The 288358-nt window shown below is 42.8% G+C and overlaps 4 protein-coding genes across 10 annotated transcripts; 2 read left to right on the forward strand and 2 right to left on the reverse strand.

Moving 5' to 3' along the window:
* Positions 1-8646: 8646 nt before the first annotated feature.
* Positions 8647-70388, forward strand: NSMAF (neutral sphingomyelinase activation associated factor). 2 transcript variants are annotated; one of them, XM_054018264.1, is made up of 31 exons: positions 8647-8896; positions 22483-22572; positions 22676-22754; positions 22846-22913; positions 23002-23038; positions 29375-29425; positions 38318-38389; positions 39161-39208; positions 39308-39360; positions 39937-40066; positions 41247-41318; positions 42429-42537; positions 45643-45819; positions 47208-47287; positions 49379-49469; positions 49565-49628; positions 49751-49802; positions 50748-50868; positions 51260-51391; positions 53083-53125; positions 53577-53740; positions 58952-59060; positions 60084-60142; positions 61536-61603; positions 63120-63187; positions 63435-63558; positions 64467-64550; positions 65712-65862; positions 66487-66589; positions 67418-67527; positions 69995-70388. In XM_054018264.1, exons 1-31 carry the CDS (start codon positions 8844-8846, stop codon positions 70087-70089), a joined length of 2757 nt encoding a protein of 918 aa, XP_053874239.1. In that variant the 5' UTR covers positions 8647-8843; the 3' UTR covers positions 70090-70388. The 2 variants fall into 2 exon arrangements, 1 of the variants encoding a protein (XP_053874239.1); XR_008443833.1 differs by lacking the exons at positions 65712-65862; positions 69995-70388 and having other exon boundaries at positions 67418-67506.
* A 2681-nt stretch (positions 70389-73069) lies between these two features.
* Positions 73070-101775, reverse strand: SDCBP (syndecan binding protein). 3 transcript variants are annotated; one of them, XM_054018211.1, is made up of 10 exons: positions 101718-101763; positions 100502-100605; positions 92541-92607; positions 89977-90055; positions 82323-82432; positions 81768-81929; positions 78751-78926; positions 77192-77363; positions 76389-76480; positions 73070-73852 (listed from the first exon to the last, which is right to left on the reverse strand). In XM_054018211.1, exons 3-10 carry the CDS (start codon positions 92589-92591, stop codon positions 73798-73800), a joined length of 897 nt encoding a protein of 298 aa, XP_053874186.1. In that variant the 5' UTR covers positions 92592-92607; positions 100502-100605; positions 101718-101763; the 3' UTR covers positions 73070-73797. The 3 variants fall into 3 exon arrangements, with proteins under 3 accessions (XP_053874186.1, XP_053874187.1, XP_053874185.1); XM_054018212.1 differs by lacking the exon at positions 100502-100605 and having other exon boundaries at positions 81768-81926; positions 101718-101775; XM_054018210.1 differs by lacking the exon at positions 100502-100605 and having other exon boundaries at positions 101718-101775.
* Positions 101776-106290: 4515 nt separating this feature from the next.
* LOC128831096 (cytochrome P450 7A1) lies at positions 106291-144137 on the forward strand. The gene is made up of 7 exons (XM_054017205.1): positions 106291-106318; positions 130293-130351; positions 133461-133542; positions 133711-134071; positions 135655-135785; positions 139948-140123; positions 140972-144137. The coding sequence occupies exons 3-7, from the start codon at positions 133512-133514 to the stop codon at positions 141269-141271; spliced, it is 999 nt and encodes a 332-aa protein (XP_053873180.1). The 5' UTR covers positions 106291-106318; positions 130293-130351; positions 133461-133511; the 3' UTR covers positions 141272-144137.
* A 37441-nt stretch (positions 144138-181578) lies between these two features.
* On the reverse strand, positions 181579-213093 carry UBXN2B (UBX domain protein 2B). 4 transcript variants are annotated; one of them, XM_054018036.1, is made up of 9 exons: positions 212867-213084; positions 210698-210801; positions 208136-208207; positions 205347-205509; positions 204909-204995; positions 201042-201151; positions 196334-196471; positions 184436-184597; positions 181583-183518 (listed from the first exon to the last, which is right to left on the reverse strand). In XM_054018036.1, exons 1-9 carry the CDS (start codon positions 212978-212980, stop codon positions 183356-183358), a joined length of 1113 nt encoding a protein of 370 aa, XP_053874011.1. In that variant the 5' UTR covers positions 212981-213084; the 3' UTR covers positions 181583-183355. The 4 variants fall into 4 exon arrangements, with proteins under 4 accessions (XP_053874013.1, XP_053874011.1, XP_053874012.1 ...); XM_054018037.1 differs by having other exon boundaries at positions 181611-183518; positions 210698-210742; positions 212867-212991; XM_054018038.1 differs by lacking the exon at positions 184436-184597 and having other exon boundaries at positions 181579-183518; positions 212867-213093.
* Between the last annotated feature and the right edge of the window lie 75265 nt (positions 213094-288358).

Consider the following 288358-nt stretch of genomic DNA (forward strand, 5'->3'; position numbering starts at 1 on the left):
TGACATAAATATGCATCCCTCTCATCCTCTAGCACAGTGGTGCCCAAACTGTGGGGCGTGGAGGAACGGCCAGGGGGGCACAGCAGGGCCTGGGCCAGCCCCCACAAGGGGGTGGGGAGGGAGTGCCACCTAGCCCCCACTCTGCATCCAGCTCTGCTCTGGCTCCGCCCCCAGCCCTTGGCCGCAGCTACGGCTCTGGTTCAGTTCCTGCTCCCCAGCCCCCATCCCAGCTGCAACTCTGCTCCCAGCCTGGAAGAGGTGAGGCGTGAACACATTCTATTACTAGTAAGGGGGGACACGAGAGGAAAAGTTTGGAGACCTCTGCTCTAGCACCAGCTTCTCTTAGCAGTCAGGATGGTGGTGAACTCAGAGTAGAAGTCTCCAGTAAATAAATGGGTTAACAAATCATGGGATGTTTGTCCATGGAAAAACTTAGAAGCATTATAAAAGATTCTTAGCTGAGATTTTTTTAAAGGGCTCAGCTAAAGCCTGACTAAGCAAATCAGATGGCTTATCATACGGGGGAGAGCAACAGGCAAATACTTTGTTACTTCTTTTGAACTTTTGGAAATCATTCAGTTACTATAGTGAACCCCAACTGTTCCCTAAAATACTTGTACAGAATTATCTCCAACTGTACTGTCTTTGGGGTTGCCAGCAGTGTCACAATATAAGGGTCGTCCCTTTTTTAAATAAAGAATTGCATGCCCCATACTAAATTGGTTGGGGATGCCTTTTATCCCATATTTCCTCTTCTGGCCACTCCCTCCCTTTTTGCAGGCACATCTACACATGCTGAAGGATACAGCAGGAAGAGTTCATTGGTTGCTTTTTCCCTCTGTACTAAGTTCTGATGGGTTGCTCTATCCCCCAGGAGACAGGGCTATTGGGGATGCAGCCAACCAAGAGGCCCTCCCTACAGCTAACAGAGCCAGCTCCTGCAGGGTAGCTAGGCTTGGCTGAGTCAGGAGTCAGCGATGGACTTGGGGGCTGGCTGGGGAGCTGGGAGAAGGACCAGAGCTGTTGCATAGCTAGAAGAAACAACAGCTAGTTGGGCAGGTTTCTGGATATTGGTGTCAGGCAAAAGCTAAGAACCCCCAACCTCATTCTCCCTCTGCACTTTGCAACAAAGCCTCTCCCATCAGGGGGTCTATCATAATCCCAGATAAAGTAAAGCCCCTGTCTTCAGTATTCTCCTTCAGTACTTCACTCACTACTCCTCCTATGCAACAACTCTAAATGCCAGCATTCTATTGGAATGCCTGCATTGTAAAGGTCCTGGTGGGTGTTTTGCCCCACCTACCAGGTAAATAAGGCCTTGTTTACACACAAACAGTTGAACTGGTTTAAATAAAATAGATTTTAAAATGAATTTAATCAAAGTGGTACAACCCCCTGTGTGGACACACTTAAACTGGTTTGCAACTGACTTATATACATTTAGCAGAATTAAATTAAGTATAGGGTGACCATATTTACCAAAGGGAAAACGGGACACCACGTGGGGCTGGCCTGAGCTGCTGGCCTGAGCCCTGCCTCCCCCATGTGAAGAGCTCTCAACCGAGCCTAGCCGGCTCCCCATGTGGGACTGGCATCACCGCTCATCCGAGACCTGCCTGCCCCCTCCACATCAGTTGGCAAGAACAAATGAGATAAATGCCCACTTTTGCCAAAAATGTCAGGACAGCCGGGGCAGGTCTTATAAAAGGGACTGTCCCATCCAAAATGGACATATGGTCACCCTAACTAAGTAGATATAAGCCAGTTGTAAACTGATTTAAGTGTGTTCACATCAAGGTTTGCAATGGTTTAACTCAGGGGTAGGCAACCTATGGCACGCATGCCGAAGGCGGCACGTGAGTTGATTTACAGTGGCACTCACACTGCCCGGGTCCTGGCCACCAGTCTGGGGGGCTTTGCATTTTAATTTAATTTTAAATGAAGCTTCTTAAACATTTTAAAAACCTTATTTACTTTACATACAACAATAGTTTAGTTATATATTATAGACTTATAGAAAGAGACCTTCTACAAATGTTAAAATGTATTATTGGCATGCGAAACCTTAAATTAGAGTGAATAAATGAAGACTCGGCACACCACTTCTAAAAGGTTGCCGACCCCTGGTTTAACTAAATCAAATTAAAAACTGATTTTAGTTAAACTAATGCAACTTTTGTGTGTAGGCCAGGTTGTAGGCATTCCTCTGTGCAAGACAACAGATAGCACAAAATTTTGTTCCTCAGACACAATGGGCCAAATTCATCCATTATTATTATTATTATTGTGGTAGTGCCAAGAGGAATCAGTCAGGGATTGAGCCCCATTGTGAGTACACATACATAATGAAAAGATGGTGCCTGCCCCAAAGAACTTACAATTGGAATTCACTTTACAGAATTTAGCCCAAAGAAAGCTATCTTTTAAAAGAGCAAAAATATTAACTCAGATCTTCTCAACACAAACTGCTAATGCCATTAATGTATCAGTTAGTTGCAAAATGTTAGATAATTATGAGAGCTCATTTGAAAATGTCAGTTTCAAAATTTCAGTGAAAAATGGTGTGACGTTATCTGATTTAAATATGACCATATAGATCATTGTTGCAACCACTGTTATATATTTGCAACAAATCTTGTACAAAGGTTGTCAAGTAAGGTGTCTATGGAAAGGTTATAATTTGCTGAATATGATTATGCTATTTGTATGCACGTATCGTTTTTGTATTTGAAGTTATGAGTATTGGCTCTATACCTGGATTTCAAATGTTTGCTCCTGGGGTAATGCCCACAAAGTATTTAGCCTGCACATCTTGGAGGGACTATTCAGATTAAGTGGCCCATCAAGAAACACTTAACTGACAATGGACCATGGGAGACACCCATCTACACTGAATGGACTGTCCCGTAAATGTTCTGTCTGGGATATAGGTAATGATTTTCTGCTGTGACTAAGCAAAATTATGCATGGACATGTGACTTGCCCATGTGACTCCAAACACCATCTTGTTACTGTAATTTTCCACAGTAAGAAAAATGGGATTCCCTCCACATGGCAGAAGATATAAAACACCTCCGGGAAACACCTCCATTTAGCCTCTTTCCTGCTCCAGACCTCTGTCCTGCTCTAGCCTGTGGACTATGGATTTACACTAATGGGAGCATTCTAATCAAGGAATTGAGGACCTTCCAATGAGTTGGAAGCAACCAGAGACTTGACTTAAGCCAGCAGTTTATTCCATCACTGCTGCTTTACTGCATTATATCCGAATTTGTGTTATATCGGGTCGCATTATATCAGGGTAGAGGTGTATTAGAGGGATAACAGAAACATGGTGGGATAGTAGTCATGACTGGAGTACAGGTATTGAAGGGTATGTGTTGTTTAGGAAAGACAGAAATAAAGGCAAAGCATGGAGTAGCATTGTATATCAATGATGAGGTAGAAAAAAGAAGTGGTGGAATGGATAAGACAGAGTCTGTCTGGGCAAAAATCATATTGGGGAAGAAAGCTACTAGAGCCTCCCTTGGGATAGTGCTTGGGGTGTTCTATAGACCACCAGGATCTGATTTGGATATGGATAGAGACCTCTTTGATGTTTTTAATGAAGTAAATATTAATGGGAATTGTGTGATCATGGGGGACTTTAACTGCCCAGATATAGACTGGAGGACAAGGGCTAGTAATAATAATAGGGCTCAGTTTTTCCTGGATGTGATAGCTGATGGATTCCTTAACCAGGAGGGGATGCCATTTTAGATTTGGTTTTGGTGAGTAGTGAGGACCTCATAGAAGAAATGATTGTAGGGGACAACCTTGGTTCGAGCGATCATGAGCTAATTCAGTTCAAACTGAATAGAAGGATAACCAAAAATAGATCTGTGACTAGGGTTTTTGATTTCAAAAGGGCTAATTTTAAAAAATTAAGGAAATTAGTTAGGGAAGTGGATTGGACTGAAGAACTTGTGATCTAAAGGCAGAGGAGGCCTGGAATTACTTCAAGTCAAAGTTGCAGAAACTATCAGAAGTCTGCATCCCAAGAAAGGGGAAAAAATTCATAGGCAGGAGTTGTAGACCAAGCTGGATGAGCAAGCATCTCAGAGAGGTGATTAAGAAAAAGCAGAAAGCCTACAAGGAATGGAAGATGGGAGGGATCAGCAAGGAAAGGTACCTTATTGACGTCAGAACATGTAGAGATAAAGTCAGAAAGGCCAAAAGCCATGTAGAGTTGGACCTTGCAAAGGGAATTAAAACCAATAGTAAAAGGTTCTATAGCCATATAAATAACAAGAATACAAAGAAAGAAGAAGTGGGACCGCTAAACATTGAGGATTGAGTGGAGGTTAAGGATAGTCTAGGCATGGCCCAATATCTAAACAAATACTTTGCCTCAGTCTTTAATGAGGCTAATGAGGAGCTTAGGGATAATGGCAGGATGACAAATGGGAATGTGGATATGGAGGTAGATATTACCACATCCAAGGTAGAAGCCAAACTCGAACAGCTTAATGGGACTAAATCGGGGGCCCCAGATAATCTTCATCCAAGAATATTAAAGGAACTGGCACATGAAATTGCAAGCCCTTTAGCAAGAATTTTTAATGAATCTGTAAACTCAGGGGTTGTACCGTATGTCTGGAGAATTGCTAACATAGTTCCTATTTTTAAGAAAGGGAAAAAACGTGATCCGGGTGACTACAGTCCTGTTAGTTTGACATCTGTAGTATGCAAGGTCTTGGAAAAAATTTTGAAGGAGAAAGTAGTTAAGGACATTGAGGTCAATGGTAATTGGGACAAAATACAACATGGTTTTACAAAAGGTAGATCATGCCAAACCAACCTGATCTCCTTCTTTGAGAAGGTAACAGATTTTTTAGACAAAGGAAATGCAGTGGATTTAATTTACCTCGATTTCAGTAAGATATTTGAAATGGTTACACATGGGGAATTATTAGCTAAATTGGAAAAGATGGGGATCAATATGAAAATTGAAAGGTGGATAAGGAACTGGTTAAAGGGGAGACTACAACAGGTTGTACTGAAAAGTGAACTGTCAGGCTGGAGGGAGGTTACTAGTGGAGTTCCTCAGAGATCGGTTTTGGGTCCAATCTTATTTAATCTTTTTATTACTGACCTGGGCACAAAAAGTGGGAATGTGCTAATAAAGTTTGCGGATGACACAAAGCTGGGAGGTATGGCCAATACAGAGAAGGACCAGGATATCATACAGGAAGATCTGGATGACTTTGTAAACTGGAAAGTAATAGGATGAAAAGTGCAAGGTCATGCATTTAGGGATTAATAACAAGAATTGTGGTTATAAGCTGGGGACGCATCAGTTGGAAGTAACAGAGGAGGAGAAGGACCTCGGAGTATTGGTTGATCACAGGATGACTATGAGCCGACAATGTGATATGGGCGTGAAAAAAGCTATTGCGATCTTGGGATGCATCAGGCGAGGTATTTCCAGTAGAGATAAGGAGGTGTTAGTACCATTATACAAGGCACTGGCGAGACCTCATCTGGAATACTGTGTGCAGTTCTGGTCTCCCATGTTTAAGAAGCATGAATTCAAACTGGAACAGGTACAGAGAAGGGCTACTAGGATGATCCAAGGAATGGAAAACCTGTCTTATGAAAGGAGATTCAAAGAGCTCGGCTTGTTTAGCCTAACAAAAAGAAGGCTGAGGGGAGATGTGATTGCTCTCTATAAATACAGCAGAGGGATAAATACTGGGGAGGGAGAGGAATTATTTAAGCTCAGTACTGATGTGAACACAAGAACAAATGGATATAAACTGGCCATTAGGAAGTTTAGACTTGAAATTAGACAAAGGTTTCTAACCATCAGAGGAGTGAAGTTCTGGAACAGTCTTCCAGGGGGAATAGTGGAGGCAAAAGACATATCTGGCTTCAAGACTAAGCTTGACAAGTTTATGGAGGGGATGGTATGATGGGGAGCCTAATTTTGGCTATTAATTGGTCTTTGACTATTAGCGCTAAATATGGCCAATGGCTTGTGATGGGATATTAGATGGGGTGAGATCAGAGTTACTACAGAGAATTCTTTCCTGGGTGTCTGGCTGGTGAGTCTTGCCCACATGCTCAGGGTTTAGCTGATCACCATTATTTGGGGTTGGGAAGGAATTTTCCCCTTGGGCAGATTGGGAGAGGCCCTGAGGGTTTTTTGCCTTCCTCTGCAGCTTGGGGCACGGGTCACTTGCTGGAGGAAACTTTGCACCTTGAAGTCTTTAAACCATGATTTGAGGACTTCAATGGCTCAGACGTAAGATAGGGGTTTGTTACAGGAGTGGGTGAGATTCTGTGGCCTGCATTGTGCAGGAGGTCAGACTAGAGAATCATAATGGTCCCTTCTGACCTTAAAGTCTGTGAAATCTATGAAATCTAAAGATAGCTACAGCACTGGTCCCAGGGTTTAAGAATCTGAAACGCCTTCCAAAATCTGAGAGGAATGATATGTGGAGCATGCTTTCAGAAGTCTTAAAAGAGCAACACTCCAATGTGGAAACCACAGAACCCAAACCACCAAAAAAGAAAATCATCCTTCTGCTGGTGGCATCTGACTCAGATAATGAAAAGGAACATGCGTTAGTCCGCACTACTTTGGATTGTTGTCAAGCAGAACCTGTCATCAGCATGGACGCATGTCCCCTGGAATGGTGGTTGAAGCATAAAGGGACATATGAATCTTTAGTGCATCTGGCATGTAAATATCTTGCAACCCCGGCTACCACAATGCAATGAGAATGCCTGTTCTCACTTTCAGGTGACATTGTAAACAAGACCCGGGCAGCATTATCTCCTGCAAATGTAAACAAACTTGTTTGTCTTCACGATTGGCTGAACAAGAAGTAGGACTGAGTGGACTTGTAGGCTCTAAAATTTTTAATTGTTTTATTTTTGAATCCATTTTTTCATACATGATTCTACATTTGTAAGTTCAACTTTCATGACAAAGAGATTGCACTACAATACTTGTATTAGGTGAATTGAAAAATACCATTTCTTTTGTTTTTGTACCGTGCAAATACTTGTAATAAAAATAAATATAAAGTGAGCTCTGTACACTTGGTATTCTGTGTTGCAATTAAAATCAATATATTTGAAAATGTAGAAAGCATCCACAATATTTAAATAAATGGTCTATTATTTAGGGTTACCATACGTCCGGATTTTCCCGGACATGTCCGGCTTTTTGGGCCTCAAATCCCCGTCCGGGGGGAAATCCCAAAAAGCCGGACATGTCCGGGAAAATAGGGAGGGAGAGCCCGGCGGTGCGGGGCTGGGGGCCAGTGCGGTGCTCGGCTGGGGGCCGGGGGCCAGTGCGGTGCTCGGTCGGGGGCGCGGGCACTTGGCCGGGGGCCGGCGCGGTGCTCGGCCAGGGGCGTGGGCTCTTGGCTGGGGGCCGGGGCGGTGCTCGGCCGGGGGCGTGGGCACTTGGCCGGGGGCCGGGATCGGTGCAGTGCTCGGCCGGGGGACGGGCGCGGGCACTTGGCTGGGGGCCGGGGTCAGCGCGGTGCTCAGCCGGGGGCCGGGGGCGTGGGCACTTGGCTGGGGGCCAGGGCCAGGGCCGGTGTGGTGCTGGGCCGGGGGCCGGCGCAGTGCTCGGCCAGGGGCCGGGCCGGGGGCGCGGGCACTTGGCTGGGGGCCGGCGCAGTGTTCGGCCGGAGCTGGGGCTGGGGCAGTTGGCCGGGGGCCCCAGGGCTCAAGCCGGGCGGGAGACGCCAGGGACAGAGCCTCTTGGCCTGGGCTGGCCGGCCGCCAAAGAGAGCCACTCAGCCAGGAGGGCCGGACTGAGCCGCGCCGCACCCCGCCCCAGCCTACCTGCTGCCTCCCTGTTTCAGGCTTCCCGCGAACATTTGATTCGCGCAAAGCAGGGGAGGGAGAGGAGCAGGGGGCGGAGCGTTCAGGGGAGGGGGCAGAGTTGGGGCGGGGCCAGGTCCCCATGGAGTGTCCTCCTTTTTAAAAATTAAAATATGGTAACCCTGTATTATTAACATAATGACAAGTTTCAGAGTGACAGCCGTGTTAGTCTGTATCCGCAAAAAGAAGAACAGGAGTACTTGTGGCACCTTAGAGACTAACAAATTTATTAGAGCATAAGCTTTCGTGGACTACAGCCCACTTCTTCGGATATGCATATCCGAAGAAGTGGGCTGTAGTCCACGAAAGCTTATGCTCAAATAAATTTGTTAGTCTCTAAGGTGCCACAAGTACTCCTGTTCTTCTTTTTGCTGTATTATTAACAATGCAATTAATCGTGATTATTTTTTAATTGTTTGACAGCCCTAATCTGATCCATTGAGACTCCAGGAGGAAGATGTTCTTAATGCCTAGTTCTGCCATCAGCGCTGCAGGGGCAGAGTCCCGCGGGGTGCGCAGAGAGCACCGCGCACAGCTCTGATCGCCCACTCAGGGTCCCGGCCCGGCCCGGCGCGGCGGCTCGGGTTATGGGGAGGGAGGCTAGTGGCGGTGGCCTGGCTCTGGCGCCGGCTCTGCGTGACTGGGAAGAGCTGGGAGCCCCGCTCGGGCCCGCCCACTGCCCGGCCTGGTTAATAACCAATAACAGCAGTGGCCGCTGCTTGGGGGCGTGTCCCCCGCACGGGGCCGGCAGGGGGCCGGGCTCTGGCACATCCCTGCAGCCGCCACCGCCGTGCGCCTTGTGGACGGAGCCCGACTCGGGCCTGGCGAGCGGGGTCCGCAGCCGCTCGCTGCCCGCCGCGGGATAAATGCGCCAGGGGCGGCGCGGGCGCCCCGGGCAGTGAGCGGGAGGACGGCCGGCCCCGCGCTCTCCACCCCCGGCGGGGCCTGCGGGCGGCCCCATGGCTTTCACCCGGAAGAGGCGGCAGGAGCAGCAGCTCTACTCCAAGGAGAGGTGGGGACTCCGCCGCGGGCTCGGCTGGGCCGGGCTGCGATGGGGGAGGCTCCGGCTTGGCCTCCTGCGGCCCGGGCGCCGACAGATTCCCCCCAGCTCCCCCGAGAGAGGAAGGGCAGGTTTGGGCAGCGCTGACACTTCCCCCTTCGCTCCCCAAGGGGAGGGGGGCACATTTGTGCAGCACTGACAGTTCCCTTCTCCTTTCACAATGCGGTGTCTCCTGCTGGGCTGTGCATAGTGCAAACGCTCTCTCACATGCACACAGACTTATACCCACGGAGCAGGTGTTCAGGACATATGTAAGACAGGATAAAGATCTGTGTATTGTTTCATTTGTGGTATGGGGTTGGGAAGATAACATAAACACTACTCTGAGCACTTCTGGTTAATGGGGAAGACCAGAGTCACACACATTGGGTCAGGCCTAACTCTGATTACTATGAAATGATCAGGAGAATCATTCCCTAAAATAGGGTTCGCTAAAGTTGGAAAAGTCTCTTAAAGAGACATAAATATATTGTCTACTTCGGGGGTCGGCAACCTTTCAGAAGTGGTGTGCCAAGTCTTCATTTAGTCACTCTGATTTAAGGTTTCACGTGCCAACGTTTTTAGAAGATCTCTTTCTATAAGTCTATAATATATAACTAAACTGTTGTATATAAAGTAAATAAGGGTTTTAAAATGTTTAAGAAGCTTCATTTAAAATTAAATTAAAATGCAGAGTCCCCCAGACTGGTGGCCAGGACCTGGGCAGTGTGAGTGCTACTGAAGATCAGGTTGCCTACCCCTGATCTACTTTAAGATACACATTAAAACAGTAGCCATGTCAGTTGTGTACTCAGTAGCTTAAAACACTATAAGCATCATTTTTGGCACACATTGCAGTGCCAGTAGCAATAGGGATGGAGTAGTAAACTAATCACGTGCCCATTTTACAAATGCTATTCTTGTGAGTGCTTCTCTGCAGCTGTTGGATGCATTGCACTCTTCATCCTTGGCAAGGAAACCACAGGACGATGAGACAAACTGAATGGCTAACTAACCAATGGCTAATGAAAAAGGAGAGCTGGGGTGAAATTAGTAAAGCATTCTACATATGCATTAAATACAAATGTCCATTGGATTACTTTTATATTATTGAATATTTAATTCTTTTTTTTTATAATAAAAGATACCACTTTGATGCTACTCTGATGCTTTTGGGGTAGCGTTGGGCACTGCCATAGGAGAAGGGTGTGAGTCCTAGGAATATACCGCCTTGAGGGTGAGCTGTATAAATTAGAGGGGAAAAAATCTTGTCTGAGGAGAAGGAAAAGAACAATCCTTAAAGCTCTGATGGGGCAAAAAAGTTCTTAGAGTGGAAAAGGGGATAGGAAAGAAACACTAAATCTGTTCCACCAAATTTCTTATTTTGTGGAAGAATGGTTTTCTTTTGTTTGAATGGAGAACTTTTAAATTGTAAAAAACATGATGAGATCGGGGATTGGAAAATCTAGTAGTGGCTGATGGAAAATGTGAGGGTCCCATCACCTGGGTCTGTGGGCAAACTCAAGTCTAATTCACAGTCCATTATTTTTGGACTGTCATCACTACTTCTGAGAGGTCTTCTCAGCCACTGAAATCTATAACGAGTATTTTTCTCCCAAATTTAATCTCACAATTTTATTGCCTACTAACGTTTCTAATTGCAGCAATTCAAGAAATACTGATTTCCGTCTTTACTAGTATTTGTAACCACTCCCAGGTTAATATCTGTGGATTTCATTTCAATTGCTTGCTCCTTCCCAATAATTAGTTATAATCAAAGTTCCCTTGAGCCAGTGGCTCATGGGGTTGACATGGTTAAGTGACGTCAATTTCATAGCCAGTAGTACACAAGGTAATGATGTGGCCAGTGTGTCCTGGTGCCTTTGACTGCCCTAACCTGATGGACCAGCTACCCATTTTGCAGCTGGGTGAACTGGAGATGGCCTTTCAGTGTGAAATCGAGTGAGACTTGAACCCACAACCTTCAGAATTGTGATCATGTGATTGTACCTGCAGATCCCTTTGTTTCGATACCCAAATAGATGCTCCCCCTTTAGTATATGGGTTTGTACCCTTTTTATGACAAAGAAGATGTGAAAACATTTAAAGCAGAGGTAGTCAGTAAGCGCAGACTCTGGGACAAATCCAGACTGCCAGATGCTTTTGAATGGACCCTGAAATCTTTTTATTTTCATATTATCATTATTGTTATTTTTTAAATTTATTTTTCTCTGGAGTCTGGACCTTGCCTATACATTGACCAAAAAATTTGGACCCTGACAAAAAATAATTGACTACCCCTGCTTTAAAGTGTTTTTTTCTGCTCCACTGATTTTTTTTTTAAAAACATCAGTAATATAAAGTCTTGACACTTCTGTTTTTCTTAGATGCTTTTTCATCCCATAATTGAAGGGCTAAGCTGTTGAATCTCTAACAGAGAGCTTTTCTTCTATTTGCTTGCTGGGTATTTGTTAAAGGCATTTGGACAGAAGTTGTGCCCCTTTATCTACTAATTTGATCTTGGGTGTTGTAACTATGTAACTGAAAGAGATTTGATTTTTTTTTTCCCCACATTTTATTTACTTTGTGCATTTGACCGTTTGTGTATAGTCAGTTTTGTTGGCTTTTTGCACAGCAGCATAGAACAATATTTAAGATATAAGATGATAAAAGTAGAAAATTGACTGAGAGGCAGGCATAGTACCTCAAACAACATTTAACTCGCGTTATGAAACTGACTAGATTACAAGTTAATTATATCCCTTTAAATAGACGACCTACAGAAAAAGTTTTAAATAATCTCAATAAAAATCATTCCCTTCTCAATTAATCGAGTTTAACTTTCTTAGTATCTGATTTCATAAGCCTCCTACTTCTCCAGTTATCTACAGTTTTCCAGAAAAACAGGACAACACCAGAATTTCTCGTGTGTGTACAAACTGAGCAAATAAAAAAGCAAGACTTCTTTGTATTTCATAAAAAAATGTCAAACACCAAAAAAGGGCAGAAAACCCAGTGTCTTTTTTTCCTTTGCAGGCCATCTTTCATAGGTTTAGAACAGAAATATCCCTTTCAGATGGGTAGACATCAATTCTCATTTCTCTGACGCTTCTTTTCTCCCATTTGCTTTGTAAAAATATTACTTGAGGGGCATGTATTGTGTCCTTTTCAATTGACTTGAACTAAAATCTTCTATTTTTGTCCCTGCTGTTTCTGCTGTATGTTTGCTATTTGAAGGAAATAAAACTAGGTTTCTAAAAAGTACACTAATTTTAGTTACAAAATTTACAAGTAAAATGAGATGGCTTTATTTCCTGTAAGATCATTGTAGTATTTATGGATTGAGTTCTCTATGCTGTGGGTTATTAGCGTGAACAGATGCGGGTGGGATTAACTCATTGGTCTGACACTTGATACAGAGAATCTTATAAACCTATATCTAATGATCTACATCTTGCACTGTTTCCTGTTTAGGAAGCTTATCTATTTCTGCATTAGTGTTCTGTTTGCATGTAAGATATTGGCAGCATACAGTTCTGCGGGTGGATCCTGAGCAAAACAATTGTTTGGCTTTTTTTTCTGAACGAATAACCTTGTCTTCTCCTCTTGGAGCAAACTATCCAAAACCAAAAACTTACTGAGAGCTGTCCTGCTCAAATCACTGTAAATGAGCGTCACTTCTTATTTATGGATTCTTTGTTCAGTTAATAGTGTCTAAATTTTTATTCAGAGTTTTACTTTACGAATAAGCTGGTGATTCCAGCCATTGCAGATGTTACTCACATTCTGATGCTGCAAGCTGTTCTATACAGATAGATGCCTGATAACTTCAGTGGGGCTCTGTGCAGGCGCAGAGGACCACCCGTGTGGGGCACCTTGCAGAATTGAGGCTTAAAGCTGCACAAGTAGGAAATCCTACTTACGGTTGCCTCCTCTCAAATGAGTATACCTATGAAAGGCTGAGAGTGAGCTCAGGATGGAAACGGAACTTTTATTTATTTTATCTTACTGAAGGCTTTAAAACTCTGTAGTTATCTAAAATCTTCTCTCAGTGAATATAATTGGGCTGATTTGGTAAGCAGACAGCTTAGAGACCCAGTGGGAAGGGAGAGCAGAGGGTGGTGAAACTTCACGTTTTCAGGAATCTGTTAATCAGATTGATATGGATACATGTTTCAGCAGGATCCAGGGAGTTCCCTCTCTGCTTAGGCGCTGAGGGTGGTAATGATAGAAATGGGCTTCTCACAAGACATTGACCTTGGTATCCTCACTTTCATATCTACCTCTTGTTAGTAGGTTTGACCAAGGGGTTCCTGAGGTACAGACTCTCAGGGAAAAAACAGCATTTCTTAATGATGACACACTCTAGTAACATATTTTTGTGCACAGATAGAGATGAAACCAGGGCTCTGATCATCTCACCAGGATCTCAATTGCTCAAGGGTCCCTGGCACCCATCAGCCTTTTGGGGGAGCTCAGATTAAAGCATTATTTGAAAAAGAGTTTGGTTCTCCACCTTTGTGCATGCGAAGCAGTTCTAAGGCTCATGTGGCTAATGGATTACAGAGCACATGTGCAGAGAGAGGCTAGCTATCTGGAAAACTCTCTCAGCATCACAAGACCTGAGGGTGTGTTATGGTTAAGGCTGCGAATCTGTCACGGATTCCATGACTTTCTGTGACCTCCATGAAATTTTCGCAGCTGCTGCGACCAGTGTGGATGATCCCCTGGGCTGCCTGAGCTACTGGCCCTGGGGCCAACTGCTCAGGTGGCCGTAGGGTCAGCCACAGCAGCCGCTGCTGGAGCGGCTCCACAGCCAGCCGCACTGTCCGCTGTTGGAGCAGCCGCACCAGCCGCTGCTTGGTAGCCCCGGGCAGCTGGCCCCAGGGACTGCCCAGGCTGCGGCCGGTGCCACTGGTCCCGGGGGCCCCCCAGAGTAGCAGGCCTCATGACAGTTAAGATTTAGTTGGGGGTGTTTATAGTAAAAGTCATAGACCGGTTACAACTGTGAATTTTTGTTTGTTGCCCATGACCGGTCAATGATTTTTTTTTCTAAAAATACCCATGACTAAATCTTTGCCTTACTTATGGTCACTGAATCTGTGCACCACCTCAGGCATTGTAGACCAGGTCAGAATCTGAAGTGAAAAAAGCAGACAGTGTTCCAATCTGCCTCTGTCAAAAGGCGGTTCTTATTTTGAGGAAAAGTAATGTGAATACAGCAGAATAGTCAAAAGGTGCTGAAAACATTTTTTGAAAAGAAAATAAACCTACATAAGGAAATGCTTGCTGGTAGGGGAGGTGATTGGGGTGGAAGAGCAGGTGGGAATGGGGGAGAGGAGTTGGTGGATGGCAGTGGGGAGTGGGAAGGACGACAGAGATGAGTGACAGGGGATTGGGGAAGAATAGGGGCAAGTTCCTGTCAGCCCCACGTTCCCCTCCCATATGTGTGCCATGATCAGGAGGCCCCCAGCCCATCTACAGGGCTGTGACCCTCCTACCATGCCTCCCTCCAATTTGAACCAGCTTCTGGAGGGAGCTTGCCTGTCTGAGTGAGGAGGTCTGAGTCCCTCTCACTGTGCTTTCATGTGAACTGCTATCTGGCGGGTTCCTGTCCTTTGGGAGTGTCTGAGCCCTGAGCCATGCCCTGGTGGTGTGCCAGGATCTGGGGGACCCTGCCCATATATGGGGATGTGACCTCACCTTCCCTAACCTGGTTTCTGGTGTGTGTTTGCCTTTCTGTGGTGGTGCCACCCACTCCCTAACCCCCTTATGTGATATGCAGGTCAGTGTGCCCTGAGATCCAGAATCTGGGTGCTCCTGCCCATCTGTAGGGGTCTGATTCCCCCCCGTGAGCTAGATTTTGGGGCGGGAGGGGACTTGCCTCTCTTGGAGTGTCTGGAATCTTCTCCTTACCCTCTCATGTGAACTGGGATCTAGATTTCCTTGTGTCTCTAAGGAGGCCTGAGTCCATCTCCCTACCACCTCCTCCCATGTAAATTAGGATCTGGGGAAGCCCTGCCCTGGTGCGTGGAATGCCCACCAACATGAATGGAGCAATTTGTGCATCACAGAGCTATTGTTTCAGGCTGTATTAATCTCCATTGGGTGTTCTGTTTCAGCTGAGAACAAGGCCATGTCTATACTACCACTTTATGTCAGCAAAACTTATGTCGCTCAAGGGTGTGAAAAAAACACCCTCCCGAGCGACTTAAGTTTTACTGGCATAAATGGTAGTGTGGACAGTGCTATGTCAGCAGGAGAGCTTCTCCTGATAACATAGGTACTGTCGCTTGTGGTGGTAGTTTTATTATGTCAATGGGAGAACTCTCTCCTGTTGGCATAGTGGCTACACAAGCGATCTTACAGCAGCACTGCTTCATCGGTACAGCGCTGCTGCTGTAAGCTCTCTAGTGTAGACATGGCCCAATTCATCGAGATGAATGGGCACTTAACACCTTTCTGAGGCTGCTATGCTGCTCCCCTCCAGTCTCCCTCTAATTTCATAATGAAGCGTCAGGTCAGCCGTAGCTACGGTTGGGATTCTTGCTTAAAGGCTGACTCTTTTGAGGGTGTAGCTACACTTAAAACACTATAGCAGCACAGATAGCGCTTCAGGGTAAATACTACCTACGTCGATGGGAGGGGTTCTTCTGTTGGTGTAGGTAATCCATCTTCCCGACAGGCGGTAGCTATGCTGGCAGGAGACGGAAGAATTCTTGGGGAATAGAGATCCTGGAGGTAGTCTGCAATCCTCTGCTCAAGGCTGCTTGGAAGGGGGCTGCCTTGTTTCTTCCCCCATGGTCAGACACTTTGCCATGCCACTGGGCAATGACTTCAGGAGGCACCATTGCGGCACACAGGCTAACAGCATATGGACCTGGTCTGCAGCCAGACACATGCAGGAGCTTCAGTTACTCTCAGGAGTGAGATATCAGGTACAATCACCACCAGCTGTGGAAGACGGAGCTAGTTTTTAGTGCAAGAGCCCTATCCACTTGTACTGATGGCCCAGTGCTATCCCCCTATTGTTCCAACTCACCCCTTTCTTCCCCAGGCTATACTCAGCATGGCTAGGGCTGCCACCATGCTCTGAGTCCCAAGGGGAAGTGAGAATGTTGCACTTGTAACTTGTGTGGATCAAGAGGAGTAAATGCACTGACAATAGTACCTCTGCCCATTGTTTCTTTAGCAGCTGCAAATGTGGCCTTGAGGTTCTCTTCATCCACACCAGTGGAGTGGCTCAGCCAGATAAGGAGGAAAAAGAAGAGGACAAGGGAAGACATATTCCAGGAGGTCCTGCAAGCCTCTGGTGCTTTGGATTGCGAGCAGAGGGCTTGGCGGGTGGCGATCATGACAAAATGCAGAGGGATAGCAAGAACAGGAGAAACGGGCAGCAAGAGACGATAGTGCTGCTCAAGGAGCAAAGAGACATGCTGTGATGTCTGAACGAACTTCAGGCTGAACACATCTGTTCTTACCTCCCTCCAAAGGCAATAGAGAACTGCATTTCAGGACCTCCCTACACTCCCCTGCTACATTTCACATATCTTAGAGTACACCGGGCACTCCACCTTGCAGGAGATTTGCACAAAATGACAGCCACACATACACCGTGTAAGAGCCTCGTTGCTGTATGTGCTTGTGAATTCCTTGTTCCTCCCCCTTTTCCCTGTATGTATGAAGTTTACCTCAGCATTACATAGGTATGTTTGCATAGGTGTGGAATAAAAATTTACTTATGGAAACTGAATTTATTATTCTCCCATATAAGGTGGTTGCTTAATGTTCACAGAGAATAGCAGTGGGTGCATTTGCATCGTTATAGTAGTGTGCGCACAGCAGTCATTACAAGGTTCATAGTATGGTGCAAAAAAAAAAAAAAACAGTACCAGGCGCAGCTCACTACAGCAACACACATTACTGTGGCTCATTGTTAAAATGCTCCTTCAAAACCTCCCTGAGCCAGATAGCTCCCTGTTGAGCTCTTCTTATAGCCATGCTAGCTGGCTGCTCAAAATCAGCAGACAGCTGTTCCACCTCCATGTTCCACCTCTGCGGAAACTTCTCCTCCTTTGCTTCACATATTAGGAAGCACACAGCAGGCACCTATGACAATGGGAATATTGTCCTCGCTGAAGTCTAACCTCCTGAGTAGAAAGTGCCAGTGACCCTTCAAATGGCCAAAGGCCCATTCAGCAGTCATTCTGCGTCTGCTGAGATTGTTGTTGAAGCGCTCCTTGCTGTTATCGAGGTGACCAGTGTATGGCTTCATGAGCCATGGGAGTAAGGGGTAGGCTGGGTCTCCCAGGTTCACTATTGGCATTTCCACATCCCCAGCGGTAATCCTGCGGTCTGGAAAGAAAGTCCCTGCTTGCAACTTTCTGTACAGGCCTGTGATCCTAAAGCTGTATGCATCATGCACCTTCCCTGACCAGCCCGTGTTGATGTTGGTGAAACAACCCCAGTGACCCACCAGCGCTTGCAATATCATAGAAGAGTAGGCCTTTCTGTTGATGTACTCTGTCGCAAAGCGGTGTGGTGCCAAAATAGGCATATGTGGGCCATCTATTGCCCCACCGCAGTTAGGGAATCCCATTGTTGCAAAACCATCCACTATTTCCCGCACAGTGCCCAGAGTCGCAGCCCTTCTTAGCAGGATGCAATTAATGACCCCGCACACTAGCAGCAACCCCCACGATGGACTGACTCCAAACTGATTCCCGACCGATTGATAGCAATCTGGCATTGCCGGCTTCCTCATAGTGATCACCACTTGCTTCTCCGCTGTGAATGCAGCTCTCATTTTGGTGTCGCTGTGCCGGAGGGCTGGGGCGAGCTCTGCCCACCGTTCCAGGAAAGTGTTCTTGCCCATCCAAAAGTTCTGCAGCCACTGCTCATCATCCCATACCTGTATAATGATGTGATCCCATCACTCAGTGCTTGTTTCTTGGGCCCAGAACTGACGATCCATCGTGGGCAACTGCTCCGTGAATCCCAACAGCAATTTGAATTGTTTCTTTCCATGGCACACAGCAAGGCAAACACCAAGGCATCTGCTTCAGACTCTCAGCTCAGGGAACGCTGAAGGATCAGATGTGTTCATAATGCTCCCCACAATACTGAAAAGCAGTGCAAGATCCATGCTTTTTGACAGAAATGGCGGGTGTGCAGGTTACTGGGGCTGCTGAAAAGTGTTGCAGAACCTACATGGAATGATGGGATGGAGAAAACTTAATCATGGGATGCTGAACCTGGTCCCATGAGGTATTGCATACCTTTTCTAAAACACTCTGCCGTAGATGGTAGCGAGTTGCAAAGTGGGATAGCTACCCAGGGTGCACTGCTCTCTGTTGATGCAAGCGCTATTACTGTGGATGCACTCCGCTGATACACAGTGTAGCATATATGCAATAGGGTTGCCAATTTTGGTTGGATGTATTTCTGGAGAGTTCATTATGTGATATAATCTTTAATTAAAGATTAATCTAATTCCTGGAGACTCCAGGACAATCCTGGAGGGTTGGCAGCCCGACAGTGGTTTAATTACAGCGGCAGCTGTATGTTGCCATAATTTGAGTCAACTTAACTTTGTAGTGTAGACAAGCTTTTGGTGTTAGGATGTTTGGCCGTTTTCCTCCACAGGTACAGTGGCGTGTGCCAACACTTTTTTTTTTTTTTTTTTTTTTTTTTTTCAATATTCAGGTGTAAATAATAATCTGTTGCCCAGGGTCAAGTACTCAAGCAGTTTTCTATTCATGTGTCTTAGTATCTTCTCAGGCAAGATCTATTTTTTTTTTTTTTTTTAATTTCTTCTTCAGAAATTATATTCCACTTAGTCACCACATTGATTTTTCATGTATCTTAGTAAATTAATCCATTAATTTAATTGGCACAGTGTAGAAAACAGAGCTATGAAATGAAAGCTGTCCAAGCAAAACTATAGGCTGTGCTTGGTTACCGTAGGCATTTTAAATTCAGCTGGCACTGTGATATGTACAGTACTAAAGTGCTAAGCACTTTCAACACCCACTGACATCAATGGGAGTTGAAGTCACTCAGTACTTTGCAGGTTCTAGTCCCTAAATACGGTGATCTTTTGTGAATATGTAATCTCTTATATAATAGCAAATGCTTTTCAAGCCTCCGGTTACTAGGTTCATACCCCTCCATTACCAAGCTGTATTTCAGGTTTCAGCACATCTCATGAAAGTAACTAACAGGCAGTCTGGAACTCCCCCATCTCCAGTATGTTTTTTTAAAAAGCTAAAACAAACATGTATAAATAGCCCTTTTTTGATATAGAGTTTAACAATCTCATCATGCCATTTCAGGGAGATATCAGTGTGAGCCAATACACAATATTACAATGCTTCCTGTTTCACAATCAGTCTGACTTGGTTAATTGAATATCAGTTGAATTCCTTTCCTTAAACTCACATCATCTCCTCTTTTAATGTACACATCGATACTGATGTGCACCCTAAAGGGTTTCCCTCGGCTCTCAATAAATATTTTTACTTAAAGAAGTGAGACCAGCTTGTGATCTTAGGTAGTCACCAGAGTTTCATTGACGCCTTCTGATTGCCAGATACACTTTCTGGAGAATGTTTCTGTGGATGTAGCCCCTTTGCAGGCAGTCTGCTTGCAGACGTGGTGTCTATTCAATTAAGTTCCCTTACACTGGCTGCTTGCTGGTGTCATTATGTTGGAACTGGTAGGATAGTTGCTTCCAGAAAAAAAATTATATTGAACAGCAGGGTTTGACACATTGTGTTGATAGTGTCAAAAAAGGGAAACTGTACTCCTGTGGTATTCTCTTGTGGTTTCCATTTTAAAATGAATTTCTCTTTGCTCTGGCCTTCTACTGCTGTAATACAAATAATTATCTTAATTAATATTTTCACATTGGTTTCAGAAACAGTAGATGGTAATCCTATGTATCCTAGTTGTCCTGCTCTCTCTTAAAATACAGCCCCAAGGCCCCAAAAGTCGGCAGGGTGGCTCAGGCAGATATAGTACCAGAAGCTCCTTTTAGCTGACTAGATTTTAAATGCTCAAGTCCAATATATGAAGCCCTTCCCCTTTCCTAGGCTTCATAGCCTGAGCTCCAGCTTGAGCCTCAACTTCAAAGCAATGTCTCTACAGCTGTGTTTAGAGTGCTAGTGTGAGCCCTGATAACCCGAGTCTCTTGACCCACTCTGGGAGGCTCACTCCTGCTAGTAGCCCCAAAACATTGTGTAGAGTTACCCTTTGTGCTCTTTTGAAAGCTGGCCCCTCTTGTTTAACCAACAAAGATGTCCTTTTCCTTTGTCTTCTGTTTTAAGGGTATTTTTGCCTTTTTAAAGCAGTCTACTATTTTTCGTTCCAATCCCACACTTAAGATAAAATATTGAATGATCCTCAAAGAAGTAATAATTTATCAGATACTCATTATGATGTGTTGCTATCAATGTATTTCTGAGCAATTAAACTGCATAGTGGTTCTACAACTTGTGGCCATATCTATGACAAGTGTGTTGTCTTGACTTACAGAGAGGCAACATAATTTGATTATATTACATACTCCTGGGGGAATTCTGCGACATTGCGCAATGCAGAATTTTGCAGAAAATTAGCGTGCATGCAAAATTTCCCCTTTCCCTCCACAGAAATGTGATGCAGAGATGTTGGTCGCCACTAGGGGCCGCTGGACCTAGCAGAGCCCAGCTCACAAATAGATATGGCCAGGAGGAGGGGGAATAGGAGGGAACTTGAGGGTTCCCAGCCACTGCAGTTCCCAGCATGAGCTCAAGGCAGGAGGGGGTGGCACCACACAGGAAACTCTATGTAAGCGTGGGACCCAGCATCAGTTGTTTCTCCCTCTGGATCCCTGGGCTCTGGGGAGTAGAGGGTGTGAGCGTCAGGGCTGGGGTGCCCGCAGTTGGGCTCTGGGGGAGAGGAAGTGTGAGTGTCTAGGCCAGGGGGAAGAGCCATAGCTGGCCTCTGGGGAGTAGGGGATGTGAGTGTCTGGGCTGGGGGGGACGGACCCACAGCTGGCCTCTTGGGGATAGGGGGTGTGAGTGACTGGGTGGGGGATGGGCATGACTGGGCTCTGGTGGGGAGGGGCTGAGTGTGTCTGGCCTCCAGCTGGGCTCTGAGTGGGAGGGGGCAGAGAAACAGGAAATGGGCTGTCATAGGGGCTTCTTTAACTCTCTACTCCTGGGAGAATTTTTGTCTGTATCTGTATTATTACAGACACATTTGCTGACAGGTATTTTGGAATAAATTACCAAAATAATTGAAACTGGTATATTATATAGTTTTATTTTGACAAATACAATTTGCAGAATTTTAAAATATTGTGCGCAGAATTTTTAATTTTTTGGTGCAGAATTCCCTCAGGAGTATATTACACAAGTGCTTCCTGTGATGCACTTAAAGTGAAGTTTTAGGTGTGGGTCACTTAGGGCTTGAGCCCAACCACATTGAAGTCAAATTTCCATTGGCTTCAATGGGCTTTGAATCAGCTGGTTATAGTGCTGAGCTATTTAATATTGTTAACAATTAGTGTTAATTAGATAAGTGTCTTACATATGGCAAATTTCTGATAGCAACTGTCGATTTACATACTTCCAGAAAGCTGACCACTTTTTGGTGTTAAGAGAATTCTTAGTCATCCACGGTTCTCTCTAACTTCACAGGTTTCAGAGGGGTAGCCGTGTTAATCTGTATCAGCAAAAACAACGAGGAGTCCTTGTGGCACTTTAGAGACTAACAAATTTATTTGGGCATATGCCAAAATAAATTTGTTAGTCTCTAATTTCACAAAGACCCTAAAGGTAAGGGCCAGACACTAGTTTTCACTCATACCAAATAATGGAATTGAGAAGGGCTGAAACAAATTTTGAGTGAAAGTCGGGGGAAACATCACCCTTTTATTTCTAATACAGAAAGCAAGGCCTTTCAGAAGGATTCATTGTTGTGGTTATTCACAGATTGCCCAAACAATCTTGGCAGTGCAGTTTTAAAAAATGTTTATTATTATAATAACTGAAAAGATTATGCATATACATAATGTTTTCCTTATATTTTCAATAACATGTAAATCTAAGTGATGGTGGCATAGATAATATCAAATGATTCAAGGCTATATGGTAGAGAGAAGCCTTACTTATTTTGAAATAATTGATTGCTTCCTGTTTCCTTTTAAACTGGTGTGAGTTCAGCTTCTGTGAACTGTGCTAGGTGATACTTGTTCCATGGTTTACCTTGATCAGGTTGAGCCATACTGGCCTTTGTGGTCCTGCTGGGTTCATCCAGGTAATCAGGATTGTTTTTTTGACCAGCATAGTAACAGAGCATAAAAGATCTCTTTTATGGTGTTTAACACTTCAGAAATGCCTAAAACACAATTGTATTTTTTAGGAAAGCCCACCTCCAACATGTCTTTAATTGTGTTACTCCTACCCATTTGACAGTATATTTTAATAAGAACAATGCAAAGTCCGATCCCTGCATGAAGAGAAAAGTTTCTTAAAAAAACGAAAACATTTCCCTCTCATTTTTTTTATTTGTAGGTTTTCGCTGCTCCTTCTTAATCTGGAGGAATATTATTTTGAACAGCATACGGCTAATCATATTATAAACAAAGACTGCAGAGATGAAAGGTAGAAAACCATTTGTGTTTTGAAAATTATACTGGAGTCATTCAGCTATTGGATCTCAATTTGGTTATGCAAATCTTTTTTTTCTTTTTCCTTTTCTTTTTAGGAAAATCAGAGGTTCACTAAAAATCTGCTCAAAATCAATTATTTTTGAACCAGATGAGAAAATCCAGCCCATTATTAAGGTAAATTGTCCAGTCTGATCATTTGGTAGTAACTTAGTTTCTTTTTAAAATGTATGTTTAAAGAAATACATATTTCTATAACTTGCTGCAGATCCCATTGCGAGACTGTATTAGTATAGAAGCACCAGAAGATAATGAAGCAAATAATCCTTTCACCTGGTATGTGAATTTAAGATGTTTAGATACTTCTATTTTTGTTTTTAATAAGTGGAATACTTGTATTTCAAGTACCTTATCTACATTATAGGTATACACCTGGAGTGATTTCTGTTGTATCCAATCAGGTAAGAAAAACATAACAAATTCATGGTTCATAACTAAAAAGTTTTTTCTAGGATTTCTTTAAGCATTTTCAAAAAACAATATTGGACACAATGAACTAGAAAATAATATGCCACATTACCGTTATTAGCATCTTTCATAAATAAGTAAATACAGAAAAAAAGAAATGTTCAACTCAAACTTAGTTGACGTTGACATGTTGAGGGTATCTCTTGAATAGATGGTAAGTCAGATACGATAAATTTACCTCCAAGCTCAATTGCAAATTGCCTAGTAAAGATAATATTTTCAGAAATGAATGGATACAGGAGGATCACTTTTATCATTAAAAACCAAGGGAGGTGTATTTCAACTTTGATACTTCTTGTTTTGGTCTTTCTACATCTCTTGCAGTTTTTCTGACTCTCCACTACCATCATGGCTTGCTTACATCTGTCTTTTCAAAGATCAAGTGGAAAACTCAGTTCAAAGATTGGACTCTACTGCGTGTGCATTAAAATTTTCAGCAACTGAACATGAAGTATGGAAGTAATGTTAGAGCATGGAATGTCTTGGATATAGTTAATTCAAATTTGCAAATAATGTTCAACATTCTAAGCTTCATTTAGAAAAATGGAGCGGATCTAAAGATTTCAAAATTAGAAAGACTTCAACAAAAAATGGACACACTTTTCATGAAATCTTTTGAGAAAAAAATTCAACCCATTTTCATTTTGGTCCACTGGTAGATTTCACACTTGTAATCTTGTTTTTGCCCTAATAAAGAACAAATTGCTACAGTTGAAAATTAATTTGGGCAGGTCACTAGACTGTCTACATGGGAAAGTTGTACTAGTTATACTGATGTAGTTATACCCAGTACAGTTAGTTATTCTATTTTCAGTGTAGAGCTTCTGTGAAAATGGCATTATGGGTCCATGGCAACAACTTCTATATAAAATGTCCTCTGTTTACAAATATAAAGATGCCTTTCTAACAACCAGTCCTGCAAACTCAGTCAGGTCCCTAAGAGTGGAGCTATGTTCTTTTCCTTTTCGTCCCCACACTCTCCTGTTAAAGTTGTGAAGAACAAAACACATTAGCCCAATCTGTAGTCCAAGGAGGATTCCTCTTGCAGTATCTCAAAAACATCTTTTATAATAGAAAGTGTTCAGCAAACTAAATATGAGGTAGTTAGGTGCTACCATCTCCTTCCTATAACACTGCTCTACAGCCAAAATGCTTCTGAAATAAATGTAGTCAAACTTTACTAATTCTGGGTCACTGAGAACGAAAATGATGTTTAAAATTGTTGATTGGCTCTAGTTTTCAAGATATGCTATTGGGTCAGTATATACGACCCTTGACTTGGGAATGGCGGAGGATAAGTGAGTTATAAAGGGGAGGGATCTCAATTTAAACCAGAAATGACTAAAATATATCTTTGACTGGATCTATGACTAAATCTATGACTGGGTTTGGACAGTACTTGCTTTTTAGGCAAAACAATGAATAATGCAATCTGAAGCTGGTATTGGGTCATACATGATATGAATTGCATCATGTTATTCCTAGAAGTCATGGATGATACAATCATAACAAAGCTTACGTCACTCTGCTGAACAAATTGCCCTATATCAGCTCTAGAAATCATACAGTATCATGCTCTCTTATTTGTCAGTGTTTGATTTTGCAAAGGGACACATTTCTGTTTAGCCAAAGTGAGCAGAGATGCCTTGTACTTGTGTGAACAGTGCAGATAACTTCTGCTATGTTTGTGGTGAAGTGACTTTTGCATCATAAAATCGCAGTATGACCACTATGGTTAAGAAAACCTATCATCTTTATTTTGGCTGCAAAATTGGAGATCAGGACAAGAGGTGGGCCCCACACATATGCTGCAACACTTGTGCAACAAATCTTGGCCAGTGGTTGAACAGGAAAAGGAAATCTATGCCTTTTGCAGTGCCAATGATTTGGAGAGCGCCAACAACTCATACCAGCAATTGTTACTTCTGCATGGTGCCTCCAGTTGGGAAAGGTGTGTCAAAGAAGAAAAAGTGGACTGTGCATTATCCAAACATTCCATCAGCTATACGCCCATTACCCCACGGAGAAGGACTGCCGGTTCCTGATGCACCAGAATCATTCTCACTTGAGTCAGACGAGGAAGAGGATTAAACTTCTGGTCCTGAACCATCAATGTCACTGGACCCACATTTTCTCCCATCTTCCTCCTCTGAACCACACCTCATAACACAAGGTGAACTGAATGACCTTGTTAGGGATTTGGAACTACCCAAGAGTAAGGCAGAGCTGTTGGGCTCCAGACTACAGCAGTGGAATCTCCTAGCAGGTGGTGATAGGGTTTCCATGTTCCATGACCGTCAAAAGGATCTTGTCCCATTCTTCTTCATGGAAGGTGATCTTGTAGCCTGCAACAACATTGATGGTGTGATGGCAGCCCTAACATCGTTCACGATCCAGATGAGTGGAGACTGTTCATTGATTCATCGAAGACGAGTCTTAAAGCTGTTTTACTGCATAATGGCAATGTTTTGCCATCAATTCCAGTTGGTCATGCAGTCCATATGAAGGAAACCTATGACAACACGAAACAACTTTTGAGGTGCATAAACTATGACCAATATCAGTGGCAGCTTTGTGGCGATTTGAAGGTTGTTGCTCTCTTGCTTGGTCTGCAGACTGGATACACAAAGTATTGCTGTTTTCTCTGCGAATGGGATAATTGTGCAAGAGATTCCCACTACATTAAGAAAGATTGGCCACTCTTGACAGTCACTGGAGCCTGGGAGGAAAAGTGTTCAGCATCCACCACTTGTTGAACCAAGAAAGATTTTGTTACCCCCCTTACACATCAAGCTGGGTCTGATGAAGAACTTTGTCAAGGCCATTGACAAAACACAAGCAGCTTTCAAGTACCTCCGTGGAAAATTTCCAAGGTTAAATGAAGCTAAGATAAAGGAAGGTGTCTTTGTTGGTCCTCAGATTCGTTAACTTCTTCGAGATGATGCATTTGACCATGCACTGAGTGGCAAGGAAAAGACGGCATGGAAAGCCTTCCAGTTAGTGGCAATAAATTTTCTCGGAAACAACAAGACAGACAACTACAGGTTGTTGGTGGAAAACCTCCTCAAGGCATACAAAAGCCTTGGTTGCAACATGTCACTAAAGACACATTTTTTGCACTCTCATCTAGATTTTTTTCCACCGAACTACGGAGCAGTGAGCGACGAGCATGGCGAGTGATTTCACCAGGACATTGCAACAATGGAGGAACGCTATCAGGGCAAATGGAGCCCATCAATGCTTGCAGACTATTGCTGGACAGTGACAAGAGATGCTCCATTTAATGAATACAAGAGACAAGCCAAGAAGCACCGAGTAGACACTGAATAGGACTAAACTATGTACATAATAGTTTTTTGCCTTTGTTTCATAATAAATTTTATTTATATAACCCTTTTGCTGATTTTTAAAGTGTTACATAAACAGGACAGGTGAAATATTATCATGTAAAGCAACCATAAACACATGAAAAGACCTAGGTTTACAATTTATGATTAAAACTTTATCTACACAATATACATAGACATAAAATGTAAAAACTTAAATATCTTAGAAACAGTAGCCAATCAGTTGTTTTAATTGTCATATTTGAATTCAGCACATCAAAATACATAATAAATAGCACATTTTATCTCTGAAGCAGTCGACTTCTCAAAAATTGTAGACCAGTGTAATCAGGTGTGCTGGAACAATTTTCCTAAGGGGGTGCTGATGATGGAAACCAGGTCTTTGGTGTTTGTTATTACTACTTCAAGCCAGAGGATGCAGGAGCACTCTTCGTTCCAGCACCACTGCCTATAATACTGGTAATGTATGGAAATCCTTGGATGAAAGCTGTGATATAAAAAGCATTTTATATAAAAGGGAGGGAATTTAAAGTGTATAAAATGTGTATAATTGACACTTTCTGATGTCTGTCAGACTCTGTGCAGAGAAACCTTTCTTAGTATATAAGACTTAGACCTCATTAGATCCATTTTGTAATAAGTTGTAGTTACCGTGAATTATAATGGAACAGGTGTACAATATATTCACAGACAGGATTACTTTCTCTGTAAACTCAAAGCTCATTGCCAGTGTATGACTGAATAAGAAGCCTTTTGTTTTGATTGCTAGTAATGGGCAACTGAAAAGCTATTTAATGCCATAATAGCTGCAAAATAAAACCTGTAATGTGAAGATCATTGGAGATTATCAAAACAGTATAAAAATACTCTAACTTCTGCTTTTGTTATCTCTGAGGAATAACAAGATGCATTAATAATATATGTTAAAACCTGAAAGTGTCTTTTCTGTTATGCTTGTTTGGTAATGCAGATGCTTTCAACCTTCATGTTCTATTTGCTAATTTAAATTTGGGATATCTATTTGAGAGTTCTCCAAACTGTAAAATATTCATTTAACATGCAGTAATACAAGCTAACTGCAATGTAAGCAAATCTTAGATATTAGGCCCCGATCCTGAAATGTGGGCAAACCTCTGTGCCTGCACAGAGCTTGTTGCTAGATCAGCGCTTTCATAGCCATAGTTTGTTTGATTATTACCAGAGCACCTAAGAGCTCTAGTCATGGACCAGTACCCCATTGTGTTAGATGTTGGTTGTACAAAGACAGAAGAAAAAGACAGTCCCTGTCCCAAAGAGATAATAGATGTCTACAGACAGGTAGATGGGGGAGTACAAGGAAACAATGAATCAGTATTGGTCAGCACAGTCAGCAGTGCTCTCAGCACACCAGTACCCATTGTCAAGTTTTTTGCAGGTATCACTGAAAAGGAGAATAGTGAGGTAGCTTTCTGGATGTTTACAGGGAACTACTCCCAAGCGTGAAGGGCAGCATGAGAGAAAGCATAAAGGTACTTTTTTGAAAATTTAACAGGTGGCCAGTTGGAGGTGACATCTTTTCAATGGACCGTTCTGGCCTTGGAATCTATGAATCTTGAGAGTAAATGAGAGGCAGGCCATGAAGGGCCTTGAAAGTGAAGACGGTCTGGAATAGTAGTTTGATTTAAATATTAAAACTAATTCAAAGAAGAACATTAGAAAAGTTAAGTGCAAAACAAATTCTAGGAAAGGGCTGTATACCAAACAGCCTTCCAATAAGTATAGTTAGACTTCAGTGCTCTTTCCTTACATTGCATTTAATCCTCTAAATATTGTGGACTCTTTTAGCGAATAGAATAAAAATGCACTAAATCAAAAAAGATGCTTAAGAAATTAAGCTTCTTGGTTGAGTTGAACACTTGTGCCTTTTGTAGGTGGTGGTCATATTGCTGAAAAGCAATAGCTCTCACTAGCAGAAGTCACTCAAACAGAAGCAGGATTGCACTCTTTCAATCTTGCTTAACAGTAGTTTACTGTCTTTAAAACCAGAAAGTGCTTACAACTTGTTAAACCTGTTCTTGCATCAGTTTTAGTCCTCTATTTATTTATTTATTTATTTATTTATTTATTGAATGCCTTTCTTCAGCAGTATCACCAGTGAACATGCCGCGCTAATGACAACTTAAATTCGGGATACAGCTAATTGAGTGAAAAGCATCATAACATAATTTAGTTAAAAACATTTAATATCACTGACTTTATTATTAATATTTGTTTCTATCTTTGGTCTTTTTACATAGCTTAGTAAAACAGTAATGTTAAAATAACTTGTCAACAGTCATAAATCTTTAACTTTTTGAATCTCAACATCTACCATCACTAAATAATTATTGTCTGATCCCCACATAATTTCCTGCAACTGTAAAAATTTAACTAATAAAAAGCTTAAAAATAAACATTGATATTATCCATCAAAATTATATATACAAAAATTGCATTCTGCCAAGCCTAATTATATAGGATTAGAAGACAAAGCAAAAGCTGCCAAGTTTAAGAATGGATACAAGCCCTTATGCTTTAGGGCATAACCAACTTCTAAATGAAGAGTTTTATGAATGATGTTTTATGAATTTCTAAATGAAGAAATTTTCCTTACAAAAAGGTAGTTCCATAATTGCCCACATCTTGGTTTCTTGCACCTTACTCTGAAGCATCTGATACTGGACACTTTTGGCAACAGGATACCAGATGGGCCATTCCTGGCAATTTCTATGTTCTGACCTCTTTGTCACTGTCACTCCCCTCTTGCTTCCTCCCTGCGCAGACCTCCACATACACATCATGAGTGCACACACTTTATCCACATATTGTCACCAAACTATATATTTCATAGAGAATTTATTGTCCAAGTGTATTCTGGCTAAATGATCTTTTATCCTTTTTCAGGCTTTTCTCATTAAAGAACAAAACATTATTGCACCCTATAAAACTGAAAGAGTAAGTAGACATTTTTCATTATGTTTAACAATCTAAGGATTTTATATGAACTATGCTCTTGTTCCTGAAAGAGCAAGCTTGATTATTTAATTGCCATCTGAGTTTTATGGAAAGAAATGCAAAGTACTCATAATAAGTACTTCTGTGTATTGTATAATAAACGTAGTCTGGGTATTTGCCTTAATGAATGCATAATGTGTTGTCAAAGGTCTAAGGCTGCCATGACTTGATATTGAAACAAACTTTGTATGCATATAAAAGCTTTTCAATTGCTAGGTTAAACTAGATCAAGGAAAGGCAAATGCAGAAAGAAAATGCAGTGCAAAGAAACCAGTTTTTATAAATTTGCTGTGAAAGAACATAAGCGCTCAAATACCAACAAACTTGGTTCTTACCCAGAAGTTACTGGAAAAGAGTGAACAGGCACAAGAATTGTTTAAATTGCTCAAGATATTCTATCTTCCTTTAAATAAGAGCAAGATTTCAAGGATAACACAGCTCACAAACTCCTATTTCTATAATGAACAGCAACATGTCTTGGGAATGCTCTCTTGCTCCCTTCACAACTTTTTTAGGTTTTCTGTGTACTGTTTATTAACTAGATCTCTATTCATAAAGCATAAGAACTCTTGAAAGTTAGGGGGAAACAGTAAAAACCTTGTTGCACTGCTTTTCCCCTTATTCACCAGCAGAATGTTGGCAGTACAGACAATAAAACCTTATTGACAGGAAAAGGTCCCTGTGACAGGGTGCTGGTCTGGGACTGCTGAGCCAGCTCTCTGTCATGCCGATTAAGGGAGGTAGACTGGAGCTCCCTAGAGAAACCTGTGCCTGATTGACAAAGGGGAAACATCTGCCAGCCCAGTTAGCCTGGGTCTGCAGAGGAAGGAAGCCAAGGTGGGGCAGACAGAAAGGGGGAAGCCAGAGAGTGGCAGGAGAGGGGTAGTTCCCCCTCCCCCCTGGTTGCAGAGATTGAGAAGCCCTTAAAGCTGAAACCTCCAAACTTTAGCTGGTGAGAAGGCGGTGGGATTACACACTGTAAATAAACTGCACCGGTGATTGCTGAGCCAGAAGGTCTCAGTGGTTTTGGAACAGAGCAGAGGCAGGAGTAAAGGGGGCCCTGCTATGCCCTGTTATAGTCCTGGACAATAACAAACCCAGCTGGATTGAGCTTGACGGGAAAAGATTGAGTCCTTGCTCCAGAATTCAAACTTACTGGAGGCTAACTAGTTGGGAGGAACTTTTTTGGTCCAGTTCGTGTCAATTATCTTTAGGTACTGGAGCGGATTTTTTTTTTTCTTGTCATTTCTGTTCCTAACTAATCCTTATTTATGTGAGTGGTAGGGAATCATAACTAACACCATAAAGGGATGCAGCTGTATTGCTGCATGTTAAAACAAGAAACCTAGTGTTTCTTCCATAGCTTCAAGGGCTCACTTGTTCTGCTGTTGCCAAACCGATCTTCTCCCTGAATGATTACTAATTCCAGATGCTCATCTGAGTACTTTGCTCTGGTGCTAAGTTTAGGTATATGTGTTTTGAAACTCCACTGATCCTCTCCATTTAGCACCTATGTAGTCACTCTCCAGCAAATCAGAATATCCTGAGTAGTTTTTGTTATCTTTCCATGTGACTGGGGAGATGGACTTTTTCTAAGATCCCTTTTGCCTATGTTGGCTCTAAATAACCCATGACACTGAAAAGTGACTCTTCTGCAAAATAAATCTTTCATTGCATCTACCTATATCCCAGTGTCACCAAATTCCTCTTAGTATTCATCTTGCCTCATTAGGTTATATATTTAAAAAATCCCAGGAGTTTATCTGATATACTTTTATACCATATGTCAGGGTTGTCAGAAGATTCTGTGATCTCCTTGCAGTGATACAATAGAGTCCAGACCTAAAATGTAGATAGATAAAATTGAACCTTGTTTTTAATGTTCAGTATTTTTCCATTGTACATATTCTCCTTCCTCATTCAGAGACCTGTACTGCAATTAACCTGCATAGCCTGATCTGCTAAGATGTTGTAGATTAGAAACTTTTAGACAAAAGGTATACAGTAGCACTAAACATATCCTACAATAAAAACTTCAGTCGCTAGATAAGCATGTACTAGTTCTAAAGTTACAAATAAATATGTTGACCCTCTGTTTTGGGTGTACAAGCATTTAAAAGCTTTTGCTTCTAACTAGGGCTGTCGATTAATCATAGTTAACTTAAAAATTAATCATGATTAATCACAGTTTTAATTGCACTGTTAAACAATAGAATACCAATTGAAATTTCATTAAATATTTTTGATGTTTTTCTACATTTTCAAATATATTGATTTCAATTACAACACAGAATACAAAGTGTACAGTGCTCACTTTATATTTTTATTAAATATTTACACTGCAAAAATGATAAACAAAAGAAATAGTATTTTTCAATTCACCTCATACAAATACTGTAGTGCAATCTCTTTATCATGAAAGTGCAACTTAAACAAATGTAGAATTTTTTTTGTTACATAACTGCACTCAAAAAGAAAACCATGTAAAACTTTAGAGCCTACAAGTCCACTCAGTCCTACTTCTTGTTCAGCCAGTTGCTCACACAAACAAGTTTGTTTATATTTACGGGAGATAATGCTGCCAGCACGTGCCAGATATGCTAAACATTCGTATACCCCTTCATGCTTTGGCCACCATTCCAGAGGACATGCTTCCATGGTGATAACACTCATTTAAAAAAACAATGCGTTAATTAAATTTGTGACTGAACTCCTTGGGGGAGAACTGTATGTCTCCTGCTCTGTTTTACCCACATTCTGCCATATATTTCATGTTATAGCAGTCTCAGTTGATGACCCAGCACGTGTTGTTCATCTTAAGAACACTTTCACTGCAGATTTCACAAAACACAAAGTAGGTACCAATGTGAGATTTCTAAAGGTAGCTACAGCACTTGACCCAGGGTTTAAGAATCTGAGAGGCACAAGGTGTAGTGCATGCTTTCAGAAGTCTTAAAAGAGCAACAGTCCGATGCGGAAACTACAGAACCCAAACCACCAAAAAAGAAAATCAACCTTCTGCTGGTCGCATCTGACTCAGGCCTTGTCTACACTACGAGAGTAGTTCGATTTTACTTAAATCGAATTTTTGGAATCGATATTGCAAAGTCGAACGTGTGTGTCCACACTAAGGACAGTAATTCGACTTTGTGAGTCCACACTAACGGGGAAAGCGTCGACATTGGAAGTGGTGCACTGTGGTCAGCTATCCCACAGTTCCCGGAGTCCCCGCTGCCCATTGGAATTCTGGGTGGAGCCGCAAATGCCTTCTGGGTAAAAAAAAGGTGTCCAGGGTGCTTTTGGGTAACTGTCGTCATCCGTCCATCACTCCCGCCCTCCCTCCCTGAAAGCGCCGGCGGGAAATCAGTTCGCGCACTTTTCTAGTCAGTGACAGCGCGGACGCCACAGCACTGCGAGCATGGAGCCTGCTGCAACCATCACTGCAGTTGTGGCCGCTCTCAACGCCTCGCAACTTATCATACACCTTTCCCTGAGGCAGATGCAGAAAAGTCAGGCGAGGAGGCTACGTCAACGCGGTGATGGCCTGAAGTCTGAGAGTAGCACAGACCTCTCAGAAAGCAGGGGACCCAGCGCCGAGAACATCACGGTGGCAATGGGTCATGTTGATGCCGTCGAAAGGAGATTCTGGGCACGGGAAACAAGCACTGAGTGGTGGGACCGCATAGTGCTGCAGGTCTGGGATGAATCCCAGTGGCTGCGAAACTTTCGCATGCGGAAGGGAACTTTCCTGGAACTTTGTGAGTTGCTGTCCCCTGCCCTGAAGCGCAATGACACCCGGATGCGAGCAGCCCTGACTGTCCAGAAGCGAGTGGCCATAGCCCTGTGGAAGCTTGCAACGCCAGACAGCTACCGGTCAGTCGCGAACCAGTTTGGGGTGGGCAAATCTACCGTGGGGGTTGTTGTGATGCAAGTAGCCAAGGCAATCGTTGCTGTACTGCTGCCAAAGGTAGTCACCCTGGGAAACGTGGAGGCGATCATAGATGGCTTCGCAGCGATGGGATTCCCAAACTGCGGTGGGGCCATAGATGGAACTCACATCCCTATCCTGGCACCGGAACACCAGGCCAGCCAGTACATTAACAGAAAGGGCTACTTTTCCATGGTGCTGCAAGCACTGGTGGACCACAGGGGACGTTTTACCAACATCTACGTGGGATGGCCGGGCAAGGTTCATGACGCTCGTGTTTTCAGGAACTCTGGTCTGTTTAGACGGCTGCAGCAAGGTATTTACTTCCCGGACCACAAAATAACTCTTGGGGATGTGGAGATGCCTATAGTCATCCTCGGGGACCCAGCCTACCCGCTAATGCCCTGGCTCATGAAGCCCTATACTGGCGCCCTGGACACTGAAAAAGAACTCTTCAACTACCGGCTGAGCAAGTGCAGAATGGTGGTGGAGTGTGCTTTTGGCCGTCTCAAGGGGAGATGGAGAAGCTTACTGACTCGCTGTGATCTCAGCGAAACCAATATCCCCATTGTTATTGCAGCTTGCTGTGTGCTCCACAATCTCTGTGAGAGCAAGGGGGAGACCTTTATGGCGGGGTGGGAGGTTGAGGAAAATAGCCTGGCTGCTGATTACTCACAGCCAGACAGCCGGGCGATTAGAAGAGACCAGCGGGAAGCGCTGTGCATCCGGGAGGCTTTGAAAGCAAAGTTCCTGAGTGAGCAGGGTAACCTGTGACTTTAAAGTTTGTGTATTGAGAAGCTAAACCTGCCCCCATTTCTTTGCCCAGTTAATGTTGACTATCCTATCCAGTTACATACCCCCTTCACCCCACTTCCAACACACGTTTCAAAATAAAAATAGTTCTACTTTGTTAAAGCACACCGTTTTCTTTAATACTGTATTCGCGGGAATTTTTTAAAACTGGGACGCAGACTGTGGTGCGGAGCGGGTGTACTGTAGTGGCGCGAATGCAGCTTCTAAACTCAAGGATTGACAGGCTCCGCTGCGGTGGGATGGTTGTTTCAACGGAGCCTGTCACCCCTCCTGATAGGGACTGTGTGTATGGGGGGGTCTATGTGACTTTGTGGCAGGGGGAGGACGGTTACAGATCCCCTGCTGTGTGGCTCTGTGATCCTGCCTAAGGACCGCCGCTTAAGATCTGTAACTGCCCTCCCCTGCCACAAAGTCACAGAGCAACCCACCCCCCACCACATAACATGAAAACAACCTCCCAGACTAACCAGGGTAACTAGTCACTGCATCACTGCACTATGTATGTGCCCTGCTGCTGTGCCTGCCCCCGACTATATACCCTGCCAAAGGTGACTGTCCTGTCGAATTACCAACCCCCTATCCCCCCCTCCTGCAAAAGAACATGATGGAAACAGTAGTTAACAGAAACGTATTTTTTATTATCAACCAAACATGGAACTGGGAAAGTGAAACTTGGACGGGGGCTTGTGTCAGGCGGGAAGGAAAGAACTTGTCAAATTTTGGGGAATGAGAGCCTTCTGCTGCTCGAGCTCTCTGCAGGGGTGGAGTGAGAGTTAGCAGGGACTCTGCCGCCTCTCCTTCTGTGCACTTTGGGTGAGGGGAGTATGGGACTTGGTGGCGGGGGAGGGCGGTTAGAGATGGACTGCAGCGGGGCTCTGTCCTCCTGCCTCCGTTCCTGCAGAACATCCACAAGGCGCCGGAGCGTGTCCGTTTGCTCCCTCATTAGTCCAAGCAGGGTTTGAGTCGCCTGCTGGTCTTCCTGACGCCACCTCTCCTCCCGATCCATGTTGGCTTGGTGCATTCGGGTCAAGTTCTCCCGCCACTGGGTCTGCTGTGCTGCCTGGGCTCTGGAGCAGGCTATAAGCTCCGAGAACATGTCCTCCCGTGTCCTCTTCTTCTTATGCCTAATCCGCGCTAGCCTCTGGGAGTGTGATGACAGGCTAGGTTGTGAGACAGTCGCAGATGGGGCTGTGGGAATGGGAAAAAGGGAGTGAATTCCTCAGAAAGATAAATGTAGTTGTGAACAAAGAACATAGTCTTTCTCTGTTAACAAGACCATGCACAGCACCTCTCACATGCGCACTCAGCACAAGGTCGAATTCTCGGCCTTCGCATTCAGTGCCTGGGGTCTTCTACAGCACATTTGAGAAGCCTCTCAGGAGAACGGAATTTCTGTTGCAGGCAGACATGGTAAGCCGTAGACTTGTGGCAGCTTAAAACTTTAATATTAGCAATGGCCTCATTTCACATTGAAATCAATGTCGGTCCCTGCTGCCAGCAATTCGGCAAGCAGGAAGTCTGCTCCTGTCCCACACCCTCGCGGCTGTCCCCGGGAACGATCCCTTTCGGCTGCCCCTCTCCCGCCTCCACCGCGTGGCTGCAAACCAGCGGTTACAGTTCTGTAAAGGAACGGCAAAGCAGTCCCAACACTAACATTCCCCTACCTCATTCAAAGCAGGTCATCATGAGCGACATCACCCTCATGAGGATCTCTGACAGCGAGAAAGAGAGAATGCTCCGGGAAAGCCTGCAAAGACCAGGGCCGTATGCCGCCATGCTGTGCAGAGCAATGATTCCAGAGTACTTGATAGTCTCGTGGCGTGGCAACGTGTCCTACTACGGAGGACCCAATAAGGCCGCTCTCCCCAAGAACCTAATGCAGCGGATTTCCAATTACCTCCAGGAGAGCTTCCTCGAGATGTCACAGGAGGATTTCTGCTCCATCCCCGGACATATAGACCGCATTTTACTGTAGCTGCTGTAGCAGTGACTAACCAGTAGAGCGGCTTGGGCAGGACAATCATGCAAAACCGGACATTGCTAGATTTTTTTTCAATAGTTGCACTGCCCATGACTGAACCGTTAAGCTAATCAAACTAATCATGAGAAACCCATTTTTTAAATTGTTAATATTCCTGTTCTGTTACAAATAAATGTTTAGATTTTTACAACACTTACTGGCTGATCCTTCCCCAGATTCTGTGTCCGGGGTAACGGCTGGGGAGGGTTGGTAGGGGATCTCTGTAAGGGTGATGAAGAGATCCTGGCTGTCGGGGAAATCAGCGTTGTGAGCGCTGTCGACTGCCTCGTCCTCCTCATCTCCTTCCTCATCTTCCCCGTCCGCTAACATGTCCGAGGATCCAGCCGTGGACACTATCCCATCCTCAGAGTCCACGGTCACTGGTGGGGTAGTGGTGGCGGCCGCACCGAGGATGGAATGCAGTGCCTCGTAGAAACGGGATGTCTGGGGATGGGATCCGGAGCGTCCGTTTGCCTCTTTGGTCTTCTGGTAGCCTTGTCTCAGCTCCTTGATTTTCACGCGGCACTGCGTTACATCCCGGCTGTATCCTCTCTCTGCCATGTCTTTAGAGATCTTCTCGTAGATCTTTGCATTCCGTCTTTTGGATCGCAGCTCGGAAAGCACGGACTCATCGCCCCACACAGCGATGAGATCCAAGACTTCCCGATCAGTCCATGCTGGGGCCCTCTTTCTATTCTGAGATTGCACGGCCATCACTGCTGGAGAGCTCTGCATCGTTGCCAGTGCTGCTGAGCTCGCCACGATGTCCAGACAGGAAATGAGATTCAAACTGGCCAGACAGGAAAAGGAATTCAAATTCAAATTTTCCCGGGGCTTTTCCTGTGTGGCAGTTCAGAGCATCCGAGCTCGTACTGCTGTCCAGAGCGTCAACAGAGTGGTGCACTGTGGGATAGCTCCCGGAGCTATTAGCGTCGATTTCCATCCACACCTAGCGTAATTCGACATGGCCATGTCGAATTTAGCGCTACTCCCCTCGTCGGGGAGGAGTACAGAAGTCGAATTAAAGAGACCTCTATGTCGAACTAAATACCTTTGCGGTGTGGACGGGTGCAGGGTTAATTCGATGTAACGGCGCTAACTTCGACATAAACGCCTAGTGTAGACCAGGCCTCAGATGATGAAAATGAACATGTGTTGGTCCACATTGCTTTGGATTGTTATCGAGCAGAATCCATCATCAGCATGGACGCATGTCCTCTGGAATGGTGGTTGAAGTATAAAGGGACATGTGAATCTTTGGTGCATCTACCATGTAAATATCTTGAGATGCCGGCTACAATGGTGTCATGCAAACAACTGTTCTCACTTTCAGGTGACATTGTAAACAAGAAGCGGGCAGCATTGTCTCCTGCAAATGTAAAAAAAACTTGTTTTTCTGAGCGATTGGCTGCACAAGAAGTAGGACTGAGTGGACTTGTAGGCTCTAAAGTTTTGCATTGTTTCATTTTTGAATGCAGTTTTTTTTTTTACATAATTTTACATTTGTAAGTTCAACTTTCCTGATAAAGAGATTGCACTACAGTACTTGTATGAGGTGAATTGAATACTATTTCTTTTGTGTTTTACAATGCACGTATTTGTATTCAAAAATATAAAGTGAGCACTGTACATTTTGTATTCTGTGTTGTAATTCAAATCAATATATTTGAAAATGTAGAAAACATCCAAAAATATTTAAATAAATTGTATTCTATTATTGTTTAACAGTGCAATTAATTGTGTGATTAATCACGATTAATTTTTATAATCACGATTAACTTTTTAATCGTTTGACAGCCCTACTTCTAACACTAGAATAATCTGAAAACTTGTCTCAAAATGTTTATTAAATACTGAATAGCTTGCCAAATACCACTTAAAAAGCAAATTTACTCCAATGAAGCTGCATTTTGTAATTTATTGTATATTTGTCATGGGTATGAAATCCAAAATAGTTCAAGAATGCCACCTTCTTTTAAAATCCATTTTGGCTAGAGAGTGTGTGGTTTTTTGGTACTGTGCTTAATTATAGTCTCTCATCCGTATCAAACGTACTTTTTGTCTTTGGTAGGGTAAAACTGAATACCTCTTTCAATTGGATGTTGCTGGGAAGGTGGATGACGTTCTACAAACTCTACTTCAGGTACAAGTGTTTGACAGCTTTGCAAACTTCACCCCCACATCATCTAATTTTGGAATATGTGATACAGGTAGAATCTCTCTAATCAAATAGTTTTATAGATTCATAGACTCTAGGACTGGAAGGGACCTTGAGAGGTCATCGAGTCCAGTCCCCTGCCCTCATGGCAGGACCAAATACTGTCTAGACCATCTCTGATAGACATTTATCTAACCTACTCTTAAATATCTCCAGAGATGGAGATTCCACAACCTCCCTAGGCAATTTATTCCAGCATTTAACCACCCTGACAGTTAGGAACTTTTTTCTAATGTCCAACCATAAACCTCCCTTGCTGCAGTTTAAGCCCATTGCTTCTTGTTCTATCCTTAGAGGCTAAGATGAACAAGTGTTCTCCCTCCTCATTATGACACCCTTTTAGATACCTGAATAGCTTCACCTTCTGAAGGCAAATGAAAGGACACTTGCCTAAGAATACTACCAATTTACTTGGCGCACCTGTGATAACGTACACTAATCAAACATAGTGCTCATTTTGAGCCTTATACGTCTCTCTTAGAAAACTTTTATTTCTTGATGGTGCTTGTCTGTATAGACCAGATATTAAAATGACTTCAAATTTGAACAGTAGATCTGAGTAATAATTTCTTTTACAATTATTGCACGTCATTTCTCTGTTAACAGTCAGTGTGCAAGTCTGCTGAGTGCCCTCAACTTCTATTGACTGTAGTGTGAATCTATATGGTATTTAATTTTAACTCCTTTTTTTATTAGCTCAACCGGGCCTCTCACCTGGACAAGCTGGGAGATCAGGCTGCCATGGTAAATCCAATGACCTATTTTAAGGGCATGTTGTTGATGATGATGATGATGATCTGACTGCAATTAGGAATATAAAACATTTTAATCTTTTTTTCTTAGATAACTGCTATATTGCAGTCACGTTTGGCTAGAACATCATTTGATAAAAACAGGTATGTTTCTAATTATTTTTTACTACAAAATTCAAGCTTGTTTAAACAAGCTAATTAGCTTTTGTTAATCTCTAAAGTGTTTAGGAAAACCTTGTTTACCACAGCATGTGCATTTTAATTTAGAGGATCTTACTTCTCTTTGCATTATGACTCAGTATTGTAGCACCTTACATTTAGCATAGAGGATGGAAAATTCTCTGCTATAAAGTTAAATTTGTTACCTTTTAAACATCTTCATACTGTTCTGAGTCCTTATCCATGAGTTTCTGGTGGAAATATGGCATTTCTGAATGGACTGTGAAAAATGCGGCAGTGCATGTGAAGCTGTCAATGCTTTAAAATGATGGCTGCTGCAGAATGTGATGGGGACTGTGTAACAACTTCTACTTTGGAGTAGCAGGGAAGATAGGGAGAGGACTCTGGTACATTTTTCAGATAACCTGTTTTAGGCATGCAATAAGATGCACGTAGAAACATTTCTAGAGCAGTGTGTGACCATTTCAGTTAAGCAGGATCCAGTGAGAGAGATATTGACTTCTGTGTTTTTTGTTTTTGTTTTTTTTAAACTTTTCTCAGATTTCAAAATGTTTCTGAAACCTTGCATATGGAATGTGAAGCAGAAATGGTGACACCACTGGTGACTAATCCGGGGCATGTATGCATCACTGATGCAAACCTGTATTTCCAGCCTCTTAATGGATATCCTGTAAGTAAACAAAATTTCAAGTGTTATTCCCCCCCCACCCCCCTGCACATCTGTGTACCATATATAACTTCTTTTTTCTAGATGACTCCTTATAAGAAAATGCCTCCTCTTGGAACACAAGCAATAAGCACCTATGTAGATGTAATTTGTTGTGCTGATTAAAGTAATAACCATTTAATTTTCCACAGTTTTCCTGTGTTGACTGTTCATATGTAATATTATACATATCACTTAAATTACTGGGACTGTTTCTCGATCTTGACTATTTAATTTAAATGAAAACATAGTTCTTACTTTTTGATTTGTCAGAGAGAGATTATTTTCATTGGATTACTGGCCTAATAGCAGTTATTCAATTGCATGGTAGACTTTCCTTGTCTGAATATTCCATGTAATTTACAATGTATAGGACCTTATTCTGAAGTACTGTCCCTGCATACTGGAGATTTGAGTACATTCTGTGTCTAGTTAAAACTGAACAAGGTTAACTACATGTAGGGGGCTCTCCAGTTCCTGACCTACTAAACTTTTTTTTCCACGGGGGGAAGGTGGAGGGTGTTGTAGATTAAACTGGTTGATCATTGCTGCTTCATTCATGGGGCTGTTTGTGCTATCAAAGGGTTAAAATTATTCTAAAACAGTTGTTTAAAAATCTGTTCCCGAACCTACTATAGATTACCACTCACTATGCGTTTGTAATGTCCTAAAGTCAGATCCGCTGCCACCTTGTGTTCTGTTAGGTGAAAGAAATGCTATTTTATGTTTGTCCATAAGGTGGTATCCATAGCTAGCAAATATTTTTCCCAGCATGCTTACTCTTCAAGGACCCTTTCCATATTCGACAACTTCCTCATTTTTGCCTTCTACTGTTGTGTGACTAGGGTTGTTTGAGAAAATTTTAGAATGACCTATAAACAGTGGAGTTGCCACTAAAGTTGTCTCTCAATCTGGGAAGCTGCCAATAGCAAAATAATTATTTCTCCTACAAAATAACTATTTCTGGAGGAGAACAGGGGTAGTTTCTTCTCTAATGTGGTGGATAAATCTTGCCTCCAGGGCATTACATGCCTACAAACAAAAAAAACCCCTTGTTTAATTTCCTTGAATGTTACTGATATCATATATAAGAATCTGTGGAGTATTAATGCTTTTGGGATATGTTTTGATTTTTATTTTACAGAAACCTGTGGTTCACATAATGATGCACAATGTCCGTCGCATCTACAAAAGAAGACATGGTCTAATGCCATTGGTGAGCTGGGGTTGGTTACTTTTAGCTACATATATTGCTAATACCTTTCACACTTTCTCTGAATTTATCCAGTGGGAGAAAAAGTAACTCCTCTTGCTTTCTGAGATTAAGAATAGGACTGCAGTTTTCACCCATCATTTACGTTTTGTTAGCAAGGTAGAAGTTATAAACTGAAAGGAACAGTGAACTGTCTGTATGAGGGGTGAGGGCCTCTTCCATAGCTACTTTTAAAAATTAATATTTCAGTTTGGTATTAGTGGAGACTAGTCCAGATCTTATGCTAAAAAAGCTATTTAAAGGATTTTACTTAATTTGCTGATTATTCCGATGTGTGAATGAGAGGGAAACTTAAGTACACTCTCCGGTTCTACTGACCTGTATTACAGTTCTTTCACAGTGAAATAATAGGCCTACTTTCTTTTGTTTGCCATAAAGTAATTTGGTTTATACATTGACTTCCGTGACTTTACAGTGCCCAGATTTGGGGTATATTGACATCCCTAATGATTTTTTTAAAATTACATATTCTTCTGCAAAATGGCCAGATTGGTAAATGTGAATTCTAAAGATATATAATCTTGAAGTACAAGAAGGAAATTGTGTTAGGTTACATGACTGATGTGAGAGAGTGGCACAGGGGCAGCACAACAATTCTGCACTGAGATCTTGGTTGTACACTTTCAGTGTTTTTGTTTGTTTTTAACATAATGTAAATGTAAACTCTAGGTGTAACACCATTTGAGGGGAGGGACCCAAAGGGGCTCACTTTGGCCTTGTTTCAGTCAATTACTATATATTTTATAAAGTTAAAATGTGTACTGTGTATTGTATATGAAATTGTTAGATTGTCTCATTTGGATCAGTTGTGTACAGCCATAAATTTCCTTTCTCTGATTACAAGAAAGTGTATGTGTATATGGTTGAGGAGGGGAGGCATCTTTACAACAGGCAGCGTATTAGCCAATAGTTGAGCAAAACTGCTGACGAATTTCTTGTATGGGAACAGTCTTAAGTTTTGGATGTCGCTAACTGAATTTGGCTGTTAGTAACATGGGCAGTAGGGCTTGTCGCTGAATTTGTAGACTTAATTTTTCTCCTTTAATTTCAAAGGGTCTAGAAGTATTTTGCACAGAAAATGACCTGTGTTCTGACATCTACTTAAAATTCTACAACTCTCAAGATCGAGATGAGCTCTATTTCTATATTGCAACATATCTAGGTTTGAAACCATTTATTTATTAAATGTCCTACTTGGTTCCCTTGTGGGGAATATGCTGGGTTCTGTTGTCTTGATGTGTGGGAAGAGGTAGGTCACAATTGTGACGGGTTGGATCACAGAACCCCCCCTTGGGAGCTGCCACCTGATGTGCCAAGACTAATTCTTCCCTTGCCTTCCCTCTGCCAGCTCAGGACCCTGGGACCCCAGCACCCCGTCTTGCTGAGCCAGATACTCCCATCTGCTCCAACACAGACCCAGGGTCTGAACCAAGTGCCCAAAAGCTGCAGACTTAACTGAAAACATCTTACAGAAGTGTGCTTGTCTCTAACACTCAGATGCCCAACTCCCAATTGGGTCTAAACCCAAATAAATCTATTTTACCCTGTATAAAGCTTATTCAGGGTAAACTCATAAATTGTTCGCCCTCTCTAACACTGATATAGAGAGATGCACAGCTGTTTGCCTCCCCAGGTATTAATACATACTCAGAGTTAATTAATAAGTAAAAAGTGATTTTATTAAATGCAGAAAGTAGGATTTAAGTGGTGCCGAGTAGTACTAGACAGAACAAAGTAAGTCACCAAGCAAAATAAAATAAAATGCACAAATCTATGTCTAATCAAACTGAATACAGATAAGATCCTCACCAGTTCCAGAATGGTCCCTTTTACAGACTAATCTCCTTTTAGCCTGGGTCCAGCAATCACTCACACCCCTTGTACACTATCCTTTGTTCCAGTTTCTTTCAAGTATCCTGCGGGGTGAAGAGGCTCTCTCTTTAGCCAGCTGAAGACAAAATGGAGGGGTCTCCCACAGGCTTAAATAGACTTTCTCTTGTGGGTGGAGACCCCCTCCTCACTCCTATGCAAAGTCCAGCTCCAAGATGGAGTTTAGGAGTCACCTGGGCAAGTCACTTGTCCATGCATGACTCACAGTTTTTACAGGTAGCATCCATTGTTTACATGCTACCTTGAACGTCCTGAAGTAGACTTCTTATGTGGATTGGAACATTCCAAGATCCATTGTCCTTTAAGTGTTTCTTGATTAGGTACTTAATTTCTACATTCCTTTCTCCAGGAACTGACCAAATGCTCTACTAAGGTTATTTAGAAATCAAGCCAGTACACCGCCAACATTCATAACATTAATAACTTTGAATACAAAAATGTTACATGCATACAAATAGGATTAATACATTCAGGAGATCATAACCTTTACGGAGATATGTTACATGCTGTATGTAGCATTAAAACACATTCTAAGCATATTTCCATAAATATGGAAAAAGCCTTATGGGAGGTACCGTCACAACAATTATGCATCTTTTTAATAGGTGGAAAGCTCCATTCCTCCATAGACTTTTGGGCATATGGCAGTCTATTTAGAGGCCACCTGTACCCCCTATAATAGGGGTCGGCAACCTTTGGCATGCGGCGCATCAGGGTAATCCGCCAGCGGGCCACGAGACATTTTGTTTACATTGATCGTCTGCAAGCACGGCCCTCCCCCAGAGCTCCCAGTGGCCACGGTTTGCTGTTCCCAGCCAATGGGAGCTGCGGAAAGCGGTGGCCACCCATGCTGCTCCCCGCAGTTCCCATTGTCCAGGAACGGCGAACCGCGGCCACTGGGAGATGCCGGGGGCCGTGCCTGTGGACGGTCAACATAAACAAAATATCTTGTGGCCTGCCGGCAGATTACCCTGATGGGCTGCTTGCTGAAGGTTGCCAACTCATGTTCTATAAAAGTTACCGGGTAGCTGCAGGGGAAGGAGAATGAGAAGGTATGAAGAATATCCGGTTTCTACATATCTATGCTGTAGGAGCATATATACGCCCCCCTCTTCCTCTCGCTACAGGTTATCATGCTTGCACTGTAACTAGCTAAAGATTTTTTTATTTTTGGTGGAGGTTGGCAGGGGGGTTGGTTTCTAGAAGCCACCCATAGACTTGCATCTAATCTTTGATAGTGTTAAAGGACCTGTCGTCTGCTACGCCACCACCCCCAAGTTGCCTGTATCAGCCTTTGTAACTGTGCTTTCTAGTTGCAGAAGATTGTATCTTCCACCTTGATTGTTGGCTTCTTTGTTTTTTTTAAATAAGAGATGAATGCCAGTCATTCATCAGTAGGATTAAAAGTACAGGGTGTTCTTTACCAGACTGGGCCAATATTGTTAGAGGGAGTTCACTTTGTGACAACATGTATTTGTGAAATAGCTCTCAACAGTGCATCCTACTATCTCTTCAGCTTATGGACTCAATGAAGGTGTTAACGACAGAATTGTGTTAATGAATAACATAATTAATGTCTGCGAATAATTTAATAAGAGGCTGGCATACAAATCCCAACGCCCTTAGTCTGTGATAAACCCAGTGTATGTCACAGGGGTGAGAGATAGCAGAATCTACTTAGATATGCTCAAATATAATCAAAGAAGCAGCCAACGTGGCAACAGTACCATATTCTGGAAATGGTCTGTCAGCTCAGGCCATCTTTTCCTTTAAAAGTATGGCTTGCATATCCATACTTCCATTAGAATCGTATTATTTGGTTTTGGAGCTAATGGAGGGGAGGATCTCTGACAGACACTCCACTCCGTATTCCGCAGGCAAAGAGATCCTCCTGTAATAATTTCCTTTTTTCTGTGTGGTGTTGGTATTGCACCTTCATCCAATCTGTTTGTTAAACAGGACCTCATTCACAAAAGGGTGGGACCACATTTCACTAACTGATGTTAAGCAGGCACCATTAGTTACTCCATAGCAAAACAAATTCCTTTCATGTAGTCTCATCCCTTAGTAAACCATGATCCAGAATCTTAAGGGTCTTCTCACTGCTAAGAAGAAAATTCTTCAAATACTGTAGACGTCATGTTTCTCTTTACTTTCACAAATGTTTAGTCTTTTTCCCCTGTCCAGTCAATTGGACTCCTAAATGATTTTTATGCATTTTAAAGCTATGGTTAGGTATGTTTTAATTAGATTGTTTAAACATTATACACATTTGCAGTGTATAATGCAGTGAACTAATTCAAGGTGCTTTAACGTTAAGTATCTTTTAGAATAGAGAAAGAAGTTTAATATTTTTTTTTTATTTTTATTTTTTAAGAAAATCATATTACAGAGCAGACGGCTGAGAGTTACATGTTGCAATGGCAGCGAGGTCATATTTCAAACTACCAGTACCTTCTTCATCTCAACAATCTGGCTGATCGGAGCTGCAATGATCTCTCCCAGTATCCTGTATTTCCTTGGATCATAGCAGATTATTCTAGTTCAGAATTAGGTAAACAACATATATAGGAGGAAAAAACATAGTCTGCACATGATGTACAAATCTGAAACTGCTGCTTTTATACTGCATAAAAATCATGCCACATCAATCTGAGGTTGGAGGGTAAGGAACAGGATGTTAATCAGTATGCTAATCCCAGCTCTATTGTGTCAAGCAAGTGACCGTGTCTGATTTCCCCATCTGTAAAATGGGGCTAATACTTGATGAGGTGTGAAGCTTAACTAATGATTGTAAAAAATTTTTGAGGTGCTTGCTAAAAGGGCCACATTGTCTTCTTCCACAATATTTTTTATGAATGAGTCAACAATATCTGGTGGTCAATAATCTCAACAGCATTTTGCATTTTCTTATAATCTATATGGAGCAATCATATGATAGTCTGGCATGAAACAGACTGATAAGGTACAGAAGAAATGTATGGACCAGGTGTTGCTAGACTGGGGCCAACACCATTTTCTGAGAAAAGCTTCCTAAAAAAGGGAGGTTCAAGGCAGGGTGCTAACTGTCAAGGTTAGTGCCTAAACTGGCTTCCTGAGTAAGGTTTTAATTATAATGTTTTGTGTTGCTGGTAGCTTGCCCTCTTCAAAGTTGTGAATGCCTTTGCCGTTAATGGGCCCAGTGTGACTTCGCTTGTGCTTCTCAGCTCCCACTCAGACACCTCCTATTCAAACAATGTTGTTGTGACACAATGAAGGTGTCAAGTTACTTTAAGGGATGGTATGGGGAAGATATGTCATTTATCTGTGCCTCAAGGCCACTGGGGTCCATATTAACAGATGGGAGATGTTTGCCCAATCGTAGTGCTGTGGAACATATGTTAGCAAAATCCTACTCCAGAGCTAGCCTTTGTGTGCAACTTTTAGATAAGCTGAAAAACTAATGTTGGGAAGGGGTATAGTCACTTAGGGCAAGTCTACAGCACAAAATTAAGTCAACCTAAGTTATGTCTACATGCAGCCACTGCAGTAATTGAATAGTTTTGCATAGCCACACTACACACCTTGTGTTGGTGGTGCATGTCCTCATCAGGAGCACGTGCACCGATTTAACTGTCAGTGTGGGACATTGTGGTACTACTTCTGAAAGGCGTCAACAACTGATGTAAGCAATGCACTGGCACTGTCGCCCTAACTACATCAAACTAAGCGCTACGCCTCTCATGAAGGTGGAGTTAAGTCAGTGAGTTACATCGGTGGGAGCTACGTTTTAGTGTAAGCTGCCTTATGTTGACCTAACTCTATAGTGTAGGCCAGGCCTTAGTGCGAGAGCTTCTTGTGCCTGTAGGAAGAGGAGGAAAATGTTGTTTTTAAAATATTAGTTTATAAGTGATTCCTATCAGTGGTAGCAATCCATACAGATTAATTTCTTTTCTCTCTTAGATTTGACAAAGCCTGAAACATTCCGGGACCTTAGTAAACCAGTTGGTGCTTTGAATAAAGAAAGGCTGGAAAGACTACTGGTATGTGGAGTTCAGGTTTTTTTTTTTGTTTTATAATTTGTGACCTACAAATCTTATTACTAAGAGGACTCCGTTTTCAATCTAGCATCTCTTGAGAGGATGAAATTCGCACAATACAAAAATAAAATAAACATGCTTGTATGACTTGTATTCAGATATTTCTAGGATTTTTCACTGTATTTCCTATGTTCTGCAATTCTTAAAACTGTTATTGAAACTTAGACTACAAACATCAGAAGCAAACTCTACCTGTATTAAGTTAGTGTGGTGTGGAATTCAATATATCCATAAGTAATAGCGCAAACTTAAATATCTAAGAAGCACTGCATGTAAAATATGGAAAACAAACTTGTTAGCCTCATATTTATGATGAGATTTTTCTGCCTCTTTAAAATGAAGTCCACTAGAGAGTTAACTGTTGTGATTGCTTTTCCATGGATACTACGACGATTAGCTATATAAAACCCTATGATAGATGAATAGATTACAAAGCATAATGTAAAATAAGTGTGTGTGGTTCAGTGAAATTATTTTTAAGAAGAACATAAGAATCTCTTTTAACAAACAATATAGTTACAAATTAAGGTAGAACGTAGGCACATGCTTCTAAAGCCATGTCTATATTTATGTCGGCAAAACATATGTTGTTCGGGGAGGTGAAAAAGCACCCCCTCGAGCGACATACGTTTTGCTGGCATAAGCGCTTGGTGCACAGCGCTGTGTCTCCTGCCGACATAGCTACTGCCACTCGTTTAGGTAGTTTTATTATGTCAAAGGGAGAGCTCTCTCCTGTCAGCATAGAGTGGCTACATGAGCGATCTTATAGTTGCACAGCTGTATTAATACAGCTGTGCCACCGTAAGCTTCCTAGTATAGACATGGCCTAAGTCTCTGAGAAAAGGGGTTTAATGGGGAGGGGAAAGTGGGGGAATACTTAAATAAATAAATAAATAAATAAATAAAAATTTTAAATCCACACATATGGCAAAAGACCAGGGTAAAAAGTGACTGATTAATACTTGAAATGGAGTACTACCACCATACTTCATATGCAGTTATAGACAATACCACGTAAGAAATTCCTTCCCATTCCACATCAGGCAGGAATTTTTTTTTCATGAGCAATCTAGCATATAAATGCAGTGTTTGAAAGATCCCCATCTCTTCACTGGCATTAGACTTCATGATTATCTTCATGTAATTCTTAGACATAAAGCTGCAAAAACACTTTAGAGAATCCTAGTATATTCTTTATAGGACCTGTCTTATTGGCAAATTGGCAGCATTAAGTTATCATAAAGGAACAATCATATGAAGAATATAAATATCCTTTAATAATTATCCCCATGCTGCTGAATTGCTTATCTCTTTAAGAAGCACTGGGACACGAAATTCTTGCCAGATCAGTAGCATCTTTACTGGTGAAAAAGAGAGAAGGATTTTAAAGAAATAAAGATTCTTAATGCAAATTCTGATTTCCACCCCTGCATTTCTTTGATTTTATGCTCTGAATCAGTTGATTGCTTTATTGTATTGGAATACATTCTAATTTCAAGAGGTAGCTTGAATATATTAGTCTCTGCTAATAGATACTATTGAGTTGGAGTTGCATATGGAAAGGCAGCATGTCCAAATAAAACACTTAAAAATTACTGTAGTGATACATGTTTGGAAACTTACATAGATTCTTGGTCTATGATTGTTATGGATGATTTAAAGAAGTGTAACCTTTAACTTATCCTAAGATGTGAAGAAGAGCTATAACGCTGAATTTACAGACATGCTATAAACTTACAAAAATGCAAACTGCCAATATACCTTGTTTTTTCCACTTTTAGCCTGTTCTGCTCTTTTCAGCTTATGAGGAATGCATTTCAGATAGTGTGTGTATAATGGAATACAGGAATTCTTTACTGAGATTAAGTATCTGTAACTATACAATTTAAAAGCTTTGTATTGTGTTTTTATCTGAATGAGAAGAAGTGTTTAATCCTAGCTTAAGTTTTTTGATAAACACATGTGTGTTTAATACAGGGGAAAAAAATACTACTCTAATTTTAAACAGTTTGTCTTTTTTTCAATATGTTGCAGACACGTTATCGGGAAATGCCAGAGCCTAAGTTTATGTATGGTAGCCACTACTCGTCTCCAGGTTATGTTCTGTTCTATCTTGTTAGAGTTGGTAAGATTGCTTTCATTGCAAGTCTTTTGAATACCTGGTGGGTTTGAAAATAAGCAGAATTTGGACAGATCTGACTTCCATTCTTATCTCCCCAGCACCAGAGTACATGCTTTGTTTACAAAATGGAAAGTTTGATCATGCTGACAGAACATTCAACAGGTTGGTTTAATTTGAATTAAACAGATTTATTTTTCATTATAATATGGTTTCCTTTAAATTGCATGCTTATGTGGGGCTTAAACTTTCCTGACCAATAGACCTTTGACTTGTATTATGTCTAGTATTGCAGAAACCTGGAAAAACTGTCTGGATGGTGCAACAGACTTCAAAGAGGTAAGTAGCCAGAAGCTACTTGAGGTCACATTACCTGACTGTTCTGTCCTCCTTTTTTCCATTTTAAAAATTTTAAATTTCTGTTGGTTGCTTCCTTATGGAGGTGAAGACTGCCTTGCCACGCTTGGTTTGAGCTTGGCACTGGAGATAGGTTTAAATTCCTTCTCTGAATGGTGGGCTGCTTTTCCTTTTTATAAAAAAAAAAAAAAAAAAAAAAAAAAAAACAGTTCTATTTTGATCTGATCTTTAGTTGGAGATTTTAAGCGAAGATCATGAGATTATTCTACCAAGTTCCTTTCCTTGCTAAATATAATTGGGACTTGGCTTTTATAGTGCAGCCCATTTTGGGGGTTTAGAATTATAGTTCATCTTCTTCTTTTTTTTTTTTTTTTTTTTTTTTTTTTTGTATCTTCTGTTTTTAAGCATCACAGAAATATTGTGTTTGAGACATCTTAAAAGCTTTCTCATTGTTCTTAATGTCTTTTAAAAAACTAAAGGAGATCTGTCACGTAGATGTTTGGAGCTGGTAAATTATGCTTCACTGACATCAGAGAAGCTTGAATTGGGAAAGGAGGCTTTTCTTAACATTGCAGTCCAGTTTTCCACTGCAGAATTAGGAGTGGTTAATTATATCTGATCTTAGACAACTGGCTTACCTGAAATGCTTTAGAACCTTGGCCTGATATGTTTGTCAGAGTTCTATTTACTATTTTCAGAACTTTAAAATTGAATCTATACAAGACTTAGCTTTTTATCTACCTTTAAAATGCTTTGGGGACTTTCCAGAATGTTGACAAGTTTGTAATACTGTAATGTTCTAATATGCCATGTGTTTTTAGCAGTGTTGTTTCAGTATATGTATCGATGCATTTCATTTAAAATGATAAAAAAATAAAGGAAATCCTGAAATTTTTTTCTTCCCTCCCTCTTCTATCCTTGCACTAGCTGATTCCAGAATTCTATGAAAATGATTCCAGTTTTCTATTAAATAGTCTGAAACTGGACCTGGGGAAAAGACAGGGAGGAAAGATGGTTGAACATGTAGAACTTCCTCCTTGGGCATCAGGTAATGACATTCTGAATGCGTTTCCTAAACTCAATACTGCACGCAGTTTACCTTTATTGCTTTCAGACTCTTGGAATCCTTTGTGTCTCCCACCTCCAAATTTTATTTTTCTCTTCTGTTCTATTTTGTGTTACAAAAACTTAAATAAAAATAAGTACAGGTATTGGGGAGGAATAATCTAAAGTGGCTATTAATGAATGAAGATCATATTCTTATATGAATGCATAAATCAAATACTTTTTTCAAAATGTTACTAAATAGCTGAAGTAGTGTTATTTTAATAAATCTGGAAGGTTTCTCCGTGGAATATCTGTGAGGGGTGAGAGAGAGGAGAGTTCATCCACATTTAACAGTAGTAGATTTCTGCACTGATTAAACTTTCTCTGGTTAGATCCTGATGACTTTCTTCAGAAAAGCCAAAATGCCTTAGAAAGCCAGTACGTGTCAGAACATCTCCATGAATGGATTGACTTAATATTTGGCTACAAGCAGAAGGGAAGTGAAGCCATTGCAGCCCACAATGGTAAATTGTAAAATTCTCTAAAGAATCACTTTTTTGACATTCTAACTAAACTCGGATGGAAAATGTGACTAGCAAGGTTTCCATGCTGCCCTGCATTCTTTTGAACATGCATCAAGCTTGTGTTTGATCCTTCAGTACTTGAGAAAATTGCCAATCCTTTGCCACTGGAAATAGTGACTCATCTTCTAAAACGTATTCCCTTTCTTGTAATGTCTGTCTTCCCGGAATACAGTATATAAATGAGAAATGTTTGATTATGTATTGTGTGTAGATGTTGCACTTAGGGTTACCAGACAGCAAGTGTGAAAAATCGGGACGGGGGTGGGGGTAATAGAGGCCTATATAAGACAAAACCCCAAATATCGGGACTGTCCCTATAAAATCGGAACATCTGGTCACCCCTGTTGCACTTAAAATGACAGTCAAGGGAGACCGACAATATTTTTGTCTGTTATTTACTCAAGTCAATGATAATGGCAATTTGGTGCTGAAATAGTCTCTTGTGTATTTCTCATTTCTGCCCAGAAATTGCAGCATGAAACTTCAGGTTCATGTGGGTAACATTCTTTTCCAAGAAGAAAGTGAGAGGGAAGGGAAAGGATAAATAGGTCGCTGGGCTTCTCCCTGTGTGCCACTCTAGCGACAGTAACTCTTTGACTCACTTATGTTTCCTTCTTTTAATTTTTTTGTGATCTTTATTTTGAGAGTCTTATTGCTCTGTCTTTGCTATAATTAGCCCGGAATATTAAGACATTGTAAATAATTAAAGAAAAGTAATACATTATTTTCTGAGTGACTGAAAACTGTTTGCAGCATCAAAAGCAGTTCTTTCATGATGAAGTTCTCTGCATTAAACTACTGAAAGTCTGCTACATCAGAAATCTGATATCTAGTTTACTTGTTTTTTTTTTTTAATACATTAACTTCTCAGTGAGGAAACACGTAACATTTTGCCAAACCAAGTGGATTTCAGAGGGGGGGGGGGGCGAGAGTGGATAAAACACCTTTATCTGTTCTAAGCATCTTCCCCCACACACACATTCTTGAGTTTCCTTTATAACCACCTCTAAGCCAAACAACCATGTAGTCAGTTCTTGTTAGTCTTGTTACATAGCTTTAATTTAGATGTAGCTGAATGTGAGGCACATGTAGCTTAGTTGTACTAAGCTAAGTTTTATGTCTCTGAATTACATTCAATGTTTATCTTCCTGGGGAGCAAGAGATTGAGATCTGAAAATCCATCCTAGACCTATTAGCAAGTTAGTACTGCAGAGATCTAATGAGGAAGTAATATTTGGGGGGTTTAATCACAGTTTACAAAATTCTCACTTTCTTACAGATAGGGGATTAGTCCACTGTGATGATGGGCTCTTATAATGATGTAATAAGATCACTGTTGTGTATCCAGTTACTGAGAGTCTTTGAAAAAACAGAAAACGTGCTAGGGAAATGCATAGGGTCAGGAAAAGTGGTATCTGAAACTGTTTTTTCCTCTTTGGCCTAGCTCATACTTTTCTATGCATCAAATGGCTTGAAACAAACTATAACTTGCAGGAGTTGTGAGGTGGGTGGAATTGCATAGATGTGTAACACAGTTAAATATTCATGTAGTTTACAGTTGGTGTGTGAGTTGAAAAAAATAAGCCATGTTTATCTACATTGTGCAAATGACTCTTTCCCTCTTCTTTCAGTGTTTCATCCATTAACTTATGAAGGTGGAGTGGATTTGAACAGGTAATTAAATGCTTATAAGCAATGTTTGGTAGAGGCACATAATAAATTTCTCTTTATCCCATAAAGTTCCCTGTTAACTATCTAAGTGCTCCCAACAATTGAGAGAACCATTCTGTTTTGGATTCCAAAAGACAGTGTCCACCAATCTTACCATTGTAACAAAGATTGAATTGAAGGATTATGCTCTCAAATGTCTGTGCAGTCTGAGATTTCAGTTACACTAATAAAATTGCTATATTTGCAGAGTAGCATGCATGCAATTATTGCCGTTGTACACACAATCATGGTTATGTGCTTGCATGCAATTGTATGGTCAGCTGTGTAATAGGTCAGTTGTGTATGCCTTTACTGTGACTGTATTTTACAGCAATAACTGCACACATGTGCCTACATTTTCAGAAACAATCTTTCTGTCTTAAAATATTTCACTGAACACTTCGCTTTTCTTAAGTATTATGGACCCCAATGAGAAAGTAGCTCTGTTGACACAAATCTTGGAGTTTGGACAGACACCGAAACAGTTGTTTACAACTCCTCATCCCCGGAGGATAATACCGAAGTTCAAAAGTTTGTCTCGAACATCCAGTCACAATGTTTCCATAGCTGAATCTCCAGGTAAACGTATAAAAGAATCGTAGTTATTGTTTGTATTGCTATCTGATAACATAGCTGACTTGAACTTATTTCTGGGAGGGCTGTATCTTTTGTTTCAGAGGATCATATGTTATATAACTTGGTTGGCTGCTTCCCTTGTAAATCATGGAGAAATAACTACAGGAACCAAAGGCTCTGACAGAAAACAGACTTTTGCCTGGCAACTCTCTCTTTTATTTTGTTTTAAACAACCAAAAATGGAAGCATTGTCTTGTTGAGCTCTGATTATTCAGTTTGCCTCTTAAAATTGTTTCAAGGGTTTAAATGAACATCAGATATTATTTCTATCATCGATATACAGGCCTATAAGTATACAACAAGTCAATAACTCCTGCAGTTAATATGCAAATTACAGCACTCAGTTTTTCTATTTTATGTGGTGTTGACTTTACCAAAAAAAAGTGAATTCTGTGACCTGTGAAGTACCAGATTGACAGCAGCGGCAATCAAATTAGTCTGTCCACAGCATACGTACAGGATGCGCACTGGCAGTGCAAGCTCCAGACAGTGTCCCACTAATGTACTTTTAACCCTGTCCTGGAAGGATCACCTCTAGGGTGAGAGGGTAATTCAGTTCCTATGTCCACTTAATAATTTAACCACCATTGAAATGGCCAGCAAGGGTGCCAGTCAAGATGGTGGCTCTTGTGATGTGGACAGTGGTCTACTTAGAATTGGACTGAAACATCAGACCATGTATATGCTTAAATCAGTCTCTGTACCAGATGACTGTAGGGTAGCTAATGTAGCGCTGATTTTTAAAAAAGGCTCCAAAGGGGATCCTGGCAATTACAGGCTGGCAAGCCTAACTTCAGTACCAGGCCAGCTGGTTGAAACTCTAGTATCCAGCAGAATTATCAGACATGTAGATAAACGTGGTATGTTGGGGAAGAGTCAACGTAGCTTTTGTAAAGGGAAATAACACCTCAGCAATCTATTAGAATTCTTTGAGGGGGTCAACAAGCATGTGGGCAAGTTATTACAGTATACTTGGACTTTCAGAAAGTCTTTGACAAGGTCCCACTCCGAAGGCTCTTAAACAAAGTAAACACTCATGGGTTAAGAGAGATGAGTAACTGCTTAAAAGATAGGAAACAAAGGGTAGGAATTAATTGTCAGTTTTAACAACGGAGAGAGGTAAATAGTGGAGTCCTCCAAGGATCTGTACCAGGACCAGTGCTGCTCAACATAAATGGAGGGTGAACAGTGAGGTGGCAAAATTTGCTGATGATATAAAATTAATCACAATAGTGAAGTCCAAAACTGACTGCACAAAGTTACGTGGAGAATCTCACAAAACTCTATGACTGGCCACAAAATGACTGACAAAATTCAATGTAATGCACATTGGAAAAAATATTCCCAACTATACATACAAATGATGAAGTCTAAATTATGAAGTCCAAGAGATCTTAGAGTCATGGATAGTTTTCTGAAAACATCCATTCAACGTGCAGCAACAGTCAAAAAAGCTAACAATGTTAAGAACCATTATATTAGGAAAGAACCATTAGGAAAGGGTTAGTTAAATAATAAAACACATGATATGATAATGATAATGCCACTATATAAACCCATGGTATGCCTGTTTCCTGGGGTTATCTAAACCTGAAAAAATAGTAACCTCTCTGTGTTTTCTAGGGAGTTTCAGGACATAAATCACTAGGGCCACAGCTCATCTATCTGATAAATGATTGGTACACGCAAGAGTGCTTTCACTCAAAAATCCTTGTTTTTATTGAGTCCAAAGCGCACACCTAAAATAACAATAGTCTTGAGCACCCCAGATATAGTTACCCAAAGTCTGAGATGGTGTCAAGTGGTCAGCAGTACATTTCCAGTTGCCAGCCTTTCTTCTAGCTGCGGTGGAGTTGGATGGCAGTCTCTTAGCTCATCAAAATCCTCTCCAAAACTTCTCCAAATTGCACTCTCTAACTAATCTCTTTTATAGTTTGATCAAAACAAAGCACATAACTCACAGTAACTCCTAATGGGCTAATAATTTCCCTAGCAACAGCCAAAAAAAAAAAAAAAAAAAAAAAAAAAATCTACTTATTAGCAAAGCAACTCCCACACCCAGATCCAAGGTCAGCTATCCACACTCCCTCCCCGTCTCAGGAATCTGTCACTTTCTCTCTCCTTGTCAGCAACAGTGAAGCTGTACAGCTGTTTTGTCTGCTCTGGCAAAGGTCAAATTATTCCTGACTATGTGGTGTTCTCGTGTCCAAATAATGGTGACTGAATAACAAAATGGCTGCAGTTACGTCAATTCCAGTTTGTCATAACACACCCACACCTTGAATACCACATGCAGTTCTGGTCATCCCATCTCAAAAAAGAGATATTAGAATTGGAAGAGGTGCAGAGAAGATGTTGGAATTATTAACGTTTATGAAGGGTATTAGCTCGACACTAATTTAACCGTAAATTCCTTTATTAAATTCAAAGGCGACATGGCATTTATGCAATTGCTCTGAACATGCCTATAAAGTCTAACTAATAAGCAATTTACTACACCCAATACAGTAACAAAACATTTATAAGCATTTGCTCTATATACTTACAAATGGGCTAAATGCATCCATATTGGTCGGTTCCAAAGCGGTCAGGCAGGTATTAGCAGTGAAGCTTTTAAGAGTTTCCTTTCTATACCCTTTAACAAACAAATGATGTCCTTGCCAATTACTGACTTCCACTAAAAACCAATTTGGGATAAATCACCTTTATTTGCAGTCTTAATCCAGATAAAATTTACCACCTCCTTTCTCCCCAAGGCCTTTCCTCCCTATCACTTCGCCTCCTTGCTGGCCAACAGTTTTTCTTTTGCATCTGGTTCACATAGGCCCTAATTTTTGAAATAACACTGGTGTGTGGCGTGGGAAGGGCCATGTTGCCTCATTTAAAACAGATTCTGTTTGTCTTGTTTAAAACCATCTGCAGTCACCCCATCCATCATGAGACCTTCTTTTTAGAACTTTTCCTTATTTCATTAGTTATTCTTTGAACCAGACATCTTCACTGCTTCATTCCTTCTGGCTTTATAACTAAGGCTAAGATTTTGTCGCAGTTATTTGTAGTAAAAGTTACAGACAGGTCGGGGGCAACAAACAAAAATTCACGCAGCCCGTGACTTACTAAAAATAACCATACAAGCTGCGGCAGAGGCGCACCGCTCCAGCTGCAGACCCCACCACGGGGCAGAGGCTCACGGTCACGGCGGAGGCCCCTGTGCAAGCAGCAGGACAGAGATACGTGGCCCTAGCGATGCCCCGCAGCTTCTGCTGGGGGTCAGAGGCGCACGGCGCCGGCCCACAGCAGAAACCGCAGGGCAGGGGCGTGTGGCCCCCGATGGCAGCCCCCAACGCAAGCCATGGGGGAGGGGTGCACGACCCCGGCAGCGGCTCCCACCGCGGGACTACGTGGGGTACATAGCCCCAGCCATAGCTCCAACTGCTGACAGAAGCTGAAGAAGTCACGGAGGTCCGGTAAAGTCACGGAATCCATGACTGCTGTGACCTCCGTGACTAAATCGTAGCCTTACTTATAACTTATTATTTTCAAGACTTTCCTTTTGCTTGCTAGGCAGGGCCTTTCTTTACAACACACACATTTTGTTAACCAAACTTAAGATAACCCTAATTCTTTAATTTCATATTTATCCTACAGAAGGGCAATACAAATAATTAGTAGTATGGAACAGATTGTATATGAGGAGAGATTCAAAAGACTGGGACTGTTCAGCTTTGAAAAGAAACAAGGGTGGATATGAAAGAGGTCTAGAAAATCATGAACAGTGTGGAGAAAGTGAATAGGGAAGTGTTGTTTACCTCTCACATGACCCAAGAACTAAGGATCAGCCAATGAAAATAATAGGCAGCCGGTTTAAAACAAATAAAAATAAGTGCTTCTTTACACAACATGCAGTCAACGTATGGAACTTATTGCCATGGGATGTTGTGAAGGCCAAGAGTAATACTGGATTAAAAAAAGAATTAGACAAGTTCATAGAGAATAGGTCCGTCAATGGCTATTAGCCAAGATGCTTAGGGATGCAGCCCCATGTTGTGGGTGTCCCTAAACATTTAGCTGCCTGAAATGAGCTGGATGACAAGTGATGTTCACTTGAAATTAACTTTTGTTCATTCCCTCTGAAGCAGGGGTTCCCAAACTTGGTTCGCGGCTTGTTCAAGGTAAGCCCCTGGCAGGCCGCGAGACACTTTGTTTACCTGAGCGTCCGCAGGTGTGGCCACTCGCAGATCCCAATGCCCACGGTTTGCAGTTCCCGGTCAATGGGAGCTGCGGGAAGTGGCGCAGGCCGTGAACCAAGTTTGGGAACCCCTGCTCTGAAGCAACTGGCATTGACCACTATCGGAAGAAAGGATACTGGGGCTAGATGGACCATTGGTCTAGCCCAGTATGACCATTATGTTCTTATACCCTATCAGTTATCAGTAAATATGATATGCTTTTGACCCCCATCTTAGATTTATATCATTTTCCTCATTCCCCTATTGGGTGATCTTTAACTTTGAAGTACAGGAGTGACAATACAGGTTGCTGTTTTAAGTAGAATGTTTCTTCCAAATGACTCACGTAGAATTAATTCTAAAATTATGTTGGGTGGTTTGCCAAAATAGGATTCTATTAAAAAAAATTCCAGAAATTTAAACATCTCTAAATCATGCTATGTATTCTCACAGCTTGGCAATTCTTATTGAGTTGGTGGTATTCTTGGTAGCAGTTGCCACATAGTAAGCTCATTTAATTTCTTTAAACCCCCATAACCTTTGAAAAACATAAGCCATAATTTTAAACCTACAGCTTTACAGAATCTGACTCTTAAATACATGAACATAAAAGTGGCAGCCAGTCATAACAGAAGAACATATACTGTCTAAAAACTTCTGATCCATTTAGGAATTAACCTGAAGATTTCTGGCTATTTATGTTCTTGATTTCTGTCAATAAATTTGTGGGGCAGTTAAACATTCTCTCATAAATTCTCTCCTCTCTATAATAGAACTGGAAATAATAGAGATGCTGCATATGCCTTTTTGTATCATTTAATATAGTCAGATTTGGTATAACTTCAACTCATTTATTATCTGAAGTCTATCTTTTTTTTAATTTTCAATTTGTGACTTCTCATTTTATGGTGGTATTATATTTTAGTTTCTCCAAGTGAAGAATCTTTTGAAGATTTGACAGAAGAAAGTATAACGCTTGCATGGAACAACATTGCCAAACTAAAGTTAGATGAGCAACATAAAATTCATAAAGAGTAAGTCTTTGTAATGTCTTCGTCTGTGGTATAATTATCTCAAAATCCAATAATCTCCTGTAGTCATCCTGCTAGTTATTGGATCACGTGTTTATCTGGATGCATCATGTGAAGGAAAGCTTCTAGAACAGGGGTGGGCAAATTTTTTGGCCCGAAGGCCACATCAGGGAATAAAAATTTTATGGCAGGCCATGAATGCTCACAAAATTGAGGTTGGGGTGCGGGATCTGGGGTAGGGCTGAGGATGAGAGGTTTGGGTGCAGGAGGGTGCTCCAGGCTGGGATCGAGGGGTTTGGAGAGCGGGAGGGGGATCAGGGCTGGGGTAGAGGGTTGGGGCGTGGGGAGAGGCTCAGGATGCAGGCTTACTTCAAGCGGCTCCCAGAAGCAGTGGCATGTCCCTTCTCCGGCTCCTACACGGAGGCGCGGCCAGGAGGCTCTGTGCGCTGCCCCATCTGCAGGCACCGCCCCTGCAGCTCCCATTGGAGTGCATAGGAGCCGGAGAGGGGCCATGCCGTGGCTTCCGGGAGCTGCGTGGTGCGGCCCCGGACCCAGTGCCCCAGCTTAAAACGGCTTGTGGGCCGTAGTTTGCCCACCCCTGTTCTAGAAGGTGCCTTCCTTCATGAGATTATCTGGTGGTTTGGTAGTGAAAAATGAGTTGTATACTATGAATTGGTCTGATATTTTAACAGTCATCTTAATATTGGCTGTCCCAATAGAAGCTAAATGATTTAAGTGGGTGTGGGCTAATTTAGGCTTTCACCACCTTAAGCAGGTCCTTTTTGGTTAGGATTGAAGCATGCTGGCAGAACAATGGGCACTGCTCCTTCCAGTTCTTTGGCAAGGAATATTTTTGTCTGTAAAATTGTGATGCACTCTACAATTTTTGTAGTAGTAATTTGCTTGAGTGTCTAAATTAACCCTTGTGAAGATCAAATACTGAATTGCTGCAGTAAAAAAGTCACTGTATGGTATGATTGTTAGAATTAAATACCCTTTGAATTCAAACTTATTTGCCTTGAATAGGGAAATTACTGGAATAGCAGTCTCTTGCAATGGATCTTCAGTTTTCACAACATCTCAAGGTGGGTATTCTCGTACAAGTATCTTCTTGTAAGACCCTGTGATGCAACCATAGCATCACTGTGTTATAATGTCTTGGCTTAATGAAGTTGCATGAACCATCAAAAATTCAGACCACTCAAAGTGTACTTTTTGCTTTTTGGATGGGATTTGCAAAAGTACTTAGCGTTGGCCTAGCTCTGCTGTTCTTGAATTCATGGGAGTAACTTCACTGAGAACAGAGTTAGGCCAATGCAGTGATATTGAAAATCCTACCTTAGGTTGTTTCTTGGACTTTTTCAATAAAGTAATCCACTGTTTGACCTCTAGACAGGCTTTCATGACATGTCGAATGCAAAAATCTGTGTCAGCCTGTACTATGGAGCCACCATCAGCGTTTCCATTGTGTCCGTTTCTCTCAAAAAACGTGTGCATAGGTACAGTCTTAAAAATCTTCAACAATAGTCTAATGTGATCTGAAGGCTTCTTATCTGAATGAGTTTGGGATAGTCAGGTTATCCAGCTCACGCCAAACAAATGTTGTTAAAACTGTATACTGAATTACAACGTGTATTCTGCCATATATTTAACACACTTAAAACACCTATAAAACCAATTTTAGGTCACTTTTCATGCTGTTGAAGTTGCATATTGAAAATTTCCAGGTGCCAAATAATTGAGAAACTGATAATGCTGGTAAACTTCTCTTTTCTAATGTTACAGAGATCCCATTTGCTAGCTTATTGGCTCACAAGATACCTGAAATCTAAACCTGTCAATGATGCAAAGTAGATTATTGCTACTCCTGAGCCTCAGATCAGTGTAAAATTTGTTGTAGGGGATTATTTTAAAAAAATCTATTCCAAGGAGTAAGTGTCAACTGATGTATTAGTGGGTAGAGTGCAAATTAAGTGGGAAAAGGATGCATGCTGGATTAAGTTAAATTGCAGGACTCTGCAACTTCTTTTGGATACTAGATCTGTGTTACAAGCATGCAGAAGTGAGAGTCCTGTGGGAGCTATACCTCTTAAACTTCCTGACTATCTTGCACATTAAAATATCAGTGATGAACAACAACTCAGAATGTTTAAAGGTTACACCTGCAACATACCTGAGTTATCTTGGGTTACATTTGAATATAAAACACCAGGACTGCCTTTCCCTTCAACTCCCTGTTCTCCTTCCTCATTCAGTTCTTCAGAATTAAGAAAAATGCTCTGTAGTTTCTGTATTTAACAGTAGCCTACAATGTGGCTCTTATAGTGGCTTTTTAAAAGTGATGTGTGCATCCCTTGCCTGCTGTTAGACCTAAATAGTTGAATATTCACACAGGAGCAAAAATTATTCGTTTAGATTAGAGTATTGCAGTACAGTCCTGTTCTGTCTTTGTAATTATTTCCCTAATGTTTGCATTAGATTCAACCTTGAAGATGTTTTCTAAAGAATCAAAAACGCTCCAAAGAAGTGTGTCCTTTTCAAACATGGTGAGTAGTTATTGTCATTCAGGGAAGTCGTCCTGAAAGCTACCCACAGAAAGATGTCCCTTATCAGCAGTATATCAGTGAAATGCCAGGTTTGCCTTTGTTTCCTTCCTTCTGCATTCTCTCTTGCACGAGTAATTTACCGACGTGGGGTGAGGTTCAGTACTGTGCCTCTGAAGAAGCATAGCACAGCTTGCGCCTTCCCAAGTTTGGGCTGCTCTGAGGCCCAGAGTAAACCTTGTGATGTAACTGACACCTCCAGGGGGTCTGCCTACGTTACATAAATTCATCACTGGCTGCCTAAGGCCAGCCATGCTGCCCAGAATCTGCAGCACTACATGCTCTCTCATGCCCCTGACATGTCCCGTGTACTAAGACTTGTAAGGGGATCCTTGGAAGAACATCTCTTGTCTATCTTCCTCTGTGCCAGGGGAGTTATCCACCAGAGGGAGCTGAGGCTTTTAGAGCCTCTTTACATAGCTCCTGCCATTTTAGTTAGCATAAAGGGTCTGGAGCCAGGGTGAGAATCTCACCTGTGGCATTGACTAGGCTGCTGCTACTTCTGACTGTGACTGCTGTTTTCTTTTCATTAGTACTTTTTTCCTAATCCTTGGCCAGGGAGCCAGTTTCTCTCATTAATGGGCCTTGTCTACACTGACATTTCTCTTAGTCTCCTATAGGTGCAGTGCAGCTACATTGCAGAAATGGTGAAAGGCCTAGTAGAGACTTGCAGCTGCCTTTCTGCCACTGTTACACCTAACCCTGCTTAGAGCAGGTGTAGCACGCAAGGCAATAAAAACACCAGCAACAGAACTGCACAAATTCTCCCACTGTTGCTGGTAGTGTTGCTGGTAATGTAACTACAGCAAATTTCAATAGACAAGCTAGTGTAGACAAAGGCCTTAGCAGTAACAGCACTGTCCTTCCTTAAATATTCTTCACTTGTTTAGAGTTAACAGGGCTGCTTTTTTACTTATGCACTGCGGAGAGAATACCCTTTCACAATCAGAAAAATATAATCTTCATGCAACCCTTTTCATGAAAATACCATTCTCTGACTAGTAGTTATCACGAGATGGTTCTTTGGCAGTGTAAATATAGAACAAAAGCTTCCATTTACTCTGGTGGTTTCAAGTTTGTTCAGTATTTGCTGTGTCTCAAGTTGATAGGTAGCTGCAAAATTGGAAAGCTTGCTCATGCAAATAGGAGGAACCAGGATGAAGCAATGCACTGTATTCTTGAAGCATGAGCTAAGATTTACTGTATCCTCCATAAAATACTGGAGTTGCAGCTCTCATGCAAAGCTGGTAACTCTTTTATGTTGGCCATAGTGAATCCACCATCCTTTAAAGCAGTAAGGGTTAATCTCTGACACTAGTCACATTTTTTGGAGAACATGAAATGCATAAGATGTAGATACTGTTTGTGTTTTTTCCCAATATGTGCTAATGCACTTTAATTGACTTCTATGCTATCTGGCACTAAATTGAACACTGCTTTATTTTCCTTTTCATTATAGGCTTTGTCATCTTGTTTAATCTTACCAGGAGATACCACTGTCATAAGCTCTTCGTGGGACAATCATATGTGTGTATTTATTTGTGGATTATATTTAATTATACCGGTTTTGGGTAACTATGATTTATGAAATTTCTTTTGAGAACATGGAAGTAAGTCGCTGTCAGGAAGCATTTACTCTTTTTCTACATTTTTTGTCAGATTTCTATCTGTTATTTAGAAATTATAGAAGCCAAATTATTTTAACTTATTTCAAATCTATAAAAGTTTGCTCTCTGAAGCTATACTTTCATAACTAATACTTTTTTCCTGATAGCTATTTTTATTCAGTCGCATTTGGAAGACGGCAGGATACCCTAATGGGACATGATGATGCTGTCAGCAAGATCTGCTGGCATGATAATCGCTTGTATTCTGCATCTTGGGACTCCACTGTAAAGGTTTGTATGTCAGCCACTTTACTTCTTGTACTCATCGTTTTCATTAAGGTGATAGTGGAATACTCCAGAGTTCGTGATAGTAGCTGTCCTGTTATTAACAAAGATTGCTGAAATTGTGTCTAATCACTATTCTATGGTAATGACAACTTTTTGCGGACCCCTTAGACATAGTCTGCAAACCCCCAGAGTCCGCAGACCACAGGTTGAAAACCACTGTACCTTAAATCCAATCAAAAGTTAAAGGTAATGCACTACTTAAATGGAATATCTTGCAGTGATGCCAGTGCTCTATGATCTGTATTGACTACCTATTGGGTTTTGAGTGGAAATTAAGGTGTTGGCTTTGCCTTATGACCATTAAATGGGAAAAGAGCTGCCTAATTAAAATATCACCTCTCCCTGTCTAATACTGCCATAGTTAGAATCGGAGACCTCCCCCCAACACATTTGTTTTATGGGTGGGGCTGCTGCCATCATTTGGGTGCCCCCCAACTTTGAAATTCGTCACTGCCCTTAAGGGCATTCTGCAAAGCCTGCCTGTTTGGTGGATTGAGGGGCAGGAATGTTTTGTCATGTTTTCTTGCTTAATGGGTTGAGGATGCTTCTGTTTGGTAGAGTGGAGTATGCTGCTGCTACTAATTGTTATAGACTAAATTCTTCATGATTTGTCAAGAGAGGTTAGAACTTTTTGACAGGCAGGTTTGATGTTTAATCCAAAACCAGAATTATTTTTCCTTTTACTTAACTTACAGAAACTTCCTCCTTGTCTCTAACTGACCTTTGTACAGCTTTTAGTTAGCACAAACAATTGACCTTGCAATGACAGAGCTAGGTAATAAAAAAAAAATAGTTAACATGACAAGTTGTCCTAATGCTTGTTTAAACAAACTGCAATGTTGGTATTCTAGGTGTGGCACTGTGCTCCTGCAGAGGTCTTGGGCCCCAAAAGACATCATTTTGAATTGCTTGCTGAGTTAGAACATGATGTTAGTGTGAGTATGGAAATGTACATATATAACTTCTAATCAATCAAAGACTATAGTCTGGAGTTACTTGACAATATCTCAATCAAGTTTTTAAAAGATGTGGCATAAACCAACAAAAGCGAAAATTCTGAATTAAGACTACCATTCATCAAAGGCTGACAGTTGCTAGATATTGCAAGAATGCCAAGACTAGGAGGGAATAGAATAGACTAAGGGCAAAGTGAAAGTAACTCCAAATATTTTTCTCTTTTCTTACAAGAATTGGTTCAAGTACCCACTTCTGGAGAGTGGAAAGCTTGTATAAAGAAATGGGTTTTCTTATTATTTGTCAGGCACTGCTTGTGGTGTGTGCAAAAGGGTTCATGGGCTCTTTCAGTAAATCAAAATAAATTTGTCTGAAGTATTTGCATCCTCATGCCTTCTGTACAAATACCAAATTTACCTGTTTAGAGTTTTTAGGTAAAAGTCTGACTTGTTTTCCATATTTTGTACTTTGCTATGATATATGTTATCATAAAGACCACTGTGACTATCTAAATACATTGTAGGTGTTTGGCTCAGACATTCAATTAAAAATAAATATGGGCAGATACAGGATTTGTGTACATTTATATCTCAGTAACTTCTAACATCATTCCTGCAGAATATTTAGAACTCTTTCATTTAAATTTCTTAAACCTCTCTGTGGATTTATTTATAGATCACAAGAAGGCAACAATGCCTGGTAAAATTTACCAACAGCATCCAAGAATATCAAAAACAGATGGGTTGGGCAAAGCACAGGCTAGTGGTTTTCTAGACTTGCTTTCTATGGTTAAACATTTCATTAACTAATTAGAAATGTAGGCTGTAATCAGTCATCTTCTCTTGGATAAGATCTTAAATATCAATTCAAATGTCTGATTCTGCAAGGAAAAAGAACGCTTATAAATCTGCTTAAGACTCCATTTATGACACGCTTCCCCTCCATTTCCTGCTCACATATAGTTGGCAAGGATTTTATATTTTAAAAAAAAGTCAGGATTTTATATAAAAATATGTAATCAACTGATGCAATAAAATTGGATACTTATGGAAGACAGGCTTGCTTTGTGAACACTTAAAGATCTATCAAGAATGCCCATGTGAGAGCTGAGTAAAGGAATAATGTGGTACTTAATTGTCTAGGTAAATACTATCAACCTAAATGCTGCAAATGCAATGCTGGTGTCCGGAACCAAAGAAGGTACCATTAGTATTTGGGATGTTACTACTGCCACTATGTTGCACCAACTTTCATGTCATTCAGGGACCGTGTATGATGCTGCTTTTAGTCCTGGTATGTTGTGTTTAAGTCTCTTCTAATATGCAGATGTTGAGAGAGATGAGAATTGCTAGAGGAATCTCCGTCTTTGTATAGCTCTATTATACATTGATATCTGGATTTTTAACATAATTGTAGATTTTAAATGTTCAGCTATAGTCAGACACAAATCTCCAGTGTCCAGGTTTTATCAGTGCTTTGCAGTACCATACTTGATGTTAGAATACTGTTTTCTGGGCTAGTGATAAATTGCTTGGTTTTTTTTGCTTGAAGATTTATTTACTCCTCATTATCTGAGACATAACTGGAATAACTGCTTTTAATTAAAACATGATGTTTTCTGACATACCTAACTAATGTGCAATATTAGTCATAATTCCTTTCTTTGACCACTGGAAATACACCTCTACCCCGACATGACACGACCTGATACAACACGAATTTGGATATAACAGGGTAAATCAGCACTCTGGGGGGCGGGGCCGCGTGCTCCAGCGGATCAAAGCAAGTTCAATATAACGCGGTTTCACCTATAACGCGGTAAGATTTTTTGGCTCCCGAGGACAGCGTTATATTGGGGAAGAGGTGTATTAGATATGCATTACCGTATGTGTTTTAATACATTTAATTTTTGTATAGACAGCAGACATCTGCTCAGCACAGGAGAAGATGGCTGTTTTAAAGTAATAGATGTGCAAACTGGAATGCTCATCTCTTCTATGGCCTCAGAGCAGCCACAAAGGTAATGCCGAGAGAAAGCTCTGTGTGAAGCCCAATCCCTTCTAGCTACAGTGGCTGTAATTGATAGTTATGTCTCTGAATTATAGTCGGGGCAGGAAGTGGATATCTGTGTTTGCATCAAATGCCCAAAGGGAATGTGGAAATGACACTAATATTAAACACGTCTAAGGTATATGTCATCTAGGAGAAATGGGGTCATCTTAACAAGAGATGCATGTATCAACAGAGGGAAGTGCAAAGGCTGGGATTCTGTGTGCATTGTCTGCTGCAGCCAAAGTTTCTCAACTTGGATGCTAGAGCTAGGCACTTGTATAAATGGCCTGCCTGTCAGATGTGCTAAGCAGCTGCAGTTTTCGCTGAAATTAGTGAGAGCGGACAGTGAAAATTATTACAGTTCAGAGATGCAATTTTGTGTGTAGTTCAGCAGCTGTAAAAGATCTTGGATTCAAAACTTGTTAGTTTGTAGTATACCAAAAACTATAGAAGTGTCAGCCTTGTTATCTTGCACTAAAGAAAGCATCAGTTTTAACTTGAAGGGCTCTCTTCCCCGCCTGTCTCTACTCAGACTGATCTAATGTTTCAGAATATAGAGCAATATGATATGTGATTTAAACTATCGACAGAGAGTTTTCTTCATTTTTAAAACTTTCCCTTTATCCTTGCACCTAACTCTCATTGCTTAATTCATAGAGCAGCATTGGCCTCAGTACTAAGTAGAACAGTTTTTTATGCATAGGTGATGGGCTAAATTAACAGGTAGAAGAGTCTTAAATAAATAATGCCACTTCTTAATGCAAATGGGCTAAATGATTACTGAATTATTTTGCAGATGTTTCAAATGGGATGGACATACTGTGTTATCAGGAAGCCAGTCTGGTGAATTATTGGTTTGGGACCTTCTTGCAGGAAAAGTTATTGAAAGAATCAAAGGACATACAGGTGTGTGTGTGCAGTGCTGTGTAATCTCCTAGGGCCAAATCCACAAAGGGACTTAGGTGCCTAAACCCCAGTTTTAGGGGCCTAAGTCCCAGATTTAGGCTCCCCTGTGATCCCGCCTACTCCTGTGGTGTCTAAACTCACTCAATCCCTAAATTTTTGCTGTAAATGTTCCCTCAGCACCTATGTTTCTGCCTCTGCACATGCAGACTGCTGCCTCCCTCTAGGTATCTGGACAACTATCTCCTGTCTAGGCCCTAGCACCATCCGCAAATGGGGGAACGATAGGTGCTACTCTGCCTATCTTGTCTGCAGAGCCTGATCTGGTAGACATGCTTAGAGCAGTCTAACTACACGCACAGCAACCAGGTGGTGGTGGGGAGGAGGTCTCTCTCTTTTAACCTTCAGCACAATGCCTAGGGTATTCCCCAAGACGGTAGGAGACCCAGGCGAGTCTCTCCTATTGAATCTGTTCCACTTTAATTCAGTGTTTGAATAGTTAAATATGAATTGGGCCAGAGGGAGTGAGGCCATGTCTACATTATTGGCGCTACCGTCCTGTAGCTATACTGTTGTAGCTCTGTAGTGTAGATACTTCCTACCGCAGTGGAAGGGGTTTTTCCTTCTTTATTGCTTATCCACCTCTCCATGCAGCAAAATGCTATGCCAGGGGTTCGGTTGGCTTCACTATTGTACTTGGGGTATGAAGTTTTCACACCTTTACGTGCTGTAGCTCGGTGAATCTAAATTTTAAGTGTAGACCAGGTCTCAGAGTGACTATATAGTCCATTGGCTTCAGCACTCAACTGAGTGGGGAGAAACCCCTGTTCAAATCCTTTCCCTCATCAGGCAGAGGAGGAATTGGTCTGTGATCTTCTGCATCCCAGGTGAGTGCTCTAACCATTGGGCTAATGGTTACAAGGGAGATCCTCCTCCTTCTCTTGTTTTGTGTGGAATGAGGCAGGCACCTAACTTATTGCTGCAGAAAGGGGCTTAGGTGCCTAAGCTGCCTGACTTCAGGAGAGAGGTTCCTGGCTGTGGGTCATAGGCAGAGAAAGGCAACTCCCTCCATGAGAAGGGCGGGACTGAGGATATACCCCTCTTATTGGCATCTCCCCTAGGCTGGCTTATGCAGCTCCTCACCTAGCGTGTTGGCTTTTGTGTATCCCATTTGGTCTCTCCCCGTGTTGTGTATAGTGAGCCCAGGCACCTAATTCAGGCTTTGTGGACTCCATTGTTCCAGTGATTTTTCTATGCACCTAAAAGTTAAGCATTTCAACACCCTACATGCCTTTGTGAATCTGAGTCCCAGTTGTGTGCAAGGTTCCTTTTTCCAAAGGAGCACTGTACTCTGACATGCGTCATACAACAGTTACAATTTCTGACATAGTCACCAGTTGAGGCGAACTGGAATTTAGAATCCAATGACAATTGGATCAGATGCTAAATTTAAGACCATAGAAAGTTTCCCATTGGCTTTAGTGGAAGATGCAGAGGACCCTTAAGCCATTATTCCTGGGCCAGCAGCATTATAAAGGGAGATGATCTGCCCCTTGGGTGGCATGAGGGAGGAAGAGAAAAGATTAACAGGAGAAATGTTGAATTCTACTGATTTGGGTGTTTCAGTGGTGCTGATGGAAACAGGATGCTCTAATAGCATTCAAGGTCTAGTATACTCCAGCTATAGCAAAATACCCAGGTTTCTGCAGCAGATGTGAGATTTTGGGAAAGTCAGAGTTTGTATTTTCCACATTTAATAAAACCTAATTTTGAAAAAATCTGTCCAAAGTCCATATATTTATTTTGATATCAAATTCAGTTTTACAGTCTCCACACTTTCAGTGGGTTAGTCTGACACAAAGCTGTTTCAGGGCGTCTAGGGCTTGAAGATAATACCATCTAGCATCAGTTTGCTTTTAAGGTTTTCCTTGATCTTATGAGGGCTGGAAACAGCAATGTAATAAAAGCTTGTGTGTGAAATTCAGCTCTACGTGGAGGGGTAGAATCTCAGAAAACACAAGGGTTCTGGCCATATGCTCCCACTGAAGTGTATTGTAGGATTGTGTAGGATGCCAACTCCGATTTTAACATGTGAGAAATGGGTCAAGTGGCAGGGTTTAAGAATGCTGTGAAGGGTCCTCTGAAAGTTGGGCTAACGGAAAATTCTTGTAGCCTTCTACCAGTTGATTAGAGTGGAAATGGCTGTGGCTAAATTGATTCATTCAATTCAAAAGACTGCTAAAGATATGCAGTGTCCTGGAGTGAAGCATACATACTGTAAATGAGATCACTGATCCTCACTGAGCATGCTCAAGCAAGAGAAATTTAAGCCTGTGCTGTTCAGTGCTATTAATTGGATCAAAACTACCCATCAAATATCTCCTGCAAACTTGTTTTTTAAAATTGTACACTTCTCCAATCTTCCCATTGTATTTGTATCTAACACACAATTCAATTATGTTGTTCTCAGGTGCTGTAACTTGTATGTGGATGAATGAGCAATGCAGCAGTATTATCACAGGAGGGGAAGATAAACAAATCATGTTCTGGAAACTGCAATATTAAGTGCCTTTTCCCTCCAGATATTTAAATGAACTCAATGTATTTTAAACCAAACTTTGTAAAGGAACTTACTTACCCATGTGCAATGATGGCTGCAGAAGGTCAACCAAATAGAAAGCTTGGTTTATCTAAAACTTTCTAGCTTATGGTGACTTCATTTAAAGCTCTTGTACTGTAACTTCCATACTGTAATATTTTTGTTTGTATTTCATTATGGCTGTCATTGTCTCAACTTGAAAATGCTTGTCTTAATTTGAGATGAAAGACTTATTTTTCTGTAATTAAAGAGATTTTAACTTGCAGTCACTGTGTGATCTACTTGAACTGCATCAAATATACACTACCCTATTTGAATTAATAAAGCAAGCCTCTCATTTCCGCAAGGACCATGTTTGTGGTGCATCTGGTGCATCTTTTTTTTTTAATTGGAAGCTTCTAAGCAAAAGCGCTTTCATCAACCTCTGCTCTTTACAAATTTATTAGAAGGAAACACCATGATCTTCACTTAGCCCTACCACTCTAAAGAGTCTCTCCCCTCTATCACACCTACCTTCTTCCTAGTAAGTAGAACTACCAACTTCTTGTTTTAACAGGGGGTAAAGGAGGAATCCTTACTCATGAACAGAAAGTGAGTGCTTATACCTGAGGCAGCTGTTGTACTTCAATCACCTACAGGATAGCTGCAGTAGGTCCCACTTGGAGCAGAACAAATGTTTCTCCTGCACAAAGGGAGCAGAATTGGGGATTGTGAGAAAGAGATTACTTACCAATAACTTGTTCTTCCAGTTGCCTTTGTATATTCACAGTGGTGGAATTGGTACCCCCTGGGGTTGAGTTGCAGAGCGACCATAGGTGTTGTGGGGGATAGGGGTGAACATGTGCATTCAAATGGGAAAGTGATATCAGCGCCCTACTCCTACATTCATCCTCCCAAACTAGAGTTCTGATGTTTTGTAGAACAATGCAGAGGGGAAGGTGGGCAAGTAGTGTGATAGCAGAAGTGACTGAGTATAATAACCTCATCTTATTTGGGGCCCCTGTGTATCGTCAGCAGGGGGAGATTAGTGAGCAGTGCCCCTTGGATAGTGAACGAGGAGGTCCATAGAAGAATATGGACTAGCACTATTCTCCCAACTGGGCATCTGAGCATGAATGTGAAGTCTGATGAATAGTGCTTGCTGGTTGTGTGTCTGGTGCTGCTCTGTACAAGAATGTGCCTGAAAAAAGCTCCAGCTGTGGCAGCAGCTCTGGCAGGAGTGTATTTTAATCCCGGGAGCATTGTGGTTGTAGCTAAAGTGTCACCTCACTCTATACATCTTAGTATCCTTCCAAGGAGGGTCAAGTTAGAGCTGACCCCTGGGTCAGAATTGAGTCCTGTTCCACTGGCAGAGTCTAGTAAGGGACACCATGATTAAAACTGGGAAAAAACATCCAGCAAAAAACACTTTGTTACACTGAAAGTTTTGCCAAATTGTTTTTTGGTTGGGGAGGGGGAGGGGAGGGACTTAAAATATTCCCAGTGTCTAAACACTTCAATTTCTCTTTTTTGTTTTTTAGATTTTTCCACGCAAAATGACTTGGAAATTTATTTTTTTTAAGCAAAATTAATGTTAAATGCTCAAAACAACCATTTGATTTTTTTTAATTCAATTTTGGTTTGACCCAAAATTAATTGTTTTTGTTTTTTGGAATTGCCAGCAAACTGAAGAGTTGGTGGTTCTTTGAATGATTGCTCCTGTGTATTCCACAGTAGGTGAGCATGCTTGCCATGTGCACCAGTGCTGGAAGGTTTTCCCTTAGCAGCATCCGTAGTGGGGGAGCACCGCTGCAACCCCTGGAGTGGCACCAACATATCGTGCTATAAAGGGGTCTGTGTGCTCCCCCTACCCTCAGTTCCTTTTTGCCACCAGTGAAGGTAGTTGGAACTTAGGCTAGAAATGCTGCAGCAAAGCTGGAGCATTTCTAGCCTTAGTGGTATCCAGCTTTCCCTGAAGTTACTTGTTGAACTTTTCTCTGTTAGTGCTGGGCTCGGGGCAACTCTTGTCGCAATTCTATGCCCAGAAGCAATCCACACACTCAGTGTCTTTGCTGTCTGGAGGAGGCTCACATTAGTGAGAAGTGTAAAATCTGCTGCTCCTTCAAGCCACGAACAAAGAAGGAGCATGAGGGGGGGAGGGATAGCTCAGTGGTTTGAGCATTGGCCTGCTAAGCCCAGGGTTGCGAGTTCAATCCTTGAGGGAACCACTTAGGGATCTGGGGCAAAAATCAGTACTTGGTCCTGCTAGTGAAGGCAGAGGGGTGGACTTGATGATCTTTCAAGCTCCCTTCCAGTTCTAGGAGATGGGATAGCTCCATGAATTTAATTGAATTAAACTAAATTAAATTAAATTCGACACCAAGCTCTCCTAATGGAGTCAGTGTTGCCTCGGCACCAGTGTGTCAAGCCAACCCCCTCGCTGGGCACCTCATCCTTGGCACGCAGCGAAGTGCCCCAGGCACACCATCCTGATTCTGCGTCATCGGAGCACAGTGAGGCCCCGTCAGTGAGCCGGCACTGCTCCCCTTCTAAGAAGCAAGGGAAGACTCAGCGGCACCAGGAGAAAGATCAGGGTGAGGCTAGACCCACGTTGGGCAGCCCATGATCCCCATTGAGACCGAGACCTCCAACTCCGGTAGAACGGAGTAGTCCGGTGCCATTCATGCATGCTTCGCCAGAGGTGAGAATGCCTTCAACGCCGGCAGCAGCTCAGGCCGCGTGCGACATCATGACACTTCTGGTACCAGGAGTGCCGCTTCAGTCAGGCCCCCGATCCCGTGGGAAGCCATTGCTCAGTATCAATTTTAATTTAATTAGGATATACTTCCTGGTTAACATTTATCCTTAAGCTCAGTTTGCTTGAACAGTCATTAATTGACAACGTTACACTGCATTTTAAAATGTTGATCCTACATCTTAAAAAATATATCCATAAAAGTTTTGAAATCTTATTTGGTTATTCCTGAACTTTATTTTTAAACATGGTTAAGGATACAGAATTTAAGAATATTCGAGAGTTACAATTTGTAAAGTAAGAGTAGTAAAAAGTTGAGCATAACAATCGATATTTAAAGCGCTTCTTTAAGGTTTAATGCCAATATTAGCTAAACATGGTTTTCAATTGGCTTTTTTGGCCAACAAGATTACTTGAACAAAAAGTACACTACCACTAAAATAGTCAGTCAATCTTCTAAATATACTGTTCTAAATATATGGTTACAAAGAGAAGGCAATAAAAATACTTATTTGTCCGAAAAGGAACATACAAAGAGCAGCAATATGTTCTAAATCATGGATAACTGATACTATCACGTGCAGAAGAAACATGTATTAGTTTCCTTTAGTTGCAATGGCTTATAATCATAGAAACAGTAGTAAACTAGAGTAGCATGATCCTACAGAAAAAGATCAGCAGAACTTTGTTGAAAATTTCACATTTGTAAAATCAGCATTAGACTACAAATAAGTCTTACAGTTGTATGAATAAACAAGATAACATGTTGAACTGTAACATTCCCAGGCATTATATATAATGTAAAATGTTCAATGCAGCATATCCCCTCTTGGCCTCAAGGAAGGCTCATGTGTAGAATCCAAAGAAGTTGCTGAGCAGAATAGCCCAAGATTAGCTGAGTTCTCATTACAGATGCATATACAATACAATGGCTTTAAATTTAGACTTCAGGGATTGTATGGTCCATCAGACTTTTCATGATGCCAGAAGCCATTCTGGGGGGGGTGGAAAAAAAAAAGTCTCCTTTACTAAATTTAAAAAAACCCCAAACCCTTACTTTGTTATTAAAAATAATGCAGAGAAAGCAAAACTAGAGAGACAAAGTTTTAAATCAAAGCGTTTTGTCTTACTAGGTTAACAGAACATTGCAGCAAATGATATAGAAAACTAGCAGGCAACTGTGCTGTTGGCATTTTATTCTACCTTGTATGTTAGCAAAGAAAACAATATTCTAATATACCTTGTATATGGGTGCAGAACTGGGAGATGTATTCTGTCTGATGTCTACTATAGAGAAACTGCTAAGTGTAACAGATAAGGATAACTTTTTTACATCCTCAACATTGAAAGCAATACGTTTGTCATACTGCAACCAGAACAGGTGCTCAGGTAGTAGCAGAAGCTTAAATCACTAATGAAGAAGATGGCAAGAATGTCACAGTTTTACATAGAGAATAGTGGAGTCTAGTCCAGCTTAACAGAACACTTGTCAGCTGAAACAGCTAAAAAAAACCATTAGATTAGGGATCTTGGATAGGGAGTTTCCTACTGGAGTTGGGTTCTTGGTGCATAGCTGAAATCATATATACTCAAATACTTAACAGTAGCTGGACTAGTTTTAGTGCATCACCGTGGTCTAATACAGCGATTGGCAAACTTTTTGGCCCGAAGGCCATATCTGGGTATAGAAATTGTATGGTGGGTCATGAATGCTCACAAAATTGGGGTCAGGGTGTGAGAGGAGGTGAGGGCTCTGGCTGGGTGTGCAGGCTATAGGATGGGGCTGGGGATGAAGTGTTTGGAGTGTAGGAGGGGGCTCCAGGCTGGGACCGAGGGGGATCAGGGCTGGGGCAAGGGGTTGGGGCATGGAGGGGTAGCTCAGGGGTGCAGGCTCCAAGCAGCGCTTACCTCAAGTGGCTCCTGGAAGCAGCAGCACGTCCCCCCTCCGGCTCCTACACGGAAGCGCAGCTAGGCAGCTCGGCTGTGCACTGCCCTGTCCACAGGCTCCGCCCTTGTAGCTCGCATTGGACATGGTCCCAGCCAATGGGTCGGGGGCAGTGTGCGGAGTGGAGCTCCCTGGCTGCCCCTATGCGTAGGAGCTGGGGGGAGGGGGGGACATGCCGCTGCTTCTGGGGGCCACGCAGACAAGCCCCAGACCCTGCTCCCCAGCAGGAGCTCGAAGGCCAGATTAAAATGGCTGGCGGGCTGGATGCGGCCCATGGGCTGTAGTTTGCCCACCCCTGGTCCAACAGGCAAGTTAGTATGCAACAGGATTCACACCCCTCTAGTGCACATCGCCTCACTGTGTAGGCAAGCCCTTTCTATTTATTGGACAATCCTGTTAATACACGCCAGAATGATATTAGCCTTTTTCACAACTGCACCATATTGTTAGCTCATATTCAACTTGTGATCCACTAGAAATCCCAAATCCTCTTCTGCTGACTACTGCCTAGCTAGTTATTTCCTATTTTGTAGATGCGCATTTGATTTTTCCTTCCTAAGTGTAGTACTTCGCACTTATCTTTATTGATTTCAGACCAAAATTTTACAATTTGTTGAGGTCATTTTGAATTCTAAACCTGTCCTCCGAATTGCTTGCAATCCTTCCCAGTTTGGTGTCATAGGCAAACTCTCCACTCCATTATCCAAGTAACTAATGAAAACATTGACTAGTACTGGACCTAGGACTGACACGGGTTGGACTCCCAAACTAATACATCTCCCAAACTGACAGCAAATCCCTGATAAATATTTGAGATTTCAAATACATTGCTATATTCAAAAATCCATTACAACTCTGAAATATTTGGCTAAATTTCAAAGAGGGCTGTTACTTTGAAAAACATTAATGAAGCAGAAAGTTACATATTACAGATTTTTTGTATATGAGATGTATGAGATCTTTTAATCTGACTGCGTTAACAGGATTAAAGGCAATGATTTCTCAGTCCCAAAAGACTCCATTTCAGGTTTACAATTGTTTGAAGTAAAAGGTATTTCTCTAATCAGCTACTCTAACATTACACATGAACTCTGCCTGAGTCACAGCAGGACTGAAATGAAATACAAATACTGTTCTACAATAATCTGAGATCTCGTCTAAACTGTGGGAGTTTTGTACGTTATACACTTCCCCCATAAAGCTATTTCAGTGCCCTAATTCCTTGCCACTAACTTCTTCTGTAACAGTTTACTCTGTTTTGTTTGCAGAAAACAAGTTTTCAAACTTTTGTCTTAAAAGGATACCATGGTCATACCCCACAAATTGAGATTTAATATCTTTTTAGTGAACTGAAACATTACACCAAAGCCCTTAGCATAAATGCATTTTCCACAGCATGCCTGATGCCAGATTTGGCATTTTCTTGACTCAATCACATAAAATGCATTTATGTTTGAGAGTTAAAATTTACCCTAGAACCAAAGGAGTAATCATCCATTGGAATATTATTTCCACAACACTTAATAAGCAGATTTGTGCAACTAATTGAATCATTTTTTAAAAATAGCTAAAGTTTTCTTTCTTACCTCTTAATTATGTGTTCAAAGATATATGAAGGCATGATAGTAATTGTCACAACATTCCCAGCTGTTGCCAATATATCTGCAATTTGGGAGTCCTGTTAATGAAATACAAATGAACAAAACCTCATGATCTGAATCCCTGAAATCCTTCCGCATCTGCCTAGCAGCTACGAACTATAAACAGGGCACAAAGAACCTTTTCAAAATGTCTGGAAGGAAGCACTAAGGGAAGATATCCAATGTAGACTAGGACCAAACAACAACTTTTACCATTACTAAAAGATCCCTGGTCTTGGAACACAAGGGTCAGCGTGTACCCTGACACAAGAAGGAAACCCTGGACTGGAAGTCATAAGTTTGCAGGGCAATCACTGACAATGTTGATACTGGCAAGTGAACATCTAGCAAGCTGTACCTCATGTCTCCAGATGGAGCAGGAGAATAAATACCAGGCACACAATTCTTAGAGAAGCTATGCTAAGGCAGAGAGTTTAAGAAAGTTGATAACTAGTTTTATCCTTAGGTTTTTGTCAAGAGCCTAACTCTATTAAAAGCCATTTCTACCTGGCTAAGAGACACAGTAAACTGGAATAATCAGATAGAAGACCCTCTGATATGGAGATGTTAAAATTTCGTTGAGCACTCTTGATTACATCGACTGGTAAAAAGTCACATCACTAAGTGTTCAGAATGACTCTCGTATACCCTACTTGAGAACTTCTAAAAGCACCACTCCCCTCTCAGAAAAGTATGAAGATAGGACTATTGTTACGCTGAATTTGTTTTTGTAAAGCACATTACTTTACCTTCAGTCCAATTACGTTCTGGCCATTTATTTCACACATGTTGTGCTCTGTAAGAAGTCCATTTCTAGCAGCAGAACTGTCTTTCACTATTGAGGTTACTTTTCCATTTTTGAATATGAAACCAACATGACCTGTGCTGTCCTTATGCATAGTAAGAGTTCGTTCAAAAGGCCTGTAAGAAATATGTTCACAACATATTATTGTACTTTTTTCAGTAAGTATTCAACATATACTGAACAATTCCACAAGAAATTAGAGTTACTACTAAAAACCTGTAGAGCTGTTATTGTAAATGTTATAATATATTATGGGATGCACTATTTTTGACCTACAAGTATTCCTTTTGTCTGAAATGTCTGTTCTCAATATTGGTACTATCCACTTTGCTAGCTAAAATATTTATAAAAATTATACAGATTAAGCTCAATACATTCACAGAATTCAGTTTTGATTATTCAATTGTATGAGTAATTGCCATTTCAGTTTCAAGTTATGATTCTAATACAAAATGCAAAAAAAAAGTTCACTTCAGTATTGAAAGAGACTATGGTAGTTTAGGTGACTAATGTACTCTACACACCCTTACTTTCAACTATATGCTGAAACATCTTGATACAACCAGCTACTTCACTTAATTTAAGCTTATTTTTCCACTCAAGCTATAATCATTGTTCATTGGCTTTTTACAGATATTCCCCTATGCCACAGGAAATATGTAAATTTCCCACCCTCTAACATATATACATTTACATTTTAAATTACATGTTCTTGTACAATGGATTGGCCTGCAAGTGTTACAAGATAACTAACATAGCATTGGCACATATCGATTAGATCATTGGTCTCCTTTCTGAAGGCCTAATACTCGCCCACACACAAACTTGCACTGGTGTGTTTTTAAACCAGTTTAAGTTAAGTGCAAATTTGTATGCAGACACTTAGTTAAACTAACAGTGTAAAAAACACACCGCTAATTAAAACGGCACAAGTTTGTATTGCTAAAGACAAAGTTAAAGGGTAACTTCAAAGCTTTCAATATGAAAATTAAGATTCCAGATCAATACCAAAATACTGTATGCATTTATACGTAAAGACATATTTTAAGGCAAAAACCTTGGAAATAATTGAATATCAGTGGCTCTGCCATAAATAACTCAGAACCTTGAACTCAGGACTAGACAGATAGTAAATGAAATTGTCTTAAGATACTTGTATACTTTTTTCTATTCAAAAGAGGCCTAGACCAAAGTAGCAAAAACCTAAGCAGAATTGCATTGGCAGAGTTTGCGAGAAACTGTGCATAATACCTGCCTGCGACAGAGTTAGACCTTGCCAACAGTCTTAATTTAACAGATTTACTCATGAAATATTAGACATGAAAAGGAAGCTTCTGAACTACTTAGACTGTAAGCTCTTTGGGGCAGGGATAGTCATTGTTATGCATGTTTGGTGCTTAAACACAGAAGAATCCCATGCCTGGACTAGGGACCCATTGTGCTACTGCAATACAAATAAATAATAATGAATGATCACTTTCCATTTTTACTTGATAGTTTTACCTGTCACGAATGATCATCGAAATTCTCTCCCCTGAAGCCTGCTTGAGAACTTTATGGGATTTCTCAGAGCTCCATCCTGCACAATTTTCACCATTAATTTGCAGAACTTGGTCCCCAAACCTCAGACCAGCTAAAGATGCTGGAGAGTTGGCTTGTACTAACTGGACAAATATACCCTAAATGGAGTGATAAAAATTTATCATTATTCTTGAATATTAACAGTCAGAAAAAGTTCCCAGTGCCTATTTTATACATTACATAAAGTATACATAAACAGCAAGCAGAAGATGGGTTGAACAACTGCAACTTTTAAAAATACAGATACACTGCAGGAGATGAATAGGCCTTTTTTTTTTAAAATACATACAAAGGTGACCTACAAAAGCTAAAAAGCTTATTAATCCTTTTCTGATACAATGAAGGCCTGAAATCTTGTTTTACCATTTTTAAAAATGAAGTATTACCACCACAGAACTATCAGGAAGTGATAGACAGAACTGCAGGATCTCTTGGCATCTCAAAGCAGGTTTATTGTGAGCTTTAAAGACTTGCATTAAGTGGTGAAGGATGGTGACTCTTTAGCAATGGATTTTACGTATCTCAAATGCTAGCCTGAGATAAACAGGTGTTAACACAGTTGACTGAAAAACCCTTCCTCTTTCAACTACTCAGCTTTGATTCCTGTGAGCTTGTTTTAGTAGTGCTTCAGTCATCATGGACCCTGTCTACAGTTAGAAAGGAAAACTAGAAATACTAGGAGCCCTAATGTAGATAGGGTTGTGTCTGCAATTATGGTTATCAACACCATGCTATTAGACTTGCTCCCACTTCACTTTCATGAAAGGATGCTGAATGCTAAACCCCACCTGTGCTGGGGTACAAAGATCCTAACACCTGTTCAGTTGACAATAGTGGGATGTTTCCGAAATGCAGACAAAACCTTAGAGACTTCAAGATAGCCCACACCAGAATTTCTAGTTTAAAAAAAGCCATAAGATAATTAAACTTTTGATACCTTGGACACAAGCCCAGTTTCTCCTGCTTTTGCAGGTCAGTTTTTTAAGAATGTGACAAGTTAACATGTCTGTTTCACAGTTGGGAATAGTCAGAGGCCACAATGAGGAGAGACTGGCTGCAGAGAAGTTAAAATGATTTCTTTGCACCTTTGGTCACCACAAAGGAAAACAACAAAAGCAAACTTTGGCATTACTCTTTGTAGATAGTGTAGGCCAAATCAGAGCTTCACTTTACCTAATGTTCCCCCATCAGTAGCATATGGTCCTAATCTAAAGGCACTCTTACTAGTGGTTAATAGCATAATGAGAAATTAAACTACATGTGTTACCCATTGATAGTTTAGGAATAAAGACTAAAGCTATTGAGCTAGTGACCAAAATGCCATTTAACAAGTACAATAGCAGATAACTGAAAGGTGTCCAATATCTGTGTGACACTGCACCCTGTATTCTTCATGGTGATATTATTATGATACGATTATAGCATAATTACGATGCATTTTGTACAAGATGAGTCATGTGAGGTGTCATTGGGAAGTTATGATTTGCTGAATATGATTTGTATGCATGTATCATTTTTGTATCTAAAATTAGGAACACTGACTACATATCTGTATTTCAATCGTGCTTACTCTGGGTGAGACCCTCAACTAGCCTTTCAAATACAACAATGAAGAAGCCAGACGGGGCTGATAGCCTATCAGCAAAGACAATGGACTGTGAAATAGATTAACCTTCCTGTGGGCATTTTGGCCAGCCTGTAAGCAATGGCTGTTATAACACTGCAAGGGCATGCGACCAGAGCACGTCTCTTGACTCCATCTTGGATGTCAGTATTTTTCCACAAACCAGTTTGGGAACCAAGTTTTGAAACAAAGGGTTCCCCGCCATATGCTAAAACTATATAAGGTAGAGGAGGGACATCATCAGTGGTTCTTTGCTCCCCACACAAGACAACTCCTGGAAACACCTGAGCAACAAAGACTGAATTGGGGGGGGGGGGAAGTGCTGGATCCAGACTAAAGGGATTTCTAGCCTGTATATGAAACAACTGGGCATGCCAAACTGCAAAGCAAGTGTCGACTCTGCAGCCCGCTTGTATCATCTGTCAGGGTGAGATACTGTTAATTCAAATCCTATCTTTCTAGGATGTTAAGCTTAGTTTGCATTTTTGTTTATTTACTAGGTAATCTGCCTTTGATCTGTTTGCGATCACTTATAACAACTTAAAATCTATCTTTTGTAGTTAATAAATGTATTTTATGCTTTAATCTAAACCAGTGAGTTTGGAGTGAAGTGCATGGGAATCTTAGCTCAGAGGGGCTGTTGCATTTCCTCTCCACATTGTGAGGGGAGGTGAACTGGATAATAAATTCATACTGGGTTGGGGTTTGTACCAGGGCAGGACAGTACAGCTCTGGGGTCCTAGGCTGGGAAACTGGTGGTTATGTTGGCTGTAGTCTCTCTCTTGTTGGTTCACATGCAGTGGCTAGTTAGAGAACTGCAGCTGGGAGTGGTTCTACCTGTGTGGAAGTGTAAGACCGGGAGCATGCCTGCAGCTTTTCACAGCAGCACAGTGTGAGAGGGAGCCCAGGCTGGTGGGGCTCAGTGGTACCCCAGGGGGAGGGAAACCTGTCACAATCTGTACTTACGATATAAAGAGGTGCTATGTGTAAACTTAGGTACTAAATGTACAAGTAGTACATAATGCCAGTTGCTTCTATACATTTATATAAAAGTAAATAATTATGTAGTACTTAAGTTTAGATCTCTAATCTATTAGTATATTTTGAAAGCGTTAACAGAAGACAAAACAGCAGCCATAGATAAGATACTAGAAACGTTATACACTTGGTAGAAGTCTACCCCATTTTGTATTAAACACAAATACATGCCTTTGCATCAGCAACTTCACACTCCCATACAATTTAATTTTGATTACAACAGGATTCACTTACTGATCTACAGAATCAAGACAGAATTAAGTTTCCATATACTTACATTGTCTATAGATTTAAGACGAAGTCCGATTTTTCCATCCTGATCTTTACACACAATTATTTCACGGATGCCTTGTTTAATCTCTGCTCTGCGAATTCCAATATCGTTTCCAGTTACTGGAGCCACCATATAATTCACACTGGAGGGTCTTGTTACCAGCTGCTGATGATTAAAAACCACACAACATCAAACTACTTAGAACAGCAACTTGTGTAGACAGCTGAACAAGACATGTCAGTCAAAATGAAATCACATTTTCACACAAATAAATGAAATTTTAAGATGTCTTACTTCTAGTTATTTTGGGGATAATAAAATTGTTAAAGTTTAGTAAAAGTGTCTTTATACAAAGTTCTTACTGAAAGGTAAACTCTAGAGATGGAATGACTTAGCATCTTAAGATCATTAATCCATCACTGGTTAACTATGGTAATGACCAGAAGTATAATCCACTAAATAGAATATGTGGAGTCCTATTTTTAAGAGCAAGTTATTTTGTTAATAAATATCCTGTCTGTGTTTTCTAAAAATCAGGTTTACTTGAATGGTACCTACCCCCTGAGATTGTGTATCTGCAACCATTGGCAAGTTTTTCTGTACCTCTTCTTCATTAAGACTCAGACCCATGTACTCAGAAAGTTCTGGGTATAGTCTGGGATAGAGGCCTAGTGAAAGAAAAAAAATACAAAGTAAATGATTCACTATTTAGAATATAGAAAATGTTTATTCACTAAAATACTAAATATTTACTAGAAGAACACTGTAGATTATGTTCCTATATGTTACTTGTCTGTTCCAGTACTTTACTTCAAGGTCAACTGCATCAATAGCAACAAACTTTGCCTCTGAAAGCACATGCAATATCATCCATGAGAACAGTACTACTATTTTGTCACCCATCTTAAGATACTTGGCTACTTCCACATTTTACAGAAGGCACTCTCCATTGTTCAGGTAATTTTTAGCCTTTTTTTTTTAATCCCAGTAGAATCTATTTCACACCATTTTTAGTTTCCAGTGATTCATGAAAACAAGGGTGAAGGGATTTGACATCAGACATGAGGTGACAAACCACTTAAAAGCTCTGGAAATCTCTGAGCAGAAGGCATGCACTTTTGTCTCCCCAGGCCTGTGCAGAAGTGGTGGGAGGGGGGGACCATTTCCCTTTCACCCCCTTCCCAGGACTATATGAGGGACTCTGCATTGGGAGGTACCCAATCTGGATGGGCATGCACATGTTGCAAGGGAGCAAAGTATCAGATCAATAGTTCTCTCAGAGACTCAGGGACTCCATACAGACTATCCTTGCTTTTTGAAGATCCCCAGGTACCTGTGAAGTTTTGGAAGGCAAGAGGCCATAGCCATATCTTGTCAACAGGGGAAAGAAGAAGCAGCCTAAAGGAATTCCCTCCCAGTATACCCCTTTCCACAGGTTTTACCAGAAGCATGTCCAGTGTGACCCTCAGTTATTTCAACTTTCTGGGGTGGTTGTACTGAATATGAGTAAGCAAAGATTAGAAAAGCATAAACTATTCATTCTCTTCAATACCTATTTGTTTTGCCACTTAAATTAGTTGATGCATAAATTAAAATTGAAAAGGATGATCTGTCCTGAACAATAGTAATCACATTTTAACTAACTGTGGTGTCAATTTCCCTAGGGCAACAAGGTATTTTAATTACTTAAAATAAAAGTATAAATTCAGTATTTTAAATTACCGATGAAACTATTAAGTACCCTGATACAGTGTGTAGTACCAGCAAGTTAATGGCACTATGAAAACCTTCTGAATTTCCTATCTTGCAAGTTCAAAATGCTGAGTGTTACACAAAAGATTTTGCATTTAAAGCTACTGTGAATTTGCTTTTCATTGTACAACGTTTTAAGTGTTTCACTGTACTTAGTGATTAATATATTTCTGCTTTCAATAGTATCAGCTGACAGTAAACATCTTGATAGTTTGCTCTAACACAATTCACTTCTTACAGCTATATGAAACCGAGGCACACAATCCACTTTATAAGACGGTGTTTGGCCAAATCTTTCATGGGAATAAAAGCCTTCAGAAGGGCCAGAAAGCTATTAGTTGCAAGTCAGTTTCTGTGGAATAGTAACATCAAGGGAGCAGAATGTGCTTTCCCAGAGAGCAAACAGGTATTATTACATCATGGCAAAAATTGGAAGAAGTTATTGCTTTATTACAACAAGAAGAGAGTCAGTTTTGTTGATAGGAAGTGGTATAAAAATACTTTAATATTGAGTTGTTGGTCACTGGAAATTTCAGGAAAGCCATGAAGATGTTTTTTTAAAATCAAAAAGAACTGTTCCAAGACATTTAACACTTAATAGTTTAAAGCCATAAAACTGTACTCAACTATGATGGAGAAAAAGCCAATTTTTTAAAGAATAGTTCTGCTCAATAGCAGTGCAGTTGGGTGACCAAAAAAAGGGAAGGGGGCAATTAATTATGGTGGAGCAGTGGCACCTCTATAATTAAGGTTGCTCCACAATATCTGTTTAAAGGTTACCTTTCCTAAATCCTCTAAAATTGACATGTTCAGTCAGATCTCTTTGAAATTTGGTATGCCTTGGGAGGGTGTAGAGCAGGATTGGTGACCCAAATGGAGTCATTTGAGCCCATGGTGCAGAAATACAAGTCCGCCCACAAAAACCAGCAATATTTAAAAAAGTTTCTAGGTTGGGTTTTTTTGCCCAGAGCTAAAGAACTATTGACAGAAGGCGGGTCAAAATAATCTCAATCTGTCAAATCTTACCCAAAACAGTGCATGGCACCCATGAAATCTCTGGGGGAAGAACCAAACTGAGAAAAGTAGTAAGAAAAAGCACCAATACAGAAAAAGTGCTAGATTTCCATTACTGCCATTCATAAGCTTTGAAGCTCCACTCTTGCAAGTGCTCTCAAATTGAAACAGTTAACCGGACTGCTCTGAAATTTGGTGTGCTTCATGGTGGCGTGGGATAGCATTAGGTAATACAAATTTGGGGTCACCTGACCAAGGGATTCCTGCATTACAGCCCCCCCCAAAATTGTTTCCTTTTGTTGCCCTATATTGTTAAAGTGAGAGGTGCTAAGGATGGGATGAATCAACAGAGCTCTGGACGGCTGTGAATTCAACCTTCAGTTAACAAAACTAAAGATAAGTTAATCACAAACCCTCCACCTAAGACAAAAGAAGTTATGGATGAGTGGCTGGAGGTTGTTATAATCGGAGAGTCACGGATGGCAATTTTATTTTGGGGATAATGTAATCAGTCACTGAGTGAAAAAACTTAGACATGTAAATGCTTCCTGGGAGGGAAAGCGTATCAGGGAGGAGAGGAATAGAGGGGAAAAGGGGTTGGGGCTGCAGAAAAGAGATGAGGGTTATGTGGATGGATGGCACCTGCAACTCTGCCAGTACATCCCAATCTGGATGGAATGCTATGGGTGACAGTGAACAGGCTGTAAAAGGAGACAAGGTGCTTCTGTATTTCAGGAATAGTGGGGTGGGCAGAGAAAAGGTGTGTGTTAACAGGGCCTACTGGGGCACTGCTGAAAGAGAACAGAGTTAAGGTTGCCTGGGCAATCTTAACTCTGCATTTCCTAGTTTTCAGAAGTTTGAGTTTTGCTCAACTCAATGTTCTGCAAGGTAACAACATTCCACCAAGCAAACTTAATGCTGCATTAAAATATTTAAAACCATTGAATCTTATAGTGACTAGTTCTTCAAGATGTTGTTGTTCACATGGATCCTATGTTCGTGAAGTCAGAACCTTTGAATAGCAGTTTCAGAGCCATCCTTGTGCATCCCCACCAGAGGGCTCAAAGGCCAGAGTGGCTACAACCCACCCTTAGTTTTCTTTACCTGGGATTTTGAAATGGCAAGTGAACGCCAAAGAAACGGGGATAGGGTTTGTGGGATCTATGTGGACAACAACCCATTCTCAAAGAATCATAGTTTACTTTAAGGTAAGTAAACTGTTTTTCCTTTGCAGTCCACACACGTGTGCACACACTCTCTAGTCAGGGTGACTAATAAGCAGACATGCCAAACCTGCGGAAAAAAAAGCAGAAATTGGCTTGTTTTTGACTTAATTAGCTTGGGAGTTACTTGTTGGCTTGTAGCTTGTTGCTTTTTTTTTTGATTGGCTCCTAGCAAGCAGGGGCAAGAGAGTCAGGGGGGGACTGCAGGCCCACCACAGTCCCAGACAACACACCGGGGGGGGGGGGGGGAATCTAGTCATATAGAGTGTTGGTGTTCTTAGGGATTGGCTTGTTTTGAAATGGGATTAGTTTAATTTTTGGCTTATTGTGAAAATTGGGGTGCTTATTTACCACATCTGTGCTAAAAAGCAGTATGGAAGATGGGACTGAGGAGTCTTAACTGCCACTAACAGTGCCCTACCAAATCTCACATCTGATCTCATAGCCAGGAGAAGGACACAGTTTTTAACAAAGGTAAGCGGACTACCACAATTAGCTGCCTTGCAAATTTTAGATATGATGATGTGTCCAAAGCAGGCACAAAATGTAGCTTGTGCAGTAGTGGAGTGAGCTTTAGCATTTGAAGGAAAAGGTGTATCAGCCACATTACTGCAGACTGAAATACATGCATAGTTCTTTTTTATACTCTCTGGGAGACAATGGGTTAACCCTTAGGAGTACCAGAGATGGCAAGAAAAAGATAGGAAGTCTGTGTAAAAGGCTTTGTCTTATCAAGATAATATAACAAGATCTTTGAAACATCCAGGATGTAGAGTTTCTTTTCTTCTGAAGAACAAAAGAAAAAAGGTAAATTAATTGTAGTTCAAATGAGTGTGACAAGTTTAGGAATAAACTTGCAATGAGGTCTTTACACCAATTTATCTCTGTGGAACATTGAGAGAGAAGGGTCAGCCATAAAAGACTGGAGTTTGCTCACCCTTCTGGCTGATGTAATGTTGACTAAAAAGACCATCTTGAGGGTAAGATAGTGTAAAGTACACTCCAAGAGGCTTAAAAGGGGGGCTTGTAAGGACAATGTGGAATCTTAATATTGGAGACAGTTCTCTAACGGCTGGATAAGTATGGAGTAACTACTTTAGAAATCTAGATACTGTGGGGTGAGTGAAAAATTAACATGATGGTACAGGGGGATGGCATGCTGAGAACACTGCAAGGTGGCTTTTGATAGAACTGAACAAGAAGTCCAGTGCTTTAAGTACCAAATATATTATAGGTTTTGGGGTTTTTTTTTTTTTTTTTTTTTTTTTTTGCATTTTGCATTTTGCCCTTTTGTCTGGAGGTGGTCTGAGTGCATATACAATGCATCTGTGATCAATGTCTTCGTAGGAGGAGCAGAGAAGGGAACCTGTCTGAATAGATTTGGGGTCTAACCACCCATTCACTGCCAATAAAATATGTGTCCTGACACTAGTCACATGCTCATTTGTTGTCCTGTAAGGTAATATACTAGGTTTAATCAGCCTTTTAATGGACCCAGGCGAAGTCTGGCTAATAGCGTCACATAAAAGCAAGGTGATGTGGGCTAAAAGTTTGAGGCAGTTTTCTTACTGGAGTTGACATTCAATTTGATACTGATCATCATATGAAGAGAAATCTGCCTTCAGTAATATATGTTTTTGCTGATTTGGAATCCACTACAACTCTTATAAACTATCATTTATGATGGATTGAGAAAATTTTTCACAAGTTACCATGAGGCCCAGCTATCTGAACAAGACAAGTTTTGAGCATGAAGGGACAGGATGATGGAGGCAAGACACCATTTCTTCCTTTAGGCGATTTTCATTAAAGGACCCTGAAGGACAAGAAAGGGGATGGGTAGGGGTTAAGGACTGAAACGGGATGGAACAGCCATGGGAGATAACTTTTAATACCCATCTGTCTGTTATCATGCTCCAAGTCTGATGGAAGAACAAAAGCCAGCATCTAAAGACAGAGTTTGGAGACTGCTTTTGAGTGACTTTAGTGTGGTTCTCGACCCTCACATCAAACCTGCTGTTCTGGAAGCAGCTGTAGATGGCTCAACAAACAAGGAAGATTGTCTTGTTCAACAGAATCTCAGCTTCTCCCTGGTTAGGTACTCAGAAGACCATTGTTGAGAGAAGGCAAGTGGTCTTCTGCCTTGACTGGCAACCTAGTATCTGAAAATCTTACAATTTGGGGCTGAGGTTTAGATGCCCCCAAAAAACTGTGTGTAATAAATCTGTGCTTTCAAATGACATCCTCAATTGCATTTCACTGAATGCCAGAGGCTTGCAGCAATGAAGCTATGGGCAGTTGCCACAGCAGCCACAGATCAAGCTGTGTCCTATTTATTTGTTGCTGACTGTAACAATGTTTAAGCCACTAGTCCTCTTCAACTATTCCTTTCAATTCCCCACTCAAGTCTCAGAGGAGTTCAGCTAGATGGAGAATACCTGATCCCACGTAAGATATTTTGCATTTAAGCCCTGATGATTAGCAACTCATAGTTCCAGTGACCCTGACAAATAGGCTTTTCTCCAAAATAAATCTAATTTCTTGGGTGTCTGTCTTTTGGAATGTTTTTAAATTGCTTGGTCTTTTCATGGACCACATTAATCAACAAACCCAATGTTGGATAGAGTCAGAACTGTTCAAACCCCTTTTAGGGTAACCAATGTGTCTTTTCTGCTGTCTTAGCCAGAAGAGGCAGTGTGGCTGGTGCCTGTCAGAGTCTTTGCTGGATCTAATATGCCCTCATTAATTGCTGTCCTAGCAAAAACAGAAGAATGTAGAACAAAGACCTTGTGAGCTTTTTCTTCTATCACGGATGTTCTATCTTGAGAGTCTCAACACTAAGGGAGAGCAGCTCCAGCCGTGCTCTAAAGTCAAAGGCTGATACACGACTTGAAGAGAAAGTCTCATCAGGAGAAGATGAAGATGAGTCCCTGGGAGATGGTGTGTTGCTCAGGGGGCACTAATGCCCATTCCTCCTCTGCCAGCTGCTGATGTTCTTCCCTGTCTGCAGATAAAGATCAAGACCCTCTATACTTCCTTCTAGATCATTCAAGAAGGATCAGCCCTTGGATGCAGGTCCCCGGTGTGCCTATAGGTAAGGCTTGTTCTGATAGGGTTGAGCAGGCCATTGCCCTGCCATACAGGAAGTCCCTGGTCTGTAGAGAGAGACCTTAGTCTGATCTGTCAGAAAAAGGTTCCCTGCTGGATAGTGGAGAGGTGGTATGTGCTGGAAATGAAGAAAAAAAACATCTTCTAGAGGCAGTGCCAATCTTCAAGATAACCTCAGTACTGGGAGGTCAGAAATATGCACCAGTATTGAATGTAAACATGGGTGATAAGGGTGGTACTGGGGCATAATTATCTCCTTCAACATTGAATCAGGTGGTAAATTTAAGGTCTTCATTGACAGGGCTGATGTTGGCACGGGTGCCAACGTTCATGCTGATGTTTACTAGTTACCAGCATTTTCAGATATGGGTACCAAATGTGACTTCAGTTCAATGGCCACTGCTATTCAAAGATTTTTGACCTGAGGAGCATGAGGTTCATGCAAAATTAGATGGGATCCATGTAGTCACATACTCTAAGAAGAAACATGTTTTTATCATGAAAAGTGGCAAGTCAGTTTGTATCAGTCTTTAACACACGCCACCTCTCCAAAACACTGATCTTAAAACATCAGCAGGAACTTCATGCAGAAACTTCATACTGTCATACTATTCCTCTTTCCAGGCCTCTCCCCAGTACTAGAGACAGGATCCCTGCCCCGTCCCAAAATTCCCCCTCAGTTTATGATTGTGTGTGCAGGGATGAAAAATATGCAAAGATAATGCTGACAGCCCTCAAACTTGCAAATCTCCCACGGATTTCAAGGGAGATAATGGCACAAAGAGCAGGCTTCCCACTAACTCCCCAGCTTCGGAACTGTAATCACTTGAAAGAGGTATCCGCAGTGAGGGAAAGGGAAAAAAATATATATTAACCACACAACTCCCTCTAATTACTTCATTTTAAAAAAATTCTGTAGACTACCACCCAAATATTTGCATTTACAGAGGACACAGTTTGACCCTTAGTTAACAATGAAAGAATTATTTTGTTCTCCTATACAGTACAGTTTGACTGTACTTCAAGCTCCCCTTCAAAAAGAGTGTTTGTTTACAAAATTTCAGGATTTTAGTTTTTTTCAAAACATCAACTTTTTGTATAGTACATAAACTTACTTCCATCTTGAGGGATGGGAGTGGAGGCTTCAGACAAAATTGCTGCATTGGCAGGGTTTGACGAAAAGGCAGTCTGGGCCTAAGAGGAAAAAGGAATTCACATGCATTATTCTGTACAAGAGAGACTATTAGATAGTTATTATGCAGTTGCGAGGTCAAATGTTCATGTTTTTAGAAAGTACAGTTCGTTATATTAAAGGACAAAACTTCGGAACCCATTCTTGGATCTGAACACCAATTAATATGGATCTGAACACTAATTCATATAAATGGAATCTTTCTCAATGGTGTTAAAATTGGTTAATTAAATTAAATATCACTTGTCAAAACAGCTTACAGCTGTGACTTTCTACAGGGAAAAAGCAAGGGCAACAGCATAAAGAGGTACTACCTCATAAAGAAAGAGGGTTGGTAAATTTATTAACTGTAAATACACTTGCTGAAAGACTCAGAATTTAAGACATTTACACTAAATAACTTCTCATCTAGCATACAAGAGACACTAAGAAGTTTAAGATGTTCTGAGATGGCACTGTTTAAATGCAATATGAAATTTATAAAACTTCAGCAATTGCAAATACACCTCTACCCCGATATAACGCTGTCCTCGGGAGCCAAAAACATCTTACCACATTATAGGTGAAACCGCATTATATCGAACTTGCTTTGATCCGCCGGAGTGCACAACCCCACCAACCCAGAGCACTGCTTTAACGCGTTATATCTGAATTCGTGTTATATCGGGTCGCGTTATATCGGGATAGAGGTGTACCCAATAGTTTATTTTAATTCAGTAATTCATAAGCACCTTCAGAGTCTAGATGTGTCAAACTCATCCAATCCCACCTATCTCTTCTTGTGCGACACACAGGGATTAATTGTGAATCAAAGCTAAAAAGTCAACAATCCTTTAACATTAACAGCTCCTATTAGAGAAGCAGTGAACCTTCTAATTAGATTTGTATACAGAACTCAAAGAAGTGGGTTATTACAAGAGAGGACACAATGTTTACAGCAAATGCCCCCCCAAAATACTCTATTTATAAATTAGTATTTGCTAGTCACTGGAAGAGAGTAAACTATAAGCTTATTTGTAATACTAGGTATTTCCTTCCTTTTCAGTCTCCCATCTTTTGGTAGTTTTAGAGAACCTAGATAGGTTTTCTACGCCTCTGAATGCAAGCCAGGTACTACTCACTATTTTAAAATTACCTTTAAATCAAACTAGTTGCCACAGTTCATGGTTATCTGACATTTTACAATAAAGTTAAAAGAACACAGGCATCAATACAGTGTAATGCATTATGATTTAACAACGTAATTCAACACATTGGTCGAATTAACCAACAATTTAAGAAAACAACATGTAAAAAAAAATAAGCCACCACTAATAATGCCTTCTCTAGAAAGCTGTGGATTAGAAGTCAAACAAGTTGCATTTGAAAATAAATTAAAACAACTGTAATGGTTTAATACAACAAGCCATTTAGGGGTTAATTTCCAGTTTAACTATCCCTGTTGTTCAAATCTGTCCGTTTAACCTATACTCACTGGCTGAGACTAGAGAATTTGCGCTTTTTTCTTCAAAAAAAATTATTGATTTGGTTGTAACACCAATCACTGACATGGTTACAGAACCATCACTGGTAATACAAAAGAAAAAACATGTTCGAACAAGATGCCTAAGTGTAAAAGACAACCAGGCTACTGCAAGCTAAACTTCTAGCGTGGACAGGCCCTTATAAAGGCTGGTTAGCAGCTTCATTAAACTTAAAACTTTACATCAGACCACATGCTGGAGCACCAAATAGTTTAATCTTGATCACCGAGAGCAGCAGTGAAACTGGAGTGGTCCAAACCTAGAACATTAAGCTCAATTAACTGTCCCAAAAAGAAACCACATATATTTGTTAAACACAATATTCCAGGATGCAGACTGTGCTTTGAGATCAAAATTTCAAGTGGGGGTGGAAATAACTTGACAGTACTTGTAGTCAAGGGATTGTTTTCTTTATTACACACACTTTAAGTGAGATGTGAAAAGTGTGTCTACTGACCTATCTAGCAGAGTTGAATAAAAGTTTTAGTTTTGTTCTAGGAAGAGAGGCAGTTTTTAAATCAGAATTTTGTTACTCAATGGTTTACTGTATGATCTAACTTTTATTTGCTGCAGCCTTTATCCTTAAAATAAAATGTACATCTGTTATCTTTAAAAATTAATAGCAACTTCTCTGCTTATATCAAAATGACAATTTAGATACCAGCAAATAAACAACTATTTGATTAAAAAGGATAAGTGTTCCATGTGGATCACATAAGATTTACATTGAAATATTTGCAAGAGCAAGCTCTCCTAATTTAAGGAAGTATTAATATCCAATCTATCCAAATAGGTGGCAAAGTACCAAAAAAAATAAAGACTTTATAGTAATTTAGTCAAGTATTAAATGTAGTACCCACACATTTAACATGAGAAACTTGTTTTAGAAATGAAATTAATATTAATTGAACTGTTCATTTTTAACTAGAACTCATCTCAGAAAAGTCTATATATTTCACCATACCTGAATTACCTTGTCCACTTTCAGATCTTCCAGAGAAGGATAGAGAGACATTTTTGTGCAATTTCCACTAAAGAAAAATAAGAACATTATTTTAATAATCAAGTTATTTTACTCCCAACAGTATAAAATGCCAAGTAAAGCTTGGAAATTGGCTATGTTAAAAGCTACTGTCCAGAAAAGTGAATTTCTGTTAGCATCAAACAAGAGTAAATCATGTTATAGAAGAAAGATAAAACGCTCAGTTGATCTGTAGTCTAAAGTCTTGCTTAATGTTGAACAAAAAACTTCAGGATAGATTGATGCATAGGAGCATTACTAATATCATCATCAGACTTCTATTCTATCAACCAAAGAACCTCCAAATGTTCAATTTTACTGAAAGATAGATCTAGAATGTAAACAGAACTTCTAATGGAAAGAACTGTGTTCCAAAAGAAATATTTTATTCTATAAAGGTGGATTTCTAGAAGCCAGAATTCATAGAACCACAGGTTTAGATGGGACCAGAAGGGTCATCTAGTCTAACCCTCTGCTAAAATGCAGAATTTGTGTGTGTCAAAATCATCAAAGACAGATAGCTAATCCAGCCTCTTTCTGAAAACCTCCAGCAAAGGAGATTCCACAACTTCCCTAGGCAGTTTGTTCCATTGTGCTACTGTTCTTACAGTTAGGCAGTTTTTCCTGAGATTTAATCTAAATCTGCTATGCTGTAGTTTGAACCCATTGCCTCTTATCCTGCCCTCTGTTGCAAGAGAACACAATTATTTTCCATCTTTTTTATGGCAGCCTTTCCAGTATTTGAAAACTGCTATCATGTCCCCCCTTAAGCTCCTCTTTTCCAAACTAAACGTACCCAGTTCTTTCAGCCTTTACTCATATGGTTTGCATTCCATCCCTTTGATCATCTTTGTTGCTCATCTCTGGAATCTTTCCAGTTTCTCTATATCGTGATCAAAATTGAACACAGTAGTCCAGCTGAGGCCTAACCAGCACCAAGTAAAGCAGTAGTATCACCTCCTGTGACTTGTGTGCTATGCCTCTCGTAATGCAACCAAAAATTGCATTTGCTTTTATTTGCAACAGCACCATATTGTTTACTCATGCTGAGGTTGTGATCCACCACAACTCCCAGATCCTTCTCAGCAGTGCTGCTGCTGACAAGCCAGTTATTGCTCATTCTCTATTTATTCATTTGGTTTTTCTTCCCTAAGTGTAGCACCTTACATTTGTCTTTATTGAATTTCATTTTGTTGTCTATAGCCCAGTTGTTCAATTTAAGATCCTCTTGAATTTTAGTTCTACCCTCCAAAGTGTTTGCAACCCCCCCCAGCTTTGTATTATCTGCAAATTTAATCAATTAATTAATTTTAAAAATAATCTCTATTCCTACATCCAGGTCATTAATAAAGAAGTTAAATAACACCGGACTGAGAACAGATCCCTGTGAACCCCACTTGAGACCTCCTTCCAATCTGACATTCTATTAATAGTCACTTTTTGCAGCTGTTTAACCAATTATGTATTCACTTAACGGTAGTTCTACTGAGCCCACTTTTCTCCAGTTTACTTATGAGACTGTCACATGGGACTGTGTCAAAAATCCAGGTGTATTATGTCCACTGCATTCCCTCTATCCACCAAACCAATTACTTTGTCAAAGAAGGAAATCAAGCTGGTTTGGCATGACTTCCTTTTACTAAATCCATGCTGGCTGTTAGTGACACCCCTTCACACTCCAAGTATTTGCAAATTTAATGTTTTATACCCTTGCGTAGCTTCACAGGTATCAAAGTCAGGCTGACTGGTCTATAGATCCACGGCTCCTTCTTTCTCCCCTTTTTAAAGATGGATACTATATTGTCCTGGAGGACTGGAGCAGGGTTCTCTCCTGTCATTCATGAGTTTGCAGGGCTCCAAGATTTCTTCAGCTAATTCCTTCAGCACCCTGGGGTGAATAGTATCAGACCCTGCTGAACTGAATTCATTCAAAATTAAATCAGAAGATCTGATGTGTTCTTTACTTATCCTTATTTGCATTCCTTCCCTTTTATTGTCTATGATAACTTTGTCAGTAATTCTGTCACATGTTTATGTGAAGACTGAAGCAAAGTAGGTATTCAGCAGCTCTACCTTATCTTCCATAGTCAGCTCACCTTCTCCACTGAGTAGTAAACCCACACCATCCCTGAACTTTCTTTTTTGCCTGACATATTTGTCAAAACCCTTCTTAGTCTTGGCTTTCCTGATTTTATCCCTACACACTCATGCTATTCGCATGTATATTTACATAGTTACATGGCCCTCTTTCCATTTCCTGTATGTATCCCTTTTGGTTTTTAGATAGCTAAAAAGCTCCTTGTGCTGCCACACTGGTGTCCTGTGGCTCTTAGCTTTCCTCTGCATTGCAATAGCTTGATGTTGAGCCTCTAGTATTACATCTTTTAGGAACTACTGGCCCCCTTCGACACCTTTTCTTCTTAATTGGTCTCTCCCCAGGACCTTGCCTACTATTTCTCTGAGTTGAAGTCTGCCTTTTTGAAGTCCAGTATCCTTGTTTTGCTGTTTGTGTCCTTGTTTCTTTAGGAACTTGAATTCTATCAGAGCATGATCACTTCTTCCCAATTTCCTAACCACCTTTGCATTTGCAACTAGTTTATCCCTGTTGGTCAAAACCAGATCCAAAATGGATGACCCCTCGTTGTTTAGTCAACTTTTTGAATCAGAAAGTTGCTCCCTACATATGGTAAGAGCTTGCAGGACATCATATATTTTGCTGTATTAGACTTCCAACAGCTATCAGGAAAGTTAAAATCCCCCATTAATAGAAGCTTGTGTATGTTAGCTAATCTTGTTACCTACTTGAAGAATGCTGAATTAGAAGTTGTGTCCTTCTAATTAAGTTGAAGAAAAGTGTAAACATGAAATTCCAGAAGTGCCACCTTAAGTGCAGCCCTATGAAATCCATGTTAACGAGAACACGGACAGAATTGCGGAATCAAAACAACATCGAATCCAGGCTCTCCCTGGCACTAGGACCACAGCACAGGCAGGCAAGGTGGGCTGCACAGCTGAACTATGCTTAGCCACTGGAGGTAATAGAGCATTGGGCACGGGGTGGGGGGAGTGTAGGGACTAGGGGAGAAGTGCCAGCATCTGGGATTAAGGGCAGCTTCTGAGAACTCAGTTCTTTGCTGTGTCAGCTTCATGTCAGGAGTTGCAACTCCTACGCAGACTCCAGCCATGCAACAAAACATTGATCAGTACAACAAACTACCACCTCCCCACACAGTTCTGGTGAGGGGTGGAGAAGAATGGTTGGTGTTTCTGTAAACCACTCAGAATGAGCCCACCTCAGATCCACGGGATCTTTGCGCTTACTGGAAGGTTATGAAGTGACGAATGCCTAAAGTAGCAGAGGTTCCCCTACCTTACATCTTCCTTGTCAGCTCTGTAGAAACAGAGAGAAGCTTTAGTAAATATAAAAATCTACTTATAGACAAGAGGGAATCACTTTCTGAGGAAAACACTAAAAGGCTAACCATAATGTATCACAATGGAAATGTCCACCAGAGATGGCAAAAACAACATTTAAGTTTATGAATTTGTAATGCTACTCAGCAATAAACTAAATTTCACACTATCAAATCAAATTTAAAATTGATTTGAGCAGGAAGGAAGGAAGCTTAAAAGTACTGAGTTTAATTTAAAATGGCAACAATGAATGTTGCAAGGATAGATTATTTTATGTTTGGTACTTTTTTAATTATTCAAATATTAATTCAGTTAAATTGACAGTGTACGAGGCTCTTCTGTGGACTTCTTGTGTTACTGTTCACCAGTGTCAGTTTGGTCATATTACCAAGTGCTACTTTAAAAAGTGATTTAAAATGTATTACTTTTACCATATACTGCAGGATTTGTTTAAATTGTACGCTTTTTTCCTAAAGTTATTTTTTCCCATTGCAATCCAATTCTGAACATTTTAATGTATTTATTTATAGTAGGTCCACTTAACTGTTGTCAATGCAAACAATTTTGATTAAAAATCAAAGATTTTTTTTTTAAATGGAAAAAACAAAATCATAAAAAAACCGAAAACCCACAATAATAAAATGGATTTCATAGGGCCCCACTTACATATTTCCATAGCTTCTGATTCCTATGACGTTTATAAGGCCAACTCACTGAACAAACAACTGGATTCCATTAAAGCCACTTTGTGCCGCATTAGTAATAGTGAGTGACCTAAAACAACCAGAATTAGTCAGTGGAGAATTCCCCTTATGTAAGTGAACTTCACCATGAGTGGAAAGCTGGCAGAAGTGGCTAGACCGGGGGTTCTCAACCTTTTTCTTTCTGAGCCCCCCCAGCATGCTATAAAACCTTCATGACCCACCTATGTCACAACTGATTTTCTGCTTATAAAAGCCAGGGTTGGCATTAGAGGGTAGCAAACAGGGCAACTGCTTGAGGCCCCATGCCACAGGGAGCCCCATGAAGCTAAGCTGCTCAGCTTCAGCCCCAGGTAGGGAGTATCAGGGCCTCAGGCTTCAGCTTTCTGCCCTGGGCCCCAGTGAGTCTGATGCTTGCCCTGTTTGACGGACCCCTTGAAACCTGCTCACGACCCCTCAGAGGGGGCCCGGGCCCCTGGTTGAGAAGCACTGGGCTAGACCTCCTCTTGTAAAACACGCCCTTCACCCATAGGTTAAGGATAGGAAGGGGGCGGGTCATTGACTTTCCAGATCCGCATTTCACCACATGTGATTTTCCAATGGATCTTATGGAAGTTAGAGTAGGACCCCCTGCTGCTCTAACTTCTGCCAGGACTAGGTGGCTGAAGATCAGAGAGCCACAATTATTGCATATTATCTCCACATGAACTCCCACTGAAGTCAAAAGGAACTCCATATAAAGTTTGGAAACACTGGACCCTAAAGTTATTTGTGCTTTCCTTTCTTAATAAAAAGTATATGAACTGTCAAGAAAAAGAGGGTTTTACCATGTAATCTTGCATGCATGGTTCAAGACTTTCTGTTCTCATTTATGCAAGTATCAAGTGCCAGTTTCAAACTTAAAAGATAGGATTTAAATCCTATCAGGTCATTAATCCATAACCTATTGATTAACTTTGCTATTTACAGAAGTTAACTTCCTTGTCTGCTTTTAAACAGATTACTTATATACATCTTCTTAACACTATCCCAAGTGCATAGCCTAATTTTGCAGCAATACAATAGACATGCCTATGCCAGTGTCATTCCAATCATTAACAGATTTTTGTGATTCAGGTAGTTACCTGACAGACAGCTCCTACAATGTCAATTTGCACTATAATCAAGCTTTAGGAAAAAATGCTCAAAATTCAAAATCCCTGTGCCATTACATGGCACGGTACAGTAATATCTACCTATTTCTAGGGTATCAGTAGTGTATCTAAATGCTACATCTGTGTCTAACGGTTTATGGTTTAAATTAAATCAACAAGGAATTGGGATTGAGCCTATTTCCAAAATCTCTAGTTCAGAGGACCCCAAACTGTGGAGCAAGCCCCTATAGAGGTGCCCAGGCCAGTCCCCATGAGGGGGGGCGGGGATGGACCACCAACCAGCACTGCTCTGGCCCCGCCCCCAGATGGTGCCCAGCTCCCAGCCCTCCCTCAGCCTTGGCCACCGACCATGGCCCAGATGTACTCGGCCCTGCCCCCAGTTTCTGGCCATGGCCCCTCAACAGGCCACATTCCCATCCCAGCCTCAGTTCCCTTACTCTGCCCTGTCATCCCATCCCCCCCGGGAGCCACATCCCCAGTCCTGGCTATAGGGGGGGGAAGAGCACAACACTGAAAAGTTTGGGGTCCAGTGCTCTAGTTGTTCCAATTGAACAGGGTGTAACTTCAGCATTAAGGCCTTAAATTCACTGAGCCAGTGTATATTTAACCAGTTTAGAACTCTCTTTAAAACCAGAGTTAACCTGAACCAGTTAAGTCTTTTCCCCTCATAGCCAGAGTGGATGAGCTCAAACAAAATCCTGCAAAATCCTTACTCATGCAAGCAGTCCTTCAGACTTCTGCTTGCACCAAGTAAGCCAATAAAGAGAAAAAGAATCTCAGCTTTCTTATATTTTTTTAGCAATGTTACCTGATCACAAATAGGAGGGGAGATGGTCCCTGCAATCACAAAGAGATGGGAAAATGGCCTGAGCAGCATGCTACTAGAATGAGGTTCGCAGTATGGAAGATTGAGACTTTCTTATTTATAAATGTAAATTTGCAATGATGAGTCAAAACGTAAAAACCTTAACTGCAACCACAACATCAGATAACAGTAATCACTGAATGTCTTGGTCCAAGCTTCTAAAGAAAATTCTACTAAGAAATGGCATCTTTAGGAACATTGGGTATTCTAATGGTCTAAAAATTCCAATTATTTAAAGAAAAAAGTCATGTATTCAGCTGAAATTTATCATTAAATGGTCAGATTTATACAAATATTAAAAGCCACCAAGATGAAAAATCCTGAAAGAACTCCCCACTGTAATTAGCTATTGCAGTACATTGTGTAACAGCAGACAACTTCTACCACAGACTTAGTAGCTTGTAGCTAGTTTGTTAGTTAACATATTATGACAAAAGTATGGACAGAAATCACTACCCTATTATTAGAGCTATTTAAAGTTATGAGAAACACTGGAAAAGGATTCTGTCTCCTCACACAATCACTTAACTTGATTTTTGTACAGAGATGACTCAGTCCATTTTTGTTTATAAATTCTTGCATGCTGGTATAGGCTGCAAAACCCAACAAGGGGGTGGGGGGGGGGGGAATTAGAAAAGTGACTCAAAGACAGGGGTGGGGTAGAATGGTAACTGAACTAGTTTTAAACTTTAAAAAGCTTTTCATTAAAACAGACTGCCCCCCTTTTCCCAAAATACTGGCCTGTAGATGTGTCTTGTTGCTTCTCTAATATCTGTCCTACAGACTCCACTGCCAGCAACAGACTGAGGACAACCAGCTGTACATCCCCTAGTTCACAGACTCCACCAATGTCATCTCTATCCCTAGAGATCAGCCACTGATTCAAATTCAACCCAGAAAGACCAAAGTTATACTAGTTGGAAGAGAGAAACACTTCCAAGAACCAGCCAAGCAACTGTTCTCATATTCCATCAGGACATCTGCAACCTATTCACTAAAAAGATTTGAAGCCTCATGGTCTCATCTTAATTGCCACTTAGTCTGGAGTTCAGGGCAGCATCAGTGATGAAAAAAATCTTCTTATACCTTCAATTTACTGCTAAATTACTCCTCTCTTGACAAGGAAGATATGTTGCAAAAGTGCACCTGGCATTCATCGCGGCTCCACTCTGGATTGCTACAACTACAAGCATCTGCATTTGAAGCTGAAGTTTCAGCTTGTGCAGAATGCAGCAACCCAATTCTCCAGTGCCACTGCAAGGCCTTAGTTATCATTAAGGACATTCGTGAGTCAGGACGCAGTTATATCAGCAATCATCTTCATCCACAGCCCACTAAGAAGGCAGTCCTTCTCTCAAACAATTTAGTTTACAAATCCAGGACAAAGTGAGAATCAGAGTGAAGTCATTCTCAGAAGAGGAGTTACGGAGTTTTCAGAGGGAAACAGTCTAATCCAGAATAGTACCATCTTCAGAGTTATTTGGGGACCTACACACAAAAGCAATCCTTCAAGAAAACAAATAAACCTTCCAACCATCTATAGTCTAAGCCCATCCTCCTCTATCAAGGCACAAGAAGATTAACAAACCTAGTCATGCAATCCTCATTACTAAGCTCCAGGTAGGTTACCTGAGAAGCACTTAGATTACGTAGTGACAGGCATAGGGGGTGGGGGGCGGAGAGAGAGCAGGGGAAACAGGGCTGATATCTTTAGTCTGTGGTTAGTTCTCTGCCTCTAAGAATATAGAGAAGAAGAAGTGAGGTTCTTACCCACGAAAGCTTATGCTCCCAGTACTTCTGTTAGTCTCAAAGGTGCCACAGGACCCTCTGTTGCTTTTTACAGATTCAGACTAACACGGCTACCCCTCTGATATCTAAGAATATAGGCATAGATAAATATATACTATAGATCCTGGGTAAAAAAAAAAACTTGTGGTCTCAATAGAAAATGGAAAGCAAATCAGTCAGACAGCACACAAATGAAAAGCCAATTTACATAGGCAATCCTAACTGACCCATTGTTGCAAGGAAATTAGTTGAGCCTTACTTACAAATAGACAAGTATTTATTCATCATCTTCTCTAGTGTTCAAAGTATCCATAAATTAAAACTTTAATCCCAAACAGTTTTACCCAACCACTGCTAAAGTAAGAAGCAGAAATACAGTAATATCTCAATCTTAGCTGTGTTTTCAAGGGGATAGTTAAGGACTCTGTCTAAACTGTTGACATCCTAGCAATAAAATCTGTTACTAAATGGAGAAGTCAAAGCAATGTAGTTTGCAAAAACTAAGAACATTAACGGCACAGAAGCCTGAATTAGCCACTGGATGGTTTGTAAAGTGCTACAGCGCCAGCTGCGGCCCTCCCTGTCTTGTGAGCACACCAGATCTAGCCCATTGACCCTTTCAAGGGGAGGTAAAAGATTGCCAAAGATACAAAACAAAAACCATCTTCTCCAGTAAACCGAGCCGAGCAGATTAAGCACTAATTACTCTCGCTGGGTAATCACCAGAAAGCCCAGGGGAGCAGCGGCTCGGCCCAGCCCAGACCCCCCAACCCTGAAGCCAGGGCTGCCTTATTTCGGGGGAGGAGGGGCGGCTGTGGGAGACTTGCAGGATTTCCCATTGCGGCGTCTCCACGGTGCCTAGAGCTGGTGTTTGCCAACTTCAAGGGGCAGGAGATCGAGTAAATAACGCCCTGTTCCTCACGGGCCGCCGCCCCGCTCCCAGCGCCGCCGCCGCCCCGCTATGTGTATGGCGGGACCCTCGGGGCTTTACTCCCCGCCCCGCCCAGGAGAGGTGGGGGAGCGCGGGGCCCAGCGCCTGCCCGCAGCCCGAAGGTAACGGCCGGGCCGGGCCGGGCGCGCTCCGTACTACCCCCGCCCAACCACTGCGGCTCTCCGGGTTGGGCGGCAGCGGCGAGCGAGCCGGGGAAAGGGGGGGGGGGGGGAGGGGAAGAGCCAGGCTGCCCACCCCGACACTCACCGGCCGAGGCGGTGGCGGCAGCTGCTGTTCTCAGCCCGCTATCGGCTCCGGCTCCGGCTCCGGCTCCTGGCGACGCGGCTCTGCTAAGGGAGCGACGACGGAGACTGCGGAACAACGGCTTAGTGCGCTGCTGTGCGCATGCGCCGCCCCGGGGCCCCGTGACACGGGGGAAGGAGGGGGCGGGGAGTCTCGTGCCCGCTGGGAGCAGGTTCTGTTCCCCCCCCCCGTCATTCCGGGGCAGGCACCCGCCCTCCTCGCGCGTCTGCGGGGGGGGAGCGGCCCCGGCGGGGGTGGGGACTGCCCGAACCCCATCGTCCGCAGCCCGGTCTGCAGGGCTGTGCCCGCCTAGCGCGGTCTTACACCAGGGCCGCCCAGAGGATTCAGGGAGCCTGGGGCGGAAAGACCCCGCCGCCGAATTGCCCCGAAGACCCGGAGCGGAAGAAGCTCCGGGGGCCCGGGCCCCACAAGAGTTTTACCCCGGAGGGATCACGCTCCAGGGCCCCCGAAAAACTCTCGTGGGGGCCCTGCGGGGCCTGGAGCAAATTGCCCCACTTGTCCCCCCCCCCCCCGGGCGGCCCTGTGTTACACCCCCCTCCCCGCCCTGTGCACAGCAACGCGCCCAACTGCGTCCTCACCCCCCAGCGCCCCTCACCCGCCCCCCAACCCGTGACCGGAGCTGTTGGCTCAGCAGCATAATGACTCCCCACTTCCTTCGGTAACCCCGGCGCGTGACAAACCGCGCTGGGCTCTGGTTTAACCTCGGGGGGCGCTCCCAGTCCCAGTCCCATTCCAGCGGCTCTGAGCCGCTGATTGCAGCGGTCCCGGAGACCCTCGCCCTGGGGGTTGAAGTGGCCCCCATCATTTACAGGGTTTACAGTTTTGTTTACTGGCTTTCAGCACCCCCGGCTGTAAAAATTGTTTCGGCACCCATGCCCTGGAGGTGACTCAGTTGACAACAGAGTTAACTTGAGTTCATCTATACAGCACAGTCCTGATTAAAGAAACGAAACTCCTCATCAGGGCCTCTGTGTCATGCTGGGAACAAGAGAACTGATTTTACATAGTGTCACAGCCCTGAATTACGCCCTTCTACTTTCATAGCCTTGAGGAATGATTTTGGCATGGGTCTGACAAGAAATCATGTGACAGTTGTGTATGATGTGAAGGGTTGGTTTTTTTTAAATAGCTAGAAGGTTGGGATAATCTCTCCGTCCCTATTCTTCAAAGCCGATAATGATGACCTGTACAATGCCAGTTCCCGTTTGCATTTTTTGAGACTTTTACGATCTTCAGCAGCCTGTGGGAACTTTTCAGTTCGAAATTTCTCCAAGTCTTCCTTCAACTTCATTCGTATGAGCTTGCAGAGAAGGGAGTACTCTAGCCTGTTGCTACCACTTCTTTTCATTTTCCTCCTCTTCTCCAATTAAGGGCTGGTGTACACTGGGGGAGGAGGGGGTCGATGTAAGGTACGCAACTTCAGTCGACGTATCTTATTTCGACTTACCTCCCATCTTCACAGCGCGGGATTGATGGCTGCGGCTCCCCCATCAACTACGCTACCGCCGCCCACCCTGGTGAAGTTCCGGAGTCGATGGGAGCGCGTTTGGGGATTGATATATCGCGTCTAGATGAGACGCGATATATTGATCCCCGATAGATCGATCGCTATCCGCCGACCCGGCGGGTAGTCTGGACATACCCAAAGTCTTTGTATTCGCTGAGATTCTTCTGCTAGCTCTTCTTGGTCTTTCACATTCAGCTGATTTCATACACCGTTTCAGTCTCTTACTGAAGTTCTCATAATTGTCATCTAGGAGGTTCCAATCTTTCCTAGAAATGTTTTCCTTCAGGATTGCCTCGTCGAAAGCTACTGGTTGGTGCCTTCTTTTCACCATACACAGCGCCTTTTTCTCCACCTTCATAGTGAACGTGAGTCTGATTCTCAGTAGGCGATGATCACTACCGATATTGAATGATGGCACTACTGAAATATCCTGCACGATGCGTCGTCTATCGATCAGAAAGTAATCAATTTCATTTTTTGTCTTCGCGTTTGGTACGATCCAGGTCCATCTTCTGTTGGCCTTTTGGAACCAGGTGTTACCAATGAACATTCTCCTCATCTCTGCCAATATAGCTAGTCGTTCTCCTCGTGCGTTTCGTTCTCCGATACCATACCTTCCTATGAACTTTTTTCCCCCTCTTCCAACCTTGGCGTTAAACTCTCCCATCACAATTGTATATGTAGAACTCTTAACGAGAGTTTCCTCCAGTTCCTGATAGAATCCTTCCACATCATCATTTTCGCATGCACTTGTGGGAGCATAGATCTGGATGATTTTGAGGGTACTATTTCGGTTCAATCGGAGGTAAAGCAACCCGATACGTGATGACTTCAAATGGCATGAGACAATTTTCGAAGACCATTCCTTGTTTATGATGAATCCGACTCCTCCAATTGTCTTTGTGCCTTCTCCTTTTCCTAAAATGACCGTGCTTCCATCCCTCCAGCTGACCTCCATCTCCTTCTTTCGTCATGTTTTGCAAATACCCAGCATATCGCAGGCTGTTTTTGCCTTTTCTTCCATGAGATGGTTTATCGGTTCCTCCCTTGTCAGTGTTCTGCAGTTATAAGTGCACACAGAGAAATTTAACGTTGAAACACCTCAAGGATAACTTGGAAGAGTCCTTTGAAATGTGCTTTCTGGCCTGCCTGAGAGTGATTCAGCTTCATAGCATGGCATCTGTACACCATCCAGGCTTTGCATACATACCTCAGAGTTGGCAACACAATGGTTTTGTAGACCTTCAGTTTTGTCTGACTGATGTCTCTTCACTCCCACACATTTGCACGTATTCTGCCAAAGGTCACGCTTGCTTTGGAAAATCTGGTGTTGGTTTCACCATCAATGTGAACTGCATGTGACAGCGTACTGCTGACGTAGGTGAACCCTCTTCAGTATGATTTTCTCTGCCATGCTTCCAGATGCCTTTTGTGACTGACACCAGGATTGGCATCAGATACCAGACTAATGGCAAGCTCTTCAATTTGAAGAGACTATAGGAGAAGACAAAAGGTACAGGAAGTGACTGTTCATGATCTTCTATTTGCTGATGGCTGTTCCCTGAATGCCAAATTTGAGTCTGACATGTAGCAGAGTATGGATTATTTTTCTTCAGTTTATGACAATTTAGGTCTCACAATCAACATCAAGAAGACAGAAGTGATGTACCAGCCTGCATCAGGAAAGCCTTATGTAGAGCCTACTATCACAATGACTGGCCAAACCCTCCAGGCAGTGGCCCATATAGGTAGTATGTATGTATATTCACGGTTACAGGGCTAGCTGAATCTCTGATTTGTTCAAGTGCACTCTTAATGGTATCAGGTCTTGTTCCCTTACCTGTCTTTAGGGTAGAATCACACAATTCTCCTTTCTTTAGACCAGGTACTGGGCTGTAGTACCCTGTGGATCAGCTGTGCCTTCCCAGCAGGTCTGAGTGGGTTTGGGTTCCTGTGGTTCTTCCCTTCAGGAATCTGTGACCCGTGGTTTATAGTGACCCAGAACTGCCTTCTTAAAACAAAAGTATTGTTTATTTAACCATAGAAACAACACAAGGGTTATTTGCATATCTATCATACCTAGTGTCCTAGGCATGCCTATCATACCTCGGACTCCTAATCTCGGGGGGGGGGGGGGGGAGGGGGAGGAAGGAGAGGGGGTTGAGTGTCAGTTTCCAAAAACCCAGGTAAGTCCTTATGGGACTTTCCTGCTATGGTTCTTTTTTTCCCCAGTTTTCTGGACTTGGACTTACTGCCCAACATCAGTTTGGTGAGCTATACAGGCTCAGAGGTAGAACATACAAGCTGATGGCTCTTGTATCATCCCTGAAGTGTTTGCTGAGAGGTGTATATTGAGATCCACCTCCCCTTTCCTGGGTGTATTTCCTGACAATCCTGCTATTGAATTAACTCAATATATGCATACAGTAAACCGCACAGTAACCAGGTCATACATAATATTTATAAATTCATACAGGAAATCCAAAATTCATCACAACCAACGTAATTCATAGAGCTGGCTGGAAAACAAAAACCTATATTTGTGAACAAATTTTAAATTGTTTTGTTTCAAAGTTTTCAAAATTTTTGGGGCAGGAGTTGAACATTTTCAAGATTTTTTTTTAATGCATTTACTGTTTTAGCTTCTGCTAGTTTCTGCTGTGCTGAATTGGCCTTGAGCAATGACCTTTCCTGAATTGGAGAATAAGAAAAGAAGATAGAAGGAAAAAGTGGGAGTGTCTTTAACAATTATAACTTAACAAGCCTCACATACTGTGAAAATATTTGTATAGGGATAAGTACCTTAGCAACCTGAGATAAAAAAATATTACGCAAGATAAATGTAATAGGCTACGTCTACACTACATGCCTGAATCGGCGGGTAGAAATCGATCTCTCAGGGATGGAATTATCGCGTCTTGTTGGGACGCGACAACTGATCCCTGAATTGATGCTTGTACTCCACCAGCACAGGTAGGAGTAAGCGCCGTCGATGGGGGAGCCGCGGAGGTCGATTTGCCGCCGTCCTCACGGAAGGGTAAGTCGGCTCGGATATGATCGAATAGCTGAATTTGCGTAGCTGAAATCGATCCCCCCGTAGTGAGGACGTAGCCATAGATATTCTCACTGTATGTATGACAGAAATGTCATCTAAATAGCTAAAGGTAGACTTCTAAATGTTATTGTTTTTAAATGCAACAAAATGGAGTTAAAATGCTTTTAGTGTATGTAAACAGTTAAAAAAGGGAGGACTTGCAAGCATTACTCCTGAGTAGTTATACTTTACCCTAGCGCACAAATCAGATAAATGTAGTATTTTTAAAGGTGTATTTAACTGAGCTGTTGTAGAACTAAAAATAGCATATTTAAAACTCTCATATAAAATTGTTTCCTTTGGTTTTGAATAGCAAGATCAAGTAGGGCTGGTTGCTTTTCAGATTAACTGTTTATGGAGAGGAGTCCTTAATTTCTTAGCCATTGAAGTTAGCAGGAGTTTTGCTTGAGTAAGGGTTACAGAATTAGATCTATTGTTTGAGAGCAGAGCAGAGAAACACATGGTGAAGTCATCAGTTTTTTGCTCACTTAAATTGCAACCAATAGCTTGGAAATATTTCTGTTGTTGAAATACTTTATTAAACAAACCCTGTTATTGTGCTAACATCCGGAGACTCTACCCCTGGGAACTAACTAGTCATCAGCAGCTGAAGAATTCCTAATAAAATAATCCATGGCAGATAATGGGGGCATTTTCCTCTTGGAACTGGAAATAGACTGTTCTTTGCATACGAGAAAGCTCTCTGACCATCCAGCAGCGAACAGTTGTGAAGAGTCACTTGGACTTTACAGAGAGCAAAGACATTTTGTGTGTGTTTGTATATGGCAAAGAGAGATCCAGCATGTATGTGGCAGATATAATTATTAAAAAAAACTAAAAGAACATTATTAAGGTTGCAAAGTCAAGCACTCAAACGTTAGGAAATGCCAGAATGAAGGTTGCCTTTGCAATGTTAATTTGGCCCTCTTGTGCATATCCATGATGATACAGTCTTTAAATCACATGACCATGTGCTATTTTTTTCCACTTCTGGCTCATTCCAAGGAGGGACAGTGCTAACTGAATGAGCAGCTATTCAGTTTTCTCTTTGTTCAACAAGTAGCCCTATGACTTATTTACTGCACATTAATCAACCTGTCTTTGATGGAGGAATTATTTATTTCCTCATAGGCTTTTCTGTGTGGTTCACAAACATTAATGAACTTATTTTCAGAGATGAGGGAATATTATTATTCCCATTTTACAAATGGGGACTGAGACACAGAGAGATTAAAGTAAAAAATATATATATATGAATTTTGGGTACCCAGTTTGAGATGCCTATAGCCTGTTTTTTCCCCCTGAGAAATTTGAATCCTGCATCACTTTATTGGTCAGTACACACCTTCTGACTCCAGATTTTTACTGGGGTTCTGGCTGCATTTTTATCCCATGCCACCTGATTTATGCACATCCCATCCATAGGCCTACAAAGTCACAGAACAGCCTTTTCAACCTCCTCCTAACACTGGCCAACATGGCCATTCATCACACCAGGTGGAGGAAGCTAGACAGGGGGTTTCTCTGTAACTGGGGCCTATTTCCATTCCCTTGTTCGGTCATGTCTCTAGGCTGAGTTCCTCTGGGCAGTGTCCACTGATTCCTTGCTCACCTTTGAGGAACAATGGGTGCTGTCCAGGGTTCTCTGCTCAGAGTCCACATCTGGTTTCTTGATTTTCAATCTTGAACCTCACTCCCATTTCTGTTTTCTTGTTTGTTGTCCTTTGTAATTAATTGGAGCCTGGCCTTGGTGGTTCCTCTCCCTTAGTTGTGGGGGATGGCCTTTAGTTTTGGGTGGGCCTAGATGCACCTGTCCCTAGTACTTCAAATACTACATACTTTCCAACTCCAGAACCTCTTGCGGAAGTTCTGGCTGCACTTTTCCTCACATCCCATGTGTGGTCCTGTAAAGTCACGGGACTACCTTGCCAAACTCCTCTTGGCACTGGCCAAGACAGCTGGATGGGGGCGGTGCTCTGCAATCATGGGGCCTATTTCTGATCCCTCATACAATCATGCCTCCAGGAGAGTTCCTCTGAGCAGTGTCCACTGAGTCCCTAGCTGCCTTTGAAGAGCAGTGGGCTCTGTCAGATTCTTTGCTTGGTGTTCCCTTCTAGATTCCTGATTCGTTACCTCTGACCTCCTTCCTGCTCCTGCTCTTTCATCTGTGGCCCTCCATAATCTACAGAAGCCTGGATTTAGTGGCGCATACCTCTTAGTTGTGGACAAGGGCCTTTAATTTTGGGCAGGCCCAGACTTGCCTTTCCCAAGCTTGTGTAACAAACGAGGCAGGAGCCTTACAGACAACAGCCTCTTTCATCACATGACTGATTTATTCCCTGTGAGAGGAGACAGGAAAGAAAAGTCAGGAAGTGGGTGGAGTGAAGCTCTGCACTTGTAAATAGAGGGGCTTATTGTGCCTTTTCTGTAACTAAATCACAGGTGGGGTTCTAGTGGAAGGGATAGTGACTGAATGAGCTAATATGCCTTTTCCATCTCCTACCTTGTATGAGTTCATGTTTTAATACGATGAAGGCTGGAAGCTGAACTAGACAGATTAGCATTGAAATAAAGCTCACATTTTAACAGGGTAATTAACCATTAGAACAACATACAAAGGGATGTAGTAGATTTTCAGTCTCTTGAAATCTCTAAATCAAGAGTACATGTTCTAAAAGATCAAACAGAAGTTAGGGGCTTGATGTAGTAACTACTGGGTAGGAAATCAGATTAGATTATAATGTAGCCCTCAAAATAAAATGGAACAATTGAGTGTTTCTCTGCATTCTGCCGGTAGTACAAGTGTAGCAAATGCTACATTCTATCCAGCTGAAACTGCAGTAGTGGTTTAGGTAGAATGTTATTAAGTGAGTTGGAATTCATCCAGGACACTGGGACTTTGCAACTTTTATGAAAAGTGCCATGGGATCTTTAATCACTTTAAGTGGTCAGAACCTCCATTTTATAACTCAGTGCCTCCCCTCCCCCATCAGCAGCACAATGACCTTGCATACTTTCCCAAAGCACTGTCTCAATACTGACTTAGAGCAGAGGGAAGAACACTATATTAACAGTACTTTCTGCAGCTAATGGGTTTTTCTTGGAAGTCTGCCATCTAATTACTGACCAAACTAAACCTGTTTAGTTTATAAGGTCAGAAGTCTTAGATGGTATGGCTGCAGGAACACCCATGTGAACACCAATTTGTAAAGAAAATAATTTCACATATCTAAATTTTCCATCTGTTTCTATTCTGTCTTCTACCCCTCTTTTCATGTCTCCTCACTTTGTGTAGGAACATATTAGGAATAAAATATACCTCTCTTCCAGCATTTATTAGTTTTTATTTCTCTCTTCTCTTCCCTCTTCTTTCAGTATATTTTTTCCCCTCTCTCCTCCTTTTCCTTTGGTTGAAGTCTTTCTCCCTTCAGCGCATGCCCAGATATAAGCATGCTAAGCGCTAGTTCTACAGCCTTTACCAACTTAAAAGAAAAAAAATAGAGAGACAAAAAATTCTAATGATTTTGGTACCAACATCCTGATGTTTACAGGGGCAAAATAATTTGTTTACACACAACTGTACAACAGCAAAATGCAGTGTACTTAGTTTGGACAAAGGACAATTTAGCTGTGCGTTTTTTGTTGCTTTTTAAATTTGTGGAGAAACTAAAAGAAAGGCTGCTTCTGAATTCCTGCTCCATCTGCTGGAGTAATACAACATGGCTTGTCACATGCTTGGAGCAGATTAGGATCTTTTTCTGTTGTTTTTTTACATAACTCTTCTTCACTGTACATGGTGCCTCCCCCAATTCCTCCCCCCCCCCCAGTTTTAGTCAGGGGTATTTTTAGTAAAAGTCATGGACAGGTCACGGGCCATGAATTTTTGTTTATTGACCGTGACCTGTCCATGACTTTTACTAAAAATACTTGTGACTAAAACGTAGTCATTATCTTAATGAAGAATTGCAAGTTTTATGGACATAGGCACAGTGGGCAATTCTGTTCTTCCCAGGGCCCATGAAGGAAGGGAACTTGTAGAGTCATGAATTACAAGGCCAGATAAGACCACCATGAACATCTAGCCTGACTCCCTGCACACAAACCTCATAGAATTTCTCCCAGAGTTCTATTAAAGCAGTCTTTTACAAAGATAGCTAGTCCTATCTTAAAGATTGTATGATGGTGAGCCAACCACTCCCTTGGTGAGCTGTTCCGATGTTTAATTACCCTCAGCTAGGAAATTGCATCTTATTTCAAGGATAAATTTGTCTAACTTCAACTCCCAGCCACTGGATCTTGTCAGCAACATTGAAAAGCTTCCCACTGTCAGGTGTGTTTTTCAGCTTGTAAGTACCGCTACACAGTGATCAAATCACCTCTCATCTTTCTTTTGATGAGCTGAATAAATTGAGCTCCTTAAACCTCACATCATAAGGCTTGTTTTACAGCCCCTGGATAATTTTTGTGGCCTTCTTTTCAATTATCTTCAGTATACCCACATCCTTCTTGAAACATGGATCTTAGAACTGGACTCAGTGTTCTTACCAATGCTTCGTACCAGGGCATTGTACTAGATATACTTTTTTATGTACAGGGATTGCACTAACTCTTTTTACCACAGTATAATTCTGAGAGCTCTTGCTGAGATGATTATCTCTGACACCTAAATCTTTCTCTGAATTATTGCTTCTAAGGTAGTATCCTGTGAGTATAACCTGTGTTATTGATGCCCAAATGTATTGCTTTGCATTTGGCTGTATTAAAATTCATTTTTTTGGATTGTGACCATTAACCAGGCAATTCAGATAATTCTGTAACAGTAACCTGTCGTCCTCATTATTTACTACTCTGCTATCTTTATCATCTGTAAACTTTACCAGCAAAGATTTTGTATCCTCTAGATAATTGATACAATTGTTAAATGTCATTGGACCAAGAGTCAATCCCTGCATTCCATATGAAGGAAACCTATGACAACATGAAATAACTTTTGAGGTGCATAAACTATGACCAACATCAGTGGCAGCTTTGTGGCTGATTTGAAGGTTGTTGCTCTCTTGCTTGGTCTTCAGACTGGATACACAAAGTACTGCTATTTTCTCTGCGAATGGGATAGTCGTGCAAGAGATTCCCACTACTTCAAGAAAGATTGGCCACTCCGACAGTCATTGGAGCCTGGGAGGAAAAGTGTTCAGCATCCACCACTTGTTGAATCAAGGAAGATTTTGTTACCACTCTTACACATCAAGCTGGGTCTGATGAAGAACTTTGTCAAGGCCATTGACAAAACACAAGCAGCTTTCAAGTACCTCCATGGAAAATTTCCAAGGTTAAGTGAAGCTAAAATAAAGGAAGGTGTCTTTGGTCCTCAGATTCGTGAACTTCTTCGAGATGATGCATTTGACCATGCACTGCGTGGCAAGGAAAAGACGCCATGGAAAGCCTTCCAGTTAGTGACAATAAATTTTCTCGGAAACAACAAGGCAGACAGGTTGTTGGTGGAAAACCTCCTCAAGGCATACAAAAGCCTTGGTTGCAACATGTCACTAAAGATACATTTTTTGCACTCTCATCTAGATTTTTTTCCACCAAACTGCGGAGCAGTGAGCGACGAGCACGGCGAGCGATTTCACCAGGACATTGCAACAATGGAGAAACGCTATCAGGGCAAATGGAGCCCATCAATGCTTGCAGACTATTGCTGGACAGTGACAAGAGATGCTCCATTTAATGAATACAAGAGACAAGCCAAGAAGCGCCGAGTAGACACTGAATAGGACTAAACTATGTACATAATAGTTTTTTGCCTTTTGTTTCATAATCAATTTTATTTATATAACCCTTTTGTTGATTTTTAAAGTGTTACATAAACAGGACAGGTGAAATATTATCATGTAAAGCAACCATAAACACATGAAAAGACCAGGTTTACAATTTATGATTAAAACTCTACTATCTACACAATATACATAGACATAAAATGTAAAAACTTAAATATCTTAGAAACAGTAGCCAATCAGTTGTTTTAATTGTCATATTTGAATTCAGCACATCAAAATACATAATAAATAGCACATCTTATCTCTGAAGCAGACAACTTCTCAAAAATTGTAGACCATTGTAATCTGTTCCAGTATCTTTCCAGTATTGAATTTAGATTGATTGGTCTATAATTTCTGGGGAATTCTAGATAGAACATAGACATCAACCGGTTCATTCTCAAGAAACAGTGGTCTATACAATATTCAATTAATTTTGAAATGTTCAGTGACTACTATGTTTGGAACAGAAGAGAAAGAAAACCACTTCAAGATTGGACAGCTTGCTTGATTGTCCCAGTGCAAATATAATTAATTGTAGCAGAGTACTAAAACATTAACTTCTAAGATTCTTCTAGGTATAACTGGACGAAATAAAGCAGGTCACCTGGTCTCAGAGGATGTGAGAGCTGCACCTTTGCCACATTTCCATGGTAAGAATCAGACAGGATTTGACAAAGAGCATGAGAATAACACAGAAATCTAGAACTAAGAGCATCATATTTTCTGATTTCTTTTGTGTACCTTTAAGGATTTGGGCTTGCCTATGAAAAACTAGGGAGTCTTGGGCTAGGTATGTTTCTTTCTACTATGTATCTTTCATTTCATTTTTTTAGCCTTTTTTGATTTTTTGCCCCCCAGAAATTTTATGTTCTTTAAGAGAACTGAATCCTAGAATGAGCTTTTTACTACAGTCCATCATAGGAAAGGTAAACAACTTCCGAGGAGAGGTGAAAAAAGAGCCTAGTCTGATTGGGTTATCAGTGAAGTACACAGACTAGAGTACACAGCTGACACACAATGTCCAGAAAAAGCCTGAAACCTCAGACAAGAGAAGAGTGGAGGGAAAAGATTGACATTAATTTTGTTATAAGAACATAAGAACGGCCGTACCAGGTCAGACCAAAGGCCCATCTTGCCCAGTATCCACCATGAATTTATCCAGTTCTCTTTTAAACGCTGTTATAGTCCTAGCCTTCACAACCTCCTCAGGTAAGGAGTCCCACAAGTTGACTGTGCTATGTCTACACTGGCAACTGAACGACAAAACTTTTGGATTTCAGAGATGTTAAAAAAACGAACAAACAGCCCTCCCTCCCCAAAAGACAAAAGTTTTGCTGATGACAAGCACCGCTCATTTGGGGGTGGAAGGTTTTTGTCGGCAGGAAAGCCGACAAACAGCGGCTACACTGCACGCCTTTTAGCGGCATGGCCGTAGCGACACAGCCCTGTCACTAAAAGCTGCGTAGTGTAGACAGAGTCTGAGACTTATACCAACTGTTAACATAAGGCCTGGTGACTTTTGTCACAGATACCAGGCTACCTGCATCTCTGACCCCTTCTGGTCTCTGAGTTCCCTCCCTCAGGCCTCAAGCCATCACCTCTTTTGGGGCAGAATCACGTGATTCGCTCATTCTCAGACCAGGCCCAGGGCTGCAGTCCCCTCTGTACTAGGGTTACCATATCTATCAAATAAAAAAAGAGGACCCTCCACGGGCCCTGGCCCCGCCCATTTCCCCACCCCAGCCTTACCCCAACTCCGCCCCTTCACCACCCTAACTCCGCCCCCTCCTCCCTCCCAGCCATGCGGAAAGGGCTGCCCGAGCGCTACCGGCTTCACGGTTTGCCGGGCAGCCCCCAGACCCTGCGCCCCCGGCCGGCGCTTCCCCAGTGCAGCTGGAGCCCGGGAGGGGAAGCGCCCAGCCGGGGGCACAGGGTCTGGAGGCTGCCTGGCAAACCGTGAAGCTGGTAGCGCTTGGGCTTCGGGCAGCCCCCTTGCCTCCGGACCCTGCACCCCCAGCTGGGCACTTCCCCTCCCGGGCTCCGGCGGCGCAGGGTCCGGAGGCATGGGGGCTGCCCGAAGCTGGTAGCGCTCAGGCAGCCCAGCTCTTAAACAGAGCCGAAGAATCAGGGGAGGAGCAGAGTCGCCGTGGCCGGAGGCTCTGCTCCTCCCCTGACTCTTCGGCTCTGTTTAAGAGCCGAGCTGCCCCAGCGCTGCCGGCTTCGAGCAGCCCCCATGCCTCCGGACCCTGCGCCGCCGGAGCCCGGGAGGGGAAGTGCCCGGCCGGCGGCTGGGGTCCGGAGGCAAGGGGTCTGCCTGAAGCCCATAGCGCTCGGGCAGCTCGGCTCTTAAACAGAGCCGAAGAGTCAGGGGAGGAGCAGAGCCGCCATTTTCCCGGACATGTTCAGCTTTTTGGCAATTCCCCCCGGACAGGGGTTTGAGTGCCGAAAAGCCAGACATGTCTGGGAAAAAGAGGATGTATGGTAACCCTACTCTGTACCAACTGTGATTACATCAGGAGGCCTGACTTGTTAGGTTCAATACCTGCAGCTCTCTACCCTCCTGGAGCTAGGACGGACCACTGATATCCAGTGACCAAATAGCCTTCTTAAAGCAAAGGATTGTTTATTTAGAATCAAAGCATTTCAGAACAAAAGACTGCACAATGAAGAACAGTTTACACCCATGCCTATCTTGCCTAAGGATTACCATTGCCTGGAAGTTTGGGAAGCCCCCCGACTGCTTCAGATATTCCTGCAGTTTCTGTGACTGTCCCCTAGGCGACCAGCTCGCTAACAACTCCTCACCCCCCTCCTCCGCAGCCCTCTCTCCAGGGAGTCTTCTTAACTGCTCAATGTGCCAGTAATTGAGCTGCAGCCTGGAAGTAGCATTTTCACTGCTAAAAGGTCAGCTGTTTTGTAATCACCCCCAAGTGTTTGTTAGGAAGCCATTTATCTAAAACCATTGTGTTGTCTTCTTCCTTGTCTATCCATCAGCTCCCTATTAAACTAAAACACCACATTCATACACGAAAGCCCAGTAACCCAATATAGCTATATAATGACTGACCTGATTAACCAGGTCCCATGCTGTATTCATAAGATTATTACCCATCATTATTTCTAGATCCTTGCATAGCAGCTGCACATCCACTACAATTTTTTCATCAGTGAAACTGAAATGTTGCTGTATAAAATGGTCAAAGTTCTACTTCTTATATGGAAACGTTCATAAGCAAACCAGTAAGTAGGTGCTAGAGTGGCTGAAATACTTCTCTGGTGGATTGTATTTACTGAGGGACTACCTATCCTAAATTCTCAATTACTGAGGGACAATCTACACTCATTGCTGTATTTGTTTTCCACAAGCTACTATTAGTATAACCTTTTATGAGTGATGTACCAGAATATTTGGATGCTAATATCTAAACAGTATTGTTAAATGTATTAACCTTAATTTGGGATAGTGCAGATTATGTACTATAAGTATTTTATTACTTTTAAACCAAACTTTGTACTTTTGGATAATTTAAGCATTATACCCAGAAGTATATTATTCCTTAACCTGTGTATTAGATAATTTTAGCATTTGCTTTAATAAAATTTTTAAATCTGCCTATTAGGTCATCTAGTACTTTACCAGGGCAATGCAGGATTGTTCTCTATGGCATATTTGCTAGTACTTTACTCAGTCTCCTTTCAAATGCTTCAAAAATGGGTCTTCTCCACTTCCTTTGAGACTGTTCCACAGTCTAAGGAAGAAGGTGAAGACTGAAAAAGAATAGTAAGCTAGTTTTTGGTCAATTTACCTCTGATATCACAACCCCAACACATAATCCAAAGGTAACAATAATCTATTATGGGGCACCAACAGAGCCAGAAGGAGACAGAGAAAATAATGGGGAAGTGGAGGATGCAACAAACTACCTTTGATGTCACAATCCCATCTCCTAACAATAAGTTTTCCCTTTGAAATGGGGAAAATCAGCAGAAGTTGAAGTGGAATAGGGAAGAAGCAGACTAGTGCTGATCATTCCCTCCCAGGATGGGCTATTAGTACAGACCGAAGTGCTTGCTCATTACTAGAGAGGAAGGAGGAAATCCTGGCCCTATGGAAGTCAGCAGCAACTCTTGCATTGGCTCCAGTGAGGCCAGGATTTTATCTGAACCCCAAAGACAGAGGTGAGCTAAACTGGCACTGTAGTGTGGGGAAGGCTCCCTTTCCACTACCTGCCTAAACTACCTTTAGTCTGACTAAAATAAAGACTTCCTTCTCAAGTGCTATTCGTACAATAAACTTTCAAAAGCCCTATATTTATTTTACAAAGAAGAAGAATACTTTTAAAGGAGGATACAATTATCCTTCCAAAAGGCACTTATAGTAATGGAAATAAAACCCACAAATATCAAGAGGTAAATTCTATTACTGCTAGTTCTAGCCCACAAAAGCTTATGAAGCTTATGCCCAAATAAGTTTGTTAGTCTATAAGATGCCACAAGGACTCCTCGTTGTTTCTATTATTGCTGTAGAATACATTATTCAAGTGCCAGTTCATGGAATGCCACTAGGTGGGGATGTTATGTAATCAGTCACTTTACAGGCAAAGTAAGAAGATGCTGAGCTAGAAGCAGATATCTTGCGACTGTTCTAAACTTTTGTTTCCCGCTTTCATTCTTTATTATTCAAGTTTCCAACATAGGTTTTTACATATTTCACTGATGTAATTGTATCTTCTGGTTGCAATGCCATAACAATACAATCTGTTGCTGACGGTGAGCTACAGCTTTCTTTTTGTATTGCTTTCTCTGGTTCTTTTGATAGCTGATGTTAACAGAGATCTCACAAAATATATAGGGAAAAGCAGCAAAAGGCAAAGTGTCTCTTCACCAGGGACATTTGTTATCAACCATCACAGCACAAACAGAAATTATAATAAGCAGCATCTAAGTACATTGCTTATTGCCACTTCTCATAACTCACTCCTTTCCCTGCTATGCTCCACTGCTCCCGAGTTATGAGGCTATCACTAACGGGGAACAAATTATGCCCATTTTATACACTCTCTCTAAATATTATGGGTCAAATCATGACATTACTGGTGGGAGCCGTGAGGGCAGAGGAAGCAACGTAGTCTCAGCTACACATAAAGCTGGACTGTTAGGGGCTCCTGAGCAGCTGCACACAGGTGAAGAAGCTCCCCTACACCTTGTGTAGCTTTCTAGGGAACAATAGCAGTTCCTTTGCCTGCACTGTGGCGAGAGCAGGGAATACTTGCTCAGGCTGCCATAAGAAATGTGTGACCTTGCTTGCTCCTCCGCATTGGCCCACAGAGTAGAGCAGGAGCATTCTCGGCAGATCAATGTCTGCTGCAAGGTATGCATCATCCCCCATGTGTAGGAGTGGTTCCAGGAGAAATTGGCATAATCTCTCTGGTGCTCTTTTTATGGGCAGTATAGCTACACATCCCCTCCTCCTCAAAACTGTGACATTAAAGGCACAATTTAACCCGTATACTCTGTGGTCATTCTGCCAGCATTGGCTCTGACTCATGGCCAAGATGGAAGTGCTGCTAGTTGTATCTTATTACTGCTAGTATCGGCCTCTCACTAGTGCATGCTATCAATCACAGTATGTGCACTGACTCCATCTATACCCTCTAGTGGGCTTTCCTGTTGGGTCTGGGATGCATTTTAGTACCAGGAATCCCTCTCCATATTGTCTTTAGGGATGGACAGGTATTCACTGGATAGCACAACGCAGAGCAGGACTGGGACCCTGTGGCAGGAGAGGCTGTTAAAATATTTGTTTTTTCAAGAAAAGGTTGAATGAAATCCAGTTGCTTAAAAAACAGAAACCCTGTTTTCTAGTACAGTTTAGTCCATACTAATTGTCATCAAACAAATCAATGTATTGCAGATCTGCACCACTCTTTCTAACCAATATTTCTAAGGCACGAGCAGTTAAGCTGACCCTATTACAAATATTAGGGCCAAAGTCATGCTAAAGGTATACCATGACTACTTTTTTTAAAGTAGAAAGTTATTGGCCAAATAAAACAAGGCCCTGGCCTGCACTCAATGTGATGGCATTTCTTTGTTTGTCTGCCTGTAAGGCGATATCTTTTGAACACTGCATCCAATCAATTCCAAAACTCCAGGGAATGTTCTAGGCATCAAAGGGCAGAACCCCATTAATTTTGGTGAAAATGGAAAAGCTAGAAATGCCTGGTCTGACCAGAGTTCCGGAGGGGGGGCACACTAAGATTACTCAGATCAAATTGCAAAGAATGGGGCAGACAATCCCTCAAACTGGTGGTTATTCTAATACTTAGATTCAACAAGCTTCTATAATACCTTACTGGTTACCCAGAAGCCAAAAACCACAGTTCCCTTAAAGCAACCCAGCCTTGAGCTCCCACCCAGACAGCCAACTCAAATATGATGACGATCACTGAAAATCTTGTTCATCATATAAAAAATTCTACCAATCCAAAAGGATTGGACACATTACCCACCAGGTTAATAAATATCTTGGATCTTACCCAAATACACGCTCACAGCTAGTTCTTATTAATTAAGCTAAAATGTATTTTAAAAGAAAAGAGAGTATTGGTTAAAAGATCATTATACATACAGATATGAATAGAGTTCTTAGGTAGAGTTCATAGTAGAGATGGTGAGCTTTAGAGATGCAAAGAGTTCTTTCAGAATTAGTCCATAGGTTACAGTCCAATATCCAATATCAGGGTGATCCAGATAGGACTAAAGATCTCAAACTTCCTCTGATGAAGCCTAAGCACATCTGAGATAAAAGGATCAGGGCCCAAGAGTTCTTTTTATAGAATTCTGGCAGGCTATTGACAGCCTCTTGACAACAGGTGTTCCTTGGATGAAGCATTGTGATTTAAGTAGAATCACCTATTTTCTATGTATACACAGGTAACTAGTTGCATTCATTAGCATATGGTAATTATCCATTAAGCAGTTCATAGACAATTTACTACAAACTTCAAAGAGAAATATAGACAATGAAATTATTACATTCAGGTTTCATCTAAATGTTAATATTCCCTTTTGTTCTCTGAATCAATAGATATAGTAACAGACAGGAACCATCTGTTTATATGGTTAACATCTAACAAGATATAATACATACAATTACTATTACCTCTAATTCTCTAACAATACAGGTTTGCATTTCAAAGCTTTAGTCTATTTAACAGGAAATGGCCCTAGTTACCATTTACATACTTTTCTAACATCTCTACAAGTTGAATTTGGGTCATTTAGCTTGCTAGTTGTTTAACCCTTTCTGGCTTAATATCACACCTGGTTGCCACTCGTATAAGCAAGAGGGGGAAAAAAATAAAAATATAAATAAAGGCTCCCAATGGCCTATTGGGTGCTGCCAGCAGAGGAATCTCTCTGGTGTCTTTTGCTGCTGCTGACACATCACAGGCAGTAGCTTCATAAATTAATCTCTTTCCTTGGGTGTACAGCAATGGTTTTCAAAATTTTTGTATTGATGACCCCTTTCACACAGCAATCCTGTGAGTGTGACCCCCCCTTATACATTAAAAGGGGGGGTTAATTTAATTTAATGGGGGCTTGGGGCTGTCATCTCCACAGAGCTGACAGCTCACGACCCCCATGTAAACACCTTGCGACCCCTTGAGGAGTTCCAACCCTCCAGTTTGAGAACTCCTGGCATACAGTGTGGTTCACATAAACAACATGTGCAGCCCTCTAGTATTATTGAGTACCCAATAATTGTGCTAGGCATATCTGTGTGATCAGCCATAGTGGTATTTTATTTGTGGTGTTACAAAATATTTTCTCTTAAGAAAAAGTGGGCATGAATTTGACTCCCCTGCCTGTAACAGCAATCGAGGTAGGCTGTGTCACTGACCGAGATGTGGATGGTCGTACCAGTGGCTAGGGCAGGAGTCAGGCTTACTGGCCAGAGCAGAAGTTGGTAGTCAAGAATCAGAGCCCAGAGTCAGAGGCAAGTCAGAGTTGAAGTCAAGAACTGGAGCCAAGGGTCACCTGGAGTGAGGCCAGGTAGGGGCAGTGCTGGGAATATGCAGGCACAGGAGCTATTGCAGACACAGCTGAATGCTTTGAGCAGCTGCTGAACTGTTGCTGGGCTTCAGAGCTGGTCTGCTGACTCTTCCAATCAATCGGGTGGTGTAGCCAATCAGGCAGCCTATTACAGTCCGGCTGCACTCATTAGGTTGCCTGGAGACTGATTCTGCTGCAGGCCATGCTTCCTGACTGTAATCCCCTGCCAGCTCCAGGGAGCCTCTACGCCTGGTTTCTTGGGGTACTTCCGATGGAACTCTTACAAAAAGGTCTAGGGCATGGATGTTCTCTACCAGTTCCCAAGAATCACAGAATCATAGAACCAGAAGGGACCTCAAGAGGTCAGATAGTCCAGTCCCCTGCATTCGTGGCAGGACTATCTAGACCAAGGGTAGGCAACCTATGGCTCGTGTGCCGAAGGCAGCACGCGAGCTGATTTTCAATGGCACTCACACTGTCTGGGTCCTGGCCACCAATAGTTTCTATAGTATAGACTTATAGAAAGAGACCTTCGAAAAACGTTAAAATGTATTACTGGCACGCAAAACCTTAAATTAGAGTGAATAAATGAAGACTCGGCACACCACTTCTGAAAGGTTGCTGACCCCGATCTAGACCATTCCTGACAGGTGATTGTCTAACCTGTTCTTAAAAATCTCCAATGATGGAGATTCCACAACCTCCCTAGGCAATTTATTCCAGGGCTTAACCACCCTGACAGTTAGGAAGTTTTTCCTAATGTCCAACCTAAATTGCCCTTGCTGCAATTTAAGCCCATTGCTTCTTGTCCTCCTCCTTATAATAACCTTTTACATACTTGAAAACTTCTTGTCCAGACCATAACCTTCCCAGTCCACCAGGTACTGGAGCCATCCCCTAATTTGCCAAAATTGAGGATCAACTTCCATGGGTTCAGGTGACGGAGAAGGGAGTAGTGATGGGAGTGCAGAGCCAGAAGGCTGGCAGGAGCCAGGAGGACCATCTTTTTTCTTGGCTGCATTCAGTCAGGTAATTGTCAATCTTGATCCATAGTTCGGCTAAGGGATCCAGGCTGGACGGGGATTCCACCCATGCCAGTTCATCTTTAATATCATCATTTAGGCCAAGCTGGAAATGATAATGCCAGGCAGCCTCATTCCACTTGGTATCTATTATCAAGCCTGGAACTCTGCTGCATATTTAGCCTTTCTGCGGCAGCACCTGATGGGTGGCTGCGGCCATATACTCATGTCTCAGATCACTGAAGATCACTGCCAAAACTCAAAGAATGTCCTCAAATTGTCCCAGAAGGGGGCTTGAGTTTTCCAGGAATGGAGACACCCAAGCCACGGCCTCCCCAGTAAGCAGGCTCATAATCAATTCCACTCAGGCTTGGTCAGTGGGGTACAACTGTGGTCACAGTAGAAATAGGAGCAGATACCGATTTAGGAACCCAGAAAACCCAGTGTGGCAATTGCTATTGAACTTGTCAGGTATGGGGAGCTTGGGCTCACTGGCAGTGGGGTTTGGAACTGAAGGAGGTTTGGCTTGAACTTGCATGACTCCATTCTGCACCTGCAGGGTGGCAACATGGGCCTGCAAGGTCTGTAGAGCTTCCACTATCTCTGTCAGAGAGATATTGTCCTTTGTAGAATCCAGAGTCACCAGATCAAGGTAACTCCTCAAGGTGTCAGTGACCAGGATATGGGTGGTTGTGCCTACTTACCTGGAGTGAAGCTAGGCAGAAGTAGGAGCTACCACAGCCATGGGCAAATGCTTTGAGCAGCCACTGAACTGCTGCTGCTGCTGGGCTTAAGAGTTGGTCTCCTGACTCTTTCAAACCAGTCAGGTGGTGCAGCCAATGAGGCAGCCTGTTATAGGCCAGCTGCATTTATTAGGTTGCCTGGAAACTCTCAGCTGCCAGCCCTTCTTCCAGACTGGCTCTGCTGCAGGCTCTGCTTCCTGACAGACTGGCATCAAGTTTCTCCATAATTCCCTGCCTTGCACAATTTGATTTCTATGGTACATGGAGAAATCAAAAGGCTGCTACTTTTAGACTTGCTTCTCCTTCTTCTGGAGTAGCTGAATCCAGTTTGTGAAAGGCATAATGACATTATCGCATTGTACTGTACCTACACAAGTCAGGAAATAAGGAGCAGGTGTGACAGAACTATCTAGATGTATGTGTTATGCTGTCATGAGCCAATGATCTTAAAATAAAATAGATCAATATCTGTTATATGAATAAATCCTATTACTGCTAGATGACCTTCAGCTCATAGGAGGCAGAAATTTTTGCAGACATGCCCCTTATTTATTGAAAAATGTTTTGCTAAACAAAAGACTAAGACCTATACATGGGAAGAAGAGAGACATTGTTTTGCATAAAGTGACATCCAGAATTGAAAGGGTTTTATCTTATTGCTCAATGTGCAAATTTCCCATAATGGAAATTACCAGCTTGGTAGAGTGGGAGTAAGGAACATGAGTCATACAGAGTGGTGGCCAGAAGAGGATATAAGGAGTAGCCTGTAAGCTTAGTTACAAAGGGATGTGAGATCGAACTTTCAGCTGACATGCAGAAGGAGACAGCCTTCAGACAGAGAGAGGGAACTCCTTTTTTTAAATTATTTTTTTCTTTGTTAAAGAAAATTTAAAATTGCCTCAAATACAATAGCATAGTTAAGGGCTATTTGCAGCCCCACAGCCTGCCTGGAATTTGGAGCAAGGGGACGTGGGATAAGGAGATTTCTATCCATCAGATTTTCAGTCTGCTGACTCTGGCTTTGCTCTGGGAGTTTTGCCCAAGGGCCAAATTCTGCAGTACTTACAAAAGGAAAACTCCCACTGACATTTCCACCATGCTTCTGGAGCAAATCTCCTGCGTGGGAAATTTCATGTAGAAGTGAATTGCACAACATGATAATTAGAAAGGAAGAAAAAGTCTCTGGGTCCTCAAAATTTCATGGTTCACAAAATTAGATGAATATAAAACACACAATGAATCGCCCCCAAAATTCCTAAAATCCACACTAGTTTTACACAGTTCTAACCAACTCATCACTTTTGTGTGGCGTGGTGGGAATGAGAAGATTGGGATGCTTTTCATGTGGTGGAGAAGAGTTAGCAGGGTTTCTGAGTCAATTACGACTTTATGGAAGGATATGAAGCTGGTGGGCTAAGTCCTCTGCTACATCCAATAATTATACTGTGAATAGCTACCACACCTGTGATACCCTTTAACAAAATGGTAGTAGATTGTAAATGTGTATACATTTGCATAAATTTGCAAAACCATTAGAAGCACATATCTTCTAACTATATCTTGCAAGTGCTCATCAGGAATTTCCATTTACATACAAACCAGATAATTGCTATAAAACATTTTAGTGCCAGGGCTATTTCTCAACACATGTTCTAAGTAGAGGGAAATACTGTTGTGTCCTAGACAGTAAAGCTTGAGAACTACTGGAAAATGTTGGCATTTTAATGACAATCACTGTATAGTGAGCTGGGATAAAGTGCTCACATGTACCCAATTTCATGTTCATTTACTGTAAGGGCACATTCAAAAATAAGCACAGAGGTGAGCCTACAAAATGACTGTAGATCTTCAGCTTTTTTTTTTTTTTTTAAATAAGTGAGGTCCCAAATGACTGATGAAACATCTCTTACTATCTGAATCTTCTAAATTGTCCAAATGCCATTGCTGATATTGGTGGGATGCCAAGATTTGAGCTCCTATTGGCAAGAGTCTGAACTACAATCAAAGCTTAATTTGTATTGATTACCGTTGTATTCAGGGCCGGCTCCAGGCACCAGCTTACCAAGCAGGTGCTTGGGGCAGCCACTTCGGAGAGGGGCGGCACGTGCAGCTGTTCGGCGGCAATTCTGCAGACGGTCCCTCACTCCTGCTCGGAGCGAAGGACCTCCCGCCGAATTGCCACCGCAGATCGCAATCGCCATTGCGATTGCGGCTTTTTTTTGTTTGTTTGTCTGCTTGGGGCGGCCAAAACCCTGGAGCCGGCCCTGGTTGTATTATAACAGCAATATTACAGCCACTCCTTTTTCCGCATTGGAGATCCAGTGTCCTCATTGTGATAAACTACTCTACCTTTGGTCTTGTAATGTATCACTCGGAAATCAGACTATTGACAAGTAAAAGCAGATGTGTAATGACACGGTCATATAATCAAGTAGCCCTTTTTCAGTGGAATTCCCTTTAAGATTAGATTGAATTTCCATTTCTTGAGAATAGGCCCCTAAAATCTACCATTGAGTCATTAAAGAATGCAAAGAGTAGGTGACTACTCTGAATCCTTACCCCTCTCTAAGCGGAGGGAGTACCCTGATATCAGAACACACACACGCATACATATTGGATTAGTGTTCAAACTGATCCTTCTCCCTGGGTTCTTCTTTTATTGGGAGTCAAAATAATAATAACAGAATAAGCTAGGCTGCTCTTAGGAATTCCCTCCAGAACCTCTCTGTCTCAGACCCTAGTCACCTCTGCCCAGAAAGTCACTCCCACTTATTTTTATTCAAGATGGTGCTAGTGAGCCAGCAAGAATCAGTCAGCAGCCCCAGACAGGTTCTAACAGTGTGTGTGTGAGGGGTAGGTGGGTACAGAGTGGTAAGGATGAGAGAGGAACAGTTTCTGAGTCAGGTGGGATGGAAGGATGTTTCTGAGCTCCAGAAGTTCTGCGTCTATAGTGAAGTAGGTAGCACAGGAAAAGGTTTTGATCCTGGACATTTAGATGAACAGGACCTTGGATTTTGAGCTAGAGGGAAGAGTGAGGTCAAAGGGGGAGGGGCTTCAGAGCTATATGTGAGATGAGTAGGAAAGGATGAGTTCTAGGTTTTGAGCTAAGGGGAAAGAAGATCTGGAATATTGTGGGGTCAGGCTGAAGGAGATTTCTGAGCAGGAATGGGTTAGGTTAGATGGAGAATCTGATAGGGTCAAAGTTTCTGAAAGGGGAGGGAAATGGCAGAATTGAGTGTAGGTGAGTGGAGAGAATGGACCAGAGTGCCCAGAGAGAATGGACCAGAGTGCCCAGATCCAGCCAAGATCTTGACTAAATTGGTGGTGTGCAGACAGGGGGGAAGAAGATAGATCAGGAGGTAAGAGCTAGACTGGAGGAGAGAGAGGGAGGCTGAGACTAGTCAGAAACAGCAAAATGAGCTAATGCTGTTTTCTCCTACCTCTGCCCTCTGCTATAACTGTGTCAATGTTTTTCATGTTGACAGTGATAGATGACTGGAGAGGGAAAACAGTCTTTTTCTTCCCATTTTCCTATTAATCTCTCATTCCCAGCCAAAATCTTCCTCGGACTCCCTTGAAAATTTAGTCAATCTGCAGGGAGAGCATTAGGTGAGTAGGGTACCACGGCAGAAGAGTCAGGGAACTATGGTAAGTACTTGGGGCACCAGCTACCACTGTCTGTATGTTGACTAGTCCTCTCATGTATTGCTAAACTTGAACTATAAACTGTAGTTGATAAATCTACAAGACAGATCAAAACACACCTGAGAGACCTTCAAATTATCAACTATTACAGCTCTTTGATTACTTTGGAACCTCTACTGATACCAGCTCAAGGCCATCTCTGCAACTGTATAGATTAATCCTCTCAGGTTTTTTTTACGGAGATATCAGTCAGAATGAAGACATAATAGCTTCTGTCCAGAAATGGTTAATTAATAGCTTGCCTAGGTTATTTAAGTTCAATTAAGTAAATTGGTGCCCCTGATCTATATAAAAAGTGGCTGTTTGATTTGTCGTTTGCATCACTCTCAGTCTTTAAAGTGTACCAAGCTACTCTTTTTTACTTGAAATTTCACTGTAATTGCCTGAAATGTTAGCAGCATCTTTGATCTGGGGAATAGTGGTGATACTATGCTGTTGGTTTTGGTTTATTCTGGGAATAAGAAGGAGGTAAGGTTTCTTTTTAAACATATCCCAACGCTAATTTCTGTAAAAAGATAGTGTGTGTATATAGCAGAGATAAAACTAGTCTGAACATTGGCAGATTGATAAGTAAAGGATAACTGGTGATGCTGGTGTTTGTTCTTTGAAATCTTTATATTATAATGGCATTTTTGTGTACATAAATTTAAAAAAAACAAAAACCAAGCAGGCTATGCAAATCCATATTCATGACTAACAGAAGACAGAGATACAATGAAAGAGGAATCCATTTGTAAATGAGATTATAAATAATCATAATTTGGGTCTGATTTTCAGAAGTGCTTAGTATGTGCAGCTTCTGTTGAAATCAATAGGATTAGCAGGTGCTCACTATTTTTGAGAAATCAGATCCTACATGTTTATGCTTCTGATGTACAGATGACTGTTTTATTCCTTATACCTTTTTCCATTTTATTTTCTGTATCAATGTAGTTTAATCTGGACTGTAGCAATATTGAACTCCTACTTTTAATGCTGGTTACTATTTGGCTTGTTTACTGTATTGAGTAAATACTCTCAAGCCTTTATCCTACTGGCATGTGCTCTGTACAGAAACAAAGAAATTCATGAATATATTTACTATAAAAAGTGGCTCTTTGACTGGTCTTTTGCATCACTCTCTGTTTTTAAAGTGTACCAAACTGTTAGCTACTCCTTTCTACTTGAAACTCCTGAAATTTCACTCAGATTGCCTGAAATGTTAGCAGCATCTTTGATCTGGGGAACAGTGATCTTCTGTAAGTTGTAATACTTTGGCTTCATCTTGGTTGTTGTGTTTAGTGTACTGGTGCTGGGTGGTGTTGTGGCCTATGCTATACAGGTTAGATTAAGAGGTGATTGTAGCAGGATGGTCTGCCCCTTTAAGGGCCTGCAGAGCTAGGGAGCAGCAGGCTGTGGCCAGGGCCGGCTCCAGGCACCAGCCCACCAAGCATGTGTTTGGGGCAGCGCCTGGAGGGAGGCGGCGCAGCGGGGCGCTCCGGCCCGAAAGTGGGGCCGCGACTGGGCTTGCCGCCTTCCCCGCGGCACTCCGGTCGGGAAGAGTGGGGCCCCGGCCGGGCTCGCCGCCCTCCCCTTGGTGTTCCGGCCGGTCGGGGAGAGCAGAGAGCCCCGTCCGGGCTCGCCGCCCTGCTCCCGGTGCTCTGGCCGCCGGGGAGAGCGGAGAGCCCCGGCCGGGCTCGCCGCCCTGCTCCCGGCGCTCTGGCCACCGGGGAGAGCGGAGAGCCCTGGCCGGGCTGAGCAGAGAGCCCCGGCCGGGCTCGCCACCCTCCTCCCAGCGCTCTGGCCGCCGGGGAGAGCAGAGAGCCCCGGCCGGGCTCGCCACCCTGCTCCCGGCGCTTGGTCCCCGGGGAGAGCGGAGAGCCCCGGCCAGGCTGAGAAGAGAGCCCCAGCCGGGCTCACCGCCCTCCCCATGGCGCTCCGGCCGGTCGGGGATTGCGGGCCCACGGCCGGGCTCGGCGCCCTCCCCTGCCGCGCTGGAGGGGGGTGGGGGGGGGCGGTGGGTGGCTTTTTTGCCTAGGGTGGCAACAAAGCCAGAGCCAGCCCTGGCTGTGGCTTAAAGAGAAGCCCAGCAGGCAGCTTTTGGGAACCAGCTGATCCAGCAGGGAATCAGATCCAGTCATTAGCTGCTGCTTAGCTAGACCAGCTAGTTCCCAACACGTGCTTGCTGGGCTTCTCCATAGGCCACAGCCTGCTGCTCCCTAGCTCTGCAGGTGTTTAACGGCGCAGACCACCCTGTGGTCCCTTCTGACTTTAAACTCTATGACTCTGACTCGTATTATTTAAAAGTTATTAGTGACTTACTGTGGGTGTCCATATCCAGGAATACAGTTGTTTGGATCCCAGTTCAACAAAGCACCTGATCACATGCTTAATTTTAAGCATGTGCTTAAGTACTTTGTTGAAATGGGGCCTGTGGGCAAAACTCCCATTGATTTCAGTGGTGCAGGGTCAGATCCAAGTAGAATGTGCAAACAATACTGTAATACTCTTTCTTTGGTGGGTTCAAAGGGCTCAGCATTCAGTGTGCTAGAGAATTTTGCAAGCCAAAGACCGACCAAATAAATGAAATAATCCCATCTTCGTGTCTCTGGAGGTCCAAATGATGCTTGTTCATCCATCTTCAATTCCTCCTTTCTTTCTGTCCATTAGAACTGTTAGTAATAAGTTTGTTTTTTATACAGTCTTAATTGAGTGTGTATTTGAGGTAATGTTATCTATTTTAGAATTTGCAGAGCAACTAAGGGGCTGATTCTTGCAAAGTGCCATGCATCCTCAACTCCCAAGGGGTATTGAGGATACTGAAGCAACTATCAGGTGTTCAGCAACTTCTAGGATCAGGATCTAGAGGGGCTGAACCTACGCTACTTAAGGAGCTTTGCCACTGACTTCTGCTGGAACAGGGTGAGGCCCTAGGTGCTCATTGCCCGATAAAGTCAGTGAGAGCTGAGCCAATGACTTTAATGAGAGCAAGTGTGGATTCTTACTTACAGAAACTACAAACCAGAAATTCTAGACCTCATTCTGCAAAGCATTACTCACATGAAGATTGCCTGTTTGCCTGAATAATCCCATTGAAGTCAGTGGGACTACTTGCATGTTATAAGAAAGAGAATGGCAATTATTTTTCACAACACATTTTCAAAAAAGTGGTTGTCTTTAAACTTTTCCATGAAAATTTTGTATAGTTTCCACTGAAGAGCTGAAAACCAAATACTTTTCATATTCAAAACCCACGTACAGCAAACATTTTGGTTTTCAGTATAAACTTTTAGTGTCCCCAAAAATGAATCTTAATTTGTTTGTATTTTAACACAGATTTTTTTAATTTTATTTTTAAACATAGAAATTTTTCAGGTTTCAAATTTCTTGTTGAAAAACTGGAGAGTTTCTACCAAAAGTGAAACTTTTCCTGAATATTTTCATTTGTTTCAAAAACCATTTTTTGGGAGACCAGCTCTCTATACTCAGCTCAGGATCAGGGCCGGCTCCAGCATTTCTGCCCCCCCCCCCAGCAAAAAAAAAAAAAGCCGCGATCGGCGGCGGCAATTTGAAAAAAAAAAAGCCGTGCTTGACGGCGGAAGTTCAGTGGCAGGTCCTTCACTCCTAGAGGGAGTGAGGGACCTGCCGCCCCCGAATTGCCGCAGGTGCTGCCCCTCTCCCTTGGCCGCCCCAAGCACCTGCTTGTTAAGCTAGTGCCTGGAGCCGGCCCTGCTCAGGATGGGTTGGTAAGACTGGGCTCTACAGCAGGTCACCTACAAATTAGAAATATCAGCAGACAGGTTGTCAGGAAAAAGCAAATAAAATGACAAAAAACAAACAAAAACTGAGTAACCGAAAGATAAAGCAAATAAATGTCCCTTTCATCATGCCATGAAAGCTGCCAAACTAGAGCTCTGGCAGACTGTCCTGAGAAATCAGTTCAGGTAGCACAGCTCCTGTACTGAGCAAGCTTTGCCACAGGTCCTGAAAAGTACTGGGATGGGCTCCAACAACAAGAATATCCCAGACAATATTAACTGCTGGGATGGGGTATTTATTTAAGGCACAATTACTTAACTGCTTGCAATGAATAGAATGTTACATTTTAAATGGTGAAAAAGAACCTACCCAAATGTAAAAAATAAAAGCTAGAGTGATATAGCTTAAGTATATTTTTTGTTATTCTTGGATTCTAATAAGGCTTCTGTAGGCTTAAGGTCATTCTTTCTAATATACGATAGACCTCATAATGAATTTATTATGAAAAGGAGGGCAATCTCCCATCAACACTGATAGAAACTGAATGTTATAAATAGGCTGGTATCACAATCTTATTTAGCTGGCCTAACTGAAGGACAGGTCTTAATTTATAACCTTAATTTGTAACATTTGTTTGTAACTTGTAGGCGTCCAGGTGAGCCGCCAGTGGAAAATGGGCTACTTCCATATCTGGGCTGCGCTTTGCAATTTGGTGCCAACCCTCTTGAATTTCTCAAAGCAAGACAAAAGAAATATGGGCACATTTTCACTTGCAAAGTGGCTGGAAAATATGTTCATTTTCTCACTGACCCTTTTTCATACCATTCAGTGATACGCCAAGGAAGGCATTTGGACTGGAAAAAGTTCCACTTTGCTGCTTCTGCAAAGGTACTGCTTTACAATAACTGTAGTATTTTAATATATTTTAATATTTACTATGAAAAAATCAACATGGTCATGTAATTCTGTACCTAGTTAATCTATATGTGACTTTTCAGTATGTCTGCCTGTCTGAAAGATAGTTTGTCTCCTGGCTCAAATCATAGAATCATAGAAGATTAGGGTTGGAAGAGACCTCAGGAGGTCATCTAGTCCAATCCCCTGCTCAAAGCAGGACCAACACCAACTAAATCATCCCAGCCATGGCAATGTGTCAGATATTTTATTCCTTAATATAAATAATAATGGGTTTTGCAAAAACAGATTTAGGTTATCCAAGAATAAGGTGACCAGATTTTCTCGGTTTTATAGGGACAGTCCCGATTTTTGGGTCTTTTTCTTATATAGGCTCCTATTATCCCCCATTCACTGTCCTGATTTTTCATACTTGCTGTCTGGTCACCCTATCCAAGAATGACATTATTTAGTTATGTAATCTCACAAAAATACTAGACCAAAAGTACAGCACAAGATGGTTTGCACTATTGTGAATTTATACTGAATTGACTAATTTTAAAAACAAATGTACTGCTTGTGAAAGATGCCAGATTAGCAGCCCTGGAAACTGAAATCCTCTGTATATCCACAGAGCAGATCTGGCATAGACTCCCATCAGTACAAGTTTCTTCCCATTAGCCTAGCATTGTTCTTCAGTCACTAGTTGGAGGGATCACCTCTGGAAGTCTCATTCAGGCCTATTCAAACCTTGGCCTTTCTGCCAAGAGAATAACAGTTATGGTGTTGGCTGTGTAATGTGGAAGCCTGTGTCCTAGAATCTAAATTCTAGATTAATCCACACACTCATTTCACTGAGGACTCAAACAACACTTAGATGGTAATGACTTTTGTCACTATTGATTTATTCCTTTATTTGCCCTGCAATGACACCCTGAGAAGCAAATATACCTCTATAAAATAGAATGTGTCTTTACAAATCAGTTTAATCTTATCTCAGGCCACAAACACTAAAATGCCTTAATCATAACTCAGGCTATGTCTACACTGCAGTTGGACATCTGTGGCTGGCCCATGCCAGCTGACTTGGGCTTGTGAGGCTTGGACTAAGGGCATGGGCGGCAGGTATAAGAGGCTTGTGGAGACTAAGCCTCCCCAAACAGGGCAAGAAATAATGGATGCGACACACCTCCCTTTGGAGTCAGGCTGGCCAGACGCCTTTGGAACACTGCTGCTTGAAGCTTCTGAGAAGTGGGGGCGCCACCGGTGTCTGGACTGTGGCCCTTCCCATGCTCTGCCCTAAGGCCCTGCTCCTACTTGGCCTTTTCCCCCACCCGCGCTGCACATCTTCCCCCTGAGGCCCCACCGGCACTGCACCTCTTCCCCCTGAGGCCTCACCCTCACTCCGCCTCTTCCTGCCCCCACTCTGCCTCCTCTCCAAAAGCCCCCTGCCTGCCTCTTGCTTCTCTCTGCCCCTGTCGCTTGCCCCTACGGCAGGAGGGGGCAGAAAGGAGTGAGCAGTGGGCGGGAGGCCTCAGGGGAGTGGGTGGAGAAGAGCGAGTGGTGGGCGGGGGGCCCTCGGGAATAGGGGCAGAGAGAGACAAGCAGTGATCGGTGGGGTGTCCTCAAAAGAGGGGGGCAGAGAGGAGCAAGCAGCAGGCAGGAGTCCTTGGGAGAGGGGGCAGAGAACAGGGGGCGGAGGGACTTGGGAGAGGGGGCAGAGAGGAGCGAGTGGCAGGTGCAGGGCCCTCAGGGGAAGAGGCAGAGCGAAGATGCGAAGAGGCAGAGTGAGGGCGGAGCCTCGGGTAGGGTGACCAGATAGCAAGTGTGAAAAAATCAGAACAGAGGGTGGGGGTAATAGGCACCTATATAAGACAACACCCCAAATATCAGAAGTGTCCCTATAAAATCGGGACATTTGGTCACCCTAGCCTCGGGGGGAAGATGCTGAGCTGGGGCAGAGCCTCAGGATGGAGAGGAGGCCGGGGCCACAGTTCAGGCGCTGGTGGGCCCCCCCACTGCTAGGAAGCTTCTCACGTGCCACCTACGGCTAAGGGGCTGTTTAAATGCAGTATAGATGTTCGGGCTTGAACTGCAGTCCGAGATCTGGGACGCCTCCCCCCGGCCTCACGGAGTCCTAGAGCCTGGGCTCCAGCCCAAGCTGGAATGTTTACACTGCTGCTAAACAGACCCTTAACCCGAGCCCTATGAGCCCAAGTCAGCTGGCACAGGCCAGCTGTGGGTTTTTAATTGCAGTGTACACATACCGTATGTGACTATTGCATGATGTCACTACATGGCAGAGTTCAGGTTGCTTGGGTGCCTTCACTGTGAATTACCATACCTTAATGTGTCTAGTTTTATTTTGAATTAAATTTCAACTCAATTGCCTGGGTTTGTAATGCTTGTTTTGGGGACAAATACAATATCCTTGTAATTTTTTTACCGTTAAGTTGCTGAAATGTACTCTCAAGTTTAACTGCAGCTTAACATCATTTTCTGTCTGTGCTTTCATTCAGTAAGGTCCCTATCTTGCAAGCTGCGGAGTGTGTTCACTCCCTTTAATGACAATGGAAATTGAGGGCACTCAGCACCTCTCAGGAGATGCTTAGCACTTTGGAGAATTAGGCCCTAACCCTTTAAAAACTATCTGGTCAACTAAGGGCCCAATCAAACTCTTATTGAAGTCAGTGAAAAGATTCCCAATGGGAACTAACTGAATCCCTAAGGATATGTCTACACTGCAATAAAACACCCATGGCAGGCTTGCGTGGCTTGGGCTGTGGGGCTATGAAACTGCAGTGTAGACATTCAGGCTAGCTGATCCAGGCCAGTCGTGGATGTTTTACTGGAGTGCAGACATACCCTAAGTGATCGTACTTATTTATTTATAAGCATATATCATAGACTATTTTTGTGTGCTTATTACATACCTACGAAGACTTGTGGCCAATTATCACTTTACAGAGTTGACTGTTCTTACTATATGTCCCTGTGTTAAATTATGAAGATGACATATTGGCTATGATTTCCCTTGTAAATGATTATTTACCAAGATTGTGATGATCCTCATTTATCTTACATGCAATTTATTTGGTGGCAGGCTTTTGGACATGGCAGTATTGACCCACGTGATGGAAACACCACTGAAAATATGCACCAGACTTTCATTAGAACCCTGCAAGGTAATGCCCTGAATTCCCTCATTGAAGCTATGATGGAAAACCTACAATATGTCATGCTGCAATCAAGTACATCTAAACTGCATTCCAACAACTGGGTAACAGATGGGCTTTACGCATTCTGTTGCCGGGTGATGTTTGAATCTGGCTTTTTAACGCTTTTTGGTACAGAGTTTAATTCAACCCAAGACAAGAATCTATCTCAGCGGGAAACCCAGAGAGCACTTATTCTAAATGCTCTCGAAAACTTCAAGGAGTTTGATAAAATCTTCCCAGCCCTTGTTGCAGGCGTGCCTATCCATGTGTTCAAGAGTGCCCACAATGCACGGGAGAAGCTGGCAGAGGCTCTGCTCCATGAGAACCTCAGAAAAAGGAACAACATCTCTGAGCTCGTCACTCTCCGTATGTTCTTAAATGATACTCTGTCGACTTTTGATGATAAGGAAAAAGCAAAAACCCACCTGGCTGTACTATGGGCTTCACAAGCTAACACAATACCTGCTACTTTCTGGAGTTTGTTCTATCTTATTAGGTAAGTAGCAGTGTTTGCAGTTTCCGAAGTAAAATAACTTCTTGGCTTTGTTGTCACTCAGAAATTGTCTCAGCATTAAAGGTCAAATTCTGCTCTTGGATGAATGTCAAATCCAGGTCCCGCTGATGTCAATGGCAAAACTCCTATAGATTTCTGCAGGCCCAGGATTTTGTCCTGCATGAGTAAGACCCCCCACAGAAACTCCTCTCATGCAGCCCAGGGAAGGAGATGGTCCCACATAGGGTTTTTCTGCATTAGAGACATTTACTAAAAATGTCTCGTCCAATGCTGTGAGCCCTGGTATAGACAAGACTCCTGCAGCCACAGATGCTTTTAACGCTATGTCAATTAAACCTTCAGAGCAAATCTAAACAACACAATATTAAAATCACCAGTGGCTATGGAAGCCTTGATTACACTAGGGCTCCCAACATTAGGTCCAGTGGGACATTTTTAGATCATTTCCCTAGAATAGACAAGGTTTTATTGCACACTTTTGTTTATCTGCCCATCTGTTGGATTCACAGCTATATATTGGCTGCTTTACAGAAAAAAAAAAAGATAGGCTTCTGCAGAGCCTATATTGATGTAGCACTGTTGAAGTTAATGGAGCTATACCAATTTGCACTATCTTAGGATCTGACTAATAGGTCCTAATTCTTCACTCTGCTACCCTGTTTTCACTTTGATGTAACTCCACTGCATCCAAATCCCCTACATGTCTTAAAAAAATCTCAGGCTAAATTTCTAAATCTGTACTTTTCAAGATGAGACTTTACACCACCTGCCTACATTTCTGTCATAAATTGACTTAAAATTAAAGAACACCATACCTACCTGCTAATGATAATGATTGAGCTTTAACTAGCACATTTCATTCAAAAATCCATAAGGGGTCTATTAATTTTACAAATTCTGATCCTGAAGTCATTGGGCACACCCATTGATTTCCATGGAAGTTCTGTGCCCCCCCAAGGACTGTGGGATTACAACCTGTATATCTGTTTAAAATCATGTCATCCATTACAAACATCTGTCATATCTGTATGGAAGACCAGATAGTGAAGGATACGTTATTTAATTTAAACTATGGGGAGGTATTTTTTTAATTTTTTTTTTTTGGTAGGCAGAATATAATTATCCAACTGGATACAAGCCAGGGCAGCTGATAATGTGAATGTGATCTATAATCTCTCTCCTAGATTTTTAGCTGCAATGGGGCTTTCTCCTAATCTAGGATTGATCGCTATATTCCTTATTCTTGGCATTGCTTAACCGAGATGTCATTATTTAACAGCATTATACACATTAATTTGGTCTTGCTCAAAATTGGATACTGAACCAAATCTTTGAAGACCTTTTCAGTGTTTTGAACAACCAGGATTTTTCCAATATAATAAGTATACTTATATTTTTACTCTAGAGTCTTACATAGTTTTTTTGTTTTAGCAGGTTACATCCATGGATTAACAAACTACACTGTAGACAGGAAAAAAATGAATATCATATTTAACAGCAAACCTTTTGTATAATACTTAAGTTACAAGTAAGAAATATTTTTGTTTCTGGTATATTGATTTTAGGAGCCCAGAGGCAATGAAAGCAGCTACTGAAGAGGTGCAAAAAACACTGGAAAATGCTGGTGAAAAGATCGATTTAGATGGCAAATGTATCTCCTTGAATCGAAAACAACTGGATAATATGCCAGTATTAGGTATGGTCATCACATGTAACAGTACCAGGAACACCCAGATATTTTTCTATCTATAGTCAATAAAACACTTGCTATGAAATGCTAAATGACTATCCAACAGCAGGATAATAAAGCTACACTAAATCTTTAGTTAGCAAAGGCCAAACTCTCAGCAGTCCTGAGGTCTGTGGTGTGGGGATTATCATAATTTTGAAATGAATCCCAATTTTCCCCATATAATTTCATGTAAGAGTTATGCTTAAGTACTATGTCATGCAGCACCAGTGATCTATAGGTAAGTCAAAGTAAGGTTGTATTTTGTTTTTGTTTTTTTTAAAAGGGCTAAGATCAAACAGAAGGATCTTACCATATTTGGAGTTGCAACTAATGCTTGAGGAATGTTAAACAATGAATTTCTAACATGGCTAAAAGCATTATTATTATGATGCATATTTTTAAAAAAATATGGGTAACATTTTCCAAAGCACCCAAGTGACTGAGGAGCTCACCCACATGTCACTTAGACCCCTGTTAATTTCAATGCAAGTTAGGAGCCTAAATACTTGTGAGGATCTGGGCCTTACAGCTATTGAAATTGTTGCCCTATAATTACTGGTGGGGGGAGGTTCAATGTAACTTTTTTTAAAAGCATTGTTCCTTTTTGTCAATATCATTCTCCTCCCTTGAGCACTAAGGCTTAGGAAGATACTGCCACACTATTCTGATTTTTTTTCTCCACATCTTTCTCCATCATCTTTATTCCATTCCACATCTCAGTGCAGGACCATTCCCCAGTCTCAAGTATTTTGTGCCTCCAGTTTCTAACGTTTTCCTCGGAGGAAAGTGGAGTGTCCTCCCAAGATGATCAGCACAGAGTGTTACCTCTGCACAGATCTCACCACTCCCTCATACGGCAAAGAGATGTCAGCCACCTCTGCTGCAGTATCCTCCCATCCCCATAATCCTCCAGGGGAGTAGGAGCCCACAGCTGGAGAGTGGTTGGGTAGGGCTAGGAGCTGCGTATTGAGGGACCTGCAATTTCAGGCGGTGGAACTGTTTCTTTTTCCACAATGGTGAGGAAAATCCTGCTGAAGAACAAGTCTAGAGGGAGGCCACAAAGGGATCTTGTCAGTTTTCTCCCTATCCAGGCCCTTTCCTTGTTTGTTTCCCTGGGAAGAGTGATCCAGGACACAGTTTTCTTTTTAGGATCAAATTGACTTTTAAACACTTGAAGTTGGCATGATAAACAAAAATAGGTCTACAAACTAGGGTCCTTGATTTCAAAAGGGAAAACTTTAAAATATTAAGAGAATTAGTTAGGCAAGTTGACTGGACTGAAGTCAAACTTTAGAAAAACTTATAGGGAAGGGTTGCAGACCAAACTGGATGAACAAGCATCTGAAACGGGTTATTAAGAGAAAGCGGAAAGACCTCAAGGAATCGAAGAAGGGATGGCTTGGCAAGAAAACCTACCAGGGGTCACTGAATGAAATTAATAGGCAGCAGGTTTAGAACAAACAAAAGGAGTACTTCTTCACACAAAGCACAGTCAATGTGTGGAATTCATTGCCAGTGGATGTTATGAAGGCCAAAAGTATAACTGGATTAAAAAAAGAATTAGATAAATTCATGGAAGATTAGCCATTGGTGGACCTTTAGCCAAAAGAGTCAGGATCTCAGCCCCATAATCTGGTGTCCCTAAGCCTCTGACTGCCAGATGCTGGGACTGGACAACAGGGGATGGATCACTCAATTGCCCTGTTCTGTTCATTCCCTTTGAAGCATCTGGCACTGGCCACTGTCGGAAAACAGGATACTGGGCTCGATGGACCATTGGTCTGACCAATTATGGCTATTCTTATGTTCTTACCTCTTGGAAGTCTGAAAGTGTAGGGATAAAGCGAGAACTTCCAAAAGCCAAGCAGAGCTGGATGTTGCAAAGGAAATTAAAACCAATAGTAAAGTGTTCTTTAGCCACATAAATAAAAAAGGAACCAAGAAAAGAAGAGGTGGGACTGCTAAGCCCTGAGGACAGGGTGAAGATTAACGATAAACTAGGTATGGCCCAACACCTAAGTGAATACTTTTCCTCAGTTTTTAATAAGGGCATTGACGAGGTTGGGGCAGTGGCAGGGTGGCTAATGGAAACAAGGATATGCAAGTAGAAGTTACCAAATCTGAGATGGAAGCCAAACTCAGACAGGTTAATGGGATCAAATCAAGGAGGCTGAATAATCTCCATCTAAAAATATTAAAGGAACTGGCACATGAAATTGCAAACCCAAAAGCAAGGATTTTTAATGAATCAATAAACTTAGAGGTTGTACCCTATGTCTAGAGAATTGTACATATAGTACCTATATTTAAGAAAGGGAAAAAAAGGGAGCCGGGAAACTATGGCTTGCTAAGTTTGACCTCAGTTGTATGCAAGGTCTTAGAACAAAACTTGAAAGAGGGAGTAATTAAAGACAGAGAGATAAATGGAAATTGGGACAACACACAACATGGTTTTACAAAAGGTAGAGCGTACCAGACCAACCCGATCTCTTTCTTTGCAAAGACAATCAGTTTTCTAGGAAAAGGAAATCCAATCTACCTGTATTTCAGTAAAGTATTTGATACAGTTGCATATGGGAAATTATTAGTTAAATTGAAGAAGACGGGGATTAATATGAGAACTGAAAGGTGGATAAGGAACTGGTTAAAGGGGAGACTAGAACAGGTTATACTGAAAGGTGAACTGTCAGGCAGAAGGGAGGTTACTAGTAGAGTTCCTCAAGGATTGGTCTTGACCCGTCTTATTTATTATTTCATTAATTACCTTGGCACAAAAAGTGGGAGTGTGCTAATAAAATTTGCAGATGACACAAAGTTGGGAGGTATTACCAAAGCAGAGTAGGACCAGGATATCATATAAGAAGATTTGGACAACATTGAAAACTGGAGTAATAGAAATAGGATGAAATGTAATAGTGCAAAGTACAAGATCATGAACTTGGGAATAATAAGAGATTTTGCTGTAAAATGGAGAATTATCAGTTGGAAGCAACAGAGTATTTGTCCATCATAGGATGACTATGAGTCGCCAGTGTGATGCGGCCATGAAAAAGGGTAATTCAGTCCTAGGATGCATTAGGTGAGCTACAGCTACTTCTAATGGAGTTAGGGAAATGTTATTACCATTTGTTGGGGGCTGCCTGGGTGCCCTAGACTGGCAGTAATGCCTAGTGCCAAGTGTCTATGGCCGCTCTGCCTAGCGGCTACAGATCACAGCAGTATTGCCCAGAGAGATGAAGGCTGCTCTGCCTACTGGCTATAGTCCCAAAGGAGTGGGGGTAGGGAAACCCAGCCCCCCCTATTCCACTGGGGCCTGACCCAGGGACCATATATGTGGCCTAGGATCTGGTACACTTACTCATGCCCCCTGGATCATTTCCTACCCCTGTTCCCTGTACTTCCATTGCTGTCACAGCTCAGTCTTGGGATCTCCCTTAGCATCCTCCCCAGTTCATCTCCGGAGCCTCTTCCCATGGTGACAGTGAGTTGTCACCCTCAGCTCCCGTAATTGACGGGCTTCCAGCAGCTTGCTTAGGAGGCTTGGTCCCAACAGCTTGGAGTTCTGGTGACTTCTCAGTAGGAGACTGCTGCACTCAATTGCTTTCCTCCCTCAGTCAGCCCAGACTGAGCTGAGCTGCTCCTTTCTGAATGCCACTGCAACAGTGCTCCTGACTTTATATTCTCAGTGCTTTGTCCAACAATGGTGCTTCACCAGTTAGTGTCTGTTATGTATTGCAGGCTCTGGTGATACTTAACCTATACATTTTACGCTCCAAAACAATACGAATGGCTAGAACTGGGGTGTGTGTGTGTGTGTATAAATAAAATCAATGCAAATGTGCTATTCATATACGTATATATGGAAATGCATAATTTCCATATTAGTAATAAAATAGTTTCCATATTAAATGAAATTTGATGGTTGCAAATAAAACTTAGGGGAAGTCTTCTCTTTATCAACCTCTTACGCTGTTTTCTTAGCTCTATTCATTTTAGCAGTTTCCTTCTCTCCATAATATTGCATGTTATAGAAGATTACAGGCAATTTAAACTGTGCAACACCCCCCCCCCAAGGGGATACATAAATTCTTTTCATATTAATCATTTTCTTTTTCTCTCTGTACAGATAGTATTATCAAGGAAGCAATGAGGTTGTCCAGTGCATCCATGACTGTCAGAGTTGCTAAGGAGGATTTCACTTTGCACTTGGATAACGACTCCTACAACATCCGCAAAGATGACATTGTAGCTCTTTATCCTCAGCTGCTGCACTTTGATCCAGACATCTATGCTGATCCCTTGGTGAGTAATTACAGGGACATACAAACTCCCTGTTCCAGGAGATGTTAACTGCCTGTTAATAAGGCATAAGATTAATAAGACCTCAGTGCCCCCGTGCTTCACTCTACCTCACAGGTCCTGGATTTATGCCTGGGAACTCCCTGAACAGGCAGGGATGGGGAGTGCAGTGGAGGCAGCAAAATCGGCACTGGCCTTCCATCACTCTGCAGAAAATTCTTTGGCTGAGAAAAAAAGTAGTGTTGATAGGTTTAAAGGCAGTTCCCTTCAGCCTTCCTCAGCCAGAGAAAGCCACCATGTTGTGATGTTTCAAGTGAGGACAAGAGAAGGGGAAGTCCTTAAGGACATAAAGTGGTGATGAGAGAAGTGGGAAAGACTTCCAATTTGGACACATGTACAAAAAGCTAGATTGTAGCTGTCCTCTGTGTGGATCAGTAAAAGACAAGTAGGGGTGTGAAAAGCTTTCCAACACTGATGCCACTGCACAGGGGCTGGTATTTTGCTACCCCAATTGCAAGAGCTGCTCGGGGTAAGGGGCCTTGCGGAGGCTAACCTCTCCCAAAAGGGTTTGGAGGATTCGAGGCATGGCCAGCTACAGATAGGGTGACCAGACAGCAAGTGTGAAAAATTGGGACGGGGGTAGGGAGTAATAGGAGCCTATATAAGAAAAAGACCAAAAATCAGGACTGTCCCTATAAAATCGGGACATCTGGTCACCCTAGCTACAGAGGAGGAGAATACTGTGCATTGGCTGCTCTTCCCAGGAGGCATTGTGTCAGTGCGGTTGCACATCTTCCCCACCCTGTATAATCTGGCTCTAATAGACATTAAACTTTCAACTTTCATTACAGACATTCAAGTATGATCGTTATCTCGATGAGAATGGAGAAGAAAAGACTATCTTCTATCGCAACGGTCACAAGTTAAGATATTATTACATGCCATTTGGATCAGGAATAGCAAAATGTCCTGGAAGATTATTTGCTGTCCATGAAATCAAACAGTTTTTGACTTTGGTACTTTCATACTTTGAAATTGAGCTTCTTGACAGCAATATGCCATGTCCTTCTTTAGACCAATCCCGAGCAGGGCTGGGTATTTTACAACCAACTAATGACATTCATTTCAAGTACAGATTAAAATGTCTGTGAATATATAAAACATTTTACCTATAGGGGAAAAAAATCAGTATTCAGATTATCATTGATCTAAAAACCCCAAACAGATTACACCATAATGCTAATGCAATGTGAACATCACACAGTGCTGGTAGGGATTACAGAAATGGTTGTTTTTCCTTTCACCAGGGTTATCATAGGCAAACTGAGATTTTTGTATTGGGGAATCAGGCATACATTTTCTTTTTTGCCAGCAAACACAACTTCTTCCTGTGAATGGAGTAAGAATATTGCCCTCTGAGTTAAATAATTTCCCCATATTTGCTTGTTAACAATTTTTTTGCCATTTTCACAGATGAAAGGTCTTATTTTTTTCATTATTGTAACATTTTTGTTGTATAATGGCAGGACATTTTTGTTTTGTGCCTGTGGAAAATGCTTTATGTTTTCATGAAAAACTAGCACAATTTTTGAGAAAAACCTACAAAATGTTTCACGTTTTAGTGAAACTGCACCAGCTTGTACTATATTCCTGGTGTGAGAATCTTTTCACAAAACTCTAACCACATGGGTGTGAATCATATTGACTGAGGGAAATGCTTCTCTCAGTTGTCCGCTGTTTCGTCATTTTTCAACAGTCCAATGTCATAAAGCACTGAGGTCAACCATGATTCGTTGTGCTATTCTATACAATTTTATTCATTTCAGTGTTCCAAACACTCGGTATTTAACATCATACACGAGCAATTAAATTTGGATTGATTTTTTAGGAAAATTTCTTCAGGGTATAAGAGGTGGTTTTGTGGTCATCTGTCAATGAAAAGAACAAATGAGAATCTAATCTATAGTTGGTTTTCCCCATTGCTTGTTTTTAGGGATTGAAGGTCTGATCTTGCAACCCTTACTCATGAGAGTAACCCTTGTCCAGGAAGAGATCACATAAAGAGCGATCAGCCATTTCCAAACTCCATATACAGACAAATATTCCATTACAACTAGTAAAAGTTATTCCTAAATTAAGAATTTGGGATTGAGCCCTAAATCTGCTTTAGATTTTCCATCTGCTTCCCTTCTCACTAGCCTTTATTTTACGTATTCCTGCACAAAGAAAAAGAAATGATTCTGCTATTTGTAATTATTTATTACCCATATTTTGTCTTCTAATTTTATTTACTCACTTTTCATTTTCAAAAGAGAACTGGTAAAAACAGAAAATGACACCATCACTTCATGTCTTACTTATAGTGTTTTAACTGTTATGTACAATGTAAATATATTTTAATTTCTTATTGTAGCTGATATGGTTGTAACCTTAAAATATGGATTATTTTCATAGTTTTGTCAATCATATTTATGTATAATGTATAATCCATTTACCATACGTTGCTGCTCCCACCTAGAGTGCATTAGAAGTACAATAGTATGCTACTCATTCACAGCCTCACAGGCCTTGCTGCTTTTACAGTATGGCTCCTTTCCTCTTTTTAAAAAAATAACTTTTTAAAAATCAATGTTCTGAAGTTGGTGGAGGCAGTGGGATATGATGTGCAGCATATTCTTCCACTATGAAAAGTGGTAACTAGTAGAATGAAAACAAAAAATAATGGGGAAAGACTATGAAAACACTTCCTCTACTATTTTAAATATATTTATTGATAAATTAATTTTGCTTTACTTTTACTTTATTCCAGGTTCCCTGGAACATTTAGCCTCTATCTTCCTTCTCCTATCTCCTTTAATTTAGCTGTCTTTTCAGCAACACTTTGTGGCCTAACATGCTACTTTCAGTTCACTTTGTATTTTGAAAACTAACTTGGCAGTGTTAAACAGTTGCTAATGTTGGCCTACATCACCACCTTCCACAGAGATACCTATGGGAAGGAGAGCATGAGAACAAATTTTCTCCCAGAATTCCATGGGAGACAGGTGCAGGGTCTGCATCTTGTGGAATGAGTATTGATTTTAGCCCCAAACTCTGCTGATTGCAAAGAATCTACAAGAGGCATGAAGGCCTGTGTTAGCTCTGAGGACCTAGTAACTTTTCCCCTTCCACTGCTTCCAGGAAGTGCAGCTCCACTGGAGACAGCTATCGGGCTTTCCCCTGACCATGCCTGCCCCTCTTACAGGAGTGTCACACTGTACAGAGGGTGTGTGCATTTAGGTAGCATAGCCCCAGGGTCTATTATCTTTTCTGGATAATGTCTCTGGGTAATGTTCATGGGAGGGTGATGCACCCTTTCCCTCAGTCTTTCAACTTCTTCTCCAGCTTGCCAGTTCCTACTACCTCTCTCCTCCTTTTAGGTACCTGTCCCAATAAACAGTGCGGCCTAGGGTTTGGGGATAGCGTGTGGTGCCACAGAGGCAACCAACCGCTCCGTACATACTGTACAGTACCACTTTACATAACAGTTCAGTTATAAGTAATCTAGCCACCCCATACCTCAGGGCTGGCTCTTAAATCCTTCTGCTAGTGCTTCTCTAGCACTTAAGAGAGCTCATGTTCCCCATTTAGGGACTGATGCAAAGCTCACTGAAGCCAATGGAAGGATGCCCACTGCTTTCAGTGAGCTTTGGATAGGTCCTTAACAAGCAGAATACACCAGAGACAACCTACATATGCAAATTGGCACCGTAGTATCAGCAGCTTGGACACTAAGGAAAATGAACATCACTTGAGTAAAGCATTGTAAAGAACACATTCAATGTACTATTAATGAACTAGAATATGTCTGATACCGATTCAAATGCTAAAATAGCTGTTGCTACCTATTATTAAAAATCTAGATGAAAAAGTGCTTCCTTGCAACTTTCATATGCCCTCCAACATTTGTGCTGGAAATAATCTGAATTGTACTTTAAAAAAAATATTGTTCCAATTAAAATAGTTGTAAATATGTGATTTCTCTGTGTGTGTGATTTTTATTCATACAGTTGTGAGTTGGGCTGAACCTTGTTGTCATGGGTCATGCATAACCACTGCCCTTGAAGACAGTTGTGAGAGACAATTTAAACCCCTTCACCTAATACAAAAGCATATGTGAGTTCACTCAGAAATTTGAACTATGCTGGCTAAAGGCGTTTGCTGGCCATTACATTGTTTGAGTAAGGGGTGTGTGTGTGTGTGTGTGTGGGGGGGGGTTGGATAAAGGGTATGTGGGGATGGAGGGGGGGGGGGTAAAGAGCAAGATAGAGAGAAGCAGAAAGAAAACCAAGCAGGCACAGCCTGGAAGCACAGCACCTGGCCCTGGGAGAAGCCTAGAGAGAGGCTTTGGGTTGGGATGCTGCCTGAAAAAGGCCTGGACCTGTAAGCAAGGACACTGTCTCCCATTGTTCAATTCCTCCTTGTTCAGGCAAATGGGGCTTTGTAATTCTTTGCAAATAAACAAAACTGCATCAAAGAAATACCCAACTCTCATCAGATTCTCCTCCTATCTGGAACAACTCACAACACCACAATTTGGGCTCCCCACTTGGGTCCAAAGTAGTAACAATACTGTATATTAGATAACTTTGTTCTAAAAATGAGTCCCCATAACATACAAAGCATTGAAGGAAGAGAAGGCCTTGCATGAAAAAGGAATTATATTAAATCCAGATCCAATGTAGAATGAATCTATGCTGGCATTGGAGCTGAAATGGTTGAGGGGGCTTAAATGCAGCTAGCACTCCCAAGACATTTAGAAGCTGTGGCTTTGCAGTTTTCTCTCTTGTCACTGTATCCATGAACTTTGTTTTAAAAATTAGGTTGTTAAATAAAATTCTAGCCTGAGACTAAATCTTTAGGGCTCTCATAAGGACTTAGCTATTCTGGCCAACACTATTTTAAAAAGGTCTATTTTGTTGAATGATATTGTTATTCATGGCACAATGGGGCGCGGGGGGGGGGAGGGCAGGGGACTATGTCTCGCCCCCCCCTTGGTTCTGGGTCAGAGCTGGAAATATGGGCAGGCTGCACCCCCATCAAGATGGAAGAAAGGTTGGGCCAAATTTGGGAGGCACTGTGACCCTGTGCACCATGTTGCAATGACACTGACTCAAATTTGGCCCAGCCACTGCCCTCCTCTCCCCCTTTATGACAGAGGAGTGTCTGGGCTGCAACCCAGTGGAATAGTGGCGCTGCAACCCCATGGAACGGCTTGGCCCCTCCCACTTTTGCAATCTTTCTGGTGTCCATGAGCACCAGGCACCCCCAGCACCCTGGGAGAAATGGAGCAGGGCGCATTTCCAGTTCCCAGGAGGGTGGGAGGATTGGATCTGGGCTTTTGGTACCTCCTGGAGAAGTGGAAATGAAGAAGGAGGCTCTCAAAACTGCTGGCCCCTGGTGGGGATGGTGCTCTTCAGCTTGACTGCGCCTCTGGGTAAGAGCTTGGAATTAGGTGCAGCGGATAGAGCTCAGAGCTGGGTGCAGGGCAATGTGGAGGGTAGAATGCGGAGCTGGGTATGGGGCAGCAGGAGGGGCGCGTGTGTAGATCTGGATGCAGGGGAAAGAGCGCAGGTCTGGGTACAGAGGCTGTGGGGGCAGGGAGGGAGTGTGCAGGGGGAAAGTACTGGGGGAGAGAGCTTGGGGCTGATTGCAAGGCAGAGGAGGGAGAGCTCTGCACTCTCTCCTTAGGCAAATTCTGGTTGCGTGGCTGGTGTGACTTGTATTTCCATAGCACTTGCCTCTTCAAAGTGCTGTTCAAATGTTAACCAGCTCACCCTACTAAAAGTCTGGATGCATCTCTCAACCACATCAGACCAGCCAGCCCTCACAAGCCTCCTCTGAACAAATAGGGCACCTCCCCAGCCCAGTCCAGCTTCCCTTATTTCTTGCCCCGTTGTGAGGAGGACCAATGCCCTGCTACCTACTTGATTGTCTTCCAAGGTAAAATGTCAGCCCTGCGCCTTCTCTTCAAATATAACTCACATTTCGCTCCACCTCTCTCAGGCTTCTTCTTGTTTTATCTCTCCTTTATTTATACTCCTCTTTGCCTTCTTCCTTTCTCCTTCTCACTCTGTCCCTCCTTTAGTTTTCCTTCTCTTAAAGTCCCTCCCTCTTCCTATCTCAGACTCCCACTTTTAGGCTTCAGCTGAGGGCCACACTCCCCAGGGGACAATATTGATGCTGTCAGGCTGAGTGCTGTTTGTACCAACCTCCTAGCCAGCAGGTACAGTCAGGGCTCTCTGTGCCAGAGGCTCTCCTGCTCAGTTCAGAGGGAACACAGATGGTGCATAGGAGATGACAATGCCTGTGGCACAGAGAATGCTGTACTCTGCCAGGCGGGGAAAGAGAAGAAATATCTGCCTGACTCCTGCCCAATGCAGTAACAGCACAGTTTGGCAAAAAATTGAACTTTTGTCCTAGAAGAACTGGAAATCAAACAGAGGCAAATGGGATGCGTTGTGGTTTGAGGTCCTACAAATCAGTCCAGAGACACTGCTGTGGCAGAAGCAGATAGTGTCCCATAGTGCTCTTGTGCAGTAGCTAGAAAATTTTCTGGGTCAGCTGGGTAGGACTATACAAACTGCACTACACCTGATCAGAGAATATTAATGGACTGGACTGATTGATCATGAGTTTCACCAGAACCCAGTTCTACCCTGATTTCAAGTCCTAGCTAAATTTTTCTCACCACACCTTTCAGAACCTTTCCCAGCCAATCTTTCCTGTAAATTACTTTGTAAATACTCAATCTCACTTTCTGAATTCGTCGCTTTCAGTGTTCCACTATTGCCATACGAAAGAAGAAGTGGATTATAACTTTAGTCATGATGTCCTGAAACACATTCATAATCAGTATCCAGATATTATATATCCTGGAATTGATTTCATAATTATACCATCCTCCTTCCACACATACTTTTATTCTGTGTTCTGAAGCAACATTAACCCGATGCTATTTTATAAAATTTCTGCAAGCAGATATCTTTAGAACTTAATCACTATTTGAATGTCTTTGTATTTTGTCTGTATTGTTCACAAATAGTTTTATGTATGCAAAGCAAAAGTAGAAAATTCAGTTTGTATTAATAAAAAATTCTAAATGCTAGAATAGTCTCAGACTATAAATAGCTCCTTCAGGAGAAGATGAAGGAGACGTTCACTTAATTTAAAAAAGCCCATAACTCACTCCTGATACATGCTTGACTTAAACCTGTAAAAGCAAGGACACTCATAGATAACGCTATGCTTCCAAGCTGACAACATGGCCTCAACTGACTCCTTGCTACCATGGGATTACAGTAAATAGGATTTATAATATAACACACTGGTCTGATGCCATTGAAATATTGGTAAGTTCCCCTTCATCATGTATGCCTCCAGACTATTTCTGAAAGGCAAACTCTGTTCTCAATTCATGTAATGTGGCTGTCTCATAATACGAGTATGAATTTACATATTGTAAAATGCTGTTGAAATGTGATTGAGCATGCACAGCCACCAGCTTGTATATAGTAATAACTCAAAAGTTTTGTAATTAAAAGTCTTCACAAAAAAGACCAAGCATGGAAGAGTCCAAAATGGTCAAGCACAAAGTGAAAAAAAGAACATTTAAAAAAAAGAAAGATGATGTTTTCCTGCTGTAGATTTAATGCTCAAAAACTGCACCAGCCAAAAATGTGCAAGGATCCACACAACCAGACAATTACATCTGAAGGATCTCTTTTCAGGATCAGGACCCTATGTTGCATGCTGTATAACTTATGAACATACAATGCTCTTATACTTATTTCAGTCATAATAGTAACACTCAGCACTTTTCATCTTCAAAATGCTTTTCAGACATTAAATTATTGTAATTCATGTTTATTATTTATTTATAGGACAGTAGCACTCAAAATTTGCTCTGCAACCAAAGGGTAAGACATAGGTGAGATTCTTCAGAAGCGCCTAATAGAACTAGACCAGGGATCGGCAACCTTTGGCATGCGGGCTGAGGGATCTGCTGGCCACCGCTTCCCGCAGCCCCCATTGGCCTGGTGCTTACCCTGGCAGGCCGTGTGCCAAAAATTGCCGATCCCTGAATTAGACCTAGATCCTCAAAGGTATTTAGACACTTAACTCCCATTGATGTGAAGAACAACTTGAATAGCCAAACAAAGAACACCCGTAAAGTGTATTTTATATTTGATACATATAAAAACTTGGGCTCTTGGTACTTCATATTTACCCACCCTCAATCTTCATCAGTACTACTCATGTGATAAAAGAGCTGCATATGTGTGTTTAAAGGATTAGAGCCTCAGGTGAAAACCAGTATTATTAATATGTTGGTGTAAATAGATTAGCTGTTATGTATATTTTCAAGTAATCATTTTATATGTAGATTGTGAAATGGTGCAGTAGTTTAAATATGCAGATAATGCTGGTAGAATGAAGACTTCTTAGCAGCAGATGTTATACAGTGAGATCCACATTTTCAAAAAATATCCTCTAATGTTGGGTATTTCTCTTTCTGGGTGCCACACCTTGGACACCTGTTGCTTGATTTTCACTTATTCTCAGCAGTCACAACTCTAGTTGGAAGCTGTAGGTGTTTAGCATCTCTGTAACTCAGCCTCCTTCATGGTCCAGAAGGCACTCAAAATTAAAGATCACTTTTGAAAATTTGTTCCTGAAGTTTTCTAAGGATATGTCTACACTGCAATGTAAGCCCAGAGTTTGAACTCAAGATCAAGCCTAACCCCTCTTCTGTCTACAACTAAATCTCACTAACCCAGGGGCCAGGACCACAGGGGGTGGAAGGCCTGAGCCTGAGTCAAGCCAGGACCGAAGGTTCAAGCTGAATTACATTGCAGTGTAGACACAGCCCCACTGGCCTCATGCTCTGGGAATCCATCAAAAGTATCCCACAATCCTATGGGACAATGTTGTTTTCCCTCTGGACATCCAAGTTTGATGGACAGTCAAGTTTTCCCACACAGCAAAGAGCAAAGAGCAAATGAGCAAAGAGCTAGAGTGGCTACTTTTTGGGAGGGCACTAGGAAGTCTGCGATATGGGTGGTTGAACTCGAGCCCACATAATACAGTGTAGACTCTGGATCCCCAGGTTGGGACCAGGATTCAACAATTACTAACCTGGGGTTACAAATGAGTGAAGACATTCAAGTCCTAGCTTAACAAACCTGAGGTCTGTTTACTCGAGTTCTACTAACTCTGGGCTTATGCTGTAGTGTAGACATACTCTGAGGGTCAGTTTGAAGCCATAGTTATTAGTTCTGCTTCATACTCAGCCAGGAAATAAGATTTTTCTTGATGAGGAAAAGATATTTCGCCACAGCCTTCTCCATAAACATCACAGAAAAGAAGGTTGGAAACGTGGCTAAAATTGACAAGATTAACAGAATTGAGACTTTTTTTTTTTAACCAAGGGCCAAACAATAACTTGTCTGAGATATGGTGGCATGTTGTCCTCCTTCATGGACAGGTCAACTGTTTCCACCAGTAAAGGACCAAATACTTTTATCTAGCTTTAACTAGCCATGAAGGACATGTCTTCATACTACAATTTGTAACTTCAAGTTTGCCAAGTGAAATTGGCCAAAACTCAGTGAGAAAAGCATCATATTTGCCCCTGCTCTGAAATATTACTAAAAAGCAACAGAGGGTCCTGTGGCACCTTTAAGACTAACAGAAGTATTGGGAGCATAAGCTTTTGTGGGTAAGAACCTCACTTCTTCAGATGCAAGTAATGGAAATTTCCAGAGGCAAGTAACAGGTTGGAGAGCTCTTTCTTGATGTTTTTCTGTTTCCTGTATAGGATGCTGATCAGGTGGTTCCTCAGTTTCTTTGATAGTGTATGGCATAATCTCTCACTGTGGTCTGTGCTGTATGTAGATAGCAATGGATTTTTCACCTTCAGTCCATTTGGTATGATGTCCATCCATTTGCATTTGGAAAGGAAGATGATATGTGTCTGTATTTGTGCAAGTTTCTTCATGAGGTTGAAAGATTTTCGTTCCATACGGCTAAATGCAGTGCCTTGCATGGTGTCAAGTATCAGAGGGGTAGCCGTGTTAGTCGGAATCTGTAAAAAGCAACAGAGGGTCCTGTGGCACCTTTAAGACTAACAGAAGTATTGGGAGCATAAGCTTTTGTGGGTAAGAATCTCACTTCTTCAGATGCAAGTAATGGAAATTTCCAGAAGCAGGTTCTTACCCACGAAAGCTTATGCTCCCAATACTTCTGTTAGTCTTAAAGGTGCCACAGGACCCTCTGTTGCTTTTTACAGATTCAGACTAACACGACTACCCCTCTGATACTTAAAATATTACTGACACCACAGAACCAGCCAATCTGTTCCGAATCCGATGAATCATATCTATGAAGTAGATAGAAGCTTTTCACAATGAGCAAAACTCCACTCTGTATCTGAGTGGAGGCAGACTGAGTTGACCAATATTTCCATTGCCTGGAATGGTTCCTCGGATCCAGACTTTGTGGTCACAGTATCGGAGGAAAGGAAGACTTACATCACAGCCACAATATAAAGCTTCACAAATGTTTCATGCCATGATCCATTGGGATCAGAGCATTTTTTCTGCTGATAACTCTCCAGGCTTCTCCGTGTCTGCTCATCTTTTGCACTTCATAAGAATCCTGTAATAGTAGCCACTAAATACACACACCTGTCACATGACAGAGGTATTTAGCTTTGGAGGATTAAACCAAGTCACGTGACTGGGACCAGGAAATAAAGTTTCTTATAGCTTCATAGATTCAAAGGCCAGAAGGGACCCTTGTGATCATCTAGCCTGACCTCCTGTACAACACCAGACATAGAACTTCTCCCAAATAATTCCAAGAACATAGCTTTTAGAAACATATAAAACCTTGATTTAAAAATTGTTAGTGATGGAGAATCCACCACAACCCTTGGTAAATTGTTCCAATGGTTAATTACTCTCACCATTAACAATTTATGCCTTATTTCCAGTCTGAATTTGTCTAGCTTCAACTTCTAGACATTGGATTGTGTTTTACCTTTCTATGCTAGATTGAAGAGTCCATTATTAAATATTTGCTCCCCATGTAGATACTTGTAGACTATAATCAAGTCACCTCTTAACCTTCTCTTTGTGAAGCTAAATAGATGGAGCTCCTGGAATCTATCACTATAAGGCATATTTTCTAATCCTTTAATCATTCTCATGGCTCTTTTCTGAACCCTGTCCAATTTATCAACATCCTTCTTGAACTGTGGCACCAGAACTGGACACAGTATTCCAGCAGCTGTCACACCACTGCCAAATACAGAGGTCAAATAACCTCTCTACTCCTACTCAAGATTCCCCTGCTTATGCATCCCAGGATCACATTGTTCTTTCAGCGTCACACTGGGAACTCATGTTCAGCTGATTATCCATTGCAACCCCATAATCTTTTTCAGAGTTACTGCTACCCAGGGAGCAGTCCCCATCCTGTAAGTATAGCCTACATTCTTTGTTCCAGAAGTACACATTTACATTTAGCTGTATTAAAATGCATATTGTTGCTTGCCCCTAGGTATCAAGTCATCCAGATTGCTTTGAACAGTGACCTGTCCTTTTTTTATTTAAAACTCACCCAATTTTTGTGTCACCTGAATATTTTATCAGTGATGAATTTATTTTCTTCCAGGTCATTGATAAAAATGTTAAATAATGTAAGGCCAAGTACCAATCTCTGTGGGACTCCACTGGCATCAAACCCACTCAGTGATGATTCCCTGATTACAGTTACATTTTGAGACCTATGAGTTAACCAGTACCTTGCCAGCATTGCTCTCTGTAAGACCCTTATTCCAAATACCAAGATGTCCTCTAAAGATGTCACAGACAGCAGGGGCATTTAGAACTCACTGTTTCATTAATCAAAGATTATCAGTGTCCCTTAGACTGGTGATTCTCAACCAAGGGTACGTGTACCCGTGGGGGTACACAGAGGTCTTCCAGGGGGTACATCAACTCATCTAGATATTTGTCTACTTTTACAAGAGGCTACATAAAAAGCACTAATGAAGTCAGTACATACTAACATTTCATATGGATGACAACTTGTTTATACTGCTCTATATATTATACACTGAAATGTAAGTACAATATTTATATTCCAATTGATTTATTTTATAATTATATGGTAAAAATGAGAACATAAGCAATTTTTCAGTAATAGTGTGGCTGTGACACTTTTGCATTTTTATGTCTGATTTTGTAAGCAAGTAGTTTTTAAGTGAGGCAAAACTTGGGGTAAGCAAGACAAATCAGACTCCTGAAAGGGGTACAGTAGTCTGGAAAGGTTGAAAGCCACTGCCTTAGAGGGTATCAGTAACATAGAGAAGTTGTTTTATTTCTCTCCTGTCGCAATGCGTAACCTTTAGCCGATACCTAATTTTAACACACACAAAAAAGGCCAGTTCTGTCCATGCTAGGAAACTGACCAGTTGCCAACAATTGGCAAAGATGAATCCCACTGAGCCAGCACAGAAAATGATTTAGCTGCTGGCACAGATATGACAAAACTATTATGGAGCCTGATTGAGACTTTGTGGGTATGACTACACTGCAATAAAACACCTGCAGCTGGCCTTGTCAGCTGACTTGGGCTTGCAGGGCTACAAAATTGCAGTGTAGACTGCAATCAATGTGGCTCCGTTGAACTAGCTGAGGACCTAGACCTAAGGGATCGGAATTCAGACTTAGATTTGAATGTTATCTGGACTTATATTCCTCTTAGGACAGTAAACTAGGCCTTGTCTAGATTTAAAGTTGCCCCAGTTTAACTTTAAAAGAGTTAAAAAACAATTTAGTTAAACTAGTGCATAACCCTGTGTGAATGCTGTTAATTTGATTTAAAATTGATTTCATTTAGCTAGATTCCTTTAGACACTCAAAACTGATTTAAAATCACACCTTCAAACAAGTGCAAATATGTATATGAGCAAGGGTTATATACAGTCATACTGTAATCATGTTGTACCTATACTTTCTGATACACATGCATACACCAAAACTGCAGTGTGCACTAGGACCAGGTTTGAGAGCACTTAACATAGGTCACTGAACAGCCATCAGAGGGTAATAACTTTCTCTCACTGCTGATTTGGGCTGGATTTCAAAGGATGATTTATTGATGAAAAACTTTGTAACCCATTACCCATCTCCTGAGCTAGCCAGACCCCAAAAGAGAAATTAATAATTTTAAAATAATGGCACCAGTGTCCTTAACAAGATTACCACCCTGCGGGAAATGCTGTTGTGTAGCAGAGGAGCCTAGACAGAGAGAGACTATTTTTGTTCCTAGATGTAGTTATGTTAAACAGAATTTAATAAAGTGAGCACCAAATTTTTGGTTTTTATCTAAATTACACATTGCAAAACTTTGCTCTCAGTAGACAATAGTAACCTCAGACCAGATCCTCAGCTGCTGAAAATCAGCATAGCTCCAGTGAAGCCAATAGAACTGTGCCTGATGTTCACCTGCTGAAGCTCTGGCCTCCTTTGGATTAATTCTTTTGTATTTACTTAACCCATGGTAACTTTATTTTACAAGGCTCTTCTGTCACAACAACTTCAGTTAAGGACAGGTATATTAAGGCCTCCTATGTGAACCACTATTAGGATAACTCAGCTAAGGATAGCAGCATTCAGGACATGGCAAGTCAAATAGTTAGATTTCTAATGTTTTCTTTGAAAAACAAAGGAAAAAAGGGAATTTCCATGTACAAAACATGTTAGTTTCATACTGGGATTGAGAAAACAAGCAATAAAAAAAAGCAGTAAGGGTCTGCTTGAATGGGAGCTGGATTGGGTTTATCCTCCTCTTCCTCCCGCCAAGTGGAACTGGTGGGAGTTCTCCCCACTGAACCTGTGGCTCTACTGAGACCAGTGTGGGACTTGGAGGCAATGCTGCAAATCAGGCCCATCCATAGGGAGGTCTGGTGCCACTTCACCTTGAATGGTCCCTTGAAAAATGAGTTAACAACTTATGCTAAATAATCTATTCCATCTTTATTGAGCTGTGGCAATCTGAGTACGTTTCACAGACTTGGAGAAGAGCTCTGGGTACACTCGAAAGCTTCTCTCTCTCGCCAACAGAAGTTGGTCCAATAAAAGATATCACATCACCCACCTGGTCTCTCTATATTGCCTCTCACTCTCCCTCAGTTCCATGACAAAACAGCTAGGATGGATCTGTTCTTGGAAGGTTTCCCCTACCAGCTGATGCCACCTTGTGGGAGGTGGGGTGGTTCAAATCGCAGAGGGAGACCTCCCCAAGTTAATGTTGTGCTGGACAGAATTAACTGAAGTGAGTAATCTGTGAGTGGATGTGGGGCATGCTGCCACAGAGAGGTGGGGGCCTGCAGTTCTAGCTCTCTCCAGACTGTGGAGGTCCCAGTTTCCATGGAGCGCCAGTTGGAGTGGGGTCAGAAGGCTGACCAATACTGCAGAGGCCACACTTCATAGTTCCATGCATGCCACCAGGATTTGCCAAATCACAAAATCCCTCCTGCTTTTGGAAGCAGAGTGTGGTGATATGACCCCATACTATTTGACTCCATAAAGCATATTGAGATACAGTTGGTATGAAAGTTATACAAGATAAAGCGATACCGTATGCTTTTAACAATACTGCTAGTTAAAAACTGAAACATGGTTCAAAACTCAAATTACATTTCCCATTTCACTTTTATTATTAATTATTAGGTTAGAGTGAATTTACAGAAAGAAAAACTACCAGGCTGAATTCAGTTGTCTGCTAAGTACATTTTGCACGGCTGCCCCCTGCGTGTGTGTGTGTGCACATGTCAGATTCAGGCTGGGAGCAAGCTGGGCTTTGGAAAAGTGTAGTAGAGCTGAACTCTGGTATTCCCCATTCCTCAGGGCAGAAGTTTGAGTAGGGCCCCTGCTGCTAAGGCTTTGGCTAGGGCTGGGCAGCTGGGGATCAAGGAGGGACAGCTAGTTCCTGGCAGCCTCCACTGCCCACTACATCAGAGCACAGCTCCGACATAGGGGAGAATGGGGGAGGGGGGTGCCTTAGACTTCAGGGTTGTGTAATTTTAACACTATTCAATTCCACATTATTTTCAGTAATAAAACATTTCACTCCCTTTTACCTTTGCATTCCTTCTCCAATCATGGCCCTACCCTAGGGTGACCAGATGTCCCGATTATATAGGGACAGTCCTGATTTTTGGGTCTTTTCTTATATATTATCCCCCACCCCCTGTCCTGATTTTTCACACTTGCTGTCTGGTCGCCCTACCCTGCCCAGATAAAGATACTTAAAAAGCACATTGCAGTTTGTGCAATGCATTGCTGGTGACAGGACAGAGGAAGAGATTCTCTCTCCTTGTTTGCTACTTTCAGGAGGAAGAAATAGAGAGCTGTTCTCAGAGGGTAGGGAGGGTACATCTGTGTTTTGGTTTACTCCAGTAGCTGAGGAAACTCTGGACTGAGTTACACCAGTGCCTCTGAGGAGTGAGGTCACACAGACGTGAGGGCAGAAACTGGTCCAAAGTCTGTAGCTGCTACACCTATGCTAATGTAACCAAATACTTCAGCAATCAATAAGCACTTTTTTTGCTATGGTCAGATAACATTGCAAGGTTGAGTTTTGTTCACTTGTAGTCCAACTAGTAGGTTTTTTAAAAAAAGTATTTGAATTACTGGTAGTGGACAAGAATAACTCTCACTGATAATTAAAGACTATACAATCAGCAAAAAACAGACAGATCCTATTTGTTAGCAAATTGAGACAAATCTTCATCTGTAGCTTTTTCAAATATTCAAAAATATTCATTTTTACATATATGTAAATTCAATTTATGTAATTGTGTGTTTCCTCTTTTAGAAGCTGTGTGTCAATTTCAGCTTGTTAATGAAAGTGAGAGTTGATGAAGTTGACATAAAGTCTAGGATATTTAGCCACCTACCTCCATTTAATTTCAGACAGAGCTATGTTGCTGGCTAAATACCCCAGTAAGTTTTAAACAATTCAACTTCATCTGCTGTGACCTCTTTGTTAGGCATAGAATCTGTTTATTTTCATTCCAGCAGTTAAAAAAAGAGGGGGTGGGTGGGAAGGGGACAGTAAAGGAAGAGTTTTCTGTCCTGTCCTTTTTCAGGGTTTATCTGATTCCCAGCTGTGTATTTTCTTATGGAGGTGAGCCATTCTACAGAGAAGGGTGTCAATCATTAAATTTCTGTTAGTCAGATACAGCATACATAGGACATCTTTCACTTGCCTTTCAAATGTCTAAGGCCTGGTCTACACTGGGGGGGGGGAGGGAAAGATCGATCTAAGTTACGCAACTTCAGCTACGTGAATAACGTAGATGAAGTCGACGTACTTAGATCTATTCACTGTGGTGTCTTCACTGCGGTGAGTCGACCACTGCTGCTCCCCCGTTGACTCTGCCTGCTTCTCTCGCGGCGGTGGAGTACAGGAGTCGACAGGAGAGCGTTCAGGGGTCGATTTATCGCATCTAGACTAGACACGATAAATCACCCCCCCGCTGGATGGATCGCTGCCCGCCAATCCGGCGAGTAGTATTGACATACCCTTAGTTTCTCTGGATCAGTGGTCCCCAACCTTTTCAGTGTGGCGGGCGCCTGATGACTGGCCGCCAAAGAGCACAGCCGCCGGACAAGCAGCTGCCAAAATGCTGCCGAGAAGTGGCAAAGCGAAGAAGCGTTGCTGCCGAAATGCAGCTGAGAAACAGCGTCATCAAGAGGCGTTGCCACCGAAATGCCGTCGAAAAGCTTCTCAGTGGCATTTCGGCAGCGGGGTGCTCCCTTGTCAGTAGGCCGGTGCACATAGATGGCTAAGGCCTGGTCTACACTGGGTGGGTGGGAAGGGGAAACGATCTAAGTTATGCAACTTCAGCTACTTAGACCTACTCACTGCGTTGGGGACCACTGCTCTGGATTCTGTTTTGGATTTTAAGTTGTGCACTTAGCACATATGCGCTCTGAAGAGAACAGTCTCTTACTGTAAACTGTTCCATACAACAGTGTCTGAAGGAAAATGCTGACATTATAATCAAGTGGCAGAGGTGAAGGAATGAGGAAAAGACATTGGGTAAAATTTTCTGAAATTCTTAATGTAACTAAGAAATCTGAGCTCCATCTACTTCGAGATTTAGGCTTTTAAGTCATTTGGCCCCTTTTGAAAATTTGAAAATTGCATCCATGATCTTAGAGTAAACAGATATCTATAGCAGTGTAAAAAGATACACACTGTCCGTGAACAATCCAATTTGTAAAGTGGGTAATATACACAACCAGCAGGCTATACATAGGGGCAAATTCTGCTCTCATTTACATTACAGCAACTGCAATTGGAGTTATTCTGGATGCAGACCTGGCTTAGATAAACTAAGCAATTGTTTAAGGTCCCAAGCAGCTCAAGGGGGACCCCTATTCAGTTTTTATTATGTGTTATGTGTGGAGGGGCAAAAATATTCCTGCTTAGAGCCCCCAGTGGGCTAGCACCGCCTCTGTCTGGATGCACGCTGGCCTGAGCAGAATAGTCTGCCACAATCTTCCTTGCGCCTGTTCAGATGGCTTAGGAGAGGATGATCACTGGCAAAAATAGCTACTGCCCCTAAGTAACTTTAGATTTAAATACTTTTGCTTTTGGTGCAAGATGTAGAAAAGGTTACATATTGTTAAGTGGACCAATATCAATGTAAACATACACTTCAGTGGCCATTGTTGACTCAAGCTTGTTTTCTGCCAAGACTGACAACCCTACGGGACAAAACAAACTCAAACAAGTTTCTTCATGGTTCACATCTCTGCCATGTGCATGTAAGGGTATGAAATTGGTACGTATGAATATAGCACATAGAGACATTCCCGAGTTAGCTTTGATCTAATTAGATCAAATAGACACTTGAGTATGTACCTAAGGTTCTGGGAGGGATGGGGTTAGCCCACGCAACCACTTGTGCTGCTGCAGCTTCACCCTGCTAGCTTTGATCTAGCTCAATCAAAGTTAGCCCAAGTATGGCTACCCCGGCTGCAATCACAAGTCTGATTGCACATCCTTAGTCTGATTTACTACAGAGGCTACATATTTATGTTATTTTTAAATGAAAACTGGCATAATGTAGTTCACAGTTAAGATAAACAAATATCCCTCAGCATTTCTTTTGTTCTTTTCAAAGATAACACTCATTTCTGAACTTAATCACAGCAGGTAGAAAAATACTGCAAAGATTTCAAAAGATAGCGCATCAGTTGATTAAATCACCTTTTGAAAGCCCTGGTATGTAGAGAGAGAGGTGATTAGAATTCTATAGCATGTTGTATAAGAGCAGATTGGAAGGAGACTAAGGCTATGTCTACACTGCAATAAAAGACCTGTGGCTGGCCCTGCTCAGCTGACTTGGGCTCACGGGGTCCAGGCTGAGGGGCAATAAAATAGCAGTATAGATGTTCGGGCTTGGGCTGGAGCCTGGGCTCTGGGACCTTCCCACTTCACGGGAGTCCAGGCTGCAGCTTGAGCCAAAACATCTGCACTGCAATTTTATAGTACCGTAGCTTGAGCCGGAGTCAGCTGACCCGGGCCAGCCATGGCTGTGCCACGAATCTTTTATTGCAGTGTAGACATACTCAACATGTCTCAGAAGCTTAATAGTGAGATAAGGAGACTTTCAGTTCTTGGTCACTGCTTCAACATCAGGACAATTCAGAAGTAACTGAGGCCAATAATCTCAAACTGGAGTGCCTACAGTTAGGTAACATTTTCAATGTCAGTAGACATTTTCAGAGGTGCTGAGCATACCCTGATCCTTCTGTAGCAATAGACTGATAGTCCTAGTGGTCTGGGATAGGTCCCTGGCCTCTCTTGGAACTACAGGGTGACAGATGGCCTCAAGTGGTCCCCAAGACACTACTTAGGGCCCGATCCTCAGTTTCCCCTCTAGTTTCTTTGTGCCACCTGTACTGTGGACATTCTTGCATGGCTGCTGCATGGCCTATGGGTAGGTCAATCTCAGCATGTCATCCTCTGTCTCTTCTCCCATGCTGTGCCTGAATGTTTTTCTTATACTACGCAGCATGCAGGAGTAGGGCCCTGGAGACTCAGAAGCTAGACAGAGGAAAGAGATTAACTATCAGTCCATCCAGCAGCTATAGAGAAACCTCTCTTCCCTCCGCCACTCCCACACGAGTGCTTTGAAATAAGGACAAATAATTTAAGAATAAGGTTGTTTAAGAGGTGATGTAAAGAGCTGCTCCAAGGAAGCCATTTGTAGTGCAGAACAGCAACACCCTTTATTGCTCCTACAAACCCCTTAAAAACAATGCTACATATTCCTGAGTGCCCTCTATTGGCACATTATCTATTTACATATATACAGACACAGAGCACTCTTGTAACGAAGGTTGAGCTCAAGCTCTTAACTGGCAATGATCGAATCCAGATTTAAAGCTACAGTTCCAGAGTTGGAAGGCTTTCCTCCATGTTTGTGCAGAAGCATTCAGCGAATGATTTTTTTCTGAGATAATAAAGGGCAGATGACTGACTACCAGTGTATGCAATGCAATGGCCAGATCCTTAGCTAATATACATCAGCATAGCTCTATTTCCTTGTGGCTATGCCAATGCACAACAACTGAAAATCTGGCTCTGTGTGTGGATTCTGGGGAGAAAGGACAGCATATCATCACCTTCGCAAGACTTTCCCACAAGGCGCTTGACTTCTTGGGGGAGACACCCATTTGGGTTTATGATTTAATTTAGGACCAGATCCACAAAAGGATTTAGGCATCTAACTGCCACTTTAGGCTCCCAAATCCAACCACTGAGATCCTTATAATCCCATCTCAGCTGCTGCCTAACGTGCAGGTGCTTAAAGTCTCTCGGGCACTTACATTTCTGCTCTTAAAGTCACCAAGGTGTCTAAGTTTCTGCCACTGGGCACGTGCACAGCTGCCTCTAGCCTGATGGTTGGCACCGACCTCACACCTAAGAGCAGTCAGGATTCTTAAGCTAGGTGTTCCCCGCCTCTCTTGTCTGTGGGGCCTGATCTGAAAAGCATGCCCAAAGCACACTGCACTCCACACCTAATGACGAGAGGGAGGAGGTGGTGGCTTCTCTTATAACCTTTGACCTACTGGTTAGGGCACTCAGCCAGGGTGTGGGAGATCCTGGCTGAACCCCTGCTCTGCCAGAAGTGAAGAAGGAATTTGAATTTGGGTTTCCCACCTCTCAGGTGAGTGTCTTGACATTGGACTACAGGATATTTTTGTGTAGGTCTCTCTCAATCTTTCCGGTAGAAGTTTCTCCATTGTGTTTAAATAATTAAATATGCGTCGGGACATAGTGAGAATGAGTCTAGTGATTAGAGCACTCTCTTAAGAGATGAGGAAATCCCTTCTTCACATGAGGTAGAGGTAAACATTGAACTGGGGGGTGACTAAAGGGATACCCTCTGCCTCCTTTCCCTCCCCCACTCCAGCTGTTTTATGGGGGTTTAAGCATATACCACCAACTTTCTTGCAAGAAATGGCATAAGCGCCTAACTCCAGGAGAGGATTCACAGCTTTGCATTGTGAATAGCGATAGGCACCTTGCTCCAGCCCAGATTTAGCTGCCCAGTTCTGAGAGGGGTCGGATTTAGGCCATACCCTTTCCCTCAGAATCTGTTTTTCGCTAGCTCCCCATTCAGTGTGCTGGCTTTTGTGGAACCCATTCTGAGGTGCCCAACTCTCCCCATGCATTGTATAGGGAACCTGGGTGCCTACCTCGGGGCTGTGGATTTCACTAGGTAGCAAGCGGCCTAAAAATTAGTCACTGCAATGCTGACCATTGCAACATCTGAGTCCCTTTGTAGATTTAACCCTTAGTCTCCATGCACATTCATTTCTCGGCCTCTCTGTGAGTACTCCAAGAGCACTAATAAGGGTGCTAGTAATTGTGAAGCAGAATTTGTTAGAACTGATCTCTTTATCTTTCAGGTCAACAAAACAAAATAGCTACATGCGCTAAATAAAACATAGCGGCCTGAGCGCACATGCACACATACACATGATAGCACTCAGGATTTGGCACTCTGGATCAAAGTTATTTGGTGATAGAATTCAGCCTTGAGCATTTAGCCTTGAACAGCATTTGTTAAGGTCTTCCACTACTACAGCTATCTCTAAACAGCAAACTGCACTTTCAATTAGCCTTGAACCTTTGTGCAGGTGTTTTCCAATAAATAATTGCCAGAAAATATGTTCTATTTCAAGGCTATCAAATAACAGCTAACAGCAGCAGCTTAGGTAAGTATTATTATTAATATTATTTAGTATAAAAAATAAAATATTGGATAACTATAACATAAATAAGATAACATGCAATAAACATCTGATTCAGATAAAGGGATGTTAATGTTTATGGTCCCAAATTAGATTAACTTGACATTTAAAAACAATTTAGAGTTGGTTTTTTTAAATAATCTTTTTTTACCCTCATGACATCATTACAGGGCAGAGTTAAGATTGTCTGGGTGCTTTAACTGTTCATTTCCAGACACTGACATGCTTGGATTTCTTCTACATTTAACCCTAACTCTGAATTTCCTTTGTTATGATTGTTTTTGGGAAGAATTACGACATTCTCATGATTTTTTTCTCCCCTTAAATTACTGATATATACGTCCAGATTTAACTTCATTTTTGCATAGTTTTTTGCATGTGAATTGTATATATTATGTAAAATTGTAATAAACTTATCAAAGGCTAAGCCAATAAAAATAGACTGGATGAGTATGGCAATGAAAATAGGATAAATATACATGCATGAAAACAAATATTATAAGATGCTACATGTATGTAATATGATAAAATATTGCATGATATTATTTAAGAAATAGTATAAGATGTTGAAATGAAGGGGTATGGGAGATTTGCCAAAGTCCCATTTTCACAAGTGACCAGCAGTGCAAGTAGGGCAGCCCAGTGCATTATGCCATACCAGTACGCTATTTATAGCTGGTACGCCATACCGGAAAGACACAGGAGGAGCAGAACGTAGGCCCACCGGGCGGCCCCACTCCAGTAGCTCCTCTGGCGTGGCTGTTCTGTCCCCAGCCCTTCCATGCAGCTGTGTCTAGTGTCTCCTGTCTGGAGTCTGTAGGCAGCCCTGCCAGAGGACAGGGCTGGGGGCGGTATAACCGCGCTGGAGGAGCGGCCCCACATTCTGCTCCTTTCACCACTGCGGTTCCCAGGAGAGCCTGAACCACAGGGGTCTCCTGGGGACCACAGCAGCGAAAGGAGCTGAATGTCAGGTGGCCCCATGCTGGCAGCTCCTCCGGCCCGGCTGTTCCACCCCTAGCCTCGCTCCCAGCAGCCCTGTCCTCCGGTGGGGCTGCTGTACAGACCACGGACAGGACAGGAGATGCAGCTGTGTTTAAGGGCTGGGGGCAGTACAGCCGCGCTGGAGAAGCTGCCGGTGTGGGGCCACACAGTGGCCCCATGTTCTGCTCCTTTCACTGCTGCGGATCTGTAGAGCCCTGAGGTTCAAAAGTCTCTGGCACAGCGGGAGAAGAACCGAGCTCCCAACTCCCCCCTACCCCCTCAAGGTAACATGGGACGGATCATGGGGAGGGGTGAGGGAGAGTGCGGGGCCCCAGGCTGGGGGCAGGGTCACATGAAGAGTCACGAGGGGTCACATGGGGAGGTCATGTGCCCCCTCCTCTTTAGCTGGTGCAGCGTACCGGTACCAAATGAATTCTACTTGCACCACAGCAAGTGACAAGCACTTAGGAGACTAAGGCTGATGGACTTTCGATGATACTTTGGTTCCTAAGTCACTTAGATGCTTTCAAAAATGTTACTGGATATTATAATGTGTGCACACAAAGGGAGAGTTAAGAGTAACTTTGGCATATCCTGATCTGAAGGTTTAACCATGCAACCGTAACTATCTTTTAACACCTTTCTTTATATGGAATTACATGTAGATCCTGCATCACATTTCTCCACGGACATATTACAGGCCATGGCTTTGGAGCTGCTTTAGGGTAGGATGTTCCATGGGTGCTCTGTGTTGGCCTCACTCTGCTCCACAGGGGAGTTTTACCATTCATTTCAATGGTAAGAAAGTAAGGCCAATACTGACCCCTCTTTCAAATGCTACTTCTAACCTTTAGCAGAAAAACGTAGGTAGCATTTATATTCTTTTAAAAATATCAGAGAGGAACACCCCCAGGTATTTTGGGAGCAGTATTCTTTTAATAATTTTGTATCTGCCCTTGATTCATCAGAACAAACAAAGACAGGCCACTCGGTTGACATTACACTTCAGTGCACAGGTTACATGACTGCAGCAGCCATTGTCCAAGTAAAACAAATGTTGAAGAGTGGTGAGATGCACCTTGGATAACCCCTTTATGCAAAAGGTTGGAACAGCTCAGAGGCAGGGCTCTATCTTTCTTGTTTACTTTGAAATTTACCTGAAAAGAAGTTAAATTAAGGCCTAATCAAAAAGCAAACCCAATGATTATTTCATTAGGCTACTGCTTTTGTTTGCTGTTTATAAAGATAAGGTACTCCCAGCTGATAAAATTGCCACTGTAGCTTCTGACCCACAAAAGCTTTCTGTGGCTATATAGGAATAGAAATTTCTCCCTAGTTGGGAGCCCCATCAAAGCCAGTGTCTCACAGATGGGTGAAGCTACCCCCATTCTGACTCCACCCTTTTGAGCTCATAGGAATTACATCAGACATTGTAGGGAAGAATTTTAAACGAGTCTGAAGACACCAAGGAAGTCCCTGGCTGACAATTTCACTCTGCCACAGAAAACAGTGAGGGAGAAGGGGAGTAGTATTGTCAGCCCCAAAGGCTAAAACAAACATGAATCAGACCCCACCCACCCAAAATCATGAGACTAAAAAAAAAAATCTTACAATTTGGGGCCCAAAAATTATACTGTGTTTTCCTTTCTGACCTCCGTCTGCCCAGCTCCAATGTGTGCATGCGACAGCATGGCCAGCACTCCCAGATTCAGAGACCACCATGATTCCAGCCCCACTGCAGGTGGGGTTGCTTAGGGTTACCATATTTTAATTTAAAAATAGGAGGACACTCCACAGGGCCCCGGCCCCGCCCCAACTCCGCCCCTACTCTGCCCCCTCCCCTGAACGCTCTGCCCCCTGCTCCTCCCCCTCCCCTGCTCCCCGCGAATCAAATGTTCGCGGGAAGCCTGAAACAGGGAGGCAGCAGGTAAGCTGGGGCTGGGGCGGGGCGCGGCCCAGTCCGGCACCCCCGGCCGAGCAGCTGCCTCTGGCGGCCGGCCGGCCCAGGCCAAGAGGCTCTGGCCCCGGTGTCTCCCGCCCGGGCCCTGGGGCGCTGGCCCCCGGCCGAGCACCGCCGGCCCTGGCCCCCAGCCCCTGCAACGCCGGCCCCGCACCGCCGGCTCCGGCCCCTGGCCGAGCACCGCTGGCCCCTCCCTCCCTATTTTCCCCGGACATGTCCGGCTTTTTGGGATTTCCTCCCGGACGGGGATTTGAGGCCCAAAAAGCCAGACATGTCTGGGAAAATCTGGACGTATGGTAACCCTAGGGTTGCTGGCTGCCCCAAAGTTCTAATTAATTAATACTGTGCCCCACATCTCATTAGTCATCCCCCAGCACAGAAGTTAATTCTGCACCTGCAGCCCCACCCCTGTCCTTTGCCCCTCAGTGCATCTCCACTCCTCCTGCAGCGCTAGGGGTTCTTCACCCCCCTCTTCCCCTTCCCAGTCATGGTGGGGCAGGGAGAAGAGAACAGTCTGACCCATTGTTCACAGAAGGGAAGGGAGGAAGGAGCGGCAGAGCTTCCTGAATTGCTGGGCTCTTTCTGCTCTGTGAGAATAGTGTTGGCTGCTCCTTCTCCCCCCACCCTCCTCCCTGACACCTCCTCTCAGTTCCTGAGGAGGGATAACAGCTCTGGTTGTTTCATGTAGAAGCCCTGACTGGCTGCCTTCCCCACCTCCCAGGCAAGAACAGCCAGTCAGAGGAGGTTTTGACCAGGCAAGGCTGAAATACAATGAGCTTGAGCATTTTACATCAGTGGGAGATTTTGGCACCAGTGAGGGCCAAAACCCTATTACTTGCAATGAAATTGTGCAGATTGGTAATACTGGAAGGCTGAAGGTTTCTTATACCCTTCCAAATCAAAACAACAATCAAGGAGTGAGGCCCCTCAAGGATTCAGATGATTGGGGAAACTCAAATGGCAGAAAAGCATTGGGTGTGAGGTTCTGTGGAGACAAGACTGGAACCCTGGATCTGTGAGGTGCAGGATGTGTCTGTGTAACAAGGCAAACTCCCATCAGCTGTAGCAATGGTCCTGCCTCTTGGATCACTCTTAGGGCACGTCTTCACTACCCGCCGGATCGGTGGGTAGCAATTGATCTATGTCTGACCTCCCAAGCTCCAGTAGTGACAGTTTGCATAGACCCACACCTAACCTCCCCCACAGAAATGGCCCTAGTTGGGGGAATGGAAGCAGCAGCCTTCCCACTAACCAGGGTACTCCAAAGAGCAACAGAACTGCAGGAATGGGTTGCCCACCTCCAGGCTGAAAACCATGCACTGCAGGCCAACTGTCGGCTAAGAATAAGCGCCTTCAGAAACAAATGGCCTGCTCACACAAAGAAAACACTTCACTCTAGGTATGGATCATGATCCCATCACCTTAAGAAGCAGCATACTCACCATGTTAGAACCATCCTAGAGAGATTGCATCAGTGCAACCTGAACGTGAAGTTGGAGAAGTGTGTTTTTGACCAAACCTCCAGAGAATTCCTAGGGTTTATTCTACCCCCCAGAAAGTATTGAGATGGATCAGAAAAAGGTGGAGGCCATTCACAACTGGGCGATGCTGTGGTGCACCTGAGACCTCCAACACTTCTTAGGTTTCACCAATTTCCATTAGTGCTTTATCACAGACTTTGGGCAAATAGCGCCTATGACCACCTTCCTCCATAAAAATGGAAGATTTGTCAGGCCCCTGAAGCCCAACATGTGTTTGCACAACTCAAACTCACCTTCATCACTGCCCTGGTATACCCACATGTGTAAGCTGATGCATCCAACTTGGCAATCAAGGCAGTGCCCTCTCAGAGGCACGGTTCCCAACAGTTACTACATCTGTGCACCTACTACTCCAGGAAACTCACTGCCACAGAGCAAAATTATGAGGTCTTGGATGCAGAACTCCGGGCAATCAAAGACGCTTTTGAAGAGTGGTGTCACTACCTCGAAGGAACTCCATGTCCAGTACAGGTCTATACGGACCACAAAAACCTTGAACATCTACGCAAGGCCAAAGCACTGAACCAGAGACAACTCAGGTGGGCTACATTCTAACGCTTCGACTTTATCACTACCTATCTCCCAGGGGCCAAAATGGTAAGGCTGAGGCACTATCCTGAAAGGGGGAATATCACGCAGGCCCAGAAAAAACCTAGCCAGGAGCTGCCCTGCATTGTCAAGCTCCATAATTTCCTGAATGCCATCATTCAGCAAGATCTAATCACCTTCAACTGGCCTCAAGGAAGGGGATTTCTTCTGAAGAGCTAAGGGCAGGGGGAAAGGGACAACACTCTATGCAGAATGGGATAATATATGTGACTGGATGCATATATGTCCCACTGGGAGTTCCCCAGATAGAGGTGATGCATCTGTACCATGACTCTCCCCAAGTGGTGCATTTTGGTCATCTTAAAACCTATTGCCTCGCCTTCCATTTCTTATGGTGGCCTCAAATGCAAGCCACAATACAGACTTACATTGACTCCTGTTACTTGTGCATCCACCCCACGACACACCACCACAAACTACTTGGCCTTCTCCGGCCCCTGGAGACCCTGCCAAGGCCCTGGGTGGCCATCATTCATTGTCAAACTTCCTGGCCTCACAGTAATCCTGACTGTTGTGGACCAATTTACCAAGATGGCACACTTCATCCCCTGCATCCACCTACCAGTCTCTGAAGAAACAGCTCAGCTTCCAGAGAAACATGTAATCTGCTTTCATGGGCTCCTGGACCATATTATTTAGTATTGAGGCCCACTGTTCATCTTACACTTCTGGCAGGAAGCCTTCCTGCTATTTGGAGTCCGTGTTTACACCTCTTCAGCACACCACCCACAGACAGATGGCCAGGGTAAGCCAAATATTACAACAATACCTACGATGCTTCGTCATTTACCACCAGAACAACTGGTCTGCACTCCTGCCCTACACAGAATTCACATATAAGACTGACCATAACTCCACTGGGTCAAATCTTTTTTTCGGCCAATTATGGGTTTCACCCGGCAATTGTGTTACTTCCCCAAATCTGGCAGATACTGACTGGATTCAGTAGATTTACCATGTCCAAGAAGAGTTAAAGGCCAATTTGAGGAAGCAAAGTGATATGCAGACTGTTGATGAAGGAAGAGACCAACACTTTCAGTAGGCCAAAATGTGTGCCTTGCCACAAAACACCTGTGCACAGATAGGACGTCCCACAAACAAAACTATCAGTTCCTTGGGCCATACTGTATCTGTCAACAGAAGGCGAGAAGCTGTTCTAGATTTGATTTTCACAAATACAGAGGAACTGGTTGAGAATTTGAAATTGGAAGGCATCTTGGGTGAAAGTGATCTAAGGATCATTCTAAGGAATAGAAGAAGGGAAAAGAGCAATGTAAGGAGGTGCGTGTGTCTCTCCCCTTCTGACAGGGCAGGAGGCTGCACCTCCTCACTGCTTCGCAAGCAGGGCGCAGCTCACAGCCAGTGAGTCCACCTGGTGATTAGTCCCATTAGTAATTAGTCCTTCTGCCAAATCCCTCAATCAGGGCAGTGAGCAGGCCTAGTCGGCAATCAGCCCAGGCCTTAATTAGTCTTTCCGCCCCAGTCCCTCACTCAGGGCAGTTCAGAGTTTACATCTCAGGCTGAGTCTGTGTGACACAGCCCAGCAGTTCAGGGTGGGGAATTAGCTCCCAACCGGGAGTGGCAGCAAATGCGCCTGGCGCCCTAGCTCCGGCAAGTGCCAGACCAATTCAGGCCTCCTGGCCTATTAGTGGGGAGGTGGCCACCCTTCACAGGTGGGGTGCTGGACGCAGGCCCTCCCACTCCACTGCATCCAAGCCCAGGGCCCTATTGGTGGCGGGGTGGTTCGCCACTAGGTCAGTGGGGATCCGCCCACAACATGCTGGCCAGTTCACAATAATTCTACAGCTGAACCCTATTTGGTGTCCCTGGGCTCCTTCCTACACTCCCCAGCTTGGGGTACCTGGGTCGTCCTCAGTCTCCCCTGGGTAAACAGCCAATGGCAGCCCCAGCAGTTCATCGGCATTGCTGGTCTCTGGCAATTCAGGTAACTCCTCTGGTCAGGCAGCCGTCTCTTTCAGCTCTGGGCTCTGGCAGCAAGGGAGCGACATCCTGCTCCTCTGGCAGCTCTCCCCCTTCTGAGCTAGGAGGTTGGCCTTTTATAGTCCCACTTCCTGTCCTGCCCCTCTGCTTCTGGCGGGGCAACCACGGGTAGCCTGGTTCTGTCCACCAGGGGGTGATTTCAGGTCTCTTCCCTTCTGACAGGGCAGGAGGCTGCGCCTCCTCGCTACAAGCAGGGCCGGCTCCAGGCACTAGCGCAGGAAGCAGGTGCTTGGGGCGGCCAATGGAAAGGTATGGCACGTCTGGGTCTTCGGCAGCAATTTGGTGGCGGGTCCCTCGGTCCCTCTCAAAGGGAAGGATCGGCTGCCGAATTGCTGAAGAATGAAGCGGCATGGTAGAGCAGCCGCCGAAGTGTCACCAATCGCATTCCCCCCCTCCCCCCCGACTTCACCGAGCTTGGGGCGGCAAAAAAGCTGGAGCCGGCCCTGGCTATAAGCAAAATAAAGATAATGGATTTCAAGAAGGCAGACTTCAACAAACACAGGGAGTTGGTAGGTAAGCTCTTATGGGAAGCAAGTTTAACGGGAAGTAGGAAAGCTAGGAAGTGTGGCAAGAGACCACTCTAGCAACCAAGAGATCTTCAATGATCTGAAACTCAAAAAAGAGTCCTACAAAAAAGTGGAAACTAGGCACAAAAAGAGATTAAACTATTTAGAGACTGTGATGCTACACTCCATAATGCTTTATAGAAATATGCTTATGAGTGTAAATATGACATACTTGGAATATGTTTTATGCTAGATATGCCATGTAACATCTTTGCAAAGGTTATGATCTACTGAATAATATTCATCCTATTTGTATGCATGTATCATTTTTATATTTAAAGTTATTAATATTGGTTATATATTTGTACCTCAATGTGTTTGATTCTAAGTAGTACCAGTGAAGCATTTGGCCAGTTTATTGTGAAGGAACTCTTCAGATTAAGTGCCCAATCAAGAAACACTTAACTGACAATGGACCTGAGGAGACTCCAATCCACATATGAGGCGCCTTCCTGGGAACGTTCAAGGTAGCATGTTAGAAGTGGCTGCTCTATCTTTAAAAAGCTGAATCATTCATGGACATGTGACTTTCCTAGGTGGCTACAAACTCCATCTTGTTGATATGATTTTGCACAGAAGAACAAAGGCGTTTCCACCCACAAGAGAGAGAATATAAAAGGCCCTGTAAGCCTCTCCATTTTGCCTTCAGCTGGTTCAAGTGATGGCCCCTCCACCCCAAAGAGATGCCTGAAAGAAACGAACAAAGAACTGTAGCTACGGGGGTGTAATTGCTGGACCCAGGCCATAAACTACAATGTTGGCCTGAAAAGGATTGGGCTCAGACTAGGAAGGAGTCTAGTCTGTGAAAGAAGCTTATTGGACTATCTCTGAGGGTGAGATTTAACTGTATTCAGTTTCTTAAATGTATTAGTCTTAGACTTGCATGTTTTGCTTTATTTTACTTGGTGACTTACTTTGTTGTCTGTTATTACTTGGAGTCACTTAAATCCTACTTTTTATACTTAATAAAATCACTTTTGTTTATTAATTAACCCAGAGTAAGTAAGTAATACCTTGGGGAGCAAACAGCTGTGCATATGTCTCCATCAGTTTTATAGAGGGCGGACAATTTGAGTTTACCCTGTATAAGCTTTATACAGAGTAAAACAGATGTATTCAGGGTTTAGGCTCCCAGAAAGACTGAATACTGAGTGCTTGGAAAGTCCCTGTTAATTGAGAAGCCCCTGGGCTAAGTGAATCTTAGTTTTTGTGAACTGCAGGGTGGTGTGGCCAATCTCTTGGTCTGTGCTGGAGTAGACTGGTGTGTCTAGTTCAGCAAGACAGGAGTGGAGGGAAGCCTTTTCTGCTGAGGGGTTTGTTCTCAGTGGTATCTCAGCACATCTAGTGACAGTCCTGAGGGAGTTTCTGTGACCCAACCCATCACAGAGACATACAGGGTAGCAAGCAAACATTCTACAAATGAATGAAGCAAGAGGAAGACCATGGTCAGGGTAGGCCCATTACTCAATGAGGAGGGAAAGACAACAGAAAATGGAGGTCATTAATGATCTGGAAGATGGCATGAACTGCACTCTCAGCAAGTTTGCAGATGACACTAAACTGGGAGGAGTGGTAGATACACTGGAGGGTAGGGATCGCATACAGAGGGACCTAGACAAATTACAGGATTGGGCCAAAAGAAATCTGATGAGGCTCAACAAAGACAAGTGTCGAGTCCTGCATTAAGGACGGAAGAATCCCATTCACTGCTACAGACTAGGGACCGAATGGCTAGGCAGAAGTTCTGCAGAAAAGAACCTAGGGGTTACAGTGGACAAGAAACTGGTTATGAGTCTACAGCGTGCCCTTGTTGCCAAGAAGGCTAATGGCATTTTGGGCTGTATAAGTAGGGGCATTGCCAGCAGATCGAGGGACATGATCATTCCCCTTTATTCGACATTGGTGAGGCCTCATCTGGAGTACCGTGTCCAGTTTTGGGCCCCACACTACAAGAGGGATGTGGAAAAATTGGAAAGAGCCCAGCAGAGGGCAACAAAAATGATTAGGGGGCTGGAACACATGACTTATGAGGAGAGGCTGAGGGAACTGGGATTGTTTAGTCTACAGACGAGAAGAATGAGGGGGGTTTTGATAGCTGGTTTCAACTACCTGAAAGGGGTTCCAAAGAGGATGGATCTAGACTGTTCTCAGTGGTACCAGATGACAGAACAAGGAGTAATGGTCTCAAATTGCAGTGGGGGAGGTTTAGGTTGAATATTAGGAAAATCTTTTTCACTAGGAGGGTGGTGAAGTACTGGAATGGGTTACCTAGGGAGGTGGTGGAATCTCCTTCCTTAGAGGTTTTTAAGGTCAGGCTTGACAAAGCCCTGGCTGGGATGATTTAGTTGGTGATTGGTCCTGCTTTGAGCAGGGGGTTGGACCAGATGACCTCCTGAGATCCCTTCCAACCCTGATATTCTATGAAAATGAGGAAATGGCAGAAGTACTAAATGACTTTTTAGTTTTAGTTTTCACCAAATAGGTTAGTGGCAAATGGGTGTCTAACAGAGTGAATGCCAGTGAAAATGAGGTAGGATCAGGGCCAGATTTCCAGGTACAGTAGGCACATGCCTAGGGGCACCGGTGTTCTAGAGGTGCCTAAAAGTTAAGTGGGTTAAAAGTTTCATTTTTTTTTTAAATGGAAAACGCAAGGTCAGCTATAGGCGGGAAGGGTGCTGAAGAGGTTGTGCTTAGGGACGCGTAAGGTGTAAATATGCCCCTTGGTGGGATCTCAGGATAAAACAGGGAAAGAACAAGTTAAAAATTACTTAGACAACTTAGATGTCTTTAAGTCAGCAGGGCCTGGGAAATACATCCTAGAATACTCAGGGAGCTGACTGAAGAGGTATCAGAGCCATTAGTGATCATCTTCGAAAACTCATGGAAGACAGGAGAGATTCCAGAGGGCTGGAAGAGAGAAAATATATGCCCATCTATAAAAAGGGGAATAAGGACAACCTGGGGAATTACAGACCAGTCAACTTCACTTCAGTACCCAGAAAGATAATGGAGCAAATAATCAAGCAATCCATTTTGCAAACACCTAGAAGATAAGGTGATAAGTAACAGACAGCATGAATTTGTCAGGTTTGACATGATTTGTTCTTGATTAATTCATGCTGCCTGTTACTTATCACCTTATTATCTTCTAGGTGTTTGCCCTGATAAGGCCTCTGCTGGAGTATTGTGTCCAGTTCTGGACACAACATTTCAGGAAAGATGCAGACAAATTGGAGAAAGTCCAGAGGAGAGCAAAAAAGTTAAAGTTCTAGAAAACATGACCTCTGAGGGAAGATTGAAAAAAAACTGGGTTTGTTTAGTCTGGAGTAGAGAAGACTGAGGAGGGGACATGATAAGTTTTCAAGGATGTAAAAGGTTGTTATAAGGAGGAGGGAGAAACATTGTTCTCCTTAACCTCTGAGGATAGGACAAGAGGCAGTGGGCTTAAATTGCAGCAAGGGAGCTTTAGGTTGGACACTAGGAAAAACTTCTTAACAGTAAGGGTAGTTAAGCACTGGAACAAATTGCCTAGAGAGCTTGTGGAATCTCTGTCATTGGAGGTTTTTAAGAACAGGTTAGACAAATACCTGTCAGGAATCGCCAAGTTATTACGTAGCCCTGCCTTGAGTGCAGGGGACTGGACTAGATGACCTATTGAGGTTCCTTCCAATCCTACACTTCTCTGATATCTCATTGACTGGTGAGGTTACAGCCCTGAAGAATGGTCCTGGGAATCAGCTGCCCATATCCAAGCATCTGACCTTGTGGATGCCTTTTCATAAAACCACCCGTACAAGCCTGGTTCAGCAGTTAGGGGTGCCCCTAAAGGGGGAAGGTGATGTGAGGTCCTACAGGGAGAGGATTGGAATGTGGGTCTGCGGAATGGTTCACCCCTCCACGCTGTGACCCTGTGGCCAAGGTAGGGTTGCATGCATTACCACATAGACCCTGTAGAGACAAACACCACAGGAAGTACTGCCTCAGAAGGTTGGACTGACACCTTCCCTTGTGGTCTCTCTTGGGTCCAGGCACTCTATTTAAGCCCAGGAGTTGTTCCAGGAAGTGTCCATACAATAAGGTGGACTTCCTGCCAAGCATAGCAATGGACCTACCTCTTAGCTTGCTCTCAGACTCCTTGGTTTTGATTCCAGCTCTGAACAGAAGCTGTTCCTGGCTTCTTACTGCCACTGCTTCAACTACTAGCCCTGACTGTTCAAGCTCCACTCGTATCAGTGCGGGGGGTGGGCTCACAGCACTGTTCCATTGTGGGAAGGCCTGATTGCCAACTGCTTCTATGCTAACTCATGTCTCCCTTTTGAGTCTGTAAAAGCCCCCTCCTTACCTCTAATACTCACTGTAGCCTTTTGTAACCCGCTGCACTGGGAGAGGCCATTGGTTTTCATGCTGTTTTGACCAAAAATGAGTGAAGAGAGTGGGTTAGGTTCCAGGCACAACTTTTACCTTCTCTACCTCCCCCTAGAGGTTAAAAGACTTTGCTCTCTCTGGGGATGGATTATGTGAAACACCCACACAATAGTCACTTGTTTAAAACAAGATTTATTAGATAAAGAGAAGCACATCAAAATAAAAGAAACGATTAATAGAATATACCGCATCCCTTAGCTTCATTAAAAGAGAAGAAAAGAAAATTGAACATGGTCCTGAAAGCAGGTCTTACCTGTGACCCGACCCTGGTCAAAACTGAGAGCCTTGCATGGCTGATTCTGGAGAGATACTCCCCTCCTAACCCAGACCAGTTTTCTCCAGCTACAGACACACAATTTAGGGATTGGTGAACAGCTGCATTGTCTAGGGGATGCACCAGTGAGGCTAAGAGGACACTTGCATGATGCTAATGGCGGTCTTTCAAATGCTTAACCACCAAACTCAAGTACAGCCTTGTGCAGTTTATTTGGTCTGGCTGTCTCCAGTTTATCCAGGCCTCTTAGTGAAGGCTCCATCACTTTTCCATTGCTGCAAAGTATAAATTATTGATAGAACCCAGATGCTTCATCACAGAGATGAACTCAAAGACAGTTGAAACAGCCAAATTTTGACTTTTTTTGAACCAAAGCCATAAATCAGCCCCAAAGTGCATGACAACTAGCCAAACTTCAACAACACATGCACAAGCCTTGGCAAATCCTGACCGAGTTTAGAAACAAAACCCTAATCCAGATTTGTTTTGCCTGGTTGAGAGTTTTATTACAAAACCAGCATACTGTTTTGATTGCCTTAAACAGAAATACAACATACAGAATGCAGTACAAGAAATAGTATTACTGAATGTCATGTCATTATTATATGGGAAAGGTTATCTGTAAATACTCTGCATAAAGATTTCAGTATTAGTAAAATACAATCTACTTCTCTATGGCCTGGTCTACACTAGGCGTTTATGTCGAAGTTAGCGCCGTTACATCGAATTAACCCTGCACCCGTCCACACCGCGAAGGTATTTAGTTCGACATAGAGGTCTCTTTAATTCGACTTCTGTACTCCTCCCCGACGAGGGGAGTAGCGCTAAATTCGACATGGCCATGTCGAATTACGCTAGGTGTGGATGGAAATCGACGCTAATAGCTCCGGGAGCTATCCCACAGTGCACCACTCTGTTGACGCTCTGGACAGCAGTACGAGCTCGGATGCTCTGAACTGCCACACAGGAAAAGCCCCGGGAAAATTTGAATTTGAATTCCTTTTCCTGTCTGGCCAGTTTGAATCTCATTTCCTGTCTGGACATCGTGGCGAGCTCAGCAGCACTGGCAACGATGCAGAGCTCTCCAGCAGTGATGGCCGTGCAATCTCAGAATAGAAAGAGGGCCCCAGCATGGACTGATCGGGAAGTCTTGGATCTCATCGCTGTGTGGGGCGATGAGTCCGTGCTTTCCGAGCTGCGATCCAAAAGACGGAATGCAAAGATCTACGAGAAGATCTCTAAAGACATGGCAGAGAGAGGATACAGCCGGGATGTAACGCAGTGCCGCGTGAAAATCAAGGAGCTGAGACAAGGCTACCAGAAGACCAAAGAGGCAAACGGACGCTCCGGATCCCATCCCCAGACATCCCGTTTCTACGAGGCACTGCATTCCATCCTCGGTGCGGCCGCCACCACTACCCCACCAGTGACCGTGGACTCTGAGGATGGGATAGTGTCCACGGCTGGATCCTCGGACATGTTAGCGGACGGGGAAGATGAGGAAGGAGATGAGGAGGACGAGGCAGTCGACAGCGCTCACAACGCTGATTTCCCCGACAGCCAGGATCTCTTCATCACCCTTACAGAGATCCCCTACCAACCCTCCCCAGCCGTTACCCCGGACACAGAATCTGGGGAAGGATCAGCCAGTAAGTGTTGTAAAAATCTAAACATTTATTTGTAACAGAACAGGAATATTAACAATTTAAAAAATGGGTTTCTCATGATTAGTTTGATTAGCTTAACGGTTCAGTCATGGGCAGTGCAACTATTGAAAAAAAATCTAGCAATGTCCGGTTTTGCATGATTGTCCTGCCCAAGCCGCTCTACTGGTTAGTCACTGCTACAGCAGCTACAGTAAAATGCGGTCTATATGTCCGGGGATGGAGCAGAAATCCTCCTGTGACATCTCGAGGAAGCTCTCCTGGAGGTAATTGGAAATCCGCTGCATTAGGTTCTTGGGGAGAGCGGCCTTATTGGGTCCTCCGTAGTAGGACACGTTGCCACGCCACGAGACTATCAAGTACTCTGGAATCATTGCTCTGCACAGCATGGCGGCATACGGCCCTGGTCTTTGCAGGCTTTCCCGGAGCATTCTCTCTTTCTCGCTGTCAGAGATCCTCATGAGGGTGATGTCGCTCATGATGACCTGCTTTGAATGAGGTAGGGGAATGTTAGTGTTGGGACTGCTTTGCCGTTCCTTTACAGAACTGTAACCGCTGGTTTGCAGCCACGCGGTGGAGGCGGGAGAGGGGCAGCCGAAAGGGATCGTTCCCGGGGACAGCCGCGAGGGTGTGGGACAGGAGCAGACTTCCTGCTTGCCGAATTGCTGGCAGCAGGGACCGACATTGATTTCAATGTGAAATGAGGCCATTGCTAATATTAAAGTTTTAAGCTGCCACAAGTCTACGGCTTACCATGTCTGCCTGCAACAGAAATTCCGTTCTCCTGAGAGGCTTCTCAAATGTGCTGTAGAAGACCCCAGGCACTGAATGCGAAGGCCGAGAATTCGACCTTGTGCTGAGTGCGCATGTGAGAGGTGCTGTGCATGGTCTTGTTAACAGAGAAAGACTATGTTCTTTGTTCACAACTACATTTATCTTTCTGAGGAATTCACTCCCTTTTTCCCATTCCCACAGCCCCATCTGCGACTGTCTCACAACCTAGCCTGTCATCACACTCCCAGAGGCTAGCGCGGATTAGGCATAAGAAGAAGAGGACACGGGAGGACATGTTCTCGGAGCTTATAGCCTGCTCCAGAGCCCAGGCAGCACAGCAGACCCAGTGGCGGGAGAACTTGACCCGAATGCACCAAGCCAACATGGATCGGGAGGAGAGGTGGCGTCAGGAAGACCAGCAGGCGACTCAAACCCTGCTTGGACTAATGAGGGAGCAAATGGACACGCTCCGGCGCCTTGTGGATGTTCTGCAGGAACGGAGGCAGGAGGACAGAGCCCCGCTGCAGTCCATCTCTAACCGCCCTCCCCCGCCACCAAGTCCCATACTCCCCTCACCCAAAGTGCACAGAAGGAGAGGCGGCAGAGTCCCTGCTAACTCTCACTCCACCCCTGCAGAGAGCTCGAGCAGCAGAAGGCTCTCATTCCCCAAAATTTGACAAGTTCTTTCCTTCCCGCCTGACACAAGCCCCCGTCCAAGTTTCACTTTCCCAGTTCCATGTTTGGTTGATAATAAAAAATACGTTTCTGTTAACTACTGTTTCCATCATGTTCTTTTGCAGGAGGGGGGGATAGGGGGTTGGTAATTCGACAGGACAGTCACCTTTGGCAGGGTATATAGTCGGGGGCAGGCACAGCAGCAGGGCACATACATAGTGCAGTGATGCAGTGACTAGTTACCCTGGTTAGTCTGGGAGGTTGTTTTCATGTTATGTGGTGGGGGGTGGGTTGCTCTGTGACTTTGTGGCAGGGGAGGGCAGTTACAGATCTTAAGCGGCGGTCCTTAGGCAGGATCACAGAGCCACACAGCAGGGGATCTGTAACCATCCTCCCCCTGCCACAAAGTCACATAGACCCCCCCATACACACAGTCCCTATCAGGAGGGGTGACAGGCTCCGTTGAAACAACCATCCCACCGCAGCGGAGCCTGTCAATCCTTGAGTTTAGAAGCTGCATTCGCGCCACTACAGTACACCCGCTCCGCACCACAGTCTGCGTCCCAGTTTTAAAAAATTCCCGCGAATACAGTATTAAAGAAAACGGTGTGCTTTAACAAAGTAGAACTATTTTTATTTTGAAACGTGTGTTGGAAGTGGGGTGAAGGGGGTATGTAACTGGATAGGATAGTCAACATTAACTGGGCAAAGAAATGGGGGCAGGTTTAGCTTCTCAATACACAAACTTTAAAGTCACAGGTTACCCTGCTCACTCAGGAACTTTGCTTTCAAAGCCTCCCGGATGCACAGCGCTTCCCGCTGGTCTCTTCTAATCGCCCGGCTGTCTGGCTGTGAGTAATCAGCAGCCAGGCTATTTTCCTCAACCTCCCACCCCGCCATAAAGGTCTCCCCCTTGCTCTCACAGAGATTGTGGAGCACACAGCAAGCTGCAATAACAATGGGGATATTGGTTTCGCTGAGATCACAGCGAGTCAGTAAGCTTCTCCATCTCCCCTTGAGACGGCCAAAAGCACACTCCACCACCATTCTGCACTTGCTCAGCCGGTAGTTGAAGAGTTCTTTTTCAGTGTCCAGGGCGCCAGTATAGGGCTTCATGAGCCAGGGCATTAGCGGGTAGGCTGGGTCCCCGAGGATGACTATAGGCATCTCCACATCCCCAAGAGTTATTTTGTGGTCCGGGAAGTAAATACCTTGCTGCAGCCGTCTAAACAGACCAGAGTTCCTGAAAACACGAGCGTCATGAACCTTGCCCGGCCATCCCACGTAGATGTTGGTAAAACGTCCCCTGTGGTCCACCAGTGCTTGCAGCACCATGGAAAAGTAGCCCTTTCTGTTAATGTACTGGCTGGCCTGGTGTTCCGGTGCCAGGATAGGGATGTGAGTTCCATCTATGGCCCCACCGCAGTTTGGGAATCCCATCGCTGCGAAGCCATCTATGATCGCCTCCACGTTTCCCAGGGTGACTACCTTTGGCAGCAGTACATCAACGATTGCCTTGGCTACTTGCATCACAACAACCCCCACGGTAGATTTGCCCACCCCAAACTGGTTCGCGACTGACCGGTAGCTGTCTGGCGTTGCAAGCTTCCACAGGGCTATGGCCACTCGCTTCTGGACAGTCAGGGCTGCTCGCATCCGGGTGTCATTGCGCTTCAGGGCATGGGACAGCAACTCACAAAGTTCCAGGAAAGTTCCCTTCCGCATGCGAAAGTTTCGCAGCCACTGGGATTCATCCCAGACCTGCAGCACTATGCGGTCCCACCACTCAGTGCTTGTTTCCCGTGCCCAGAATCTCCTTTCGACGGCATCAACATGACCCATTGCCACCGTGATGTTCTCGGCGCTGGGTCCCCTGCTTTCTGAGAGGTCTGTGCTACTCTCAGACTTCAGGCCATCACCGCGTTGACGTAGCCTCCTCGCCTGACTTTTCTGCATCTGCCTCAGGGAAAGGTGTATGATAAGTTGCGAGGCGTTGAGAGCGGCCACAACTGCAGTGATGGTTGCAGCAGGCTCCATGCTCGCAGTGCTGTGGCGTCCGCGCTGTCACTGACTAGAAAAGTGCGCGAACTGATTTCCCGCCGGCGCTTTCAGGGAGGGAGGGCGGGAGTGATGGACGGATGACGACAGTTACCCAAAAGCACCCTGGACACCTTTTTTTTACCCAGAAGGCATTTGCGGCTCCACCCAGAATTCCAATGGGCAGCGGGGACTCCGGGAACTGTGGGATAGCTGACCACAGTGCACCACTTCCAATGTCGACGCTTTCCCCGTTAGTGTGGACTCACAAAGTCGAATTACTGTCCTTAGTGTGGACACACACGTTCGACTTTGCAATATCGATTCCAAAAATTCGATTTAAGTAAAATCGAACTACTCTCGTAGTGTAGACAAGGCCTATGATAGAGTTAAACCTCTATCACACCACCTTTTAAAGAGGGTAATTACTCTAACTGAATAGTCTCTGAAAAGTACAGTATCTGAGTTTGCAGCAGATGGGGCTTTAAGAACTCTACTCCATGCACCACAGTTCTAGGAAAAGTCATAAAATGAAACTTGTTTGTAATTCACCTTGGCCACTCCTGAAGGTCATTTGGAAATCACTAACACCAGGTCATCACTACCTGCTCTGTTTGCGCAGTAGATTGGGTAATAGCTGCCTGTATGGGCTTTCAGGCAAACAGACCTTGCCAGGTTGGCATTTTCTGAATTTTTATGGGCTGAGCTAAACAATCACTTCAAAAGAGTAAAAAATAAATAAATAAAGCAAATGGACAAACATTTTGGTTTATTGGAGAGCGTCACAGAGACAGCTCTTGGAGTACAATATACACTGTTGTTGGCTAATTTTGCTTGCTCATTAACAGCTATGGGTGGAGAAACCAAATAAAAAATTTATCAAACTGTATTGTTTAATAATTATATTTTAGTAGCATCCAGAGGTCCCAATCAGAACATGCAGAGCCACTGTGCTAGGTAGGTACACTGTACAAACACATACAAAGACCTGTAGAAAGGCCCAGGTCCTCAAAGATATCAATGGTGGTGGGGCCATACAGTTGACAATCCAAACTCCCAGTCCTGCAAACATGCCTGATTTATGCATGGAAGTGGTCCCATCAATTTTAATGGAATTACTCATGTGTGTCAACTTTTGTATGTGTGTAAGTGTTTGCAGGATCAACATCTATGGAGACAGCATGAATGTTGAGCCTATTCAGAAAGTCAGGTATAGCTGAATATCCACCAGAAAATATTTGTCATGTCTGGAAATAGTCAGTGTGGAATTGAAAAGAGATTTGGAAAGTAAAACTTCTATTGAAATATCTTACCTGTATGGTGTTCAAAATCCTCTCAAATTTGTCTCCTGTCAAAGGTTGCCTGACCTATTATATAATATAAAATAAAATATACAGCTCTGAACAGCTATCTACTTATATTTTTAATGTAGTCCACACAGTTTTACAAGAAGGGATAAAACCAAGCAGAGCCTTCCTCACCACCTCTAAGGCTGAGATCTGAGAACAATATTTGCTTTGATTGGCAACAACAGAAATCTAATAAGTACTATATCAGCAAAGCTCTTGCCCTGCTTACACACCAGTGGGGATCAAAGTCCAGTTTTACTGGATTAACTAAAACAAAATTAAGTATCAGCTGTCAAGTGAGCTGTAACAAGGTGGAAAACCAGCACCGTATAGCCTGGAGTACAAAATGTATCTAACAGGGTTTATTGCCATCCAACAATGCCAAAAATGCTTTTTAAATTAAATTTAAAAAATGTTTTGGGCAGCCATCTTTTAAAATAACTCAAAAGAGCTTCTTTCAGCCAAGGTTTTCCCTTGTGTATGTAGAGGGTCTGGTTGCTATAACAGGCAAGGTTGAGAAAGTGAGATTTTGTAGATGGCACTTCTCACATAGCACCTAATCCAAATGTGTTTCAGAGCAGAAGTACATGAGACTAATAATAAAGGGAGTTGGATTCCTTAGCAGCTTGGCACCTATGACTAGATGTTGCTAAGCACACTGCTAGCCAGGGTAAGGAGAAACAAGGTGTGGTGTGCAGGGGACTGCACAGATGCATGACCAGAGACCATTGCATGCACCTTCCCCCAGCCTGAAAACCTTAGGGGGGATGGGCAGGTATTGTGTCTATTTTTGCCTGGGTTGGGAGTCGCAATCAAAAATTGTAACTCGGGGGGGTGGGGGGGGAAGAGGGGGTGTCAGCTCAAAAAGTTTAAAAACTGCTGCCTGAATACCTCCAAAGATATAATTAATAAATACAAATGCATGTTGTATTTTCTCTGAGCTCTTTAATCGTGAAGTAAAGACTTGTACCCAGATGTTACAAAGCTCTTACATTAGAAGTTCACTGGCTATTTAAAATAAAGAAAGGGTGACAACATGTAGTTAGGTCTTTGAACAACCCTGAAAAATGAAAACCTATTTCTTTTATGCAACCACTGTTCCTTATGCATCAAAGTAAGCTGTTTAATTTGTTATTACCTGTGCACTGCTTATATTTTATTAAGGATGGACGTGAAGCTAATCCTTGAATCCAAACATGCCCAAAGTTTGGAGTGGTTCAGAACCATATCAGAACTCTGACTTGGAAATCTATATTTTATGTACCAAGTATTTAGGTCTAGTATTTAAAATAATTGTTTTAAACATATATTTCCTTCCTCCCTCACCTCACATACACAACACTCACCATGCAAAACACACAAACAACTGCTTCTTTGTCACAACATAAAAGAGAATAATAGAATATGAAAAAGTTGTCTGGGACATTTTTAGCTTAAAGTCTTTTCTTTATTGATTAGCACACACAATGTATTTGTATTTGTGATTGTTTAAATCATGCAGATATTTGTCTTACAAACCATTTGACCTCATATATTCTTGCAAATGATTGAAAATTAGTTATAGTTGGAAATGTCTGCTTTGAGGTAAGAATTTAAAATAAATTCTACTGACCAAGGGTGAGCTAAGTATAGTGAATTAAGTTTTCAAGTTTTTGGGAAATAATATTAAAGATAACATTCTATACATATTGGCACATGGGATGCAGCCCATTCGCCTCATCTAAGGTTTGATCCTCTCTTTTGACACACAGTATGCAGATTTAGAATATCTGTGGCTGTGTAAGTACAGGAGCCCATTTTCTATTTCACACTATTCTATCTGCTCAGCAGAATGCAGGATTAAACTCTTTGAAAAAAAATATATTTTCAAATAATTGCCATGGTTTAATCACGCAGCTGCCAGTGAGAATAAAGAAAATTGCATAACTAAATCCCCATTGCACTACTTTAAAAATATAACTCTTTTGGCCAAAATACAAACTATGAAGAGCTAAAGTCGAGGTACAAAACTGCATGCACAACTGCACATCTTCTTTTGTGTATTCAAGTGACTGCATAAAGAAGTCTTGTGTTTGTGCACACAAATGTTATTTGGGCACCTAAATAACTGCTTACGCATGGAATTGTGTATCTGCATAGGTCTCAATTGAACATGGGTGTTTGAATGTGATCATCAAGCCATTTCTTTTGAAAATGTGGAGCTTGATGTTTGTCCATTGGTTGCTATTACTCTCTACTATTTCTGTTTCAAGTAAATTCTTTCCAACATGAGAATTACAACTGGAGCATGAGTGAGAAAAATATTAAATATGAGTGAGAACAATATTAAATATAATCAGAAAAGGCTGAGATTTGTTTTTCCTTTGTTACTGATCCATTCATAGTGAAGGTTATAGGATAATTTACAGGAAAATATTTATAGGTTAATTACATAAAATAATTATACTGCACCAACAAAACACTACAAACAGAATATTTTAAAATCATATTAGGGCATGTACACATGTCAACTTACAAAGAGAATACTTGAAAATCTATGTGCTAAGGGAAATAAACATATCTCAACCTACTGAGTTAAGTGTTCAAAAGGCTGTTTGTCACTGCAGCATAAATCATTTCCTTAGTGCAAGACTTACCAAGTGTGTAAAAAGACACGGACTCCCTGAAAAAACTGCTTTTCTGCCCTAAAAATATCTGAATAATAAAGTGATAGCTGTGTTTCTCAAGTAGCTTATTAGTTTTTGCTGAGTTTTGGAACGTATCAATTTATACAAGCTTAGTTTTAAAACTGTAAAAACACTCTAAAATCTGATTCAAATATGCTATCATTGGAAGACAGAACAGAAATAAAAACAAAAAACTGATCTGTACAAGTGAAAGAAGATGTTGATTTGATTCCCTCCCTCTGCACCACTGGAAGCATCCTTGTATGACAGTTTGGCACAATACCTATCCCCAAAAGCTATATTGCACTGACAGGTGCAAGATTACTTTAGTTGTTGAAGAATCACAGTGTTAAGTATATCTGCTTCTTGTAGTGTCAGACTTTCATCTGTTAGCTCTTTATTTGGAAATGTAGTCACAAGAACAAAGTCAGCTGCTGCAAATGCAGGATGGGACTGGATAATAAAGTCTCGAATATCCATAATCCTGTTGGAATAAATATAATGGTATTATATAAACACTGAAAATTACTAATGATTTAATTTATACAGGAATCAGCTGCCAACACCAGTAAAGGTAAAAAATTTGAATACTGCAAATACAGCATGCACTCCCACACCCCAGGTGAGTGCCCTATGCACCAGGCATTGACTATTCTGGAGTGCATCTCTTTCCGGCTCTTTCCAACTACCTAAAATGTCACTGTTTTGTCCATATGCAGAATGGAAGTGTTTTTGAAACCTCAACAATTTTAACAGGACAGGAAATTTGTTTCCTGCACAGCTCTATTCCCAACCTGCCAGCATCACCATTATTTTAATTGGACTGAGCTTCAGCCAACTTGCTCTCACCAAATACTGGGAAAGAAGAGAGGTTGTACTATTAATGTCTGCTAAAATAAAGAGCCCTAGCATTGTTAGTCCCTCTGCTCACTGATTGCACCACAGCCAAAACTGTCTCACTCTGCCCATCATAGCTCTCACATAAATGTAGAGCAGGAAATGTGACAACAGCATAACATTGCCAAACTTGGAACAAATGCACCCTTAGAACGGATAAGCAATTGCTTAACACCACACATCAACCAGCCAAACAAAAGTGCTTCTCAAAGCTATATCCAAACTAAAAAGCCAGAATACGAGTATGCATGATGAAAGTTATATAAATTTAACAGTTACCAAATGCCTGAATCTGATCACCTCGAAAAGTGTTATTCTACATCTAGTGTTCCTCTACTGCAAACGTTCATAATTAATAACCTGCTTATACACTTTACCTGTTTTACCATCATTCTTGCCTTTTTATATGCCAGCTGCTAGTTTAGTTCCTTTTCTATCTACTAGATACAAAACAATCTTACTGAAAGAAGCGTGGTTACTTGTATCTCTATGGCATTAGTTTACCTGTGTGTTTGATTGAATCTTTGTATCAAACGGCTTCCATCCGCTAGCCTAATCTGAATTTTAGTTGTTGCAATGGAGTCATCAATCAGAACAGTTGCATTAAGAATGGATTTATCCTCTTCTTCTGGGGAAGAAGGTGTACTGACAATTTCAGGTGTGAGGCTAAAGGATTGAAGTATAGGTGTTACTGAAAGAAAGCACAACTGAAAAGATGCATTCTAGAACATTTCTTATCTTTCTTTTCTATCTGAAACCAGTATCATGCACTGTATACTAATTGACTTGAGTATTGAAAAGTGTCAAAATTGTTTGCATTAATATATGGATAAGATTTTATATATGTGCATTTTAGTTACACAAGAACATTTTCTCCATACATGAGATTTCTTGTACATTATTTTTTATATACAGGACTATTTCATGTAGGGATATAAATATTGTTTAAAAAGTTAACTGTTTAAACAATAAAAAATATTTCATTTAAATGGTTAACAGATTAAAGGGCCGGGGCTGGCGCTGGGATTAATGGTTAAGGTGGGTTAACCGGTAAAACTAATGCTTACAGGTTAACCGGTAAACATTTTACATCCCTAATTTAATGCACATCACTACTATAAAAGGGAAGGCTAATACAGTTGCATAATTTTATATATATGGAGAGAGGATCATAAAACAACATTTTTGTGTATGTTAATACTAGAGCATGAAACAACATGTGCACGATTTTAATTTTATTCATTGTACCTTTTGGGCCATATTTGGAGATAATGTAAGTGGTTATGTAAATTATACATTGGCAGTTGGCCCGAAGTGCTTCAGTTTATGCTTTCATACACCCTGTTGACTGTGCCTGCTACAACCTTTCTCAGTCTCTTCACCCTCTCAGGATATTATTTATGCTGATTTACTGATATTTAATTTACACCCACCATTTAAGTCACCTCTGAATTTGGCATTTTACACACAAGAATGCGGATTAGTATAGGGATAGGTAAATCTATTGTAATTTAGGCCCTGGCCCTGCCCCTTTCCCACCCGGCCCCGCCCCAACCCCGCCCCTTCCTCGCCCCAACTCCGCCCGTTCCCCAAAGTCCCCGCCCTAACTCCCCCTCCTCCCTCCCAGCCACGCGAAAAGGGCTGCCCGAGCACTACCGGCAACACGGTTTGCCGGGCAGCCTTCAGACCCTGCGCCCCCGGCCGGCGCTTCCCCAGCACAGCTGGAGCCCGAGAGGGGAAGTGCCCAGCCGGGGACGCAGGGTCTGGAGGCTGCCCGGCAAACCAGTGAAGCCAGTAGCACTCGGGCTTCGGGCAGCCCCTATGCCTCCGGACCCTGCACCCCCGGCCGGGCACTTTCCCTCCCGGTCTCCAGCTGCTCTGCTCCTCCCCTGACTCTTCTGCTCTGTTTAAGAGCCAAGCTGCCTGAGCCAGCGCTACCGGCTTCAGGCAGCCCCCTTGCCTCCGGACCCTGCGCCGCCAGAGCAGAGCAGCTGGAGCCTGGGAAGGGAAGTGCCCGGCCGGCGGCTCGGGGTCCGGAGGCACGGGGCTGCCCCAAGCTGGTAGCGCTGGCTCGGGCAGCTTGGCTCTTAAACAGAGCTGAAGTCTGAGTCAGGGGAGGAGCAGAGCAGCTGGAGCCCGGGAGGGGAAGTGCCCGGCTGGGGGCGCAGGGTCTGGAGGCTGCCCGGCAAACCATGAAGCCAGTAGCGCTCGGGCTTCGGGCAGCCCCTATGCCTCCGGACCCTGCACCCCCGGCCGGGCACTTCCCCTCCCAGGTTCCAGCTGCTGTGCTCCTCCCCTCACTCAGACTTCGACTCTGTTTAAGAGCCAAGCTGCCCAAGCCAGCACTACCAGCTTCGGGCAGCCCCCATGCCTCCGGACCCCAGCCGCCGGAGCAGAGCAACTGGAGCCCGGGAAGGGAAGTGCCCGGCCGGCGGCTCGGGGTCCGGAGGCAAGGGGGCTGCCCGAAGCCGGTAGCGCTGGCTCGGGCAGCTTGGCTCTTAAACAGAGCTGAAGTCTGAGTCAGGGGAGGAGCAGAGCAGCCACGGGAGAGGAAGTTCCCGTCCGGTATTTTTCCCGGACATGTTCGGCTTTTTGGCAATTCCCCCTGGACGGGGGTTTGATTGCCGAAAAGCCGGACATGTCCGGGAAAAATCGGACGGATGGTAACCCTAATTAAAATGTTTGTAAATGCAAATAGCCAAATCTGAATTTAACTGGCCCTTAGCAGCACATTTTCTTCATGTGTGCAACCCATCCATTTAGTGCTTGAGAAATTCCATGATTTTTTAAAAAGGCACTAAACATATGAAGAAATGTAAATTTGTATACTACAAACTAAACTGTTTTGTATTAGAAATTAAGAGCTATTTATACATCCTTGAGTGATGAGATGCAAATTTTGTAAGACTGGAAACTAACATCATTAGAACATAAAAAAAAAAAAAAAAAAAAAAATCTAAGGACAGCATAAAATCATTTTTTCTAATGTGGAGTATTCTACTACTTATATATAATATGTGTATCTACACACACACACACACGCACAAAATATGTAGGGAATACATGATGGTTTATCCGCATGAGTTTGACATGGGCATATTGCTCAGAAGAGGTTAAGCCATGAGTTCTAAAACATGCATGTTGTCCAGGGTTGAGAAAACTTTTATATCACAATGTGATACATTGTGCGTGCGATTTGAAACATAATGATCCAGATTCTCAGCTTGTGTCAACTGGCATCACTGTTCAAAATCAACAGAACTATGCAGATTTACACAAGTTAAGAATCTGGCCTTGTAAGGCCCTTTCATATCCCTCCATCTGGAAAACCAAATTCCTTTGTTACAATGAGTCCACAGTGTAAAGGGGTCAGAGGAAGCCAAAGATCATAAGCCACAAACCATCTGACAGTGACCTAAAATAGATTTTCAAGGGCAGGAAGAATGCTAGAAGCTGATAGTTTCTCCTTTCCAATGATATAAAACTTCTGCTTCTAACTCTGCAGGGCTGAAAGATCACATTTTTTATGGAGAGAAAAGTTGTTACTGGCCTAGGACTAAATCTTGCCTCTCCAGGGTGTAATTTTGCAGGAAAGGAAGAGAAATCATTTGGCTGGAAGGTTAATATTTAAAAAAAATAAAAGCTATTTAAAGCTGAGTAAGGGTTTGTGATATAAGATTAAGTCCAGGGAGATGGAAGATAAGTGAGGGGAGCAAAGACACAGTTTAAACAAATTTATAAAATAGTTCTGAAATGTATCACATGGAAACCACTTCCACATACATAACATATATGTACTATGCCCTCTACTTAGCAGGAAAGGAGAGCTAATGGATGACAACAAGAAGGCTGAGGTGTTTAATGCATAGTTTGCTTCAGTCTTCATTAAAGGTAAATTGTGATAAGATACTTTAAACAATATTAACTACAAGGGGAAGGAACACAAGCTAAAATAGGGAAATAACAGGTTAAAAAATATTTAGATATGCTAGATATATTCAAGTAAGCAGGGCCTGATGAAATTCACCTTAGGAACTAGCTGAAGCAATCTCGGAACCATTAGTGATTATTTTTGAGAACTCATGGAGGATCAGTGAGGTCCCAGAAGACTGAACAAGGGTAAATATAGTACCTATCTTTAAAAGGGGGAACAAAGACAACCTGGGGAATTATAGACCAGTCAGCCTAACTTCAATACCTGGAAAGATACTGGAACAAATTATTAAACAATCAATTTGTAAGCATGTAGAGGATAATTGGGTTATAAGAAATAGCCAATTGTCAAGAACAAATCATACCAAACCAACCTAATTTCCTCCCTTGACAGGGTTGCTAGACAAATGGACAGGGGAAAAGCAGTAGATGTAATATATCTTGATTTTAGTAAGGCTTTTGACACAGTCCCACGTGACGTTCTCAAAAGCAAAAAGGGAAATGTAGTCTAGATGAAATTACCATAAGGTGGATGCAAAACTGATTGAAACACTGTATTGAAGGAGTAGTTATCAGTGGTTTACTCTCAAACTGGAGGGACAGATCTAGTGTGGTCCACAGGGATTTATGATGGGTCCAGTACTAGTCAATATTTTTATTAATGACTTGAGAGTATGCTTACAAAATTTGCAGGTAACTCCAAGCTGGGGGTGGCTGCTTGCACTTTGGAAGACAGGATTAGAATTAAAAATGACCTTGACAAATTGGAGAATTGGTCTGAAATCACCAAGATGAAATTCAATAAAGACAAGTGCAAAGCACTACACTTAGGAAGGAAAAATCAAATGCCCATATACAGAATGGGGAATAACTGGCATGGCGGTAGTACTGCTGAAAAGGATCTGGGGGTTATACTGGATCACAGACTGAATGAGTCAACAATGTGATGCAGTTGTGAAAAAAGCTAATATCATTCTGGGGTGTGTTAACAGGACTGTCATGTGTAAGACATGGGAGGTTATTCTCCTGCTCTATTCAGCATGGGTGAGGTCTCAGCTGGAGTACAGTGTCCAGTTCTGGGGGCCTCACTTTAGCAGAGATGTGGGCAAAATAGAGAGAGAGTCCAGAGGAGTGCAACAAAAATGATAAAAGGTTTAGAAAACTGGACCTATGAGGAAAGGTTAATAAAACTGGAACTGTTTAGTCTTGAGAAACGAAGACTGAGGGGCGGTGGGACCTGAAAACAGTCTTCAAATATGTTAAGGGCTGTTATAAAGAGCATGGTGATCAATTGTTCTCCAGGTCCACTGAAGGTAGAACAAGAAGTAACAGACTTAATCTACTGCAAGGGAGATTTAGGTTAGATATTATGAAAAGCTAATTAGAAGGATAGTTAAGTACTGGAATAGGTTACCGACACAGGTTGTGGAATCCCCATCATTGGAGGTTTTTAACAGGTTAGCCAAACACCCGTTTGGTATAACTGGTTCTGCCTCAGCACAGGTCCCTTCCAGTCCTACATTTCTATGATTCTACAGCTAACCCAAGTAATACTTTTATACTTGTCTAATTTTAAGAAGTACCCACCCAATTCCCTTCAAACTTAACTTAATTTACCCATTGACAATATACAAAAATTTCACTTGACATCATTTTAAGGAAATCTGTAATGTAGAAATAGGTGTTTATAATGGAATATTTCCTGGAGGTTTAATTAGATCACCTCTAGCACAACTCTTCCTCCACTCATGCTTCAGTACTAAGATGATGGAATGGACTGTGCATGCACAATCGAGATTCCTGCTATATATTACTGCCTAATAAAATGTGTTGAACCATATATAAACAACACATTATTTAGTGTAGGTTCTGTGGTCTTTAGAGACCAAAGTACAAGTAGCTTTTCTAACACCACACTGCAGGTCCATTTATTTTTCTTAAAAGATTCACCTGCCTTGGGAAGAAAGAGGTGCACTCTCCTCCTCTAGCACAGGACCAGCTATAATTTGGTACTAAATGAAGTAGCAGGGATTAGGAAGTGATGAAGAGCGTTAAGCGTTAGGTAATTTTCCCCTTCTATCTACAGATACACCTCTACCCAGATATAACGCGACCCGATATAACACAAATTCAGATATAACGCGGTAAAGCAGTGCTCCTGGGGGGGCGGAGCTGTGCACTCCAGCGGATCAAAGCAAGTTCGATAGAACGCGGTTTCACCTATAACGTGGTAAGATTTTTTGGCTCCTGAGGACAGCGTTATATCGGGGTAGAGGTGTATTTTTTCTGATCACGATCGAATAAAACCTGAGTCCAAAATTGAACTCCATTTAAGTCAACGTGGTTACAACATGATAAATTTGGCCCATAATCCTTAACAAGTAGTGGAAGCTAGGAGAACTGGGGATGCAATGCAGGAGGAAAACAGATCTGAAATTCTTGGAAGAATAAAAATATCTTTCTGGTGCCAACAGCTGGTAAAACACAGAGCTTGAGACAGTCTTGATGAAAATTATGAAAGTATTTTCTAAAATGGAAGAAAAATCATTCTGGTTTAAGATATTTGAGTGGCATGAAATGTGCAAAGATGCTGGGGACAGAGAAAGCGAGAGAGAACATTACTCAAATTTGTCAGTAATCAGACATGGATTATAGCTTATACCAGTGGTGGGCAACCTGAGGCCCGTCAGGGTAATCTGCTGGTGGGCCACAAGACAGTTTGTTTACATTTGCATGGCCACCTGCAGCTTCCAGTGGCCGCAGTTTGCCATTTCTGGCCAATGGGAACTGCGGGAAGTGGTGTGGGCCGCAGGAACATGCTGGCTGCCGATTCTCGCAGCTCCCATCGGCCAGGAATGGCGAACTGCAGCCACTGGGAGCTGCAGACGGCCGTACAAATGTAAACAAACTGTCTGGGCGGCCCGCCAGCGGATTACCCTGACAGGCTGCGTGCAGCCCGTGGGCCGCAGGTTGCCCACGACTGGCTTATATTGAAAGCTCCAAATCAAAAACTCATGCAATTAATAAAACCCGCTTTTGACACTTACATCCCACACACCTTACCTGCAAATGAAAGGTTTTTCAGCAAATTCATTTGAATATGTCAGTTAAGTGCAAAGAAGGAAGACTTGGAGAGTGAAAAACTGAAGAGGAGTTTTGAATCAACAACAACATGTAGCTATTGCCTGTTATAATCAAACAAATCTGCGTATGTGATCTTAGATATGTTGTATATTTATTTTATACTGTAATAAGATCTATTTTAACTATGTTAAAATAGAATTAAGCTATTTCCAAAAAGGCATCAGAATTGCTTTGCTGACAAAATTAATACACATTATATAACATGGTGAGCATCAAGCAGTTGAGGTATTTACTATTCAACTGCTAGGCATTATTGAGTAAGTCTATAAGGCTGCTCTGGAGCCTATGAATCTGTGTTACATAAAAGCTTGATGACAGAATGTTACAAGTATATTTGTTGCTGCTTATTCTTGCTGAGTTACCTTGAACAGTTTTTTAGAGCCTTGTCTAAAAAGTTATAGTATCTCAAGTCTGATTAGGGATGCAAGCTGACGGTCACATCTCAGATGCTCAGTCACTAGAACATATTTTGCAGTTGCACTATTATGTAACTGTTTAGAATTTTATAATCCACATATTCTTGCCCCCAGATACCAGACTAAGCAATTCAAAGGCAGATGTCAGATTCTTTAACATTATTGCTTATGTTTCAACTACTATTATCTATGTACTATTATCTATGTACTTCAGCTTTTTGTGGCAGCATTTGAAGTTCTCACCAGAATTTCATTGGAATTAAGGTTTTAACATCATGCAATTTATTGTTCGTATTCATTTTGTGTCAAATAAATCAAGTGGGATTCTCAAATGAATCTCTCTTCTGTTTAAAGGATACTAGACCTGTCAATAGTGTAGCTGGGAGTCTTATAATCAAAGGTGTTACCAGTTCATATATTATATCACAATATTTCTGCCACTGGCATTTCAGCCAATAGATGCTTTAATTGCTGCCATACAGAAATCCCATCAGGAACTTGGTCAAGTATCAGACTATGAAAATGTTCATGGCTAAAAGCAGAAAATGACAGAGAAGAATGGTGGTTGGATGGCTCAGGGAATTAGTAATGGAATATACAGTTTGCTATTTATACTGATCATTGGATCAAATACAGACCAAGTACCAACAGCTATAAGGTTGAATGAATTAGCGGTCTCAGTCAAATTCCTATTGAACTGGTGCCTTCCTTAAAATCTCCAACAAAGTAGGCGAAGTTTTTGGCAGTCTCACGTGAGACAGCAAGGAATTAACAATGCTCAAGACTTAAGTGTGAAGGACTTTGTTCTCACCCACAACTATTTCACATTTGGGGACAATATATACCTTCAAGTCAGCGGCACTGCTATGGGTACCCACATGGCCCCACAGTATGCCAACATTTTTATGGCTGACTTAGAACAACGCTTCCTCAGCTCTCATCCCCTAACGCCCCTACTCTACTTGCGCTACATTGATGACATCTTCATCATCTGGACCCAGGGAAAAGAAGCCCTTGAGGAATTCCACCATGACTTCAACAATTTCCATCCCACCATCAACCTCAGCCTGAACCAGTCCACACAAGAGATCCACTTCGTGGACACTATAGTGCTAATAAGCGATGGTCACATAAATACCACCCTATACCGAAAACCTACTGACTGCTATACTTACCTACATGCCTCCAGCTTTCATCCAGACCACATCACACGATCCATTGTCTACAGCCAAGCTCTAAGATACAACCACATTTGCTCCAACCCCTCAGACAGAGACAAACACCTACAAGATTTCTATCAAGCGTTCTTAAAACTACAATACCCACCTGCTGAAGTGAACAAACAAATTGAGAGCAGGAAGAATACCCAGAAGTCACCTACTACAGGACAGGCCCAACAAAGAAAGTAACAGAACGCCACTAGCCGCCACCTTCAGCCCCTAACTAAAACCTCTCCAGCGCATCATCAAGGATCTACAACCTATCCAGAAGGACGATCCCTCACTCTCACGGAACTTGGGAGACAGGCCAGTCCTCGCTTACAGACAGCTCCGCAATCTGAAGCAAATACTCACCAGCAACCATACACCACACAACAAAAACACTAACCCAGGAACCTATCCTTGCAACAAAGCCCATTGCCAACTCTGTCCCTATTCAAGGGACACCATCATAGGACCTAATCACATCAGCCACACCATCAGGGACTCGTTCACCTGCACATCTACGAATGTAATATATGCCATCATGTGCCAGCAATGCCCCTCTGCCATGTACATTGGCCAAACTGGATAGTGTCTACGTAAAAGAATAAATGGACACAAATCAGACGTCAAGAATGATAACATTCAAAAACCAGTCAGAGCACACTTCAACCTCCCTGAACACTCAATTACAGACCTAAAAGTCGCAATTCTTCAACAAAAAAAACTTCAGAAACAGACTCCAACGAGAAACTGAAGAACTGGAATTAATTTGCAAACTAGACACCATTAAATTAGGCTTGAATAAAGACTGGGAGTGGATGGGTCATTACACAAACTAAAAACTATTTTCCCATGCTAATTTTCCCCCTTCTGTTACTCACACCTTCTTGTCAACGGTTTCAAATAGGTCATCCTGATTATCACTACAAAAGTTTTTTTCCTCCTGCTGCTGATTAATCAATTAAGGTGGGCTGTCTCGTTATAGTTGGTATGGCAACCCGCATTTTTTCATGTTTTCTCTCTCTATATATATCTTCCTACTGTATTTTCCACTGCATGCATCTGATGAAGTGGGTTTTAGCCCATGAAAGCTTATGCCCAAATCAATTTGTTAGTCTCCAAGGTGCCATAAGTACTCCTTGTTCTTTCTTTTTTTTTTTAAATGTATAAACTGTAGTCCTTCCGGATCAGGGTTGAGGCATATTGGCAAGATGGCATGAGGAATCCTATACTGCGGCTCCCAACATTCTACTCATTCAGACAATAAAAGAAGGGCGTCAATCTGCATGGCAATCAATCCATTACTTTTAATTAGCTACATTTCCTTAATAACGGAAGGACAGGTCTATGTATAAATTAATTTATCAAGTGTCTAGGTAAACTGATCTGGCAGATTGGAATGACATTCCACTATGAATGTCAAATTCCACTTCATCGTACTCTAGAAACAGTAATAAAGCAGCAAGTTTAAATCTGAATAGAATAATCTTAACATAATCGCTTATATTTTTCCCCAATGATTATAGGCAGAACTGATAGCACCACCCTTTGTTAATGTTGCCCCAAAACGTTCCATTATTAGGGTGACCATATATCTCGTTTTGGTTGGGACAGTCCCCTTTTTAAGCCCTATCCAGGATGTCCTGACATTTTTGGCAAAAGCGTGCATTTGTCACAAAAGCAAATGGGACAAATGCAGTTTTGCCAAAGCAGAGGAAAAGATTTTGGGGGGTGGGCAGAGGGAGTGACGACATCAGATGTCAGACCTTGGGCTGTCAGCCCCAGCCCTGGGTGGTGGGGCTAGGGTTGTCATACCTGTGCTGGGGGGAGGGGGAAAAGGCTGGGGTGAGCCCCACATGGGGGGCGGTGGGGAGGGTTGTGTGGAGTGGTGGTGGAAGGCTCGCTATGTCAAACCTGGGCAGTGGGGCTCAGGCTTCAGCCCCAGCCCTGGGTGTTGGAGCTAGGTCTGTCAGCCCTACCCTGGGAGGGAAAGGCTAGGGCAAGCCCCACATGGGAGAGGGGGAGAGACGCTCCGGCTGTCAACCCCGGGCAGCGGGGCTCAGGCAAGCCCCATGTGGTGTCCCGTTTTCCCTTTGGGAAATATGGTCACCCTATCCATTATAAGATCTTGTTTTTAGTTGCCTATAAAACTTAGTCAAATGTTAAGCATTCAGGCTGAAATGTTCTATGCTGGGTGTCCACTTCAGGCTGAATTTTTTGTAAAATTTTAGCAAAAATGGTTGAGCCACATCTGAGAATAAAGATAAGGGTAAACTATGTTGTTTTGCCAGTGTTAAAAAAAAATCTTATAACTATGGAAACTCCATGCTTTGAAGCAGGGATGTGAAATTTGGCTGGGGTATCACCCTGGTTTCAAGGATGCAGCTTCTGCTGTTCCCATGAAAAAAACCCCTACATTTGACCAATTTATCCAAAAATGAGTATGTGATTATGTAATTAAGCAGGGCTGCCAGAGATGGGAGGAGGGGGAAGGGGAAGGGGCAGTTTGCCCCAGGGCCCCTGTTTGAGAGGGCCCACAAAATGACAAAGGGATGGCCAAGCCAAATTTGAGTGAAGAGGTGTTGCAACATGGTGAACGGGATTGCAATGTCACTCAGGTTTGATGCCTGCCATCAATAATGCAGGGAGCGAATTGCCCATCTCAGTCAGGCCCAGAACCCAGTGTCACCGTTCTTGGCATCATCATGCCAGGCTTGAGGCGGCCTACCATGCTGAAAGGCCAGAGGAAGGAGTAAGGTCAGGGATACCACTCCGGCTAGTGGCAGGGCTAGAGTTCAGAGAGAGGCAAGACTGGCTAAATGCAGAGAAGAGCATCCCTTCCAGTGGGGAATGCAGCAACCACACAGGCCTGGGGCCTCACTGACCCCTCTTCTCCATCCTCTCCCCTCCTCTTAGGCTAGGTCTACACTACCCGCCTGAATCGGCGGGTAGAAATCGACCTCTCGGGGATCGATTTATCGCGTCCCGTCGGGACGCGACAATCGATCCCCAAATCGGCGCTCTTACTCCACCAGCGGAGGTGGGAGTAAGCGCCGCCGACAGAAAGCCGCAGAAGTCGATTTTGCCGCCGTCCTCACAGCGGGGTAAGTCGGCTGCGATACGTCAAATTCAGCTACGCTATTCACGTAGCTGAATTTGCGTATCTTAAATCGACTCCCCCCTGTAGTGTAGATGTACCCATAAACTCTTTCATTTCCATGGTAATTTTTTTTTTTATTTGGATGGGGACATCAGTTTCAGATTTTGAACCTGACCCCCAAAACACTCTCTGCAGCCTTGAAAACTGTAAAATAAGGCATGCACACAATGGGACAGAATTACATTGCAAAGGCAACCTTAATTCTGGGATCTTCTAACTCTTAAGTTTGGACATATTTGACTTGTGATATTTTGGATGAATAAAGTATTTGTTTTCACTACATTCTCTGACCAAGACTGATCAGTAAACACTTCTGGTATTAATTACTGTTAAGTGGAAAGTGCACTGAGTTACTTCTCCAGAAGTCTCCGATGACTCAATTAAAATCAGTGTCTGAAAGCACTATTTCAAATAGCATCATAGAAAACATTACAAAAGTAAAATGTATCTTTTTCAGCCATCCTGAGCTCTACTCTTCTGTCATGTGCATGTGTAATTTGCAATTAAAGAGAAGAGAACATTCATTTGTTAAATTTATTTTTACCTTCCAAGCTTTTGTCCTTCTCCACTGAACGCTTTGAATTTCAGTCTAGGCTTTTCATATTCCTGTTCTTGGTGGTCTTCCATATCCAAGTTAACTTGGCCACCATGCACCAACCGTTGAAGTTCCAAAGGAATCTCTCTTAAATGCAAAAAAATAAACCATTTTAGCTGTCTCCTTAAAGTACGCAGTAGAAATTCCCAATTACAGTACAGTAAAACATTTCAGTATGGATCCTACAAGAGCCTAAACAATATTTTAATAAAGAGTAGAAACTAGTGCACTATCGTATCAAAATGCAGAGGAATCCAATTGCGCCTACTTCTTCTAGAAGCTAGACTAGACTAAAGACTAATGGATGTATAAATGTAGTTCATTATTAAGTCACAAGTTGAAATCTAGGGTGCACTGATACAATGAATGAGTGTACCATCTTAATAGCCACATTTTGCAAATGATGTTCAAACAGATGAAGTTACTGGGGAGTTCTGTGTTAAAAAAAAGTGAGATGGAATATTGCCCATACTTAGATATTTTTAATATTTTGGTTGAGAATTTAAAAAATAATCAAGAGGAAAAGAATTTAGAAATAATGTCTAAAAATAGTTGCTAGAATGATAATATTATATTATAATTTTTCACTTATCAAACATTTTAAAAGTTTTCTCAAGTAATCTCTAATGCAGGGGCGGGGAACCTTTTTTCTATCAGGGGCCACTGACCCACAGAAAAAAAAATCAGTCACACACCACACACAGCCCCGCCAGAGGGAGGGGGGAAGAGGGGAAAGGGTAAGGGGGCGTGGAGGCTCGGGGCTTCCCCTACTCTCTGGGGTGGGGCCAGAAATGAGGGGTTCAGGGTGCAGCAGTGGGCTCTGGGCTGGGACAGGGGGTTGGGGTGTGGGAGGGGGTGAGGGTTCTGGCTGGGGATGCAGGCTCTGGGGTGGGGCTGGGGATGAGGAGTTTGGGGTGTAGGAGGGGGCTCAGGGCAGGGGAACGGGGTTGGGGGTGCACGTGGTGTCTAAGAGGGAGTTAGGGTGCAGGAAGGGGGGTTTTGAACTGGGTGCGGGTAGGGATGCAGGCTCTGCGAGAGAGTTTGGGTGCGGGAGGGAGCTGAGACCTCGGGGTTGGGGTGCGGGGTCTGGGAGGGAGTTAAGGTGTGTCAGGGGGCTTGGGGTGCAGGCTCTGACCGGGTGGCACTTACCTGAGGCGGCTCCTGGTTGGCTGTGCAGTGGGGCTAAGGCAGGCTTCCTGCAGGCCCTGGCCCCACGCTGCTCCCGGAAGCGGCCGGCATGTGTGGCCCCGAGGTGGAAGGGCGGTCGGGGCCTCTGCACAGAGCATGCTGCCCATGCCCGCAGGAGCCGCGCCCACAGCTCCCATTGGCTACAGTTCCCAGCCAATGGGAGTTGTGGAGCTGGTGCTGGGGGCAGCATGTGGAACTTCCCTGATCGCCCCTCCACCCAGGAGCTGTGGGGGTGAGTGGGAGGGGAGGGAGCCGAGGTTCAGGGTTTCTGGCCCACGGCATGGAGACTTGCTGCGGGCTGGATTAAATTAAGTAACGGGCTGAATCTGGCTTGTGGGCCGGAGGTTCCCCATCCCTGCTCTAATGCAATACATTTTTTTTGCCTATCAATCACAGTCCTTAACAGGGATCATAATCCAATTCAGGTGAGGAAAAACGCCTTGAGAAATAATCAACTGATTTGATTATTATATTGCAGTAGTACCCAGGGCCCTCAATTAGTAACATCACCCCACTGTGCTAGGTGCTGTACAAATACATACAAAGACACAACCTCTACCCTGAAGATCTTACAATCTTTGGCCTGGTCCACACTAAGCCCCCAGTTCGAACTAAGATACGCAACTTCAGCTACATGAAGAACGTAGCTGAAGTCGAAGTATCTTAGTTCCAACTTAAAGGTACTTACCGCAGGTCTACACATGGCAGGCAGGCTCCCCCGTCGACACCGCCTACTCCTCTCGCAGAGCAGGATTACCGGCGTCGACGGCGAGCACTTCCGGGATCGATTTATTGCGTCTAGATAAGACGCAATAAATCGATCCCAGGAGATCGATTGCTGGCCGCCGAACCAGCGGGTAAGTATAGACGTACCCTCAGACAACAATAAATATGTAAAAGGTGGAGGAAAGAGGGATGCAATCTAATATATACATATATTCATATACAATAAGAGATATAAAAACTACTTTGGATTGTTATTGAGCAGAACCCGTCATCAGCATGGACACATGTCCCCTGCAATGGTGGTTGAAGCATGAAGGGACATATGAATCTTTAGCGCATCTGGCACGTAAATATCTTGCAATGCTACCTACAAAAGTGCCATGCAAATGCCTGTTCTCACTTTCTGGTGACATTGTAAATAAGAAGAGGGCAGTGTTATCTTCTGTAAATGTAAATAAACCTGTTTGTCTTAGCAATTGGCTGAACAAGAAGTAGGACTGAGAGGACTTGTAGGCTTTAAAATTTTACATTGTTTTATTTTTGAATGCAGTTTTTTTGTACATAATTCTACATTTGTAAGTTCAACTTTTATGATAAAGAGATTGCACTACAGTACTTGTATTAGGTGAATTGAAAAATACTATTTCTTTTGATTTTTTACAGTGCAAATACTTGTAATCTAAAATAAATATAAAGTGAGTTGTGTACACTTTATATTCTGTGTTGTAATTGAATATATTTGAAATGTAGAAAACATCTAAAAATTTAAATAAATGGTATTCTATTATTGTTTAACAATGCGATTAAATCGCATGATTAAAAAAATTAATTGCTTGGCGGCCCTAATTAAAACATTATTTATGTTAAGGAATAAACACACCTGTTTTGCTCAGCCTAGCATAATATGAATATTCAAAAAGAAGGAGGCATTTGTTGCAGTGAATAACCCATGAATTATTTTGAATCACAGCTGGCACTTCTGAGCCTAGTGCTGGAGGTGGCCATCATATTGAAGTATTATGTTATTTGTGGCACAGGCCAGGTGGAGACCCAATCTTAGCATTTGACTACACTTCACAGGTTGTGTGATTTGTAAAGTGCTCTAACATGCTGCACTCTAACTCCTCTACGCCAGCAGAGTCTACATGGTCTAAAAGGAAAATAGTTCACATTAACATAGTCCGATGAGAATTAGGCACCTTTTAGAGTGAATCAGCAGGTCTCCAAGGAGTAGTTAGAGCATTTTATAAATCCCACCCTCTGGCACATTTTGCCAGTGCTATGTACATAGGCCCTAAGCGACTGAACTTATGTACAATTTGCTTTAATAGTGTTTAACCGTCATAAAAATATGGTAAACATAATATTTTAATAATAAAACTTCAGATATTTTCTTCTGACTGTAAAAAGCATAGATGTGCACCTGTATTTTGATCCATTGCAAAGAGGTCCCTATGACAGTAACTTCTCACTTAAAGTCGTCCCGGTTAATGTTGTTTTATTGCTGATTAATTAGGGAACATGCTCGTTTAAAGTTGCACAATGCTCCCTTATAATGTTGTTTGGCAGCTGCTTTATCCACTGCTTGCAGAAAGAGCAGCCCGTTGGAGCGAGCTGGTGAGGGCTTGGAACCAGGGTGGACCGGCAGCTCCCCATCAGCTCCCCGCTCTCCTAAGTTTCCTGTGCGGCAGCTGCCCAGCAGGATATCAATTGCTGGGCAGTTCAGCTGTCCCTCCCCCCACTGTCATGTGCTACTCCTGCCCTATGCTTTGGAGCTGCTCCCGGGAACCTCCTGCTTGCTGTGCAGAGGGGCGTGGGGGAAGAGGGGTGTTAATGTCAGGGTGTCCCCCACTTCCCCCGCTCCTGTACCTTATCTCAGAGCAGGGGGGGCGGGACACCAGGACAGAGGGAGCTTGCTAGCAGCAGCTGCTGTCTCAACTTGCTGATCTAATTAAAAAGAAAATGTACTTAACGTGGGGTCAGAGTACTTAAAGGGGCAATGTGCGTCTTTCTCTCACACACACTGTATGTCTCTGTCTCTCTCTGCCATGCTGTCTCCCCTCCCTCCATTCGTGCTGCCTTGGAGAGTGTGAGGTTACATTAACAACAATGTGTTAACCCTTGAGGGCTCAACTGAGTGCTAGTTCATCATTTAGCAGTAAGGCATTCCCTGGGAAATATCCCACCCCAACCATCATTGCTGTGTACAGTATTAAATTGTTTAAAACTTATACTGTCTGTGTGTGTGTGTGTGTGTGTGTGTGTGTGTGTATATACACACACAAAGTTTTTTATATATATTATTATATATAAATAATATATATATTATTTTTATAATATATTTATTTTATATATATATAAAATAAATATATTATAAAAATATAGTTTTTGTCTCATGAAAAAAAATTTCCCTGGAATCTAACCTCCCCCCGCCCCCATTTACATTAATTCTTATGGGGAAATTGGATTCGCTTAACATCGTTTCACTTAAGGTAGCATTTTTCAGGAACATAACTACGTTAAGCGAGGAGTTACTGTACACTGTCTGTATCTCGGCAGGAACATCAATCAGCCTAATCTTGTTTCTGGTAGAAGGATTATTTAATGTTTCAGTACTCAGTTGCTTTACACTGCAGAAAGGTTATATACTTTTTTAATACTCATCACTGTTTTATTACTATTTCCCTTCTCTCCACCTGACTGCTCTGATATAGTCAGCAAAATAACCACCATTATAACTTACCCTCTTTTAACAGACTCAAGAAACTGAGCATTTGTTGGGTCTGTGTAAGTTCTCAACTCTCCATCATCTAAACTGAAACCATTCCTCCACAGTTTAAGCAAAATTTGAACCTATTGAGCAAAGAAAGTATAATAAAAAACTAAACAAAAAAATTCCTAAGCAATTATCTGCTGATCTTTTTTGTTAGCTTTGTACATATTGGCAAACATTAGAGTACTGAATCTAAAACAAAACACATTTTGTAGCAAAACACAGAAACATAAGATAGAAGGCAAAAGAAATAAAAACGTGTTCGCTTTTGTAGAGAGATTTTGGACTGTCATTTTTAGATTCACCCAAAAAAGTGATATTGACTTCTAGTAACATTTGCACTGTTGCTACAGTTGAAATTACAAACTTAGTGGTACTGAGACCTCCGACAGATTGGCAACCTTGTACTTCACAATAAGCCTTGACTTTTATCAGTGACATAGCTAATAGATAAAATACAAGGTACACAGAAAATATATGCCAACAATAGTGTACTAGGCTTAACAGGTGATGCAACTGCTTTCAAAATAGCGAATACTGTTTTTGTTTAAAATTGACCTAGCACACACAAACTTGTAGATTACTTCTACTATTCTAATCGCTTGTGGAATAAAGCAAGAGTTAAAGTTACTAATTCCCATAACTAGCTTTATCATTGTTATTTTTATTGTAACACCTCAGAGCCCCAAGTCATGGACTAGGACCCCACTGTGATAGACACTGTATAACACAGAACAAAAATACAGACCCTGCCTGCCCCCAAGACCTTACAATCCAAGTGTAAGCTAAGAGACAATAGATGGGTACAGACAGACTGACCGGGGTGTACAAGGAAACAATGAGACATATTGGTCAGCATGGTATGTATGATGTGTATTCTCAGCATACCCAGCAGCCTAACCATTGTCATATTTTCTGTAGGCCTCAGGGCAAAGGAGAATTTTAAAAGAGGGATTCGAAATAGGATAATGAGTTTGTTTTGTGCATGCTTACAGGGAGTTTCTCCAAGGCACAACGGGCAGCATGAGAGAAAGCATGAAAGTACTTGTCTGCAAATGTAACAAGTGGGTGATTGAGACTAGCATCATAGATTTATTGGAGGTAGGAGTCAACCTTTCAATGATAGAGAGATGACAGGTAAGGAGGAGGATAGTCATGAAAGACCTTGAAAGTGCAGACAAATAGTTTATATTTGATACAATAGAGAAGAAGGAAGCCAGTGAAGAGATACAAAGAGAAAGGTTACATAGTCGAAGTGATGAGCTAGGAAAATGATCTTTGCAGAAGCATTCTTGGTGGAAATAAGCAGGGCAAGACTGCATTTGTCAAGGCGAGAGAAAGGAAGTTGCAATAATCAAGATGCGATTACTTAAGCATTTATACAACACTAAACAATTATACAATGCTTTACAAAACATAAAAGGACATTCCTGCCCAGAAGAGGTTGCATTCTAAAACAGATGAGGAAAAAATTCAGGAAAATATCTGGGTGAGAGAGTGTGACTTACTCCCAGGGAAAATTGGTAAGAACATTTCAGGAAATATATGGAAGTCTGGATTTACAAGAAGCAGCAAGAGATTTCTCCCAAGCTTGGGAAAAGCATAAAAGATGAGGCATAGAGTAGGAAAAGGAGAATGAGGGAGCAGCAGAGAGAGATGATTATAGTGCAGAAAAGGAGCATGCAAGAGCATAGGAAGAAAGAAAAGTAGAGATAAGGATAGGGCAAAATTGTGCAGAATCTTAAAGGCAAGAATGAGAAACCCGATGCAGTAAGAAAAGAATCCAGCAAAAGGCTGAAGGGGACAATTATAAAGGCAGAGTAGATGCAGATAAAGATGACTTTAGCAATGGTATTTTGGATAGATGGGAGAGAGGTAGAGGTGAGAATTCCGAAGACCACAGAGGAAGTGGTTGCAGGAAGGAAGATGAATATGACAAAAGCATAGACAAGGGTTTTAACACTGGCTATAGTTGAATTTTGTTTTTTTAGGGCTTGCAAACACAGGACTTGTGCAGAAATCCAGGGTGTGACTGTAGAGCACACTAGCAGGCCATGAGGACTCTGCTACTGTACACTAAAAGTTCTGTGGTGTGCTTTGATTTACTGCTGTTTCATACAACCTGTTTCAAACAACAGTGCATCAAAGCACACTACAGAACTGTTGGTATGAAGTAGCAGGATCCAAACAGGGATTTAGTGTGTGCAACAGGCTAGTGTGCTGTTCATTCACACACTTTGTTTATATGTAGACAAGCCCTTAGAAAGGAAGAAGTGACAGAACTTAACACTAGTTATGGTGCGGAAAGAGCAGGAGAAGTCAAAGATAACACCAAGATTACAAATATGGGAGAGTAGTGGAGTTGACAATGGTGTTAAGAAAAGAAAATGAAGATAGATTAGGAGAAAAGTTCAGGGTTGGAGGAAATGAGTTTGAGATGGCAGGAGGACATTCATGTAAGTATATCAAACATAGTGAAGAGGTGGACAGAGGGATGAAGATTAAAGGCAGAGAATTAGACTTGTAAAATAATTTGCATAGAAGTGTTAGCTCCACATGATTTCAGCTATCTTGAGCACAGAGGACAAAGAGGAGATGACCTAGCACAGGACCCTGAAGGGCACCAGAGAGAGAAAGATACTTTAGTGTTAATTTAGTTTTACTGATATTATAGTGTAGTTTTACTCTGAAAAGTGACTATATAAAAATGGCATCATTTTAGTTCACAATTCTATTCCCTGTGTATATTCAGAGTCATGTCTGCTCTCTTTGGTGGCAAAAGTAAGCTTTACTGTTCTTTACTCCTGTTAGTACAGTTGACCAAGCTCAGCTAAGATTCAATTACTGCTGATGTTTTTTCCATCTTGTGCATCAATAAAGTTGTTTATTAAGCTCCTATCAGTCACACCTATCCAAGTCTGCTGAAAACAATGGCAATCAGGAAACAACTCTATTCTATTCAATTTGTCATACTGAGCCCAGCACTTTCACAGGTGTAGGTGAGGGCCCAATTTGGATGTCAGAACATTTATTATTGGTGATGATGCATGATATGGAAAGAACCCTGTTTGACTCTCAGTGTGCAAATAATATGCAAGGCTGACAGGAAAAGACATCTTGCCAACTATAACTTAACACACAAATCACTGAGCTACAACAACACAGAAAACTATGATGCCACTTTTATAAAGAAAGGTTTATAAAGTATAACCATTCTGGTTGTTTTCTCTTCACCCTAAACTGGACTTAAAATTAGTCAAATATAATATTTATTTTCTTCCTACACAATATCAACTTTAGAAGGATCTTATCTAGCTAGTGAGTATTCCAGTAGCTTATTATCAATGACACTCAGTTTTCTATTTCACAGGGAATAAAGACAACACACAAAATTGCAAGTTATGAATTGTTGTGAGATGCTTAATAGGGCTGAATCAACACAACTAATGCCTATAGAGCTTTTAAATATGGTAGGCACCTCCTCACAAAATTAAGCGTTTAATTCAAAAGGAGCACTTTGCAACTCATATTAGAGTCACAGAGCACTCACAGCAATACAACCCTTTCTTTTCACAACACTGGACCCAGTCAGCCAACTTCTTTGCCGAACACCTCTTTCCTCTACCAGAAGAGGCTCTGCACTTCATAATCTATGTATTTTTGTCCATGTAGACCCTTTGGCTTTAGGAAATTATTCTTAAAATGTACATTACATGGCTCTATAGCTATTCATTATAAACAAAACTATTGTTATATAAAAACATTATCTTGACAACTTGGGCTTCAAACATTGCAGGATGTGTAGCACTATTTTCTGCTATTCAACATTTTACTTACATCTTGCCCATTCGGATTTTCTCCATATATATATTCAGAGCGCTTCCGGGATGAGTCACCCAATCTGTATCCACCACCTGAAAATGACTGATAAAATATTTAAAAGAAAGTTAATTACAAAAATTAAACAGCTTGAATAGATACGTGAAACAATTTACAAAGATATTTAATGGGGTGCAAGCATATAAATTAAAATGTGAACAAGCCTGCTTCTTTAGTTAACACAAACACACAATGTTCTAACTGATATGCCTTCTAATTAGCAAATTAGGTAGTTAGAAATTCTAACCATGCTAAGCAGTCAGTGTACTATGAAATGTTAAGATTGAAAATTGAATATTTGCAAGCATTAGTAATATAATTTACAAGACAATAAGCCCTGTAGGCAAAAATAACTAATTCATTTAGTTTTTACTAAACTATCTTTTTTATACTTACTTTAGCTTTACTAAAATCACCTGAGGCTCTTGCGGCTTCATCCAGTGGAACTGCCCCATGTTCTTTCGCCTCTTTGAAAAGTTCACCAACAATTTTACTGGGATTCTTATTAGAAGGCCCAACAATCTGTAGTCCGCTATATTCTGAGTCACCTGAGTAAAATCTTTAAACAATAATGTTCATCAGTGATGATCCTTCTGAAGTAATTGATGGACACCCATTTTTCAATAAAAAAGCTCAGTAAACAAATGGAGCCAAATTCTGGCACAAAACCTCTTCACTTTGATAACAGAAGCATTCCACCCAGTTCTGGTTTTCCCAATACACAAAGAAGCACTACTAAAAGAATTGTTACAGTAGTGGACCTACAAAGGTATAGAGGTTCCTAGAGGTTAGGAACCATGGTCATATGAACACAGTCCCGACATAGCTGTGACTTTACATGCCTTATCTTGTGTGGATTCCAAAGAATAATCTCCACTGGGAGGTTCTGTGCATGAGACTATGGCTGGTCTGATCAAATGCAGATGCATTGGAAAATCAAATGCACAATTAACACTGCCTTTGTAGAATTAACGTACAACTATTTGGGAGAAGAACTAAAAATAGCACCAAAGTGAGATCTTAGGCTTAATGGTCTATTATGGTCTCATTTCTAACAATATTAGTTCTTTTTAACTACAATTAATTTATATTCTGAGGCACTTTAGAGTTTGCAGTAACTTCAGAGAAAACCATTGGATAAAACAAACAGTAGTAAACATCTAGTTTATTTTCAAACTAGACTAATTTCTAGCCATTGCATGAGATCCATTTCATAGAGTGTATTATTTAGTAGTTTTATTATCTGTAATCAGAAGTTATATACATGTCGGAGAGTAAGATTAAGAGACTAGAAGTGCTAGTGGCTAATGTATGTTTAGACACCATGGTGATGGATACTATCCAAATTTAGATAGATAGACATGACATACTGCTAAGCTGTAGCATCTTTGATTTATGTTCTATTTGATTTGATTTTAAACAGCCAAAAAAATGCTGAATGCTTCCGATTCTCCTTGGGTATACTATTTAAGTATAGGAGGCAAGGTGAGTTGATTCAGGATAAAACAAGTCAATCTGCTGCTGCTTACTAGAATAAAACTGATTCTGCTATCTCAACACTGATGTCTATAAACTAAGGGTGATGTGATGAAGCGGAGATGATTGTTCTAACAAGATATTAACTTATTGCTAGCAGTTTAAGGATTAAGTGTTACCTTTTATATTAAATACAAGATTCACACAAATGAAGGTAACAAAGGAACACAAATATCACGGGGTAGCCATGTTAGTCTGTATCCACAAAAACAACGAGGAGTCCGGTGGCACCTTAAAGACTAACAGATTTATTTGGGCATAAGCTTTCATGGGTAAAAAACCCACTTCTTCAGATGCATGGAGTGAAAATTACAGATGCAGGCATTATTATACTGACACATGAAGAGAAGGGAGTTACCTAACAAGTGGAGAACCAGTGTTGACAGGGCCAATCAGGGTGGATGTAGTCCACTCCCAATAATTGATGAGGAGGTGTCAATGTCAGGAGAGGGAAAGTTGCTTTTGTAGTGAGCCAGCCACTCCCAGTCCCTGTTCAAGCCCAAATTAATGGTGTTAAATTTGCAAATGAATTTTAGTTCTGCAGTTTCTTTTTGAAGTCTGTTTTTGAAGTTTTTTTGTTCAAGTATGGCTACTTTTAAATCTATTATAGAATGTCCAGGGAGATGGACGTGTTCTCCTACTGGCTTTTGTATGTTACTATTCCTGATGTCCGATTTGTATCCAACAAAGTTAAGCTGTGAAACAAGAACACAAACACAGAGAAGAGGGGAAAAGATTCATTAGAAAAGATTTGAGTTAGATTATTCTAGAGGAAAATTACTCAATATGCACCCAGGGCTGGATCCAGGTTTTCTGCAGCCCAAAGTGGCGGAAAAAACAAAACAAAACAAAAACAAAAAAACGACGGCACTTCGGCGGCAGCTCAAAGAGAAAGAGGGACTGAGGGACCCACCGTCGAAGACCCGAATGGGCCGCCCCAATAGCGGACAGAGTGCCACCCCTTTGTATTGGCTGTCCCAAGCACCTGCTTCCTTAGCTGGCGCGTGGAGCTGGCCCTGTATGCACCTGTGTAAATCTAACTATGACCCAAAAACCAAAAATGATTTAAATAAAAGGTGCTAGAGTTGCTTACCAAATATAATGGACAGTAATGCTGAGGTAAAAAATAAGCATATTTGGAAGAGCTATAGCACATTTTAATACCTCTATCTCATATTCATTTTAGTCCAGAAATAAAATCTAAGAAATATATAATTATGTTACATATTTTGTAAATATAAATTTGATTTAATTTTAAATTTTATTTTCCTAAATTTGGCCTGAGCATTATGGATTATCAAGAGCAATATTTTACGGGGGCAGAGGTATGTTAAAATAAATATTACATGTAAAACCAAGGAGATTAAGAATGAAAGCTTACAGTTCAGAAAGATTCAGATTATAGTTTGAAAATTGGACAAAGCATTTTATTTTAAATAGGAAAGGCTATCCTCCATACTTCATGTCACCATTTCCCTGTAATGAGTCACACAACAGCCCTTATGTTACCACTTAGAGCAAAGACTAAGATCAACACCATTATGAAGAAAGAAGAAAGGGAAAAAATGTATGAATGAAAAAAAATAAAATCTAGATTAATATTCTATTCATAATTGTTATAGATAAATAAGCTTCTGTTTTTACAGTACCTTTGGTTTTCTTTGTCATCACTCATGCTTCTTTCTGGTCTTCTCAAGCTTCTGAAGGAGTCAATTTTTAGACTGCCAACAAATATTTTAAAAAATTCAGTTTTATTAAAAACATTACTGATATATATCCTGCATAATATATCCACTTTAACAAGCACTTCACACTTATGACTATGTAAAATGGTTAGTTTTTTATATACTTAACAAACAAACAAAAAAAAGAGCGAAAATAAGGACTCTCAAAAGTTCTGACCTGACGGGCTCCAACAGCCATTCAGGCTGTTTATGTATTTTATAAAATAATTCTAAATTGCTGACATACTGTAACAACATATGTTCTTTTGGCCACATAGTTCCAAATATTCACCATGTAGCAAGGAAAGAATGGAGGGCAGCTCATTTAGGGCCATACAGCAATGCCCTTATGCATGCTGAATGACAATTTACTCCACAAGTGGCCTCACTAACATCAGTAGGTAACATTCAATGTGAATAAGGGTTGCAGAATCTGGCCTTTAACCTTCAATTATATTCGAAAACTGGCTTTGTAGTACTTGAACTACAATGGGACCAACCAGCATCATTATTATTTATTTATATTACCAAAGTGCTAGGAGCCCCAGTCATGAACCCGGACCCCATTGTGATAGGTGCAGTACACAGACCAAAAAGACAGTCACTGCTCCCAAAGAGCTTACAAGCAGTAGTTTCCCCTATTCCTTTCTGTTTATTACATGGATTCAAAAATATTCTTAAAGCCAACACTGCAAAGGTTTACAGTAATCATTTAGAATGAATTTAACAGATACTTTGAAATAGGGAATCAGAACCACTGTACTAGCTTCACATCCCTGGGATAGTCCACCACTGGTGCACACTGCCATAGCTCCACTGACTTCAATGGAACTTTGACAATCGATGTAGACCAGTGTTTCTCAAACAGGGGCTGCCGCTCGTGTAGGGAAAGCCCCTGGCAGGCCGGGCTGGTTTGTTTACCTGCCCCATCCACAGGTTCAGCCGATCGCGGCTCCCACTGGCTGGTTCACCGCTGCAGGACAATGGGAGCTGTGGGAAGAGCAGCCAGTACGTCCCTCGGCCCGCGCCGCTTCCAGCGGCGAACCGCGGCCAGTGGGAGCCGCGATCGGCCGGACCTGTGGACGGGGCAGGTAAACAAACCTGCCTGGCCCGCCAGGGGCTTTCTCTGCACAAGCAGCGGCCCCAGTTTGAGAAACACTGATGTAGACTACAATCTAGCCAAATTAGGAATTATTTAACATTGTGTTAAGGGGGCATCTTTTCTTTCCAAAAGAGATTCATCTGAGTCATGGTATATGATTGCCAATAAAGAGCTAGAGATTGCCAATAAAGAGCTAGAGTTTGCCAACATATACCATTCTGAAGTATTCAAGATTCAGTACCAACCTATTCCCTACATGGAATAGGAAGTAACTATAATAACTTTCTGGTATGTATTGGCAAGCAGCTTTTTAATAGTGATATCTGTAGATTGGTGATCTCAACCAGAAACAATTATTATTGTCCCCCAAGTATCCAGCCTTGGGCTGAATTTCATCTTTCCAGAGATCCATGTGCACAAATGGACTGTAGGTTTGTCACCAGTCATGGAGATGTCTGCTGGTATATACCCATTTTAAAAAAAATGAGATTCACATTGACACATCTGTGTGGCTGGGGTCTTTTTAGAAAGACACCCAAGCCTTGTGTTTGGTTTATCATGTCCCAGTCACTTGCCACATATAGATTGGTTTTTTTAAAAAACCAAACATCTTACTGTTCAGTTTTTTTGTATTTCATTAATTTAAACTTGGCACGATTTTTTTAAAATTTATTTGAGAATGCTATAATGAGTCTCCATATATTCTGTTATGTGAACCCTAAGTACTTAAAGCAAATTCTTGTTGGCCACATGCACCTAAACATGCCAGAAAAAAACAGAGAAAAATATATTAAATTCCTCTACCACACAGAGGTTGTCCACCCAAGTTCTTTGTTCCCATGAAGAATCTTAGAGGATATTTGCCAATTCTCCTATGGTAGATGCTGCTGAGGGATAATTTTGGATAGGGCTTAACAGTCATGGATCATAGTCCTCATGTTGACATGAGCACTGTGGTTTCCTGACCCAGAAGAGGCACTTATGCATAGCCTTCCATGTGAATTGCTCCTGATCCTAACAGTTGTTCCCCCCAAAAGAATACAGGTCATACGTCCAAATCTGTGACAGCATAACTACTTCTGCATTTAACTTTAAGCCGTTTGCCAGCATCTAACAGAAACATAAAGTGGTTGGGAACAGTTGCAGAATGAAGACTGCTCGATAAATAAATATATGCTACAAACACTTCCTAAGGAAGCAGAGTATTATAGGGTCCCGCACTTTACTCTTCTGTGTTGTTATAGCTTTTTAAACAAGCATTGGAATATAATACCTCTTTGAGATCAAATTTCTGAATGTTGTGACAAAAGCAGGATTAGTAAACTGAAACAGATATTACAGATGTCAAATAAATTACTAATCCTAATGTACAAAACACTTCTTACCTCTGAACTGGTACTCTTGGGTTACCGACCACTGTAGCTGGTGGTCTGTCAGAATGGGATAACTTGCCTTTAACTTCATCTTCATATAACCCAGCCAAAGCCAACTACATACAATACCAGACTTTTTAGAAAATCTATAAGACTAGAGATATAAACTATACAAAGAACAAGAGAATAAACATTGTATGCATTGTTTTAGAAGCCTAGGTTCCTTATTGATTTAGAAACACGAGTGACATTATTCGGATACTCATAAATATTTGTCTGGATACCTGTACTCTGAAATAAATACACATGTATTTATTTACATATTAAACACAAGTCTGAATTACCTCATTAAGAATGACAAGACTTTTATACAGAAGCATCTGTTCAGAATACATAGAAAGCACTCATATTACTTGTAAAAGGTTAAGACAAAGCTATTCTGTGTTTATGTGAAACAATATGCCACATTACTTTCAATAAGGTTGTTAGAGAACACAACAGTAATAGCTTTTAATTTATATTTTTCAGTTCCTATATAACATATTTACAACCATGACAGAATGTACTAATATTAAGATCCCAATTCAGCAAAGCACTTAAGCATGTGTTTAACACTGACTTCAGCAAGTGCTTAAAGGCTTACACCCAAGCATAATAACGTGTATTAGAAAGGCTTTTCCCAAGGATAGCCCTATATGCTGCCATTTCTCTGGCAGATTCAGCTTTAAGAACAGTATGCGAAGGGATACCAAATATGACATTTTTGGTAGCTTGATTTCTATTGTCTTTAACAATGTTGTACTTAGTTTTTGTAAATATTAAAATTTTTGTCTCAAAAACAGAGTTCTAAAATTTCATTCTGCTTTTCTCTGGAGTGATATTAACATTTCACCACATAGTGCTGCAGGGCTACAATTCTCCTATGGGTTGGCTTACAAACATTCAAATAAAGAGAGCCCTCTGCAAGCCAAACTGTTTTAGAATCACAGTATTTAAGACTGTAATAAGTATTGTGATGAGACGCTCGTTATCCAGGAAAGTAAACTAGTTGAAGAACTGAGGGCTATTAAGAAAATCATACAGAGTAGTGAGATTGCAATAGAACTTTTAAAATACATCCAGTGTCTCAAACTTAATATGCATTCTACAGATTTGTGCTAGTTAAAAAGGGAACTTTTATTTTAGATAAATTTAACACCATGAAAGACCATCTACTCAAAAAGCCTGCTTAACTACAAGTCCGATCTTCAACAGTTTGGAAACCTGAAGATGAATGTAACTACTGTATGCTTCAGTTAAAAATGTTAGTCTCAATAGACTCATAGACTTTATCAACAATAATTAATGTGCAAACCTAATATTAGTAAGTAAAAAGGAAAAATGGTCAGGACTGGTCAGCAATGTATTGGCCTTATGTGTAATTTAAACAAGAACAGTAACACTGCCTAGAGTTTCACATTTCTTTTACTTAAGTAATAGCTAAGGGTAGGTCTACGCTTAGGTATTGTGTAGAGTAGACACAGAATGCCCAATTAGCATGGGTATAAAATAGCAGTGTAGACAATGAGGCATGGTTGAGTACAGCAGAAGGCCCTACATGCCTGAACGCTAGAGTATATACTCCGCACAGCTCTTTACAAGTTTGGGAACCTCTACTCTAGTGTTTGAAAGCCAGGCTCAACAGCACAAGAGGGTTTTTGCATTAAGCAGCTTTATTCGGGCCTTGCAAACAAGAGCTGGCACCTTCATCGGGCCTGGCTATTAAGTCCTGAAAAATAGGGGTCTTGTGAGAGAAGGGGTGTGACACAAAGCCAGCCACCTGCCTCCGCCTGGCGGATCATCCCACACCACGTGGCAGGTTACGGCCCCGCGGGGAGCAGCACGGCGGGGGATGGCCCAGGGGCAGGGTGCCAGGTGTGTGCATGGAAAGGGCAGGCAGCCCCCCGCCAGCGCTCAGCTCCCTGTGCCCCGCTCCGCCGAGAAATACAGCCCGCCGGGCGGCGCCTCTAACCGCACAGCCTGGGCTTGGCCAGGCCAGCCTCCCCCGCCCGATCCAGCCCTCGCCCAGCAGCCCGGAGCACCGCAGCCGCCGGGACGGGACGGGCCGGGACGGCACCTGTCGGGGAGGCGCCGCCGGGCTCTCGTTCATCATTCCCAAGTATCGCCCCGGCCCTTCCGCACCTGTAAGTCCCGGGCCGTGGGTGGCCGGGCATTAGCCCGGGGCCCTTTGTCCCGCCGCGGCCCGCCAACCGCCGCCTCTTCCCGCTGTTCCGCTGCTTCCCCGCCGTCCGCCATCTTCAGCTGCACGGAGGGAGCCGCTCCCCGCGGCCCGGCTCGCTGCGGACCTGCGGCTGGAGGGAAGCGCCGCAGAGCACTTCCGTAGCCAGGCTGCCATGGCAACAGGAGGAGCGGGACTGGACCAGCCTCCTACTCCCTAGCCCCGCCTCCTTCGCTGGACCCGCCCAATGTGAGTATGGGCGCGGGCGCGCCCGCGCCCGAACCGTGTGTGATCGTGCGCGCGCCTGCTCCTGTCTGAGTGTGTGCGTTCACCTCCCCCCCATGTTTGCAGGTCCCCGCCCGCTGCCATGTGTGATTGACCGTCTGCCTGTTGTAGGCATGCAGATGGATAGGTGCTGGAACTAGGGGTGCTGCTGCACCCCCTGGCCTGGAGTGGTTTCCATTATATACAGGGTTTACAGTTTGGTTCAATGGCTCGCTGTAGCCCCACTATACAAATTGTTCCAGCACCCTTGTGCATATGCCCACCTGCCCATGTATGAGCCCTCACTCGTGTGTGTGTGTGTGTGTGTGTGTGTGTGTGTGTGTGTGTGCCCACAGGCACCCATCTATGTGTCTGCCTATTCCTATGTATGTTTCTGCCTGTCCCTATGTGTGTCTGCACGCGTCTGCCCCTGTGTGGGCATGGTGTGCATGGGTGTATGCACCTGCCTGCCCCTGTGTTTATGTATGTATACATCTGTCCACCCGTGGGTGTGCCTGCCCAACCCACGGGTGTGCCTGACTGCCCCGTGGGTGGGTGTGCCTGTGTATTAGGGTTGCCAGGTGTCCAGTTTTTGCCTGGAATGCCTAGTCAAAAGGGGACCCTGGCAGCTCTGGTCAGCACCACTGACTGGGCCGTTAAAAGTACGGTCGGTGGCGCAGTGGGACTAAGGCAGGCTCCCTGCCTGCCCTGGCTCTGCGTGGCTCCCGGAAGCGGCTGGCATTTCCCTGCAGCCCCTACGTAGAGGGGCAATCAGGGAAGCTCCACGCACTGCCCCACCCCCCAGTGCCGTCTCCGCAACTCCCATTGGCCAATGTGGGGTGGCACCTGCTGGCGCAGGCAGCGCACAGAGCCCCCTGGCCCGTCCGCCTAGGAGGAGCCTTCTGGGAGCTGTTCGGAGCTAGGGCAGGCAGGGAGCCATCAGAAGTAATTGCTGCCTAGCTGGAGCCCGCACTCCAAACCCCCTCCAGCTCTCCAACCCCAGGTCGGAACGCCCTTCCACATCCTAACTCCCTCCAAGAGTCTGTACCCCAAGCCCCTCATCCCTGGTCCCACACCAGAGCCTGCATCCCCAACCAGAGCCCTCACTCCCACTCACATCCCAACCCTCTGCCCCAGCCCTGAGTCCCCTCTCACACCCAAACTCTCTCCTGGAACCTGCACCCTGCATCCCCTCCTGCACTTCAACCCCCTACCCCAGCCCTGAGCCCCCTTCTGCACCCCAAACCTCTTGTCTCTGGCCCCATCCCTGAGCCCGCACACCCTCCTGCACCTAACCCCCAGCCTGGAGCCCCCTCCTGAACCCCAAACCCCTAATCTCCAGCCCCACCCCCGAGCCCACACTGCCAGCCGGAGCCTTCACCTCCTTCCGCACTGCAGCTCCCTGCCTCATCCCAGAGCCCCCTCCTGCACCCTGAACCCCTCATTTCTGGCCCCACCCCAGAGCCCACACCCCCAGCTGGAGCCCTCACCCCTCCCCCCCGCATCCCAACCTCCTGCCCCAGCCCCGTGAAAGTGAGTGAGGGTGGGGGAGAGTGAGCGACAGAGTCGGGGGGATGGAGTGGGGGCAGGGACGGGCAGGTTTTGTGTGATTAGAAAGTTGGCAACCCTACTACGTGTATGTGTGCACGCCTGCCTGCCCTTGTGTGTATGTGTCCACCCGTCCACCCCGTGTGTGTGTGCCCACCTATCTGTGTGTTTGTGCACATATGCACACCCACCTGCTCTGTGTGTGTGTGTGGCCCTGTGTGCCTTCCTGCCTGTCCCTGTGATTGTCTGCTTCTACCTGCCCCAGGTGTGAATGTGCGCCTGCCAGTCTGTCTGCCCCTGTGTGGCTGTGGTTGCCTGCACATGTGTAAGGGACAATGTGTGTGTGTGTGTCTGCATGTGTGTATCTGCCTGCCTGCCCTGAGCACAGGCACTGACTTCCGTTTTTGCCAGTGGGTGCTCCTGTCCACTCCCCTCTCCTGTGCAAATGGTGGGTATGGTCTCAGCGGGGAAGAGGCTGAGCGGGGCCGTGGCCTCGGGGGGGTAGGGGGAAGAGGCCAAGTGGGGGTGGGGCCACAGTTCGGGTGCTGGGGACCACAAAAGTTTAATCTGGCCCTGCAGGTGCTGAGCACCACCTAATTTTTTTTCGATGGGTGCTTGAGCCTCAGAGCACCACAAAGTCGGCGCCTATGGCCCTGAGTGTATCTGCATCTGCCTGCCCCTCTGTGTGTATGTGCCTGGCTGTCCCATGTATGTGTGTCTCTGGCTCTTTCAGTCCCCTCCTATCCTAGCCTGTTTGTGCGATGAGTCTCTGTTGCCACAATGTAGTGTGACATGCCAGAATCATCTCTTTATTTGTACTTTAGAGTAATAGCCTAAACTCTGGTATCAAAACAGCAGTGAGAGTATGCAGGCTAGTCAGGGGTAGATTTACACCCCAGCTTGCAGTAAACTAAAAGGTGCTGTAGATAAGCCGTTATAGTAATAATCTGATTTTTAAGATTTTCTAATAATAGTAACAATCCTATTTTTAATGCAGGGTTATTAACTTAAATCTTTGGGCACCCTTATAACATATTGCAGAAAGGCACAGAGACATGATGAGTTCATTATTAGTTAACAGTATTGCCAACCCCACGCATTCAAAAACCATGAGTCAGGCCCCCAAAATAAAAAAGAGTACCTTAAAAATCCTGCAGTTTTAAAAAAATACTGCTGGTTTCCTTTTATTTGCCTTCTGGTGTTTGAGCCTTGGGGTTCTCTGCTACCGTGCGGGTTAGAAACTTACCTTTTAAAAATATGAAATCTGAGATTCTCACATAATCATATGAGTCCAGGACCTGGGGCCTTAAGAAAAAAATCTACGTATTATGGCTCTCACAATAATATTACCAGAGTTGGCAGCACTGTGGGTAGCATGAGTCAGAAACCAAAGTTACAACTAGAAATTTAGAAACCAATGATTATTTCATAATCCCCTCCCTCAGCACCAGGTAATGTCCCACGTGCTTATTTTCTGCAGGACATATTACGTCTCAAGTTGCAGTGAAATCAGAGTTGAATATGCATAGCTAAGCCTCAGTGTGACCGTATATGTAGATAATGTATAGCAAGTAATGTTTCCCCTAAAGCATAGCTCCAATTGCTATATATTGCATGCATTTCTGCCGGTTGTAGTGAATCATCCAGTACAGTGGACAATTTCTCACTTTGGCACAATGTATCAATTGGCCCCTTACTGCTTTGCTATGTTGAATTGTCACTGCTGAATATAGCAAGGTGGATTGTCTCAATCACTCAGGATAGGAAGCTTTGAGAAATGTCACCTTAGCACATTATAGGAATAAAGCAGCAGAATGGTAGTGTTTGTAGTTTACAAGAATAAAATTAAAAAATAAACTGTAGAAAGTGGGTCAGAAAATGAAGGAAGGATAAAGGAAAAGAAACCTTAACTTGAATTCCTAACAAATATTGGTATTCATTCATGGACTGCACACCTACTGTAAAATATCAACATCACCAGCTAAACTGCTAAAAATAAATAAAATAGAAATAGAAATCAACCAACACCAATTGGCTACATAGTTGAGGACCTTATTTGAGTATGCCAAGGATGAAAATGTACTCACGTGCTTCATTTACCTTTCCTTTGGCTGATTAGTAAAATGCAGTTGTTGCCTAAAAGAAAATGCCATCTTCCTAGAGTGACATAGTCTGAATTAGGAGAGGGAAACCAAATTATAATTGCTCTAAAATCCAAATGAATTTATGAAGAAATTAAGCTTATTGCAGCCAGATGTCCTATATTTTGAAGTGACTATCTTTCTCCAAACACTGGCACTATTCCTGCTTGCCACTCTTGATTGCCTGCTCTAGGATAAAGCATTTCAAGATATCACCTGAATACAGATTAACATTAATTTTTTTCATTGAGAAAGTATATAAACCCGAACATCTGCAAATGCAAATCAGGCTACCCTAAGATGCCATTTTAATTTGCATAATATTATTGCTGGGATCAATGCTTTTCTGCAAAGCTGTAAATTTAAAATAGTTAATTACTATCTTGCAGCTATCTTTCCTTGATTAAAAGTAATCTTGTATTTTTTTTTATTTCTAAAATGCTTTTTCAATTATCCCAGCTATTCCCCCCGTTTCCCCACCACTCCCCTCCCAAAATTAAAATAAAATATATTAGGGAGGGAAAAGGCCTACATTCAAAGCTAATCACATAGATCCAGTTCAGGTGATACTTCTAGGCATGTATACACTACAACATACAACCACATCTGCAGATCTAGTTTAGGAATGATTGTCCCATTATCTAGTTATAACTGATTCCTGTAGCATAGATACACCTTAACAGAATTCCATAACAACACAAACTTTAGGAAAAGCAAAGGATGGCTGCTTTCTAATCCCTTGGGACATCCTGGCACAAATGAACACTGATTAGGTCTCAGAATAGCAGCAGCGTTAGTCTGTATCCACAAAAAGAACAGGAGTACTTGTGGCACTTTAGAGACTAACACATTTATTTTGTGTTTGTGACTGTAACTGAAAGTTTCTTCAAAGATTGTCAGATTTATAGACCACCAAGAGAGTTCACAGGCTCTCGCTCACAAACACTCCAAGGGTCTGATCTTGCATTCCTTTCAAATCTTTTGGAATCAACAGAAGCGTTGGGTGTACAGAGAATGCATGATCAGCCCCCAGAAAATGTCTGTAGCTTATGCTCAAATAAATTTGTTAGTCTCTAAGGTGCCACAAGTACTCCTGTTCTTTTTTACTGATTAGGTCAGCATTAACTTCTAGGGCTTCCCATCCTACTTAGTGAAAGTCCCTAGCAAAGCATAGTTGGATGAACATCAGAAGGAAGGGAAGACATAGGGAACTAAAAAGCGGGGAGGGGGCACAAACCTAGGGTTACCATTCGTCCGGATTCCCCTGGACATGTCTGGCTTTTCTAAGTTAAAAATAGCGTCCGGGGGGAATTTGTAAATGTCCGGACTTCCCCCCAATGCAGAGTGCGTGCGGCTGACAGGGCAGCTGGCCAGGTGGTGCCACTTGCACTGGGCTCCGGCAGCCAGAGAGAGCCCCTCCTCCACTTCCCCCCTCATCTCACCTGCAGCTGAGATCACTCCCCTCCTCTCTCTCCCTCCCTCCCCCTCCCTGCATTCACAGCCAGCCCGCCACTCGCAATGGGCCTCCGACATTCTGGAGCTCCTCCACCTGCCCAGCGTGCCGCTCCGCAGCACTCTGCGAGGGCGGGAACCAGGCTATGCGCTCCGTGGGGGAGCGCAGCAGCGTGTCGGGTTGCACGTGGAGCCCGACACGCTGTTCTGAGCGGCACGGCAAGGGGGCCAGGGGGTTGGAGAAGGGGCAGGGAGGTTCTGAAGGGGGCAGTCAAGAGACAGGGAGCAGGGGGAGGGTTAGATGGGTCAGGAGTTCGGGGGGGGCTGTCTGGGGGTTGGGGGTGTAAGGTTTTGGGCAGTCAGGGGACAGGTAGGGGGTAGGGTACTAGGGGGCAGTTAGGGTGGGGGGGTCTCAGGAGGGGGCAGTTAGGGGACAAGGAACAGGGAGGCTTAGGTAGGGGGTGGGGTTCTGTAGGGCAGTTAGGAGCAGGGGTCTCAGGAGGGGGCAGTCAGGGGACAGGGAGCAGAGTGGTTCAGATGGGTCGGGAGTTCTGGGGGGGGGCTGTCAGGGGGTGGGGAGTGGATAAGGGTTGGGGCAGTCAGGGGACAGGTAGGGGGTAGGGTCCTAGGGGGCCAGCTAGGATGGGGGGAGGGTCTCAGAAGGGGGCAGTCAGGGGACAGGTAGAGGATAGGGTTCTAGGGGGCCAGTTAGGATGGGGGGGAAGATCTCAGGAGGGGGCAGTCAGGGGACAAGGAGCAGGGAGGCTTAGGTAGGGGGTGGAGTCTTGGGGGGCATTTAGGTAGGGTTACCATATGTCCGTTTTTTCCCAGACATGTCCGGCTTTTTGGTCCTCAAATCCCCGTCCGGGGAGAATTGCCAAAAAGCCAAACATGTCTGGGAAAATAGCTTTGCTGGCATCCCTGCCCCAGTCCCCTGCTTACTTTGCGGCTCCCGCAGGCTGCGAGCTGCAGGCGGATTTCCCCACGGCGGCTGCTGCTGCTCCCCCCAGACACCTCAGCTCTGTGTAGCTGAAGAGCCAAGCTGCCCGAGCAATACCAGCTTCACGGTTTGCCGGGCAGCCCCCAGACCTCCAGACCCTGCGCCCTCGGCTGGGCGCTTCCCCAGCACAGCCGGAGCCTGGGAGGGGAAGCACCCGTCCAGGGGCGCAGGGTCTGGAGGTCTGGGGGCTGCCCGGCAAACCATGAAGCCGGTAGTGCTCGGGCAGCTGTTTCGCGGCTGGGAGGGAGGAGGGGGAATGTGGGGCGCTCAGGGGAAGGGATGGAGTTGGGGCGGGGATTTTGGGGAAGGGGCGGAGTTGGGGCGGGGAAGTGGCAGAGTTGGGGCTGGGGTGGGGAAGGGGCGGGGCCAGGGCCCTGTGGAGTGTCCTCTTTTTTTAATGCGGAAATATGGTAACCCTACTCAAACCCACAGAGGAAAACTGATAAGGGAACTTGGCAATTGGAAATGTACACCATTTCTAGTCTTTTATGTGGAATGATGGATATAAGGGACAATGTGGCTCTTTATTTCCAAAATCCCCACCGAAGGTTGTGCCATAAGGCATTGAAAGATTATTAAAATACAGTTAATATGTATTTTTAAAAAGTATTGAAAGACAGCACTTGAAATTGTTCTGATTGTCATTCTGAAACAAACCATTTTAAGGATCTTCCATAAATTGTGTTGGGATTTATTAAATACTCTTGTAAAAATTTTCTGTTTAGGGATGGGCCAATACTCCTTTTAATTGTTCTGGTTTCTTTTTACTGGTTTCCTTTTATGTATGTATGTGTATACACACATGCGTGTGTGCTACAGATGTTTTTTGGGGGCTGATCATGCGTTCTCTGCACACCCAACACTTCTGTTGATTCCAAAAGATGTGAAAGGAATGCAAGATCAGACCCTTGGAGTGTTTGTGAGCAAGAGCCTGTGAACTCTCTTGGTGGTCTATAAATCTGACAATCTTTGAAGAAACTTTCAGTTACAGTCACAAACACAAATCCATTTACTTTTTTCATTCTTAACTTTTCCTTCGTTATTTTTGCAGCTCTGCTGCCTCCAAGATTCCTAATAATTTCCGGGATAATAATACATGTCTAGGCACAGTAAGATCAGGTCCTCCATGCACTGTAGCATCCCCTCCTGTGAGCAGAGGAAGGATTCCCGCTGGGAAGGTGTGAAAAGGGGCACACCACCTACATGACATTAGTTTCCCTGATCCCTTTGCCTGACCCAGCAGGAGCCCATCAGTGAGTGCTCTATGTATGGAGTTATGGTTTCATAGTGTGTGGGAATAGGAGACTGGGGTTGATTTCTCAACTAATGTGGGCTTGGAGTCAACTGGAGTCTTTCCAGCAACTTCAGGCTCTGGATCAGAGCCTTAGTGAATAAAGTAATGCAGGCCATGTCAAAATTCACTTTCGTGCATCTCTAAGAAAGGCTCTGGAGGCAGCAACCAGCAGGGAATTCCCTTGTAGTGTGGCTTCTTCAGAAGCTATGTTCCCATAGAGCTTGAGATTGAGAAGGTAGTAGGGAGTCCTGTCTGCCCTGTGCCTTTGTCATTCTCAGAGAATAAACCCTGATTTTGGGGCCTGAACACCCTGGCACTTCTTGGAGGTTAGAATGGGAGGGAACATGTGTCTCCCACCCCAGCAGAAGAATTACAAGGAAACTGTGTTAGAGTGGCATTTCCTGTACTCTAAATTGATATAGGCCATGTGGTGGAGGAGATAGTCAGTGGCAGGACTGGGGCCTATGAGGTGGCAGACCCCTGCAGCTATGCAGAGCCCCATTGGATGCATCTACACTTCAATGTAAGGCCATTGGTAGTGGCATGTGAGTCAGCTAACCCGTTCTAGGGAACATAGGAGCTAGAACTAGGGGTGCTGGGGGTGCAGCAGCACCCCCTGGCTTAAAGCGGTTTCCATCATATACAGGGTTACAGTTTGGTTCAATGGCTCTCAGCACCCCCACTATACATATTTTCCGAGCACCCCTGTTAGGGAACCGTGGGCGTAAGCATCAACAGTGTATTTTAACCTATGTTAAGACTTTTCTAGCTCATGCTCAAACCTAGGGCTCTGGAATCCACACTGCAGTGCACAGACCCAAGTAAAATTAACCAAGTTATGATTTGATAAATATAATTATCCTGTTTATATCATAGAATCATAGAATATCAGGGTTGGAAGGGACCTCAGGAGGTCATCTAGTCGAACCCCCTGCTCAAAGCAGGACCAATTCCCAACAAAATCATCCCAGCCAGGGCTTTGTCAAGCCTGACCTTCTTTGTCAAGCCTTATATACATGTATCATCTTTCTATCTAAAGTTATTAATATTGGCCATGGACTTGTGTCTTATACATGTGTTGTATTCCTGGGCAACACCTGTAAAATAAGATTTACATCAAGGCTAGACAACTGTGTGTTGATAGCTCATTAAGGATATATCACTCTAACATAGAAGAAACTCATCCTTTCCAGTAGCCTTCCTGCAGACACCTCAGCAGTCTAGTCCATTAGTATTACAAACTTGATATAAGGCCTTTGCAATTATTTGTATGTATATGATCTATTAAACATTATTAACTCTCTTATTCTTTTCTTTCATTATTAAACCTTTAACTTTTAGTTAGGCTATCTCTACATTACACAGCTTTTAGCGACATGGCTGTATCGCCACAGCCGTGCTGCTAAAAGTCGCGTAGTGTAGCCACTGTTTGTTGGCTCTCCTGACAACAAAAAATTTCTACTCCCAACAAGCGGCATTTGCGTTGTCAACAGGAGAGCGCTCCTGCCAACAATGCACTGTTCACACTGGCATTTGTTGCGGCAAAACTTTTGTCTTTCAGTTTTTTGTTTTTTTTAACACCTCTGAAAGACAAAAGTTTTGTTGTTCAATTGACAGTGTAGACACAGCCTTACTAAAGGATTGGCATCAGCGTGACTATTGGGTAAGATCTGAGTTATATATTGACCTGACTATGTGGCTGATTTTCTGGGATTAAAAGAATTGTGTTTGATTAAATTGGTTTTCAGTAACCACACATCAGAGAGCCCAGTGTCTCGGTGGTGAGAGAAGAGCTGAAATGCCTTAGGAGACTGTGTCTTTAACTTCTTGTTAACCAGTGTGCTGAGACAGAAATTTACTTTTGTTATTAACTTGGTATAATCTAATGAGAGAATAATCACTAGTTTGAGGTGAGTCTGCCCTATTTCTCAGCAGTTTGTCCTGAATTTGGCATCCTCAGCTGTGACGCACTGAGACACGGTGACAATCGAGTCACAATACCCTATCCCTAGCACCAACCGCCCACCTCTGCCTGAAATGCAGCTGCATAGCCCTAGGACCATTGTGCTCTGTGTAAAAACTTTACTGCTTGCCCTGGATGTTATCAGGAAGTAGCTTGCTTTGCAAAAGGCTTGTTCAGTTCTCTCTCCATTGCAAACCCAGGAGATTTTCTGACAGTGTGCTTGCAGATCTGTGATCAGAAGAGAATGGGTTAACCTTGACCTGAGCTGCTGCTGTTTGCAAAGGAGGGGGTGGCTTCTGTTTTCAATAGAATGGATTGCCGATTGTAGGGATAAAGAGGACTAAGGAAGTTGTCCCACGGAATTGTGGGATACTCCCAGGACCTGAGTCAAGTGGGGCTGTGTCTACACTGCAAAGTAATAAGGAGTCGGACTGTGGCTCCAGCTTAACTCGAGCTCGGACCCTCCAGCCCTGAAATCTGAGCCCTGGGTTAGCATAGTTGCCGTGTTAATGCAAAGGGGGTTAAGCTTGAGCCCAAGCGCAAGCATGGGCTTATGTTGCAATGTAGACATACCCATTGACTTCAGTGGGGCTTCATGTGGGAGGAGAGTTCTGCTTCCATGCAACAAATTCAGCATCAGGGTCATAGTCTTCTGTCAGTCACAAAGCCATTTGTATTTTCATAAGGATTTGCACTGACATTCTCAGTCTTTTGTCCAGGACAAAAAGACTGTGATGTCATAAACCCAGGACTTTGACTTATTAATTATATTATTAATATTATGATTTATATTGTGGTAGCACCCTAGGCCCATTCTGCTAACATTGTAGAAACATATAGCAAATTGTTTACATCTAAGTATAAAAGGAGAGACTTGGACTGGAAGCTCTTTGGGGCAGGGACTGTCTTTTTGTTCTGTGTTTGTACAACGCCTACTACACAGGGGTACTGCTCCATGGTCATGAGTCCTAGCACTATGGTAACACAAGAATTAAATAATAATAAAAGGTGGATACAGCAAAGAGATGGGGTAAGCACAGCCTAATCATGGGGAAAACACAAGCTAACTTATTATGGTCAGAATAAGTCATAACACCTTAGCTACCTAACAATTGACTTAGATGCAGGATCAAGCAAAGGGAAAAGGTGGCCCATGAGAGATTTACATTTGTATGACCACAAACATATATCTGCAACAATAGCAAAGAGAACACACAAAAAATGAGGACCAGTCAGTTTTTGAAAAACTATTTATACTAATTATATTTGAAGCATTACACTGCACAAATCCAGTTAAAATATTAAACCAACTTTTTCCAGTGAGATCTATTTCCGTCCTAGTTCCTTGTCACTTTAGTCTAGAATTTCTCTGGATTCACATTATAGTTTGCATTATATTTTGTTACTGATTTTATTTTTAGCTAATTGCAGAATGATGGTATTCTGAAGGCTGTTAATTTCTCACTGTTCTTTGGTTTTGTGCAAGTGTTTCATCACTGAGCAGTCTTTGTGCTGGTCATATTTGCCCACGTTATTGAAAATACATTTAATAAGGTAAGTTCAGCTGTGGGATGTATAAATGAAATGTAATTAACCTTTACTTGACAAGACTTATGTGTCTGCAAAGTTTTCTAACATGAAATAGAAACAGCAGAACAAAATGAAGGATAAAGAAGAGAGAACAGAAAAAAAAATACAGATAAAAACCCCTAGAGCTGTCAATGTTGCTAACACTCTCAGAACTGAACTGGTTGTAGCATCAATGGACCGGGTCAAGGAGAATATTTAAGTGCCTTTGAAATGAAGGCACAGTCCATTTGAACTCCACTCTGCCTCATCTATGCACCTGACTGAGTAGAAGCACACCAAGGGTTCAAGAATACTCAAAAGAGAACAGATGAATCATCCCACAGACAATCCATTGCTGCAAAAGAAGGAAAATGCTTCTTTGATAACTATTGTAAAGGTATTTTTTAATGATTACATTCTTACATATTTTGTAGATGCTTTCAAAAATCATGGGACATAAAGTTAATCTTAGTTGGGCTATTCCTTTTTTCTGCTCTGCTACCCAGCTCCCTCTCCTCCTCAAGGCAGCTGCCAGTGGAGAGAAACTTGGGCAGTCATGGAGAAGTTTTCGGAGGTGAGGTGAGGGTTGGAGAGGGACTAAGCTCCACAGGCTACAGAAGAGGTTTGGAAAGTAGGCTGCAGGAAGGAAGCAGCAGGCTCTTAGAAGAGCAGGAAGGGCACATTTAAGATGCTGGCAGTCAGTTTACAACAGCACTCCTACCAATGCTACCACCAATGAAGCTGCAATGATGGAAACATTTAACAAAAGGCTAGCGTAGTCACAATCTTCATCAGACTATGCAGAAGACTCTATGCACAGGTCCTAAGCAAGCACTGCTTGCTGAGCACTAGGGCTTTGATTCTTCACTGTTTTTAAAGCAGAACTTATCAGGCCAGACTCAGCCACTAATGTGATTACGTTCTGCCTAGAGATAAAATACTCCTAAAAATGCTATTTTTATCATATCTGAGTAAAAGCTTTTTTTTCTAGGAGCATTGATATTTTTCCATCAGGTTTATTTGTATATGCTCATTTTCTTTTTATTATAGCATGCTATGAATATACTCTTTTAAATATGTGGTAAAAGGAGAGCAGCAGGAAAATTACATGATGATAGGCAAAACCCTGCTTGTCTTACTCCCTTGAATAATCTAATTGAAATCAAGTGGTGTAACACAAACAGGATTTGGATTAATATATGTAACATAATATATCTTCTGTGACCCACATTTGACAATAGCTATGAAGCAATAGTCCCACAGCTATAAAAAAAATCAGTTTTTCTAAAATGAATTGGTGCAGTGTTTCTATAGATATTCTTAATAATTATGGCTTCAGTCCTGCACAGCTCATGGGACTACTCGCAAAGTGTAAAACAAGCATTAATCTAATTTTGCTTAGACTGCTACTTTATAGATGCTGAATTAGACTACAAGGAAAAAAATTAAAGTTGTGTAAAAGCTCTGACTCTGAAAAAGATTTGGGGGTCCTGGTGGAGAATCAGCTGAACATGAGCTCCCAACGTGACACTGTGGCCAAAAAAACTAATGCGATCCTGGGATGCATAACCAGGGGAATCTCAAGTAGGAGTAGAGAGAGGTTATTTTGCCTCTGTATTTGGCACTTGTGTGACCACTATTAGAACACGGTCCAGTTCTGATGCCCACAATTCAGGAACGATGTTGATAAATTGGAGAGAGTTCAGAGACGAGCCATGAGAATAATTAAAGGATTAGAAAACATGCCTTATAGTGATAGACTCAAGGACCTCAATCTAACAAAGAGAAGGTTAAGGGGTGGCTTATTTACAGTCTATACATATCTACATAGGAAACAAATATTTTATTATTTACTCTTCAGTCTAACAGCGAAAGGTATAACATGATCCAATGGCTGGAAATTGAAGCTAGACAAATTTAGACTAGAAATAAGGCATACATTTTTAACAGTGAGCGTTATTAACCCTTGGAACAATTTACCAAGGGTTTCGGCAGATTTCTCACATGTTTCAATGTGAATTTTGCCTGAGTTAGCCCTTCAGGATTTGGCCTACTCATTTCTTCTAAACTTCATAGAATAATTTGTGCTGAACATTATTTGTTTTATGAGATCTCCATACAGTTCAGAGCAGGAGTTCTGAAATGAGGGATGCTGGGAGTGTGGCAGCACCTCCAGTTTGAAGTGGTTTCCAGCATATACAGGATTTACAGTTTGTTCAATGGCTTTCAGCACCCCCCACTATAAAAATTGTTCCAGCACCACTGGTTCAGAATTAAAAAAACAACAGTCATTGTTTTGTCTCCCACTGAATTCTTCTCATAATGCAAATAAAATGCAAAAAAGAAAAAATCTTACTACAAAAGAGAAAAACATTGGAGATGTGATTTACCACTAGGTGGCACTCATATAACAGTAAGTAGTAACTCTGAAGGGAATATTTTAAAACTTTGTTCCTCACTATTACCTTTTCTACACCACTGTTTACTATTTAATATAATCATCATTTCTTATTTGTATTGCCATCATGCCTAGGAGCTCTAGGCAGCAACCAGAGCACCATTGTATTAGGTGCTGTACAAACACAGAACGAAAAGAAAAGTGTTTTGTTCCTCCACTATTTCAGGTTACAGGACAGTTACTTGCCACATAGGACTCTTGGGGATTCCCAGGAGTCTCATTAAAATTCTACCAATAAATTGAAGGTGTAGATGATTTACCTGTCTTCATGGAGCTGATCCTATATGGATACCATATCACACGCAGAAAGACCTCAGCTCGAAAACTGCCAGTTACACCAATTGGCAGGCACTTTATAAAATAATTCCCAAGGGAATATTCCCCCTCAAGGTATCTCACCCTCCACTTCAAATTAAGAGTTGAAGGCTGTGCTATATTTTTAATGTACCCCATATGTTTTTTTCAAGGCAAAGTAAATTTCCAGTTTTTAACATAAGCATCTCACCGCCTTCCCTGTTTATGGAAAGCATTTTTGTTTAACTTGGAAAACAAGTGAGCATACCCTCCAGTCTTGCTCCCCTATTTATCAGACCAAGGGGTTTATCACTGATAAAGGGAGAATAATTTGGGGGGAACCCCTTGTTGAAATATTGACAGCACATCACAGCCAAAGCCAATTTCTTCCTTGATTTGCTAGTAGCAATCACATTGAATTCATCCCTTTTGAGATTAATTTGCAGGTAGAGTTTTCTGATGTGACTCAGGCCGCTTTATTTTTATGGTGTTGCTAAATCTTATGATGCTATCAAACAATATTTGGCCATTTTCTTAAACCTCCAGTTTCTGGAGTCTCAGCTTTCCATTTTTTAAAAAGTTTTCTAGACTTCATAGTGATGAAGAAGTGTTTGAAAACATGGCCCACGTGCACCCTAATAATAATAATATAAAACTAACAACCCAGAAGACAAGTAAAAAGAATCCCAAATATATTTTAAAATAAAATTTCATGATTTTAAGCCAATATTATGATTTGGGGAGTCGGGAGAGGGGTGACTCATGAGCTTTGCATCCTTGGGATTAACCATACTGCTTTGAGGAGTTCAAAGAGTTGTGGCTTTTAGATCTGGAAACACTTGCTCTGAGAGTCTTTTTTGGTCTTTCTGTTTCTTTTCTCTCTCTTATACCTATTTTTTCCCAGGACAGATTTGAAGTTTGGGGTGGCAGTGGGGGTGGGGAGGGAGAAGTGGGAAAGGAGCCAGGAAGTACATGAGATGCTCTTTCTCCATTCACTTGCACATCCAACTTTTACCTCATTGTATGGCCTAGAGCATGATTTTCTGCAGGGATTTTGTCAATGGCGTCTCTTCTGCATCCCCATTTCCCTGAGCAGCGTTAGCCCTATTCCTTCTTCCCTGGCTGCTCTCTGTGTTGCAACAAGCATGGCAGCAGCTGGTAGGAAGAGCAGTGGGACAGGAACCCAATGACAAGAGGCAGGTGTTGGCTGCTGCTCAGCAGCCATAACAGAATTGCCTAGATACTTAAAAATAAACTGTAGGGATGCAAAACGGCAAATCTCCTATTGTTAATATGACTTTGTTAGGTTCTGCCATCACTGGGGTCGAGTAACATGTGTAACCTGTCACAACCTGCTACCTGAGATATGATTGGCACAAGCCATTATGGTGAGGCACATCAGAAAAACACCCCTGAAGAAATGATCATCAAGCAAACCAGGTGAGTCTCTGCATTGCTTGGTACAGGGAGACATTGTGGCCTTAGCAGAGCACAGAATCCAATATAGCTGTGCCTGGGCCATGACACTTACTTCTCTGTCATTGCACTGAAATGGTGTTTTAATGTGTTTTTTAAGATTTCCCATTGACACCTACAAAGTTCAGACCCAACTAAAATATTATTGCCATTCTGAGGAAGTGTTTTGACATATTTCAAATCCAACTGCCCTCCAAGTTGTGTGTGTCCCACCTCTAGTTTTGTGGAACTTAATTTCAGACTGTCTGCTAGGAAATGAATATTCTTGTCAGCTAAGCCAAAGGTTAACCTCTTGTAATCTAGCCAGTGGGAGAACTCGGCATTCACATTCCAAGGAAGGACTACGGCAGAGATATGTGTTCATCCCACTCTTACATCAGGTTGTAAATCCATTCAACCAGCCATACACCATTACAGGAGTGAAGGGTTGCTGGCTGACCCTACAGTACAGATAAGCGGTATTAACAGAATGCAGAGTATCTGTTAGGATTAGTGGAAGAGTCGAGATGTGCACTCCCAATTTCATGTTTGTGCGGCAGAATAGCTTCCTACAATTTACATAGCATTGCTAGCTTAGTCAGATTTCAGAAAACAGGTGCTGATTGCTGTGGGTTTCTTCTGGCACTTTTACAACAAATGCTGATTTCCTGCTCACCCTGAACTGTTTTGCATCGAGATGAAAATGCTATATAATGGGATCTGTTCTCCAGCCACTCCTAGAGTACTAAGCATTGCTTTTTATTTTCTACTGAGTCTCTACATTATGAGATGTTAACCACAGGCAAGGTTCTTCCTGGACTAGGCATACAGATGCAGTGAAGAGCTGAAGGGTTCACTTATGGAGAAAGACACTGCTCTGAGAATGGCTTCATACATTCCAGTGTCTGTCAAAGTTCCCTTGAGCCAATGGCTCACTGAGCTGTAAATATCCGTGTGTGGTCTCTGGTTGTATACACATATGTGACTTGAATTTCATTTGCTTTTTGCACTATTCGTGTTGATTATTATTGGTGGTATTACATGACTGTAGTTCCCTACTCTCATCAGCGTCAAATCTATGCAGATAGATGTGCTACTAGCAAGAATTTATTTGGCTGTTAGTGGGAATGGGGTTCTTTTACATGTCTTCTCCGAGATCTGTGGAATTGCACCCAATATTTTTGATTTATTACTCCGTTGCTCCATTAGTCAGCTGGCATTAGCCAAGGAGGGAAAATATGATTGAATCTTGGCACTTACAGACAAGTCATAATTGGTTTAGTAGAGTTGGAAGGTAGGTCATGTAATTTAGCTGAATTTGCCAAGGATATAGGTCAGGGATCGGCAATCTTTGGCACGCGGCTCGCCAGTGTAAGCACCCTGGCGGGTCAGGCTGGTTTGTTTTCCTGCCACGTCCGCAGGTTCGGCTGATCGCGGCTCCCACTGGCTGCGGTTTGACGTCCCAGCCAACGGGGGCTGTGGGAAGTGGCGTGGGCCGAGGGATGTGCTGGCCACTGCTTCCCGCCGCCCCCATGGGCCTAGAGCTGCAAACCGTGGCCAGTGGGAGTCCTGCAGACACAGCAGGTAAACAAACCGGCCCGGACCGCCAGGGTGCTTACCCTGGCAGGCCGCATGCCAAAGTTTGCTGATCCCTGAAATAGGTTCTAATGGGGAAACAATAACAAAATAAAAAGAGATATTTGATCAACAGAGTGATTACTTCTGATGTGATAAAAGTGGGACAGCATCTTCATGAACCAGTTACATTTTAGTATATATTTGTGTCAGGAAACTAATTAACCCATTTCATCTTATGCTAAAAGAAAAAGAGAAAGTACATACTAAATTAGAGAACAGATAGTTGCTTAATTAATTAATAACGATCCTGCCTATTTGTAGGACTCTTTGGCACTTTTCTCAGGACTGGGAGTATTAAACCATATTCTGCCTATCCAAGCACCTCCTGAATTTTCAATGTCATAGGTATTTTCACCTCCTGCCCTAAGCTTTTGTATAATATTGCACTGTGTTGCAGAACTGCTAGTGGGCTGCCTTTCAGTGGTGGGTGAAAAGATCACTGTGTAGAATTGTATAGCACTTGAAGAACTTGTCTACATGGGAAAGTTATATTGATATAAATTAAGGTGTGAATTTAAAGAGAAATAATATACCGGTATAATGCCTCATGTGAACACTCTTATTCTGGTGTAAGAGTGCCTTTTTTTTTTTGGTTTAGTTTATGTCACTTTGGAACAGATTTAAACTAAACCAAAAATACCTACTCTTATTTTGAAACAAGCGAGTCCACATGGGACTTGTATTGGTATAACTATATTGGTTTAGCTGTATGAGAATTATACTGATATAACTGATAAAACTGTCCTGTGTAGACAAGCCCTCCATTTTCAAAGTGCTTTCAGAGTCTTGAGGATGTAAAGTTCTCTATTCATTTATTATAAAATTCTTAGTTATTATGCTTATTATTTTTCCCTGAAAAGCAAGCATCTTTGAAACAGAGATGAAACCAAACCAAAACCCTGAATCTGACCATAATACCTTTGGGAAAGTTGAGATCCAGAGACAAATGTCATATCTTTTTGAAACAGATAAAACAAGTCCCACATGGTTTACTTTTTCAGAAGCTGTCCAGCCAAAACATTAAAAACTGAGGTCCTGTCTGCACTGCATAGACATAAAGGAGTCCATGGTTTGTTTTGTTGGACTGGGAATATGCCCCCATTGTCTTTGGCCTGAATTTTCCTTTTCTTCACAATTTTGTGTAGGACCTCAGATGATTCCTCTATTGTAGATGGTGCATTTGAATGTGACTGTAAAGGACCTTTTCTAACCTGGTTTAAGACATTGCAAAATTATTAGGCATGTGATCTGCTGCTGCTACTGCTTTCCCAAAATTGGTGATCTAGCAATTGTGAGGGAGTTATTTCTGACTAAGAAACAACCATCATAAATTCCATTTGCAATTGTATGCTAGTGATAAACTGTCCAAGGGAAAAAATAAGTGTATCTATCATTGGTATTTATATGACCTCCATTACTGTACCATCTGAGCACTTCACAGTCTTTAATGTATTTAGATTCACATCACCCTTGGCAGTTTGGAGGTACTATCACCCCATTTACAGGTGGGGACTGAACCACAGAGAGGTTAAGGGCCAGATTTTTTAAAGTATTTAGGCATCTAAAGATGTAGATAGGCACCTAGGGGGATTTTGAAAAGTGCCTAGGCACCTTGGCCCTAAGTAGCTGGCCCAAAGTCACACAAGAAGTCTGTGGTAGTCATCCAAATCCTGGGCTAGTGCCCTTTGAAAAAGTTCAGATCCAGAAACAAACTTGATATCCTTCATAAATAGTTAAAATGAGTTTATTACAAGCAATTCTGACATAGTATAAGTAGATCAGGTTTCAGCCAGGTAAGAAAAACAGAAGACAAAACAGCTAAATTCCTATTAAACTAGAATATCACTTTGCATCTAGCAATCTGAACTTAAATATCATGTTTCTAATTTGGTTGGATTTTACATTCATCTGTAGGCTCTCTAGTACTTGTTGGAATTCGGCTTTATTTTTGAGCAACCAGAATGAAGTTGCTTCTGAGTAGCAGTCAGAAGCTTAAATAATGGAGTGTGTGTGTTTTGTTTAAACTGAACTCTAACATTAACCTTATGTTACACAATTAGGTTAAAAATTAAGAGAAGACTGGAAAGTAAATTACATCCCTCTTTGTGGCTCTGTGGGGCATGGCTATGTACCGCATATGACCTAGAGAAAGTAAAATAAATCTAGAATTAAAGTTTATTAACAAACCAATGTAATAAGGCTGAATAAATTAAGCTGTCAGATGCCAGTCATTACATATTCTTCTGTGATGCATGGCAGTTGGAGACAAAGACTGTGCATATTATGCTAATATTATTTAGTCTACTCAGTATCCATGACATCGTATCCCGGTGAGTCTAGACTACAACAAAATTATTCCTCATAGAGAAGAGAAAGAAATAAGGTTAATGAAATTGCATTTTAGCACCACGGTGAAGTAAAACACATCTCTGACTAGAGTACAGAATAGTATTTGGGATATTCATGAGCTATTCTGTGGGCTCTCTGATTCACATTAGCATGTGCACCATAGAATCGCCCTGTCAAAGGACACTTATTCTGCTTAACAATATAACAAGGGATTTACTGTGATTGTTGGATTATAGAGTCCAATTACTTAGATTTTTGGATTGTGCACAATGTAAAAATTACACTAAAGGCCTAATTTTTAAATGGCCTCCAGAAATACAGCTGTCATTTGAAAATATGGCCCTAAAGGTATGAGTAAAGCCTGGAAATTTAGCATTAAAAGATGACTTTTCATTTCAATTTGCCTTGTTATTCTGTGGTGTTTTAAATGGCTTCTGATTTCATGCAAGACAAACTTCTCATTTCCAACCAGGATCTATTTAACTTAAAATAAATGAATGGATCTAGACCAAAAATCTGTGCATTGTTTCTATTATAGGGCCTGATTCTGTCACCCTTACTGAAGCTGAGCAGTATCTTACAATCAATGGAACTACTAAGCCCCTTAGGGCAGGGACTGTCTGTTTGTTCTGTATTTTTACTGCACCTAGCTGTCCTGGTCTAGGACTCGGCCTCCCATGTCTCAACAGCCCATGAAAGTGAGCCTCCCAGCCCAGGTAGACAGATTTGGACTAGCAGGGCTCATGCTAGTGCTCTAAAAATAGCTATCTAGGTAGTTCTTTGATGTTGCAGCTCGTGCTCTGAAGCTGAAGGCTTGGGGGTTTCACAGCCCAAGCCATAACTTCAAAGTGCTGTCTACACAGCTATTGTTGGAGCACCAGCATGAGCCTTCCTAACAGGAGTCTGTTGACCCAAGTTGTGAGGCTTGCTGCCACGGGCTGTGTAGACATATCCTTAGGTACTATGAGAATACAAATAACAATACTCCAAGAGTAACATACTACTCTGCAAGTAAGGGTGGGCCCATAGTTAATTTACATATTTAATTTTTGTTGTATACTACACAAAGTCTTAACTACAGGAGAACAACTGTGTCCCTTCTAGTAAGCCTTGAATCCTGATATTACTGGATGTTGAATCTTCCTAATGTACCATATAGTGTATAGTAACAGCTAAAGATATTGATACCAGAGGACTTAGTGATCCATCATTGGCCTATGTTTAAAAGGAAAACATTGTTACGATACTAAGTACTTTAACTGTTTTTTAGAAAAGGATAATGCTTTTAATTTATCATAGTAAATTTGACATTTAGTCTAGTACTAATTCACTAGTGCAATAATACTAAGTGAGACTGGTGGTCTGGCAATACTGTAATGTGCTATTATGTGGGGTTTCTGAGTGTGAATTAGTATTACATGGTGCATTCAACTCTTAGGTCAATACCAAGGGCCAAGAACATTGCAGAAAGTAAACAGAAGAGAACCTCACAATTCTCTGTAGCCACCTTTCTGACCCTTTCAGGAATGGTGTTGATACTTTCCTAAAAGATCTATGGCCAGCTCTCCTTAACTAGAAAAGGTGGGGCAGATCCTCAGCTAGTATACATTTTAATAGCTCAAGTAGAACTATGGCAATTTAACCTTATTGAGGATCTGCCTAAGGATACAAAGTATGACACAAAAAATATGGAAGGTGTGGAAGAGTGAAAGTGAATAATCGTGTCGGGGAAATGATGGAGGAGGCAGGAGGGAAGAGTGGAAATCCTTGGGATTCTGAAAAGGTATACATGTCACTAAGAGAAAGCATGGAGGTTTTGTAAATGCACAAGGAAAAAAAGAAAACGAACAAGTGAACTCATGCTCATCTCTGCAAGTAACATATCTGATGCCAAGACAGGTTCTGAATTGAATTATGTAACTAATTACAATGACATTTTTCATAGCCCTTGGTGTGCACCTTATACATTGGATTAGGATTCAGTTTGAGGTGGATGTTTTTCCTGACAGAAAGTAGAATTTTCTAGATGAGTGGCCAGAGACCTATAAACTAACTAGAATGACAGTGGGATGATGGTTCTGTTGTAGCGTGAAGTATAAGGAATCAGTTGAAAGGGATAAAAATCCAGTTTTGGGATGATGGGAACCATTAATTGTTTCAATTAGATAAAACTATGTAAAACAGCAGATCACATCTGGAGCTGTGAAGTGCAATGAATTAATTTATACATGATGCATTAATATATCTGATCAGACCAGCAAAGATTATCCATAACTTGCTTTGCTGATCAAAGTATTTTAACTATAATAAATAGGGGGTGAAAGGATTTAACCAAGTTTCTAGAAAGCTGTTTCACACCACATTTTAGCAAATGGAAATTTGGATAGCCTCCCTTCCCCCCCAAATAAGATCTAAAATATTTAATCCTTGTTATCAACAATAAATCTAAATATATTATTTAATTAAGTTTAACTTCAAAAATGAATAGAGCAAAATTAGAGCTAGCTAATTGGGACCAATTAAAATTTAGCATATGGAGAAAAAAAGATTAATTTAAAATAACTTAGTTTCCACAATACTATATATACTCAGTGCATTACTCATGAATATGCCTAATAAATACTTTGCTCAGAATGTTATTTGGGGAGTGGGAAAAAATCTCCAAATTTCATTTAATAAATTGTACATCCACTGTACTGCCAAAGGATGGAAGATTTGGGAATATGAAAACAGACTGAGATTTATTTACCACTAGGCCATTTATATACTGATTAAAAGAAAAATTCCAGGATGAGTTGGACATGGCAGAAAGGAATAATGCATGGAACCCATCTGCCTTGAAGTGCTTCTGTGCAAGACTCACAATAGCAAGATTATGCCTTTAGCCAGATACTGTAGATGGATTTCAGAATTCAAAATAGGATTTGCAAAAAGTGCTCAGCCTTTACCTAGCTCTGTTCCCATTGAGATCGCAGGTAGAATTTCCACTGGTTTCAATAGGGGCAGATTTGTCCAATGCTAAATGCTTTTGAAAATCCCACCTTTAAAGTCTTTAAACACATATCTGATAACAGGGTTTGTTTTTTTTATCATCTGCAACTATACCATAAAACAAACCGAAACCTCCCACAATGTGGATGAAGCTTGGAAGAAAATGCCTCTGCAGAACTCCAGCGTCTGTGTTAAAATTGCTACTTAACTCAGACCATAACAACTTGACAAGCCTCACATAACAATATAAGATTTTGCAAATGCTTATTGAACAGGAAAATGTCAAAAACAAAGCAATATAATTTATTTGCCACTAAGCATAACAGCAATCTCAACCCAAGGCCACTTAATTTAATGAGAGAATCTCCTAGCTCTTACGCAACTACTCCTACAGGAGATACTGGGGAGCAACAGGTCAGCTTATCAGCCAGTGTTGACCATACTGTTGCATTTGTGTAGCGTGCATGTTATCTTCTGTTTAACCTCTGCCGGTACTTTTGTTCCTCTGATGCTGCTGTTCGTAGTCAAATGATGCTGTTCTCTATTGCTTTTCAGCCTGGACTAAATTCTACCATTGTATAGACCCTATGTCCCTCTTTCTTAACGCAATGCTGTCAAAAATGTTAGTCATCTATTTACAGTGCTGATATCTCTATGTTGTTGATTTACAATTCTGGCACATATTTTTGTCCACGCTTAAAACTCTGCAGCAGTGCACCACTGCAGTGAAGACACTATCTACATCGATAGGAGGGGTTCTCCTGTTGGTTTAAATACTCCACCTCCCTGAGAGGCACTAGCTAGGTTGACAGGAGTATTCTTCCATCAACCTAGCACTGCCTCCACCGGGGGTTAGGTCAGTTTGACTGCATCGCTCAGGAGACTTTTAATTTTTCACACCCCTGAGCGACATAGTTATACAGACCTAATTTCCTTGTGTAGACCAGGTTTAAGGTTGACTTGTCCCCACATGGGTCAAACTGAGGAGATAATAGATTAAGTACCAGGTGACTGACCAACTAAGATCCAGCTGAGGACAGCTAAAAGAGAGACAGGAAGAGACAGGAGATAGAGGGTGACGTCTGGAAGGAAGGGCTAATGGAGCCTAGGGTCTCAGAGAGGTGAAAACTATCACCCCATGTCTGCAGAGAATATAAAAGCCTTATGCTGTGGGAAACAAGCACTTGTATAGCATGTTGTAAATAAAGTACCTTTTGTTAAACTTGCCTTGGAAGTATGTGAAGACTGTTTGCAGAGAGAAATCAAGGGTGAGGGAACCTTGCCAGGTGATAGACCTTAAATGATCCTGTTGATATGTGTGACTGGGATTTTTTTAATTTAATTCCAATTTATAATCTTGGGGCCAATTTTTGCCTTGCAAAGCCTTTGAGGCCAATTAGGTCATAAGCCAGTGCTGCATTTGGCCTAGTAACTTTGTCAGCATTTTATTTTATATATTTAGCGTTAAGTCTGATCGTTTTTATTAAATTAGAAGTTTGGGTCAAGAGCAGGAATAACTGGAATTGTACCCAAACTGGTGTTTGTCTCTTTTCTTTCCTTAAACATTAATATTCACATTCACCAAAGGCAGAAAAGCATTAAAATATACAGCAGTCTATTCTGTTCTGTTCCAAGAATATGTCATACAGTTAGATATTGAACAGACTTGTGTGCAACAGAGCAGACTTAACTGAGATGACTAAAGAAAATGTTATCATTAGTTCAGTGGGCAAACTGCATTAGGAGACAGAAAACACTGTGTGGAAGCCAGTAGTATTAAGTTATTACTTACTGGTCACAATCATGTTACAAGCCACATCCAAAAATATCAATACTGCTGCTGAAGGTAGAACTGACAAAAAATGAAAATACAGCATATTGGACTAAGAGGAAGAAAATGAAGTGGCAAACATTTCTGTCCACTCCCTTCCCCCACACCGAAACTAGAAGACCGACAGATCTGGATGAAGGAAATGATTATCTGGCTCTTCCCTAACCAGACTACATGGAGTATTGAGGAGCAAATTTAGGGATGGAAATGAATCATGATGGTTTTTGACACAAAGTGATTGCTATAGTGTTTTCCAAAAGTTTCTAAGTATATGAAGAAAATGTGGTTCTCCTATGCCAATGTGCAGTAACGGTGTCAAATTATAACTTTTTAATGGCAACCACTTGTGAGATACCAGTACCTATATATTTCTACCTGCAGCAAAACTTGAAAACTCAAAACCAAAGCACGTAATCTCCTGCCTTAATTCCAACATAGTGTTCCATAAAATGTATTGTACAGCAGTAAGCACGCTGTTGATGCTTAGAAAAACATAAGAACGTAGTCATTGGTCAGTGAACTATATGTATTTGAAATATTATGCATGTACCCAGGTACTGAGTATGTGCATTTTGTAAATTTAAAATGCATACAGAACTCACTTGCAGAAAAATCATTGAGTTACTGAATGGCATCTAGTTTACAAAGGAGACATCATATATCATAAAATAAATACCACTAATAGATATCATAGAGCTACCATCTAAGGTTTTTCTAATTGTCTTGAGATCAGTGTAAGTTTACACACACACAATCTAGTGTTTCCTCTTTTCTAATAAATCCTACCCTACCAATGAACAAAGTAATAAAATACACAATGGCAGGTGGACATCATAGGTGAGATCCTCAGATGATATAAATTGTCATAGCTCCATTGAAGTCAGTGGATCTATGACAACTTACCCCAAGGGAGGAGATGCTCCCATGTATGTAGTTTGGTGTGAGCTACCCCACACAAATCTCATCACTGAATAAGCTCATGTCAAGTGTACCACTGGTATCACAAAGGCCCTGATTCTGCCAAGAGAACTGTATAGGCAGATCTCTGTGCCTAAGTGAAGGCCTATTTCTGGCTTGAGGCCAATTTTGCCTTAAATCTCATCAGAGGCCTTAAAGGGTATGAACAGCCTTATAGTGTGCCATCGGCAACATCATCTCTATGTAGCTTTTTCCAGGGAGTAGGAGAGCACCTTGTTGCACCCTTTCAAACAGCTTTCACTCACATCAGAAAAATATTTTTATACAGTATTTATAAAATGTGTTGTTCAGGGTAAATCTTTGGAGAAGTGAAAAATAATTCCCAGGAATCATTTTAAAAAGTACTTTTACAAGTGTGTTAATATTCTAGCTTCTTTTTGCCAAAACATTTGAATAGGCATTTCCATTGCTGTAGGATGGACTGAATTCATCTGTGGTGTATATCCACTGAAGTAAATGCAACGTCAGGGATAAATTTGGCATATTTACAAACTAGAATCCAAATGAGAGAGACATTGTTAATCCTTACAGACAAAAGGCAGTGGTTTCCTTAGCAATGAGAATGACATGAAAGCTCCCAGAAGAAGTTCTTTCTTCTTTCTGGTGGTTTTCTTCCAGTAAATTCATTTGTTTACCTACTTGCATCAAGAATCAGATACTTAATGTCTAGCTTTAATTGATATTGTGAACTGACCTGGAGAGAATGGATTAACTGTTTGTTCTTATTGCTAAGCCTCTAGTAAACTCCAGCAGGTTCACCTCTGTCTACATTTAGAAACATTAATGAATTTTTAATGTTAATATTCAATTCCTTCTTGATGCTAAGGGTACAGATTTGCAGCTATAGTAACTGTCACAGCATTGAAATAATCAGTGTGGATTGGTGTCCTTTAGAATGATTTCTGTTCTAACATTGGTGGGTCACATGAATGAGTTTCATTTTAAAAACCACGAGCCTTACATTTAGCACTAGGGGTATAGTAAGCAGAAAGGATTTTTCCCACCTGTTAGGAAGCCAACGTCTTTTGATTACAAATTCATTTTTGGATCCTTTATCTGGAAGCTCTTTATAATAATCCACACCAAATAAAAAGAATACGGATACAAAATATTTGGGATCTGATTCTTAAAGCCCCTTTACAGCACTTTGGAAGGGTGAAAGGGGTTTAAGCCCATTTTACTCTACATGAAGGTCTTTTTATACCATTCTTTCAAAGAAAATCAGGCCATCTGTGTATGATCAGTGATAGGTAAAATTATAATGTCATTTGGATGGGATATGCATGTTTTTTTCTAATGCTGCCTATTCCCTAGCTACACATTCTCTGCACTAAATTCTACATTAGCCAGAAGCAGAAATTCACAGTACTGCTGTCTCCCCTCTTGTGTGAAAACATAGATGTTTAACCAAATTCACCCTCAGTGAAGATAGTGAAGTTACATTGGGATTAGTTTGCTTATTATTTTAAAGGGAAGTTGAATTGATATAAATCAATTTGGGTGGAACAGAAGCAGTGATGTTTTGTACTCCAATTCTCTTCTCGGAAGCCCTATGATCTATGGTTTAACACAGCAGTTCTCAAAGTTCACTGCACTGTGACCCCCTTCTGACAACAAATATTATTACATGACTGCAGGAGGGGAGCCGAAGCCTGAGCCTGCCCCAGCCCCACTGCCCCAGGCAGCAGGGCCAAAGCTGAAGCCCAAAGACTTCAGCCCAGGGCCGGGGGGGGGAGGGGCCTGTAACCTGAGCCCTGCTGCCCAGGGCTGAAGCCGAAGCCTGAGCCCCGCTGCCTGGGGCTGAAGCCCTCGGCATGGGCAGTGGGTGAACCCTGGGCTCAGAGAGGCTAGCCCCCGGTCCAGTCCATCCCTTCCACCTGAGGTCACCGTTTGAGTGCCTACAGCCCCAGAGCACCTCCAGCCTCAGAGCAGTGGGTGGGAAGTGCGCGAACTCCCCTGGCCCTGGAGCACTGGGCGATGCAGCCCCAGCGGCCCCACCCCTGGAGCACTGGGCAGTGCTGCCCCCCCCAGCACTGGGTGGCCCCAACCATCCCAAGTCCCAGCCACCCTAGCTCCAGCCCCAGCAGGCTTCCTGGAAGAGGAGCAGCTTCTGTGGGCTGGGACCAACTAGCGGCAAGCAGGATGGTGCCTCGGGGCAGAGCACAGGCAGGGCCACTTGGGGCTGTTTGGGGAGGCACAGCCTTCCCCAGCCTATTATATGTGCTTCCCAGACTTTGGCCCCAAGCTCCAGCAAGTCTAATGCCAGATCTGGCGACCCCATTAAAATGGGGTTGCGACCCACTTTGTGGTCCCGTCCCACTGGTGAGAACTGTTGGACATTTATCTCACCTACACCAGTGACATCAGAAATAATTCCTCTGCAGTTAATTAATTTATTTTTTTACTTTTATTGAGATAGCACCTACGGCATTCAACCAAAATCTCATTGAGCTACATGGCGTACAAACACAGAACAAGAGATTGTACTTACTTCAAGGCAGCAACTAACTAAACCGACCAAACAGATGTTGAAGGGAGAAACCACAGTGGTGGTTTGCGAATGTCATGTTAGTTCCACAATATTTTTTTTAAAACTATCTTTTAGTGTACAACTGGTGAGATCAAAATCAGGCCTTACGGGTCTTCTTTCAGCCATTGGAGTTAAGAGTCTACTTCAGCCACTAATTGGCTGGAATGCTATTTTGAGACTTGGAAATCTCTCTCAAAGCCCCACATCCAACCCCTAGGCCATTTTGATATGTGCACTCCCATATCTCCAACACCCCAATATTTTCAGATTGATATTCAGAAATACTTGTCTCACAAAATATGGCTAATATTTATGCTATTCAGTAAGTTTATCCATCACAACTACAGATATATGTGTGCATAAAATATATTCTCTCTCCTACATACTTACTGATTTGGTAGGGTTGACAATAGGCTATTTGTTTTTTGTTATATTTGTACCCCACAAAGGTCTCATTACACTGCCAGAATAGAGTGAAAGAACCTCCATGTAAATGAGAATCAGGTCTTTAGTGTTTGGGCAAATTTGGTTGCTTATAAAAATGACACATTAATGACAATGACTGAAATCAAAGCGAAGTGGACTGGGACTATATATACTTCCCCACACTCAGTTATTCAATATTTTTCAATTTTGAGCTGCAGGGTCTCTTCTGATTCAGTTCTGGATCAGTGCCAACAGGAATTGTGCCAAGCTTTGTGATCAGCATATGATGTTGCAATCTTCCAGTAATGTAAGTCTACCACTAGGTAGCATGATTGCCTTTATTTATTTATTTGGTTATATCCTGAAACTACTATTGCCTTCAAAAAATGATCAACCCTTCTTTGCTGAAAATCGTCAACTATTCTCTGTCCTAGCACTCGATACAGCAAAGTGCTGAGCATTTTGGCCCTGATCCCGTTGACTTCATATGCTTAGAGCTAAGCATGCACTTAAATGTGTAGCTGGATTGGGGCCGAAGAACTCAAACAAGTAAGCCCTCAAACTCATTTTAACTTTAGTGGCATTATACCTGTGTAAGGTCACAGGCGAACCAGGCCAGAATAGTGGAAAAGAGAAGTTTTGCCAATGTAGGATTATTCCTGACTGTACATTACAACACGAATAGCAGTGACCACAATAGTGAAGGCTGCACTTTTTTTTTTTTTTACACTAACTGGTTTAAGTTATACATAACTTCCTATCAATTTCACCTGTCAGGCTGAAGTTTCCATGCTTAATCTCTATTTGAAGGGAATCTTTTTCTTTTTAAAAAGTTTGAGCAAAAATAACACAGCTGTTTCTGAGTATGAGTGAAAAATATGTTTTCCCATTATACAAAATAAACCTTAAAACCTAAAAAATAAATAAAAATGCAGCCCTAGTTGGGTAGAACTTAATTTTTTTGCACCTGAATAGCCCTCACTGGGAAAAAATTAGTTTGTGTGTTCTAGTAAAAACTGGTTTTGACTTAGCTGATTTTTTATATGACTTTGAAAAACGAGCTGCAAGATGAACAGAACATTTTTTAACATCAGTGGTGTTTTTTAATAATCACAAAACATTTTGAACAACTGGAAGATGTGCTGTGAATATGTACATATTAATGCAGAAATGTACTCAAATGTGACATAACTGCATCAGACCAAAGGTCCATCTAGCCCAGTATCCTGTTTTCTGACAGTGGCCAATGCCAGATACCCCAGAGGGAATGAACAGAACAGTATCGGGGGTAGCCGTGTTAGTCTGTATCCACAAAAACAACAAGGAGTCTGGTGGCACCTTAAAGACTAACAGATTTATTTTGGCATAAGCTTTCATGGGTAAAAACCCCAGAAGTGGTCTATCATATCCCCTCTTAGTCATCTCTTTTCCAAGCTGAAAAGTCCCCGTCTTATTAATTTTGCCTCATACAACAGCCATTCCATACCCCTAATCATTTTGTTGCCCTTTTCTGAACCTTTTCCAATTCCAATATGTCTTTTCTGAGATAGGGTGACCACATCTGCACACAGTATTCAAGTTGTGGCTGTACCATGGATTTATATGAGGCAATATGATATTTTCTGTCTTATTATCTATCCCTTTCTTAATGATTCCCAACATTCTGTTTGCTTTTTTGACTGCCACTGCACATTGAGTGGATTATGTTTTCCAATGTGCATTACTTTGCATTTATCAACATTGAATTTCATCTGCCATTTTGTTGTCCAATCACCCAGTTTTGAGAGATCCTTTTGTAGCTCTTAGCAGTCTGCCTGGGACTTAATTAGATTGAGTAGCTTTGTATCATCTGCAAATTTTGCCACCTCACTGTTTACCGCTTTTCCCAGATAATTTATGAATATGTTAAATAGGATTGGGCTCAGTATAGACCCCTGGGGGACACCACTAATTACCTCTCTCCATTCTGAAAATTGATCGTTTATTCCTACCCTTTGTTTCCTATCTTTTAACCAGTTACCAATCTATGAGAGGACTTTCCCTCTTATCCCATGACTGCTTACTTTGCTTAAGAGCCTTTGGTGAGGGACCTTGTCAAAGGCTTTCTGAAAATCTAAATACACTATATCCCCTGGATCCCTCTTGTCCACATGCTTGTTGACCCCCTCAAAGAATTCTAGTAGATTGGTGAGGCATGATTTCCCTTTATGAAAACCATGTTGACTATTTCCCAACAAATTATGTTCATCCATGTGTCTGACAATTTTGTTCTTTACTATAGTTTCAACCAGATTGTCCAGTACTGAAGTCAGGCTTACTGGCCTTTTATTGCCGGGGTCACCTCTGGAGCCCTTTTTAAAAATTGGTGTCACATTAGCTATCCTCCAGTCATTTGGTACAGAAGCTGATTTAAATGATAAGTTACAGACTACAATTAGTAGTTCTGCAATTTCACATTTGAGTTCCTTCAGAATTCTTGGGTAAATACCATCTGGTCCTGTGGATACAGACTAACACAGCTACCCCTCTGACATGTGGTCCTGGTGACTTATTACTGTTTAGTTTATCAATTTGTTCCAAAGCCTCCTCTAATGACACCTCTATCTGGGACAAGTCCACAGATTTGTCACCTAAAAAGAATGGCTAAGGTTTGGGAATCTCCCTCACATCCTCAGCCATGAAGATTGATGCAAAGAATTCATTTAGTTTCTCAGCAATGGCCTTATCGCCCTTGAATGCTCCTTTAGCATCTCGATCGTCCAGTGGCCCCACTGGTTGTTTAGCAGGCTTCCTGCTTCTGATGTACTTAAAAAAAATCTTGCTATTACTTTTTGAGTCTTTGGCTAGCTGTTCTTCACATTCTTTTTTGGCCTTCCTAATTATATTTTTACACTTAATTTGCCAGAGTTTATGCTCCTTTCTATTTTCCTCACTAGAATTTAACTTCCCCTTTTTAAAGGATACCTTTTTGCCTCTCACTGCTTCTTTTACTTTGTTGTTTAGCCATGGTGGCTCTTTTTTGGTTCTCTTACTATATTTTTTAATTTGGGGTATACATTTAAGTTGAGCCTCTTTATAGTGTCTTTAAAAAGTTTCCATGCAGCTTGCAGAGATTTTACTTTTGGTGCTGTACCTTTTAATTTCTATTTAACTTTCTTTCACATATAGTGCCACTCCCCCACTAGCACAACCTGTTCTGTCCTTCTGATATATTTTGTACCCTGGTATTACTGTGTCCCATTGATTAACCTCATTCCACCAAGTTTCTGTGATGCCTATTATATCAATATCCTCATTTAATACAAAGCACTCTAGTTCACCCATCTTGTTATTTAGACTTATAGCATTGGTATATGAGCACTTTAAAAATGTGTCACTTTTTAGCTGTCTCCCATTACATGATGTAATTGAATGAGACTTATTTTCATGTGACTGTTTCTCATGTGCTGGCGATTTGCAATGAATGAACTTGTACAGTATGTGGTGAATGAGTCAAGGGTTCAAGATGTTGAAAACAATGAGGTTGCACAGGTGTAACATTTGTCCTATAGAGCTTCATTACTGATAATGATGTGCAAACCAGAAAGAACAAAGTGTGGTTTTCCAATCTCTGGCGGAGCTTGCAGTGCTAGCATTTGGGGGAAGTGGGGGAAGAAATCTTTTTACTTCTGTATTGAACAAATTTAAACTAGAAGTCAACAAGATGCAATAAATATGGGACACCCCTACTTCCATTTTTGCAGAAATGAACTTTAAAATAACTTAATGTTTCTAAACAATATTCTCATATCTCCCATAATATTGGTGCCTGTCACTGGCGAACAAGTTTATAGAATCGTTTATCAGGTGATAGATCAACATACAAAGCACTCTGACCTGAGTCAGTTCCTGAGCCGCTTCTTAGAGACTGATTGCATAATATGAACACAGATTAGTTCCATCTAGAAAGCAAGATTTCCCATTGAAGTATGAGCCCTACAAATCCTGAGGGAAGGGATTGGACTATACTTCATTCCTAAATGTTATCACCGCCAGCCTCCTCTGAATCTATATGCTCTGACTCAGATCAGTTTGGAGCAGACTCCCAAGTCAGATAATTTCACATTCAATCACTGATCTCAGGGTCTCTAAGTCAGAAGTGCTTGACTGTAGATTGTTCATCTTTTGTGTTATATTCAAAGGAGCCAAACTGGTGACAAGTCAAACCTGTTACAGAGTGTCTTTCACTGTCAATAGAGGTCACTGAACATCTCTATTCATTCTTTTACCAGGAATCTTTAGCTGATAGTCTCTTTTTCCTGAAGATGGACTTCAGCTTAAAGTTCTCTGGCATGACGTTTTGAAAGCATAGCCCCTGACCTTCCCAGACCTTCACTTGCTTTCTGCTCCACAATATGCTCTTCTCTAGACACAGAAGTCAGATCTTGTGGGTTTTGAACTGCATCATTGATCATACAGATATCCAGGGCTCTGGATAAACAATTATTAAAAAAAAGTTTTAATAGTGTCATTTATATAAAGATGAAAGTATTCTCTAGCTATTTTGCCCTTGTAACTTAGTTTTCCATTTAGTCTCCTAAAATTGTATTCTATTCCCTTGTTTGATCTCTAGCTCATGAGAAAACTTAGATACACAATATTCCCCTTTTCTCTGTTCATGTACGGTATCTTCATGTTTCCAGGCTGTAGATGCTTTTTGGCCATTTGCCAACACCATAGTATAAGTTTCTGCTTCAGGCTTTTCTTTTCTACTCTATAAAAACCAGCATTTCTGCGGGGAGTGGAAGGTATGGGGGACAACATGTTAACAGCTGCTGAGGCTACAGTGGTCACTAAGGTGACATAGCTTTGATGAAGCATCTCCACAACCAGGCCACGGTCTTGCTTGGAAGATTCTTTGCCTACTCCATCACTCCTTTCAGGCTATAAAGGCAGGATGCTGCATTTTGGACTTGGCTGAAGATGTGCTACAAAGTAATTCTAGTGATAAAGAGCATTTTCAGCATATAATATAAATGTAATGTCTACTGTGGAAGCATTTCTAGCATTAGACACTAGAACTGCTGCTCTGCTTAGGGCTGACTTGGCTTTTCATCCTTCTCTGAAGTAGACAAACTGAGTTCCCTAGAGTTTCCTGTGTGTAAATATTCAGAACCGGACCTTAAAAACCAGGATTCTGTCTGCTCTGCGTTGACATTCATGATCTCTTGGCTCTTACAGCAAGAGAGATTCGCCCTAGTGTGCTTGGCCACAGTTTCTCTTACTCTCAATATTGCATCACTGCAACAGGGCATGAGTTGCCTGTCATCTTTCACCCCAGGAAGGGCTGTATTTCACTGCCACTGCATGCATATCACTGTAACACACTTTTGCATCCTTTGGGATGACAAGGGCTATATGAATGTATTGCCTTCATATAAATTAGGCTTGGCTAAAGCCATGCCCACTTGGTGTGGCACTCTGTCCCCCTCTAGTGGTTGCTAGACTACAGAGGTTAATGAGTGTGCTACAGCCTAGGCTAAGAGAGCTCAGTCTTTTAGCTCAGGAAGTTGAGGCTTACATATTAAGATCCAGAAGTCCCAGGTGCTGGTCCCTGTTGCTGATGACCCACCCAGGGGCACGAGTGTTACAAGTGGTGTCCTGTTTGGGGAATTGAACTGGGAAGATCCAGAATGCACTTCCTGGCCAGGGGGAGTATGTAAAGCCAGGCCTGCTCATTGTGGCACTAGTCTCCTTCTAACAATGGCTAGACCAATCAGAAGTAACCAGCTTGCTACAGTCTTGACTGAGAGAGGTGAAACTTTTAGCTCAGGTAGTAGGGGCTCACGTATGGAGCTCCAGAGATCCCAGGTTTGATCTTGCTGCTGATCACCCACCTGGGGGTGTCAGCATTACACTTGGATAACTGTTCATCCAACCCTAGCTGTTGAAATGAAAGTAAAGTGCATGTAGATGATATCTGTATCCTGTAACTTAAAGGCAGCATTAGCAGTGAAGTTGTCAGAAGCACTCTATTTGGCAGGCAGAAATGATATAAAACTCCAAGCAGCACAGAGTCACAGAACATTCCTGTCACATGGCATTCTCCTCTTCTCCACTGCCGACTGCTGGCCTGGGTCTTTGAAGCTTAAATATTTTGTTTTGTTATAAATTACAATTTTGTTATAAATTACAATTCAACCCCACTGAAAGTGAGTGCAATGCCATTGAAATCAATAGAGTTGTAGGGATGAGTTCCATCCACCTGTGAGGAGGTCCAAATTCAGGGCTCTGCTGGGGCATACAAAACCCATACTGGAGAGCAAGGGGTGAAGGTACAGCAAGGGGTAAAGGGGGTAAGCTCTGGGCCCAGACACACCTGCAAAGCCTGCCCAAGCTGGAGGCAGGGCTTCAAAAAAAGAGAGCAGAACAGCTCAGAAGGGGGCAGTGAAAGGAAGCAGATGGCTGTTGTGAGGGGAAAGTACAGCCCAGGAGCTCACTGCTTGAGTCCTGATGCCTGTGCAAACCCCAAATGAGAGGCCAGTGAGTAAGTGTGCAGGTCAGAGACTAGCCAGAAGTGATTTACTCCAAGAAGCTAAAGGCGGCTGAGGTAGGAACTGGGGGCAGCTGCTTAGCACCCCAAGGTGCTGGCCCAGAGCCTGGTGGAGAAGGTGGGCCTGGGCTCCCCTACCCACTCCAAAAGGACATTACAACAACAAAAGCCTTCACCTTGAGTGAGAGGCTAGTGGGAAAAGACTTCGGCTGTTTGCGGGACCAATTCCCCAAATCCTTGTGCTAAAGGGGAGGACTGGAAACCATTGGGGCAGGGCACTGAAAGACAGAACTATGTTTCAATAGGGAGATGGCCTGGCAACCGCTGTCTGACCATGAGGCAGCACTGTCGGGGGTTATGAACCTTCTACAGGGGCATACTAGTCTTTCCAGTGTGTGTTTTGTCAGATAGCCTGTAGTAGTATTCATATTTGGCAGAGGGAGCCCATTAGAAAGGTACAACTGGCACTGGTACAACTAGCTTTCTTAGTTTGATTGTGATCTCAAAAGTGACATTCATTCTTTTACCATCAAAACCTGTCCGAGCACATCAACAGTCTGATTATCTCTGCAGATCTTGTTCTATTCTCCAAGAGGTGAGGGATAGAGAATTAAAATCAGGGCATGAGCCATTATTTGAGAATACATTGTTTCCCTTAGAACTGAGATTTCATCTTTGCAAAGTCTGAATATGAGAACACATTTTTCCATCTAATTTTTAAGAAGATACAGCCTTGAAATTAACTCATGTAGTCTGGAAACATGCTGAAGAGCTGTCAAATTGCTCAGATCATTCTGCTCCAGAAGCATCAGTTGAGCTAAAGGAGAATGTCCTAAGGACGATAGGAACAGCTTGAAGAAAAGAGGGGCCCTGAAGAAGCTTCTTTTGGGACAGAAGAAGTTGTGCAGGTCAGAAGTGAGAAGATCCTGCTTTGGCAAAAGCAGGTTCTGGGAAGGAAGCAGTCACAGGGGACTAAGAAGAATCTCACTTCCATGGGGAGAAACAGACATGGGGAAGATGAGTTCTAAGGCCTGGTCTACACTAGGCGTTTATGTCGAAGTTAGCGCCATTACATCGAATTAACCCTGCACCCGTCCACACTGCGATGCTATTTAGTTCGACATAGAGGTCTCTTTAATTCGACTTCTGTACTCCTCCCCGACGAGGGGAGTAGCGCTAAATTCGACATGGCCATGTCGAATTAGGCTAGGTGTGGATGGAAATCGACGCTAATAGCTCCGGGAGCTATCCCACAGTGCACCACTCTGTTGATGCTCTGGACAGCAGTACGAGCTCGGATGCTCTGACCAGCCACACAGGAAAAGCCCCGGGAAAATTTGAATTTGAATTCCTTTTCCTGTCTGGCCAGTTGAATCTCATTTCCTGTCTGGACATCGTGGCGATCACAGCAGCACTGGCAACGATGCAGAGCTCTCCAGCAGTGATGGCCGTGCAGTCTGTGAATAGAAAGAGGGCCCCAGCATGGACTGATCGGGAAGTCTTGGATCTCATCGCTGTGTGGGGCGATGAGTCCGTGCTTTCTGAGCTGCGCTCCAAGAAACGGAATGCAAAGATCTATGAGAAGATCTCAAAAGACATGTCAGAGAGAGGATACAGCCGGGATGCAACGCAGTGCCGCGTGAAAATCAAGGAGCTGAGACAAGGCTACCAGAAGACCAAAGAGGCAAACGGACGCTCCGGATCCCATCCCCAGACATCCCGTTTCTACGAGGCACTGCATTCCATCCTCGGTGCGGCCGCCACCACTACCCCACCACTGACCGTGGACTCTGAGGATGGGATATTGTCCACGGCCGGTTCCTCGGACATGTTAGCGGACGGGGAAGATGAGGAAGGAGATGAGGAGGGCGAGGCAGTCGGCAGCGCTCACAACACTGATTTCCCCGACAGCCAGGATCTCTTCATCACCCTTACAGAGATCCCCTACGAAGCGTCCCCAGCCGTTACCTCGGACACAGAATCTGGGGAAGGATCAGCCAGTAAGTGTTGTAAACATCTAAACATTTATTTTTAACAGAACAGGAATATTAACAATTAAAAGAATGGGTTGTTCATGATTACTTTGCCCTAGGCACTTAACGGTTCAGTCATGGGCAGTGCAAGTTTTGAAAAAAAATCTAGCAATGTCCGGTTTTCCGTGATTGTCCTGACCAAGCCGCTCTACTGTTTAGTCCCTGCTACTGCAGCTAGAGTAAAATGCGGTCTATATGTGCAGGGATAGAGCAGTAATCCTCCCGGGACATCTCGATGAAGCTCTCCTGGAGGTAATTGGAAAGCCGTTGCATGAGGTTCCTGGGGAGAGCGGCCTTATTGGGTCCTCCGAAGTACGACACGTTGCCGCGCCACGAGACTATCAAGTACTCGGGAATCATTGCTCTGCACAGCAGGGCGGCATACGGCCCTGGTCTTTGGAGGCTTTCCCGGAGCATTCTCTCTCTCTCGCTGTCAGAGATCCTCATCAGGGTGATGTCGCCCATGGTGACCTGCTTTGAATTAGGTAGGGGAATGTTAGTGTTGGGACTGCTTGCTCGTTCCTTTACAGAACTGTAACCGCTGGTTTGCAGCCACGCGGTGGAGGCGGGAGAGGGGCTGCCGAAAGGGATCGTTCCTGGGGACAGCCGCGAGGGGGTGGGACAGGGGCAGAGTTCCCGCTTGCCGGATTGCTGGCAGCAGGGACTGACATTGCTTTAAATGTGAAATGAGGCCAGTGGTAATATAAAAGTTTTAAACTGCCACAAGTCTACGGCTTACCATGTCTACCTGCAACAGAAATTCCGTTGTGCTGCCCCGCTTCTCAAATGTGCTGTGGAAGACCCCAGGCACTGAATGCGAAGGCCGAGAATTCGACCTTGTGCTGAGTGCGCATGTGATAGGTGCTGTGCATGGTCTTGTTCACAGAGAAAGACTATGTTCTTTGTTCACAACTACATTTATCTTTCTGAGGAATTCACTCCCTTTTTCCCATTCCCACAGCCACATCTGCGACTGTCTCACAACCTAGCCTGGCATCACACTCCCAGAGGCTAGCGAAGATTAGGCATAGGAAGAAGAGGACACGGGAGGACATGTTCTCTGAACTTATGGCCTGTTCCCAAGCCCAGGCAGCACAGCAGACCCAGTGGCGGGAGAACTTGTCCCAAATGCAGCAAGCAAACATGGATCGGGAGGAGAGGTGGCGGCAGGAAGACCAGCAGGCGACTCAAACGCTGCTTGGACTACTGAGGGAGCAAACAGACACGCTCCGGCGCCTTGTGGATGTTCTGCAGGAACGGAGGCAGGAGGACAGAGCCCCGCTGCAGTCCATCTCTAACCGCCCTCCCCCGCCACCAAGTCCCATACCCACCTCACCCAAAGTGCAAAGAAGGAGAGGCGGCAGAGTCCCTGCTAACTCTCACTCCACCCCTGCAGAGAGCTCTAGTAGCAGAAGGCTCTCATTCCCCAAAACTTGAAAAGTTCTTTCCTTCCCGCCTGACACAAGCCCCCGTCCAAGTTTCACCTCCCAGTTCCATGTGTAGTTGATAATAAAAAATACGTTCATGTTAAGTACTGTTTCAATGATGTTCTTTTGGAGGAGGAGGGGAAAGGGGGTTGGTAATTGGACAGGACAGTCGCCTTTGGCAGGTACATAGGCAGGGGCAGGCACAGCAGCAGGGCACATACACAGTGCAGTGATGCAGTGACTAGTTACCCTGGTTAGTCTGGGAGGTTGTTTTCATGTTATGTGGTGGGGGGTGGGTTGCTCTGTGACTTTGTGGCGGGGGAGGGCAGTTACAGATCTTAAGCGGCGGTCCTTATGCAGGATCACAGAGCCACGCAGCAGGGGATCTGTAACCGTCCTCCCCCTGCCACAAAGTCACATAGCCCCCCCATACACACAGTCCCGATCAGGAGGGGTGACAGGCTCCGTTGAAACAACCATCCCATCGCAGCGGAGCCCGTCAATCCTTGAGTTTAGAAGCTTCATTCGCGTCACTACACTACACCCGCTCCGCACCACAGTCTGCGTCCCAGTTTTAAAAAATTCCCGCGAAAACAGTATTAAAGAAAACGGTGTGCATTAACAAAATAGAACTATTTTTATTTCGAAACGTGTGTTGGAAGGGGGTGAAGGGGGTATGTAACTGGGTAGGATAGTCAACATTAACTGGGTAAAGAAACGGGGCCAGGTACAGCTTCTCTGTACACAAACTTTAAAGTCACAGGTTACCCTGCTCACTCAGGAACTTTGCTTTCAAAGCCTCCCGGATGCACAGCGCTTCCCGCTGTTCTCTTCTAATCGCCCGGCTGTCTGGCTGTGCGTAATCAGCAGCCAGGCTATTTTCCTCAACCTCCCACCCCACCATAAAGGTCTCCCCCTTGCTCTCACAGAGATTGTGGAGCACACAGCAAGCTGCTATAACAATGGGGATATTGGTTTCGCTGAGATCACAGCGAGTCAGTAAGCTTCTCCATCTCCCCTTGAGACGGCCAAAAGCACACTCCACCACCATTCTGCACTTGCTCAGCCGGTAGTTGAAGAGTTCTTTTTCAGTGTCCAGGGCGCCAGTATAGGGCTTCATGAGCCAGGGCTTTAGCGGGTAGGCTGGGTCCCCGAGGATGACTATAGGCATTTCCACATCCCCAACAGTTATTTTGTGGTCCGGGAAGTAAATACCTTGTTGCAGCCGTCTAAACAGACCAGAGTTCCTGAAAACACGAGCGTCATGAACCTTGCCCGGCCATCCCACGTAGATGTTGGTAAAACGTCCCCTGTGGTCCACCAGTGCTTGCAGCACCATGGAAAAATAGCCCTTTCGGTTAATGTACTGGGTGGCCTGGTGGTCCGGTGCCAGGATAGGGATGTGAGTTCCATCTATGGCCCCACCGCAGTTTGGGAATCCCATCGCTGCGAAGCCATCTATGATCGCCTCCACGTTTCCCAGGGTGACTACCTTTGGCAGCAGTACATCAACGATTGCCTTGGCTACTGGCATCACAACAACCCCCACAGTAGATTTGCCCACCCCAAACTGGTTCGCGACAGACCGGTAGCTGTCTGGCGTTGCAAGCTTCCAGAGGGCTATGGCCACTCGCTTCTGTACACTCAGTGCAGCTTGCAACCGGGTGTCATTGCGCTTCAGGGCAGGGGACAGCAACTCACAAAGTTCCAGGAAAGTTCCCTTCCGCATGCGAAAGTTTCGCAGCCACTGGGATTCATCCCAGACCTGCAGCACTATGCGGTCCCACCACTCAGTGCTTGTTTCCCGTGCCCAGAATCGCCGTTCCACGGCATCAACATGACCCATTGCCATCGTGATGTCCTCGGCGCTGGGTCCCCTGCTTTCTGAGAGGTCTGTGCTACTCTCAGACTTCAGGACATCACCGCGGTGCTGTAGCCTCCTCGCCTGACTTTTCTGCATCTGCCTCAGGGAAAGCTGTATGATAAGCTGCGAGGCGTTGAGAGCGGCCACAACTGCAGCGATGGTTGCAGCGTGCTCCATGCTCACAGTGCTGTGGCATCCGCGCTGTCAATGACTGGAAAAGTGCGCGAACTGATTTCCCGCCGGCGCTTTCAGGGAGGGAGGGCGGGAGTGATGGACGGATGACGACAGTTACCCAAAAGCACCCTCGACACATTTTGTTACCCAGAAGGCATTGCCGGCTACACCCAGAATTCCAATGGGCAGAGGGGACTGCGGGAACTGTGGGATAGCTGACCACAGTGCACCGCTTCGAATGTCGACGCTTTCACCGTTAGTGTGGACTCACAAAGTCGAATTACTGTCCTTAGTGTGGACACAGACGTTCGACTTTGCAATATCGATTCCAAAAATTCGATTCAAGTAAATTCGAACTACTCTCGTAGTGTAGACAAGGCCTAAGGGAAGTGCTGAATAGGACAGGAGGAGCTGCAGAGGGGGCAAAAAGAAGCCCCAAGACATAGGCCCAGACAGATCATTGCATGCACAAAAAATGGATTGCAAGTACAGATGAGATAATTGTATGTGTGTGAAATGGTTACTTCACACTCATCTGTGTATCTTGCATGTGCAATTACTGTACCTCTTTGTTCTCACATACATACATGCACATCTTGGGCACTTAATTTTGAAACTTTGTCTGAGTGAATTGTAGAATTTTTTAGCTGAAATTCAGTATTTGCAAAATAGATTGTGGGAGAGAGAGCTACACTGGCATGAAGGAAGGTGCTTGTCTTTCACTCGGTCTATACTATGACTTTAATTCAGATTTAGCAGTGTTAAATCGAATTAACCCTGCACCCATCCACACAACGAAGCCATTTATTTCGAAATAAAGGGCTCTTAAAATCGATTTCTGTACTCCACCCCGACGAGCGGAGTAGCGCCAAAATCGATATTGTCATTTCGAATTAGGGTTAGTGCAGCTGCAATTCGATGGTATTGGCCTCCAGGAGCTATCCCACAGTGCACCATTGTGACCGCTCTGGACAGCAATCTGAACTCGGATGCACTGGCCGGGTAGACAGGAAAAGCCCCGCGAACATTTGAATTTCATTTCCTGTTTGCCCAGCGTGGAGAGCACAGGTGACCACAGATAGCTCATCAGCACAGGTAACCATGCAGGCCGATAATCGAAAAAGAGCACCAGCATGGACCATACGGGAGGTACTGGAATGATCGCTATATGGGGAGAGGATTCAGTGCTAGCAGAACTTCGTTCGAAAAGACAAAATGCCAAAACTTTTGAAAAAATCTCAAAGGGCATGATGGAGAGAGGCCAAAATAGGGACTCAGATCAGTGCTGCGTGAAAGTCAAGGAGCTCAGACAAGCCTATCAAAAAACAAAGGAGGCAAACGGTCGCTCTGGGTCAGAGCCACAGACATGCCGCTTCTACGCCAAGCTGCATGCAATTCTAGGGGGGGGGACACCACCACTACCCCACCTCTGACCGTGGATTCCGAGGCGGGGGTAATCTCATCAGCCACACCTGAGGATTCTGCGGACGGGGAAGAGGAGGAGGAGGAGGAGGAGGACGAGCTTGCAGAGAGCACACAGCACTCCGTTCTCCCCAACAGCCAGGATTTTTTTCTCAGCCTGACTGAAGTACCCTCCCAAGCCAGTATCCAAGACCATGACCCAATGGAAGGAACCTCAGGTGAGTTTACCTTTTAAAATATAAAACTTGTTTTAAAAGCAAGCGTTTTTTAATGATTACTTTGCCCTGAGGACTTGGGATGCATTCACGGTCAGTACAGCTACTGGAAAAGTCTGTTAACATGTCTGGGGATGGAGCGGAAATCCTCCAGGGACATCTCCATGAAGCTCTCCTGGAGGTACTCCAAAAGCCTTGCCACAAGGTTTCTGGGCAGTGCAGCCTTATTCTGTCCTCCATGGTAGGACACTTGACCATGCCATGCTAGTAGCAAGTAATCTGGTATCATTGCATGACAAAGCCTGGCAGCGTATGGTCCCGGTGTTTGCTGGCATTCAAGCAACTTCCGTTCTTTATCTTGCTGTGTAATCCTCAGGAGAGTGATATCGCTCATGGTAACCTGGTTGAAATATGGGAATTTAATTAAGGGGACAGAGGTGGCCGTTCCTACTGGGCTGTTTGCCTGTGGCTGAAAAGAAATCCTTCCCTGCAGTTAGCCAAGCGGTGGGGGGGGGGGGGGAATCGGCCCTGAGCTTTTCGCGTTTGGCTAGCAGGGATCTTCCCTGATACCAGCCACGCGGTGGGTGGAGGGATAAAGCGATCATCCAGAGAATTGGTTGGGGGAGGCGGGGGTTAGTTTGTTTTCTGCTGCTGAAGGTTAACAGGAAAACCGCAGCACTCAACGGGCTTTGCTTGGTATGTGGGAAAGGAGGGCGCAGAAAAGCCGAAAGACAATGGCTTACCATGGCCGCATGCAAGCCAAATTCTGTTGCCCGGGCCTGTGTCTGTGATCTCTAGCAGCAAAGCCACAGGCACTCAATATTAAGAGGTGAAATGTGACCTTGCACAGAAATCACATGTGCTATGTAATGTGAATAGTGTTGTCACAGTGAAAGAGTACAAGCAATGTTCTGTAAAATGTATCTTTTAAAAAAATTATCTCCTTTTTTCCCTCCCTCCAGCAGCTGCAAATTTTTCAAGCCTCCCTCCTCCGTCCGGAAGGCTATCTCAGATAAGGCGGCAGAGAAAGAAGACATGAGACGAGATGTTCGCGAAAATCATGGAATCCACCCGCAGTGAAAGAGCTCATCTGAATGAGTGGAAGGACACGGTTTCAAAGTATAGGAAAGATGCCAGTGAACGTGAGGACAGGAGGGACCAACGTGAGGACAGGAGGGACCAACGTGAGGACAGGAGGGACGCTCGAGATGAGAGGTGGCAGCAGGAAGATCAGAGGAGGCAGGATGCAACGCTGGGGCTGCTGCGTGAGCAGACATGCTCCGGCATCTGATGGAGCTTCAGGAATGGCAGGAGGATAACAGAGTGCCGCTACAGTCCCTGTATAACCCCCCCGCCCCCCTCCCCATGTTCCATAACTTCCTCACCCAGACATGTAAGAACGCGGGGGGGAGGGGAGGAGGCTCCGTGCACCCTCCCATTCCACCCCAGTGGACAGCCCAAGCGAAAGGCTGTCATTTTTTTAACCTTTTTTTAGTGGCCTTTTCCTTCCCGCCGATCCTCCTCCCAAACCCCACCCGGGTTCTCCCCCTCTTTTTATAATCAATTAATAAAGAATAAATTATTTTTAAATGATAGTGACTTTATTTCCTTTGAAAGCAAGCTGTGATCGAAGGGGGAGGGTGGGTTCCTTACAGAGAATGAGTCAATAAAGGGGGCGGGTTTTCATGAAGGAGAAACAAATAGAAATTTCACACTGTAGCCTGGCCAGTCATGAAACTGGTTTTCAAAGCTTCTCTGATGCGCAGCACTTCCCGGTGTGCTCTTCTAATCGCCCTGGTGTCTGGCTGCACGTAATCAGCAGCCAGGCAATTTGCCTCAGCCTCCCACCCCGCCATAAAGGTCTCCCCCTTACTTTCACAGAGATTGTGGAGCACACAGCAAGCAGCAAAAACAATGGGGATACTGGTTTCGCTGAGGTCTGAGCGAGTCAGTAACAATTGCCAGCGACCTTTTAAACATCCAAATGCACATTCTACCACTATTCTGCACTTGCTCAGCCTGTAGTTGAACACCTCCTGACTCCTGTCCAGGCTGCCTGTGTATGGCTTCATGATCCATGGCATTAAGGGGTAGGTTGGGTCCCCAAGAATAACTATTGGCATTTCAACATCCCCAATGGTTATTTTCTGGTCTGGGAAGTAAGTCCCTTGCTGCAGCCGCTTAAACAGAGTAGTGTTCCTGAAGACGCAAGCATCATGAACCCTTCCCGGCCAGCCCACGTTGATGTTGGTGAAACGTCCCTTGTGATCTACCAGTGCTTGCAGCACCATTGAAAAGTACCCCTTGCGGTTTATGTACTGGGTACCCTGGTGCTCCAGTGCCAAGATAGGGATATGGGTTCCATCTATCGCCCCACCACAGTTAGGGAATCCCATTGCAGCAAAGCCATCCACTGTGACCTGCACATTTCCCAGAGTCACTACCTTTTGTAGCAGCAGCTCAGTGATTGCTTTGGCTACTTGCATCACAGCAGCCCCCACAGTAGATTTGCCCACTCCAAATTGATTCCCGACTGACTGGTAGCTGTCTGGCATTGCAAGCTTCCACAGGGCTATCGCCACTCGCATCTCAACTGTGAGGGCTCTCATCTTGGTATTCTGGCGCTTCAGGGCAGGGGACAGCAAGTCACAGAATTCCATGAAAGTGCCCTTACGCATGCGAAAGTTTCGCAGCCACTGGGAATCATCCCACACCTGCAACACTATGCGGTCCCACCAATCTGTGCTTGTTTCCCGGGCCCAGAATCGGCGTTCCACGGATAGAACCTTCCCCATTAACAACATGATCTCCAAAGCACCGGGGCCCACGGTTTGAAAGAATTCTGTGTCCATGTCCATGTCCTCATCACTCTTGTCACTGCGCTGCCGTCGCTGCCTCCTCCTCGCTCCATTTTTCTGGTCCTGGTTCAGCATAAACTGCACGAGAATGCGCGAGGTATTTACAATGTTCATGACTGCTGTCTTGAGCTGAGTGGTCTCCATGCTTGCCGTGGTATAGAGTCTGCAGTGTTCACCCAGGAAAAAAGGCATGAAATGGTTGTCTGCCATTGCTTTCATGGAGGGAGGGGTGAGGCTGTACCCAGAACCACCTGCGACAATGTTTTTTGCCCCATCAGGCACTGGGATCTCAACCCAGAATTCCAATGGGCGGGGGAGACTGCGGGAACTATGGGATAGCTATGGGATAACTACCCACAGTGCAACGCTCCGGAAATCGACACTAGCCCCGGTACATGGACGCACACCGCTGAATTAATGTGCTTAGTGTGGCCGCATACATTCGACTTTATACAATCTGTTTCCAAAATTCGAATTCGGATTAATCCCGTAGTGTAGACATACCCTTTGTGGCTAAATATCCAGTCTCCGGTAACTAAAGAAGATGAGCCATTTGCAGGCTAACAGAATCCTGTCAGAAGCACTAAAACAATGACACTGCAGTGAACCTTAAAGTCCATATGGTCTTGTATGAAATACGGTACACTGCAATCTTTTATGCTTTTTGAAAACCTGGTGGCAGCAATGCTGTATCGGGTAAGCTTTTACATTTAGTATTCCCTCCTAATCAAAAGAGACTATGTGAAAAACTCCTCTCATCGTACAGATGTTCATCCAGAGTTTAATCATGCAAGGTGCTGAGCACTCTGGCTCTGATCCTGTAAACCAGGTTTTACCTTTAAGCATGAGTGGTCCCATTGACTTTAGAGTGATTGCTCACATGCTTAAAGTTAAGCACATGCTTATGTGCTTTGGATGGAGGCAAGAGTTCTCAGCAAATACTAAAGGCCAATTCTCAGGTCAGTTACACTAAGACCCCTTTACACTAATCTGGCATTTTAAGGGCCTTTTATGCGGCTAGAAAAGCATAAAGGGGCCTTGGTGTAACTGAGAATTCAGGCCTATAGATTCAGTGGGTGAGACCTTCACACCAGTTCTGGCCCCTTTAAACCAGCTAAAAGGGCCAGAGCAGCAGAAAGGTCCTAAAAGCCCTGTATCTGGCTGTGGAACCATTCACTATGTACAGGCAGAGCAACATACAGCTGTAAGGCAGTTCACTGAAGGTCCCCTCTCAAGCCATGGTGCAGGGGGGTATGTTGAGATCAGATTCAGGGCTGGCAGTGGGAGGGGTGAGCTGGGGTTGAGGTTACAGCACACTGTGCTGTGGAGATTCCAGGCCGTGCAGCAGTCCCTAGGGCAGCCCAGGGAGGCTGCTGTAATTTAGACAGGGCTGTCTAAGGGCAAGTCTATACTACAAAATTAAATCAACCTAAGTTAAATCAATGTACAGCCACTGCAGTAATTAATTCACTTTTGCATGTTCACAGTACACTCCTTGTGTCAGCGGTGCGCGTCCTCACCAGTGTGTTTATACTGATTTAACTGTCAGTGTGGGGCATTGTGGGACGGCTTCTGAAAGGCAGCAACAGACGATGTAAGCAATGCAGTGTCTACACTCGACACTGCGTGGACCTACCTACATCAACTTAAGTGCTACACCTCTCGCAAAGGTGGAGTTATTGAGTCAGTGTAGTGGGCAAGTTACATCGGTGGGAGCTGCATTTTAGTGTAGATGCTTGCAGAGTTAGGTTGATGTAAGCTGCCTTACGTCGACCTAATTGTGTGGTGTAGACCAGGGCTTAGTCATACTGAGGGCTTCTGCAGTCCCCAAAGCAGCACAGGTGTAAAGCCACCTTAGCCCCATCTCTCAAAGGAGCAGCATAGACTCAACCCTGGTCTACACTACAAACTTATGTCAGTATAACTACGTCGCTATGGGGTGTGGAAAATCCATACCCCTGAGTGACTCAGTTATAATGACCAAACTCCCACTGTAGACAGCGCTATGTCATAGATTCATAGATTCTAGGACTGGAAGGGACCTCGAGAGGTCATCGAGTCCAGTCCCCTGCCCGCATGGCAGGACCAAATACTGCCTAGACCATCCCTAATAGACATTTATCTAACCTACTCTTAAATATCTCCAGAGACGGAGATTCCACAACCTCCCTAGGCAATTTGTTCCAGTGTTTAACCACCCTGACAGTTAGGAACTTTTTCCTAATGTCCAATCTAGACCTCCCTTGCTGCAGTTTAAACCCATTGTTTCTGGTTCTATCCTTAGAGGCTAAGGTGAACAAGTTCTCTCCCTCCTCCTTATGACACCCTTGGCTTGTCTTGTTGATATAGCTACTGCCTCTTTCGGAGGTGGGCTACCTATACCAACAGGAGAAGCCCTCCCATCAGCATAGGTAGCATCTTCACTAAGTGCTACAGCGGCATAGCTGCAGCAGCACCACTGTATCATAGACAAGCCCTAATACACTTTAAGGCCAGAAGGGACCATCATGATTGTCTAGTCTGACCTCCTGCAAATTGCAGGCCATATACAACCTCACCCTGTAATAGACCCATAAACTCCTGCTGATTTACCGAAGTCCTCAAATCTTGATTTAAAGACTTGAAGTTACAGAGAATCCATCATTCACTCTAGTTAAAATCGGCAAGTGACCTGTGCCCCCTGCTGAAGAGGGTCTCTGCCATTCTGACCTGAGGGAAAATTCCTTCCCAGCCCCAAACATGGCGATTAGTTAGACCTGGAGCATGTGGATGAGACCCACCAGCTGGACACCTGGGAAAGAATTTTCTGTAGTAACTCAGAGCCCTCCCTCTCAATGTCCCATCTCCAGCCATTGGATATATTTACTAATATCCAACAAGATTTACTGAAGAAGCAACAAGAAGAAAGTCAAGGTAAGTGTGGGCCCCTTACTGAATGAGGGAGGCAACCTAGTGACCGAGAATGTGGAAAAAGCTAATGTACTCAATGATTTTTTTGCCTCTGTCTTCACGAACAAGGTCAGCTCCCAGACTGCTGCACTGGGCAGCACAATATGGGGAGAAGGTGACCAGCCCTCTGTGGAGAAAGAAGTGGTTTGGGACTATTTAGAAAAACTGGACTTGCACAAGTTCATGGGGCCGGATGCGCTGCATCCGAGGATGCTAAAGGAGTTGGCGGATGAGATTGCAGAGCCATTAGCCACTATTTCTGAAAACTCATGGCGATCGGGGGAGGTCCCGAATGACTGCAAAAAGGCTAATGTAGTGCCCATCTTTTAAAAAGGGAAGAAGGAGGATCCGGGGAACTACAGGCCAGTCAGCCTCACCTCAGTCCCTGGAAAAATCATGGAGCAGGTCCTCAAGGAATCAATTATGAAGCACTTAGAGGAGAGGAAAGTGATCAGGAACAGTCAGCATGGATTCACCAAGGGGAGGTCATGCCTGATTAACCTAATTGCCTTCTATGATGAGATAACTGGCTCTGTGGATGAGGGGAAAGCAGTGGGCATGTTATTCCTTGACTTTAGCAAAGCTTTTGAAACAGTCTCCCACAGTATTCTTGCCACCAAGTTAAAGAAGTATGGGCTGGATGAATGGACTGTAAGGTGGATAGAAAGCTGGCTAGATCGTCGGGCTCAACGGGTAGTGATCAATGGCTCCATGTCTAGTTGGCAGTCGGTTTCAAGCGGAGTGCCCCAAGGGTCAGTCCTGGGGCCGGTTTTGTTTAATATCTTTATTAATGATATGGAGGATGGTGTGGACTGCACCCTCAGCAAATTTGCAGATGACACTAAACTAGGAGGCATGGTAGATACACTAGAGGGTAGGGATCGGATACAGAGGGACCTAGACAAATTAGAGGATTGGGCCAAAAAAAACCTGACGAGGTTCAACAAGGACAAGTGCAGAATCCTGCACTTAGGACGGAAGAATCCCATGCACTGCTACAGACTAGAGACTGAATGGCTAGGTAGCAGTTCTGCAGAAAAGGACCTGGGGTCACAGTGGATGAGAAGCTGGATATGAGTCAACAGTGTGCTCTTGTTGCCAAGAAGGATAACGGCATTTTGGGCTGTATAAGTAGGGGCATTGCCAGCAGATCGAGGAACGTGATCGTTCCCCTTTATTTGACATTGGTGAGGCCTCATCTGGAGTACTGTATCCAGTTTTGGGCCCCACACTACAAGAAGGATATGGAAAAATTGGAAAGAGTCCAGCGGAGGGCAATAAAAATTATTAGGGGTCTCGAGCACATGACTTATGAGGAGAGGCTGAGGGAAATGGGATTGTTTAGTCTCCAGAAGAGAAGAATGAGGGGGGATTTGATAGCAGCCTTCAACTACCTGAAGGGGGGGTTCCAAAGAGGATGGAGCTTGGCTGTTCTCAGTGGCGGCAGATGACAGAACAAGGAGCAATAGTCTCAAGTTGCAGTGGGGGAGGTCTAGGTTGGATATTAGGAAACACTATTTCACTAGGAGGGTGGTGAAGCACTGGAATGCGTTACCTAGGGAGGTGGTGGTGTCTCCTTCCTTGGAGGTTTTTAAGGCCCGGCTTGACAAATCCCTGACTGGGATGATTTAGTTGGGAACTGGTCCTGCTTTGAGCAGGGGGTTGGACTAGATGACCTCCTGAGGTCCCGTCCAACCCTAATATTCTATGATTCTATAATAGCAGTTGTAGATGGCCATATGCCATTGCAGGCAATCTCATCATACCATTCCTTCCATAAACTTATCAAGCTCAATCTTAAAACAAGTTAGGTCTTTTCCCCCCACTACTCCTATTGGAAGGCTGTTCCAGAACTTCACTCCTCTGATGAGTAATCTAATTTCAAATCTAAACTTATTGATGGCCAGTTAATATCCATTTGTTCTTATGCCAGTATTGTCCCTTAACTTAAATATCTCCTCTCCCTCCCCGGTGCTTCTCCCTCTGATATATTTATAGAGAACAATCATATCTCCCCTCAGCCTTCATTTGGTTAGTCTAAACAAGCTCATTAAGTCTCCTCTCATAAGGTAGGTTCTTCATTCCTCTGATCATCCTAATAGCCCTTCTCTGCACCTGTACCAATTTGAATTCATCTTTCTTAAACACAGGAGATCAAAACTGCACACAGTATTCCAGATGAGATCTCACTCAGAGTGGATATGCATACAGATGTTTGCATGGATAGTGAGTGTATATGAGAGAGACTGAGATTATTGATGAAGCATATAGCAACACCTACAGTTAAGATCAAAGGGATTTTTTCCAGTCCAAAGGGCTTCTTTCAATTGCTTATAACTTATGGGGGGAGGGATAGCTCAGTGGTTTGAGCATTGGCCTGCTAAACCCAGGGTTGTGAGTTCAATCCTTGAGGGGGCCACTTGGGGATCTGGGGCAAAAATCAGTACTTGGTCCTGCTAGTGAAGGCAGGGGGCTGGACTCAATGACCTTTCAAGGTCCCTTCCAGTTCTAGGAGATAGGATATCTCCATTAATTTCTATTTCTAGTCAAATTCTTATCTTTCGGCTGAAATCTTCCAGGACTCCAAACAGATGTAGGTGGGGTAAGAGCCTGCAACAACGATCAAGTGTCTTGTTAATTCCATAGTTTTTATTTAGAAGGTGTTTAAATGTTATAGTGCTGAGTGTTATATGTAGGCACACACACAGATGTCTCTCCTTTAACAAAATTATCAAAGATTCAGTAGATGTTTATATGGCTGAATTGCTTTTCTAGAGTACCTTGACTTTATTTACTTGTGAGATAGTTTAGATGAGTTTTTTTTTCCCTTGTCATTTGCTTTAGAAAAGTGTCAAGAATAAATGAAGCTATAAATAGATAAATGGAAAAAGGCAATGGGCATTGTAGTAAAGGTAATACCTCAACAGAATTTGAATGAATAGCCTTTGAAATATGTAGCAGACACTTTATCCATCAGGATTCACAGCTTTTCAGTACAATCCATGGGAATTTACAAAAGTAGAAATAGCCACAGGAGGGCTCCCCTATTGTTCCTTGAGAGCAACACAGAAGCACACTGTCAATTACAAGTAAAAAGTAATTAAAAGTAGAATATGAAGCTATAGGGTTCTGCCAGAGCTTCTTTTCTTCTGCATATAGTATCAAGATTTATCTATACATGCATGGAAAATGTCATGTAGATCTAACTATAGAAAGTTGAACAGAAAAAAATGCACACATTTATCCCTAGCTGTCTCCGTAAATAGGCATGTTAAAATTATTTTCTCCAGATGTTAGGGTGATTAGGTTTATAAAAACACACACCTATATTCCCCCTCCATAGTCTCTCAAGGGCAACCACTCAAGGTTTCTGGCTCCCAGCCATCACCTTTCTTGGGTGGAGACCTGCGTCTCTCTCCCTCTGGACCAGGGTTTTAAGGCTGCACAGCTTCCTGCCTTACATTGTAATATCCCTAAAAGTCAGTCTGCACAAGGCCAATGCCTGAGGGCTATGACCAGTGTATTGCCAGCACTTACAAGTTATCACACAGCTCTTTTTCTAAGCAAGCACCTTTATGCATAAGGTAAAAAGCATTACAGTGAAAACAATAAAAGTTCCTATACACAAGCTAAAAGCTTGCCAGAGGTCATTCATCAGTGTTATGGGGCCCTAGTAGATCAAAGTCCTTCCAATCCACCCGCAAGGGTTGGGGGCTCCTTGGACAAAAGGGCCTGTCTGTTGCTGGATCAGAAAGAAGTCAATTAGACTTAGTTTAGAAGATCAGAAAGACGTCCAGAGTCAATTCAAGCTCATCCTTTTGTACCAAAAACCCTTTCTTTGTTTCCTAGTCTCTGGAAAACCCAGCCTGAACCAGCATATGCAAACCACTCCAGGGGTGGAACTTCTCTGGAGTAATTTACAATCTCAGGAGTACTCACCTCACACTGTTTTTAGTTCTTGAAGGAGCTGCTGTAACCCACCTCCATGGAGTAGAACACAATCATATATAAACTATTCAAAAATGTAATACAATGGTCCCAAATTTACTGGGTAGAATTGCAATATCTATCACTCACTGCACCCCTGATTCTCAATCAACTTCATTCTTAGACAGATAGCAAAGGTGCAGTTTTTCTGACTTGTCTTTAAGTCACTCTTGGGCTGGTGCAGTGGGACTCCACAGAGTGCCCACAGTTATCTTGGTTGTTTTACAGGACACAAGGGCCGCTATGTATTAAATAAAAAGTTTTTACCCATCACATGAAGTATTATGAATTCTGACCCCAGTGACGTCAATGGCAAAAATCCCATTGACTTCAATTGGGCCAAGAGGTCACCCCAAAGGCTCAGGTGGTGAAAATCTCCAAAGCTCTGTTGAAATCAATAAAGCTAATTGATTAACACTAACTGTAGATCTGTAGATTTTATTGAAATAATTTATTTAACTTCAGTGATTTTTTTACTTAAAAAAAAGAATCAGGTTGTTGGGGGTTTCTTCCATCAGGATTATACTTAGTATGGGAACAGACTAGAGTTTATAAGCATTAAGTGAGAACTTGCCAGTCCCTCCTGGCACTCCATAGACCATAGTCACATAAATGAGGGGCAGGGGGCGGTGGTCAGGGGGGAATGCCTATGTAATTCAAATTGGGAACTCCCAAAACAGTCTCAGGTCTTTTTTGAAGATGATTGTAGTGCATGTTATCAGCCAAATCAAAGTCTCAGGACACCCCACAATCCTCTATCTAGTCTGCTGTCCTAGAACCCTTTCCAGTTACACATCAACAGAAGTATGGTAACAGAGGAATAATACATTAGTAAATGTTCTCTCTATTTTACAATGGGGAAATGCTTGACAGAAGGGGCCAAATTATTATTTATATACAATAGGCCCTAGGAGCCCTGTTCAAGCGACAGGCCCCCACTGTATTTGGTGCTGTGCATGTATGTAGTAAAGAGGCAGTCCCTGCCCCAAAGAGTTTACAGTATAGGGCCCAGATCATGAGAGTAATTAACTGTTGGAACAATTTACCAAGGGTCAGGGTGGATTCACCCTCATGGGCAATTTTGGATTTTTTTCCCGAAAAGATGTGCTCAAGGAATTATTTTGGGGAAATTTCATGGTCTGTGTTATCCAGGACATCTGAATAGGTAAGCCCAATGGTCCTTTCTGGCTTTCGAATCTCTGAATCCTGTGAATGCAGCCTCAACTGGATTACTCGCATTAGTAAAGCTGAGCATAAGTGTCTGCAGAATCAGGGCCGAGGTTAATGACACGACACCATGGTACAATTTCTGTCACTTCAGTGTGGTTGCGTATAGTGTTACTGAGAACAAAATTTGGCCAGAGACTAGAACATGTTGCACTGCTGCTGTCTGATCTTATAAGCACAGACACCTCACCCAGATAACAGCAAGAGAGACTCCAAGCAGATTCACCTGAGATATATTTTAAGTACATTCACAGCCATGCTCAACTCACAGATTTTTCAATGGGCTTCTCACAAAGCCGATAGGCAGCTTTTGAGAGTTAATTTTATGTTATATAAGGTTGGGGAAGGGCTGCTGATGTTTACTCTAGTGTTTATTTTTGTTCCTTGGCTATTGCACTAGAGGAGAGAAGGCTGAATTTCATCCCCCATTTTGTTTGCGCTATCACTACTGTAGCGATATGCTGGAACAAGCATATTTTTATGTCACAATGAATTGCCCATGTGTCCACTTTATACTTTTGCTCTATGGAAACAAGGAGAATAACAATCCTGACCTTTAATCCAGACTTTCCTTGGTTCATTTTCTCATATATGTTTTTAGGTCAATTATAGCCTTGCATCACTGCTTGCCTTGTTCTCTGCCAATATGATAAACACTGGAGGAATTTTCATATCAACCTGGCAGTATCTCACCAGATATTCCTTTAAAAGGACTTTTTTTTTTTTTCAATCAAATCCATCAGTTACCATTTTTTAGCTTTGTATTATTTCCCTTTGTTTTCTGCAACGCAAGCTGCAAAATGCACAGAGTCATTCTCAGTCCCTTTGTGATTGAACACCACTCTGGCACCCGCTAGTACCAATCTACTCTCTATAAGTATCTGTTGGCATTTGCATTATGAACTCTGTTATCCAAGGTTTAATAACTCAGCTGTTCAGAATCACTTGGGCTGAAACTTGGCATATAAATTGTCAGCTCAGATGGTAATTATTGCAATAAAATGATTATAGAGTGGCCTTTCCTGTTACCCCAGCCTCAGTCCCTGCTGCAGCATCCCTGGAAACCACTCAGTCACATCAGAAATTAAACACAGAACTTGCTTTCCCCTGCTGATAACAATATGTTGATTCCAGGGGTGGAATCCTGGCCCCAGTAAAGTCAGTGTGAGTTTTGCCATTGACCTCAATAGAGCCAAGACTGTATCCCAGTACAATCTTTAGTATCGAACTGGGATATTATCTATAGTAATGGGGAAAATATTGCTTCCTGTGACAGTCGGTAGCTCACCGCTGTGGTGCCTCCTCCTGGCCGCTTCGGGGAATTAGTTTTGTGCCAGTAGAGTGCCCTCTTTGGGTGGCGTTCCGCCTGTTGTCGCGCCTCTGTGGGGTGCACGGACTTGCGTTGCTCCCAACGTCGGCGTCCTCTTCCGGAGCACTGCCCTCCGACAGTGTCCCTCTGTCCAATCACACCCCCTTCCAGGGGGGTGGGGTAGTTACACAACAGCCCCACACCCTCGAGTCCGATCCTCACAGTCCCGGATCTGGTGTGGTTCTGACCGGCCGCTCCCTGCGGCCCGTGGCTGTGCGTGGGGTAGCACAGCAAACAAAGGGGGAAAAAGAAGGGGGGGGGGACTCAGGCCCGCCCACTACTCTGAGTCCCGGTCCAGAGGCCCTCGGGTGACAGTCTCACTGTCTTCCTTCTCCTTCCTCCTCTGACTATCCCTCTGGACCTCTTCCCCCAACAGCCCTTCACTCCGCTAGGCCTCCTCCTCCCAGGCCTGCCGCCTAGCAGGCTATGGAGTAGGGCCTTCTCCCACTCTCTCAGGCTGGCCTGCACTGCGCTGTCCATGGTGCTGGCCTCCCAGCTCTGGAGACAGACCTTCCCCTCTGAAGGCCTGGGACAGACTGACTGCGCCTGCTCTGGGCAGCCTTTTATATGGCTAAGCCGGGCCCTGATTGGCTGGCTACAATCTGCCTTCTGATTGGCCCTCTGTAAGCCCTTCCCTGATTGGCCGCGCGTCTACGCAGGCGCCCAGGCCTGCCGCAGCCCAGTCTCTCTAGGTGTGGGGTAATCGCCCCACCACACTTCCCCTCCGTTTCTGTAGTCCTTGAGAAGCAGATTTTATTGCTTAAGATTTATCTGCTCTTCTCTCCCCCACCCCCAATGGGCACATCTATATTCTTGTCACCTCCCCCACCATCTCCAGAAACTGACTGTTCTTGATGAGTCTTCCAGGCTTCTCCAACTATCCACCTCTGGCTTGAGGTCCACTTCTCTCTCTGTCCAAGTCTTTTAACTACTTTGCTCCAATCTGGTCCCCCAATCAGTTAATCTGCTCCCTGCTGCTTCCTGCTCTTTTGGGCAGTGCTCTAGAGCTCTGAACAAAGTGTGTGTGTGGGGGGGAGGGTGCTATCATAACCTGGGAGCAGCAACTTTGGTAAAATAGTGCTTAAAATGTGTCATGCTGAGTCTTTATTTACTTATTTTGCTGGGGTCTGCAACCCCTTGTGAAATTCTCCCCTCCATTTTAAGCATGGTTTCTAGGGTTCTCTTTCCACCCTGTATTGCTGCACCTATCTAGTTTGCCCATTTGCGCCCATCCTTCAACCCCTGAGAAGAGTAGCAGGTAAAGGAGAAAATTAGTGGTCAATTGAGTGATTGCTTGGGGAAACATGGGGGACACAGAAAGTGACTGGGAGAGCTGGAAAGAAGGCCAATTGGAGGGCAATGGACGAGACACAGTGTTGAAGGGGGAAAGTGTAATTTTTTTAGGAGTCATTTGTACCACACAGTACTGTGTGGATATTGAGAGGAATGTTCAGCTTGCAAAGATAAGGCAGAGATAAGAGAAGTCATGGCTGGAGCAGAATTGGCCTATTATCTTTAAAATATGAAATAGCTCTTTTCAGGAACTAAGAAGAAGATGTGAGTTTCAGGCATCCAGGCTGAGAAAGCGAAGCAACTATGAAGCCCTTAGGATGATAGATCTCCAGTTACCAGTTAATGTGGATTATGGATTAAAAGAGGGGACATTGCTCACCCCGATCTTCACAGTCCAAAAAAAAAAATCACATGAGAATCATAAAATAGAGACCTGGAAGACCCACCCCAACAATTTCTCTTTGCAGACTATTTCCTGAAATTGTATCACGTATTAGAGATAGAGCTGGTTGGGAAATTTTCAAAGTATGGTGTTTTTGGTTTGGTTTTTTTGGTCACAAATGTCTATTTGTTGAAAATGAAAGTTTTTGTGGGAAAAGGTCAGTTCTGATGAATTTCTCAACTCACTTTTTAAAAAAAGTTTAGAAATTGTCAAAGCATCCCATTTTTGACATTTTTCAAAATTAACATGCTTGGTTTTCTTTCAAAACAACTCTTTATTTAGCTAATTACAGTCCACTCATTTCAAATTTTAAAAAGTGATTGAAATTGAAACAAAATGTTTATTGAACTAAAATGTTTTGATTAACCTGAACTGAAATGTTTATAAACATGTTTGAAATTTCAACTTTTTGTTCCAATTTGGGACAGGAAACATTTCCCAAATCTCAATTTTTTGAGTGTGTGACAGGCAAACCATTTCCTGCCCAGCTCTGATTAGTGGCATTATAAATATCAATACTTCCAGCTTCAGGAAGAAATTAAACTCACTGCTGAAGATGTAAAATCTGTATTGCCAAACATAGGATACTATTTTGACATGATATTTTGAGACTTGTCATTACCTACTAAATATGTGCAACAGTTTTTACCCAATGGAATAAACAAGCAAATCTGAGGCAGTGAATGCACTGGAGGAAAAAGCATGGATGCTGATTCTGAGAAAACAGTAAAGAGTTAGCCGACAAAGTGTTAGTTGGTTTTAGTAGAGGTTGGGACAATATTGTTGGTCATTATGCATTTTGATTTAAGACAATTTTTTAAAATTTCTATAATTCTTGTCAGAGGCTGTACAGAGAATATGCATATGACAGGGTGTACCAACCCCGCATGGGGCCAACTGGGGCTGACCAATCACTGTGGGCCCAGGAGGCCATGCCCCCCTGCCGCGCATGCTCCAGGTGGAAGAGCCAGATAAAAGGAGGCAGCCCAGCTCAGTGGGGGCGGTTGGCGGATGGAACAGGACGAGTACTGTGGGTTCCTGCAGAAGTACCTGTGACGCTCCAGGCAATAGAGCCAATAGATCCAGACTACCTCATGGACAACTCACTGACTGCAGAGACTGATGGGAAAGCTGAGCTGCCGCCAGCTGAGGAGATGCCCAGGACACACTTAGTGGTAGGAAGTGATGCAGGGAAGGTAGTAGAAGGTGGATACCTGAGATCCTGATGGGAAGTTCTCTGGCTTCATACGAAGGGTGGAGAGAGTAGGGCTGGGTTCCCCTGACACACCCCAACTGCTACTGTTTTCCCCAGCTAGGAGGCTGTTCTAGATTGTTTGTTTTGCCCTGCCCAGGGGCTGCAGCCTGATTTCTGCTTTGTCCTGCCCAGGGGGCTGATTCCCCAAGGGTTACTGACTGCCCCACCCAGGAGGCTGCAGGGCTGTACACTGTTTGTTTGTTTGTTTTGCCCATTCTGGGGCTACGGACTGTTTGTTTATGTGACCCAGTCAGGGGACCGGAACCCACTTGGCTGCAATCACCCGTTTAACAGGGAGTCCCAACAACTGGGTGACAGGGTGTACCAACCCCATACAGGCCAACAGGGGTGACCCACCTCGACACGTAGGGCCCTCATCAAAGTGTACATCTAGATACTCTTTACCTTATCTGATGGGATATGATTTTGGCTCTCTTCCCCCCCAGTAATTTGCTTCTCTCTTTTTGGTGTCATAGGTCGGAATGAAGGGGTTGACACACAGTTGGCTTGCCTGATTGTATGTCTTATACAGGGGTTCACAGCTTCATGCTCCTCTCTTTCCTGGCTTCAAAGGAAAACATTCTTGCTTCCTAGCTATCTATTTTACTATCAAACACACCAGGAAGAAAAAGTTGTTCTCATTTCCACTGTTAATACACTGGGAAATTTAACAAGTGTTGATGAGTGTACACTCAATGCTTAAATAATAATAGCAATATTATAATGTGAAAGTTAAGCAGAATTCGTGAACTGACAGCAGAAGGTGACAAAATGAGGAATTTGAAGATTTTTGCTGAAAGATCCATTTGTAGATACTCCCAAATCAGTTTAAACCTGGCTTCTATTGATTTAGCTCCATTCACTAAGAATTTACTTAATTTATACCTGGCTTATATCAATTTGGCTTAAGTTGATCCATCACTGAATTGAACTAAATCAGACTAAACTGGTGCTTTATTAAGAGAAGTATTTACAGAGATACCACATGTAGCATTTCTAGCCACGTTCTTGCAGACTGACTTCCAGTTGCTTCCTCCAGACTCTTCCTTGGTGTAACCTGTGCTCCTCCCTCCACGTTCTATGCAGCTTGCTACAATATGCAGGGGTGTTAAGCTACTGATTAGGCTAGGGTGACCAGATGTCCCGATTTTATAGGGACAGTCCCGATTTTTGGGTCTTTTTCTTATATAGGCTCCTATTACCCCCCCCCCCACACACATCCCATCCCGATTTTTCACACTTGCTGTCTGGTCACCCTAGATTAGGCACAATTTTGGATCTTGTGACTCCAAAGTATGACCCACCCCTTGGGCTTATTCAGGCCTAAGGCAAAGCCTCAGTCTGAGCTGCACAGAGGAGGTGGAGGCCCAGACTCCTGTGCAATATCTCTGTTCACAGCCCATTCTGCGCATGTGGTTTAAGTGGCAACAAACACAGGGAAATCCTTTTATGAGCCATATTCATGATACAGAGAAGAAACCCACGAATGAAACTGGTACACTGTCATGCTGTACAATTCTTGCACGTATTATGGGGATGATATTGCAATGCCTGGAAGTGATAGGGGTGCCAATTTTGGTTGGATGTATTCCTGGAGGTTTCGTTACATGACATAATCTTTAATTAAAGATTAATCTTTAATTCCTAGAGACTCCAGGACAATCCTGGAGGGTTGGCAACCTTAGGAAGTGGATTCCCTACAGTTGATTCTTAATGGGAGATGGGGTGGTCCCTTCCATTTTCTCTTGACCCACAATTTGAATAAAAGTGAGAGCCAGGATCAACGATTGTCCAAGCTGGCCATTATTTTTTTCCTTACGTTTTGCCCAGGGGGGAGCCCTGCGACTGCTCCTGGCAGCAAGAAGCAGCTTAGTGCTGCATTGTAGGGCTGAAGAAACTGTTTGTAGATCTGAGTGAGAGCTCCTATCCAGTCCTACTATAGCAATGTGGGAGCAGAACAGATGCATCCCATGATATTTAGCGCCAAGTGTCTTAAAAAAGAACAAACAAACAAAAACGATGAATATAAGAGCGTTCGCAGCCTTTTGAGCACAGCTGCTCCCAATTCCCCCCATCCTGGAAGCTGAAATATTGGGTGGCGTTTGAGTGCCCAGCAACCCTGTCGCAGATGGACAGATGTTTGGTGAGGGAATTCCCTTCCACTTTTGCCTGTCTCTGGGGCTAGCTGCTCCTGTCCTTGTTCCCAAGCATCTCTGGTGGGAAGGAGAATTGCTGGTGTCAGAAATGCATCAGGATTTGAGGGATGACGGGTGCTTAATCCTGGCTGCAGCCCCTGTCAGCAACCCCAGGTTGTTCCTCTGTGCCCCGCAACAACAGCCGTTCAGATGCTTTTCGCTGTTAGCAGGAGAGAAGCCTAGGAGGTTTTGCAGACAGAGCTTATTCCTGGTTTGGGACTAGAAGCTTCCTGGGGACCCTCTAATGCCTCCCCCAAATATTGATTTAAATGGCAGTAATATTGGGCAATTGCTAGGCCTAACCTTGATAATTTTGTAAAGTTAAGACTCAGGAACAGAGCTGCACATACATTTTTGGAAGGTCCTTCTTCCTTTGGTACAAATCGGTGGTAGGTGTTTGATCAAGGACACTCTTAGAGTGGTTAGGCATATAAATAGCCCAACTAAAAAGTTGTCCAGCATAGTGGGTCTTACCTTAAAGACACTCAGTATTGTTATTTTAAAGATACATTTTTAAAAAGCTGACTATATTCCCACTGTAAACAAAGCAGCCATGCACGTGCAATATATTACAGGAGATAAACCAAATGGATTTCCCTTTGCTATACTATGTAATTTTACTGATGGTAATAGAATGAACCCAGGCTGCCAGTACCAAGATTAGGAAAGTAGTTCATGCTGAAGCACATGTGAGGTTAATAAAAATAAATCCTCAGAAGGATGATAAATTAGTCTTTAAAAAGTTACACTGATGATGCAATTCTAAAAATTTAGCAATTGTTATCGCTATTTCAGTCACCAGGCAGCTGATTCCTTTGTATGGGAGGCTGATATAGTGATAAGACTATTCCTAGGGAAATTATCCTCTTGTGGGAATTCAAATGTGGCAGTTCATCATAGACTTCTTTAATGGTTTTGCACAAGAAGTGTTAGCTTTCTGCACATTGTCTGTCCCTGTTGTTGTATCTAGGCACTCACCATGTCACATCCCCTCCTCTCTGGATCCTGACTGCCTTTGTATGCCTTATTCCCTGCTCTTCTTCGTCACACGGTTCTCCACCATCTACCAACCTTGTCCCTTTACTTGTATCATCTGTACTTTTTTCTAATTTCCTCCCAGGAGTGCCACCGTTGAATCTCCCACTACAGGCTTTGCTTCCCGGCTGCTTATTCTCCTACCCTCTTCTCAATCAATTCCTCTGTGTCCTTCTCCTTTTTTTTTTTTATGGTATCTGTCCCAGTCTGGGCTCTGCACATCGGGCATCTTACATCATTCATGGGTGGCAGGAAACCATAACAATTCCTCTCTAATGCTGACTTTGAAAAAGTCATCCACCTTTGTTACCTTCAGCAAGACTACTGTAATGTACCCTACAAAAGCATTACCCTTGAAGTCCACTTAGAAGTTTCAACTAGTGCAGGATGCAACCTCCCATCTTCTACTGAAGTGAACTTCTACTGAAGTCTCTGCCTTAGCTTCTTGCTACAATTCAAAGTATTGATGATGATGTGTCTGAGACCTGGTTATCTGAAAGGCTGTCCATCACCCTATAGTTGTGCAATTAAGATTGGCTGTTTTTCTAAAAGGTATGCTCCAGGAATTATTGTGGGGAGGTTTTATGGCCTGTGTTATACAGGAGAGCACATTAGATGATCACAGTGGTCTCTTCTGGTCTTTAAATCTATGAATCTATGGTGGGCTAGGAGGCTTTTGCTGTTGGTATCCATGTTTGAACACTCCAGAACCAGGCGCAGTGCTCTCACTTTATGGCTTTTGCCTTTGGAATTTGCTCCACTTGGTGATTTCGCTGAGTGAGAGTCCAGAGAGTTTCAGGTCAAGTGCAAGGCTCATTCATTTAAGCTTTCATTTGATTTGTGTTTGATGTTGGTTTCTATGTTCTATTATTCCTACCATGAACAAGAAGCCACAGACATTTCTCAACATTGCAGCAGGTGGCTTTTTAATCCACTGTAGATTGCTTTATGTAAACTATATTTTTTTAAAACGAAAACAGCATTGGAAATAGCTACTATGTCTATAAGCATTGCTCTAACAAACTAAAGAAATGGAGGCAGCCTGGATGACTCTGAGGTTTTATACAGGAAGGATGGCCTAGGAATTAGGATGCTAGCCTGGGACTTACAAGATCTGGGTTAAATTCCCTGCGCTAGTAAAAACTCCCTCTGTGACCTGGGGCAAGTCACTCTACCCTGTGCCTCATCTGTAAAATGGGGATAATACTTTCTTACTACAGGGATGTGAATATAAATCTATTAAAGATTGTGAGATGCTCAAATACTATGGTAATGGGGGCCAGATAAATACTTTATCTAGATATGGGGATTTTCACCTGTATGGTAGGTTTCTTATCAAGTCTGACCTAATGGAGTAACAGAAAGGGCTAAGGAAATATATTGCCAGTTCTGAGAACTAAAATTTGGGAAAGTAATTGATGGTCTCAAACTAGGTCTTAATCCATGTCACAAAAACATCACCACAATTTGCACATTTGATGATAACCTCATCAGAAAGACCATAAAAACTGAATACACCTCTACCTTGATATAACGCTGTCCTTGGGAGCCAAAAAATCTTACCGCATTATAATCTTACCCTCGGAGCACTGCTTTACTGCGTTATATCCGAATTTGTGTTATATCGGGCCGCGTTATATCGAGGTAGAGGTGTATTAGGGAGAGTGAAATATGTCAAATATATTTCCCTAGAACTGATGATGCCATAAGAGAAGCTTACACTGCTATTACCCATGCTGAATGTGTTATGTGGAAAAGATTTCCCTTTTCAAGGCTCTCAATACAGCACTTAAATATATGTATGAGAGAGGTGAGAGTAAATTATATACTGCATAGCATAAAACAACATTTCCCCATATTTTTGTCCCAGTTTGCATTAATACATCTTGTCACAATCTCAATTTCCAGAATCAAAAGTAAAATTAAAAAAAAGTTTTTAATCTCAGTCTCCATACAATCACAGCCACGGGGCAGGTTTGATATAAGCTGGGGTATTTTTGGTGCACCTGCTTGCCATATCGAATAGAAGGGGGGGGGAAGTTACCATAACAACTGTGCTACCACCTATGAGATAAGTGACACTTCCTTAAAGCAACATATTGTTCAACATGTCATATGAATGTTTGGGGTTTGTTATACCAGATTTATGCTAGTTAAGTTGCTGTAAAATTTGAGTAAAGGAGTGGAGAATCAGCCCACTGTTTTAATAATGCTTTTTAACAGTTTCTTATTCAGGTACATTTCACCAGTTATCATCCACAGTGGCCCTACAAAATTTAATGATTTTTTTTTCTTTTTTAGAAAGAAAAATTAATATACATTTAAAAATCTAACAGCGAGTAGATCTAAAGTTTAACACAATGAAACAGCAACTCCTCTTTTTTCACATGGAGCTGGGTTTGCAGGTTTGATATTTGGCTTACTTGATGCAAGATATTTCAGGCAGGTCAGTGTTCTTACAGGATGTCACGGCCAGTGAAACAGTAAACATGTTGGATAACATGAACTGCAGCTTCATCGGCTGCTGTTGGATTCAGTGAACTATAGAAGGCTTCTGCTACAGTACTTGAATATGAGTAACTGCTTCTCTAAGGCCATGCTGCCTTTAGCTCAAGACGAAAAGGAAAGTTTGTGATCTTTCCACAGCCCATACTTTCTGTATTATGGTCTAAATTAGGGATCAGCAACCTTTGGCATGTGGCTCCCCAGGGTAAGCACCCTGACGGGCCGAGCCAGTTTGTTTACCTGTCGCGTCCGCAGGTTCGGCCGATTGCGGCTCCCACTGGCCACAGTTTGCCGCTCCAGGCCAATGGGGGCGGCAGGAAGCCGTGGCCAGCACATCCCTCAGCCCGCGTCGCTTCCCGCAGCCCCCATTGGCCTGGAGCAGCGAACCGCAACCACCGGGAGCCGCCATCAGCCGAACCTGCGGACATGGCAGGTAAACAAACCGGCCCGACCCGCCAGGGTGCTTACCCTGGCGAGCCGCGTGCCAGAGGTTGCCGACCCCTGGTCTAAATAGACACATTATTGAGACTTAACTTCTTTTCTGAAGTATAAACAAAGGAATGTCCATTGTAAGTGAGAATTTATTCACACTGTGTTTAGAATATATCCTGGTTTATTTTGAAGTGTTGGTTTAGCTAGATACAGTAATTATATTAGTATCGGTAAACCAAAGTAATTTGCATTTACTGCTGCCTCACTTCATATATCCATGGAGCTTCCCAAATCCCTAGTGATATTTTCAATCACAAGATTATGTACGTAATAACAATAGACCTTTTTTATCCCTCAAGTCCTCCATTTAGCCTCCTGAGGCAGATAATATCTCTTAGCTTGTCAGTGTGACTAGGTAAATACTCTAATAAAATATTCCTCCAGGCTATCATAGCACATAATAACAGGGATTTTGATGGCTTTATCAGATGTGCATCAGAAGGCTCACTTTCACAAGAGGAACAAATAATTTCACTTTAATGCAAAGCTTTGGGATACACACTAGGAAAGATAGAAATCAGAAGATAAAAGGGAGGGACACAACTATTATGTTTCCAATGAGACATACTAAAGTGCTTAATATTATATGTCATTTAAATTAAAACATTCTTATAAGCAATTACTGGGGCCTTCATCATGATTTCAATTGCCTCAGTGGGAATTGATAGTACACAAGTATTAGCAAATCTTATTACATTAACTGGCATTATAATGCTGCCTGCAGCAGGCCTCCTCAGGATATGAGATCTCACAAAATCACAGGAAAAGAAAAAAAAACAAGATCAGGCTGAGTAGGTATGTGGATTATACACCTCCGAGGAAAGCCTAGGTGTCTACAAGAAATCATATTGCAGATTTTGGTAAGTGCTAGTGTACTGAACAAGTGTCCCCATATGGTGCTGAGATACTGTGCTGTTGATGGTGCTGGCTTTAAAATGAAATCTAAAACTGAGTTCCTGAGTCCGCAGTGATCTTTAAAATTGTGGCTTCTATGTGACCACAAACAACTTTATGGTCACAACTTACACAAGCACATTTCTTCACACTATCCCTTGTGCATAGAAATGAAAGATTAACACGAGGCCTATTGTGCATACAGATTGGGCCTTAGTGTGTTTTGACTGTACTTTCTCATTTGTGTAGATAAATGAAAATGCACAAATAGATGCACAAGCCAGTGACTGCGCGTGCAAAGTTGAAGTGCACACAAACAAAGGCCAGGTTGTGATTCCTTTGAACACCTGGCCCTTAGTATTCTAAAGGACTTTTTAAGCTAGTGTTCAGTTTGGCTAATTATATTCAGTCTCTCTCTACTTCCTCCTTACAGCTTCCGTTTTATCTTCACTTCTTGACCTATGTAGTATTGCTGGAATGGCAGATACAGTTCAATGGTGGATGATATATGTTTTTTAGATAGATACACACTGTAGCTCTGTTTATTTTAGTGCCTGTTGATTTTAGCATGAGAGAGTTTGGCCTTGCTTGTTCATTACATTCATATTTGTGTTCCTACATGGCTACCGCAGGTAAGAACTGCCATTTCATTTTGCTACATACAGAAATTTAGAACTAGACATAGTGGTTGCAAGCTGATTTTTGCTTTATTTGTGGGATAAATAAATAAAGCAAAAATCCACAAATAAAGCAAAAATCAATTTGCAACCATTATGTTTATAAAGTGTTTTGAACTCAAAGGTGCTATACATTACATACTCTAGATATTGGTATTGCCATTATTCAAGCTCAGATGGTTAGAAGATTTGGTATTAAATTCCCAGACCACAGTCATTAAGCAGGTAGAGTCTGTAAAGCTGCAAAGGAGCAATGCTTGAAAAATTCTGGCATGTCATGATTTCTTATAGAGACACGAGAGTTCAACCATTAGAACGTAGAAACCAGTGCTTCAATATTCATGACAGATAAAGCAATTAATCAGACAGCAAGAGATGGGGAGGATGCTGCAGAAGAAAACATGAGCTTAGAATTCTTAGTAGGCAAAATGTGGCTGCTATTTTGTTTATACATGCAGACAGTTTTAATAAAACCCTTAAAGGCATCTTAGGAATGTTTTATGAAATTCATTTAATGGAAGTTCTCATAAATAATTTCCACATGTTATGTGGTTATCCGTACCTCCTTCATACCATCTGGACAGATGTGAAAATGCTGGGACTGAGCCAGCCAGCTGGTGCAGCTGTGAAGGTGATGACAAGGTTAGTTTCTTGGGAAAGGTACCAGCCAGTTCACTTAATTAGCACTCTCAGCAGGTGGATTTAGTCACAATTATGCATCCATCTTAAAATAATTTTCTCACCCCTTCCTATGCCTTGAGACGTTGCAGTGATAACAACCAGGCAAAGAGGAATTACCAATTTTTAAAATATCTCCAAAGAACAGCTTAATTACATAGAGAAAACGTTACTCTGTCCTATTGCATAAGGAGGAAATAAACATTCTGTTGATAAAGCACATGAGAGCTATAATAATAGGACACTGTTTTCATAAATATCATCTCTCACTTATGTCATGTTTTCACACTTTCGGAAACCTAAATTGTTTAATTCTAGATTGCGGCTAAAATGTTTGAGTGGATTCAGTTCCTCATAGAACAGAAAGTCAAATAAATGCTTAGTTATTGCCAACAGGTACTCTGCAAGTTCCCCACATGGCTCCCACCAATGCACCTCAATCTGACCTACCTCCTTTTTCCAAAGGAAAAAAGCTCTCAAGGTTTTCTTTATTGTTCTTAAATACCAGCTGGGGACTAGTTTTAAACCACTATGTTGATTTCTCTTGTGATCTGCAGCAAAAATGAATCAAGGCCTCCAGAGGAAATAGGTCAGCAAGCACTTACCTGAAGCAGAATGTAGCATTAGCTCCTCCACTCGCACCCAAAAATTCAGTGTGAGATCTTGATCCTGCATTCAATCCACTAGAACTGACTCCCTGCAACCATACAAAGCCTCAGTGAAGTCAAGAGGACTCTCCACAAGTACCCTATTAGATGCCTTTTTATGTATTTATTTTGAAATGTGGGTGAGTAATTAGTGAACCAAGACAAACAAAGAACCCAACTCCCCCAGCCACAAAACTATCCCAGGTAGAGAATGAAGGGAAAATAGAAAGACCTCGGTGTAGGGCTTAGCCTGTGCCCTTGCCCCCTTAAAGTGCCCTTTTCCCAAGATCAAGGCAAACAGAAGTTCTAAATTCCTTTGTCTCAGATTTAAACAAACTCACATTTGCTGTGAGGGATCCCTTCTGCAAGAAACTGGTACTTCTCACTGAAGCTTTCTGGCTCTCCGGTCACTCTTAATAGCCAGCCCCGATATCCTCCTCCTTTTATATGCAGCTGGCTGGTTTTCTGTGAAGCTAATGGGCTGCAGCTCCTTGTGTTTCCTGCTTCTTAACCATTATAGCCTATCACAGTGTCCAAGTCCAGAACCTTATCCTGGGTATCAAAGAGGGAGTATATCCTGTCACACTCACCTTAGATAATACTTAACCTTTTCATGGAACCCAGCTGAGAGTGCTCAGAGAGGCCATTCCTGCTCCAGATAGAAATGTTATTTTGATACAAAATCTGATTTTCAAGAGAACTTGTGAATGTGATCCACCCCTATTTTCACAGGGCAACATTTCACATAGGATAAATACATCTTGTGTCCATTATCAGCAGGAATTTTTAACATATTTACAGGGGAAAGAAAATCTTTTTTAAAAATGCAAAATGAGATTTAAAATGGCTGAAATTTAAGAGAACATGAAAGTCATTTTTAAAACATAATAATAAATGGAGGCAACTCTAAAAGTTTTAAAGAAAATGGCATAATAGCATTTATTTTACAGGTTTTGCCAGCACTCTAGTTTTCTTAGAGCCCTGAGAACCTCCATTGATTTACGCATAATGATTCATAATGTCCTGAAATCTCTGTGTTTCGAATAGGACAGTTAACACTACTGAAATTTTTGTTCCTCAACCTAAATACAACTGCTTTGCCCTGAAATTGACCATGCAACAAATAGAGGGGCATGGGCTTCACGTCACTGGCTCATCTTTCTCCTTTTTCCTGAGGGCCAATCCATGTATTCTTATCACCAAGAAGAGCAGCCTGTCCTTGATGTCACAGATAAAGTGTTATATTATTTGCCCGGAGCCTTTATCAAGCGTTCCTTATAGCTCTATTGACACTGAAAGTTCACATAGTTCAGCAGAGCACTAATATTGATTTGATTTTTATTTGTTTGGATTTCTAAGAAGAGACAATAAAATGATCTTTATTTTAAACTGTAAGCAACCTAGACACACAAACTTCCATAGGAGCAGAGTTAGGCCACTGCTGAGTGTTCTGTAAATCCTTCCCTCAGTACTAATCAGACTTAAAGGCAAAAACACCATCACCTACAATACCTGATAGTAACTTATTAAGCAGTACAGCAAAGGAGAAATAAGGGAAGTACCTCACCTTCCCTCAATATCTTCTTTCCCCAAAGGTATCTATAAAAGATAAATCTTGCGAGGCCCTTTGAAGGTGAAAACATTTGCGCTATATTGGCCCGAAGTAGCGAAGTGGGTTCAATAGCCAAGAGACCGTCATGAGGCCCTGCTAACACCTCCATCTCTTTTATGGCAAAAGAGATCCGATTCAAGGCCCTTCTACCTCCACAACTTGTCTGCCATGGAGATGTATGTTCTCACTCTTAAAAACTAAACCCAGTTAATCAGCAATCCCCACTCACACACACACCTTGCTCAGTGTTACACACAGGGTTGGCCTTAGGGAAAATGGCATGAACTTGTATTTTGGTACCCCTGACCACCACAGCCTTCCCTGGCCCCATCCTCCGATCACCCCTGGCTCCTGGTGCCTCCCCATCCATCGCCCCCAGGACCCACTGCCTCCACACATCCCTCCCATTGACCTGAGCTCCCTTCCACAGCCTCACACCCCAGGCCAGCCCCGCTCCTTGCCTCTTGACCATGGTGTCCCCTGCCCACGGGTGCCCTGGGCATTCACCCACCCATAAGGCTGGCCCTGGTTATATGCACAATTGTATTTATGCTTCAGTATGTTGAGTTATGGCTTTGGCTCTTGATTCAAGCATTTGGCACATTCTTTGCCGTACATTTTCTTACCCCAGTTCAGTACTGGGTAGGTGTGTATGGAATGTTTAGAAAGAGTTTGGGGATTAATGCCATGCAAATCCTGCAGTTTGATTCACAGATGGAAGTGAAGCACCCCCTGCTGCTTTGCTTGGAGGTTTAAATTCAACCGGGTTTAACTCTCAAGCTTCAGTTGCACCTCTTGCTATCACAGAGCCTCTTCCTACTTCTCCTTAGGAAATTTCAGGCAGGAGGGGAAGAGGAGATTACTGTGGGGTGGAGGGAAGTTTGCCAGCATCTCCAAAGTGTAAATATTTTCCATCTGTATTTGTCAGGCTTTTGCAAACATGAGCTGAGGTTCACAAATTCACTTAGCTTTGAACCCAACATTCGGTCTGAGTTGAGTCTCCAGGCAGGGCCGGCTCTAGGCACCAGCTAAGGCAGCAGGTGCCTGGGGCGGCAAATCTGAAAGGGCGGCACTCCGTCCGTTCTTGGGGCGGCACTCTGACTTTTGCCCCTTCTTCGGTGGCAACTTTTTCTTTTTTTCTTCTTCGGCTGCAGTTCGGCAGCAGCTTTTTCATTTTTTCTTCTTCGGTGGCACTGCTGTGCCGCTTTTTTTTTTTTTTCTTTGCTTTGCCGCTTGGGGTGGCAAAAAAGGTAGAGCCGGCCCTGTCTCCAGGTCGATGTGAATGTATCACGTGGCTCTATGTGTGAGGAAAGGCTCCGTGGGGGGAGCTGTTTCAAATGGAGTGAAGACCTTCCTGGGGAAGCATTATAATTTGAGATGATCTCAAAGGAGACCAAATCCCCCAAACCCTGGTTGGAGTTGAACTTTGTGGCTTAGGCCTCTCTCAGTAAAGGGTCAAACCACAAAGTGAATCTGAACATACCAGACTTGAGGAAAATTTGATTTCACTTCCAGATCTGAACTCTACAGCTCTGCGCCACCTCTAATTTGAACACGTACTTCAGAACTTATGACTAGACCTCAATATTTTTCTTCCTTAAAAACAAACAGCACATAGGCAAGTAGTCTCAGACTGCTGAGCTCCATCCCTGTATATGTGCAGTAGCTTTATTAAGCTTAATATTGAATAGTAGTTTCCATGGCTAACAGCAAATCAAGTATAAAATATCATCCAAAGGCCTAACCCATTCAGAGTGTCCCTAGCTTCATTCTGGCATGATATGTTACAATTACAGGGGGACTATCTACTGTATAGAATGTCCCACAAAAAAGCATATGGTCTGTGGTGTGCTATCCTGGGATAGTGATTAAAAACTAGAGTCTAAAGGCCATAACCTCAGTCCCTACAATGTCCCTTTTGCAGCACTCCTAGGGGAATTCACAGCTGGCATATGCTGGCTCTATGCCAGGCTGCCCCTCTCAACTGCATCCCTCCCTGCCACACACCAGAGGGTGTGATTTATGTGCCCAGAGCACTTTGTGCTCTGACAGACCTTGTCCACATGACGGCCTCTAAGGATATGTCTATATGGCAAAAAACAAATCCTTCGAGTCTCAAAGCCCGGGTCTACAGACTTGGGCTTGTGGGGCTTGCGCTACAGCACTAAAAATAGCCTTGCAGATTTGTGGGCTGTGGCTGGAGCTTGGGCTCTGAAGCCTGGGGAAGAGGGTGGGTTTCAGAGCCCAAGCCCGAACATCTACATGCCTGGTTTTAATGTCGTAGTGCAAGCCAAGGTCTGTAGACACAGGCTCTGAGCCTCACTGCAACAGGCTGGTTTGTTTTATACTGTGTAGACATACCTTCTATGTTTACACTACATATGTAGACCTGGCTCGGACTCAGGTTTGAGCCCATGCCCCCTTTCCATCCACACATAAATCAGACTGACACATGTCAGCAAGCACTCAGGATCCAGGTCCCAGACCCTCTGGGTACATCTACACTGCAATAAAAAACCCACAGTACCAAGTCTCAGAGCCTGGGTCAATTGACTCAGGCTTGCAGGGCTAAAAATTACAGTGTAGATATTCAGGCTTGGGCTGGAGCCCGGGCTTTGAGATCTACCTCATTCCTGGGGTTTCAGAGCACAGGCTCTAGCCTGAGCCTGAATATCTAGACTGAAGTTTTTAGCCCTGCAGCCAGTCAGCTGACCTGGGCCAGTCATGGCTGCGCTGTGGGTCTTGTATTGCAGTGTAGATGTACCCTGTTGTGGGAGAGGGGGTCAGAGCTTGAGTCCCACTGAGACTCAGGTCCAAGCCCTGTCATTTTTCATTGTGGAAGCAGCTCAAGCTGCAGACCCCAGTCAGAAGGTCTGCAAAGTGCAGTATGGGTGTGTTAGCACAGCAGTGAGACTCAGGTCCAGAAGTTGTAAGCCCAGGCTTGCAATGCTGTGGCATATGCTGTATGAGCATCCACACAAGCCCGGGTCCCACAGATATGGGTTTACAGTGCAGTGTAGACATACAGTAAGGGAGGCCTAAGTACTCAATCCTGCCTCTCGAAGTCCCTTCCAGCCCTACATTTCTACAATTCTATGATTACCAGTCAACATAAATTAGAGGGGCCCTGAGACTGGTTTAACACACCGGGGGCTGTGTTGGCTCCTGGCTGCCCCCAGAATTGGCGGGAGCAGTGCAGCATGGAGACATCTGAGGAGACTTGCTGCACCCAAAGTGATAGAATAAATTTTCATCGGGTCTGGCCCTCAAGAATTACAAACCGGACCTTTTTGGCATTCAAAGTTACCTACTCAAGCATAGTGTGTGCATGGGGATGAACACTGGAGTTGATTAAAGCATATTTGAAGTTCTGTGGCTGGCAGTAAATAGCCTTGCTTTTTCAGTTCAAAGATTAAGGGAAAAGCCACCATTTAGCATGCGGCAGAACTCAAAGTAGGTAAATTGGATGGGATGCTCTGTCACTTCACTTTATCCCTTCATTCAGTTGTGCTTTCATTTTAAGTGAAGAGATTATTTCTGTAGTCTGGTCTACTTCTGTGCTCCTACTGAACAATACGCAGGCTGTAAAGAAAATCAGGCCTTGATATGAAAATGTCACTAAAATCACAGCTGATGAATACATTAATTCAAACACATTTTAAAGATCTTTTCAAAGCAAAAATTAATCTTTTGGAAAGTTAAACATGGCTTAACAATCAGCACATAACCACTATCTATCTCATGAATGTGTGAGATAAACACAAGTGGTCTAAAGCTGAACAATTCTATTTGGGTAAAAATAAAAGAAGCATATTTTCAGTTTTGATCCCATGTAACACCTGGAAGCTATGCTTCTGCACTTTGGAGGATATCTTTATTTTAAAGTAAGTTCAAGTGAAATAGACAAGACAGTTTAGCTCCTGATATTTATTGTAACTTTTTTTTCTTTTATATTAGAGTCTGATCCAACTCCCTTTCAAGACAGTGGAAGCTTTTCCATAGACATCAATATGAGTTGGATTAGATCTTTATTGCAAATGTCAAACTCTGTTTTCATTTAAACTGGTGGTTATTTATGCAGGTTGAAAGTTTTTAACTAGATTTGGACACAAATCTGAAAGCCCAGATCTGGACAGAAATTTCCTCAGCGTTTGGGAATTTTAACATCCAGGATATTTGTTTGGGTCTCTCTCTAGTTTAAACTTGTAGGGCTTTTAAAATTATGTATATGATATCATATAATATATAATGCTGTATACCAGGACCTTTCTATACATGCAGTCAATGATAGTTTTTAAAAATCTAAGCAGGAATATCTTGCTTACTGAACATACTTCGTGTAAATGTGGAAATTGTTTGTGCTTTCACTCTATTAATGACTTTTCATCAGTTTTAAGCACAAATTTTTCCTTGGGGAGCATCTACTCAGAATACAAGTCCTCAAGTTTCTAATTTGCAGATCAATCACTATAAACTGATCCTGCACATGTTTGTAGCTAATACATAGAATCATAGAATCATAGAATATCAGGGTTGGAAGGGACCTCAGGAGGTCATCTAGTCCAACACCCTGCTCAAAGCAGGACCAATTCCCAACTAAATCATCCCAGCCAGGGCTTTGTCAAGCCTGACCTTAAAAAACTCTAAGGAAGGCGATTCTACCACCTCCCTAGGTAACCCATTCCAGTGCTTCACCATCCTCCTAGTGAAAAAGTTTTTCCTAATATCCAACCTGAACAGCCCCCACTGCAACTTGAGACCATTACTCCTTGTTCTGTCATCAGGTACCACTGAGAACAGTTTAGATCCATCCTCTTTGGAACCCCCTTTCAGGTAGTTGAAAGCAGCTATCAAATCCCCCCTCATTCTTCTCTTCTGCAGACTAAACAATCCCAGTTCCCTCAGCCTCTCCTCATAAGTCCTGTGGTCCAGCCCCCTAATCATTTTGGTTGCCCTCCGCTGGCCTCTTGATATACAAATTCTTTAACAGGTTGCAGAGTGGTAGCCATGTTGGTCTGTATCGGCAAAAACGACGAGGAGTCCTTGTGGCATCAGATTAGGCCTGAATAAAGACTGGGAGTTGTTGGATCATTACAAAACCTAAACCTAATTTCCCAATACTAATTTCCCCCTACTGTTACTTACACTTTCTTGTGAACTGTCTGTAATGGGCCACTCTCATTACCACTTCAAAAATTATTTTTCCTCCCTTGGTATCCTGCTGTTAATTGAATTGTCTTGTTAGACTGACCTCACACTTGGGAAGGCAACTCACATCTGTTCATGTATTTATACCTGCTCCTGTATTTTTCATTGCATGCATCTGATGAAGTGGGTTTTAGCCCACGAAAGCTTATGCCCAAATACATTTGTTAGTCTCTAAGGTGCCACAAAGACTCCTCGTTGTTTTAACAGGTTGCTGTTTTTTCAAGCCCTGTGTAAAGCACCCTGCTATTGAGACCTGGTCTACACTCAGTGCGGGGGGGAGGGGGCGAAATTGATCTAAGTTACGGAACTTCAGCTACGTGAATAACATAGCTGAAGTAGACGTACTTAGATCTACTTACCGTGGTGTCTTCACTGCAGTAAGTCAATGGCTGATACTCTCCCGTTGACTCTGCCTGTGCCTCTCACCCTGGTGGAGTACCGGAGTCGACAGGAGAGCACTTGGCGATTGATTTATCGTGCCTAGACTAGATGCGATAAATCGACCCCTGGTGGATCGATCACTGCCAGTCGATCCAGCAGGTAACGTAGACAAGCCCTCAGGAAGAAAGGTCTACAGACATATTTTAAAAGTAGCCAAAAGAACAAAGGGCCTCATTCTCCTTTCATTTTTATTGGTGTAAATGAGGATCTAACTCTGACTTCAACAATGTTACATCTGACTTACTCTGGTGAGAACTAAGCTCAATATTTTAAGGTTCAGGCTTAGGCCATGTCTACACTACAAACTTTGGTCAAATCTTGTTAGGTTGGCATAAGCTGACGCAGTTAGTATATTGCTTGCATGCGTGCATGCTTGTTTCCTTGTGTTGGCACTGGGCATGCTCGCCAGGAGTGTTTGTGTCAATACACAGTGCGGGGCACTATGGGTAGGTATCCCAGTGTGCAACTCACCACTGTCCAGCACACTGTCTTTTGGGAAGTTCTGGCAATGCTTGGTGGGGCAGAAACAAGTTACACAGGGCTGACTGGGAATAAGGAGTCAACTTCCCAATGTGCAACTGTCTCTTCCTTGTCTGGTTCAGAGTAGCAGCCGTGTTAGTCTGTATCCACAAAAAGAACAGGAGTACTTGTGGCACCTTAGAGACTAACAAATTTATTAGAGCATAAGCTTTTGTGGACTACAGCCCACTTCTTCGGATGCATATAGAGTGGAACATATATTGAGGAGATATATATACACACATACAGAGAGCATGAACAGGTGGGAGTTGTCTTACCAACTCTGAGAGGCCAATTAAGTAAGAGAAAAAAACTTTTGAAGTGATAATCAAGATAGCCCAGTACAGACAGTTTGATAAAAAGTGTGAGAATACTTACAAGGGGAGATAGATTCAATGTTTGTAATGGCTCAGCCATTCCCAGTCCTTGTTCAATCCTGAGTTGATTGTATCTAGTTTGCATATCAATTCCAGCTCAGCAGTCTCTCGTTGGAGTCTGTTTTTGAAGTTTTTCTGTTGTAAAATAGCCACCCGCAGGTCTGTCATTGAATGGCCAGACAAGTTAAAGTGTTCTCCCACTGGTTTTTGAGTATTATGATTCCTGATGTCAGATTTGTGTCCATTAATTGTTTTGCGTAGAGACTGTCCTGTTTGGCCAATGTACATGGCAGTGGGGCATTGCTGGCACATGATGGCATATATCAGATTGGTAGATGTGCAGGTGAACGAGCCTCTGATGGTATGGCTGATGTGATTAGGTCCTATGATGATGTCACTTTAATAGATATGTGGTCAGAGTTGGCATCGGGCTTTGTTACAAGGATAGGTTCCTGGGTCAGTGTTTTTGTTCAGTGACGTGTGGTCAGTGATGGTTCAGTGAACGTTTTGCATGCCAATAATACATTTTAACGTTTTTAGAAGGTCTCTTTCTATAAGTCTATAATATATAACTAAACTATTGTTGTATGTAAAGTAAAAAGGTTTTTAAAATGTTTAAGAAGCTTCATTTAAAATTAAATTAAAATGCAGAGCCCCCCCAGACCGGTGGCCAGGACCCGGGCAGTGTGAGTGCCACTGAAAATCAGCTCGTGTGCCGCCTTCGGCACACGTGCCATAGGTTGCCTACCCCTGGTCTACCCTCATGCTATGTCAACATCAGTACATCGACCATGGCTAACGCCCTTCGGGGAGGTAGTGATACTGCATCACTGTAACGAGGCACTTACATCAGAGAGAGACAAATTTAAATGTAAACACATGCACAACTAGGTTGACTCAAGGCAGCTTATGTCAACCTGACTTTGTAGTCTAGACCAGGCCTTAAA

This window comes from Malaclemys terrapin, chromosome 2 (assembly GCF_027887155.1).
Source record: "Malaclemys terrapin pileata isolate rMalTer1 chromosome 2, rMalTer1.hap1, whole genome shotgun sequence".
Lineage (NCBI taxonomy): Eukaryota > Metazoa > Chordata > Testudines > Emydidae > Malaclemys > Malaclemys terrapin.

Excerpts from the sequence above, each read along its gene's own strand:
- NSMAF (XM_054018264.1), top strand. The coding sequence starts at position 8,844 with ATGGCTTTCACCCGGAAGAGGCGGCAGGAGCAGCAGCTCTACTCCAAG. Across the intron at positions 49,803-50,747 it reads GTGCAACAGACTTCAAAGAG|CTGATTCCAGAATTCTATGA; the intron begins GTAAGTAGCCAG and ends TCCTTGCACTAG. Across the intron at positions 61,604-63,119 it reads GTGTGTCCTTTTCAAACATG|GCTTTGTCATCTTGTTTAAT; the intron begins GTGAGTAGTTAT and ends TTTTCATTATAG.
- SDCBP (XM_054018210.1), bottom strand. The coding sequence starts at position 92,591 with ATGTCTCTCTATCCTTCTCTGGAAGATCTGAAAGTGGACAAGGTAATT. Across the intron at positions 77,364-78,750 it reads TCGATGATCATTCGTGACAG|GCCTTTTGAACGAACTCTTA; the intron begins GTAAAACTATCA and ends TATTTCTTACAG. Across the intron at positions 73,853-76,388 it reads TTTGAACACATAATTAAGAG|AATGGCTTCTGGCATCATGA; the intron begins GTAAGAAAGAAA and ends CACCCCCCCCAG.
- LOC128831096 (XM_054017205.1), top strand. The coding sequence starts at position 133,512 with ATGCACCAGACTTTCATTAGAACCCTGCAAG. Across the intron at positions 133,543-133,710 it reads TTTCATTAGAACCCTGCAAG|AGTTTAATTCAACCCAAGAC; the intron begins GTAATGCCCTGA and ends TTTTTGGTACAG. Across the intron at positions 140,124-140,971 it reads ACATCTATGCTGATCCCTTG|ACATTCAAGTATGATCGTTA; the intron begins GTGAGTAATTAC and ends CTTTCATTACAG.
- UBXN2B (XM_054018036.1), bottom strand. The coding sequence starts at position 212,980 with ATGGCGGACGGCGGGGAAGCAGCGGAACAGCGGGAAGAGGCGGCGGTT. Across the intron at positions 210,802-212,866 it reads CCACGGCCCGGGACTTACAG|TTGGCTTTGGCTGGGTTATA; the intron begins GTGCGGAAGGGC and ends TATTGTATGTAG. Across the intron at positions 204,996-205,346 it reads GTGATTTTAGTAAAGCTAAA|TCATTTTCAGGTGGTGGATA; the intron begins GTAAGTATAAAA and ends ATATTTTATCAG.